The sequence below is a fragment of the Amphiura filiformis genome, chromosome 13 (genome assembly GCF_039555335.1).
Source record: "Amphiura filiformis chromosome 13, Afil_fr2py, whole genome shotgun sequence".
NCBI lineage: Eukaryota > Metazoa > Echinodermata > Ophiuroidea > Amphilepidida > Amphiuridae > Amphiura > Amphiura filiformis.
The window spans coordinates 6,717,799-6,970,351 of record NC_092640.1 but is presented as its reverse complement, the minus strand read 5'-3'; the positions used below and the strand labels follow the sequence as shown (position 1 = coordinate 6,970,351).

The following is a 252,553-nucleotide window of genomic DNA, read 5'->3' as shown; positions in this document are numbered from 1 at the left end:
AGGGTAGGGATCAGTAAAGCCCACCGATATTTGGTATATTTTTCTAAGTGAAAGGTTATACCAGACCTTCTCCTGCAGCTTAATAAAACATGTAAAAATGTAATCAAAAATGAAATGGTTTGGACATGCACAGGTAGAACCTCAAATGTTTTAAGCGTGGTCTTAATAGTAGAGCTTCAGCCAACCTGACCAACCAATTCATCCTGCATGCTGATGGCACCTCCAAAATATCATTCATTAAATCAATGCAAGAGTGACAATAATGATCTAGAGGAGATTGGAGGCATGCAAGGTATTTAACATGGAATGTCCTGTTGTTTGGAGAGTGTAGATCTTTAACTTGTGCCTCTCATTGTCAGATACGACCTATCCTTGAATCGTATTGTTACTAAAAAATTAAAAATTATAATGTTTACAACTAAGCTTATGTGAAAATTAAATAATAATTGATCGAATCGTACCGTGGCATTTCTCACTGAAGAAGACGGAAATAATATCATTCCGTCACAATTATTTTTACTTGAAAATTCCTAACTGGGGAATTTGTGATGCAAAAACAATTATATTTTCATTAACAGCTCTCGACAGTGTTTTCTCTTTTCAGGATCACGGAATGTCATCATCGGTGTCTCGTACTTTCTGAAGTCTCCCATGTACAGATTTTTGTAATTAATTATGGTTATAATAATAATAATAAGTGTTATGATATTGTGGGGTTGTCAATGCTTAATCAAACATACTGATTACTGTCGTAACAAAAACAAATGTGCCGTATTTGTAACGAAGTAATACCAAATAATGATGTACCTACGCTTTTCGGTGAAATTTAATGGAGACATTGTCCTACTAAATCATCAAAAACCAATGTTTCAAACCACGAGCATTCCTTGTACTTGTTTTGACCATTAAGGATTTATAAATGTCAACTGTAGAAGACTCCTTTGGACGATAAACCCCCCTTACAGGGAAGCCCACACCACCATTGAGATACAGAATTTGTTACGCAAACCAATTTTGGTTCCTGTCACTACACCAGATACACTTTCGGTATTTTCCGACACGTTCTCATGATTCTACTATAATGTGCTGACCTGGTTCAAATATTACAACTTTTCTAAATCGTCCAGATCAGATTTCGAGAGCATTTTGATGGCCATAGGAAATGCAATATAACCAGTCACCTCCACACACGGTAATTGCGCTTTTCTGTCAGAAATTATTTACAATCCAGTCTAAGAACTGTATACTCTTATTTCTATATAGAATTGATAGGAAATCAAACCCAAGATTGCCCGGGTCGATATATGTTGGTATCAGGGGGACTATGTCCCATATATGACAGTAATTAAGTGTAGAAGATTTTATGCCTGTTCACTTTCTGAATAATGAGATATTACTTGAGATATGGATCGAAAATATAGGAAATAATATCTATGCGTTGTGAATTTAACTGATAATGTTGATAAATGTAGTTTATCATTTTGCTACCAAATTTAATCAGGCCAAAGTGGAAGAAAACGTGGAATATAGAAATAAGCTTCAACGATTTCGATTGATGGTATCACATCAAGTAACTAGCATACAGTTTATCTTTTAATGTCATTAAGCACATAATTAACCAGTGAATATAATTGCCTTCTGACATCCAGTTATATACTTTGGGTTATAGAGAATGGGTGTGTTACAAGTGCATTGCCAAACATGACACTAGGTGCTGATAACAGTGAAGATATGATAGTGTATGAACCAGAAATATTGAAGAACTTGTCATTTGCAGATACCGGGTTGCGTAACATTCCAGCCGAATGCGTTTACTGATCTCAATAGACTGAAGTATTTAATCGTAGACCACAACACCATTCAGGTACTCCCTATATCTGTTTTTTTCAGAGACAACTTACGCAATTAGGAAGTACTTAATTTAGGGTTTACAACTTTTAACCTAATTTGACATCTGACATATTTGATTCATTGAATAATTTTAGTTATCTCTGACCTTAGGGCAAAATACAATTTCCAGACTAGCATATGGACCTGTTCGAAATATTCTTGAACAAGATAAAATTGCAATGAATTTTTGATCTGAGTAATAATGACTCCGCTTAACTATGCCAGATGGGATAATAATCTCACTTGAAGAAATATAGAACACTTGACCTGAGTCATAATGACATGTGACTATATGGCCAGATGGAATGTTTACTTTCTTACAGAAATATTGGGATCCCTTATTTTAGGTTATAATAATTTCATCACACTACCAAATACAACATTGACTGTACTAGAGATAATATCAGGGAACCCTTGACCTCAGTCATAATGCTCTCATCGAGCTGCCATACTCTGGATCTCTATTCCTGCTAGAAATAAGGGAACGCTTAATCTTAAGTCATAATTATCTAATCAGGTTGCCACATATCTTCTCTTCACTACGTGAAATGCAAGGAACCTTTGACCTGAGTCATAATTATCTAATTGACATGCCAACCTTTGTATTTCTCTTCACTACTGGAAACACACGGAACCCTTGACCTGAGTCATAATTCATTGCTAACATTATCAGGAGGAATAGTTTGGCTAGAGATAATATGGGGAACACTTGACCTGAGTCATAATAATCTTGTAGAGTTGCCATACTATGTGTTTTATTCACTGAGAGAAATACGGGGACTCTTGGATCTAAGTCATAATTACATGACGACATTGCCAAATGGGGATATTCAAACGACTAATGCAAATAAGACATGCAGGACCATGGATCTGAGTTTTAATAACTTGGTCACGTTACCAGGATGACATATATACTTCATTACAGGATATAGAGGAACCCTTGACCTAAGTCATAATCATTTCAGTACAATACCATCTGGGATATTCCCTGCTATACTTATTCTAAAAGGACCCTTGACCTAAGTCATAATATCCTGACCCCAATGTCTTATGGAATGATCGACTCAGTACAGGAAATTGAGATACACCTAGACCTGAGTCATAATGACATGACCATATGGCCAGACGGAATGTTTAATTCGTTACGATATTTATCGGGAACCCTTGACTTGAGTTATAATAACTTTACCGCATTGCCAGGTGGAATATTCAAATCACTAGATGATATAGAAGGAACCCTTGACCTAAGCCATAATGCCTTTATCACCTTACCAGATGGAATATTCGCCTCGGTTGCGTCTATACCGGGAACCCTTGATCTGAGTTGTAATAACTTGATCGCATTGCCGGGTGGAATATTCGCCTTAGTTAGGGACATATGGGGAACAATTGACCTTAGTTATAATGATTTGATCACATTGCCGGATGGAATATTCGTTTCAATTAGGGAAATATGGGGAATCCTCGACCTGAGTCATAATAACTTGACCTCATTGCCGGATGGAATATTCCTCACTAAGGGTGATAGAAGGAACCCTTGATCTGAGTTATAATAACTTTATCACATTGCCGGATGGAATATTCGCCGCAGTTACGTATATAGATGGTAATCCAAGTATTCTTGATCTAAGTCATAATGAACTGGTAACACTACCTGATGGAATATTTGCCTTATTAGGGAAAAATGAACGAACAATTGGACCTAAATCATAATAACTCTTACTGCATTGCCAAACGGAATATTCCCGACACTAGAGGTGCTACATGGAACCCTTGACCTGAGTTATAATGATCTGACTCAAAAATACCATATGGGATATTTGCTTCGGTATTGAGAATACATTTGAACCCCAGACCTAAGTCATAACGACCAATTGAAATCGCCAGGTGGATTGTTCACCTCAGTGACCAAATTATGGGAAGCCCTGGACATTAGTCTTGATAACTTGACCACATTGCCAGATGGAATATTCTCCTCTGTACGCCTAATATGTATCACCCTTGACCTGAGTCATAAGAACCTGAATTCATTACCACGAGGAATATTTGCTGCACTAGAGGAGGTACGTGGTGCCGTTGACCTGAGTCATAATAACTTTGTCACATTACCGGATGGAATATTCGCCTCAGTTACGAATATAGAAAGAAAACTTGACCTGAGTCATAATGAACTGGAAACACTGCCTGATGGTATATTTACCTTACTATGGAGTGTGAACGGCACCATTAAGCTGAATCATAATAACTTAACCGCATTGCCAAATGGAATATTCCCCTCACTAAGGATGATAGAAGGAACCCTTGACCTGGAGTTATAACGACCTGGCTCACAGTACCATATGGGATATTTGCCTCGGTAGAGACAATGCATTTGAACCTAGACCTAAGTCATAACGACCAGTTCAAATCACCAGGTGGATTATTCACCAACGTGAGCAAATTATGGAAAGCCCTTGAGATTAGTTTTGATAACTTGACCACATTGCCTGATGGAACATTCGCCTCACTACGGCTAATATGTGCCACATTCAACATGAGTCATAAGAACCTGAAGTCATTATCATGGAGGAATATTTGCAGAACTAGAGGAGATATATGGTTCCATTGACCTAAGTTATAATGACATTGTTAAATTACCGGATGGCATATTCGCTTCAGTTAGGTCTATACTTGACGGAATCCTTGACCTGAGTCATAATGACTTGGTCACATTGCCGGATGGAATATTCGCCTCAGTTGATGAAATACGGGGAAACCATACATGGCCATCTGGACTAACAGACATTGACCTGAGTCATAATGATTTGTTCATATTGCCGGACGAAATATTCGCCTCAGTTTTGGTAATATATGGATACCTTGACCTGAGTCACAATGACTTGATCACATTGCCGGATGGAATATTCGCCTCCAAGTTACGTTTATAACTGGAGGCATTGACCTGAGTCATAATAACTTGATCACATTGCCGGATGAAATATTCGCTATAAGTTAAACATGTAGATGCAATGCTTAACCTAAACCATAATCGCCTTGATCACATTACCGGATAAAATGTTTTTCTCACTTAAGCACTCCATTAGCGGAAACCTGAATTTTAGTCATAATCACTTAACCACATTGCCACATGGAATATCTGGTGCAATAGTTATTTTGATTCATCCCTTGACCTTAGTTATACTACCTTGTAGCATTACCAGTTGACTTTTTCAACAATGCAATACTTGCCCCACGATCCCTTGACCTGAGTCAGTAATAGCTTCTGACCACACTAACAGGTGATATTTTTGCAAAATGAATTGGACATATGATGTTACTAAACCTAGGTAGTAATCAATTTGAAGATCAATTCAACCCATTTCAGTTCTCTTTTCTTGTTACTAGTACTTGACTTAAGCAGAAATTCCATAGGCCAATGTCCACAGGATTTGTTTCAGTTTACTTCAAATTTGCTAAGTTTAGATGTATCTGAAAATAATTTGCAGGTTATTCCTGATGGTATATTTGAAAAAATCTTGGCGTATTGATTAATTTGAACATAAGCAGAAACTTACTAATAATTCTACCTTCATTTGGAACGCTAGCACAATTGCAAGTATTGGATATAAGTCAGAACAGACTTCAAAATCCTAACATCAAAAAACGTTTTGTGGACTGGGGAATTTACAATCACTATTTCTTTCCAATAACCACATTTTAGAACTACCGATTAATGCTTTTGTTCATTTTGCATAACCTTCAAATTATAAACATTTCTGAAAAATGGTATCCAAAGAATCGAAGATAACGTTTTCTATGCGAAAGCTAAGTACCATTGACCTCAGACGAAATGGTATGTACGAAGTAACACACAAGTCTTTCAACAGTTTAGAAGTTCAACTGTTTTGGTAGACAAATATTCCACCTGTTGTTTTATTAATAATGCGCAATGTATATCACAGGAACCCCGCCCAGAATATCTAACTTGCAATAGAATGCTACCGTATTATTCTATCAGGATTTCAATGTGGATTGTTGGACTATCTGCATTCGTATCAAATGGAATTGCTTATTACTTGCGGTCAAGTAAAAAACAAAACAAACAAAGTCCAAACCTTATTCATATCACACCTGACAATGTCAGACCTCCTGATGGGCATCAATATTCTAATTTTAGTTATTGCTGATTTGTACTATGAGGAGTTCTTTCCATCATATGTACATATCTGGCGGCAAGGATTTGTTTGCAAACTAGCTGGGTTTTTGTCAATCCTATCCAGTGAGGGTTCTGTATTTTTTATTACCTTGATAAGTATTGATCGTCATCTAGCAATAAAGAACCCATTTAGTGGTCACTGAGTAACAACAAAACTAGCTCGAATATGTACTGCACTCAGCTTGGATGTTAGCCATATTGATTAGTGTAATTTCCATCGCTTTCTCTGGTGACGACGGTGAAATATTTGGTATTTCTGAAGTATGCATTGGTATCCCAATAATTCGTCGACACCTAACCGAGGTAAAGAATGGCTACAAACAACTGAATTGGACTGAGATTAAACCATACAATATCGGTCGATATCTAGTTCGTATCTCACATATTGAAGTCAAATATATGCAAGTCAATGTTACTTATACCTTTGCTGAATTTACAGGCAGCCGTACGTCACCATTTTTTTCCATTGCGATATTTATCGGGATTAACCTTTTATGTTTTATTGTAGTAGCGGTTTGTTATGTAAAATTATTTCGAAGCGCAAGAAATTCATCAAAACAGGCAGGAAGAGCACAAAACATAAGAGATGAACTTCGCATGGCGAGAAAAATGTTTCTGGTTGTTTTACAGATTGTTGTTGTTAAGTGCCTTTGTGTATTGTGTGTATCCTTGCACAGGGTAACGTTATTGAGATATCCCCAGAAGTGTATGCATGGATAATAGGCTTCATACTACCAATAAATTCATCTATAAATCCATTTTTGTATGTGATTGTTGATGAGATATCAGATTATAGGAAGAAGAAAGAGAAAGCTAGAATTGCAAGAGAACAAATGGAGTTAGAATTTGAGCAACGCCGCGCTAAGCTAAGCTGGGACTAGTCAGTAATATTCAAGATTCCATGATAACACCGACTCGTATTATTAGGACTGCAAAAATATGAAATATTTTGCCTATATAGTTATTTAAGACCTGATATTTACATCGATTGAAATCGATAGCAGCTAACGTTAATTTACAGCTTTGGACAAAGGTTTGGAATATTTGTTCACGTAGTGCCAAGACTATTCTAAAGAGTTTGCATTAAACGCACAGGTTTAATTATTAATTGGGTGTGCTAGGAGACCATGCTATAATAATGTTTTGGTAGAAAATGTGTTTTACGTTTTTACCCATGTTAAGTTTACAGTAATGGTTTCATAACGTGGTAAATTTATCTAAAATGGCGGATGTAAGGAAGTTGAGTTTGTGATTTTCAGGAGCAGAACTTTGGAATTTGTGCAAGTTTGTGCTTGTAAATCAAATTTATTTAATTATTTGTTACGTGTCATGTCAAAAGGAGACACTTTTGGGCAGGTTATCAATTTTGAGGTTTTTACATATCTTAAATATAGAGAGATTTTTTCTCCACAACGCCGTTTTCCCCAATGAAATCGGACATTTCTAAGCGAAGATATTGAGTTCGTAAGTTATGGTATTGTAAAATTGGAAATTGAGATATCGGCCTTTAATATTATTGACAATGTTAAGAGTAGAAATTACCTTGAAGAAAATAAAAAAAAAAATACAAGATGCCAGTTATATTCCGGTCTGAAACTATCAGACAATATTTCAAACATTAATAACATCCCAAATTCGCAACAAACCTAAATTGTGAAAAATCACCCCCTGGCAGATTTTTGGCTATTTCTCCATTTACGATCCTGCCCAAAAGTGTCTCCTTTTGACATGACACGTCACATTTGTTAAGACCATCATGGAGCATTTTTAGGTTCTGCATGATCCCGGTGTAGAACAAGTAACTAACCACCCCGGCTTTGATCTTTTTGCTTATAACTCAAGGACGCAGATAGATCAAATTATACTGTTTCTGAATGCTTGATACGAGATGAGTACTTTGGTTTGGTTTGAACAAAATTTGAGCAAGTGTACAATTTGACCCTACGCTTATACCCACACCACCAGATTAATAGCAAAGAAGTAGGTTATGATACCTGAGGACCCTGGCTATCAGGCAAAAAAACAGGGTGGATGAAAATTCATAAGGACGGAGGGTTTTGATTATCAACCCATGTACTAAGATGCTTGGATGTTTCATTTTATTTGAGATATTAGAGACAGTAAATAATGCAGAAATAACCAAGTTATGGAACTAAAGGTTCCCCGGGGAAGGTACATATTCAAAAAGTGCAGCCTGGTTGCAACCCTATTGGTGTATACACATCATGCATGTCATGAGTGCATATGACAATAAATTTATTCAATCATGGTGAGCATGGTGAGTGCCGCTGATAATGGGTTTGCTCCGCGCGGGTGGTCAGTTTGACGGCAACTTTTTTAAATTTCTACCGTATCTTCTATCGTATTTAGTTTCATAAATTGATTTATTTCTGAATCATTAGCCGTTACTGATATCGAAAATTGAATAATACATATTGGCGGTCATTATGATGACCTTGATTATCGAAATCGACCTTCATTTTGGCTCTAAGGTCATGATTCATGAACTGCTACCTTGTTTATTGCACTGACTGTATATAGCTTAATGCATATTAGTTCGATGGGAGAGCAAAGTAGGCTGGTGTTGCCAGTTAAAGTGTTTTTCTTTGTTGAAATAAATTGTTTTATGGCTGGTACAAACTGAGACTCCGAGGGGTGTAAAATTGTTTCCGGGGCAATGCGTGATTTCCAAGGTCAAATAAGTTCATCAGGACTGTTAGGTATCAAACTATTGGCAAATTTTGCTTTTACAAGTTCAATATTTTACTCGTTTTAGACATCTCTCATCTTCCGATCGGAATACTTTAGCAGTAAAACACCGATCTAGCACCACTCCCATTCCCATTTCCAGAGTGTTCTGTTCCTTGCAGTAGCTGATCGTATACATGATTTAATGGATATAGTCCTTCATCGCGGTTGATAACATTGTGGTTTTTGTGGATCAGAAAGCGAGGAGAAAATGTTCAACCTATAACCTTATCTATCTGTCCCACCCATAGAACAACAATCAGCGAGAAAACACTGTAACTGGCAAAACCATCTATCCTGATAAAAACCATAGACTATATGAACCTATATTGTATCATGTAGTATGTAGCGCAATGTATTCTTACCAACCTGAGTGAATCGCATTTTAAAGGCACAGTCAAACAGTGTAAAGCCTTACTGAGAGCAGATAAGCGAGCTCTAATCCAACCATCAAGTTATGTTACTCAATCATAAATATGGGTACTAGAGCAGCTCACCTGATACCTTGGAAAACTAAAACTGGTGAGGGGATCTGCGCCCTGGGGCCCGGGAGGGGCTTTGCTCCTGTACCCCACTAGAGGCGTACCGACCGGGGTTGGAGAGAGTGAGGGGAAAGTTTACCAAAATTGACCAAAAGTTGGATTGGAATTGCATTTTTTCAGGCGCTTCGCGTGCATACGTCCCGGTAAGGTTATTTTAGTAGAGATCAGTGGGATGATATGGAAATTTTGCCCCCACCCTGGTTCGTTTGCCCAGTACGCCACCTGGACCTGTGGACCACACTTTTTGGGGACCCAGATGGGCTCGAGGATCTTACCCGTTTGAGCTCACGCTTCGTGTTAGACTCATTATTAATACCAGCAAACATTATTTCCCCAGACCCCTGATAAAATGGTCTACGACGGCCCTGGACACAGTGAAATAGTCAATATTTCGGACACTGGTATTCCCCTGGTGTCACACCCAAGAATATTTCTGCACACACTCACCATCTTATCCCCTAACTTTACTCAAAAGCAGTTGGATTTTGAATTGGGTATCGTCAGAGTTCTATAACCTGCTTCTGCACTATTAATGTACGTACAACATGTAACTCTATGATAGGTGGATAGAGTATACACTTGTCTAGATTGTTGATAATTATAGTGTTTTTGTCTGTATTATGTATATTAGAGATATTAAAGAAAAAGAAAATTCAGCTCATTAACGACACTTATTACGATTGGTAAGCTACACATCAGTAACTATTATGTTAGTTTAATTTAAAAGTAAATGTATGAGAAAATTGATGTAAAATAATAACAGTAATAACAGCTTACAATGCACGTATCATTAATTGATGCACTACTGAACCACGAGATCAGGATCTGGTACCTATCATGACTATTATATTATATTGTATTCCTAGTCATGTTGATAAGAATATCAAGTCTTGAGTTCGTGCATGTGGTTGGTAATAATAATAATATAAATGTAATAAATTTATATTATATCTAACCAGTGGCGTAGCGTCATAGGGGCACGGGGGGGCACGTGCCCCCAATCGATCTGAAATTTTAAAAAATCCTATAGGAAAATTGCCGAAAGACGGCTTGTGCCCCCCCCCATCAGACCCAGTGCCCCCCCCCCCAAAAAAAATCATGGTCGGCCCCCCCCCCATGTGATGACCCACACTACGCCACTGTATCTAACTATAATAATATTATAATAATTGTGATGAGAGAAGGAAGAAATATAATAAACTGCATGAAACACAAAATGAATGATAATTATTGTAATCGTGTGTTTTTCCTAAGAATGTGTTTTATACCATGAGTCTGTAGTGTCAGGTTCAAATCCTGGTTAAGAATGAATCATTATTTATCCAGCTTAAGGGGTACTACACCCCTCGATAAAGTTGTGTCTATTTTTGCATTTTTCTCAAAAACTAATAACACAGTGGTAACAAAAGTTATGTATATTATAGGGGCAAGGAATCCAATTACTACATTGGAATTTCAGTGACCCAAAACAAGCGTTTTGTTATTTATGATCAGAAATAAGGTACCGCTAGGATGTACCTCGTTTCCTATCATATATACTGAACCGCCTGTCTTGAGTCACTGATATTTCAGTGTAGTAATTGGATTCCTTGCCCCAATAATATACATAACTTTTGTTACCAGTGTGTAATTATTTTTTGAGAAAAATGCAAAAATAGTCACAAATTTACCACATGGGTGTAGTACCCCTTAAGAAAAAAAGTATAAAATGTGCAATGATTCGAAACACGTAACGGACAGTTTCAAGATAGTTGAACAAAAGTAAATAGTCAGTGCCAGATTGATCTTTTTCCGGGCTCTGGAACCATTTAGGACCCTCTAGCCAGCTCCCGATACACGTGTAACAGCCCCACCAGATTCAAATAGGTTGCTGTCAAAACGATACCGGCCCCACTTGTAACATTATTTCTACAGTGCTGTATCAATTTTGTAGGTGACAAATTCGAGTTCGGTGAGTTATCAAAGGGCCCTTAGGACCGAAGAGACGTTAGTTCAAAGGCTCATTATTTCGAATAGTCAATACTCCGAAGGGTCGTTATTCCGAAGAGTCGTTATTCTGAAGGGTAATTACTCCAAATTTACAAAATAAGGTTGGTTAATCCGACGCCTCGTTACCAGCGATGGTTCATTACTGCTAATTTATATTCAGGCTAGCTCGTAACATGCCTTATTTAAAATTCTGAGTATTTCTTCTTCGGAATAACCAGGTGGTGGCCGCATTGCATTCTCTAAATTCAGTAAATTTTCATCGTCAACCGTGTAATTGAATGGGATAATTTTGAAATTTTAAAACGCTTGAATTATCACAAACAAATAGGCCTATGTTGATAAATAATATAAATACAAGCTAAAACCGTTGGGGTTCGATAATGAACCCCACAAAACTAACCGAGTATATTGTAAAATGCCATACGGCCGGGCGGTTTCACAAGTTGCCGGCTCGATCATGTCATCCGCCGGCTGGGAATAACGAGCCTTATTGTAAATTCGGAGTAATGACCCTCCGGAATAACGGGCCTCTTTGTAAATGACCCTTCGGAATAACGAACATTCGGAGTAATGACCCTTCGGAATAACTAACCTTCGGATTAACTACCCTTCGGAATAACGAACCTTCGGAGTAATAACCCTTCGGAATATCGAACCTTATTATAAATTTGGAGTTTTGACCCTGTGGAATAACGAATCTTCAGAATAACGACGTTTGGGAAGAACAGTCCTTCTGAATAATGAACCTAACCGGTAATTTGGAGCTTTAATGAACCTTTGGAATAACGACCCTTACGAAGCGTAATCATATAACCTGCTCGGTTTCTAGAAATAACGTTATCGCGGCACCCTGTCTGTTTATGGTGACGCTATACGGAAAGGGCATACTCCATTATCCATCGATTTTGAAGGAATTCCATTCCTTACATTATGTGCGGCACTAGACGTTATTGGTCTGTTTATATTGGCAACTAATTAAGAAATAAAGGGTAATGCATTATCCTTTACACCCAAATAATGTGTCCGAGGCAGTAAAAACGTGCGCCTCACCCATTATTTAAACGTTTTTACTGCCGAGGACACATTATTTGCGTGTAAAGGATAATGCTGCACCCTTTATTTCTATTCTATTACCAGAAAATAGTGCAATTTAAAGAGAAAATGTCATTTTTTGGCACAAATATTTTAAGTTGTTTACTTCAAGGTGGAGCGCGTACGCGTACGTGACAGCGCGTATCGCGGAAATATTGCACGCGTAACCAAGCGTAATGCTGTGCGTAGAATGTGTTACGGCGCTTGACCCATTATTGCAGAATAATGGGCTCTCACGTGACGCGTTTCAACAAATCACATTTCGCGATTTTGAATAATGGGTCGTGGAGGTAATAGAATACCGTTTAATAGTTACTTCTACGCTAAATAACGGCCTGCGTTTATTGGCTCACATAATGTACGGAATGGAAATCCTTCGAAATCAATGGATATTGCAGTATAATCTTTCCATATACCACCACTATAAACAAACGGGTGCCGCGATAAGGTTATTCTTGGAAGCTGAGCAGGTTATATGGTTACGCTTCATTTATGAAGTTTCTTACACTGGAGTGAAAGATTGAAAAAGTTCCAACTTGTAAAATATTGTCCAGTTTGATATTCTCTCAATTTCTGCCCAAAAAAATGTTAATCCTTTGTGTGAAACCAAAAAGAATGAACAAAAACTGTAATTTCCATAATACAGTCCAAAGAAAATTTCACTCCATATCCGGGGAATAGGAGTGATAAACGGAGCAAAACCCTGATGTCCGACTGACAGAATTCGCAGTCGTAGTGAATACGTCAAACCTTAGTTCCTGGTTCACGCTATTACACACCTGTTACTTACGGCTGGTTCGAAACCCAGGGTAACGTATCTTTTTATTATTATTATAAGGTCTTCGACGGTGCTGTGCTGTTATACAAATACGCTCCTGAATGAAATTGGGGGTCATACCCCCTTAATTGTCAGAGTCATATTTGCGCAGGTCACACGCATCCCTACTCACCATACAACTCCCTCTGCCTACCAATACACCCCCACACATAAAAATCAACTGCAAAATGTGTATGATGTTGGGACGATATTACGTGCACGTACAAGAATGCGAAGAAAGTTGCCTTTCCGGTTCTGGTTATACACACAACATATATCAGTCGCAGAAAATTAATAGTCATAAACACATTCAAAAACACGTAAGTTCCTCATCGACACACGCCGAGATAAACACCCCAGACACGCACCCCAATACCCCTAACACTCACACGCCACCCCAAACACCTAATACATGTGTATGATAGGCACTGGGACGTGCACGTACAAGAAAGCAAAAAAAGTTACAACAAAACGTACCAGTCACGGCAAATAAATAGTCATAAACAAAATAGCAGTTCAAAAATACGCACACCCCCAATACATCCAACACCCTCCCCCTCCCGCCACACACTCCTCCCCCACACACCCCACCTGTTTACCCTTCAATCGGGGATACACACATTTTACACAGGTTGTGTAACTATGAAAATGGTGTTCCCCAGTTGGCACATAATAGAGCCCGATCTTCCCCAGTTGACTAGAAATTTGTAATACATTCCTGACTTTCTACAGGGCAAATGGAGACATCACCCCCCATTGCCCTGTAGAGTCTCTTAACACGCTCTATAGCCCTGTTACCCTGTATAAATAAATAATAAAAATAAATAAATGTTGGTATTTATACAGCGCCTTTCACATGTACCAAAGCGCTTTACATTTATTCCGCCGTCATTAGAATATGTCAGCTGCCATACAATGCCCAAGGCATGTTCATACCTTTGGGCGGCGCTCAATGGACAGTATTCATAACAGCTCCCCATTTCACACCTGGGTGGAGAGGAGTAATCGAGATTAAGTGCCTTACTCAAGGGCACAACACGGTGGCGTCGCCGGGGCTCGAACCCGCAACCTTCCGAATATGAGTCGTAGCCCGTTCCGCTCGGCCACCGTGCTCCCTTGGGCTGGGAAAATATAGGGTGCACCTACACGTTGTTTTTCGCTTCCTGGCTATACACTCAATACGCAAAATATAGGCATAAACATAATCGCAGTTCACACACAAACACACCCCTATCAGCCAAGAAAAAAAAAAATATCCCTGAGTAACTTAACTCTGAAAATGAGCCAATTGTGGAGTAAGCAGATCAAAAATCGCCATTTGCCCATTTCAAGTTATAAATCTAAGTCGAAAATTGAATTTTGAGTGAATAAGTCACAAATTACAACATTACTAAATTTCGAGTTAAACCAATAACATTTTTAATAAGACTTTGCTGACTAAATAAACAAAACTAAGTTTAAGATATTAATTCTTTAGGGGTTGTTTATTAGGGTTTAGGGTTAGGGTTTTGATTTAGGGTAGTTCAGGTTTAGGGTGTGGGGTGTGTTCTATACTTATTAGTAAAATGATTGGAAATGCTCAATATGATTGAATTTGGCAAAAGAGTAAATCGCCCATAGCAGTGCCAACCAATAGCCTCCTTTGATAAAGACTAGCTACACTTGAACCTCGTAATAGATCACCGTCATCCATTAACACTTCACGAATATTTGTGTTCAGTTCTTTGTCTAGTGATATTCGCAGAACCTACAGAAAACAAACAAACAACACATTACAAGTCACTATGGGTGTTAAAATTGAATTTTCAAAATTAAATAGTCGGGTGAGTAAAGGAGGTCGGGTGTACCATATTTGTAGAAATTGAGTTTTTGGTGGATTAAGAAAATATCGACAAACGCGGATATTTTAAACTATTTTGTAAGTTTTAAAAGCAATTAAAGGCCCATTCAGTGATTTGATTATCCCGACGATCGTAAAATCATAAAAATTCAGATTTTGGTATCTTTGTCATTGTCATATAATGTAAACATAGCCTGCTAGTGGTGCAGTCGAAAGGTGTGTATTTAAGGCAAAAATAAGGAATTTACATGAATCTGTAATTTAGATACTGACAGTATCTAAATTAGCTACATGTATTCGAATGGGGCTTAAACTTCGTTAATACTAATGTTTTCTTTGTTTTTTGCTCAATTTTTCATTTCATAAATACCAAATGACAATTTGAATGACTTATCCTTTACTTTTAAGCAATTTATAAACAATTTTAATTGTTGTACACTTTCGCTGGGATCACTGAATGGGTCTTTAATTAGTTTTTTAATTCAGTGGTAAGTAAGTAGAAAACATGTTAAAAAATAATAAATAAGTAAGACAATTGAAACACAAAATCACTTCTCCTGCAAAATAGCCAAACTGTATTATACGACTTTTCTTTCACTAACACGACAAAACGTAATTGTCAGGTAAACTCATAGAGAACGGAAAACACATGTAGATGTTTAATTGCCCTTCCGACCGGAGGGGCGTATTACCAGATTTTCTGTTCCGAGGGACAACAGTAGCTGCCGATTGAAGTGGAAAGGGTCCAATAAGAGTTGCAGTGTTGGAGGACTCGGGACTCGGACTCGGACTCGAGTCCGGACTCGAGTCCTTTTTCAAGGACTCGGACTCGGACTTGGACTCGGAAGCTAAGGACTCGGACTCGGACTCGGACTCGGACTCGGACCCCAAGGACTCGGGGACTCGGCTCCGAGTCCTCCTCGAGTCCGGCAAAATAGGGTCTTTTTAGGTCTTTTATTTTCGTTCATTGTAAACTTCTTCTTCTTGATCAATGATCACATCACGTGATTGATTTAAGTAATATTGCATGCAAATAAATTCAGTTTGTAAATAAAAGTACAACCAAAAAGCAAGATTGCTTTCAGTTACATCTTTAATTGGTTAATTGGATTTTAATCATATTCGTTTGTTTTGACATGACTGCTTTGTTAGACGCAAGTCTAGAATGTACATGAATAATAATAATAATACTCTGGGGACTCAAGTTAAATTTTCTTAGGGGTGTGCGGCACCGAACTTTGGGAACTAAGAACTGATTTTGGGGCAAAATAGGTGCTTGATGAACTGAAATTTCAACATTTTTGTGGAGGTCTGTGAACTAAAATTGGGTCAAATTATAGGCTTTGGAGCTAACAAATTCAAAATATTTCCAAATTTGAGCTAAAGAGCTACAATTTTCAGAGTGTTAGGCTTAATGAACTGGAGCATGATGCAAATGTGGGTCTTAAGGAACTGCAGGAGAGCCTGAAAAAAAGGACCCTTGACCCCCGCACATACCCGTACCACCTTTACATGTGAGTGACCCCCACCCCCGGAATAATACTGCATAGGCCTACAGCCCGTTTTGGCACCTAAAGTTTGGTTGTGACGTCATATTTTGATTGTAATATTGCATCTTTTAACTCTTTAAAACACAAGCCTGATAAGTTACTGTGAGTCTGTGATTATACTCTGTTTCCAAGGTATGCTACGGTATGCTACCTGAGGGGCTGAGCAAAAATTATGAGCATTGGGGGGAAAATTGGGGGTAAGAATTTTTTGGCCGATCGAAAGGGAGGGTGGAGGCAATTTTGGCAAGCCGAGAGGGGGGAACAAGCAAGTATCATTTTTGGCACATATGGGGCACCTTTCAAATAAAACGCTCTAAAAAGGCTTAGAAAACAGTACGGAAACGCTTACATATGCAAATTTCCCTGCTCGCTGCGCTCGCAACATATATATCTAAACCATTCAAAGTTTGTAAATTGGGATCCCAAAAAAATGGCATGTGCAAAGGGGGTGCAAAGATTCTTGGCAGGCCGGGAGTGGGAGGCAAGCAATTTTTGGCAGGCCGAGAGGGGATAAGCATTCATTTGCACTGAATTTCACAACTCCCCAGGTTCCACATAATTTACAGCCCCAAAACAATATGAGGCATGCTAGGTGGGACTAGCAAATATGTATTTATAAGTAAATAATATACAACTAAAATTCTGGTTACGTATAGGCCTACGTTGATATAAAGTATTGGTGAAAACCCGGGGCTTGAATTTGATACATAAGGACTCGGACTCGGACTCGGATGACGAGGACTCGATTACAACACTGAAGAGTTGACTTATCATGAAATCTTATTCTTTCCATCCTATAATTTCGCTCAAAATAATTCTGCGACAGGCTAGTCTGCCCCTTGTCACCCTACTGGTTACAAAAGCTGCCTTTCCCAGAAAAAGAATATATTTTTTTGTCCATCACTTGCCCTACTCAACCCTATTGTGACTCGGACATCAGAAATTGGCAGGGACTCGGACTCGGACTTGGACTTGAACTCGGACACCAAGGACTCGGACTCGGACTCGGATGACGAGGACTCGATTACAACACTGAAGAGTTGACTTATCATGAAATCTTATTCTTTCCATCCTATAATTTCGCTCAAAATAATTCTGCGACAGGCTAGTCTGCCCCTTGTCACCCTACTGGTTACAAAAGCTGCCTTTCCCAGAAAAAGAATATATTTTTTGTCCATCACTTGCCCTACTCAACCCTATTGTGCACCGGGCTCAGCTCTCAGCCTTTTCTTCTAGATTCAAGAATCTAGAATTACGAATCTACAGTAAGCCAAATAATTAAGGTACCAGTTACGTTCACCCCCTGTATATGCTTAACAAAGACAGATATGTCATAATAGCTGCATCTTTTAGCTCGAATTTAAGACTTCATTCGTTGAAATTGTTCAAGGAATAAAAACACGACGATCAAAAAACCCAAGGAAAACTCAAATATAAAAGTTGCAGTTTGCCACATTGCATGTCCTATTGATTTGTACACAAAGCTAAGTTTGGGATAGTGCCGTGCTTTCATTGATTAGCACGAAAAACTAGCGTCGTGCTTTCATTCATTAGAACACAAAAGTGCAGCTTTTTATTTGATATCTTCATTAGGTTTTGGATCACCGTTCCTTTAATTCTCAACCAATTTCAACAAATAAGGTCTTAAATCAGAGCTAAAGAGTACAGGCATCGGCCGCTTGTTTTAATTTTGCCACATTTGTCTTTATTTAGGATATACAGAGGAGACATTACGAGAGGTTGAGACCATCACCGTTGCACAAATAACTTACTTTGAAAATGACCCAACCTTGCATCATTAACGAAAACTTTTGCCACACAATAGTCAACATACCTGTGCACTTCCCTAGCTCTTCCTTCCTGTGATGCCATTACCAGTACATTAAATTGACCCGCAGCCCATATATCACCAGTGTCGGGGTCTACTGTTAGATTATCTACTATTGTAGCTAGATGTATACTCTGTATGGAAGGATAATGGTATTGTTAAAAAAATATTTTAAAAATCGAGTTTTCCTACTTAGTTACAAAATGTGTAAAAATTGGGCAATTTAAAAATAAACGTAACTACCCATTTTTATGTCAACACCCAGAGCCTAAGGGACCGTCCAATATTTATGCCAGGGGAGTGGGAGTTTAAAGGGAAATTTGACTTTTTGGGGGAGTCTTGAGTGGTGAATCTAAATTATTTTTTACTTGAACAATGAGGGGGAATGTGCAGTTGTAAATGGAGAAAAAGGGAAAACACGGAGGGAAGCAGAAAATTCTTTTAAAACTGTTTAAGATAAACGTGTCTGCTATGTGGCGAATGGCGTATTTCTTTTGACATGAAGGGATGGGGTTGGAAAACATTGTTGAAGCATAGTGCATCCAGCGCCTTTTGGCGACAAAATAATTTTATGCTGCGAAGCGCGTGAAAACATTTACCATATTGAAGCTAAAATGGTGAAATATGGTGCAAAAGTAGAACAAATGTGCACGAAGAGCGCAAAATGTGCACTTTTAGGCTAAATGGCCAAAATTTGAGTTTAATTCATCCTGCCCGATTATTTTCTTATTTTGTTAATATATTCTAATTATATATTCTTTTCCAACGCAGATGTTGGTATTTTACGTTATTTTACGAGCCCAGTTCCATACATGACTTAACTCCTGAATCATGCTTAGTATTCTCCTGTCCATCTAGTGATTTGGTTTGATTCATTTTTTGTGCGAATGGATGGATGGGAGGGGCTGGTATGATTTGGTAGCCCAAGCCCTTAAGTGCCATTCCTCTCCTGTCATATTATTATATCTTTTTATTATGCCGTCACATTGATATTCTATTAGGTTGAGTTTTTGTGCAATGGTAAGTGTAGGAGTGCATCAGTGGATGTTGGTGGGTGTGTATGGGTATGGGAGGGAGGGGTGGGTGTGTGTGCAGGGATGTGTTTGAGATATGGTGTTGGGGTGAGTTCGGTTGGGTATGAGCTACAGCTATTTATTAATTCTTTGATTGTACCTTTTAAAATTTTCATTGAGTATGTATTGTGCAATAATTCAAGTTTTTGTATGTATTTTATTATTATCTGCCTTTCTTTATATAATTTTGATTGTAATTATTGTAATTCACCATGCAATTCAGCCATTTTGGCTGCTATTTAAGTGTTTTAATAAAATATACCTGAAATATACCTGAAATAATATTATCACGTGTTTACACTCATGTAAATAGGGACATCATTGCATGGACAGTAGCATGGTTACTGATAACCAAACGAGTAATATTAACACAATGTCCTTACCTTTAGCAAAGTAAGCGACGCATCTTGTTGTATCTCATAAATATCTATTCCTTGGTCAATTATTGATCCTACATATAAATGTCTGAAGGAAAAATAAGATTATACAAAGAAACAACGTTAACGGTGAATGCATAAAATAGCTAAAAAAAATTACAAAGTTGTCTACACTTTACTCACAATTAGTACCAACTTGCACAAAGGTGCCTAAAGCAGAAAATTGACTAAACTTTCATATGTTTGCGTCGATTAAAAATTGGGCCTTCAGTTGACAAAAGTTTCTCACTTCTGAGGGGATCACATTCCCCAGACACGCCCCCCCTGCTTTCGCCCTTTTTGTTTCTGCTTTGGACACGAAAATAATGGCTTTAATAGCTTCATTTCACCAATTTTCGGCTCTTTCAAACTGTACACAATAAAAGTACCAAATAGTCCACCAAATGGTTTCAATTGGGCCTTCATTTTGCAACCGTTTCTCACTTCTGAGGGGCACATCCCCCCTCATACATCCCCTGCGTCGTGCAAGCGCGACGCGATGGCCGCGAGCCCCCACTTTCAAATTCGTTCCGCCGCCGCTGGTCTCGTCCACCCTGTACCCCAGGTCACGTCTGTTTACGTGACGAACAGTGCAGGTCAGTGAAATGTGCATATACTAAACGCCCTCAAGGTAATCAGGCTTGAAAGTCACCTTTTTTGTACCACCGCGTCGCCATGCAGCTGGCAATCACCACCATGCACAACGAGTCAGAATTAGTGGGTTAAATTGGTAATGGAAATATAAAAACAAATCTAAGTAACATTACCACACATTTTGTTTTTAAAAATTAATTAAATAATTCATGAAAGATATACTTACTTAGAACTTCAGAAAAGATTTTTAAAAAGACGTTTTTATTACGGCGGCGTCGTCTGCTTTATTTATACGAGGATCACCTTTTGTCAGCGCATCTGCGCATGTTCAACGTCCAGCTCATTACGTATATAGTCACCTTTTTGTCTGCACATGACAGACTTGTATACACTATCCACTCTTACACAAGGTCCCGAGCTCACACTGTCCTTAGTTTTGCAATCGGATTGGCGCCTCTCTTAATTAAGTACCCTCAGGGGAAATCTGATTTTTTTTCATATCGAAAACGTGGACAGACAGAAGAAAGAAAACCCCGAACAAACCAAGGTTTTAATATTTATATTAAACAGATTTAATATTCATTTCATTACGAACAAACTAAGGTTTTCAAGGGAGAGCATCAGAGCCCCAGCCTAGAAAATGGTGCGGAGAACAAAAAACACAAAACACACGCAACTTATATCGTATAGACCTTTTTCTCAGACGTCACCAATCAATCGATATTGGGGTCCAGCATTCGAGTCATCAGCACCCAAACGCAAATACCGCGCCACGGTGTAAAAAGCAAACAAAATTGTGAAACAAAACAAAGATTGAATTTTAAATAGCATCGCGGGTTTTCCGTATCTTTTGTATTTTATGGCATCAAAACAAACTGGAACAAAGGTAACTAGTATAATACAGTTCCCGTTTAAACAATTATTTTATGGAAGCTAAAGTGAAATATGACAAAACAGAGGAAAAAATACGCAGTACTGGTGTTGTTGTTTGTTTACATCTCAGACCCCAATATCGATTAGGTGACGTCATCAGAAAAAGGTTTATAAAGTATACCCCCTATAAGGTTCAGAGACCAAATTGTAATTGCTTTTACTTACTTCATTGTGTGTGATAACGCAACCCCTTTGGGTGTATGCAATCCTCCCATAACAGCTCGGGCTTCTGTGCCATCATAGTATACCACTCTACCACTAGGTATTAGCAGTAGAAATTCGACTATTCGGATTGGCATCCAGTCACTGTAACCGTCATTGGTAAGGTAAAATGTGTCGGGACCAGTTGCTGCTATATTATTTGGACTGTGGAATGAACAAGAAAATTAAAAATCATCTTTTGATTATACATTTGGGCAACCGGATAACCCATGACAGTACACCATTATTCGGAGGGATGTTAATCCATACAGGTGTGTAATTATGAACAAGCCTCTCTTGTATACATTGAGTAACTACAAGCTATTATATTCGTATAATTAGAACTCTGCAATAATTATGCAGGTTGGATGTAGGGCCTATATTCGTTATGCGTTTGGCAGAATGCCGAATATCGATTAGTCTGTTTGTTAAATTCATATTACGCATCGTTAACTAACCCAGTATGCCGCCCTCTTTCGCTCACGTACCACACTGGATCACCGTAAAGTAAGCGATATGCTGCCCTCTGGCTCTCTAAAGTATGATACCCTGCCCACAAAATCTAGATACTTCACGCGTGTACCATGAAAAAATAAATCGGCATTCGGCATTCTGACAAACTCATAATAAAGTCGGCGAAATATGCAATCTAATCCAACCAGAGACCGCAATATTGAAATTGAGATACAGACAACTTTACCTATTAGCTGTGATTAGGAAGCAGAAAGCTATAAATAAAATGCATTACATCGGCATTACAAAGACTACGAATATAAGAATTGCGTTGATGAGTAAGTGTAAGTTGATTGTTGATAGGGAAAATAACTGAATTTTCAAAATTGCTTCATTTGGACTGCTTTTATTATCATAAGAAATATACTTACGTATAGATGTTGTCGCTTTTGATTGTTTTCTTATGAGTGAGAAGTGTCTGTGCTTCTTCAAAGTCAAACACTTCAACTGTAGGTCTGGGTTCATCTCGCTTTCTGCTTATCACAAAAACTCTAACAGTTCCTGTAATATTTTGGAAATTAATCAAGTAGGAAAATAACATTCAATTGAAGATTACTTGAAGAGAATAACCCATAATTGTAACTTTTTTGTCTGTTTTCAACCGAAATAACAAGATAACGCCAAAGAACCCCCACTAGCTATTCTGGCCACTTAACGTGAAGTTATATGGTGGACTTAATGTCTAAGTTATGACATAATGTTAAAATTGCCCTGTTTACCTGATAAACACAACGAATTTTCCTGATTACATATAGATGTAAGTTGGGACATGCGTAAACATTAAAAATATGCCCAAAAAAACTTTTGAAAATAAAAATCATATTATATGATCACACATTAAATTGGCTGCGTCAGATATCGCGAACGTATGAGATGCTTAGGTTTTGATATCGTATACACTTGTCAACTTGAAACTAAATCAAAACGACATTGTGTCTAGTATGTAATTTTTATTTTCCGTAAATGTAAGCGAAAAGAGAAACTAGTTATGGTGGCTAAAAGATTTGGGGGGAAGTCATTATTTTTGGAGGGTATGCTCCCCGCGAAACTGAACATTATGGGTCTTTGGAAGCTGATAGCGCATCGGTAATGGGGGTCTTTTTGGAGCTGTGAAGGTCAATATTAAGGCTTTTCTTGGCTTTCTCGTTGAAAATGATCAGAAAAAAGCAAACAGAAATGATTAATATGTGGATTTTTGAGCTAAAAATTATGAAAATCAAGAATATTTCATAGCTGAAAAATTCAGGGATGTTTCGGAGCCGCAAACCAAAAAAAACCAAGGGTATTTCATAGCCGTGTTTTGGTCAAATTCAGGTGTGTTTCGGAACTGCACTGTCTAAAAACAGGGGTCTTCCCGGGGAAGCATCGCGTCACGCGTGCACCAGCAAGTTCTATTATGTTACAACGGCAAAAGTTTGAGATAATAATAGTACCTTTGTCTTTCTCTTCATATGCAGTGATACCAAGTGGACTAAACGTGTCTAGATTTAAATCCCCTTTGATTGTCACTTCTGTTGCTCCATCAGCTGGATTTTTGAAATCAAAAGTAAAGATTCCACCTCTGATGTCTTCCTCTATTCCAAACATTGGAGGCTGTGCTCCCTGTGTAAGATTAAATTAATCTTCCGTTATTGCCATATCTCTTAAGCTGCCACTAAAATACGCGATATGTGTGAAATATTTTTGCACGATTTATACATGACTAAACTTTTAAAATGGCAAGTTGTTTTATCTTTTTTTATTATATTATATATCAAATATGGAATGAGGAAAAATATATTTAAATTTTCTTTATAGGAGTGTGCTCTCTTGTCAGGTAGGGGGAAATTTGTGTGTCAGGACATGAAAATTCGCATGTCCCCATTACTTAGTATCTCAGGGCTATCTATATCCCCTCTGTCAAACAGCATATGTTTCAGAACATTTAAATAGGACCGTACAAGACTGGACTTCGCGGTGTCCCAGCATTTCAAAAATGTCCCCACAAATTGCATCACGAATGTTACCACAATTATTTTGATTTGATTTGATTTGATTTAGTAATAATCCAGTCAAGCAAACATACAAAAGCAGAAAAGCAAAAGTAATCGATTGTGTGGGGTCCATTTACACAGGGAAAATATGCCACATAGTGCCAGGTTGGCACTTGCCAACTGATGCCAATGTGGCATTTGCCAGGTTCGGCCAAGAAGAATGTGCAAGGGGTACGCACAACCAGGCATTTGCAGTCACGGGCCAAATTGGCATTTGCCATCAATATCCAGAGTGTCAGAAATCATTGGCATCTGCCAATTGTACCAGGTTGGCAAGTGTCAATCTGGCAGGGGTTGGCATTATCATGTTTTGGTGATTTATAGATTTGTATTATTTTTGAACAAAAATGAGATTTTAGATGGTTTCCAGCAGTGGTTCCCAGTGTTTTAGGCTCCATATTGTTTTGAACATACAAAACATTGCGTGATCTTTGTTTTCATTGGTTTTTGTAATTTGAATAAATCAAAACAATGATTTTGTATAAAAATGAGCTATTTCTGATGATTGAATTTCTTTTTCATGTGTTTTTAATTTTATTATTCTAATTTATTTTGGAACAAAAATGCAATTTTGGATGGTTTCCTGCGGTGGTTCCCGGGGTTAGGCTCCAGGTCATTTTGATAATAATTATGAATTTGCAGGTTTGTACTTTGATGGGTTTTTGTTATTTTTCAAGATTTAAATTATAATGGAACAAAAAAAAAGCATTTTTGGATGGTTTCCTATGGTGGTTCCCAATGTTTTCGGTTCCGTGTTGTTTTGATAGTAATTGTGCATTGGTTGATTTGTGCTTTCATATGTTTTTGTTACTTTGCAAGATTTAAATTATTTTGGAACATTGAATGCATTTTTGGATGGTTTCCTGTGGTGGTTCCCGGTGTTTCGGCTCCGTGTTGTTTTGATAGTAGGCCTACTGGTGCATTGGTAGTTTGGGCTCTCTCATTTGCAAGAATTAGGCCTAAATTATTTTGGAACAACAATTTAATTGTTAGATGATTTCCTGTCCTGGTTCACGGTGTTTTCGGCGTCATTTATGAATTTATAGATTTGTGTTCAGTCGTCATGTGAGCTCCCTCAAATGCTGTTGTGTGTGAAAGAGCTCTAATGACACTTTCAAATTATCATACCAAACCAGTAAATGTGCACGTCGCAAAAAAAAGGAGATTTAAGATTATTCAGATGAAAAATTAGTGTGTGTTTCAGTCAAAAGAAGAAACACCATTATTGAACTTCATTTTTTGTTTGCAATTTAAATAACACAATCTTAAAAATCACAATGAAAGACAAAACGGTTTTGTACACAATTCCACGGAAATGGTGTACATATTGGCGTAAATCAACCGGGAGGTTGACAAGTATTGGCGAAGATTAAATTAAATGAGTTTTGAAATTTTCAGTCTTTTTTTAATTTTGTTTACTTTTTTTATGGCTTGAAGAACTGAATCGCGTATTACGCTGCCCACCACTCGCATGGCGCAGAGCGCCACGCAAAGTTCATTGTGCGTACCGGCGCGTAATTTGAGCGCAAGCGCGGATAAGCCAAGTTGATTGATCGGTGACGCAAAATCACCCACGCACGAGAAATGCATTATTTACGATCTGCATCATTTTCTAGCTCGGAAGGCGCTCGCGCAAACGGCTATCTTCTGAAGATAGCATTGCGGGCCTAATAAAGCAACAGAAAACATTTCACACATTTGAAAAACATCTGTTGTTAGGAAAGTTTGTTTTTGATGTGTTTTGTTTGTTTGTTTTTCCACTATCTACTCAAGATAGCGGTTTTTTTTATAATAAAATAGGCCTAAGAAAGTAAGAAAGGTTGACAATATTTTGTTATCTACCATTTGAAACCGTATTAACTAATTTTTTTAAAAAAATCAAAGAAGTCGGAAATTTCATTTGGTATATTTTTTGTACTACATGTTTGTTGTTTGTTTGCTTGTTTGTTTGTTATCTACTCAAGGTAGAATTTACGGTGTGATTTGCAAATCATTATAGGCCCTTTGCGACATCACGAATCATGCATTATGCTGTCCAAAAAACGCGCTCAAAGCCTACTTACGGCCTGCATCATTTTGTCAGCACTCGCAAACGGCTTTACGGGCTTAATAAAACAACGCAGAAAATATTTCACAAATTTAGAAAACGTCTGTTAGGAAAGTTTGTTTTGATGTTTTTTGTTTTTTTGTTTATTATTATTTGTCTGCTTGTTAGTTTTTCCGCTATCTACTCAAGTAAAATACAAAGAAATTGAGAAAGATTGAATATATTTTGTCAGGCCTATCTACTGATGATAGCATTATAAAACCTAATGAAGGAATATTTCATGTTTGTTTGTCTGTTTTTTTGGTTTTTTTGTTTTTATCTACTCAAGATACCATTTACAGTGCGATTTGCAAATCAGCCGTTGCGACATGCATCTGTGAACACGCGCGAGCCCACTTACGGCCTGCATCATTTACGATCTGCATCATTTTCTCGGAACGCGCAAACGGCTATCTTCTGAAGATAACATTGCGGGCCTAATAAAGCAACATAAAATATTTCACACATTTAGAAAACATCTGTTAGGAAAGGTTGTTTTGAGGGGTTTTTGTTTGTTTGTTTGTTTATTCAGCTATCTACTAAAGATTTTTTTGTTGTTGATAAATTACAAAGAAAGTAAGTAAGAAAGGTTGACAAGATTTTGTTATATACTGATGATACCATTTGGAACCGTATAAACCAATTTCTTGTTTGTTTGTTATCTACTCAAGGTAGAATTTACGGTGTGATTTGCAAATCATTATAGGCCCTTTGTGACACCAAGCATCATCTGCTGTCCAAAAAACGCGCTCAAAGCCTATTTACGGCCAGAAAATATTTCACACATTTGAAAAACATCTGTTGTTAGGAAAGTTTGTTTTTGATGTGTTTTGTTTGTTTGTTCGCTATCTACTCAAGATAGTAGTTTTTTAAATAAAATAGGCCTAAGAAAGTAAGAAAGGTTGACAATATTTTGTTAGCTACTGATGATACCATTTGAAACTGTATGAACTAATTTTTAAAAAAAAATCATAGAAGAAAATATTTCACAAATTTAGAAAACGTATATAGCCCCAGACAAGCAACGTATATAAGGCCAAAAAAAAGGTTCGTCTTAAAGCTTGCGCGCGCGTTTGTAAAATCCCACGATTTGACAAAAAACAAATGCGGATTTTTTTTTTTTAAGCTTTTTCCATAAAAAATCGGCGAAAATCAGACTTTTTTCTCAAAATACCATGAAAAACAAGTCGGGAATAAAAAAAAAAAAAAAAAAATCGCATTTCGCATTTGTTTTAAATTTCTCGTGAGCTTTGAGACAAACCTTTTTCTTTTGGCCTAAATAGGCGTAAAACTAATTTTGGTGGGTTTAATTAAAATGATCTTCGGTTTATATATCAGGTAAAAAAATGTACCAGTGTATATTTGAAGAATTATTACTTTCCAGCAAAATCATGAAACGTTTCATATATTTCCCTCTACAATTTCAAGTCAACGAGTCCTTTGTTCTACATGTATTATTTACATGTAATCTTTGGAAACCTGACATTGTCATAACCGTCATAATATATTCAATTTAGTGATACAAAAGTTCAGCAGTTTAAAAATTGTAAAATGTATACGACATCGTTTTGTGTCAATTTTATTTATTTCGTTTGTACATAAATTAACACGGAATAAAGCTAAATTAACTTTGAAATCTGATTTTCTCAAAATCAACTGATTTTACAAAATGATGTACGACAAACGAAAAATGATTATGTCGAATAACACCAATAATGAAACTGCTGTTGAAATATTAATCATCAAACGGTAGGTCTACTCATCTTACTCATGGTTGTAAAAGAAATATGTAGGCCTCCTCCCCCCCCCTCAACACAAAGGTTGACAACCACGAGAGTAACCAAATCTTTCAAAGGTCCCTTTGCAATGATTTTTCATCAAATTACCCCCTTTTTCATGCAAATTCGAGGTCAACAAATTAAATAGACCCTGCACCATATTTTGCCAATTTCACGATCCTTGCTTAGACTGGATCCTTCAGTCTTTCAACAACTACGCACGGTCATCAGGTTAAGGCAACGTGAAGGATTGTGGGTAAATAAAAGGCGCCGTCATTAGAGGCCAGAAGGATCCAGGCTAGTCCTTGCTGCTGGTAAAAAAAATAACCCCTTTTCCGCGCAATTTGGTAACTCTCATGGTTGTCAACTTTTGTGTTGACTAGGGTGCCGGGGTAGGCCTAAGGCCTATGTATAGTCATTTTCAAATAAACGCAATCTACAGCTGCTAGTACCGGTATCAGTTCTGAAGAAAGTTTTATATTTTTTGCTGACATTTACCCGAACATTTATTTTAACGTACGTCATGTATATTCCTGAAAACAGTCACCAGCATGTACTTTTCAAATAATTTAGCTATTCTATTTTGATAATTTCATAATAGTTGAAATTGTAACAAACTGACATAAGAACGCCCCAATTATGTTTTACCTTTTCGCCAGCCCATACGCGAGGCTGGTATCTATTTCTGAGATTGGGTTTGTATGCTCAAGAGATTAACTTTATTGGTATTGATAAGAATTTTTTTTTTTTTACTTTTTGAGGTGAAATGTTTTAAAATTATTGTTGTTCGATTTGTAAGGAAAAGTAAGTATGTTTTGCCGTTTCAACGAATGAAAACAAGTGAGTATTACCAAAGTTACGTTTGAACTAATTATGACTTTAAAAGTTCTAGGTATAGGCCTAAATGTAACAATAATAGTTAATATACAGCATCATATGGTCAGCAGAAGAAAATTACATCCATCACCTATGATGTCATATCAGTGTCCTTGACCGGGGGTCCTTACTCCTTGACCACTGAACAGCGTGATATCATGTTGATAACAGATCTATAGAATCAAAATCTTCATCATATCACACAACAATCTGTGATCATATGGACCATATTGATGTGAAAGTAGTTATCTATCATATCCTGTGTCGTTTTATGGATAAAAATGACTCAAAATGTTATTGATGAAATGGTTGCTATAAACATCAGTTTTGTCTTTTCAACGGGAAAAATCCGATGCAAAATAAAGTTTTTAGGGCCTAGCTATAATATGGGCATATAATAGGCCTATAGTATTGAACAATGTAGGCTACCCTATTTGACATGCACTTATAGATAAATAAATTGTCTTACTTTATTAATTTAATAACTTCTTTATTAAAATAAAATGACACATAACTTATGTGAAGTCACTTTTTATCTTTTTTATTTGATTCATAAAATTACATTCAACAAAATGATTGAAGAGAAAACACACAAGGCACTAGCAGACTGGTATACTTATAGAATGGAGTAGGTAAGATGCCATGCCCATAGCTTCGCAGGAGTTTCCGACTAGCAATCAACATGATCATCACATTCAGAAAAACACAGTTTAAGAGTGAAGATTGTAGTGAGTAATCAGTCCTTTATAAATGTGCTGGCCACTATCTATTATAATACGCCTGTAGTAGGCTTAAACTATACATTGCGAATTAATATCAAGTTATTTTAAAATAAAATGTACATGTAAGTTAACTCAAACAGGCAGTGTATTTGTGACGTGGTAGGCCTATAATATATCGAAAGCAGTGAAAGCGGACATTCCTAATCGAAGATATTGAGTTCGTAAGTTCTGGTATTACAAAATTGGAAATTGAGATATCGTGGGTAAAAAGCTGAAAAGACAAAAAAAAAAAAAAAACAAAACAAAAAAAAACAGACCAGAACAATTTGGAGTAATGAATTAAAGAGTTGACATGAGATTAGAAATTAATGTTTTCTGCTGTTTCAGTGTTCTCATCGTTGATGGTTTGGTGGACTGGCATGTAATAATCCCATGGATGTAAGCGTGATAATAAAAATGCCTTTCACATTGACCAAAACTAATTACAAGACCTCTTCTACATTGAGGCTGGCTTTCCCTTTTAAAGGAATTTTTATCATTCCTATCGTGCTTTTAAACCTCTAGATCATTGAGCTGCTGAAATATGCTTATCATACGAGTACGAGTTTAGCGAAAATAGTAAATCATACAAGTATTATTAACGTGGCTGTGTACTCTACTCCCCATTCCAGAAAAATACAGAACTAATTTTTTGAATAAAAAATATTATCCCAGTAAAACTTTTTGAAAATAAGGGCCAAAAACATGCGTTTTAAGGGTGTTTTCCGTATGTTGTGATAATCAAGCCCAAAGACTTGAACTAAGAATAATAACATTTTAAGCCTTCTAATTTTTGGAAAAGACATGTTTCATTCTTATATAAACCAACCATTTATTAAAGTAACACAAAAAAGTGAAAATTAGATCAAAATTTCGGCATATACTGAAGATTTTAAATGCTTAGATTTGTTCCAAGCACAGAGTAAGAGTAAGAGTAAGATAAGACAGAGCGCGTACCACCAGTCAAAGTCTCCGCCTCATCCGATAATGAGGGCCGATTATTCCATGAAATGCGACAGGCGAGACTGCTACGCAATTACCGCGTATTTTCATGGTCTATCGCGTAATTGGTCCGATGAGATGCACCTGTTAGTCACTGTAATGCTTTCCGGTGCTCGCACTACGCCCGTCGGTATTTATTTATTTATTTATTTATTTATTTATTTATTTATTTATTTATTTATTTATTTATTTATTTATTTATTTATTTATTTATTTATTTATTTATTTATTTATTTATTTATTTATTTATTTATTTATTTATTTATTTATTTATTTATTTATTTATTTGAACAGACGCTTTTGAATCAGCGGCACACGCCTAAATTGGCGGTGCGTTCATATAAAAGACAAAAATACATTTCAAACAACAACAACAATAACTCATAGTAATCAATATAAATATTAAATAGTGTACAATGTATAAAAGATACACAACCCACTCACCCCCACCCCCACGCTCTCATCCCTCTCACCCTTACTCACCCTCATACATATCACACATAATATACCCTCACACACATATACACAAGATCAAACTTATGTATATAGGTCTATATTACAATAATTACAATCAAAATTATTTACAATCATATGTACAAAGGTAAATCAAATCAAATCACGCACACCCCCACGCTCTCATCCCTCTCACCTTTACTCTCCCACACCCATATCACACATACATACCCTCACACACATGCACACGAAATCAAACTTATGTAGGTCTATATTACAATAATTACAATCATAACTATCTTACTATAAATAGGCTAATGTTGTGTGTGTGTATGTATGTATGTATGTATGTGGTTTATGTAAAAGGCTCCGTCAGTTTCGATCAAAATGTCGCCAAATTCATACGGGAGATCGAGGAATATACGGGAAATTGCCTGGACTTTATTTGGTTGAAATCGGTCAAGAATTGGCTGCAAAAACAGTGAAAATATGGGTTTTTGTTATGAAAAACTGCAGCTGGCAGGCAGCGCGTCAGCGCCGCGTGCGTAATGCGCACTACGCCAATGCGCGAGTAAACGGCACAGAGCCACGCGACTTGCGAGCCGCGCGTAAACGGCGCAGAGCCACGCGACTTGCGAGCCACAGACCTGTGGACATGCTAATACCATGAAAACGGAAAGAAGGAAAAATAAAGGACAAAAAGGTACATGGACGGGTCACGGGATTATGATAACGGGTGAACACGTCCGCAGACACGCTATGAGAGGACTTAATAAATACGGGGGAAAGATGTGTGTTGTATAAAGAACATGAAGCGGTACTATAAAGAAAAATTAAATTAAAATGAGGACAAAAAGGTACGAGTAATTAGGTCAACGGGTTAAAGTAACTAAATGAAACGGGAACGAAACAAAGAATGAAAGAAACTAATCAGGAAATGCAAGAAAAAAAAGAAGCTAAAATAATGAGAACAGAATTAAGTAAAAAACATGGAAACGGGAAATCACAAGCAGCAAATAAAAAAAGAAGCTAAAAGGGAAATGTAAGAAAGAACAGATTTAGAAAATAATGGGAACGGGGTTAAATAAATAAATAACATGGAAACGGAAAATCACAAGCTAAGCAGAAGAAACTAAAAAAGAAAATGTAAAAAGAGACAGATTTAGATAAATAAAATGTACCTTTTCAATGATTCTACCTGTTCAGAAATTCTTCCTGTTATAGTGAACGCCCCCATTTACTCATGTAGCGGGGACCCGCGCGAAGCGCGGGTATCCCGCTAGTCTATTTAAATAAAAGGAAGTCGCTAAATCTTGTGCGCGAATAGACTCAGAGATGATTTCACTTTCAGCTCTGATTTATTCGTACATTGATCGGGTACATATTGCCATTAAACCATCTGAGGTTCATTTTGCAAAATTGATGGTAACTAAGAGAATAACATAAAAACTGTCGTGTTGCTATGCAAAATCGCATGCAGTGGCATTGTGGGTAATAAGGACAGTGTGAACCGCGTAATAATATTTCCTTTAAAAAACCATACGCAGAGCAACATTGCCCTGTTTTCTGCCAACTGCGAGGTGGCCAAGAAATGATTCAGGCTATCTAGATGCACAACATCGCGTACTTTAAGAATGATCTTACGAGCTTTTCGCCCCTACGCAGAGCTACGCACCCCATTTTCCGCCACTGCACCGAAGTTGACAGCCAAGAGATTAAGGCTACGTCGCGTGAATTTTATTATTTATTCTAGGCCTATAATGAATCGTCGTTTAGTTTTACAGCCACATTCATTTGGGAGATTGAGGAATATACGGGGAACGCATTGCACTTTATTTGGTTGAAAACGGTCAAGACCAAGAATTGGCCTCAAAATCAGTGAAAATATGGTTAAAACCGGGGTTTTTCCCGGGATTTTTTGTTGTCAAAACTCAGTGGTAGCGCGTACCGTAACTAACTGGCAGCAGGGGGTTGGCGTTAGTACGTCGGCGTACTGAGCAATGTGACGCGCACGTACGGGGTGCATAATATGCACAGACCAACTTTCAGTGCCAGAGAAATAGAAAAGAAAAGAAAGGAAGACAAAACTGAAAAGGTATGCCTATGGATGGGTCGGGTTGTGGATTATATGCATGGTACTGGATTCGGTTAAGAGATTACCCGCCAAGATGATAAAAATCGTGAGGATACGAGAGGAAAGAAGGAAGCTAAAATGAAAGAATAAATAAATAAATAAATAAATAAATAAATAAATAAATAAATAAATAAATAAATAAATAAATAAATAAATAAATAAATAAATAACGTAAAAAAACCTAAAATAATGAGAACAGAATTAAATAGATAAAATTCAAACGGGAAATCACAAGCTAAGCAGGAAATATGAAAAATGGGAACAAAATGTAGAAAAAAAGCTAAAACTAAAAGGAGAAATGTAAGAAATGGTAGATTTATAAAATAATGCATGGGAACGGGGCTCAATAAATGAATAACATGGAAACGGAAATCACGAGCTAAGCAGCATGTGAACAAAATAGACCTATAATGCAAAAGAAACTGAAGAGAAAGAAAGGAGCTAAATGAATAGAAAAAAAAAAGAAGACAAAAAGGTAGGCCTACGGGTATAGGCCTATTATACAGGTTATGATTACAGTAACTAAATGAAACGGGAGCAAACTAAAGAGGGAAAGAAAGAAACTAATCAGGAAAATTAAGGGAAAAAGGAAGTTAAAATTAGAAACTAATCACGAAAAATAAGAAAAATAAATAACAACTGAAGGAAACGGGAAATCACAAGCTAAGCAGCTGATAAAAATGAAGCTATAAAGGGAAACGTATAAGAAAGGATAGATTTAGAAAATAATGGGAATGGGGTTAGGCCTAGATAGATAAATAACATGGAAACGGAAAATCACAAGCTAAATAGCATTTTGTTTTAATGGAAACAAACTAGGCCCGTGCAGAATAAACTGAAAAGAAAATGGAAATCAGTGCAAGAAGGGACAGGTTTAGAAAAATAAAATGTACCTTTCAATGATTCTACCTTTTCAGTAATTCCTCCTGTTTTAGTGATCGCTCCCATTTACTCATCTAGCGGGGACCCGCGCGAAGCGCGGGTATCCCGCTAGTTTACAATATATGTACATAGGTGAATTAAATCAAATCAAATCAAATCAAGTTACACAGTACATTTGATAGGCCTACAGATTTTACCAGCATCATTATTTGTATTAGGCCTATAGTGAAACAGATTTGGAATTATTTTGAATTTTAAACTATATTTACAATCATATTATATATGTACAAGAGAGTCCTATATACATAGGTTTACAATTAAACAAATTAATTATAAAGAACATTTAAACAAATTTCACTAGCATCACTTTATCAGTTAATTTTATATTTTCCTTAATAATCGATGATCTATATGTCCACGCACGTTTTAAAAAGGATTTGCAAAATATATCGAAACAATTACCACCTTCTTCCCAACTTACGGGGGTACCTAACATGAAACATATTTTTATATCTAAATCACCTGCTATGAATGTTTGCCAAAGGGCCTCTAGATTTCGGTCACCGAGGTCACGCTCCAGCTTTGAATACTCTTCAGAACGAATATTATTCAGGGAGCTGCAAGTGAAAAGGAAGTGTCTGAGGTCTTCAATGCTCCCTTTACAAAGAGAACAAGATTTGTCCATGCTCTCATTCCATCTATATATTCTGCCATTTAGGGGAAGGATGTTAGAACGTGCTTTAAATTTCAGGTTGGTTCCTTTGAAATCAGTTTCGTCAAGAAGGTATACTTTTCCAAAATAAGAGAATTCTTGTATTTAACATAATCTGTGAGGGAAGATTTGCTTCTTGCATCTTCACACCATACATTTTCCTAACAGCTTTGTTGATCTTCTTGAATGTCTTTGCCCATTTTGGATTAAGTGACGAGTTGTAAGTGAAGTGTTGATTCATATTACATTTATCAAGAGCAGTTTTGATACAACTTAACCATTTAAACCGAGTTTGGTTGACATTACGATGATTTAGAGTAAATAAAGTGTTCAAAAGCAGTTTTGGCCATCGGTGCATATCCATTGAACTTAGACGAGCAAAATAAGTTATTTTACAAGATTCTTGGATGGAAGCAACTGATTGCCATCCTAAGTCGCCATAAAGAGTAGCAGTCGGAGTGTTGCGTGGGGCCTTAAGAATATAGCGGGCCATTTGTAACTGTAGGTTTTCAATTCTTTTCATATCTGTTTCACCCCCGCATGTCCAAACAGCGCATGCATAATTTATGCACGGAAGAGCAATGGTGCGCCATAAGATATCTCCATAATATACTCTATTAAAGTCATCGTGATTGTTCAAGATCGACTTAATATAACCAATAAGTCTGTTCCCTTTTTCACAACTTCATTGACATGAGTGTGATCTGAAAGGTTTTTTGATATATGTACCCCGAGATATTTGTAACTGTCACAACTAGATATTGTACTATCACACAAATTCCATACTTTATCCTTTTTCACTTGTTTACCAACTACTAAAACATTAGACTTATCGTAGTTGAAATCTAGTTTCCACAGTCGTGAAAACGATGATGCAACGTCTAGCATTTTTTGAAGTTCTTCTTCGTCATTAGCAAGAAGAACGACGTCATCAGCCCAAAATAAACAACTTATTTGAATATCACAAATTTGAGTACCTGTTCCGCAGTCATTGAGAATTTTTGCAAGTTGATTAATATAGCGCACCGCGCACTACGCGATACGCACCGCGAGCTCGCGTTATACGCACCGCGAGCACGCGTTAGCGAGCCACGCGCACGCGATAGCGCGCGGACAGAGGGACGGACACGCCATAATTAGTATTAAGATTATCTTTCCGACTCGTCTCATGCTAAGTCTTATAATTTCCTCTTTTTTTGGTATTATTTCATTAGGTTTAAAAATGCTATCACCAGTAGATAGGCCTAACGAACAACCTTTCTCAATTTCTTTGTATTTTACTTGCGGAAAAACTAACAAGCAAACAAATAAATAAATAAACAAACAAAAAACATCAAAACAAACTTTCCTAATAGACGTTTTCTAAATTTGTGAAATATTTTCTGGCCGTAAATAGGCTTTGAGCGCGTTTTTGAGCAGATGATGCTTGGTGCCGCAAATCACACCGTAAATTCTACCTTGAGTAGATAACAAACAAACAAGAAATTGGTTCATACAGTTCCAAATGGTATCATCAGTAGATAACAAAATATTGTCAACCTTTCTTACTTAGGCCTACTTTCTTTGTACTTTATCAAAAAAATAATATCTTTAGTAGATAGCGGAATAAACAAACAAACAAACAAAAACCCTCAAAAAACAACCTTTCCTAACAGATGTTTTCTAACTGTGTGAAATATTTTCTGTTGCTTTATTAGGCCCGCAATGTTATCTTCAGAAGATAGCCGTTTGCGCGAGCGCCTTCCGAGAAAATGATGCAGATCGTAAATGATGCAGGCCGTAAGTGGACTCGCGCGTGTTCACAGATGCATGTCGCAACGGGTGATTTGCAAATCGCACTGTAAATGGTATCTTGAGTAGATAAAAAACAAAAAAAACAGACAAACAAACATGAAATATACAAAAACATATCAAATTATCTTTCTGACTCGTCTCATGCTAAGTCTTATAATCAGGGTTTTCTTTAAGCATTTTGCTGAAGGGGTATTTTCAAATTTTTTTGACCCTTTCAATTGTGAATTTTTCCTCTGAAGGAGTCAAAAACATTGCCCAAGGGGTATTTTTATAATATTATTTTTGAAGACATTTTTAACAATATATGTTTGTTTTTGGAGCCATAGGCGTAGATCCGGGGGATCTCCCCCAATATTTTGCCAGGGGGATGGTCCATACAATCATCCCCCCAATGTTGACGCCTGTATGTGGGTTTCTGACCAAATTAACCTCATGCATATTTGGTCACTTTAGCCCAAAAAGTGCGCATTTTTGCGCGCTTAGCACGAATTTATTCCACTTTTGCACCATATTTCAACAATGGCAAAATTTTTTGTACGTACCATAAACTTATTCTTTCGCCAAAAGGTGCTGGATTCACTATACTTCAAGACATCCCCCCCCCCCAAGTCAAAAAGAAATCTACGTCACTGTTTGGAGCAGTGGCGGATCTAGAGCAGTCAGAAGGGTGGGGGCAATTTTAAAAGAAAATAATACTATTTAAAAATGCCCCCTGAGAAGTAAGAAACTTTTGCAAAATGAAGACCTAATTGAAGCAATTTGGTGGATCATTTTGGCACTATTAATGTGTAAAATTTTAGTTTAAAAAAGCCAAATGAGCAGTCCATGGACATGATCATGATGGAGCCTTCGGACGGCAAGTTTTCCCTATTATGGTAGGCCTATAAATTGTGTTAAACATTATTGGCAAATGTCGAAAGCAGAAGTGAAAGTGGCCATTTGTCCCGCGGCCATTTGTTTATCAACTACGCAGGGTGATGTTCCCACCTCAGAACTTGGAAAATTTGGCAAAATGAAGACCTAATTGAAGCGATTTGGTGGACCATTTTGGCACTATTACTGTGTAAAATTTAAGTTGAAAAGCCGAAAATTGTGAAATGACGGTCCATGAAGCCTTTCTTTGTCATGTTTTCCATATTAGGCTTATAAATTGTGTTAAAAATAGGGCCTAAATCATGTAAATTGGCAAATGTCGAAAGCAGAAGCGAAAATGGTCACTTGTTTATCCACTACGCATGGGGGTGTCTGAGGGGGATGTTCACCCCTGAGAGGGAAAATTTTGCAAAATTAAAGTCCAATTGAAGACATTTGGTGCATCATTTAAACAGAAAAAAGGACCCGAACGTTCCCAATTTGCAAGATTTCAAACTGACACATTTTAGAGACTCGCAATCACTAAAACATGCATGGATTAATGCTGACAAAATGTGATGGGCCCTACATATCGGGAGTAGGTCCTAAATGCCAAAAGCCGAGAATAAATACACAATATCGGGTGTTTCTCTATCCAAATCTTGCAATATCTGAACGCGTACGTTTTCAAGATTTTGTACGCGTTGGACTTTGGGACTTTGGATTTAAAGGAGTTAGCAAAGTGCCTGAACGCGTAAATACGCGTGTTTTGTGCGTTAAAGAAAACCCTGCTTATAATTTCCTTCTTTTTGTGTTATTTCATTAGGTTTTATAATGCTATCATCAGTAGATAGGCCTGACAAAATATATTCAACCTTTCTCAATTTCTTTGTATTTTACTTGAGTAGATAGCAGAAAAACTAACAAGCAGACAAATAATAATAAACAAACAAAAAACATCAAAACAAACTTTCCTAACAGACGTTTGTTTTATTAAGCCCGTAAAGCCTTTAGCGAGTGCCGACAAAATGATGCAGGCCGTAAGTAGGCTTTGAGCGCGTTTTTTGATGTCGCAAAGGGCCTATAATGATTTGCAAATCACACAGTAAATTCTACCTTGAGTAGATAACAAACAAACAAGCAAACAAACAACAAACATGTAGTACAAAAAATATACCAAATGAAATTTCCGACTTCTTTGATTTAAAAAAAAATGTTCATACGGTTTCAAATGGTATCATCAGTAGATAACAAAATATTGTCAACCTTTCTTACTTTCTTAGGCCTATTTTATAAAAAAAAAACCTGCTATCTTGAGTAGATAGCGGAACAAACAAACAAAACACATCAAAAACAAACTTTCCTAACAAGAGATGTTTTTCAAATGTGTGAAATGTTTTCTGTTGCTTTATTAGGCCCGCAATGCTCCGCTATCTTCAGAAGATAGCCGTTTGCGCGAGCGCCTTCCGAGCTAGAAAATGATGCAGATCGTAAATAATGCATTTCTCGTGCGTGGGTGATTTTGCGTCACCGATCAATCAACTTGGCTTATCCGCGCTTGCGCTCAAATTACGCGCCGGTATGCGCAATGAACTTTGCGTGGCGCTCTGCGCCATGTGAGTGGGTGGGCAGCGTAATACGCGATTCAGTTCTTCAAGCCATAAAAAAGTAAACAAAATTTTAAAAAGACTGAAATTTCAAAACTCATTTAATCTTCGCCAATACTTGTCAACCTCCCGGTTGATTTACGCCAATTTCAACAACTCCTCCTATACCTTTGTACAGGAGCCAACCGTTGTTAATCCGTGATGAATCCACACTTTTACTATAGCGTATACGCGAACGCGAGCGAGACTACGCGTTACGCGAGTGCGCGTAAAATTCGTCATGTTTGGAACCTGTGTGCGTATGCAAGCTTTACTAATTAAATTCAGTATTTTTCAGCGGCTAAACATTGCAGTTTTATTCTGTAGTTTTATTGCTGATTTTAGCAGAAAAATCATCGAAGTTTTTGGAAGGCTGAGTGGCAATGATTAACTGACATTCCTCATGAAATAATCATGTGAATTATACGATCTTTAGCTTCTTTTCGTTGTTGAAAGGGATTCAATCATGTTTCACCGTTGTTCATCACCGTTTAACAACTCGCGTCCGGCGCGTCTGCGTGGTTTACTCCGCTCGGGCAGCTAAAGCTGCCCTCGCGAAGTAAACCACGCAGACGACGCGGCCGCATCGTTGTTAAACGGTGATGAACAACGGTGAAACATGATTGAATCCCTAAATGTACACTATTTCCGTGGTATTGTGTACAAAACCGTTTTATCTTTCATTGTGATTTTTAAGATTGTGTTATTTAAATTGCAAACAAAAAATGAAGTTCAATAATGGTGTTTCTTCTTACTTTTGACTGAAACACACACTAATTTTTCATCTGAATAATCTTAAATCTCCTTTTTTTTTTGCGACGTGCACATCTACTGGTTTGGTATGATAATTTGTCATTAGAGCCAGGGCCGTGACACTCGTATTCAATCCCTGTATAAAAAATGAAGTCACTTCGCCGGCAGTTTGAGTGACGGTTGCTATGCCGGTTGCTATGCATCGAGGTGGTAAGCCTAAAACTTACGTACTTGTGAACGGCTATGATGCGCGTTACTGCTTTACTGGTCAAAAGGACTTATCCTGTATTTGATTGACAGTTGCTAGGGCATCGAGGTGGTAAATTAGTCTTAGTTTCAGACCTGCAAGTACAGGTAACGCAATTTGAAAGTATGTTTATTTGTTTTAAGAAAGAAATACCATTTTCATCAAATTTTATATTAGTAGAGATAATATTAGACCCATATTTTACTTGCTTTATTGAATTTCAAGCTAATTTTATGTATGAAATGTGCACATTTAGACCGATACAGTGCAAACGACACTCCGTCTTGATCAAGTCTAACATCGTCAGGCTAAAATCTCCTCTCTTGAACGACTGTCGAGGAAGTCTATTTCGAGCTATTTTTCCAAGATGGCGCCCATCGACTGCCAATTATTCGGACCCTTTCCGGCAAAAATACAGCTTATTTAGCCAGTCTCGTCATGGGGTAATCGGTTATAATATTTTCCTAGCATATTGAGCTAACTCCTCAGCTATTTGGTTTTTCACGATATGATAGTAATGGAAAGATTCGACCAAATGTTCGCCGTGTTTCGCCATTTAATTTTTTTGGAAACGATGACGTAAACATTGCATCATCTCTTCCACAGGTAATACACTCCTACACGTACAGGGGTACTATGCCATCACATGCATGAAGGCGCATAGGCTGAATGACTGACTTCATTTGCGCAAACGAGTGGCTTATCCTATAGTATATTAGTACTCGAGAATCCTTGTTAGAGAGGGCGCAACACTAAATCACTCCGCATTTTATGTAACAACGAAATTCGGCTAATATAGTCCATAGTGAATATGAGATTGTAGCGACCATATCTACCGACTTGTTCACTTTAAATCACTCAATATCGGCTCATATGAATTCGACAAGTGTCTTTAATGATAACATGCAGATAAAAACTGGACAATTGATCTCAAAAGCAATTTTCTGTGGCGGATTAAGAGAAACCCGATTTTGAAATGTGAGTGGTGAGTTTAGTATATTTTAGCTCTTTTTTTTGCACCGCAAATTAGCGAAAAAAGTCAATGGTCATCGATATATGCCGACAAAAGTTTTGGAATCTAGAGAAACAGAGCTTTAATTTGATACCAAATTTATTTCGCCAAGTATTGCAGGAACGCCAGAAATGGCGCTTGAAGTAGGCCGAAATCACACGTTATCCTATGGGGCGCTGAATTAGTGCTGCGCCCCCTTAGAGCTCTTTCACATACAACAGCATTTGAGGGAGCTCACGACTGAACACAAATCTAAAAATGCATAAATGGAGCCGAAAACACCGTGAACCAGAACAGGAAATCATCTAACAATACATTGTTGTTCCAAAATAATTTAGGCCTAATTCTTGCAAATGAGAGAGCCCAAACTACCAATGCACCAGTAGGCCTACTATCAAAACAACACGGAGCCGAAACACCGGGAACCACCACAGGAAACCAAAAAAAAATGCAGTCAATGTTCCAAAATAATTTAAATCTTGCAAAGTAACAAAAAAACAAATGAAAGCACAAATCAACCAATGCACAATTAGGGCCTACCATCAAAACAACACGGAACCGAAAACATCGGGAACCACCATAGGAAACCATCCAAAAATGCATTTTTTTTGTTCCATTATAATTTAAATCTTGAAAAATAACAAAAACACATCAAAGTACAAACCTGCAAATTCATAATTATTATCAAAACGACCTGGAGCCGAACCCCGGGAACCACTGCAGGAAACCATCCAAAATTGCATTTTTGTTCCAAAATAAATTAGAATGATAAAATTAAAAACACATGAAAAAGAAATTCAATCATCAGAAATAGCTCATTTTCATACAAAATCATTGTTTTGATTTATTCAAATTACAAAAACCAATGAAAACAAAGATCACGCAATGTTTTGTATGTTCAAAACAATATGGAGCCTAAAACACTGGGAACCACTGCTGGAAACCATCTAAAAATCTCATTTTTTTCAGAAATAATACAAATCTATAAATCACCAAAACATGATAATGCCAACCCCTGCCAGATTGACACTTGCCAACCTGGTACAATTGGCAGATGCCAATGATTTCTGACACTCTGGATATTGATGGCAAATGCCAATTTGGCCCGTGACTGCAAATGCCTGGTTGTGCGTACCCCTTGCACATTCTTCTTGGCCGAACCTGGCAAATGCCACATTGGCATCAGTTGGCAAGTGCCAACCTGGCACTATGTGGCATATTTTCCCTGTGTACGGGTGTCTGTGTATAACTTACAGAGGTAATGAGTGCGACTCCATTCGTCAGTGTAACAATATCCTCAGATCCATTACCTGTAACAGTAAGCATTTTGAAAGTGAAATTATACGCTGATTGAGTTGCTTGTACAAACTGTGTTAAAATGATTTGAACTGACGACTTGACATTTTTGCAGAATTTTTCACTATATCATATTTCACTATAGATTGATCAGCTCGTAATCGGCGGGAATTGTTAGGCTTTTAGCACTACGCTAAAAGGTAGACCCGCGTTAAGATATAGTTGACCTGACTGATCTATATTGTGCTTGTTAAAGAAAGTAAACAAAGTATAGGACTTGAATTAATCATTCGTGATGCTTCTTGCGAGATATCACAAGACAATTCTAAAAAAAATATAAAAAAATTTGATATTAATCCGCGATCCCGCCGATTACCAGCTGATCAAAATATATGTTATGTACCGCAGTTTACAGTTAGGACGCTGGACAACCGATTGTTATTGTTCTGCAAGGCTCACTCAGTCATTTAATAAGGCAATACAAACGATCGAATTTGGTATTCAAATGAACAAAATTTTGAGTTACACCTTTTCAGTGTAAAATTTTTTTTTCTCAGCAAAATGAAAAGAAATTATTTTCATTTTTTCAATAAATATCAGGAAAAACTGTAATGCTTGATACTGTATTTTTTTTTCAAATCTTAGTGTTAAACTTAGTCGTGAAATTCAGTCATTTAGTGTAAGATTTTCGATTTTGATAGGCTTCAACTCTGCCCGCGAGCCTTTTTTTTTTGGATCAACCTTTTAGCTTTTCAAAGTAATATAGTTCTCTAAAGAAGGATTTTTCCCAACTTTCTAACGCACATCACCGTGAGCGATATATCATAGTTTTGTCAGAATTACCGTTTTGATTCCATAATTTTTGATTACCAGCTGAAAAAATTTCAAATCCACGCGTGAAATACTAGCATTGTGGATCGATATCTCTGGGTGCCCGGCCTGGATACAGTTTTGCCAGAACTTCAATATAGCAAAGAAATTACCTAGTGTTTCGGTATAGTGCCTTTTGTTTGTGTTTGTTTGAAATTGCTTAAACCCACCGAAAGTCATAATGAAGCAGCCAAAACAATACAAGGTTAAACACGGAAGTTTATAACAACCTATTATAATGACCTAAAGGAAAAATCATTTATGGTAACAATGAGCCTTGCATTGTAAGTCATGGTTAAAATGTGTTGAGTACCCACATAGGCCTACATAATATTACATACCGGTACCTTATAATATTTATATAGCACGGCTATAGCTATACATTTAGAAAGTAGGTCCTATAGCGCTAAATTATGACAAATAGGCCTACACAAACCCGAAAGCAAGTCTGAAGGGTGTAATGAAAATGCCAACCCGCGATGGGGGGGGTCATTCAAAATTCACCTGGAGATAGGAGGGACAGAAAATTAAAATCCCCTCTAATAACACGCGAATTTTTCTATGTTTGGACAGTGGATTTTCCCATAGACCTCATCCTAGGTAAATAAATAAACAAACAAACAGACAAAATGGTTTTCATAATCATGGAATCCATAGCCCCTATAAATTGAAATTGCAGGCTATCACGGGAGCAAATTTCCAAAATCCACCTCATTTACCAGAATTGGGGATTTGGGCTACCAAATCGCTGGTCAGGCAATCCTGGTTTTCAATGGAAAAGGGACCTGGGTTGACAACAATTGAAATATCGATTATTTCTGCTGGTTGCTCTCGAGGTAAAGTACTAAGTTTGACATTTTCGGATCATGAAGGGGAAAAGGGTAAAATAAAAACGGAAATTTGACAAAACTATAATATATAGACCCACACGATGTGCTTTACAGAGGTGGGAAATATCTTTCTTTAGCAAACTATATTAGTTTGAGACGCTAAAAATGAATTCTGTAAAAAGCTCACGGGCGAACTAAAGGCCTATAAAAATCAAAAATATCACACTTGCTTTATATTTGACCGAGAAAATAAATTTCATAGCAAAAAGGTGTATCTCGGAATTGTGTTGATTTTAACATGTATCGATCGACTTTTAGCGCGACTAAGCAGAACAAAAGATCGGTTGTCCTGCGTTTAGACTGTTTAGGCTCTTTTTAAATATTTCAAATGCAATTTTAGGTCATGAATATAACACATTCGGTTCAGAAGTTACATGGAAGTGAGATATTGGTTGAGAGTATCTGCAATAAATTGGGCAGGGAAGCTATTCAACATCATTGGAGATTGAGAACTGACCCTGTTTTATTTCTGTGATCCACCTTTTACGTACCACACACATATGAGTAAGGATTATTTCCGCACGGATGCTGAAGAACAAAATAGTGTTGTTTTGGCATTCCCCAATTTTAAATGACTGAATAATTTTTTTGTTGTTGAAAATATACACTTTGCAATATTTCAACAATGGTCAGTATTATGCAGCCAGGCATGTAAACATCTACCAAAAAATACACTTCTAGTGCCCGTTTCTATTCATCGTTATGTATTCTTCTCCCGTGCATTATTTTCGCGAACTACCCTTCACAGCCCAAATTATATAAACCTGCACGCTAAACAATGCATTATCTAAAACCTGCACGCTAAACAATAGATTCTAGATAATACGTGCACGCTCAAATACTAGAAATACTACTTTCACATAACCATATAGTAGAGTTAGGTGACGCTTTCGACACAGAGGTCACATAACTATATAATTGTCTGTTCGATATATATACCATCAAAAAAGTACGAATATACATTCTGTGGTGTTAAAATGGTATAGTTACAAACGGTGTTCTATAATAGGGTACAATTACCGAATAGGGTGCAACTCGCTAGACCTGAGTCCAGTCCTCGTTTACGGAGTTTAGGGTTAGGGTTTAGGGTTGGGGTAGGGCAGTCTTGTAATAAGACTAGTAGAGTTGCACCCTATTCGGCAATATCATTGTCATAAATTATGATTAATGACCTCAAATAAATCAAACATCAAATGAGAATAATCGAGCTTCTATTAATTAAAAAGGGCCAAAAACAGGGGGATCATAATTATACAAGATGACACCATTGCAAAATATTCAGCATTTTACAAATAAAATACATGTAGGCCTATATCTAAAATAACATAGCCGGGCCCGGGAAACACACACTAGCGCATAATATCATGATCATGCTTTATAATACCATAGGCCTTCAAACACATGTGAACAAATTGTTAAATCCCAATGTCGTGTGTTTTAATATAAGTAGATTTTAAAGTTCAAATTATAGAGCTATAAAGTCCAGTTGATATTCACCGTAGTACTAGTCGGACATCTAAATCGATAGTTTCCAGGCGAACTGGTTCAGTGCTCTAAAGTCAATTGGTTACAAACCATGCGTGAATAAGTTACTAAAGTATGACGTATGGCGCAATCGATACCATTGATAGCTAACTTATACAGGGATTGATTTTCTTTACCAGTTAAATGCTACGTAGCTGGTCAATGTCCTGACGGTGTTTTTTAAAATGTAAGATATTTTCCCTAATATTAAAACTAATATAATGAATGCAGCAATTAATATTGCCTATTGTTTTAATAGGCCTACACTCAAAGTGTATGACGGATAATGTACTCGTGCAAATGCATTCGTCAAGATAATTGCACTTGCCATGGAGTTATTGCATTTAGCTCTTGAGCCTATCGGCTCTCGAGCTAAATGCAATAACTCCACGGCGCGTGCGATTATCTTGACGAATGCATTGCACTCAGTTCATTATCCTTATCGTAATTACCACCCTTTAAATAATGGCCCTATTTCCTAATCGCTCCTAATTTGGGATATGCAGTCGAAGCAAAATATATTTCTGCGCATTATGACACCTCATTTGTTGCAATGGTCCCAATATTCACGTCGCAGCGTACATTTTAATGAAAGTAACCCAAGATTTAAGAGTTGCAGCAAAATCCTATTGCCTTAATTGTATTCAGTATCCATTGGAAATTAGTTCAGCTCTCACTGGCTTATTCTTTTTGTTTCATGCATTTGGAGGGATCAAAACATGTGATAATTAGAGAATACAGGTATTGTTTTTAGCCGCTGTAGTGCATCTATCGTCTCATATAACACGGGCGACATCAATATTTTAAGTAAAACAATGAGGCGAAGCCGAGTTGTTTTACGCCCAAAATAATGATGTCGCGTGTTATATGAGACGATAGATGCACGACAGCGGCTAAAAACAATACATTTATTCTCATTCTTAAACATGTCAATGAAAATAAATATATTAATCATAAGTATACCAAATTTTAAGCAAATTAAATAATACATTTTACAAGGAATTACCTAGGGCTTAGAATCGATCAGTCCTGTTGTTGCTATGCACATTCCGATTGGTTCAAATAGCGCATACGAGTATCGCGTCGACGATACGCGCTAAGGTGTGTGATATCGTGTCTTATCATACCATCAAGTAGTTTTCTGTGTTTTCATTGGATAATCGCCTCAATTTACTGACATGATATTTCTCGTATCATACCCCCTGAATGCGTCCCAACGCGCTGTATCAGGTCAGTAGAAAACAGCGCATGCGTAGTTAGCATAGCAACTTGCATGACGACGGCTGTTTGACAACAATGACAATGGCGTTTCAGTGTCAGGCAACCAAACCAGTGCCTGCTTTGAAGCGCAGGTTTGCCACTTTTACTCAGGCAGACATTGAGACAAAGCGTCGCAATGCGACCCCATAAGCACACAGAGGGCTAACGACAAAGCGGCTAGAGCACTGGATAGTTACCTGCAGGAAACCGGCGAGAAACCCTAACTGAACTCAGTACGCCCGAGCTTGCACAGGTTCTAGAGAAGTACTACTTCGCAGCCAGGACCATTGATGGAAGAGAATACAAGTGTGCCAGTCTTGACAACTTCAGACATAGCCTGAATAGGTATGTCAAGCTGAATGTCAATCCAGACATGGACATTATCAAAGACTCAGCGTTTCGGGTGGCAAATCAGAATTTCAAGGCCGCGATGGCTGAACTGAAGCAAAAAGGACTAGGGAATACGTCTCATTACCCTGAAATTGAGAAGTCGGACTTGATTAAACTGTATGGCAGCTCGCATCTTAACACCTCAACCCCTTCTGGTTTGTACAGAAAGGTACAATTTGACGTTCGATATTTCTTCTGTCGACGTGGTGGAGAGAATATGGCCAGCATGACGAGAGAGAGTTTCTGTGTGCAAACGGATGCCGACACTGGTGTGCGTTATGTGGTGAAAGCCAAGGATGAACTGACAAAAAACCACAGGGAAAACGATAGCGAATCATTTTCAGGATGTATGCCGGAGTCAAAAGGTAATCCCCGTTGCCCCGTAAACAGCTTTGTCAAGTACATTAGCAAGCTGCATCCTAACTTAGACAGACTATGGCAACGGCCAAGATTGCAAGTGCAAGAAGGTGATGAAATATGGTACTGTAATGAGCCGGTTGGTGACAAAAAACTCGGGACATTTATGAAAGAAGTGAGCAAAGAGTGCGGGTTGAGCAAAGTGTACACAAATCATAGCTGCCGCAGCTCCGGGGCGTCGATACTTACTAAGTGTGGGTTTGCCGATTCCCAAGTTATGTCAGTGACTGGCCACAAGTCAGTGCAGTCACTGACACAATACCAACATGTTGGAGCTGAGGAGAAGATACTGATGGGGACTACCCTAACAAATGCTCTCATGCCCATGCCTAATAGACAGCCGGCAATACAAGCTAAACAAGCTTCAAGTTCAACAGCGGTTCAGGAAGTAGGCCCAACTAGGCCTACTGTTGACTTTGACCTTTCTGCGTCGGACATTGAAGAACTATTTGCTTCGTTTGATACAGAAAATGTGCCACCAACCAGTGCAACACGTCTAAGGCAGATGCAGTTTCTAAACTGCAACGTAAATATTTATCAAAATAACTGACCTTGACAATTTCTGCATGTCCGAGACGACGCACGGTTAAAAAGCATGGACACTTGAACTGAATAGACACGTTGAAAAGACTACTGAGTTTAATATATTGATATTAATTTTTAATAAATATTGAAATTACTTTTTGTTGTTGAACTGAAACTATGTCGTTCTTGTATTTTTTTGTCATTGTTGTGATGGTGTGGTTGTTTTTTGGTATGATAAAATCGTCATTAGGTTCGGTTTGGGGGTGATACGGATTATATCTAGTCTCGGAGTCCGTATCAGGCTCGGGCTATCGCCCTCGCCTGATACGGACTCCTCGACTAGATATAATCCGTATCACCCCAAACCTCACCTAATAACTAATAATATCACACGGGTAAGAACCAATAAGATTGCAAGAACATTCTCAAGTGTTTAAGAATCAATAACAATTGTCACTGTTCACATCAGTAATCATTCACGTAATGTCAAAATTGAAACGTGAAGATTTCAATGTTTCTGACCAACAAGGTCCAAAATGGCCTACAATTGCAAGTTGTCCTTTCAGATTCAAAATTTACTGATTGGGAGGTGTTCCATTTCTTGTGACCTTCTGGGTCACAGAAAACATTGAACTTGTAATATTTTAATATGGAATTAAGTAAACAATGACCACTGATGTGAATAATGACATTTTTTTGTTGATTATTACATGTTTTGACCTTCTCCAAATTTACGAAACAAGAAGAAGAATCCAATGAGCTCCATTGAAACTGAATACAAGGCGATAGGACTTTGTTGCAACTTTCAAATCTTGAGTTACTTTCATTAATGTACGCTGCGACATCAATATTAGGACCATTGCAACAAAGATAGTGTCATAATGCGCAGAAATAAATTCTGCTTCGACTGCATATCTCAAATTTGGCAAACAATCAAGGAATAATAACCATTATTTAAGGAGTGGGTAATTACTTTTTGGTAGATGTTCATTAATATACGAGATATGTTACCAATACCTATTCTTACCTATTCCTTGTACTAAGTTACACGGCCCTGGTGTATGGTTGTACAGAGGTTTGTAAAATCCTAATACAATTCTGAAAATAAAGGATATTATTTATATATTATTAATATTCATATGAACATAATGTGTGTAACGAGTCATGACTTGAGACTCGACTTTTCACAAATGAAAATGGTTTCTTGCATTAAACTGAACTGATTCGTCGAGGACCAACACAATTTGTTAAAATTGCCTTAAAAATGGTTGGTAAATCCTGAAAATGTCCTTAAAAATTTCCTTTCTGACTTATTGACAACATTACGAACAAAAATGAAAGGTTACGTTCGACTTTGAAATCGCGTCGCCTTTTGGATTCACGGAATTCCTTATGATGGACAATGTTGTGACACATAATTCATCACAAACAACCCCAACTAGCACCCATATCCTTCTCATACATGCACACCCCATGATCTACATCCACACAACCCCCACCCCCAACACACCCACGTCACATGAAGTGCCCAGCCTACGAGCGTATGTGCGCTATACCGGCGAATTCACGTATTGAGGAATACAAAACAACATGTCACGTAAATAAATAACAGTAAAGCCGTAGCCCACATATAATATGGTGCATATAGCATTAATTTAAATTGAATTTTACACAATTATATAAACTTATCCGTTTATGAAAAGACGAAGTTAAATTTGGTAAAAACACAGCGAGTAAAATACTTACATAAATCTGGTAATCCTGTGAAGAGCCACGGCAACCAGGATTGTCCATACGAGTTTGGAAATGAAGCCCATGATGATAATATTTAAATACTACTTTCTTGAGTTATATCGACTCTCTTCTACTCTGATAGATCAGTGTATTTCACCATCCGTCCAAACTCTTATTTTCAGCAGCTTTGTTGAAAATATTCCGTCTTTTTTATTAGCAATTTCATTTGCAGCCTTAATTCACAAGTGCATGCATACTCTGTGCATATTCAGAATAAATATTACAAAGAGTTCTGTGATTTGATATGACTAAGCAAAACAAAAATGATTACTGATCCGGAAACTTGGTAAGTACAAACCAAGTTACACAGAGCGGAACTAAATACATTTCAGGTTCAGAGTGTACAATTTGTATACCTCAATATTAATAACAATGCATGCAGTATTACAGTGAGTGAGCAGGTCATTTTTGATAATTTTTTGTACATAAATGGTGAAAAATAAAATCAAACCATAGTCATTATCACATATATCAAAGTGACATGCTGAAAGCCCTATATGCAATAGCTGCCATGCAGTCATTTGACAATTGCTGTATTCTATATTGTATGCATCTCCAAATATGTCACATAGCAGCTGTTGTAGGTAGCCTTCTTGCCTAAACTTTCGATATGTAATTTTTTTTATTGTAATTAAGTTATTAATGAGTATGCATACATACAGCTGTTGGAATTATTCATTAATCATGATATAATATTCGGCAGTAGCTCTCTTATAGTGTATTTAGTTATAAATCTGATTATAATACCGATAAGGATGAGTTCTACAAATGTCGTTCGTTTCGACTTCTTGTTTTATAGTTTGGTTATATTCATGTGTAAGGAACAAGGTGAGTTTGATTGAATTATAAATGTGGTATAGCGAAATGTAATTATGAATTGGAGTGAGATGTACATAAATATTTCAACGTGTTAATAAGAAAGGCTTACTCACAAAGGCGTTGCTTGAATTCAATTTATATCATTATGTATGGCATATTTCGCATATTAATAAAACGACTTGTGTTAATAGTTTGACATAAAGTTTAATTCAATACTCTCGGTAACTGACTCTCTGTCTTTCCAAATCTCTGTTATTGTCTTGCCTATATATTATTGTGACTCGGTAATTGTTTTATCTATAGTGTCCACAACTTATAAGTTTCCCCCTAAATACTTTTTAAAATAAATCGAAAAATATTTGACAAAATGCAAAAGTGTAAAAAGGTATGGGTAGCCAAATTTTGTTTTACACATATGGACCAAATTATAACGTCACACGTCACTACGTGCAGTCACAATGGGTCATTATGTAAAAAAAGAAGACCGTTTTAAACAGTGTTAAAAGTTGCATCTGAGTCCATAGGAGTCAGCTCTCAAACAATACAGTAGGCCATGTCTATCCATGTGTTTGTTAAAGAAAACCTGACTGCTATGGACTCATGTGCAACTTTTAAAACGGCCTCTTTTCTAACATAATTAAACATTGTGAGTGAACGCAATGACGTGTGACGCTATAAATTGGTCGACATGTGTAAACCAACTAGGGCTATAGGCCCCCCCCCCCCTACATATCTTTTTACATTTCGTAAAATATATTTTGACTTATTCTAAAAAGTATTAGGGGGAAACTTATAAGTTGTGGACCGTATATCTCTCTGTTACTACAAACATGGTCTCTTTATACGTCCTTAACTCTGTCTGCATCTCACTCTTTTGTTTTCTTATTGACTTTATTTCTTTCTTCTTTTCCTTCACTTACATTTTAGCAAATGCTGCTCTTTGCTATTCCTGCAACATCACCGACGTAGTTGGGATAGAGATAGAATACGGTGATGCCTATGACTACCAATACTATGAAACAGATGATGCTATGGATAATATCTGTAAGAGAAATCCAAACACAACAACTGTCTGTCAAGATGGCTGTACAAAAATAGACCTATCCTACAAAAATCCTATCAATGGTAAGGTCATAATAAAGCTACAGTCATCAAGAACAAGCAAACATTAAGGGATCCAAAATGAGCGTTTATTGCGTTTCGACAGTATTTTTTGTGGGACATGAGAGCACCTCAGACCTATCAAATTGCATTCTGAATACGAAGCATGTCTTTCTGATATCAAATAATTTTCATTTTTAAAAATCACAATATAATACAAATTTTATGACAAATTATAAAAATTTGATATTTTTCAAATTTTTGATATATAACAGTCCTCGAAGTAAATTATATAAATCTAATGATATATTCCTAAAGTGTATGTAGCAGGGAGGAACAGCCGACGGTCAATTGAAAATTTTGACCTTTCATATTGAAGATATGGATTTTTTCCCAAAAAGACCTAATTTTTTTTGTGTTTTGGGAAAAAATCCATATCTTCAATACCAACCGTCAAAACTTTCAATTGATCGTCGGCTTTTCATCCCATCTACATACACTTTAAGTATTTACTTCAAGTACTGTTAAATATCAAAAATATCAATTTTAATCATTTGCCATAAAATGTGTATTAAATTGCGAATTTCAAAAATCTAAATTATTTGATATCAGAATGACATTCTTCGTATTCAGAATGCAATTCGATATGTCTGATTGCTCTAATGTCCCAAAATAAACTTACTGTCCAAACGTTCATACCCCAGCCCTTAACACGTATAATTCTATGTAACATTTGACTACTCCATACATATTTGTACAAGAGCTAAGGTATACACAGCAGAAGCACAGTGGAAGTACAGACGAAGTCAGCACAAATTGCTTCCGAATGTTCCTTCGTTTTTGAACAAGTCCACTGTTACGATATAATCACTTTTTATCCAGTTAAACTCAAGCGTGCAAAATTAACACATTGTTCAAAAACAACTGGATTATTTAATTAAAAGCACAATTGTGATTGGACAATGCTCTTGTACAAAAACACATACAAAATATTCCATGATCGTAACGTTTACTACTTATAATGCAGGAAGTCTTAATTCTTGTTGCTGTTCAGTTTTGCTCATTACATCCCCGACGCCTCAGAAGTAATATCCAGTTCGAAATCTATGCCCAGCAAAGTCCAATGCAGACAACTGGCTGAAGAGATCATGATCCTTGTGACAAAAATGACAATTTCAAATACGCTGTTACTTTCAGAATTATACTCATTTAAATCATTTCATTAATCAGACTTCACTATGTCAAAAGAATGCAATATTATACAAGTATTGAATGTTTATGAGTTCAATGGGGTGAAATATGGACTGTTCCATTCAACGAGGATTGAATGGAACATTTCATATTTCACCGAATGAGAATATTTTTACCATTGAACTCATAAACATTCAATATTTGTTTTATATAACTCATATAATACATTCATTTCCTTTCCTTAATTTATAAATTACCAGGAAAACAAAAAATTAACAAAATAGGTGATTTTATTTTAGAAGCAACACCCACGCCTATAATCGGCGAGTCGAGGTGGTCACCGTGCTCGCTATACGTTCGCGTTTGTCAGCGTTGCCAAGGATAAATTAACCAATCAAATGATAAGAATCTCTGTATGAGTTATATAAATATCTTTTTTGGGGAAAGATGCGCACTTTCGGCGTAATCCGCAATGGAAGCATTTTCGCAACGCTAAAACAGGCATCTGGTTTGCATGACATAGTGCCCTTCTTTGAGGGCTGAAAGACAGGCACTCATCTGGAATTTTATTTACAGAAAAACATTTGTTGTAGTCTGCCCAGAGTTATTCTCGACTCAGCTTTTCGGTTTTCTATTATATCACAGTCATACATGCAGTAATGCTTATGGGGTTTCCCATATGATGTCATTCACTTATTGCAATCTGGTATCCAGGAATACCTATAACAAATATAGATATGCTTGATGTCATTGCAAACAATTCTCGTATTCGCCGGTTCCTGGACACAGACTCATGTCATCACATTGTTAGATCTCTGGTACTTTCTCGCTTAGACTACGGCAATGCTCTTCTGTTAGGATCCAACAAAACAGATATTGCCAAACTTCAACGGTTGCAAAATTGGGCTGTCAAACTTATTCATCGCGCTGGCAAGCAAGACCATGCCACACCATATATGGAACAGTTACATTGGCTTCCGATTCATGAACGTATTGCTTTTAAGATATTGCTCCTTGTTTTTAAGTGTGTGAATAACATTGCTCCTCCATATCTGGCTTCCAACTTGCTTAATTACACACCTTCCCGCACTGGACTGCGCTCGTCTGCAGATACTACCCGGTTAGTTGAACATACCATTCACTCCAGGAAACTTCAATCCGCTGCTGACAGATCTTTTTACTTCGCTGCTCCAAAGCTATGGAACCAACTTACAGCAGCCCTTCGTTCTGCAACATCTCCTCATATATTTAAGAAGAATTTTAAAACATACATGTTACCATATTGACTTGTCTTTGTTCATTCTTTGCTCTGTAGTGTATTATTTTATTATGTATCATCACACCTGCTGTGGTCTTCATGAAATGGCGGGCTACAAAAGCCTTATTGTATGTATGTTGTATGTAAACAAACTAGGGTCCGCCATCTTGTATGATTGGGGATTTTCCAAATATGGTACATCATATCATTCACCTATCAAACAAAAGGGCGGGATGTGTAAATTTTTCTTACATTTGGATCTTTTGCGAGAAAACTTTAGTACACAATCCAATGCTGCTTTTACTGGTATAATTCACCCCACATCCTCTCTGTGTACATGATGTATTAATAGTCCTGTATTTATGTTTTGCTTTGTATTCTTTTTTAATAACCCTTTTTATCGTTTAGGTGGAACGTACAAAGAATTTATACGGGGATGCTACCTGGAGTCTCCTCCTTATGAGCTAGTGTCACAAGAAAGCTGCGTCAAAGGCAAAGCATTCCGTAACTTGTTCATGAGGTTTTTCGATGATGATGTGGATACTACATCGGAAGTTGATCCTATGTCTGATATCAGAGGATCAGCGTGCCGATGCGCACAAGATCTATGCAATGGTAGTGTTATCACACGTCCTTGGCGTCTTCTTGTTCTGGTTCTACCGCTGCTAGCTACTTTGATTGGATATATGCTCAAGTCATAGACGTAAGGAGTGTATTTGTACGATACCCGAGTGCAATGGCAATGCACCGTGGCGTCTCCTCTGGCACGGCTATTTGATGTGATCATTTATTAAATTTTCTAAACAAAACATTATACAATGTTCAATTCTAGACCTGGACAATACCAACAACTATCCCACGAATATTCACACATATTTCCAGCTCTTTTTAACAAAGATTTTTGTTTCCTTTTCATCTTATTCATCTTTTTCTGCTTTTTGGTGGTATTTTTATTCTATAAACTGTATATTATTTGTGTGCAAATAGAGGGCGATATTTACATATATATTAAAACCAGTGTTTACCCCTTGTAAAGATGAAAACACAATTAGGATAAATAGTGCCATCAGTGTTCACCTTTTCTTTAAAATAACGTAGTTTTACATGCAACCGTAGAGTCTGTGTACGATACCCGAGTGTAATGGTAATGCACCTTGCGACCTTGGCGTCTTTTCTGTTGCTGTTGACTATTTGCCCCTGCCTTTATTCACTTTATGTTCATAACGTTTCCATAGCATGAGGTCAAGTGAATGGGATTGAATGATAAATTTAAATAAATAGTATATTCAGGAAAGTGACACTAAAATAGTTTATTCATTCACATAACGTATTGTATCATAGTACCGTTTTTTTGTTTTTTTTGTGTTTTGTTTTTGTCATTTTAGTAAACTAGTGCACATAATTTGTTTTTAATAAATGTGTACCCTGAAGAAACGACGAAACAACATTCTTTGTGTTTGTTCAAGTTGGCATAGTATGTATAACATGGGTGTGGGTGTGTGTAATTGAAATGGCTGAGATCTTATAATACCTTTGAATTGGACAGACAGAAGCCTCACAAGAGTTAACCTTCCCGGCAATCTTTTTAGTATGATCTAATTTTACTAGGAGACTCCAACATTCACTTGGACCAGTCTCATTAATGTTAAAGCCATATTGTAATATTTGCTGAGGATGTCCTCCTCGGCAAATATTACAATATGGCTTTAACATTAATATATGTTTTTTACATGATTGTAATATGCTTTAGTAAACTAAGACCCCTAGATACCCTGCAAAGTTCAAGATTATAGGTGCTATAGTTTTGTTTAAAATCAGAGATTTTGAATAAGGTGTCTGAACAAGACGGTTTATTATTACGATGGAAATATTAGTCTAATGCGTATGCGATGTTCATAACACAGTATATACATGACATGCGGGACGGTCATATACACACATCAAAGGATCGTACCGTAGCACGACCGACGGAGTATAGTATTGGCGCTGGTAGTAAATTCCAATTTTCTTTGCTTTATCTTAGTTGTTCGGCTCATATCTGACTGTAAAAGCTAACACTTTATGGAAACGAAATACTAATTTATTTTATGGAAATGTTACAATATGGCTTTATTCATTTTATTACAAGCACAAGCTCTGCCAACTTTGGGCAAAATATTACAGGCCCTACATGTACCAAACATACAACGACCACACGTTGTCTTGGTGTATCTGGTGACCGATACCCGTACGGTTGTTTTACCTGTTTCAGGGGTGCCTTCATTTTATCAACGTTGAATTGAAATAGTTGATTTCCGGTCTTGTGTTTCAAGAAAAGGCAATATGAATTTCAGCTAAATTCATTTTATCAATGAAAGTTCCGCCACTGAAAATTAGATTTAAAAATACGATTGATTGACATTTATATCGGTGAATTTCATTATTTGCATTCGATATTTTTGCAGAGTGTAAAAACTCGTTTTATACCTAATCGACATGGCTATTATCCTCACTTCAAATAATATCCTCTCTTTAGCAAAAATTTGAAAGCATGTTGTAAGTTAAAAGAAAAAAAAACATCATTAATTGGCCATGCTCATTGCTACGATGTGTAAATTTGCCAAAAATTACAAAAGACAAAAATAAAGGGTACTTTTTCTCAGTCACCCTTGATAAGAACGTTGATACGTGTATACCAAATTTTCTAAACACTATTCGGGAGACGGTGGGTAAACACGTCAGCGTCAACATATGTTGCCCATAGTACAAAGATATGCCTGTGTGCTTATTCAGTGCGTGCGTTCAAGGTTGGTACGTGTGACACGTTAGCTTATACCAGAGTGAACCTTTTGCAGTTGGAATCACACAATCATCTAAATATCACAAAAAGTTCACTTCAAACTTCAGTTGGAGACATTTGTGCTAGGGAAGATATCATGTCGATGCTTTGGAAGTTTCTTCTTACGATTTGTTTGGCTCTGGTAGGGCACAGAGTTACTCGATTCGTGTAAGTAATATCTGTATCTATAATAATACTTATCCATTATGACCAATATAAATTGTACATGTACAAGTATAGTCCTAGTAAATTTTGAATCCTATGATAATCATGTGGACTTTTAATTAGCATAATAGACCTAATAGGTCTACCCATAGAACAATACTTGGAAGCGGCAATAGAAATTAGCATGAGGCCGCATTCATATGTAAATAGCGTATTTAAATTTGTGCCCAGACGTATTGAGGGCGACAGTCATGTTATCCAGACAGAGAATGACTTGATGCACCAGGCATGTCATATTGCTGAGTGAATGTGTATAAATCCCCTTTCTGTATAGGTAATAAGCTAGTATATTTCGTGTTCCAGTTTGTTATAACAAAAAAATAAGTATTATATTAAATATATTATGTGTATAAACTTTGAAATTGACGTCAATTTGAAGTGCAGAGCTCCAAATCTAGCTAAATCGTGTAGTGTGAAATTATGCTGTGTGACCCCCTCTGCGTGGTAGAATTATATTCATAAAACATTGAATTTAACGGATAATATGGGCAGCCAACCACGATTTATCAGCATTTAAAAGATATATTAATTAACAAAGATAAATAATCAATAATACAAATGACAATTTAACTAGTACACAAGTCTGAAATCTTAAAATGTTGCCACGTGATTTCCCGAACACATGATATGTCAACATTTGACCATTATTCAGATTTACCGTAACTATTTAGAGTATGGTGCACGGCTTGCAGGCAACTGTGTATTTCTTTACCTCCGTATAAAATCAATAATTCATGCTGGGAGCCAAGTAACATTCTGTCTGCTTGGTGCAGATTGGTATTTTATTTAACTTGACAGCATAATAGAAATACATAAAGACGAATAAGGCGCCATGATGGAAAGATATGGAAGGTCAGGTCGGGTATCAAAGGTTATCGTAACTTCAAATACTACTTGTGTTTCACACCTTGCCTCTGTCACGTATTTCCTTCATATGTGACCGTCCACGGCGAATGAGCCGTAAATTCCTCCCCCGGTCAATTTTGTTTTATTTCGTGTTTACAAAATAAACATCATAAACTTAAAAATGGTATATCATTTGACTTCAAACGATATCCAGAAGCGGGGTTATGGTTTGTTAAACTTTTCTCCTTTAACAAAATTATAGCTTTTTTCGTTTCTACGTGTGTCTCTTTTTCTACATTGCTGGCAATAAATATCAAACAGTCATAATTGGCGGTCATTTCAAATCATCCCCAAATCAACGAGGTTTAAGAAGCTTCTCTCATTGTTAATTGTTGGTTATGCATACCTATACAAAATACAATGCCTGGTAACCCACCACTTGAAAAGGATTTAGCAATAGCAAAAAAAGACCCGAGCTATTAAAAGTTCTATAGCCATCTAAGGTAAAAGCTTATTATCCACTTCAATAATAGGATTATTGATTGGTGTTGTGACTATCAAAATAAGACAGATGTCGCGCCAGCTTAAGTGACCGATGAATACGACCTTCGTACGCATTTTACACCGTAACTCGGAATACAATTTAGGAATTTACGGCTCGTTTGTGCTGCCGGGTCACATATTATTGACAGCAAGTCCTAATTTTGACTTTGCTATTGCAAAATGTCATTTCATATCAAATTAGTAGACTTTCTTTGAAAAAACATATCACTGGTGCCTGATGGGAATACCCGTCCGCCATTTCATTAAACTGGATCGTTTTCGCCTGGTTTGTGCCCAGATGTATTGGGGGCGCGCTATACTCTCATTGAACAGGCAAAGTTCGCAAAACTAACAACGTTGTTATTTGCCAATATCAATTAACATGATCCAAGGGGTTGAACATGAATTATTCATAACGGATCGATAACTGGCCTCACTTTCTAGCTAGTAAACCAGCGGAATTTTTCATAGGTTTTGCATTGCTAATAAAACAACCGTGAATTTAGTGTCACCCCCTTGAGGTAAATGATAATGTCGTCAGGTCTCAGTTACTGGGATTAAATCAATATAACCCAGTTTCAGTTACATTGGCATTTTGTGCTTGTTTGAGTCCTTCCGGCATCTACTTGTATATTTCAGGGTCTGCGTTTTACACAAATTGTCACATAACTGCCCACTAAAATGTAGGCTACTTGTCACCGGCCAAAACCTTTTTATACATTGGTGCTTTCGAACGATAGGAATAGGCAACCTCATTCTAAATTTAGCATTAGGAATAGGAAGCTGCCGATGCTATATAAATGTATTATTAATAATGAGTCGATAGTGCATGTTTATGAGCGCAGGAATTACAGGTATTATGTACATGAGATATTTCCTGTCTCTGCTATATAGGCTACTATTTTCATATTTTTTGCATACAATTCGCGTATGCATTGCACAAAGCACAAGTTCAAAGGTTCAGTTTTACATGTAGAACAAAGTACACTATAATACTGATTATATTCATATCACTGCTGATGTATACAGGCTTGTAAATAAGGATTTTGGGACCAGCGGCTATACTTACTTGCAAAGAAGGCCTTTGGTTCAGTGGCTTTTGATTGCAGGGGCTATTTTCACTGAGCCAGGCCAGGGCTATTTTTGCTAATATAGGGCAAAATATAAGATATTAATATGAATTTGTGGCAACATGCATACGATCACAAAGTGCGGTCAACAATCAAAATGTATAAAATGTGCGGCTTAAATTAGTCAACTTTGAGGAATTTTACTAATATCACATTACAGTACTCGTTTATATAGCTTCAAACGTTTTATATCGGCATAAACTTAATAACACCAGATGGCGCTATCACTTCACTAAAATGATTGATAGGATCATTTTAAGACCAGTTGTAGAATGAATAATATGATTGTTATAATATTGAGACTGTTAGGTGACTAGATTTACATGCATGGGAACCAGGGCTTTTTCATATTCTACGAGTGATAAATACCCCACAGCCGCGCTTATTTCCAAGCATGGATGTATACATATGTAAGTAATGCTATACATTAAAATTCTTTACCGGGAATTCTTTATTTTCAGAATTGTATTAGGGTTTTACAAACCTCTGTACAACCATACACCAGGGCCGTGTAAATTAGTTAACGGTATAGGTAAGGGTATCCTTTTTACAGTCATGGAAAAAGTTTGGAATATTTTTGTTGCTGTTGAAACCAGATGCTTTGCAAATTTTGATTGTATTGATTTATTATAATATAGTATTTAATAATCATGATAATTTGACAAGATAAAGTTTCAGAACAAAACAGTCTTTCAGATTTGAGAAAACTTCGATTCGTTCCCAAACCTCAAAACGAAAATGTAACATACAAAACTAAATGACTAATTATAATTGAAAATGTTTACTGTTACAGTCAATGGATCAGAAGATCTTGTTACTTTGACGAATGGAGTCGCACTCATTACCTCTGTAAGTTTTTCGCTAAATGTAGCACATACCCTCCCCCTTGCATATCGCCTGGTTTTCGGAACTGGAGGTCTGTGGTAGAAACTGAAGCATTATGACTCATAAGGGCAACCATATTTTTCAAACCTCTATCATCAAACATGATGATATTAGATCTGAGCATTAACCGATGTTCCATTTAATTTAAACAGGGAGTACAGATCCCTCTTATGGGAATAGAAGAAGGGGTCAAAGGTCGAATCTTTACCTTTGACTTCAAAAGCCCAGCTGATGGAGCAACTGAAGTGACAATTAAAGGGGATTTGGATCGAGACACATTTAGCCCACTTGGTATCACCGCATATGAACAGAGAGCAACAGGTACAGACCTACTATTATTATATAGATATTTATCATGATAAAAGACCAATTTCAAAAGAGAATGTACTGAAAACTATTTCCCAAATCCACCCCAGACCGTATACGTTAAGCACTCAAATGGCGGCCAATACATCGTGTTTTTTCCATAGTGACGAATACTGATAATATAATTATTATAGCCTTTGACAAGCCGTATATGGAGCGTCAGGATATCCTGATGGATGGCGCAATAAACGGTTGGTAGAATGATTTTTGATTCATACTGGAGGAAAACTGGTCACTGCTTAAATGGAAAATCTAAAAACAAGTAGATCAGGTCAGTTTCTACTCCCTAAGTAGGGTTTGTGACTTTATCCATGGTATTTCGAGTCTGCTAATGGTTGTTTTCTTATCCCACTATACAGAAACTGTTACAGTTTTTGTAATAAACAGGAAAAAAGGCGAGCCTACAGTTGAAGTGTTTGATTTTAAACAAGAACAGAAACTCCTCACTCATAAGAAAACAATCAAAAGCAACAATATCTACACGTAAGTATTTACTCATTGTCATTTTTAAAAGTCAAGAATTCAAGTTCTGTCTCATAATGCATGTAACTAGTATTGAAAGGATAGTTGTTTTGAGTTGTATTTGAGTTGTTCATCAACTGGTCTTTGTCTTTACACAAGTCTTTGGGATTTATTATTGTAGCATTTAGATCGAACTAAAGGAGTATGGTTGAGCTGTTATAATTCATCTGGCAAATATGATTAATATACGGCTGAAGGCTTCATTATCCATAATATTTATTGCCATTGTTTGCCTAAATTCCAATGTATTACTTTTTTTTACTTTTTACCTTTTTCCTTTGCACAGTCCAAACAATATAGCAGCAACAGGTCCCGACACATTTTATCTTACCAATGACGGTTACAGTGACTGGGTGCCAATCCGAATAGTCGAATTTCTACTGCTAATACCTAGTGGTAGAGTGGTATACTATGATGGCACAGAAGCCCGAGCTGTTACGGGAGGATTGCATACTCCGAATGGAGTTGCGTTGTCGCATACAAGGAAGTAAGTGAAACTGGAACAGCCCATTTAAATATTTTGAAGGATTTTTAATTTTCAAAAGACAAAGGTGAGGGTTTATGTCATTTCATGTCAAGATTAGGGGATAAGGTTAGGGTTAGAGATGTACCAACCCTGCCCATAATCATGAGACCTGTCAACAATCAAACATTACACTTGGCTTCCGAAATTTTCGACAATTATTAATTTAGGTTGCGTGCATTTTTTCCGATGCGACGACAAAAATACGTTTTACTTTCTCCGCTTGGGAGTCCTCATTTGGGTTTCCGATACAATTTCCTGCTGAAAAGATTATATATACTACTGAATATGTCAAGCTGGAAAACTACGCTTATTTTTAAAAGAGGCGTTTAGCATTATTAAGTCAAAGTTGGCAACTATGTCATCTATTTTAGTTGATTTGAGGATGCTGAATTAAAAATAAAAGACCATAAAATTACTAGAACACTCCTATTTAGAGTCAGGAGAGTAGATCCGGAGAATATCCGACAGATGAAAACCAAATGTGGAGTTGGTACAACTTTTAATGGGACGGAACTAACGTCTTTTGTAAATTTTATTTTCCTTTAGACATTTATATGTAGCATCAATTATTGACCAAGGAGTAGATGTTTATGAGATACAACAAGATGCATCGCTTGCTTTGGTTAAGGTAAGGACATTGTATTAATATTACTCGCTTTCCTGTCTACCTGTAACCTCTGTAATTATGTAAGTGTGTAAACATGTGAAATGTGGGATGTTATTGGTTCGTTGGTCATACAAAGTATCGAAGAAGAAATAGTCTCATTCTCAGATCTTCAGTGATTTAGAGACAGATATTCTGTATTAATGTCATTTTCACATTATGACGTATAGCAGATTTGCCGACGATATTCTCCTCGTCGCTATGGTAAAATTGGTAAAGCAACTCGGAGGGTGGTTATGTATTTTGCAAATTGCATTAATTTACAAACCGCGAAAGACGGGTGACCGCGAAAGACGGGTGACCGGAAAGCGACATGACGTATCAGCCAATGATGGCAAGCTTTGATTGTGTGCGTTTGCCTCAATGTGCGTACGCCACGAGCGGCATGATACTATAAAATCAGCATTGAGCGATTCGCCGATCGCGGGCAGCGACAATGGCCAAAACGACTTTTCACTAAAAAGCAGTTTGCTGTACTTACAACTAAATATTCTCAAGTGAAATTTATACAAGTTGTATAAAATGTTAAAAATATCTTTACAACTAACTCAATTATTAAAATTGAACTTACTTTTGTTGCATGTCAGTTTTTTTAATATGAAATTTTATTTGACCATCCTGATTCCATAGAGTATACATCTAGCTACAGCAGTAGATAATCTAACAGTAGACCCAGACACTGGTGATATATGGGCTGCTTGTCAATTTAATTTGCTGGTTGGAGCATCACAGGAAGGAAGAGCTAAGGGAAGTGCCCAGGTATGTTGACTATTGTTTGATGGGAATCCATACTATCAAATCCATTTTTGGTGACATATCTTATTACTGCTACGCAGCACTCCCTCAGACCGACAACCTTGCTTCTTCCACATTTCTGAAGTTGCTGCCGTTGGCGGCGCCAGAAGCTGGTTGAAAAAATTCGGTAAGAAATAAGACACTTCATTTCTGTTCATGATGTTTCGCCCTCGTTGCCTGATCCAAATTGCCTCTCTATAAGCCGTGTTTTGTTCCTGGTGGTTTCCCTTGATCTACTTCTGTCACACGGGTAATCTTGATGTTCCCTGTAATGTCAATTTGATTGATGTGGTTATTTAATTCAGGCGCGGCCTGCTTTGTGATAATTTCTAACACATCGTCGACGCAATTTTTCCACATTCTAGGCTTAAATGTGATGGGGCTGTAGCTACTGCTTGTTGTTCAAGTCATTCTATATATAAATGAGCTACATTGGATTTACCGGTGAAACCATGGCCGCACCAAATTCTTGTTGGGAAATAGTGTCAAAAGTTCCATAATGTCCTCGGCGCTAAGTGTGGTACGCGTATGTAGAGTAGGACCTTCTAGACGGTCTTTTATTATGTCAAGTGCAATATCAATCGAAGTATTAGTAAAGAGCGAGATCACATCATGTGAGATAAATTCCTCCTCGTCTTTGATTAATACTCCTGACAGTCCTTAGAGTTGAGTCATAATCCACCGGTGTAATTCACAATGGGTCTTTAGGGCGTGCCCTCGTTGTAAATTTTCAGAATTCAATATAAGTGAGGTGTATTTTAGGACTCTCTGAGAGATGATCTTCTTTACGCTGTTTCACCGCTATATGAAGATGATCTTCTTTACGCTGTTTCACTGCTATATGCACTCTCTGTGAGATGATCTTCTTTCTTTAGGTTAGTCAAAATTGCGACAAGCTTTCTTTTATAAAAAGCTGTTGAGTGTGATTTCAGTTTTACATAACTCTTTTCATCGCTGAGCATGGTGGTACCTTCTCCTCATACTGATCTTTATCCATAACTACTGTCGCCCGACCCTTGATAGCTGGAATGATAATGATGAAACTTTGCCTTTTCAAATGATTTAAAGCTTCCTGTTCATCTTGGACAAGATTCGGTTTTGGATTCCTTGATGATTTAATCGCGTCTACTATCTCCGCTCTAAGTTGAGATGCATCACCCTTATTTGCATGCCTCTTCTGTAGCGACGATATATTCTACCAATACCGCACCTTCGATATCCGGTGAAACAGCGTAATTCAGTCCCTTCGCTAGTACCTGCGTTTCCGAATTCGACAGGCTGTATTTTGACTCGTTTACAGCCTGTATTTTTACTCGTTTACAACCCTTTTTGTCAACTAGGATCCACTCAAATCTGGCTCGCTGCATGTATTCAAGGAAGCTTTCTGAGAATTTTGTTCCGCTTTTGTTGGATCCACTCTGTTTTTTTTTTTTTTTTTTCTGTTGACGACATTTGGTCTTCTGAAAGTCGGCTTCGCGGCAGTGATTCGCATGTCGCAATGATATATACTCATTGTTTCTAGTATGTGTTTGGGAACTATTTCTTACCGAATATTTTCGACCAGGTTCTGGCACCGCCAATGGCAGCAACTTCATGAAAGAAGAAGCAAGGTTGCCAGTCTGATGAAGTGCTGCGTAGCAGCATAAAACTGTAACAAGGTATGTCACCAAAAATGGATTTGATAGTATGAATTCCCATTTTTACTATTGTTTGGCAAAACAGTACTTTTGACATCAGAGTCCAGGAAAAGGCACAGGGAGTTGACTATTGTCATACAAAAGTAGTTTTTGACATTTTCGCTGAGGGTAAAAGGTTGGACCATTTTCTTAGTAATTGCCTGTAGTACAGTGCTGAGAAGTGAGATTGGGCACCCGGATAGTGGGCAACGATTTGCAAAAAAATGTTTAGGGGCGTTAACAGTCAACACGATTATGTAGCGAGTATATAATTTTGATGTATTTATCTAAAACAGTTTTGGTTGTTTCTTTGTTTTTTGTTTTTTGTAGGTTCTTAGAATAGCACTAGACAAAGAACTGAACACAAATATTCGAGAGGTGTTAATGGATGATGGAGATCTCCTGCGAGGGTCAAGTGTAGCTAGTCTTTATAAAAGGAGGCTACTAGTTGGAAGCGTTATGGATAATTTACTGTTTTGTGAAATTCAAGCATATTGACGATTAAATGGATCTCTTTTTAATCATTTTTATGAATAAGTACGTATTATCTTTCACAGACTAAACCCTAATTTAAATCCTTCCAAATGATGTGCACCGAATTAATTGAATTATATTCAGCATCGTCGGCCTCGTCCCATTACAATTTACCCTCATCAGATTGCAGATTTTGGTATCAGGTGAAAACTCATATTTATTTCGTAATCCCAGTGACATGTTTGTTAGTTCGGGAATATTTTATTTGGATAGTTTACACCCTGGAAGTAGTGTACTGTTCTGTGGTATGCTGTATAGAGTACTGAAGTGTGAGGTCATAAAATAAAATAAAGCATTTTCATGACCATATGTCAATAGAACATGATGAAAAACATCCACAGTCCAAATTTGGTGGGAATCGGATCATGAGGGCCCGAGTTATAGACGCATGAATACCTAATTAGCCCCATTGAAATCAGTATAAATTGGCCTGGTTCATAATTGTTTCGAACCAGGCCAATTTACACTGATTTCAATGGGGCTAATTAGGTATTCATGCGGCTACATCTCGGGCCCTCATGATCCGATTTCCACCAAATTTGAACTGTGGATGTTTTTCATCATGCTCCACCGATACATGTTATTCAAAACGCTGAAATGCAAAAAAGTTTTCTGTGACGTCATCACTTCGGTACTCGGAAAACTTGGAATAAGAATGTTTGAGGATAGGTCTCAATGCACCACATGTTATAATCAGACCAATTTAAAAGCAATTTTAATTTCATTCTGTATGATTTTTATTCATTGACTTTCAATTTGTTCTCTTTTTTGGGTTTTTTTTTTTTTTAATAATAAAAATTTGAGAACAGCATCTTTACTAACTAAACAAAAAAAAACACCAAATAGAAAATTTCAACCCTATCAATATTTCATATATCATTTGCCTTCTTTACACCTTTTAGTTTTCTAAACAAATTCCTCAATTCAACTAATTAATGGTAGTAGATTAGCTTGATATTTGTTGGGTTTTATTTTTCACATTCTTAACAATCACATTTTTGGTCTCTGGGGTGGAGGTATGTCTAGTCTTTCTTTTCCAGTAATGATTAAGTAGATAGGAATATTTTTCAAATTATTTTGGACATTTATATAACAAAATATCTACCTTTTTCAGAGAGGTAGGTCATCTTTTGACAGTGAATGTCTTAAAAGTCTGGAAGATTATTCAAGAGGGTGTTAAATTAAATCTATGCAGAATCTTGCAAAATCAGCTGCTCTTGGAGATTCTAGCCGCCCCACACCATAGGTGATTACAGAGGCAGTAAGCGTGGAGACTGATATTGGACTCTGTCATTTTTGACATTTGCTTAAAAAGGTGCCTTTTTCAGAGTCTTGGTTCAGCAGCGACGTAGCTTGCGACACCACCACATCGGTTGGCTGGTTCTGTGACCAAGGATTGTAAATACTACGCTGAATGAAGACGCCGTGGTGGTGATACAAGCTACGTTGCTGTTAAACAAAGACTCTTTTTAAGTAACAAAGTAAATTTTTAAGCAAGTGAATTCAATCCATTGGAATTCAATTGAAATTGATGTTGATCATTTTTCATTTCAATACATGGAATTGAGTGAATCATAAGTATATAGTTTTAAGTTCAATTTAGTAATGTTGTGAAATGTGAAATCCTCATGCTGTCAGGAAGTTCCGTACAATATTCCCGGACACTAACAGTAACATAAACAATATAGTTTTGAACAACCAAGCCTCATTAACTGCTCCTTAATCTATTTGAATAGATTTTGAATTGGAATGGAAATTGATTCAAATGCTGTGAATTGGAATTGAATTAGTAGTATACTGCGTAGACGCCAATTGCTAATAAATAAATTTGATGCATTGAATTGGAATTGAATCAAAAATTGCCCAAAGCAACAAAGAATTGAGTTTGAGTTTGATGATTTTTCAGTCCAATGCATCAAATTGTATTTGAACTAAAATGCATATTCTAAATTGAAATAACACTGCTCACAGCCCATTTGGTAATTGAATGGGTTGATTTCCCTTCAATCCTGGGTTCGCAAAGGGAAGGAGACTCATGAGCATGCCTTGGAGGAGCTTTTTGGAATCTGCCAAAGTTTACACCATAGAATGGAATAATTATGACCAATAAGCCCTTTTGAGTCACATTTCAGCCACTAAAGTGATAGTGGGTCTGGTGAGAAATGGGTTGTGCTTAAATTAGATTCTCTTCTCTAAAAAGTTCAAGAAAAGTTCTAAAAAGTTAATTCGTTATGCTTACTTTGTCAAATAGGAATTAATGTTCACTATTCAAAGTGAAGATTAATTTAAATAGAAAATGCATATGCAACATGAAATGTTGCATCCTCTCTTTCTTGCCAATATCTGTATTTTTTTCTTGCAAAAATGAATAAAAACTGCTTTCAACCGATTGTCAAAATGGTCTGGATTTTTATTGCATGATAATCAAATTTACTTATTTTAAAGGCCAAAATAAAAAGGTTTATCTCTCAAACATTTTGCAAATATGATATGTGCTATGCTTTTTATGGGTGAGGTGGTGGCTGTGTGGCGGTGGTGGGGGTGTGATGGTGGGGTGTAGGGGTGTGTGTGTGTATTTTAGCCCCCTTATCTTGTTTTCGCTACTGCAGGGCCACTCACCATGCTCACACACGTAGATATTTATGTACACAAATCGGGCTATTTCATTAGAAATACATACACTCCGTATGGATGACACAATCAGCGTCCTCATTTGTCCCAATTTTAATTCTTTTAATGACACATAAAGCCTTAATGTACGATAATAATACTAGTATTTATTTTCTGTCTATTTTTAGCTGAAATAACAAGGTAAAGTGAAAGAAACCCTACTGGTTATTTTGGCCGTTTAACATGCAGTTCTATAGGAGGACATAAAGTCATAATTTCATGAATTATGACTTTATGTCGAACTTTGCTCTGCTGACCTACAAACTCAACATATTTGGCTGATTCCATTCAGGTGCAAGTTGGGACAAGCATTACAAAATATGGTTTGAAAAAAATTAACCAATTTCATACCAGATCGTACATTATGGCTTTTACTCTTTATATTCCCCATTTTCATCCCAGAAAATTGATAAGAATGTAGGTACCAATTGTTATATCTACTTCCTTAGTATTCGGGAGACGGTTGGTAAATACGTTGCTTCAACATATTATTAATGTTGCTCATAGTACAAAGACAAACACTACCTGTTTGCTTATTCAGTGCTTATTTGACAGTACGCGTGACACGTGAGCTATATACCAGCATGACCAGAATGAACACTTGCAGTTTAACATCTAAATATTATAAAAAGTTTACAGTTGGAGGAATTTCTGTTAGGGAGGACATCATGTCGATGCTTTGGAAGTTTCTTCTTACGGTTTGTTTGGTTTTAGTTACTCGAATCGTGTAAGTAATATACATGTGTATCTGTAATAACAGCTATCTAAATTGTGTACGTAAACTTACCAGTTTCCCCGGGGGGGTTCTTCCTGGTTGAAGGTATACGGGGATGTGCCACGGTTTTGGGGTACCTTTTCAGCGATTTTGGTATATCGATGGGTGGGTTTTCAGTGAAGACCAATGCGCCCAATTGGGCGCATTTTGGAAAAAGTGGCCTTAAAGCACCCAATTATGGCAAATTTGGGTGCTTTTTGGGTGCTTTTTGTTGAAAATTGGTATACTGATGGGTAGCAAAAACGGCAAAAAGTAGGTATAGAGAAAGTCAGCATCCGAAAGTCTGCGTGGTACACCCCCGTACAAAATTTTTCGAAGAACCCCCCCCCGGGCCAGTTTCAGTGACATTTTGTGCGTGCTTGTGTCCTTCCCATGCTTCCGGCGTCTGCTTTTATATTTTAGGGTCTATACGAATACCATAAACTGCCCACTAAACTTGTCACCGGCCAAAATCTTTTTTTATACAATAGAGCTTTCATACTTTAGGAATAGGCAACCTCATTAAATAATAAGTGATTCGAGCATTCAGAATAGGTAATTATTGTAAATTAGTGATATAAAACCTTTGAATTGGCCTTTTTACGAGTAGTGAACCCTTTCAGTATTAGAACTGTGGTTCGAACTAGCGAACATTGTAGGCCTAGCTGTAGCTAACTTTATTTATAATGATATTGAACTTTAGAGATAGCGGAAGCCAAAGTTGCCGATGCTATAAGATGGGAATTAGGAAATTATAGCTCTGAGATTTCTCCTGTTCCTTCGACTATTTTAGTATTTTGTACAGACGACACATTATTGGGTCCACTGTGGGTAATTTGTGTTGCTATTAGCTACACAAATAAGTCGCGTGTGCATTGCACATGCAAGCATAAGTTCAAAGGTTCAGTTGGAGAACAAACACTATAATACTGATTATATTCATATCACTGATTATGTATGTAAATATACAAAGATATTAATTAACATTAATTTGCGCCATGCTCATAATATACAGTGGCGTAGATTTCTTTTTGACATTGGGGGGATGGGGTTGGAAATAATTTCTTGAAGTATAGTGAATCCAGCGCTTTTTGGCGACAGAATAAGTTGTGCAGTCAACAATTAAAAATGTATCAAATCAATATGCAGCACTAATCAATATTGAAAATTAATACATTTTGATTATGTGGCCAGAGGCTTTTAGCTTTTTTTCTGCAAAAAATAACCCCTAGTTACTAGACTTCCATGCCAGGGAACCAGGGTATAGTTTTGTTTCAAGCCTGGGGTGTATTTAGTCATGTCAATATTTTGAAAGTACATTACAATCTTCATTATTCATTTATTTACAGAATTGTATTAGGGTTTTACAAACCTCTGTACAGCCATACACCAGGGCCGTGTAAATTAGTTAACGGTATAGGTAAGAGTAGAGAATAGACGGACATAATATACAGTCATAGAAAAAAGTTTACAAACCTTTTTGTTGTTGATGAAAAACGCAACTATTTCTTTGGAAGATACTCCGATATTTTGAAAGTGACCTTGATATTCCTTAATATTTGGATGACATGTCGTGGTAACAAGACGTCTTTATCATAGATAAAACATCCTGCAAAACAGTTAATAGGACGACAGAATTGAAAGACCATAAAATATGTATTATATCGCGAATTCAAAAATCAAAATTATTTGATATCAGAATGACATTCTTCGTATTCAGAATGCAATTCGATATGTCTAATGTGCTCTCATGTCCCACAAAAAATACTGCCCAAACGTTCATACCCCAGCAATTAAGGCTAGCAACTACTAATAAACTGTTGCGATTTGGTAGTTCGCAGCATCTTGCGAATGGTAGTGAGCTCTGGCAAAAACTGAATTGATCATTTCATAGCGAGTGTGTAGAAGAATCTAAATTCACAGATATACTTTTGTAGGTCCTGTGGTTCTTGAGTTATGTTGTAAAGAGGGCTGAAACAACAACACTTTTGTAAAACGTACATAACTCATTATGGGATCTGGAATGAGCGTTTTGAGCGTTTCGACAGTATTTTTTATGGAACATGAGAGCACCTCAGACGTATCGAATTACGAATTTAAAAAAATCAAAATTATTTGATATCAGAATGACATTCTTCGTATTCAGAATGCAATTCGATATGTCTGATGTGCTCTAATGTCCCACAATAAATACTGTCCAAACGTTCATACCCCTTCCCTTAACAACAACAAATCGAGCAATTATATTCTTTGTAGAATGAACTTTTTGCAAAACTTCAAAGCCATATTTTTCAATAACATATTGATTTCGATAATGAAAATCGACCAATAATACTTCGTGTACCCTTAATGGGAGAACTCATCATCACACACGCCTTCCTCCTCTAGATTGATTTTGCATGTTTTGGGTTATTTTTATTGAGTAAAACACATTTTCAGCAAGTTCATGGTAAGAAGGTGAAAAATATTTTGTCCATGACTGTAATACACAATATTGCTGAATATTAAAAATTAGAACAAATGACATAAATTAGCATACTTCTAAAATGTTTTCAAAAGCACCCAGTTTAAAATTGGAGCCTCTGAGCCATATTTGCAAAGTTTGACTGCAGTTTATTGCAATATACTTTTTAATAATCACGATAATTTGTCAAGGAAAGTTTTAGAATAATTATGACAGTCTTTCGGATTTGAGAAAACTTCGATTCGTTCCCAAATCACAAGACGAAAATGCAACAAGAAAAGACTGCTTTCAAACTAGGGGTATTGAACCAGGGGAGGTGTTAAAAATCAAATGACTGATCATAGTTTATAATGTTTTCTTTCACAGTCAATGGATCAGAAGATCTCGTTACGTTAACGAATGGAATCGCACTCATTACCTCTGTAAGTTTGGCGCTCAATATAGCACATATACCCCCCACACACCCCCCCTACCCAGTTTTCAGTTTTCGGAACTGAAGGGCTGGGGCATAGACTTGTGAATATACCCTACCCGTCCCGCTAACGGCTTTCAGTGGCGTACCGGCCGAAATTTTAGAATGAACAAATGCGTGAGAACAGCATTGCTGCTTGATATCTGATTTTGACCAATTTTGTTATTAATACGGTGCACTTGAACCAGGCCCGGGACCGCTGTGTTACAGCCGACCTGCGATGAAACAAAACGGGAAATTTAGAATGTGTATAACGAAACGGGAAGTATATCTAACCCAAGTTGTGTATTATGACTCATATAAGGGATGCATATTTTCAAACATCTATGACATGATGGCAATTAGATTTCATTCGATTTCTTTTGTTCAATTTTAAACAGGGAGTGCAGATCCCCCTGATGGAAAAAGAGGAAGGGGTTATAGGTCGAATCTTTACATTTGACTTCAACAGTCCAGCTGATGGAGCAACAGAAGTGACAATCAAAGGGGATTTGAATCGAGAAACATTTAGTCCACTCGGCATCACCGCATATGAACAGAGATCAACAGGTATACCTACTATTATTTGATCATTTAACAGTTTCGCCGTTTTAGCATGTTGATGAAAGGCAATTTTCAAACGAAATGTGTATTGAAACCGATTTCCCAGAACGTACGTGAAGTACTCAAATGTGAGCCGATACATCGTCGTGTTTTTCCATAGTGACGAATACTGATAATATAATTATATTATAGCATTTGACTCTAGCAGCCATAGTTTTCGGAGAATGTTCCTAAAATTACAAGGATTTTCAGTAATTTTTGATCCTGACTGGGGAAACTGGTTTGGAGGAAGCCCGAATTGGAGAGAGAAATACCACTTCGCTCCCCGTGGTCTAACCAGGGGTTGTCCATTGTACTTCGAGTCAGCTAATGGATATTTTCTTATCCCTAAATTATACAGAAACTGTTACAGTTTTTGTTATAAACAGGAAAAAGGGCGAGCCTGCAGTTGAAGTGTTTGATTTTAAACAAGAACAGAATCTCCTCACTCATAAGAAAACAATCAAAAGCAACAATATCTACACGTAAGTATTTACTCATTGTGATCTTAAAAATTCTAGAATTGAAAGGATAGTCGGATACTCCAGGACTCACCTTTGACTTGTTCTTCAACTGTTTTTGTCTTAATGCAAGTCTTTGAGATTGATTGTTATAATTGAATATGTGAATACAAAACCCACCCAAGTCCATACTTTGGCCAAATTGAGTTAAGCATGGGAAATTGTTGCTATACATAGGCCTGTCATATGTATGAAAGAACAACTCAAATTCATCCTCTGTGTCTATTGAGCATGTGAAAAGTAGCATGTATGAAAGAACCACCCAATTCCATGATTTGAGTCTTGTAACACATTGATTGAAATCCAGAATGTATAAAAGTCCACTTGTAACACATTCATTGCTGGAGAGTGACTTTGGAAAAAGAAAATGGGTTTAATAAAGGAAAGTGTGTGGTTTATATTACATGGCAGAATGTTTATCAACATTATACATACCTGTGTGCTTTATTTTGAATTATCTTACTAGTGGTAATCTCATTCCAACATTGTTGTCTTTGTATATGATTCAAAAAACCACCCAAGTCCAGCATTTAAAATGAACCCCACGAAGTCCCTGAAATGCTAATCGTCATACTTAATACAGGTTAATCCACTCATTTGCACGTAAAACTTACCATATTGACCAGGTAAATCTAACTGAAAGAATTCAAATGATACACAGGTTTTTCTCTCAAAATCACTTCCCATGGACTTGGGTGGGTTTTGTATTCATGTATTCAATTATATAGCGTACAAGAAAAACCTTTTTAACTTTAGGTCGAACTAAAGGATTATGGTTGAGCTATTGTAATTCATCTGGCAAAATTATAAATTACTCTACTGTTGGAAACTTCCGTAATTATTGTTTGTGTAATACAAATGTATATTACTTGTAATTTAGAATGTTCAATTTCAAACATTTCATAATTTTTACCGTTTTTACCGTTTTCCTTTCCACAGTCCAAATAATATTGCAGCAACAGGTCCCAATACATTCTATCTTACCAATGACGGTTACAGTGACTGGTTACCGATCCGCATAGTCGAACTTTTAATGCTTATACCTGGTGGTAGAGTGGTATACTATGACGGAACAGAAGTCCGGCCTGTAACGGGGCGATTGCTTACTCCGAATGGAGTTGCGTTGTCACATACAAGGAAGTAAGTGAAACGGAAACATCCCATTAGTCCAAAAAGGGCTAAACGCAAGGGTTTAGTGCATTTTATGTGAGGATTAAATAGGGATGAGGTTGGATTTAGCATTAGAGTTAGTGTTAGGGATATGGATAGGGTTAGGGTATGTTTAGATAGAGTTTTGGTTAGGGTTTTTTGTTTAGTTCAGTGGTGGCAGGAGGACTATAATTTAAGGGACGGACATATTTTGTTTAGGTTTTACTGGGACAATTGTGCAATAACTTTTGAATTTCAGAGTATTTTAGCAGAAATTAGCACCAAAGGTTAGATGGTCTTCGCACGAACATTTTTGAACTATTGAGCTGTCATCAGTCAAAAACTTCACTTGGTCTCCGAACCTCACGACATTATGCGTATTAGGAGTTGCGTACATGTTCCCTATACGATGACAAAAATTACAGTTTCCTTTCTCCGGTGGAGCCGTCATTCTTCTTTGGCTCTCTGATGTAATTTCTCGGTGAAAAGATTATAGACTACAAAGTAGTTAAAAATAGAAAACTATAATTATGCTTATTTAAGAGGCCTTTAGCGTCATTCTTACGCATTGGTAACCACTCTATTCTGAGCTACTTAATAGTTAACTTGAGGATGCTGAATTAAAAAGGACCATATTTACCCTCAAATGTGCAGTATATCGAAGATCCGGGAGATATTAGCCGGATGGAATAAAACAAAAAACGATGAAGTTGGTACAACCTTACAACAAGGTTTAATATCGTGTGTGATCTTTGCTCAAGGTGAGTGTGAGAAATTCAACATCTTATTGGTCTGTTGGTATACAAATTATTCATCATCATCATCATCATCATCATCATCATCATCATCATCATCATCATCATCCTAAGACATCGTCGACCCACTGCATAGTGAAAGCCTCTCCAAGGTAACGCCACTCTGATTTATTCCACGTCTTTCTCATCCAGGTTACATCAAGAAATTGTGTAATTTCATCACTCCATCTAACTTTCTGTCTTCCTGAGTGCCTAGTACCATTTCTAGGTATCCATTCTGTAACCAGTTTGGTCCGTCGCCCATCTGATGTTCTAGTGATGGCCAGCCCAAGACAACAATAAATCCTGTTAGCACTTTGTTGATTCGTCGAAATTAAAATGGATGAAAATCAATCAGCCGTTTGCAGCTACAAAAATGGGTGGTTGTATTCAAATGAATATAACTTTAGTTTGCTGTGAGCAATTGCAACAATTCTTTTTTTATTTAGACGTGTAGAGTTTGCTCTTTACAATGATATTTTCATTAATAGCCGATTCCTTACAGATCTCTAGTTACAGCCCTTCAAACATGAGTTTACTTCTTTTTGACTCAGCCTGTATACCAGTTATGTAAATTTACTTCAATTGAGATTAGTTTTATTGCATGTTAAAATTTGTTCTCTACGTTGAAATTTTATTTGACCGTCCTGATCCATAGAGTATACATCTAGCTACAATAGTAGATAATTTAACAGTAGACCCAGACACTGGTGATATATGGACTGCTGGTCAATTGAATTTGCTGGTTGGGGCATCGCAGGAAGGAAGAGCCAGGAGTAGTGCACAGGTATGTTGACTATAATTGGCTGGCACAATAGTAGTTTTTAACATAAGAATCAGGGGAAGTGTACAGGTATTTTGACTATTGTCTGGCGAAATAGCGGTTTTTGACATATAGGAAATAAAGATCCAAAGGGAGGGCACAGATAGTCAGATACACAAAGTAGTACTTTTGAGATAAGAGGCAAGGGAAAGGCCATCTTAAGGTTGGTCTGAACCCTGGAATTATGAAAACTTTCGGGGCTCATAACTGCTAAATTATTAGTCTAAAGAATATAAAAGTATACATTTTTAGAATGGAAATGACTTGATGAATTCATCTGTGAGGTCCAATTTGGGCCAAAATGCTCATTTTTGGAGAAAATCCAAAAAAACGGGTTTTTTGGCCCAAATTTTTTCGTGCAACGTAACAAAAAAATTGTTTGGCCGGTGGTGGGCACGAAAATGGATCGTATAGGGTGGGGTAACAAAATTGTTCTCAGAAATCAAGTGTATCAAGTGTGATGTCTTTCAAGACAAGAATTGTTTCTTAGCATTTCATACCAAATTAATGACAGTTAAGAGCCTACAGATACGGACGTATGAAGACAATAAAACAATGGGTTAAAGTTTGTTGCTTCACACATGTTACCAAGTTTTAGTGTCATTACTTAGTCATGATGTGTACAAAAATTATTGTATCCCAAAAAACGATGTAAATGTCGTCCCTTAGTCACAATATGTACAATTGTACACAGGCCCTAATTTGCATAATTGATGAGATAATTATTATTATTTTTATTTTTTCACAAATCACTATCTGAAATAGTTAAAATAAGCATAAAAATAATTTTCCTCGAGCCATCTTCCTTCGTGTCCGAAGTGGTTTATACACCTGGGTGGAGAAGAGTACAACACGATTTTGAGAACAGCATCTTCATCTCTGCCATAGAGCAGTGTGGTCTTTAGAGGAGGGTGTTAGGTGGATGACTCCCCTCGTCTTGTGTAAAATTAACAAAGGGTCCTGTAAACTAAAGATTTTACCTTTGTTTCGGGCAAAAATAGTGTTCAATTGACAATTGGCCTGGTAAACAATTTCACCTTAATTTTGGGCTGTAATACCCTTAAAAAGAATTTACAAATCAAAACAATACGTTACACTTTGCTCTATTTTTATTACAAATCACTATCTGAAATAGCCGGCCTCATCTCCCGACTTAAAATGCAGATTTTGGTATCTGCATTTTCTTCGAGCCATCTTCCTTCGTGTCCGAAGGGGTTTATACACCTGGGTGGAGAAGAGTACAACACGATTTTGAGAACAGCATCTTCATCTCTGCCATAGAGCAGTGTGGTCTTTAGAGGAGGGTGTTAGGTGGATGACTCCCCTCGTCTTGTGTAAAATTAACAAATGGTCCTGTAAACTAAAGATTTTACCTTTATTTCGGGCAAAAATAGTGTTAAATTGACAATTGGCCTGGTAAACACAATTTCACCTTAATTTTGGGCTGTAATACCCTTAAAAAGAATTTACAAATCAAATCAATACGTTACACTTTGCTCTATTTTTATCAAAAAGTCCAAAATATAGGATACGTGGGCATGAAATCAAAATACTTGATACCTCTTCGGAGACCAGAAACAAAGTCTCCTTGGCTGGGGTCAATTATAATTGAATACCTGAGTGGAAGAAGGGCCCAACTCCATCAAAACTGTTTTCGAGGTATTACGAAAAAACTTAATATTTGGAAAAGTTTTATAGGCAGAATGTTTTCATCTTCAGGGAACCTGTAATACATGAACATACAATATTACATACATTCAAAATTATATATGATGTTTCCATGGCAACGGTACAGGTCTTAATACGATCTGGAGTTGGGCCCTTCTTCCACTAATATACTGCAAGTGCTAGTTCCGTAAGCAGATGTGTTACAAATAGCTACAGAAATTTGGTAATTATCCATTAATTGCACTAATAGAAGCAGCATGTAATATGTTAGCAAGAAAGTTTATTGTAGTCAAAAGCAGATTTCATTGATGAACAAAATTCCTCTTTAATCCAATATTTGTGAAAGAAGGGCCCAACTCCATGGTGTTGGGCCTTTCTTTCATGAAAACCATGATTACGTGTACGTGGAAGTCTATTTAGAGAGTGGATTTAGGCTCAGCTTTCACACACAAGGAAGAACAGTCTACTGGCAATAAAATGTTGGGTCTAACTCATTTGTGTAAACAATTGGAGTTGGGCCCTTCTTCCACTCAGGTATTCAATTATTTGTGATCTGTAGGGCCCACGTCCCCCTAGTATTTGCAGGCATAACTAAGACAACTCAACACATTAGTTGTTTTTGTTGGCATGTTTTAATTAGAATTACACTATGTTATAAATGTTAACTTACTCTAGGCTCTATATACTGAATTAAACACATCGTTATGGCTGTGCATATTTATCTTTTGTTACGCATGAATTAGTTTTGAATTAGCGAACAAGGGATCAAAGCTTTACATAATACCATGGAAGAAAGAGATAAGAAGGAACCACAACGAACGCATTCACTTTGTCCACTCCCTTTACCGACATTTAGTTGACATTGTTATTCATGAGGATTTACTTTGATCAATACCCCGCGTTAAATAGGTGATTGGTATTGTATTCCATGTATTTGCATGTCTTCTGGAGCGTGTGTGAAGGATGATTTGAACTAATGACCTTCCGTGCAAGCACCCTATAGGATTTTCTTTGGTGACGTGATCATCGGTCATTGATGGCCTACATCTTTTTCTTCCATTTTGCCCAATTTTTCCGAACTTTGATGACTTTTTTCTCAGAGTTGGCAGTCTTTGGCACTGAAACGAGTTAGCTAGTTACGATTATACACATATAAACTATTAAATTAAACAGGTTTTATGTACCGGACTCAACCGGAACATTGTGCATTATTTAAGAACATTTTACATCTATTTTTCATCGAAAAAGTCACCAAAATCTTACCTTATTTGCTAAAGATGAAACTCAGCAAAAAAACGGCCGATTTTGATTACGTTTTCGATGTTTTATAGGACATTTTCTACACAACACGATCAAGAAAACAGTTTGACTGTAGATCCCAAAACAAAGCTACTATACATGTTCAGAGCATCAGTGAAATTCCATAATCTTACTTCTGGGTAGCGTTTGTTTGTTCGTGGATGGGTTTGTTATAAATTTTTTCCAGTAATGATTTTGCCAAGCATCGATCGCGGTAAATGGATCATACATGAAAGTAAGTACCATTGATAGCTTTTCTTTTCATGCGTCAATAGATAAGCGGATTAAAAGTTGGCCGATCGAAGTCGTTGTGGTTCCTTCTCATCTCTTTCTTCCATGATAATACTGGGCAGCATATCTTTTAGTGGTTTCAGCGTGATAGGTAAGCAAAAGACGGCGGCATACGGGGTTCGCTAACGGTGCAGAACAGTACAGTCTACACACAATATGCTCCCCCTATAACTAAACCGCTGGTCCCTTGTTAGCTAATTCAAAACTAATTGATGGGTAACATGAATTTACCAAAAGACAAAAATACGGATTCAGATCCAATCAGCTGTCTGCCGAATTCAAAACAACATGATGTCATTTAGATTTTACTCTGTTGAACTAAGTTATATACAATTCTTATTTACTCTCCTGAATTAAGTACATGCTAAAACTCTGACTTACTTTACTGAACTATAATGCCAACAGCATGATTTGTGAGACCACCCAGGAAACAGAAAACCTTTTCGACATCATTTGCAAAAGGTTGCCAGAAAACTTTTAAATGCCTGGTTATATAAAGGATATAAAGGGTAATAAACGTTTTCATAACTTTCAAAAACATTTGTTGATAACCTACTGCAAATATTCTAACATAATGTTATTCAAGTGTTGACAAAATATATGGCAAAAAATGTTTGTCCAAATTATTTTACAATAACATTTTGAAAACATTTTTGAAATATTGCTGTAGTGTTATCCATATAAAACGTTTTAAAATGTTTCCATGCCCTTTTTATTACCCGACATTTAATGTTATTAAAATGTTTTTATCTAAACCAAACCCAAAAATATAACATGTTTTAAAACATTTTTGTGTTTGCTGGGCATCTCAAATACCCTCTTACAAGATTATCAGAATATAAGAAAAAATCTCTCACATGCATGCAGGAATTTCTTACATTAACATGTTCTTTTAAGCCTTATTATTTACACTTAAGCCATGATATTTTATTGCTTTGGCATGCTTACCATGAAATGTTTTAAATTAAAACAAATCCCACTGACAGTATACCAGTACCATATAGACGGGCAGTTAATCTACCTAAAGTACCACAAAACCTGTTGAACTGGGTTGTGAGTATTCAGTCGAAGTTTCGATTTTAAGGCTTCAGATTTTACAAAAAGAGCATTTCTTAACGACAAAATGTGAAATATCATGTGTGCAAATGTAGCAGCTCCTACTACTGTATATAAGTAGATGAAAAGGAATCGGACAAAAATTCCCCCACGTCATATTTAAAGGGGCATTTCGTGATCCATAACTTTTTTTTTTTGAAAGTTGAGATTTTTATACCAGCAGGAATTACATGTTTACGTTATAGGCTATTTGTGTGCAAATAAAAATCTTGCAGATTCATTCGCTTAGCAAAAATATCATCAAATTTATATTAACGTCTGTCAACAGAACGAAATTACAGCATACTGGCATATGAAGCAATATAATGTATACAATCCTGCATAACTCGTGAACCCAAAATTGAAATCAACTAAAATTTTGGGAATAACCTTTTTTCATAAACATATACTCAATCACTCAATCATACTATAGTATCACAAAAAACTCCTTTAAGAGCTGCTTCAAACACGGCTGTGATGTACTTTTAAGTTGTGCGTACTTCTCCGTAATACCAAAGTGATATAATAATGTTGACCCGATTACGAGGGTTTTTTTTTTCTAAAACACGGAACTAGTTTGAAACGTAAGTCTTAATATACAATTTTGGTCAAATTTTAATTTGGTTATTCTTTGCCAAGCCAAATATTATGAAATATTAATAGTAGCAACTGTCAGGAAAGTTTTCTGGTCATTTTAAGCCAAACTAAAGAAGTAAAATGAAAAACAAAACTCACTATCTTAGCCGCTTTACTGTTGTGTTCTATGGAAGGTTTAAAGTCATAATATTATCTAATTATGACTTTAATTCAAATTTGCTCCCTTCTTAAAAGGAAATGAATTTAGCCAAATCCAGTTAGGTTGGGACATGTGTAAACATTACAATTCCAAAAAATAACATTAGTAATAACAACAACATCACCATCATCATCATCATCATTATCATCATCATTTACACTAATATCATTATAAAACATTATGCACATTATGGCTTTAAGGTCTATTTAACGATTTGCTGAACATGTTGCACTTTTGAAACAAGCATATATGTGACCATCCACCACGAAGTGGTAGTAAAGTCGGCTCTAGATCATTTTCTGTTTATTGCAGATGTTGAAAGAATTCATTTTCAGCTTAAAATGACACCTCAACCAGCTTCATCTGACATCTGGAAGTGAAGTTATGGTTCATCAAAGGTCAAATTCCTACTATATTTTACATAGAAATCCTTATACTGTTTTTTATTGTATCTCAAAATGGAAAATGCCGACTTTACGACCAGTTTGTGGTGGATGGGCATATATATGCTGCTGAAGCGAACAAATGGCAAACGTGAAATCAATCTCATAAAGACAAAATCGGACATGAAAATAACGTTGGTTTCTTCTAATCGCAAAACTGTCGAAGTCGGCATTGTACGGCGCTAGTAGTAGACACAGAGAACACAACAGATGATAGCAATTTGCATTTACAGGCAGGTTATTTATATACATACTTTATGCAATAGACATGATATATTGTGATCAAATCAGCCTATATATATATTGTTGATTGCTTAGTGGCGTATTACACAAAATATTTTGTACAGAAATTTAACAGAACAATGATTCATTATATATATTGACACTGGTGTTGTGTGATCATATTAGGGAATAAAAACGTTTAACATAAAACTTGACGTCATCTCAAACACTTTGTCTGTTCCATTCCCGATGCACAGTAAAACCTAAGGCTCTCTTTTAGAGCCACCGCTAGAAAACAAACTGCTAAACAACAAATAAATCAATTATAGTTCATAAACCATTTAGGGGCTTGCTATCTGGTATTTACATATGAACCTCTTAGCCCTAGAACAAGGTATGGTTTTCCATTTTCCTAAACGTTTACCCGATTGTATGACGCAATCATTTTTGGATGGCTGTCTGCTGGCCCATTTCCTCACTGTTCCCAGAGGAGACCCGTCACTCCATACAAAGGTATTTTCTCTATCTCTGTCATTTAAACCAATCCAAACCTGCAAAATTGAAAAATGGTGATAGCCATTCATTGCTACTTAACATGTGTCGTCGGTTTCTGCCCAAATTGAGGGAAGCAGACATGTCATTGAAAATATTGGAGATAGAGTTCTGATTATATAATGGTATGGCAGAGATAATGTAAATGATCATGCCTATGTTCATATAAAGATGTGAGTACAGGCCTGAGTACACATCTCTTCATCAAAGCGACTTGGGCAAACACGTCTGATTAATATACAAATCATACTAAATCCTACTTAGTTATTATATGTTTACAGGTTTGTATTAGGACCACTATCCATATGAATTTAAATAAAAGCCCATTGCAGCTTGGATTTGATCAGTATTATAATATCAAACGACGATGTAGTATTAAGTCGTGTTTACACGGTCGGACTTAAGTCACTTATTACCGGTAATAAGTCACTATTACTGGTTGTAAGTCACTTATAACCGGTAATAACTCACTTATGTCCGACCGTGTGAACACGACTTTAGTTAACATACCTGACGGGTACCTCTAAGGTTCTCGACGATGTTATATTCATTCTCAGACAGAATGCTCACAAGGTTACCCAAACCAGGAACAAGATTCCTACAATGAGTTTGCGCAGCTGGCCATGATTTAGTGGAAGACACATATTTGTAACAATATCCATTGAACGGGGTTCCTCCTGAAATACATAACTCTATGGGGAAAAAAGAAGATGTGTCAAAAATGATATATGATAATAATAAGTCTGGGGGTATAATGTTTCATAATATGCAGTGCATGCAATACGCTTTTATATAATACGCTATATTATTCAAATATATACTGCCATGAGAGGTTCTGGTTAAAACTATGGGCCCGAGGTGAGATCAATAGTACTATAGTATTAATTGATCTCAACGAGGGACCATAGTTTTAATCAGAACTTCGAATAAAGGCAGTATATATTTGTTTTATATACTTCATTAATGTATTCTTTGTTCATTGCTTGGTTAAACGAAAATTATTTGCCGTTTGGACTCTCCAGCTTCTATCCTGAATGAACAGCACGACCAATTAAGCACAACCTATATCTTGCCCTTCAAAAAAAAATCGAATAGGCTAAAATTGGGCTAACCAATTACAGCAGCGCGAAATCACACTATGGCAGTTTCGTGTGCGTGAAATGTTCCGTCACATCGAATGCGCGCACGCGGAAGGCCCGGCGGAAGGCATGGTCAAAAGTACTATTTACGGCATGGGGGGTACTATATATTTACGGCTCATCCGGGACGCTTAATTTCTTTCTGCAACCATAATGGGCCGCAATATATCACTAACCGCATAGTCCGAGGCAAGGTTCATTATTGTCAGGGTTAGGGTCTTAGGGTTAGGGTCTTATGGTTAGGGTTAGGGTAAGGGTTAGGGGTTAGGATTAGGGTTAGGGGTTAGGGTTATGGTTATGGTTAGGGTTAGGGTTTAGGGTTTAGAGTTAGGGTTAGGGTTTAGGGTTAGTGTTAGGGTAAGGGTAAGGGTAAGGGTTAGGGTTAGGGATTAGGGTTAGGGTTAGGATTATATTCGTATTTATTAGTACTAATATACTAGTAATAGTATATTGTGTGTATGCACTTTATTCCGTAATCAATAAGTATCATAAACAAACACCTTTCTGGCACAACGAATCATAGCACAGTCGTGTAGGCATTAGACTGTGGGTACATAGATTGTGGGTTCGAACCCCAGGTAAACCGTTGTAGAATTTTAATTATATCGATTTCTTTTTATTTTATTATAAGTAAGAGGAAATAATAATGGTAATAAACTCGTGTTATATCTAGCCTCATAGGCCTATAATTACATGTATGTACTATGTGTTATCGTCTTGCGGCCCATTATGGTTGCAGAAAGAAATTACGCATCCGGGACATTGAAAATACTATTAGAGGTACTATTTACGGATAGGAGTACTGATGGTAGAACTATTTTTGGTCATATGATCCACTTTTAACCAATCAATGAACAAGAATATATTAATGAAGTATATAAATACTTTTATTTCTGACCATCATAGTGGTACACGACGGCAGACTTTTTCATCAAGATACACAATTGTAGCGTCACACTTCAGGACAAGTCATATCAGCCTGTAGAATTGACCGAGGGTAACATCGGTTGGGGTAAACCATTTTTTGGGGATCAACCGTCAAATATTAGTTTATTGGATATATCTTACTTAACAATAGCTCGACTCACCTGTTTGACAATTAGCGCCAACGTAACCATTAACACAATTACACATTACAATTACACATGTATCTGTTTATGCCATCAATACAGGTACCACCATTTAGACACGGTGTAGCAGAGCATTCATTAATATCTGAAATTTGGTAATTGAAGGTCAGGTTTACAACTTAAAGAAGGATATCTTGGACATGCACGAGAAGTAAAAGTTTCAATAACGCGTTGTTAAACCAGTCAATATTTTTTGGCAATGCGTTGCATTCCAAAGCAACGCGTTGTTTAAATTCCTCTATAGGAGGCCCAGATCAATGCGTTGCTTTCATTTAAGAGTGTATAGCAAGCCATTGGGCCCATTACGTATTGCGGCAACGAGTTGCTTTCGAAAACAACGTGCTACTTTCAATAAGCAATGTGTTGTTTTCACTGCTCAACTCACGAGGTCAGCAGCACGTTATTTAGGTTAACCAAGCATTTCAACGCTTCACATCGATATTTCATCTATTGACCACGTACCAAATTATTATTTCTCTACTGGACTCGAACCCAAGACTGCATTGTACCTTTTTCAAGGTTGTACCAAGCACGTCCAGAGCATGTTCAAGAGACAACACCAGGCAGTTATCATGCGGGCTACCATGCTGTTATCATGAATACTCTTTTGTTCATATTGCTAACAGAGTATTATTTTGATGAGTTTACAAGAATCGCTGTAGGAACTTGAGAGTTCAACTGATACCATGAGATATATTTACATTCCATGCTATTATTATGTACTTGACTGCAAACTGAAACTCGCTCTATTAAACCTCTAGCTGTTTAAGTATGTCTGTGTACAGTAATACATCCGATCGCATGCCGAATATATAGTAAAAGGCAGGTCCGATAAAATCCGAAGATATGCCCAAATTGATGGTTGAAGGCGGAAAAATCCGCCAAAAGCCGGAAGATGCCATATACATGTATGTGTGCATTGTACTTGCATACACCCTAGAAAACTTCAAAAATTCTCAACAAAACTTGAAAAAATATTGTAAAATATTGGTAATAAATTGAAATACAATGTCATCATCATATTGGCCTTTGATGAAAATGTTATCAAAATAGCCCTCCTGAAAAAGAATGAGCTAACTCGACTCACTTGTTTCACAATAAGTTCCAGAGAAGCCAGTATTATAGCAATCACACGTGTATGCATTGACGCCATCATTACACGTACCACCATTTAGGCAGGGATCAGAATCACATTCATTGATATCTGAAATAAATAATCATTAGTAATCATTGAAAGTGTGAGGAACTGCTTCCATTGTGATAAATATTCTCAACGTATGTACTAGACGCAAACGACAGAAACTGTATTAAAAGTGTGTGGAACACTGTGTTAACGGGTAAATATTATTGAAGTAAGCAACACAATTTTGTTGGGAAAACGGTGACTTTTGTTTAAGTGCTGATTTCTGACCTGTCGGATGATAAAACATATCCAAGCATTCATCTTCCAACTTTCCAGATGTTTCGCGTCTACAGCCTATTGTGCAAAATTTCGAGGAATGTAGTAAATTGCCTGAGCATTGAGGGCTGGTGAAGTGGGGTTTTTCGGATAATATTTCTATAGAAGGTTACTTCTAATGAAATTATTTATATAGGGACTCTATTTATTTTCCTGTAATGTGACAAGAGACAGAACTACCGTGATTATACTCAGTTGATTTACTTTGCACCAATTTCCAGCAGGAGCTTAACTGACCAAAAAGCAGAACATTTAGGTCAATTAGTATGTTCATGGAATTTGAATCAAGAGACTACTTGCATTGAAACAGACATTTAGCAACAACGTGCCTTTTCCTGTTTGTTTATATATTACCATGCAACGCCTATTGGATTTTGTATCTTTATGTAAATGAATATTCAGAAACCTATAGCTCAAAATATTATGTCTTATATTTTGACTTTTGAATTATGCTTGGTAATTCGTTACGTTGAATATGACTTTTCCTAAAATGTGTATATGACAATACTGCTGTGCTACTGTTTACTGGACTTCAAATGATTATTGCTGTGTAGCAATGATCATGTTGATGTTTTACAATTTTCAGAAACCCATTCCAGTTCAAAATTTTAAATAAAGTACGGTGAATAGCTTGATGAAATTTTGGTTAAAAAGAACGAGCTAATTCGACTCACTTGTTTCACAATGAGTTCCAGAGAAGCCAGTATTGTAGCAATCACAGGTGTATGCATTGACGCCATCATTACACGTACCACCATTTAGACAGGGATCAGAATCGCATTCATTGATATCTGTAATCAATATTAAATTGATATTCAGGTGTAATTTTAGTAAGTTACCGTAATCATTGAAAGTGTGAGCTACTGCTTTCATTGTAATAAATATTCTCAACGTATGTGCTGGTAGACAACACAATCTTTGTCGCCAAAATAATGACTTTATATTATTTGCTTTGTTTAAGTGTTGATATAAAATTAACCAATAATTAAGCCAAAATACAGTAGTAAGCAATAGAATTTAGACACTTGTTACCCAGCGTCTACAAGCCGATCATCACGTCATATGACCCGGGTTACCCCGTGGGTCACATGACTAGGTGTTTACCGTTCTACCTCATTTTCTGATGAAATCCAATAGAATTAAGGTACCGTTTATGTTCACCACATGTATATCCTAAACAAAGACAGATATGTCATAATTGGAACAAACAACCAATAGCTGCAACTTTTACTGAGCTCGAATTTAAGACCTCATTCGTTTAAGAAAAAACCCAAAAAGATGCAAACCGTAAAAGTTTCAATTTTTTCCATTGAATGCCATATTGATATGTACACAAAGCCGTGCTTCTATTAACCCTAACACTGGACCCTGCTTTTTGGGATCGGAGGTCAAAGAAGATCCGAAAAAGTCAAGGAGAAGAAGAATTTTTGACTTGGAACCCCCGGGATTCGAACCTTAGACCCCCACCCCGCATGCCAACCACACGATCACGGACCGGTAGCTACACGGGTTATTGCTGCCCGGCCAGCAATTCCGTGCGCATATAACACTTACGGTGATTCCGTCATCGCAGACCCTGGGATTCATGCATGAACAGAATTTTAATCGTAAGATTTTGTAAGATTTTTGGGTGTTAGGGTTAATTAAGAACTAGTGCCGTGATTAGCACATTAAAACAAATAAGGCCTTAAATAAAAGCTAAAGAGTACAAGTATTGGCTGCTTATTTTAATTTGTCTTTGTTTGGGATATACAGGGGTAAACATAACTAGTACCTTAATTCTTTGGCGTACTGTATATCAACTGCAGCACATTAATCAGGAAAATGTAAAAAAGAAAAGTGTTGTTTTCGTAAATAATCACATCCTTACTGAAAATATTATAAATTCAGTTTCCAGCAGCTGCACGAGTTTAGTTTTTGAAGTTTTTACAATCGTATTCAGAACGGTCTTGTCTAAAGCTTGAAGATTTCTTTTTTATCATGGATTACAAGCTAAAAGTCTGCCTGTATTCTGTGCCATGTTTTTACAATAAAATAATATATAGATATCAAATTTCACGCTTTACTTGTGCTATGTTTTAAAACAAAATGTGAATATCCAAAAATAATAGAGCACAAAACACTAACCCCCGGTTTCATCATCATAAACTGGTACATCAGATGAGCTAGGTATATCCACATGCCCGAAATCTTGTGTGAATCGGACGCACCATAACCCAACATGTCCTATGCTGAATATATCCCCTTGATTAGCTGGAACGGTAAGAATAACGGTCACGTCAGTCAAAGACTGCCTTGGTAGCTTTCCTAAACTGAAAATACAAAAGAGAAAAGTAACAGTGTTACAAAGTTTCACAGCATTATTATCGTCCCATTTCAAGGTGAAACAAACGCTCCCCTCCATTAGCTCCACTGAGTAGTGTATAGAGATCAGTATTTTTGTCACTGAGCCTTTAACGTGTGTTTATTTTCACTTGAGTTGTGTGACATCTTAATTCTCTCTTGTATCAATGTCACCAGTTTTAAACATTTGAAATTTTACACATCATTTCCACTGACTGTGCCTGCTGACTTTGTGCATGTACGATTGCCTGTATAGTATCTTCTGCCCATGGACCTATCGACAAAACAAAGTTAACAAACCCTGATGTTGATGGGTTTTTTTGTCTGTCTGTCTGTCTGTTATTACACTTACCTTCCACCCCTGGACTCATCGGCCAAGGCAAACCCTGATGATGTTGGTGTACCACCCGATCCAGCCCAATAATATGTATCTGGATATATGAAGATGAAGAAATTTAAATGTAAGTATAGACACATCTGTGGATTCCTAACACTGAGATAATAAAGAAAGCATCAGACGTTTTCTATGTTCCTATGCTCATATCCAATGTATTAAAAGCTAACAATCAGATCTTTACAGACGGACCCCTTGATTTCAATTACTAATTGGGAGTATGCTGATTTAAACCTGACGGTCTACGTTCAAACATGCCCAGTTCAAAGCTGTGCAAAGTCGCATTTGATTAGTGTAATTTATTGTTACTTGACAGGATTACCGAGTGGCTGTGCTAAGGGGAAGATCTTGCTGAGAGCATATCGGCGGAGGGAAGTAGGGAGCTGATACGCAGCTGAAATTTACTCAAAATAGGCCAATTTTCCTTTGAATTAAGCTCGGGTCTATCCCTAAAACCGTCCAGTTCACGCACCTGGGCATGAGGGTCCACACCTTTCCAAGTTGAGTCTAAACATAAAATACGGTAATCAACTAATTTGGGATTTGGGCAAATAATTGTAATTTGTTGCCCATCTCCCCCCTAAACAAAATATTCTGTTGCAACCACTCTTACCTGGACCATTACCATCGTAATCCAAGTTGACAAGTTTGATCTGTCTATGGTTGAGTATGATGACATCGTCTGCCCACACATTATGTACACGTCTAGAATATCCAAGGGTTCCAAGAGACACTGGGCCAGGTGCAGTCAAACCTATAGGGAATAATAGATCGCCTAAGTTCGCCTGTTGAAGGAAAAAGGAAAATAGTATTATCTGTATGATTATTCATTATCATGGCGGGGAAAGCAGTGACGTAACAGCCCGGGCATAACAGGTGGGGTAGATAAGAATACACCGGGCACTGTTGTGACCCGTACGAAACTCGGGAGCTGATCCTGGTTGCGATGGTTATTTGTGGAATGTCTAGGGTGTGCGCTCTTGAAGCAGGAAAGTCCCTGATTTGTTGTTAAATGGTGTATGGAATGATGTGGGCCATAGTGGTCAGCAATAACCTGTAAAGTGTGCTGAGGCTTGTGGATCAATGTCTAGGCGTTGCGCCTGTGCATAGCGCACTATAAATCACTGCGCTTTTTTTTATTTATTTCAGTACCATTCCACTATGTCTATTGGTCCTTCTTAAAATTAAGTACCATTCCACCATGTCTATTGGTCCTTCTTAAAATTAAGAACATTCTTGAGCACTCATTTAAAATGTATATTATAGAAGTGAATGTACAGCAACACACACCCTCTCCCACTCAACCACCCACTGTATACATTCATAAAGAACTAAGCAGAAAAAAATTCAATGGATAAAGAACATGCAGAACATAAGTGTAAGTCAAATTAAGATTTCATAACATGATCACATATATCGCACAAGAAAGCTGACACGTTGTGTATATAGTATAAATGCTAGAACATCAGTTAATTTAAGCAATTTTTTTTTTTAAAAAGGGAGAAAAATAAAACCAAACGAATGAGTACTAAGTGTGCATTTCAATATTGAACGAAATTGGACAGATGGGGTATCAAAATGTGCAAAAATACGCCATCCTTCGTTATATGTCTTTATACTTCTAGTGTCCATTCATTATTCATTATTCATTATTTTTCACGAACTACCCGTCATAGCAATATTATCTGAAACATGCAGGGACAACTTCTATTACAATCCGGGAATTGTCGGTCACTAAACTGAATTGACATAAGTCAGTCCTTCCCTGGATATGTGCCTTTTAATTCCTTCATGATATTATTACCGTGTTGTAATAGTACGTAGATATAAAAACACAATTGTAAACATATTTACTATTTGACAATTATACAATATATTTTATAATAAATCGATGGAATACAACGGTGATTTTGTAGATAATCTCGTCACAATGAGATCGACGAATTGTAGTTACAAAACATTTCATTCGTGTTCTATATAGTTGCTGTGCGGTACAACTAAGCATCATTTAAATCATGTTCATGTACCTCAGTGATTTGGTTTGCATCGTGGGTTGAATTGAACACTAAAATAAGTCTAATTCTAACTCTAATGTACTAGAAACGTTATGGCTGTGGTCATGGTGGTGGTATATCATCTCTTTCACTTCCTGTGAACCGAGGTCCCGACATTGCTCTCATAAACTCTCACCATCCTGATAATATCTGAAACCGGCACACTAAACAGTAGATTTTAGATAATTGCTCAGGAGTCTCGGAGGAGGGTGGACCAGTAAGTACTACTTACAAATACTAAAATACTACTTTCACACAATGTAATCTATACCATGAATACCATTGATGACATACACTGTAGAAAACTTATGTTCCTGTTAGGTAGGCCTACATGCAGCCTTGCCTTCAAACCAGATCAGTGGCCTGTCAGTATTTTGATTTAAGATAAATTTTTCCTACATGTTCAAACTAAAATAATCAATTCAGCAATTGTTGTTTTATTGTAACTGAATTCTTGATGTATGATAAGGATAATGAACTGAGTGCAATGCATTCGTCAAGATAATCGCACGCGCCGTGGAGTTATTGCATTTAGCTCGAGAGCCGATAGGCTCGAGAGCTAAATGCAATAACTCCATGGCAAGTGCAATTATCTTGACGAATGCATTTTCACGAGTACATTATCCGTCATACACTTTGAGTGTATTAAAACAATTAGTCAATATTAATTGCTGCAGTCATTATATTAGTTTTAATATTAGGGAAAATATATTACATTTTAAAAACACCGTCAGGTCATTGACCAACTAGGTAGCATTTAACTGGTAAAGAAAATCAATCCCTGTATAAGTTAGCTATCAATGGTATCGATTGCGCCATACGTCATACTTTAGTAACTTATTCACGCATGGTTTGTAACCAATTGACTTTATGTTGTGATCATTTAATATCGTGGTTCCGAACACAGAGAGCACTGAACCAGTTCACCTGGACACAATCGATTTAGATGTCCGACCAGTACTACGGTGAATTGAGATTCATGAGAGAAAAAACATATCAATATCAACTGGACTTTATACTAGCTCTATAATTTGAACTTTAAAATCTACTTATATTAAAACACACGACATTGGGATTTTACAATTTGTTCAGTATTATAAAGCATGATCATGATATTATGCGCTAGTGTGTTATTTTAGATATAGGCCTACATGTATTTCATTTGTAAAATGCTGAATATTTTGCAATGGTATCATCTTGTATAATTATGATCCACCTGTTTTTGGCCCTTTTTAATTAATAGAATCTCGATTATTCTCATTTGATGTTTGATTTATTTGAGGTCATTAATCATAATTTATGACAATGATATTTGCAAAATAGAACACCGTTTGTAACTATACCATTTTAACACCACAGAATGTATATTCGTACTTTTTTTGATGGTATATATATCGAACAGACAATTATATAGTTATGTGACCTCTGTGTCGAAAGCTACTATATAGTGGTTATGTGAAAGTAATATTTCTAGTATTTGAGCGTGCACGTATTATCTAGAATCTATTGTTTAGCGTGCGGGTTTTAGATAATGCATTGTTTAGCGTGCAGGTTTATATAATTTGGGCTATGAAGGGTAGTTGGCGAAAATAATGCACGGGAGAAGATGAATAGAAACGGGCACTAGAAGTGTATATGATGTATAATGTCCTGTTGCAAATACATTAGTCAATATAATTGCACTTCCCATGGAGTTATCGAATGACTCTACGGCGCGTGCGATTATCTTGACTAATGCATTGCACTCAGTTCATTACCCTTATCATATACATCTTGGACAACAGATGAATCTTATCTCATACTCACTGCAAATCGACGATCCCAAATAGATATCCACTTGTAATCAGTAAGAGTTTTGTTGCCTGGAAGATCCAATTGCACAACTGCATTATTGTACGACCCAGGGACATTTGAGCTGCAACATTTATCAAGAAAATTATGAAAGTTATTTTTCAACAGAGCTTAAATTGATTTACTAGTACATCCAACATGGTTGCTTCTCACATCCACTTGAAATCACACAGGCAATTAGTTCAACCAAAAAGGATTTTTTTTAGTTTTTTGTAGTTTGTCACGGTTTTTGTTTTGTTTTTTGTTTTGTTTTTGTTTTTGTTTTTTAGGGTAGTTTGACAAATTTTGGTAACTGAGTAAATGGGGTAATATTTTGAGCTAGCAGCTTGCTAGATGGGCAAACTTTGACATAAAATTGTCAGTATCTGTTGTTATACTGTCAGGGTGAAACTCATTTATATGAAAAACTGTGGTTGGGTGTAAGAGTAGCGGGTCCTGAGGTTAAAGTCTTTGACCCAGTTGCAAGAGGTCCTCTGTTCATTTCCCAGTGGCGGCAAAATAAAAATATATTACCGGCTCTCACTATTACCAGTGACTGCTGCTTTAGAATTGTGGGGCAGATGCAGCGAATAACACCTGGCAGCCAGTTCCGATCATGTCTGTACCCCTTATAAACTCTGGGTATCACGTCTGACATTAAATAACTGACCCAGGTCCAATAAGAAATCCAATAGATCAATCCGTTATGAGCACGACAGAGTGCCGAAATACGCACAATTATGAGTAAACAGCTTTTAAAAATCTTGGTACCATTCCATTGGTCCTGATGAAAATTTAGAACATTCGTGAGCACTCATTTGAAATGTATATTATAGAAGTGAATGTACAGGAAATATTTGCAATACTTGCATGTTCTGAAACAATCGATATATACCTCAAAATACGTTTAAACAGGTATTCGGTATGCTGTATCCAAAATGTCTCTACCACTGCGCAGAGAGTCGTATTCGAGGTCGAATACGCATTCAACTACGTGTGTACACCATAGCACGCATCCTTGATGTGGGGCTTTTGTGTTGAAATTACTGGTTGTCCTAAGGCTATGTAGACTTAATTTGAAATATAAGTTATAAATAGCCATCCTTGTAACAAAAACTCGAGGATTTTAAAGCAAAAATAACAACATTGTCCTATATTTTGTGTATGATTTTCTGGGATTTTCCCATTTCAGGGGGGCGCACTCACATTATTAAGCCGTAGCGATATCATTACTTTTGGTATCACTGGATAGAAGATACCTACAGCTATACGTTGGTATCAAATATATCAGTATAGGACATTTAATATAGAAAAATCGGGGTTTCCAGCTATACAATACTATACCGTAAAACCCCGTCTACAAGCATATAGAGTGGTTTTGATGAAAGGTGAATTAATCTAGACGCCATCCATCGAAAAACTTCTAATATTTTTGAGTATGTGCAAATTAGTTACCGATACAAGCATATACAAACAAGTGTTATTGCAAGACCAATCTATTGTGTTGGCATATTTACGGCTGTCTCGATATAATTTAGCTATCATCAAAAACACACTATATGCTTGCCGAGTTCATTTATCGCACTTAGGCGCGATTCGTCCAAAGCAAAATTTCAATAACTACGTCGGGGAGTAAGATTTACCATTTATTTTTGGTGAAAATATAAGATAACCTGAAACATAATCATAAGCATACAAAAACTCAATTTGCTCAAAATTCTCGATTCGTCACTCTGTCGAATTCATAACGAAACGAGAGTGTCCCTTGTCTGGAAATAGAATATACCGAAGAATATGAAAGCCCGGGCATCATTGCCCAAATGCTTAAAACCTACCTTCCATCGGCTGGGATAATTTCCCCCTGGCTGCTTGCACTTGCTGTGTTACCCATCCACACAAATGTATCTGTTAATAAAAACGAAACATTGTCCAGTATTTGCGACTGATATTACTCCTGGATATTACTCCAAGGATCTACAAGTGTTCTTAAAGCCCTGTAACTAACTACCGTAAAAACTCGATAGTTAGCATATGTGCTTACTATCGAGCGCTTATTAAAACATGCAAACATGAAGAGCCCCATTCTACCAAAGTGTAAAGGGTTTCGAGCAAATCATCGATACACATATACGAACAAATAAACCTTCAAATGTGTGTCTCAACCCCATTAGCTCAGTTGGTAAAGTGCCGGACTTTTTGCACATACGCTAACTATCGAGTTTTTACGGTAACTGTCTAGCTGTTTAACCATGACCACCTCTATACACATTTTTCATCAAGAATGTTAGAGCTTCGTCATTACTATTAATTCGCCACAAAATAATACCGAATTGAAGGGATATTTTCGGATTAGATTTGTTTAACCCCATTCACTTTTCCCTGAATTCTGTTGCCGACACAGAAGCACATAAAATTAACATTTTGAGTAACAAAGTTTATATTAAGGCCTAGTCAAAATCTTGTATAAATTTGCTGTGGTGAAAATAATCAAATTTGCACTTTAAGTGATTACAGAGTATTGCAATTGCATTGCATACAATCAGGTATAAACAAATTTAAACGCTCAACATTTATACGAAAAGACAAAACCTAGCGATAAATCGTTCAAAAAAGAAACCACCTCTCAATGGTGATTTTTGGAACCACGCTGCTGGACCATGAGGCTTTGAACCGGCTTTCTTGGTTTATAAAAGCATGGAATTAAAGTAAAAAGTCATTAAATTATCTCAATGCGAACCCTAAAAAGTGAACCATTTTTTATAATTAATTATTTCGATCGCATAAAACATTAAAATACCCCATTAAGACGAACATGTAAGTAAGTATAATGTGACGTATTTTCTTGTCCAGCAAAAAACACAAAAACAAACACAAATAACAGGTAGAGAGATCAGCTCTCAATAAAAATATTGAGAACTATTATATTATCAATTAAATTAGCTAATTATAATCTATCATCATATTTCATCATATTTCATTCTTTCTTATTCTTACCAGGTGCTGATCCGTCATAGTAGAACCCTGTGATGTACAGACGCTTATCGCTAGCTGCGTACACCTCACCCCTTACACCATGGGCATATGAAGTCAATGTGCCAATGTGTTTACCATAGTAAGTAGCTGCTGCTACATTGAATAAAAACAAAAATAAAAGTGGCATAAATATGTGCTCCAGAAAATACAGAAGTGGGCTAGCAGAGGTAAGCAGTAAGGTAGCGAAAGCACGTTTTGGCAGGTTTAAAGCGACGTCAAGGCAGTCTAGCCATCTTTGACAGAACAATTTAGAGGCAGTTTTAATACATTTTTAATGCACTTTAAGAGGGGGTGGCAATGGATTATTTTACATTCTATATTGTACCTCCGGCCACAACCATTAAGGTAACCAACACTAGCATTTTGGTATCTCTATTACGCTAACTCGACTCACTTGTTTCACAATGAGTTCCAGAGAACCTAGTATTAGAGCAATCACACGTGTATCCATTGACGCCATCAGTACAAGTACCACCATTTACACATGGAGCAGAATCGCATTCATTGATATCTGAAATAAATATTTGATTAATATTCATACATTAACTTAGTAAGTTACTGTAATTGAAGGTGTAAAGGAACTGTTTCCATTGTGATCAATTATTCTGAACATAATTACTAGCATAGAAGCGAAAGACGAAACTTTTATAAAAATGTATGGAACATGTAAACGTTTAAATACTGATAAAGTATACAACAAAATTTTTGACGGCAAAATTACAACTTTGTGTTAGCATTGTGGAAGTGGTCTTTCTTTTACTTACCTTTTTTTCTTCAATTATATTTCTTTATTTTCTACAAGCAAGTTCAAGTGAGCATATAATATGTAATATATTGATTTAGATAACGAAAAATACACTGCCATCACGCTTTTAGTGCGGAAGCAGTGGAGAACATTTGAATATATGAATACAAAAGCCACCTAAGTCCATACTTTGGCCAAATTGAGTTAAGCATGGGAAATTGTTGCTATACATAGGCCTTTCATATGCATGAAAGAACAACTCAAATTCATTCTCTGTGTCTATTGGGCATGTGAAAAATAGCATGTATGAAAGAATCACCCAATTCCATGATTTGAGTCTTGTAACACATTGATTGAAATCCAGTATGTATAAAAGTCCACTTGTAACACATTCATTGCTAGAGAATGACTTTTGAACAAAAAATGGGTTTAATAAAGGAAAGTGTGTGGTTTATATTACATGGCAGAATGCTTATCAACATTATACATACCTGTGTGCTTTATTTTGTATTATCTTACTAGTGGTAATCTCATTCTAACATTGTTGTCTTTGTATATGATTCAAAAACCACCTAAATCCAAAATTTAAAATGAACCCCACGAAGTCCCTGAAATGCTAATCGTCATACCTAATACAGGTTAATCCACTCATTTGCACGTAAAACTTACCATATTGACCAGGTAAATCTAACTGAAGGAATTAAAATGATACACGGGTTTTTCTCTCAAAATAACTTCGCATGGACTTAGGTGGCTTTTGTATTCATGTATTCATTTGTACTTTTGATCAAATTCGAGTCAAGAGACTACTTGCATTAAAACAGGCAATTTGTCTCAGCCCAATGTGCCTTTTCATGAAGTGTATGTAAAATATAAAACCATGTTAACACTGCTATGCTTGCTGGACCCTTAACAACTATTGCTGTGCAGCATTAATGTAGAGAAACCTATTACCATTATAGAACGACGATAACACTGTTATATTTTAAAACTGCACTTTCAATAATTATTGTTGCGTAGCATTAATGTAGAGGCTCAAAATATTGCATTTTTTAGAAATTAAGTTTGGTCATTCGTTTGGTGAAATTGTGGTTAAAAAGAATGAGCCAATTCGACTCACTTGTTTCACAATGAGTTCCAGAGAAGCCAGTATTATAGCAATCACAGGTGTATCCATTGACGCCATCATTACACGTACCACCATTTAGACAGGGATCAGAATCACATTCATTGATATCTGAAATAAATATTTAGTTAAAGTACAGTTAAGTAATACTTAGTAAGTTACCGTTATCATTTAAAAGTCTGAGGAACTGTTTCCATTGTGATGAATATTCTAAACGTATGGACTAGAAGTAGAAGACACCCTGTCATAAAAGTTTGTAGAACATTATGCAGACTGGAAAACATTAATAAAATAGGCATCAAAATATTGGTCAGCAAAATTGCGACTTAACATTTGTTATGCTTAAGTGCTGATATAAAGGTAACCAATAGAGTTCTTGACTTGATCATTTGATTTGTTGGAAGTATCCTTTCTTTTTCTTCAATTAATATGTTTCATTCTTTTCTACATGCAAAGCAGGTGTACTTCGAATAGATGAACACTTATATGATAATCAACACAACACTCCGTTTCTAGTAAATAAAATAATAAACAATAAAGTATGACTCAGTTATAGTCCATTATTAACTTTTGAGGCAATCCCAGCTTTAACCTGACCAGTGTCAGATGAAATATGATAATCAAAGCATGCATCTTTCACTTTACATTGGGAACATGATGACAAACCTGGCAGTTTATGCCATCAGAGTATGTAGTCAATGGTGCGGAATTTTGAAGAATACAATAAATTATCCGAGCGTTGTGGGCTGGTGAGGCGTTTTTTCGGATAACATTTCTATAGAAGGTTACTAATGATATACCGTAAAACCCCGTCTACAAGCATATAGAGTGCTTCAGTTGAAAGCTACATTAATCCAGGCGCCATTATGGAGTTTGAGCAAATAAATTACGGATCCAAGCATATACGAACAAGTATTATTTTAAGACCAATCTATTGTATTGGTATATTTACGCTTGCTTCGAATTAATTTAGCTTTCATAAAAAAACACTATATATGCTTGTAGACGGGGTTTTACGGTATATTATTTATATAGGGACTAGATCAGTAGGAAAGCTCAAACATTTGCCTCAAATTTGACAAGAGATAGAACTACCATGATACGATCATAACATACTTATACTTAGTTGATTTTGTGGGGAAATTTGTATGTTCATGCAATTCGAATCAAGAGGCTCTTGCACTGAAACAGACATTTAGCAGCAATGTGTCTTTTCCTGAAGTGTGTGTTTATATATTCCATGATAACAATGCTACGCTTATTGGATTTTTGGGCTGTGTAGGATTTGTGCTGTGTAGCATTGATGTAAAGGAATATTCCAGCTCAAAATATTATTTCTTACATTTTTATTTTTGAATCATGTTTGGTAATTCATTAGGTTGACTTTTCCTGAAATGTATACATATATATATATATACACATGAAAGCCATTAAACCCATTCCAGCTCAAAATACTATATTTTGAGAAATTAAGTTCGGTAAATACCTTGGTGAAATGTTGGTCAAAACGAATGAGCTAACTACACTCACCTGTTTCACAACGAGTTCCAGAGAAGCCAGTATTAGAGCAATCACACGAGTATCCACTGTCGCCATCGGTACACGTACCACCATTTAGACATGGAGCAGAATCGCATTCATTGATATCTGTAATCAATATTAAATTAATATTCAGGTGTAATCTTAGTAAGTTATCGTAATCATTGGAAGTGTGAGCTACTGTTTTCATTGTGATAAAAATGTGTGGAACACTGTGCAGACAGGAAAACAAGTAAACAATAATAAAGTAGGCAACTGTTTAAGTGTTGATATAGAATTAACCAATTGCCGAAATTTGCAAGTCTGTATTACGCTTGGTATATTGTACAGTAGTAAGCAAAAGAATTAGGGTACCGTTTATGTTCATCCATGTATATCCTAAACAAAGACAGATATATACTACTAGTAATGGGAACAAACAGCCAATAGCTGTAACTTTTAGCTCAAGTTTAAGACCTCATTCGTTGAAATCGTTTGAGAAATAAAGACACGAAGATCGCAAAACTTAAAAGGATGCAAACTAAAAAGTTGCACTTTTTTTTAATTGAATGCCCTATTGATTTGTACACAAAGCGTTCTGGAACAAGAAAACTAGCGCCGTGCTTCTATTGAAAACTAGCGTCGTGCTTCGCTTTGATTAGCACATTAAAACAAATGCTTATTTTAATTGGACATATTTGTCCTTGTTTGGGATATTCAGGGGTAAACAATCACATCCTTACTGAAATTATTATAAATTCCAGCAGCTGTATAGGTTTAGTTTTTGAAGTTTTGCAATCGTGTTCAGAACAGTTCTGCATAAAGTTTAAAGATTCCAATCTTCAACCTTTTTATCATGGATTACAAGCTACAAGTATGCCTGTATTCTCTGCCATGTTTTTAAAATAAAATATATAGATATCAAATTTCACTGCTTTACTTGTGCCATATTTTAAAACAAAGTTTGAATAATTATTCAAAAATAACAAAACACAAACCACTAACCCTCTGGTCCATCATCATAAACTGGTACATCAGGTGAGCTAGGTATATCCACATGGCCAAAATCTTGTGAGAATCGGACGCACCATAACCCAACATGTCCTATGCTGAATATATCTCCTTGATTAGCTAGGACGGTAAGAATAACGGTCACGTCATTCAAAGACTGCCTTGGTAGCTTTTCTAAACTGAAAATACAAAAGAGCAAAGTAATAGTGTTACAAAGTTTCACAGCATTATCAGTCAGCCACCTGGACAACCGATTCTTTAGAAATGCTTAGTCGCGCTAAAAGTCGATCGATAAATTAATTTTCTCGGTCAAATAGAAAGCAATATTTTTTTTTCTTCAGTAATGTCAGTTAAAAACTTGGTGCTTGGATATATATATTTTTTGTAAATCCTGGTGTTAAAATTAAGCATCAAATTGTGTCTTTTAGTGTGATATTTTTGATTTTTATAGGCCTTGAGTTCGCCCGCGAGCTTTTTACGGAATTGGTTTTTTAGCGTCTCAAACTAATATAGTTTGCTAAAGAAAGATATTTCCCACCTCTGTAACGCACATCGTGTGGGTTTAGTTTTGTCTGAATTTCCGTTTTTATTTTACGCTTTTCCCTTCATGCTCCGAAAATGTCAAACTCAGTACTTTTATCTCGTGAGCAACCAGCAGAAATAGTCGATATTTTCATTGTTGTCATCCAGGGCAATTTTCCATTGAAAAGCAAATATTGCCCGACCAGCGATTTAGTAGCCCAAATCCCCAATTGGGTTTTCTGGTAAATGAGGTGAATTTTAAAAATTTGCTCCCGTGATAGCCTGCAATTTCAATTTATATGGATTCCATGATTATGAAAACCATTTTGTCTGTCTGTTTGTTTGTTTACCTAGGTTAACGGAAATTCTGACAAAACTATGATATATCGCTCACGGTGATGTGCGTTAGAAAGTTAGCGAACTATATTACTTTGAAAAGCTAAAAGGTTGATCCAAAAAAAGGCTCGCTGGCAGAGTTTAAGCCTATCAAAATCGAAAATCTTACACGAAATGACTGAATTTCACGCCTAAGTTTAACACTAGGATTTGAAAAAAAAATACAGTATCAAGCACCACAATTTGACCTGACATTTACTGAAAAAATGAAAATGATTGCTTTTTATTTGGCCGAGAAAATTAATTTTACATTGAAAAGGTGCAACTCAAAATTTAGCTCATTTCAACACCAAATTCGATCGTTTGTATTGCCTCATTAAATGACTGAGTGAGCCTTGCGGAACAAAAGAATCGGTTGTCCAGGTTGCTAACTGTTATTATCGTCCCATGTCGAGGACTCATTGAAACAAAGGCTCTCATCGATTAGCTCTCCTGGGTAGTTTTATTCATAGTTCAAAAGCACGATTGCATTTTTTTTTTTGAAGGGGATCTACTACAGATAAGTATTTGTTTTACTGAGCCCTCAACTTGTGCCTTATTTTCACTTCAGTTGTGTGCCATCTTATTTCTCTCTTGTATCAATGTCACCAGCTTTAACGTTTAACGTTGTCTGACAACCAGCTATAGAAATTTTACACAACATCATTTTTACAGACTGTGCCTCCTGATTTTGTTAGTTTGCCTGTATAGTAAAATGCCCATGGACTTATCGGCAAAACAAACCCTCATGTTGATGGTTTTGGTTTTTTGTCTGTCTGTCTGTCTATCTGTCTGTTGTATGTTCTTACCTTCCACCCCTGGACTCATCTGCCAAGACAAACCCTGATGATGTTGGTGTATCACCCGAGCCAGCCCAATAATATGTATCTGAAAATATGAAGATGAAGAAATGTGAATGTAAGTATAGACACATCCGTGGATTCCTAACACTGAGATAATAAGGAAAGCATCAGACGTTTTCTATGTTCCTATGCTCATATCAAATGTATCAAAAGCTAAAAATCAGATCTTTACAGACGGACCCCTTGATGTCAATTACTAAGTGGAAGTATGCTGATTTAAACCATGGTCTACGTTCAAACATGCCCAGTTCAAAGCTGTGCAAAGTCGCATTTGCTTAGTGTAATTTATTTTTACTTGAAAGGGTTACCGAGTGGCTGTGCCAAGGAGAAGAGCTTGCTGAGAGCATATCTGCGAAGGGAAGTAGGGAGCTGATACGCAGCTGAAATGTGCTCAAAATGGCTCATTTTACTTTGAATTAAAGCAATATTATAACATTTTCAAACAAAATAGATTAGCTTTTCTTTGCCATAAAATGTTAGCTTTTACTGTCAGATATATCCCCTTCTATTTTTGAGCCGAACAACTACGGCAAAGCAAAGAAAATTGGAATTTACTACCAGCGCACATGTCGCCAATACGTACCACTCCTTCGGTCATGTTGTGGTACGACCCTTTGTTGTGTACATCACCGTCCCGCACGCCGTGTGAGTAACTGTGTGTTATGAACATCGTGTATGCGTTCGACTAATAATTCCATCGTAATAATAAAGCGCCGGTTCCGGCGTTTTATTCAAAATCTCGGATTTTGACAAAACTACAGCACCTAGAGTCTTGATTTTTGCAGGGTATATTGGTTTAATAAAGTATAATTTAATCGTGTAAAAAAAGGAATTTTAAAATTTCAGTGAGGGCGTCTTCCTCAGCAAATGTTATAATATGGCTTTAAGCTCGGGGTCTATCCCCCAAACCATCCCGTGCACGCACCTGGGCATGAGGGTCCACACCTTACCAAGTTGAATCAAAACAGAAATAATCAACTAATTTGGGAGTTGGGCTAATAATTCTTAATTTGTTGCCCCCCAAAAAAAATATTCTGGTGTAACCACTCTTACCTGGACCATTACCATCGTAATCCAAGTTGACAAGTTTAATCTGTCTATGGTTGAGTATGATGACATCGTCTGCCCACACATTATGTACACGTCTAGAATATCCAAGGGTTCCAAGCGATACTGGGGCAGGTGCAGTAAAACCTATAGGGAACACTAGATCGCCTAAGTTCGCCTGTTGAAGGAAAAATGAAAACAGTATTATCTGTATGATTATTCGTTATCATGGCGGGCAAAGCAGTGGCGTAACAGCCCGGGCGTAACAGGTGGGGTAGATAAGGATACACCGGGCACTGTTGTAACCCGTACGAAACTCGGGAGCTGATCCTGGTTGCGATGGTTATTTGTGGAATGTCTAGGGTGTTTGCTCTTGAAGCAGCAAAGTCCCTGATTTGTTGTTAAATGGTTTATGGAATGATGTGGGCTATAGTGGTCAGCGACAATCTGTAAAGTGTGCTGAGGCTTGTAGCGCACTATAAATCACGGCGTTTTTTTTTTTTTAAATTTCAGTACCATTCCACCATGTCTATTGGTCCTTCTTATAATTAAGTACCATTCCACCATGTCTATTGGTCCTTCTTAAAATTAAGAACATTCTTGAGCACTCGTTTAAAATGTATATTATAGAAGTGAATGTACAGCAACACACATACCCTCTCCCACTCACCCACCCAAGCAAATTAAGATTTCATAACATGATCACATATATCGCACAAGAAAGCTGACACTTTGTGTATATAGTATAAATGCTAGAACATCAGTTAATTTAAGCATTTTTTTTAAAAAGGGAGAAAAATAACTAAGAAGTAAAATCAAACTAATGAGTACTAAGTGTGCATTTCAATATTGAACAAAATTGGACAGATGGGGTATCAAAATGTACATAAATACGCCATCCTTCGTTATATGTCTTTATTTACTTGTGTCCATTCACTGTTTTGTATTCTTCTCCCGTGCATTATTTTCACGAACTACCCGTCATAGCAATATTAGAGAGCTTGCGGAATGAAGTTACTGGAACTTTAACGGCAACTTCAAAAATATCGATTCGATTTCTTGCTCAACTTCACTTCAACGCGAACGTCAGATTGGTTTCTGTACCAACAGCGTCTTGTTGTTTAAACTAGGGGAAGTGTATCAATGGGTGATCAAAAGAAGGGTATGTTAAAGCGACTGCATCAAATTTCTCCCTTTTGTTTGCTGAAGTGGTTTGTTGGTAACACTTATTACAATAGGTGCTAAGTTTGAATAAACATGGATTACATCTCTTGGCGATGACCAATGCAATGGGAATTAGGCCTATGTTATGAGCTATACGCTAATATTATACTTCTAAACATGTTTCAATTAAATATTCTTGTGATATGCCTATATTATTGTCCCGGATTATTATAATCAAAGCTCAATTATTATTCCAGTAAACGTCAGCTTTGTCAATTTTATATTTCCATCAGGACACAAGCCCATTTTATCTGTTTGCTCTCCCTAGCCCCCCCCCCCCACCACCACCACCATCACCACCTCTCCATATCATCCCCTCCCTCCATCTATTCATCTATCCTCACTTTCCCACTCCCCAGTGGCGTTGCCAGGAGTTTTCTTTTAGGAGGGCAAGGACTCCTCTTCTGATCGAAATAAATATATCTCCCCGAATGATCCTCGTTTTGTTCTTTAAAATTTTTTTGAATTTCAACCAACATATTTCTGGATGCTCCTTTTCTGATATTCTTATTTTTTGTAACAAATAGGCCTCCTCTTTTAATAATGAATAATTTGGTTGACATACAATACCCATAGGCCTATAATTATGCGTATAATAGCGTGGCACATGTTAGACCAGCTTTCTGCTGAATTGGGGGTACATAATGTAGGCCTAAATGAATAAAATAATAATTAAATAAAATACCTGAACAGTACAAACATATTTGGTTATATAGAGGTGTAATTATAAGACACGCAACGTTGTAAAAAAATGTTCACAGTAGCTGCAATTCGCAGAAGTTCACTACACTGCTGGGTCCCGTAAAATCAGTCCATTTTACTGGAACTTAATCCCTTGGCGTTGAAGTCAAGCCAAAACTTGGTTCCGCAAGCTGATTTGGTGTACGTCATGAGCACACACAAATGTATATATCAAGTGTGACGTTTGGAACAAAATTTATTTTGATCTAATTCAATCAGTAATTTTTAGCATCATGTAGCATGTTTTTTACCCAAACCAAATTAGATTTCCAATAATTGGTCTATTAACTAGACAATACATAAGTGGTAATTATGTAGTCTATGATGAAATATGCAAACCATTGTTTTAATTATGACGTATTTTCATCATATTTTACGGCACACTATAGATTCTGGCGTTAACTTTAACTTCAAGCGGCTTTAATGGCAGAGTGGTTTTGAATACATAATCCTCTATAATCCTCTAGACGTTAAAGTTAAAGTTAAAGTAACTCCATTTCGCAAGCTCTCTATTAGAAACCTGCAGGGAACTTCTATTACAATCCGGGAATTGTCGGTCACTAAACTGAATTGACATAAGTCAGTCCTTTCCTGGATAGGTGCCTTTTTAATTCCTTCATGATATTATTACCGTGTTGTAATACGTAGATATAAAAACACAATTGTAAACATATTTACCATTTGACAATTATACAATATATTTTATAATAAATTGATGAGCAACAACGGTGATTTTGTAGATAATCTCGTCACAATGGGGTCGACGAATTGTAGTTACAAAACATTTCATTCGTTTTCTATATAGTTGCTGTGCGGTACAACTAAGCATCATTTAAATCATGTTCATGTACCTCAGTGATTTGGTTTGCATCGTGGGTTGAATTGAACACTAAAATAAGTCTAACTCTAACTCTAGAAACGTTATGGTGGTGGTCATGGTGGTGGTATATCATCTCTTCCCACTTCCTGTGAACCGAGGTCCCGACATTGCTCTCATAAACTCTCACCATCCTGATAATATCTGAAACCGGCACGCTAAACAGTAGATTTTAGATAATTGCTCAGGAGTCTCGCAGGAGGGTGGACCAGTAAGTACTACTTACAAATACTAAAATACGACTTTCACACAATGTAATCTATACCATGAATACCATTGATGACATACACTGTAGAAAACTTATGTTCCTGTTAGGTACATGCAGCCTTGCCTTCAAACCAGATCAGTGGCCTGTCAGTATTTTGATTTAAGATCAATTTTTCCTACATGTTCAAACTAAAATAATGAATTCAGCAATTGTTGTTTTATTGTAACTGAATTCTTGATGTATGATAAGGATAATGAACTGAGTGCAATGCATTTGTCAAGATAATCGCACGCACCGTGGAGTTATTGCATTTAGCTCGAGAGCCGATAGGCTCGAGAGCTAAATGCAATAACTCCATGGCAAGTGCAATTATCTTGACGAATGCATTTGCACGTGTACATTATCCGTCATACACTTTGAGTGTATTAAAACAATAAGCAATATTAATTGCTGCATTCATTATATTAGTTTTAATATTAAGGAAAATATCTTACATTTTAAAAACACCGTCAGGTCATTGACCAGCTAGGTAAAATTTAACTGGTAAAGAAAATCAATCCCTGTATAAGTTAAGTATCAATGGTATCGATTGCGCCATACGTCATACTTTAGTAACTTATTCACGCATGGTTTGTAACCAATTGACTTTATGTTGTGATCATTTAATATCGTGGTTTCGAACACAGAGAGCATTGAACCAGTTCACCTAGAAACGATCAATTTATATATCCGACTTGTACTACGGTGAATTGAGATGAGAAAAAAAATCAACTGGACTTTATAGCTCTATAATTTGAACTTTAAAAAATCTACTTATATTAAAACACACGACATTGGGATTTTACAATTTGTTTAGTATTATAAAGCATGAGCATGATATTATGCGCTAGTGTGTTTTTCCTGGCCCGGCCATGTTATTTTAGATATAGGCCTACATGTATTTCATTTATAAAATGCTGAATTTTTTGTAATGGTGTCATCTTGTATAATTATGATCCACCTGTTTTTGGCCCTTTTAATTAATAGAAGCTCTATTATTCTCATTTGATGTTTGATTTATTTGAGGTCATTTATCATAATTTATGACAATGATATTTGCAAAATAGAACACCGTTTGTAACTATACCATTTTAACACCACAGAATGTATATTCGTACTTTTTTGATGGTATATATACCGAACAGACAATTATATAGTTATGTGACCTCTGTGTCGAAAGCGCCACCTAACTCTACTATATAGTTATGTGAAAGTAGTATTTCTAGTATTTGAGCGTGCACGTATTATCTAGAATCTATTGTTTAGCGTGCGGGTTTTAGATAATGCATTGTTTAGCGTGCAGGTTTATATAATTTGGGCTATGAAGGGTAGTTCGCAAAAATAATGCACGGGAGAAGAATACATAACGATGAATAGAAACGGGCACTAGAAGTGTATATGATGTATAATGTACTGGTGCAAATACATTAGTCAATATAATTGCACTTCCCATGGAGTTATCGAATGACTCTACGGCGCGTGCGATTATCTTGACTAATGCATTGCACTCAGTTCATTACCCTTATCATATATATACATCTTGGACAACAGATGAATCTTATCTCATACTCACTGCAAATCGACGATCCCAAATAGATATCCACTTGTAATCAGTAAGAGTTTTGTTGCCTGGAAGATCCAATTGCACAACTGCATTATTGTACGACCCAAGGACATTTGAGCTGCAACATTTATCAAGAAAATTATGAAAGTTATTTTTCAACAGAGCTTAAATTTATTTACTAGTACATCCAACATGGTTGCTTCTCATATCCACTTGAAATCACACAGGCAGTTAGTTCAACCAAAAAGGATTTTTTTATAGTTTTTTGTAGTTTGTCACGGGTTTTTTTGTTTTGTTTTTTGTTTTTTAGGGTAGTTTGACAAATTTTGGTAACTGAGTAAATGGGGTAATATTTTGAGCTAGCAGCTTGCTAGATGGGCAAACTTTGACATAAAATTGTCAGTATCTGTTGTTATACTGTCAGGGTGAAACTCATTTATATGAAAAACTGTGGTTGGGTGTAAGAGTAGCGGGTCCTGAGGTTAAAGTCTTTGACCCTGTTGCAAGAGGTCCTCTGTTCAATTCCCAGTGGCGGCAAAATAAAACAAAAATATTACCGGATCTCACTATTACCAGTGACTGCTGCTTTAGAATTGTGGGGCAGATGCAGCGAATAACACCTGGCAGCCAGTACCCTGGGTATCACGTTTGACATTAAATTGACCCAGGTCCAATACGAAATCCAATAGATCAAACCGTAATGAGCACGGCAGAGTGCCGAATACGCAAAATTGCTGTTATGAGTAAACGGCGTTTGAAAATCTTGGTACCATTCCATTGCTCCTCCTAAAAATTTAGAACATTCGTGAGCACTCATTTGAAATGTAAAGTGAATGTACACGAATTATTTGCAAAACTTGCATGTTCTGATATATCCCTCAAAACGCGTTTTAACAGGTATTCGGCTTTATGCTGTATCCAAAATGTCTCTACCACTGCGCAGAGAGTCGTATTCGAGGTCGAATACGCATTCAACTACGTGTACACCATAGCACGCATCCTTGATGTGGGGCTTTTGTGTTGAAATTACTGGTTGTCCTAAGGCCATGTAGACTTAACTTGGTATAGAAGTTATAAATAGTCATCCTTGTAACAAAAACTCGAGGATTTTATAAGCATAAATAACAACATTGTCCTATATTTTGTGTATGATTTTCTGGGATTTTCCCATTTCAGGGGGGGCGCACTCACATTATTAAGCCGTAGCGATATCATATGGGGAATGTTTGTACTTATTTTGGTATCACTGGATAGAAGATACCTACAGCTATACGTTGGTATCAAATATATCAGTATAGGACATTTAATATAGAAAAATCGGGGTTTGCAGCTATACAATACTATAGATCAACCTGATTTGTACAGCTAAGTATACGATTCGTCTCTTTGCCGAATTCATTTATCGCACTCAGGTGCGATTCGTCCAAATCAAAATTTCAATAACTACGTCGGGGAGTAAGATTTACCATTTATTTTTGGTGGAAATAAAAGATAACCTGAAACATAATCATAAGCATACAAAAACTCAATTTGCTCAAAATTCTCGATTCGTCACTCTGCCGAATTCATAACGAAACGAGAGTGTCCCTTGTCTGGAAATTGAATATACCTAATATGAAAGTCAGGGCATCATTGCCCAAATGCTTAAAACCTACCTTCCATCGGCTGGGATAATTTCCCCCTGGCTGCTTGCACTTGCTGTGTTACCCATCCACACAAATGTATCTGTTAATAAAAACGAAACATTGTCCAGTATTTGCGACTGATATTACTCCTGGATATTACTCCAAGGATCTACAAGTATTCTTAAAGCAATATTGTAAAAGCACAGACCCTGTAACTAACTACCGTAAAAACTCGATAGTTAGCATTATGTGCTTACTATCGAGCGCTTTTAAAACATGCAAACATGAAGAGCCCCATTCTACCAAAGTGTAAAGGGTTTTGAGCAAATCATCGATACACATATAGACGAATCCAACGAGCCAAGTCATGGTCAGGATTTGGTCAGCCATCTTTGGGTAGCCGCTAGCACCAACCTGGTGTTTTGAGCGCCCTATTGTGCAAATAAAAGCCGCCTAACACCTAGAGAAAATGCAAGGACGAGGAGGGTTAATAGAATAATACAATAGATATAATTCCGCAGGTAATCCCATCGCATCTATTCATACATAGTCCTTTTATTCGCAAGTACATCCATTTGTAGCGTTTGCTATGGTGTAGTTAATCCGATTATTATGTCACTTCAACAGCGAATAGACCATGTAGAAGCTGTGTGTTTTGCCGAAGGGAACTGTAGGGCCTATTGTGTTGTAAACTTTCATCATTCTTTTGTCTACCTGTGTTTTCGCGGAAGATGTAAAACGGGTGATGGAATGCAGTTTAAAATTTCCGCCAAGGGCGAATCATTTCACATTTTGGGTGCATTGTAGCCGACGGGTACCCAACTAAAGGCTGCTAGTCAGGTGTAGGAATGCGTGGATTTGGATTCGTCTATACGAACAAATAAACCTTCAAATGTGTGTCTCAACCCCATTAGCTCAGTTGGTAAAGTGCCGGACTTTTTGCACATATGCTAACTATCGAGTTTTTACGGTAGCTATCTAGCATTTTAACCATGACCACCTCTATACACATTTTTCATCAAGAATGTTAGAGCTTCGTCATTACTATTAATTCGCCACAAAATAATACCGAATTGTAGGGATATTTTCAGATTAGATTTGTTTAACCCCATTCACTTTTCCCTGAATTCTGTTGCCGACACAGAAGCACATAAAATTAACATTTTGAGTAACAAAGTTTATATTAAGGCCTAGTCAAAATCATGTACAAATTTGCTGTGGTGAAAATAATCAAATTTGCACTTTGAGTGATTACAGAGTATTACAATTGCATTGCATACGATCAGGTATAAACAAATTTAAACGCTCAACTTAACGAAAAGACAAAACCTAGCAATAAATCGTACAAAAAAGATAGAAACCACCTCTCAATGGGGATTTTTGGAACCACGCTGCTGGACCTGGTTTATAAAAGTATGGAATTCAAGTAAAAGGTCATTAAAGTATCTCAATGCGAACCCTAAAAAGTGAACCATTTTATATAATTAATTATTACGATTGCATAAAACATTAAAATACCCCTTTAAGACGAAAACGTGAGTCAGTATAATGTGACATATTTTCTTGTCCAGCAAAAAACACAGAAACAAATAACAGGTAGAGAGATCAGCTCTCAATAAAAATACTAAGAACTATTATATTATCAATTAAATTAGTTAATTATAATATATCATATTTCATTCTTTCCTATTCTTACCAGGTGCGGATCCGTCATAGTAGAACCCTGTGATGTACAGACGCTTATCGCTAGCTGCATACACCTCACCCCTTACACCATGGGCATACGAAGTCAATGTACCAATGTGTTTACCATAGTAAGTAGCTGCTGCTACATTTGAATTAAAAAAATATGGAAACAAAAATAAAAGTGGCATAAATATGTGCTCCAAAAAAGACAGAAGTGGGCTGGCAGAGGTAAGCAGTAAGGTAGCAAAAGCACGTTTTTGTAGGTTTAAATGGGCGTCACGGCAGTCTAGCCATCTTTGACAGAACAATTTTTAGGGGCAGTTTTAATACATTTTTAATGCACTGGCTTAAAATATAGTTTGGTACGGGTTCATCTGCAAATTGACTTATAACAATAATAATAGGACGACTACAATATGGCATGTGCGGGGGTGTGGGGTTATTTGGCACTTTAAGAGGGGATGCCCATGGATTATTTTACATTCTATATTGTACCTCCAGCCACAACCATTAAGGTAACCAACACCAGCAAGCAATTTGATACACGCTAACTCGACTCACTTGTTTCACAATGAGTTCCAGAGAAGCCAATATTAGAGCAATCACATGTGTATGCATTGACGCCATCATTACAGGTACCACCATTTAGGCAGGGATCAGAATCACATTCATTGATATCTGAAATAAATATTTGATTAATATGCACACATAAAGTTAGTAAGTTACTGTAATTGAAGGTGTAAAGGAACTGCTTCCATTGTGATCAATTATTCTGAACATATTTACTAGCATAGAAGCGAAAGACGAAACTTTTATTTTTTTTAAATGTATGGAACATGTAAACGTGCAAATACTGATAAAGTATACAACAAAATTTTTGACGGCAAAATTAACTTTGTATTTGTTTTTGACAAGTGTTAAAGTGGAAGTGGTATTTCTTTTCCTTGCTTTTTTTCTTCAATTGTGTTTCTCTATTTTCTACAAGCAAGTTCAAATGAGCATATGATATATAATTTATATAATATATTGATTTATATAATGAAAAAAAAATACACTGCCATCACGCTTTTAGCGCATAAGCAGTGGCGAACATTCGTAATTTTGATGCCAAAATTGCCGAAATGAGGACATTTTTTAGGTCAATTATTATCTTCATCAAATTCGAGTCAAGAGACTACTTGCATTTTAAACAAAGAGGCAATTTGTCTCAATGTGCCTTTTCATGAAGTGTAAGTATAATATAAAACCATGTTAACACTGGTGCTGCTATGCTTGCTGGACCCTTTTAAGGGTCCAGCAAGCATGTGTAGTATGAATGTAGAGACATTTTCAGAAACCTATTCTAGCTCAAAATATTATATTTTGAGAAGCTAAGTTCGAAAAGATGCCTTTTACTGAAGTATGTATATATTACCTATATAGAACCATAATAACACTGTTATGTTTTAAAACTGCACTTTCAATTATCATTGTTACGTATATCAATTTTCAGAAAATTATTTCAGCTCAAAATATTGCATTTTTAGAAATACAGTTTGGTCATTCGTTTGGTGAAATTGTGGTTAAAAAGAATGAGCTAACTCGACTCACTTGTTTCACAATGAGTTCCAGAGAAGCCAGTATTGTAGCAATCACAGGTGTATGCATTCACGCCATCATTACACGTACCACCATTTAGACAGGGATCAGAATCACATTCATTGATATCTGAAATAAATATTAAATTAGTATGCAGGTGTAACTTAATCAGTAACCGTAACCATTTGAAAGTTTGAGGAACTGTTTCCATTTTGATGAATATTCTAAACTTTGTACTAGAAGTAGAGGACACCCTGACATAAAATTGAGTAGAACATTACGCAGACAGGAAAACATTAACAAAATAGGCATCAAAATATTGGTCAGCAAAATTGCGACTTAACATTTGTTATGCTTAAGTGCTGATATAAAGGTAACCAATAGAGTTCTTGACTTGATCATTATTTTGATTTGTTGGAAGTATCCCTTTTTTCTTCAATTAATATGTTTCATTCTTTTCTACATTCAAAGCAGGTGTACTTCGAATGGATGAACACTTATATGATAATCAACACACCACTCCGTTTCTAGTAAATAAAATAATAAACAATAAAGTACTGACTCAGTTATATATAATCCATTATTAACTTTTGAGGCAATCCCAGCTTTAACCTGACCAGTGTCAGATGATATATGATAATCAAAGCATGCATCTTCCACTTTACATTGGGAACATGATGACAAACCTGGCAGATTATGCCATCAGAGTATGTAGTCAATAGTGCGGAATTTCGAAGAATATAATAAATTATCCGAGCTTTGTGGGCTGGTGAGGCGTTTTTTCGGATAACATTTCTATAGAAGGTTACTAATGAAATTATTTATATAGGGACTCTATTCACTGGATCAGTAGGAAAGCTCAAACACTTGCCTCAAATTTGACAAGAGATAGAACTACCATGATACGATCATAACATATACTCAGTTGATTTAGTGGGGAAATTTGTATGTTCATGCAATTCGAATCAAAAGGCTACTTGCATTGAAACAGGCATTTAGCAGCAATGCGTCTTTTCCTGAAGTGTGTTCCATGATAACAATGCTACGCTTATTGGATTTTTATGCTGTGTAGGATTTGTGTTGTGTAACATTGATGTAAAGGAATATTCCAGCTCAAAATATTATTTCTTACATTTTTATTTTTGAATTATGTTTCGTAATTTATTAGGCTGACTTTTCCTGAAATTTATTCGTTATGAACACGGCAGAGTGCCGAATACGCAAAATTGCTGTTCTGAGTAAACGGCGTTTGAAAATCTTGGTACCATTCCATTGGTCATTCTAAAAATTGAGAACATTCGTGAGTACTAATTTCAAATGTATATTATAGAAGTGAATGTCCATCAATTATTTGCAATACTTACATGTTCTGAAACAATCGATATGTCCCTCAAAACAGATGTTTACAGCTATTCGGCTTTATGCTATATCCAAAAAGTGTCAACTGCGGCGCAAAGAGTTAATACGTGGACGAATCCGCATTCAACTACGTATAAATTATAGCACCCGGGGCTTTTATGTAAAAATTATTAGTTGTCCTAAGGCTATAGATTTTAAACTTGGTATAAAAGTTATAATTAGTCATCCCCGTAATATTTAGTGAAAACTCCGGTTGAAGTCAAGGATTTTAGAGTGGAAATAGCAATATTGGCTTATATTTTGTGTTTTATTTTTCTGTGATTTCTCAATTTGGCGACGGCGCTCTGACATAATTGTATCGTGAGATATCGTATGCGGAATGCTTGTATTTTTTTTGGTATCACTGGTCAAAGCACTTATGCGCGATTCGTCCAAATCACAAATTCAATATCTAAGTCGGGAAGTAAGATTTATCATTAATTTTTGGTGGAAATGAAAGGTCGTCTGAAACATAATCACAAGCATACAATAACTCAATTTGCTCAAAATACTCGATTCGTCACTCTGCCGAATTCATAACGATATATACCCATGACAATACTGCTGTGTTACTGTTTACTGAACTTAAATAATGATTGGTGTGTAGCAATGATCATCATGATTGCAATTTTCAGAAAGCCATTAAACCCATTCCAGCTCAAAATACTATATTTTGAGAAATTAAGTTCGGTAAATACCTTGGTGATATGTTGGTCAAAACGATTGAGCTAACTAGACTCACCTGTTTCACAATGAGTTCCAGAGAAGCCAGTATTAGAGCAATCACACGAGTATCCACTGTCGCCATCGGTACACGTACCACCATTTTGACATGGAGCAGAATCGCATTCATTGATATCTGTAATGGATATATAATTGATATGCAGGTGTAACTTGCTAAGTTAATTCAATTAATAATTGAAATAAATAATTGTATTGTATCCATTGTGATAAATATTTTGAACACGTGTGCTAGAAGCAAAAGACAGAAGTTGTCATAAAAGTGTGTGGAACACATTGTAGAGAGGAAAACAAGAAAACAATAATAAAGTAGGCAAACCAATTTTAATAGGCAAAATTATGACTTTATATTATTTGTTTTCTTTAAGTGCTGATATAAAGGTAACCAATTGATAAATTGCAAGTCTGCATTACGCATGGTATATTATATATCAACTTCAGCAAATTAATGAGGAAAATATAAAAAAGATAAGTCTTGTGGTTTTCGTAAATAATCACATCCTTACTGAAATTATCATATTCAGTTTCGACCAACTGTATAGGTTTAACTGAAGTTTAATGGAGTACAAAACACTAACCTTCTGGTGTATCATCATAAACTGGTACATCAGGTGAGCTAGGTATATCCACATGCCCGAAATCTTGTGCAAAAGCGACGCACCATAAGCCGACATGTCCTATGCTGAATATATCTCCTTGATTAGCTGGCACGGTAAGAATAATGGTCCCGTCATTCAAAGACTGCCTTGGTAGCTTTTCTAAACTGAAAATACAAAAGAGCAAAGTAATAGTGTTACAAAGGGCTCAGTGAAACAAAGCTTCTCCTCCATTAGCTCCCCTGGATAGTGTTATTCATAAACACGATTGCATTTTTACGAAGGGCATCTAATAGAGATCAGTATTTATGAAGGGGATCTAAAAGAGAACAGTAGTTGTTTCACTGAGCCCTCAACGTATGCCTTATTTTCATTTCAGTTGTGCGACATCGTATTTCTCTCTTGTATCAATGTCACCAGTTTTAACGTTTTACGTTGGTTGTGTGTGGCAAATTTTACACAACATCCTTTGTTTAATTGTCTGTACAGTATCTTCTGCCCACGGACTTATCGGCAAAATAAACCCTGATGTTGATGGTTTTTTATGTCTGTCTGTTATTGCCCTTACCTTCCACCCCTAGACTCATCGGCCAAGGCAAATCCTGATGACTTCAGTTGTGCGACATCTTATTTCTCTCTTGTATCAAATCACCAGCAACGGCAAAACAAACCATGGTGTTGATGAGTTTTTTCTGTCTGTCTGTCTGTCTGTCTGACTGTCTGTCTGTCTATGGGGTGTGGGGGTGTGTGGGCTTGTGTGTGTATGTGTGTCTGTTATTACCCTTACCTTCCACCCCTGGACTCATCTGCCAAAGCAAACCCTGATGATGTTGGTGTATCACCTGATCCAGCCCAATAATATGTATCTGAAAATATAAAGATAAAAATATAAAGATGAAGAAATGTTAATGTAAGTAGAGAGACATCCGTGGATTCCTAACACTGAGATAATAAGGAAGGCATCAGACGTTTTTTCCATGTTCCTATGCTCAAATCAAATGTATCAAAAGCTAAAAATCAGATCTTTACAGACGGACCCCTTGATTTCAATTACTAATTGGGAGTATGCTGATTTAAATCATGGTCTACGTTCAAACATGTCCAGTTCAAAGCTGTGCAAAGTCGCATTTTCTTAGTGTAATTTATTTTTACTTGAAGGGTTACCCAGTGGCTGTGTCAAGGGGAAGAGCTTGCTGAGAGCATATCGGCGGAGGGAAGTAGGAAGCTGATACGCAGCTGAAATATGCACAAAGAAGGCCAATTAATTTAAATAAACTAGGGGTCTATCCCAAAAACCGCCTCGTGAACGCACCTAGGCTTGATCAAGGGTTCACACCTCTCCAAGTTGAGTCAAAACAGATTCTAATCAACTAATTTGGGCAAATATTTGTAATTTGTTGCCCCCCCCTCTACAAAAAAAATTCTTACCTGGACCGTTGCCATCGTAATCCAAACTGACAAGTTTGATCTGTCTATGGTTGAGTATGATGACATCGTCTGCCCACACAATATGTACACGTCTACTATATCCAAGGGTTCCAAGCGACATTGGGGCAGGTGCCGTGAAACCTATAGGGAACAATAAGTCACCAAAGTTCGCCTGTTGAATGAAAAATAAAATGAAAACAATATTATAAGTGAATGGTCAATGGAGTACTGGGGAGAATGTATCGGGCAAATCAGTGGCGCAACAGGTGGGGGAGGGGGAGAATGCAGGGAAAGAATGCACCCAAACGGCATTTACCTGGCTGGCCAGCTTGTTCTATCGGGCTAAAATTGGATCTTTTTAGCCCGTTTAACCAACCCCATTGTTTCCTGTATGGACCAAAATAGTATAAAATTGCAATCATTTATCTCATACTCACTGCAAATCGACGATCCCAAACAGATATCCACTTATAATCAGTAAGAGTTTTGTTGCCTGGAAGATCTAATTGCACAACTGCATTACTGTATGATCCAAGAGCATTTGAGCTGCAAAATTAATCATGAAAATAATGAAAAGTATTTTACAACAGAGCTTAAAATGATCTAGTACATGCTTCCCATGTTCACTTTAAGGTTATACTAAACTTTGCAATGATCGATCCAGAATGAGACTGCATGTAGCCCCCTTTAAAATTATCTATTTCTGGAAATAAATATCGTAGAGAGAAAACGCAAACTACGTCTAAAAAGCTGAAAGTGTAAGGGTTATTATTATGCTTGAATTTTCCACTTGGCTCAAAAAGAAATGTACTTTTCAAACATTTCAATTTTTTTTCAATATCCGGAGCATCAAGATTTTTGGGAACACGGCCATAATTTCTCAGTGGAAGTGGCGATTTTGTTGGGAACTACGACGCACATTACAAACAAGTCAATAAAAGAATGTGCATATTCATTCTTGATATTGCTTGTCTCGATTTGTTTTAGTAAGCTTACATGTTTGCCGAATTTGAAGTAAAATGGCCTCCACTTGTATGTCGTTTTGTAACCAGTAATAATAATTCCGTGCACGATTTCATAGACAAAATTCTGACCTACATTATTTCTATAAACCCTCTTCTATATGCAGGTGCTATTTAAATTTTTATTTCGATAGCAGAAAATTGAGATATTTGCTATTTTTCCGACTCGCTGCTGTCAAATTGTCTAGTTTCGCGATAAAAAGATACAGCGAAATCAATTTTTTAGAACCATTTCACCTCGTTTCGGCTTGTGCTTTGAAGTACAAACTTCAAAATTGATATAGTGATTCTATATTTCAAGCTGCGTCATACTGTGTTTTTCTTACCTCTGATTGTCGCTGCTCAAGGCCAAAATTCGAAATTTTTTGGACAAAAGTGACACTCTCATTTTTTTTTAAACACGCTGTTTACGTATACGACGGGCTCTATTTGCCCGATAAAGTGGTGTTGCCGAGTTTGGATTTTAAAATATTTAGGTATTTTCTAGCTTAAAATCTAGCGCCAATGAACCTGGTGCATGGGAGGGAAAATGTTGGGGGGGGTAGTTAGGGCGCGAAAAAAATGTGCACATTTTCATGCTTGCTGCGCTTGCAACAGGTAGATATTTAGAAATCCATTTAAGGTATGGGTATGAAAATTGGGGATCTCAAAAAATTGGCATATAGGCCTAGGCCTATGCAAAGGGGTGGGGCATTTTCGGCAGGCCAAGGGGAGGGCCACAAAATTTGGCAGTCCAGGGGGTGCGGACAAGTGATTTTTGGCTGGCCGAGACGGGAGGCAAGCGATTTTTAGCGAGTCGCTTGGAAATTTTGGCTTATAATTAGTAGGCTAATACCGGTACTGATTGCACAGCCTTTTGATTTCGAGAACGCAATTTTTTGGCAAGCCGGGGCCGAAAGGGAGGAAGGGAGGAAGAATGACTTTACCTAGCACACATTAAAGGGGCATTTCGTGATCCACAACCTCATACAACCCCATAGGCCTACGTCCTTTCTCACAAGTTAAGATTTTTATACCACTCATCCCGCTCTGGCCACATGTTTAGGAATTTTCACGCAGATCAATTCGTTAAGCAATGGAAAATATTGCCAAATTTGAATTTCGTTTTAAAAGCCTACTCCCCATTAAAAAACCCACTAATTTTGGGGGGATTAAAAAAAAGTTCTGTAAAATGAAACAAAAGGCTGCCTCAATCTTAATTATTCATTTAAGGCCAGGCCTTCATTTCTGAAAATAGCGGGAGCTCAGTTAGTCCCTGTACTCAGGAGCTTGACAAGGAGCTCAATTATATAATATCAATATTAAACCATAGGAGCAGCTCAATAAATGCCATTGGTAAAATTATTAGGCCTACGATATTTTATTTGACTGTGATCCGTTTTAATAGGCTATATACACTGTATATACCTTTAAAATTTCTAAAATTGGTGGAATTGAACAAGCTCTAAATTTCTCATACGTCCAGCATAACCAAGGGCAACTGGGGGTGGGTGGGAAAGCCCCCTAGCTATGGCCATACCCGTAGTGGCGGAACCAGAATTTTTTTCGCGGGGCATGGGGGGGGGGAAGTGAATTTGAGACGGGGGCACTTGGAAATCATTGCACTAAATTGCCGCAAAAAGTGGAAAATTACATAATTGTGGGGATTTTGCCTAAAACTGGGTGGGAAAGAAAAAAATTTGGGGGTAATACTGCCCCCCCCTAGCGGCGCCACTGCATATCCATCCATGATGCTAGAAGTTCTGGCGCTGAAATTCAATTTCAATATCACGAGTTTTTATCAGGGAATTTACCAAGGGAAGGCGATAGGTGTAGGATTTTGCTGATATACCAGGCAACCCGAGAAAGGAACTGAGGTGTGGCTAAATAAGGGAGTGTTCATTATAAATATTTGCCATTATCATACTTTCGACGCCGAGAGCATAATTATTTGAAGCGTACATCGTGTCAGTCACATGGTCACATATTTTCTGTTGAAAGAGAAACGCACATGTCTCTGATTAGCTCGGGGATTCAGCTACTGCGCGCTGCGTGCTGGCCTGTTGTTGTCCCGGGTTGTTGTCGAGTGGAAATGGAAAATTTATGAATGAACTTCCGCAACTTTGCAACATCATCACGCAGCGGCGTAGCTGGGATTTTTTCCAGGAGGGCAAGACTGTAGGCCCTATGGGGCGGGGCCCAAATCCACCAAATTTCCCACTGGGGCGGGGGGCCCAAATAGACAATTTTGCCAGGCTTATTGATAATAATCGTATATGGTAGGCCTATTGAGCTGTATTGCATATCGTTTGGATTCCCCATCTCTCTGCCCCTCCTCTCACCCTCTCTTTTTTTCCTTTTCCCCCCTCTTTCCCTCTTTTTTTTCCTTGCACTGGGGGGCGGGGGCCCAAATGGGCAATTTTTGCAATTGCCCCCCCCCCCCCCCGGCAGCTACGCTACTGTCATCACGGTAGACATACGCGGTAGCCTACAACTACAAGAAAGGTTTACAGACAAATATAGCCTAGGCCTATCAAAATGTTATATTTTTATATTTTCTGGTGGACTCGCGGAGAATATCATGTCATGGAGGTCCCGGCGCTGGGTTGGGGGGGGGTCTCAAGGCATTTTGGTATGCCTACCCATGCTTGATTCCGGGAGGTTTTTTAGCAGGCCCGACCATTTTTTTTATAAAAACACCTCGGGCGGGTCTCTTCAAAACATTTGTACCGCGGGGATCAAAGTCACCCACATGGGCCACATTTGGCCTAATTTGACGCTTTTTTATTGGGCACTTTTGCCAAAATGCGCCCAAAAGTTGGTCTTCGCTGTAAACCCACCCATCATAGTCGTTGAAAAGGTAGGCCTACCCCAAAACTGTGGCACATCCACGAACCCGAGGGAGAGACCTCCGCGGGTAAAAACACACCTCTAGCGTGACCAGATTTATAATTTAAAATAGGCCTACATTTTGGAAGCCAGTCATCACGACAAAACGGGCCATGGTAGTGTTAATGGTATTAACACTTTGATTTTAGGCTTAAATGATGAGTGTAGGCCTATAAATTGCAAATTTGCACACACCCCGGGGGAACCTTCTCAAGTTGGTTTGGGTAAGGATGTGATGCTGTGACTCCGAAAAACTACGGTACGCTTTTAAACCAAATTTGAATAAAACAGACCCAAAATTGTATCAACTTTTGGACTGAAAGTTTTCGCAAATTTTTACTTTTTCGAGAAAATCATTGAAAAATACCCTTCTTAAACCTAATTTTCAAGACACCGAGGGTCAATAAAATCATGGCTAAAAATACAACAGAGTCTAAACTAAATGGCTGAAAATGCACCCCAAATCTGCCGCACATCACGACACCGTATTTCACCTTATAGATTTTGAAAATTGTCGCAATAAAATAGGCCCGAACTTATCCCAATTATCCCCCGAAAAATATTTTTTTGCAGGTGAGGTTGGAGTCTTATTATTTTTATTCTCAGAGAGGATAGGGGTTGATATTTTTAGCAGGGTACAGTTTGTCTTGTTTTTGTTTTGTTTTTGACGTTGAAGTTCCAGATTCTTTTATTCATATATTATTATTCATTTATTATTTATACCCTGTACGTGGGGAAAAAGACACACGACAGCTACAGAGAAGCCACGAAAAAACTCCTGTGAAGTGCATGAAAATGACCCGAAAATGTGCCAACCGAAACACCCGAACAGGAAGATAAAATAAAAAAAAACAAAACCAAAAACCCAGGAAATTTCCCGAAATAATTTCCAAATTCTTTGTCCCCACTAAAATATATTATGAACACTCCCTTATGAAGTCTGCCCTCTTCCGGCTATTCTGGTAGTAGGCGTTGACAATTACCTTACGCGATTACCATATTTTTGAAGCATGTTTGAACCCGATTTGTTCTCTATTCACATTTTTAACGTTGCAAGTAACATTTCAAGACCTCTATTTGTGACAGGTATTTAATTATCTTGCTAGAGATGTGCCTAAAGTTGAAATTCAATATTTCGGATCGCAAAGATCGAGAGATATAAAGTTGCTGAATATCAGTTTAACACCATGGATCATATGGGCGTCGTATATGAACGATTATGATAGCTAAGCAAAATGGCTGGGATACAGGTTGTATAAATACCACATGAATATTCATGAACTATACAGATTCCATTCTTCTCTAATAATAAAGATGTCAATCACTCTCCTAGACGACAGTTGCTTGGCGCTTGTAAACAAATCGAATAATAGTGCTTGACAAGAGCTAAAAAATAGGCTAAAACACATTTTCACACATTTTTTTCCGGATTTTTTTATTTCACATGATAAGTAGACATATTTTCTTACGTATAAGGTAATAATATATTTTTTCTGGAGGTAAAGCCCTTCAACACTTTGTTTAACCTTAAATCACACAGGGCAGTTAGTTTAAACAAAACGAATAGGGTTCTTTGTTAATTCGTTTTTTGTTTACGGTAGTTTGTCACTTATTATGTTTAGAGCTGTTTTTTAAATCTTTGTTACTGAGTAAAGAGGATAATTTTTGGGCTGACAACTTGCTTGAAGGGTAAACTTAAACATGAAGTTGTTATGTTTAGGTAGGAGTAGTTTTACCTACAGGGTTAAACTCATTTATATGATGAACTGTGGTTATGTATGTATCGAAAATACCAATTACCCGCCATCTCCATTACTGCATTTAAATAAGGACCGATACAACGAATGACAAACACCTGACAGCCAGATCCGATCAGGGTCTGTATGTACACCCTATATACCATTGGCTTCACGTCTGACATTGAATGATTGACCAGGTTCTATAAAAAAAAATCCCGAATGATTATCCCAGGTTCAATAAGAAATCCTGAATGATTGACCCAGGTTCAATAAGAAATCCTGAATGATTGATCCGGGTTCAATAAGATATCCTGAATGATTGACCCAGGTTCAATAAGAAATCCTGAATGATTGACCCAGGTTCAATAAGATATCCTGAGTGATTGACCCAGGTTCAATACGAAATCCTGAATGATTGACTCATGTTCAATAAGAAATCCTGAGTGATTGACCCAGGTTCAATAAGAAATCCTGAATGATTGACCCAGGTTCAATAAGATATCCTGAATGATTGACCCAGGTTCAATAAGATATCCTGAATGATTGACCCAGGTTCAATAAGAAATCCTGAATGATTGACCCAGGTTCAATAAGAAATCCTGAATGATTGACCCGGGTTCAAGAAGAAATCCTGAATGATTGAATCAGGTTCAATAAGAAATCCTGAATGATTGACCCAGGTTCAAGAAGAAATCCTGAATGATGGACCCAGGTTCAATAGGAATTCTAGAATGATTGACCTAGGTTCAATAAGAAATCCTGAATGATTGACCTAGGTTCAAAGAGAAATCCTGAATGATTGACCCAGGTTCAAAAAGAAATCCTGAATGATTGACCCTGGTTCAATAAGAAATCCTGAATGATGGACTCAGGTTCAATAGGAAATCCTGAATGATTGACCTAGGGTCAATAGGACATCCTGAATGATTGACCCAGGTTCAAGAAGAAATCCTGAATGATTGACCCAGGTTCAATAAGAAATCCTGAATGATTGACCCAGGTTCAATAAGATATCCTGAATGATTGACCCAGGTTCTATAAGAAATCCTGAATGATTGACTCAGGTTCAATAAGAAATCCTGAATGATTGACCAGGTTCTATAAAAAAAACCTGAATGATTGACCCAGGTTCAATAAGAAATCCTGAATGATTGACCTAGGCTCAATAGGAAATCCTGAATGATTGACCCAGGTTCAATAAGATATCCTGAATGATTGACCCAGGTTCAATAAGAAATCCTGAATGATTGACCCAGGTTCAATAAGAAATCCTGAATGATTGACCTAGGTTCAATAAGAACTCCTTAATGATTGATATATATAATATATCCAACAGATCATATTTGAGTGTCTCCTGCCTGGGAATTGAATATGCCTATGAAAGCCAGGGCATTATTGCCCAAATGTGTCAATTAGCCTACCTTCCATCAGCTGGGATAATTTCCCCCTGGCTGCTTGCACTTGCTGTGTTACCCATCCACACAAATGGTTCTGTTAATAAAAAAGAAACAGAGACGAAACATTGACCAATATTCACGACTAATATTACTCTTAGATATTATACCAGGAGTCAATTTACAAGTGTTCCTAAAGCATTATTGTAAGAGCCTGTAGCTAACTTGCTGTTTAGCTGTTTAATCATGACCACCCCAATACCACCAATTTTTTAACTAAAATTTTAATACTTGAAGCCAAATTTCAAGCCCATTTTTCATGTGTGAGCTTAAAAAGTTTGTCTTTACCATTACTTTGACACCATATAATACTGATTAATTTTACTCCATTCACTTTTCCCTGAATTTTGGTGTCACCTAAAATTAAACATTGTGAGCAACAAAGTGTGTATTAAGGCCCAGTCAAAGTCTTGCACAAATGTACTGTGATGACAGAAAATAACAATGGCACTTTAAGTGATTACAGAGCATTGCAATTGCACCAAATCCAATGACCTTTAAAACAAAGTTGAATGGGCAACATTTTGAAACGACAAAACGTTTCTTTTATTTGCAATACATCGTACACATTAGATAACAGCTCTCAGTAAACAAGGGTGATTCTAGAGCCACAAAGATGGTCAATGGAACTGGCTTTCATGGTTTGTAGAACCATTTACTTAAAAATTCATCTCAATGTGAACCCTAAAAAGGAACCATCTTTTACAGTAGATTTCGAGTTATTTAACTTTTTAAAAACAAGCAACAACATTTTTAGAAACCCCAAACTGTTGAGTGGCATTCAAATAGAGAGGATCCAAAATATGAATATTGACCTGGGTCTTATGAGGGGTGGCACCCCAGGTGGGATGAGTGCTTATTAGGGAGGGCGCTAAATAGATCCCATAAAATATCAGAATCTCAATTTAAAGCCATATTATAACATTTGCTGAGGAAGACGCCCTCACTGAATTTTCAAAATTCCTTATTTTACACGATTAAATTGTACTTTATTAAACCAATATACCCTGCAAAAATCAAGACTCTAGGTGCTGTAGTTTTGTCAAAATCCGAGATTTTGAATAAAACGCCTGAATCAGTGCTTTATTATTACGATGGAATTATTAGTCGAACGCATACACGATGTTCATAACACATAGTACGTACACGGCGTGCGGGGCGGTGATATACACAACAAAGGGTCGTACCACAACATGACCGAAGGAGTGGTACGTATTGGCGACATGTGCGCTGGTAGTAAATTCCAATTTTCTTTGCTTTCCGTAGTTGTTCGGCTCAAAAATAAAAGGGATATATCTGACAGTAAAAGCTAACATATTTTGTTTGAAAATGTTATAATATGGCTTTAAGAGCAAAATTATGAGTGAGTATAAAAGTGCTCTTGTCCAGCAAAAATAAAACAACAGGTACGCAGACTCCACTGAGATTATTATTATTCATTTATTATATTAATTAATTAAATATAATAAACCACCATATTAATTTTATTATACTTCATATTCTTACCAGGTGCTGTTCCATCATAGGTGAACCCTGTGAGGTACAGACGTTTATCGCTAGCTGCGTACACATCACCTGCTACTCTATGGGCATAGCTACTCAACGTACCAATACGTTTACCATAGTATGGAGCTGCTGATACATCTGAATAAGAGAAAATAGAAGGGGTGAGATATGTATCTTTACCCCAGGAAGGAAAGAATTGGGGCAGGCAGAGCTAAGCAGTAAAAGCACGTTTTGGTAGGTGTAAAGGGGTGTCAAGGCAGTCAGACCATCTTTGACAGAACAATTTAGAGGCAACCGTCAATTTGCGCGCATTTCATTTTGACATTAGAAAACCCCGCCTACAAATTTGTATGTTTTTGATAGAGAATAAACATCTTTAAAGTAAAGGTAAATTGAAAATAGCAACCAAATAATGTTTCTTCTCCTTAAACAAGGGCAATAACACTTTGGGTGCTCCATTTTATTTCAATGCCAATGAGATTAAGAAAATGGCAGTTGTTCCAAATATATACCTTACACAGAGTGGGCTGACATTCAAATTTTAGATGTCTCTTGGACAAACATTATAATTGGGTATCGCTATAAAATGTGTCATAAAAAAACAAAACGGTAAATGCTAATTCCTTGATTTTTTTCACACAGGGTCACTAATGGATATATCATAATATAAAAAAATTTTAAAACCTAAAAGGTTCAAATCGGTTCTTAAGTAAAAATTGATGGTTTTCTCTATTGCACTTTTTTTTACTCACCTCAACTCACTTTAGTTGTATTAAACAAGTCAACAAGTCATAAACTTTACATTCTGAACATTTTGAGCGCTTTTTATTGAGAAGAAAACAAAAATATTGGAATTTACTAACAGCGCCGATGTCGCCAATACGTATCACTCCTTCGGTCATGTTACGGTACGATCCTTAGTTGTGTAGATCACCATCCCGCACGCCATGAACGTACTGAGTATGAACATGCGTTCGACTAAAATTTCCATCGTAATAATAAACCGATGGTTTCTGCGTTTTATACAAAATCTCGGATTTTGACAAAACTACAACACTTATGGTCTTGATTTTTGCAGGGTATGTTTGTTTAATAAAGTACACTATATTCGTGTAAAAAGCAGAATTTTGAAAAATATTGAGGGCGTCTTCCTCGGCAAATGTTATAATATGGCTTTAACATTCATGCTTATCGTCAAAGATTTCAGAACAAAATCAAAGGTTTTCATGTTTTTCTTTCACTTAATGACATTGGTAAATACTTGATTAAGATATTACGTTCAAGTTTAGAAATTAAAATAACACTGCAAATGCCCCACTGTTTAAAGTTACCCATCTTAAAAGCACCGAGTTGCACCGACCATAATTATGGTTCATGATTCAACTCAATTCAGTCACTTTTGTGCTACACAAAGACACGAAAGTAACCAAGCTGTTTTAGGACTACTTTACACAATTAGTCACATCTTCGCTTGTAGACCACAGATTTTATTGAAACAAAACATATATAGTAGCTTAAGAAATTACCTTGACGACTAAGTAAAATTCAATACAATCAATAAGTGACATATTTTTCTCATACTTTAATCTCATATTTGTATTTGTCCAAATTTTCTAAATTTTTTGCACCCTGTATTACTAATAAAATCCCTTTAAAAGGGATGTGAAGTGCCGAATTGTTTTTGGTGTTTTACATTTGGGATGTGCCATGTATTAATGCTAGAAAACTACAGATAGGCTGTTGATTTGTGGCTGGGTGATGGTAATGTTAGGTACTGAATGAATGCCATTGTTGTTCAAATTCCGTGCAAACCTGCATACATTAGTGTTCAATAACAAAACCATTCTAAATAAAGATTATTAAAATGAGGTATATTTTTATTTTTATATTTTTATATTTTACTTAAAAGTAACATTTATATATATTTAGTGTTCAAATTATTATCAGACACGTTTAAGGGCTGGGGTATGAACGTTTGGACAGTATTTATTTTGGGACATCAGAGCACATCAGACATATCGAATTGCATTCTGAATACGAAGAATGTCATTCTGATATCAAATAATTTTGATTTTTGAAATTCGCAATTTAATACACATTTTATGGCAAATCATTAAAATTGATATTTTTGATATTTAACAGTACTTGAAGTAACCTTTGTAAATCTGATGATTTATACTTAAAGTGTATGTAGGTGGGATGAAAAGCCGACGATCAATTGAAAATTTTGACCTTTCGTATTGAAGATATGGATTTTTTCCCAAAACACCAAAAAATTAGGTCTTTTGGGGAAAAAATCCATATCTTCAATATGAAAGGTCAAAATTTTCAATTGACCGTCGGCTTTTTCCTCCCTGCTACATACGCTTTAAGAATATATCATTAGATTTATATAATTTACTTCGAGGACTGTTATATATCAAAAATTTGAAAAATATCAAATTTTTATAATTTGTCATAAAATTTGTATTATATTGTGATTTTCAAAAATGAAAATTATTTGATATCAGAAAGACATGCTTCGTATTCAGAATGCAATTCGATAGGTCCGAGGTGCTCTCATGTCCCACAAAAAATACTGTCGAAACGCAATAAACGCTCATTTTAGATCCCTTAACAATTTAGCAATTTAGATTTGCATCAATCTTCATATAGACTGCTAAATGTCAATTTAAATAGATTTATAGTTTTAAAGTTATTGTGTTTTTGAGTAAAGTGAAACTATAAATAGATGACGAATAGAAGACCAAGGACACAATAAAATTAGCTAAAATCTGTCTTAAAATAGCCTTTTCACGGCGGTGTGGTATTGTTGTAACACAGATTACATTACTCTTTATTCCAATCCTCGTTTGCAGCTGTATTTCAGCTGCATGTTAGGAAATCAAACATTACAATTTACAATTCTACTCCAATTCCAGGTTCCTGACCAGATCTATTGTTCCAAACACAGACTACAAACGAAATTGACACAACAATTAATATTATACACATAATCCTACTAAATTTAGATTGTATAGAACTATCAATTATGAGGAATAATACGGTGGCCATGAAGGGTTACGTCGAGTTGACGAGACAAGTCATGCGCCGACTTATTAAATATGATGAGTTATGCTCCGACTTATTAAATACGACGACATAAATGATGAGTTATGTCGTATTTCAAAATCGTCAGATAAGTCGGCGCATAATTCGTCTTTTATCTTATGAACGCCACAACTCAATGCGACCTTTCAGGGCCACCGTAGAATAATGACATTCTACTTACTCATAATACCGATCACAGCCAAAATGGTAGTCAGTAGAGTCAGACCACAGCAATTGTCCTGACATGTTGCCATGTCTACTTTGAGATTAATCTTCAGATCAGCAAGAATCTAAGTACACAACATCATGACATAGCATGCGTCTCAACAGCACCGTTGGACATAACTAAATGATACGGGACTGAGCAAATTCAAGACCTTTATGTATTGAAGTCCGGGTCTTTGTACTGAGTAACATTCCAATTACATGACGCTGTCGTGACAATGACGGTGCCAGGGTGTACTTGCTGTAAACAAGGGAGTACGAGACAATCGACCCATTGTCGTAGTGATACCAGAGCGGAAAACCAACCCATTTATAGTAGGAAATACTAGAATTTACAAAAGGCTCATATTGACGCAAAATCCCTAACCCCGGGCCCGAACCATTCCCATAGTAACATAACAAAAAACGACCCATATTATGACGGTGACATTGAACGTTATATTTTGATTACGTCAAATTTTTGTACTGCATAGGCCTAGGACCCTACACTGTGAATTGTTTTGACACGTGTCACAAAAAGAACGACCCATTGTCATATCATCTGAGTTCAAATTACCCGCCCACTAGTTCTAAGGAGTGTAAACCACCAGTCAATGCTTGCCATGTTCTGTCATGGTCCGGGGTCATGGTGCGAACTACCGGTAGATTGACCTACGTTGATAGTTCCTTACTACGGTGATCCTGAAGGGTCATAGCTGTCTGTGGAAAAACACACAGTAAAAACTATATAGAAACGAATGGAAAATTCAAAAGTGGCATGAAAAATTTCTCTACACGTAACCCAATGGGATTTTGCAAAACGGCATGAAAACCTTTTCTATACGTAAACCTATGGGATTTTGCAAAATGGCAAGAAAACTTTAATACTCTACACGTAATCCAATGAGATTTTGCAAAGGGGCATGAAAATATTTTCTATACATTTTTGCAAAATGGTTAAGAAAACTTACACTACACGTAATCTAATGGGGGTTTTGCAAAGGGGCATGGAACTTTTTCTACATGTAAACCATTGGGATTTTGCAAAGGGACAAGAAAATTGTTTCACGGCATGAAAACCTTTTCTACACGTAATCCAATGGGATTTTGCAAAATGTCATGAACAATTTTTCTTCACGTAAACCAATGGGATTTTGCAAAATGGCAAGAAAACTTACTCTACACGTAATCCTATGGGACACGTAAACCAATGGGATTTTGCAAACGGGCAAGAAAATTGTTTCTACACGTAGACCAATGGGATTTTGCAAAACGGCATGAAAACCTTTTCTACACGTAAACCTATGGCCTTTTGCATGTATATACAGCCTGTCTCAAAAAAATTGTGCAAGTAAAAGCGCCCTCTCTGGCCATTAGATAATACAGTTATGACATAATGCTTACATCAACGTCAAGTGCGTAGTCTTAGCTGTCAAATACCGTTTGTTCTGTTCAATTTGCTTGTTTTAATCTCGAGATATGTTTAGTTAAAGACGAAAGGGTAAAATCACAATTGTGCCACTTTTACTGGGGAAGAGTGCTTTACATGTATTAAACAGTGAGAGCATCAAGTTTATCAAGAGTTCCTTCGTGAAATCAAAAGAATGCATCAATTACACAATACTAAATTTTTTGACTGTTTTTACTGTTTTATCATGATGCAGGAATGATGATTCCCTTTTTCCACTTAAAAGAGATTAAAAGATAAATAAATATTTCACATTCTGCTGTAAAATTAAATACATGTGCATGTCAATGATTTTATCATGGTAAATGCTGTTCTCTTAGTCACTTAAGACATGTTAAAAGACAAACAAATATTGCGCACTTTATATATGTTATATGTTAATGAACGCGTATTACTTGTTGGGAGAGATATTAGACAAAATGATGACACGCGTGCTGATGTTGGTGCGTCTAATGCATGCGCCCCGAAAGGAGGAGTGCATTAGACGCATCAGCATCAGCAATCATTGATTTACATGTACAGCTCTCTTCCCTAGTAAAAGTGGCACAATTGTGATTTTACCCTTACGTTGTTAAATAAACATATCTCGAAATTGGAACAAGCAAATTGAACAGAACAAACGGCATTTGAGAGCTACGACTGCGCCCGTGACGTTGATGTAAGCATTATGTCACAACGGTATTCTCTAATTGCCATAGAGGGCGATTTTCACTTGCACATTTTTTTTTGAGACAGGCTGTAGTTTTTTACTGTGTTTTTCCATAGACAGTTATGACCCTTTAGGATCATCGTATCCTAACAGTTACAGAAACACGACCAATTACATGTAACTTGTAAGTATATTGCTTACTGTTTAATAAAGAACATGTCACAAGCAGGGCTCACATCTTATGGTTATAATTTACTGCTACATACATTAAGCTTACGGGCTTGGAGAGCGGCAATTTCACGTATTTTTTATGGGACCTGCACACCGGACATATCGAATTGCATTTTTAAAGCGGGGAATGTCCTTCTGATATCAAATAATTTTGACTCTTTGACATTCATGATATAATACACATTTTATGTCAAATTATTAAAAATTGATATTTTTGAAATTCAACAGTCCTCAAAGTAAATTGTATAAATCTAATGATATGTACTTTAAGTGTATATAGCTGGAATGAAAAGCCAATGATCACTTGAAAATGTTAACCTTTAATATTGAATTATACAGATTTTTTCCCCAAAAAGACCCACATTTTTTCAGGGTTTTTTTTGGAAAAAATCTATGTCATTAGTATGTCTGATATGCTCTGAGGTCTCACAGAAAGGAAAAAAACACCGTGAAAAGGTCGCCATCCGAGCCCTTAATAGACTATAATTGCCTTCTTTTTCGCATTTATTGTAACATTATTTCCAGGAAATTACCTTTCTTGATTTCAGGTCTCATAGGGGGCGTTTCAATGTGTTACCAGGGTATTACCAGGAGGAAATCATGTAAAATTACACTAATATCCCATTTGTCTTTCAGATATATCAATGACTTTCCTCATTCTTCAGATAGATTTAATTGGTACATTCGATATTATACAATACGTAAAAAATAGTGCGCGTGCACAATGTCAATACAACTCCAGGTAGTTAGGCATCACTCTGTCAGCTCCCTTATCTACATTGTCTTGAGGTATTTCAATTCCCGTATCGTCATAGTCTTCCTCTACTGGATTATCCGAATCTTCTTCCGTGTCTGGTAGATAAGTCGAATACGAGGAGATTCCAATAGGCCTATCATGATATTGTTGCTCCTCTGGGTTATTTGAATCTTTACCTCCAGGTAGTGAGTTTGGCATGTCCTTGTCAGCTCCAATGGGAATTTCATACTCCATTTTGTCATGAGGTATTTCAATTCCTGTATCGTCATATTCTTGCTCCACTGGATTATCCGAATCGTGCGCCGTGTCTGGTACATAAGTCGAATAGGAGGAGACTCCTATCTCATGATATTGTTGCTCCTCCGAGTTATTTGAATCTTCCGTCGTGTCTGGTAGGTAAGTCGAGTAAGAGTAGATTACTTGATCTGGTTTCTCGTTCCTAAAATATATATCATTTATGTAAACACATACATAATTTGAGTTTGGGAAAATTTGGAATAGCGATTTTTCTCTTTGTTAATTTCATATTACGAATGAATACCGGGGGCCACTCAATTTGTATACTTCATGTTCTCACATATCCCAAATGTGTGCTTGTGCAGGTCTGAAGTCTATGAAGGAGGCTTTAGCTGTCGATGTAATATTTACATTTCCTCGCCTTTATATTTTCAGATACATATTATTGGGCTGGATCGGGTGGTACACCAACACACTTAGGGTTTGCCTTGGCAGATGAGTCCAGGGGTGGAAGGTAAGAACATACAACAGACAGACAGACAGATAAACAAAAAACAAAACCATCATTATCAGGGTTTGTTTTGCCGATAAGTCCATGGGCAGAAGATACTGCACAGGAAATCTAACAAAGTCAGCAGGCACAGTCAGTGAAAATGGTGTTTTGTAAACTTTTTATTGTTTTACAGATGGGCGTCACACAACCAACGTAAAATGTTAAAACTGGTGACATTGATACAAGAGAGAAATACAATGTCGCACCACTGAACTGAAAATAAGGCACATGTCGAGGGCTGAGTGAATCAAATACTGATTTCTATTAGATCTCTTCCTTAAAATGCAATCATGCTTATGAATAACACTACCCAGGAGAGCTAATGGATGAGAGCCTTTGTTTCAATGAGTCCTCGACACGAGACGATAATAATGCTGTGAAACTTTGTAACACTATTACTTTGCTCTTTTGTATTTTCAGTTTAGAAAAGCTGCCAAAGCAGTCTTTGAATAAGATAAGATTGCTTAATACTTGGTGATGTATGCATTTACATTACACATTATTTTCATACATATCAGTGACAATTTTTGCTATGACAATTTATAGCAAATTTTTTCTTCCTTTTTTGAGTAATAATAAGGTGTATTACTTTATTGCTTAACAAATTATAACCTCAATGCGCGCAATTGCTCTGAATATTGGTGTATGTCCAGTGGCATAGCCAGATGGCGGTGGCGAAGTGGGCATGGCAATTTTCAAGACAGCAAAATTAGATGAAAATTGTCAAAAATGAGTTAACAAGCACAAAAAAGGGCTTAAAATTTTAAATATCAGGATGGCCAGCATCCCACAGGGGGAAAGCTGTATCCCTGGTTATGCCACTGTACATGTGTGCATGCAACAGACACATCAGCATAGCAGTAATAATGCATTGATGTACTATTTTCTCTCTCAAAATGATTATGATATGGACCTTTTAACCTCTAATAATAAGCTAGTGCTTTTATTCATAAAAATATTGTATGAAAGTGGGCAATTCCAAGCGCATCATTATGCAATGCAAAGTTTGCATGGGGGGCACTTAACACAAATGACCATACAGGTATGTTCCCCCGGAAAGACCCTCCCCTTTTGGATTTTGCAGCTCCAAAAGGCCCCCCTTATTTGACCAAAATAGAGCTCCGAAGGACCCTTAATTTTGACAATTTCAGCTCTAAAAGACTCCAAAATTGCTCATTCCTCATATTTCTTGTGGGGTTTTTTTAGGCGATTTCAACCAGAAAACCAAGAAAGACCCTTGCTTTTGACTGTTCGCAGCTCCAAAAATCCCCATTTTACTTGTTAACAGCTCCAAAAGACCCCCCTCCTTTTACCGGTACACCGTCAGCTCCCAAAGACCCACCACCTCAAAATTCCAGGGGAACATACCCACCAATTTTTTTTTTGATGTGCCCACACAGGTTTGCATATGTAAATTAGGAAATTATTAGGATGCTTTGAAAAAGTTTCTCCTACCTTAATTATTCACTTACCAAAAATAGTTTCTATTATTCTATTCACCTACATGTTTAGCTGCTGCATCAAAAAGAAATTCATATGCAAACTTTGCGTTTCAAAATGATGCATCTCGTACATCTACAACAATGCTTAGTAAAGTTGCCATAAAGGCAACATCTAAGAAGATTGCTGATGCACTTGGAATTACCCTAGTACTAAAAATATATATCTTCTTAACTCTTATTCACCTTCGGGCGAAACGGACCGTAGTGAACATGAAATAAATTTGTTTCTTTTAATGTTATGTATCTTCTTAAGGGGGTACTACACCCCTGTGGTAAATTTGTGACTATTTTTGTATTTTTCTCAAAAAATAATAACACACTGGTAACAAAATTTATGTATATTATTGGGGCAAGGAATGCAATTACTATACTGAAATTTCAGTGACTCAAGACAAGCGGTTCAGTATATATGATTGGAAATGAGGTACATCCCAGCGGTACCTTATTTCTTATCATAAATAACGAACCGCTTGTCATGGGTCACTGAAATTCCAGTGTAGTAATTGAATTCCTTGCCAAAATTATTAATTTGTTTTCTATATACATATAGTACTGTACATCTTTGTGCTTTCGATATATTTCCAGTTTCACATCACTTGGCAATCAAAAGTATTTGCTTATAGTAAGAACAGTTTAATGCATATTTTGCATGTCCTAATTTCACTTGTTCCAGAAATTTGAGCAAATACTTTTGATAGCTTTGTTAGCTTAAAACTCATTTTGTGCGACACATCTGTAACGTGAAGTATATAGTTTGCAACGGAATTTATGCATGTACATTTTGTATACAGTCTACACCATTACAATAATCCAAATATATGTTACATGCATTACAATCTTCATCTATTACATGATCAATTTAGTAGCACCATCGAGAGGCTCTGGATTGAACAGAAATTTGAATTTCGAAAAATTTGTTTAATTTTACCATGAGACTTAATATAGCAAGTCACTCACACTCAGTCATATTTTTAGTGCTTTTTTGATGAATTTTTCTCTTTTTCATACATTTTTGGTACATTAATCATGCATACCATCAACGCATGCGCATATTTCTATTTTTATTGCAACAATTTCTATTGTTCAGACTATGCTCTTTCATACCATACCAATAATCATATTTGTTTTTGTTTCATTTTGGAGATAATTTTGATTCTTGTTTGTATCTTGTGTGCTCTTCTCTCATGATTTTCGCACCATTTTTGTTTGTCGTTAAAGGGCAGGTCTATTGCAAAAACAAGTTGATCTCTATTCGAAGAGAACAATTATTACATTACAAGTTGACACAATTTTTTTATGCGTATTTCTCCTGAAAAATGAGAAATTGTGTGGGTAAAGTTCAGCCTTGTACGTGTTCTTCCCCCGTTTGAAGCGTACATGTTCCCCCCCCTCCCCCCCCCCCACCCCCGTTTGGCTGATGACGTAGGTAAATGAAGCGGACACTATACCATGCTCTCATCATACAATCACAATCACTTTGACAAGTTTGACATTAGCAACAATGAGTTGTACTATCATTTACCATAACAATGCTGCATAACAATATGCAAACTATTGTTCTCATTTCGGGAACAAAGCCAAAACAGTATGGTTACTATGTGTTTGCTTTGTAATATTTCATCCAACTGAATAACTATAGCATTGCAATATACAGGGAAATCAGATACATGAGTTTGTGGACTTAACACGGTTTATATGCTAGTCTCAGGTGAAATTCTAAGCTCAAATTATGTATTTATTTTTAGACCTAATATTTCTCATGATATTGATATACATATGAATTGTAATATCACAATTTACTAATATATAAAAAAAGAAGCGGCTGATTTTATCCATATGTTTAAAAACCATTAAATTTGTAATACTTAATTTGGAGTTTGTTTTCTGTGAACAACAACAGTATACGTTCTGTCCATTGAGAACGTTTATAGTCCCTTTTCTCAAAGCGGGCACATCTCATTTCATGATGTCGCCTTTTTTCTAGGCCAAATCTGTCTCATTCGAAGGAACTCATCGCTTAAATTGGTTTTTGCGAATATCAATTTTAAACGTCTTATTTTCTCAAAAAGGAGTCATTTTCATTGTCCTCATAATATTAGCTTGCCAATGATATTATGTTGTTTTTGCAATAGACCTGCCCTTTAAGGCATATTTTTGATGAAGTTCAAAGACGGTCCCTTTCCTCATCTGTTGATGGATACATTTCTTCTTTCACAATTATCAATTGAATATACTCAAATCACCTCATACCAAAAATAAGGCTTGTAAACTGCTTTGGCACTTACATCTGGTTCTTTTTATCACACGTTTCTCAACTCCAATGTTGACAATTGTCAGTGTACATATAGCAATGACTTTATATGCTAATGAGATTATGTAATTAAAAGCACTATAATACTAATTGTTGTATGTTTTGAAAGACACAGGTACAAACTTGTATTTATTGAAAGTAACAGTAATCAAAGTCATGCAAGAGCAGAGATAAATGATAGTTGCGGGATATTATTGACCGTCCCTCATACAACAAGCTAGACATTTTTTGTTGTTGAAATCTATTAACAAGTTCATCTGGATTGTTGTGAAATGTAATTTGGAAAGTTCACAATATCAAATCCGGTAGTATAAGATGGTATGTTTATTCACATACTTAGTGATGTTTCTATGAAAATATAGCATCTTCTTCAGACTGACAACCCATACCACTGCTCACTGTCCTCTTACAGGCTTTGGAGACTGTCATATAGGGCATGCATGGTAATGAGTTGGTCAAAGATTTTAGGGTTCTTGTAGACTCATTGTCTTTAAAAGGACAGTGAACAGAGGTATGGGTTGTCAGTCTGAAGAAGATGATAGATTATCATAGAAATATTATTGAAAATGTTAGTAAATATACTCTTTTACTGCGTTTTTGTTTACTGGATTTGATATAAAGAACTTTCTTAATAAATTTGGCATTTGGATGTCAGTTTGGACTTTGGACATGTGTGAACATTATGAATAATGCCAAAAAAAAATTAACCAAATTCATTAGATGGTGCATTATGGCTTTAACTATATATACAAAATACATGTAACACAGTCTTTAATACATTTCTATAATTATTGAAAAAAATATTTCCTATAATGTGAAAGACATGGCATATATTATTTACATTACATTACAAAGAACATGTCTACAATATCCATAACTGAAGCATATTAGTACTGTAACAGATTATGAAAAGTATTGCTATTTATAATGAAAGACTCTTAAACATCTTAAATGTGATCTGATCCAATCAGACCTAAGTTGGCAATAATGATTTTGAGATATAGGCAATAATAAGGAGTAAAAAGCAATGAAAAACATAAGAAAATGGACATATAAAACTTTGCAACCAAATATGCTATGGATGTGGTGATTTCAACATCAGTATGTATAAGGCTTTTTGAAGAATGGCAGGCACAAAAAGGAGAGGGTGTACTTTGATTTGGGTAATCGTTTGTCGTCTGAGAAAGAATACAAAAGATTACCCTAAAACAAAGTATGCCCTCTTCCTTTGTGCCTCCCATACTTCAAAAAGCCTTATAGGTACTGAGCAAGTGACTAATGGTAATAATCAGACTTGAAACTGACCTTTTTAAGTTAATAATGCTGAATGCTCAACAAAGCAGAAAAACAGCATGAAATTGGGGTAAAATAGCTCAAATTGGGGTGAAAATAAAATAAAAGGCATAAACTTACACAACAAAAAAAAAGCTGAAATCCGCTAAAAAGCTGAAAAGTTTCAGGTCTGAATAATTCAATTTTCAAAATTTCCAACTTCGGTCTGAGTGGATCAGATCATGTCACATAAAAGAGAAATATTCCCCTGATACTGTTATGGCACTCTTATAAAAAGTACCATTAAAAATTCCATTTTGTGCAATAGTATTTCAGTTAATTAACTTAAATCACAACAAATGTGTTGTGCTCTATATTCACTTGGCACTAGAATAACTTAAAAAAACAATTTTTGCGATCAAAATTACAAAAAAGAAAGATGGATGCATTACTCAAAATAAGGCAAGCCCACAGGCAACAAACTCATGAAATCATGGTGGGTGCAATGGTTTGCTTGCCTGCGGGCCTGTGAAGTTTTATCAGCAACACAGACTCATTGTTGACTTCATCATTTATCAATTGGACTATTCCATTTAAAATCCACACTCCCCCTGTGGATGATTTTGGAACTTATTCCATGAGGGGAGTATGAATTTCAAATGGAATGAACACATAGAAAGCTCCATTTGAAACTCACCCTACCTCCACGGAAGATTCAGGTTGAATCTTTCTCAGAGGGTGCATGAAATTCAATTGGAGTTGCCTAATGTTTTCATTTCATTTGATATTCATACTCCTCTCATGGAATTTAGTTCCAAAATCTACCATGGGAGAGTGTGGATATTAAATGGAACAGCCCATTACCTGTTGTTGATGAAGTGTCACAAAATGTGGACCAGTGTAACATTCAAATTATACAACATGAGTTTGGGCCAATGAAAATTGATGAGGTCCCATAGATATCACACCCAAGAACCTGAATGACCAGTAGCATAGCATGAGTCATCCTATTGGGGGGGGGGCACCGACCATGATGGGTGGTACTGGTCCTGATTGGGGCACAAGCCGTTTTTGGGGATTTTACTATGGGGGTACACATGCCCCTATGGCACTATGCCACTGTTAATGTGACCCTGTCAATTTTGGTTTCTTTCAAGTACTGATGGGGTAACAAAGTTAATATCATTCCTTCAATAATTAATGAAAGCTCAAAAATTGACCTCATATTGGGATTTGCATTTTTGTACCCCACACATTCATAGGTTATCCTAGGAGTACACAAGGATAGGAGAATCATAAATCTGTTGAGATTGAGATATTTTTGCTGAAGCGTCATAAGAGCTGACCTTCTTATTTTCACATTAACCCTGGGGGGGTCAAAATATTGTCCATATTTGTTGAAATTACTACAATATTTCAAATTTGACTGGGGTAGTAAACATACTGGCACCACAACTTGCTATATAATCTCTCAATACAAAATAGAGAAATCTGATCAATCTACAATTAAGAACCCCCTCTCAGAACAAAATCAAGACCCCATCCCGCCTACCCCAGTAGCTACTAGCTATGCCATGCCATACTACTTCCAGAAGATCATCATAGATATAATAACCGTAGTAATTATGCTAAGCTTATTCCCTTGTGTAACCCACCCAGCAGCAGTGGTCTTGGGCATATTAGTACCACCTGATTTCATTGTGCTAGTGTCTCCCTTCCCACTGTCACCTGATTTCATTGTGCTAGTGTCAGCGTCGTTATCTATGATGTCAATCTTCCAGCCAAGGAATTTGTGAGTATAGCACTGTGTAAAAAATAATGAAATAAAATGAATTTATTTAATCCCAAAAAGATTAGATATACTGGATTGTTACACATGGGTGACCAACACAAAGTTAACTCCCAAATTTATTGGAAATCCCTGAAATCAAATGATAATTGTCATATCTAAAGGTTCTTGACCGCTCGGCAGCCTCATCTCCTATTTTTCTTCATCAAACCTGTGATTTTGGTATCAAAAGAAATCTCATATTTTTGTCACTATCCCAGTTCAATTTAAACGCCAGGGATGTGTTTTTTAAAATCTTTCATAACATTTCGCAAAATTGTGTTAAATTTGGCCAAAACTCTTTGCCTCAGGTTTAAAAATGGGTCTAATTTTTTTGGAAATCCACTTTCAGATATTGGGAGGAACAAATGCATTATTACTTGGAGAATGTAAACAAACACATCCTTTTATTAAATTGAAAGTTTGCTGGGCATAATTAGCAAAATGAAAACCAGGTATCTGGGAGTGGGTTGGAGGTGATCGTGTGCATGTGCACGAAAATACTTAGTACCTGTGCATGATACATACCTGATAGTAGACTCTATTTGGAGTATTCTCATCTGGTGTCCAAGTCAAGGTTGCAGTTTTAAAAGGATCATCACACACACGCTCTAATTCCGCATCACGGTATTTGACAAATGTATCAAAGTCATCTGCATTGTATGCCCCTGTACTCCTCCACTCACACAGAGAACCGTCTGTGAAATTGAAAATAACAATTACACTAGGATCCACAACATGCTCATCTATCAGAGCACAGTTCTTCAAATCCCAATACATTTGTACATTCATTGAATGACCTTTGAAAATTTGGGCACAAAAACTCATACTCTGCAACATGAGGTCAAATTTTGCACTATGATTGTTTAATTGAGGTTATTGAACTGCACCATTGAAATGAGGCTATTGTGGTCCATAGTGTTATAATTTGCTATAATACCCGGCAGAGATGAACTCGGAATGTTACATCTGATGTCTTGTCAATATATGCGTAACATTAATTTACCAAAAACTAATCCAGATTCGGCTGTCTGCCGAATGCATAATCATAAGATGCACTGCACAGGTCAGCAACCAATCACGATGTGCTTCTGTCCTGACGTCAGACTCAATATTTCGAATGCTCTGCTAGTGATTATAAAGCAGATGGACCTGAACTCATATTGTCAAATTGTAATGCTACAGTGGTTAATTGGAAATCATAAAATTAATCACCTGAACTCACATTTATTTAAGTGGGTAAGTTTGTGACAACCTGCACAAACGTTAAACTGGATCACGTTTTGTGACACTTTTTTAGACTTCAGACTCGCAAATCAACAACAGGTAAAGGCACAGATTCATGTCAGCATTGAGTCCATCTTGCTGACTTTGATGACTTTGGTGACATTGTATTGGTGGGCTAACAGTGATATTTCTCCAGAGGGGGTACTCACTCACATGTAAATGTGGTATGGGTATGTTCAGCAGTCAAGGGTCCCTTTTTCAGGCTCTCCGGCAGTTCCTTAAGACCCACATTAGGATCATGCTCCAGTTCTTTGAGCCACAAACTCTGACAATTGTTGCTATTTACAAATATTCTATATTAAATTAAAAAATATACAGCGGGCCTAAGAAGACTGCAGTCCCTGGTCCACAGCAGTTTAAAGATAAAAATTTCATCATATCCTTCGCATTTCAACGTAGAATTATATTGTTTCTCTTCAAATTCTATCACTATTCCTTGCAACTTGTGACAAATTAAAATACAATTATACAAATATACTTACTGACTGGTCCTGCATAGATCTCTACACCCTGTTAAAGAGAAACAGAAAAATATTTGTTAATTCCCATAACTATCAACATGCTGTGTAAAATAATCTGTTCAACATAGCAATTTTGTCTCCTGCACTTAGTAAATTAGCTTCTTATTAATATCCATGCAGTTCTGTACCCGAGAATGCACCGCCAAATACATGTTGCAAATACATGTATATAGGGTCAACTTTCTTGTATAAAATTGTTCTTGAACAGATCTCCAAAGGTCCATCTGTGGGTTGCAAGGTCCACTTGACAGACAAGTAAATTATTTCCTGAAAAAATCCTGCACGATCAATAAATTCTAGCTGGCAGAATGTATTCATATCTGTCTAATTATATTTTAATAAATGTCTATCACTTATAGGGAGTGAATGTACAAAACAAAAAAATGGCCCGCATACTGAGATGCATGAGCCCTGAAGGGAGGAGCGCATTAGATGCATCAACATCTCAGGACAAGTGCATTATTGTGTACAATTTATTGAGCAAGAAGTGATATGCATTTATTTACCTATTTCATACATGAGAAAAAAATGTTTTTTGCTATTTTTATAACAAAATTGTCACTTTTGTGATGGAAAAAGTGATGGAAAATACAAGCAACTATAAATGAATTAACCCGCAAGAAAAATGAACACATCCAAAAGCACCTGCGCATAGTATGCGGAGTGCGCTCCTATGCATATATACACAATCAATGCATGGTTTGCATTTTCATGCTTGCTCTGATTGTTTCTTGGATTTAATGGCCGCTTTATTAAATTCTCAAGCCCCAACCAACACCACTGACCCATCCCACTCCATCCCTGTTATACATACCTGTGTTTCCTGTGCAGTTTTCTGTATATGTGACACGATCAAGGGAAATGAGTCGGATGTCGCTAATATTGATTTTGAGATATTGACTATAAGAAAGTGTTAAAATTCTTTTGTTCTATATTGTTTTCAGCGATTGATAAATTGACGAAACTTCACACAGAAAAGTCGTATCAACATGGGGCTTTCAGTTTCTGAAAGATCTAATTGTCCTCTTTAGAAACATAAGTAAACCTCATTTTCGACCAGGGTCGACATGTGACTCATTCCGCTTGATTGTGTCACATATAGCCTCCCTCTGCATCATTAGTGATATAGAAGGGATGGTACCTGGCCTAGATGTACTCTTCATTCTCCTCCCTAGAGCTCCACCCAAGCCTGCCCATCCCACCCCATGCCTGTTATACATACCTGTGTTTCCTGTGCAGTTTTCTGTATATAGCCTCCCTCTGCATCATTAGTGATATAGAAGGGATGGTACCTGGCCTAGATGTACTCTTCATTCCTCTCCCTAGAGCTCCACCCAACCCTGCCGCCCATCCCACCCCATGCCTGTTATACATACCTGTGTTTCCTGTGCAGTTTTCTGTATATAGCCTCCCTCTGCATCATTGGTGATATAGAAGGGATGGTATCTGGCCTGGATGTTTGCTTCATTTCCACCTTGCACAATAAATGTGTATGTCACACCTCTCCTGAGTGTCAGGACCGGTATAATGTAGTCATCTACATACCAGGCAATGCCCCAGCCTGGTTTGCCTATGAGAATAAGACATATTGACAATTTATTGAAATTTGACACTATTCTTTCACATTAGAGACCTATATGGTCCAGCGCTTAAGGTCTTTGACTCTGGTGCAAGAGGTCCCTGGTTCAATTCCTGGTGAAGGCAAGTAGCAAAAATGTATTATCTGCTTTCTACATTACTAAATGTGAATTGTAGGACAGGTGCAGTGAATGGCATTCTATCAGGGTAATGAATGCCTGGTAGTCTGTACACTCTACCCTGGGCATACTTTAATAATATAAGCTTACTTACCAGTAATTCCTTCATAACCCTGTTGTCCCCCAGCCTGACCAATATCCACTCGGAATTCTGTCTTCCCAGTCATGTCACCTCTTATTGTTGGAATCACCCACGGTTCTAATTTCTCTGTTTGACCTGTAGTAAAAGCTGGACAAGTCACGCCTGTTTGACCAAAATTAATCGGGACATTAGACGTTGGCTGCTGACGATGTTTTGCTGCAAGGCCAGATGGATTGATAGGCCCAATAGACCATGCCACATACACATCATTGTTAATTGGGATGACTTTGTCTGTGTTTGTATCACCTGTATCAAGAGGTTTTGTGTAAGAGATGGTGATGATACCATTATCGTTGCTGTAATCGCCGACTGTGACATCGTTGCTGCCACTTGGTTGGGAAAGTTCATCTGTACATGCTCCAGATCCACTGCTGGTGACACACTGTTGGATATACAATATTATGTAAGAAGCCATGTATTTATCATAACGTAAACTACCAGATTCCTATTGTACGTGGCCTCCTGCACAGGTACACCATCACCAAGGTACTTGCCTGAAATACTGTCCAGTACCAGTGTAGTACCAATACAGTACCACTTCTGGTGGGTCCTGTGCAGAAGCAGCATTGGTACTGTGTAGGTACTCTGCATGTACCAGTCAGGTACCTTGGTGACAGTGTACCTGTGCAGGTGGCCGCAATAGGAATCTTGCAGTGTAGTATATACAACTAAATAAGATCAAATTATTAATCAGAAAAATCGATTCACATCAGTTCACATTTTATTTTGGAATGATCTCTATAACCCTTATGCTACTAGACCATACAAATAGATACAGCACAAAGCAACTGCAAGACCATGCATCCCATATGCCCCCCCAGCATACTTTCCTGCTGCTTGCCGCTGCGGCAAGCGGCAGGGCGTTTCAACCAATGACAAACCTTGATTGTGTCTGTTTGTCTGCAATGCGTGTGCGCCACGCCGCTCAGCGGCAAGCGGCAGGGTAGTATGAAACCAGCTTTAATGTGATCCAATTGTGTAATCATGGCAAACTATACATATGGTCGAATCCAACGAAAAGTGTACACGGCATGTTCAGGGCCATAACTTAAAAGTATTAATCAATTGGCATTCATTTTTGTATTGTGTTTATTCGCTTGATCATACGCCGCGCCATATATAATAAGACCCCTTCTGTGAAAAACTTAGACACAGAGACCCCAAAACATGCTATTTTACCCATTTTTTCAAAATATTTCTTTAAGTAATTATAAAAACGTCTAAATCAGTTATGAAAAGAAGTCATTGGATTGAATCTAAATTGATTTCCTGAAAGGCGTGTATTCAAAGATTGCCTGTTCAATTTTTCACATATTTGTACATAATTATGAATTTTTGTGATCATTTTTTGAGTGGTATTTTTTTACATTACCTACGAATACAATTTTTCATAGCACTAGATATATCTTTAAAAATGGAAATCACTAATAAATGCGCAATTGATACAAGCTTTGATATGTCCAATACTGAAATGCATTGCATTCGGGCATCTTTATTATTGTGTTTAGCTGCCAGAAATTCTAAATGGCACAAAGGTAGGTTTGGTAAAAATATGCATTACCTCCGAATACATGTTAAAAGCTGTGTCATTTCCACAAAATGAGAGAATAGTAAACAATAGTTAAGCAATAGGTGCAGGGTAATACACTCTTTATTTCTACCAAGTTTCAATAGCCTGCGTTTAAATATTTCTGAGATGTCAACAATAAAAGCAAGCATTCTTATATAAATTTCGTTAACCGAATGTTAACTACGAATACAATTTGACATCATGACAGTATTGTGAAACACAGCCATTCATGCCAATGCCCATATTGGTACATAACGAAGGCCTGTATGTTTGCTATCAAATCATATGTCAATGAAAGTTGCGAATTCACATACATGCCCACCATGCAAAACTGAATACGGCTTAATTGTTGAAAAATATGTACTGAAATAGACGACGGTCTGCTCATTTGAAAGAAAAATTTACACGAAAAAAGCGTTAATGAGAATATTCCATTTGTTTTAGGTTGATTAGTATTGCGATAGTGAAAGCATCCTAGTGGTATTCGTAGGTAACATTGGGTTTTGATATCACATTTACTATCACACGTCCTGGTTTTATTTTTCAAGATTAGTAATGGCACTTTTGGTTCCTATAAGGCCAATATGTCATCAATCAATGGGCAAAAGGAAAAAATTGTGGAGGCATTTTTATTTCGGACTTTTATTTTTGGCCCGTGGACACTTTTGGTTGGATTCGACCATATGTCCATGACACCATTGGCAGGGTGACAACCACACATGTCGCTTGCTATCCCTGGTGTGGTTGTTGGAACTAAATGGTCGGTGGTTCAAAAACATCAGTAGTAGCATCAGTCTCTTCATCAACCCCAGGGCATCAACACGCACAAGTACTTCAACGATATCAACTGCATTAATAGTTGCACTAGTCTCTGCATCAAAACCCACAACTCACCTGTTGATAAGCACTTAAATGATAATCAACAGCTTTAGGCATAGCACCAGTCTCTGCATCAAGCCATGCAACTGTCACATCACTACCAATCATGAGTGTCCTTGTGTCCGATCCACTCAACCCAAATGCCATATAAGTACCAGGGTTAATACGGGCGCTCAGCGAAATCTGAATGGCTGATGTGTCGGTGAGAGACCAACGCACCTGGTAGGTGTCATCTATGAGAACTTGACAGTTCTCATTTGCCTATCAATGAAAAGAACACACAATCAAAGAAATGAGTTGAGAATGGGGGCTGTCTTGATCCTGGATTGGGTGGGTTGTGTGGATGGGAATCTGACAACCTAACGCTAAAAATACACTGTACCAAATTATATTATTGTTCTAGACTTTGAATTGATCTGCATTCAAAACAAAGGAAAATTTGCCCAAATGAAGGAAAACTTTTTCAAATAGTGCTAAAAAGCAATGACAAATCTGCACATTTCCCCATATTTTTGGAGAACAGTTTTATAAAGACATCCTTCTCTATTTAAAGCAGTTTTCTGAACCTAAAGCTACACCTAAGAGCTTGAAAATGATATCTAAATCTGCTGCATTTCTCCATACCCCCAGACAAAGGAGCATCTAGACTAATGACTTTGGTTCACATAGTGAAGCCGACACCGCAAAGCAACAATTTTGGCAAGGACACAAACAAGCAGACATGTTCGCGTCGACATTGCGTACATGTTGCATTTGATGCAAGCGATAACAGCGCAGCAATCACGCAAACGAGCGCATCTTTCTTTCCAGACATGTACGCATTATTTCTCCACGCCTAGTGACTCTGGTCACCTGGTCAAAATCACCATAGATATGTGGCTTCACCTCCCTCTGTGGTAAGGGATCGGCACTCATAAGTCTAGGTGAAATGTCTATGCCCATACGTACCTTTCCACTAGGACCCCCCCTCCAGATTCAGAACTCACCAAGGTTTGAACTTAAACCCATTTTGTTTTGGGGATTTTTTTTACAGCTGTGTGCATAAAAACAGCCAAAAACTTTTTGGGCTGAAGTGGATTGCTTTTGACTGTGTTCAAAATGTTTTGACTTTTTACCATTTAGCCTCTTATAAAAAAACACCCATCCTAACCAACTGACCCTACTTGGAAAGTCCATCCGCCCATCACCACAGCAGCTGAAGGGAGTATCCCATTATGCTTTGCAGTACCATGATAGAACTGAATGTGCCATAGAAAATGTACACAAAATCCCTCACTTCAACTTTAAATAACTCACTTAAATCAGGGAAGCTAAGACTTTTGTTTGCAAAAATATGACCCCTAAAGTATTGTGAAACTATCCATAGCTCTCAATATCTAAGCGGCTCTTGTTTTTATTTTGTATACATTTGCTATGGGGCATGCAGATATACTGCAATGCATGATGGGATACTCCTTTCAGCTGCTGTGTCCACCCATAGAACAGTGTTTTATTTTGATGCGTAAGGACAATTATCAATCAGTGAGCAATTTATGCACACTTCTTATTGATGGAGTATAAGTAGTTTACCTGTGGAGGTGCTTGAGTGACTACTGGTGCATTAGTGACTGGTGGTGAATCGTCATAAACTGGAACACCAAGTTCACTTAGACTAGGTATAACCACATGGCCAAAATTTTGTGAGAAAGCGACGCACCATAACCCGACATAGCCTATGCTGCCTATATCTCCTCGATTAGCTGGGACAGTAAGAGTAACAGTCACATCAGTCAAAGCTGTTCCTCTAGGTAGCTTTGTTAAACTGAAAATGCAAAAGAACAAAGTTTATTTATTATCTTTGCGTTATGTTTGCTGTTGGGTGTCTGTGGAATAAATACAATATTAGCTGGGCTGACTATATCAAGACTCTTTTCTCCAGGCATGCAGTCAACATGAGATTTCTAGCAATTCCATCACAGCCAGACTGATGCTTTCCATAATTCCCTATTCCCAGGCCTGCACACAGGGGGGCACCCCACAAATTTGGAAAAGTATACAAAAAGTCCCAAAATTTCAGTTTGTTTACGTTTTTCTGGACACAAAAGGTACAAATTTTGGGAAGGAATTCCACTTTTCACAAAATTGCCCCCCCCCCTCGCACACCCCCAAATGAACTCCTGCATAGTACGGGCCTGCCTATTCCCTCTTTGTCGCATTCCCTAGGTTATGGTCTACCTTACCAAATGATGTCTCCAGTGAAATTGTCTTTAGTTTGTTTTCTTTTTCGTGCAAATTACTGGTTATGTGTACCATTATCAGTAATATTGTTGTTTATGTGTTTTGTGTTTTTATAATTTATTTTTCTTAATCCCACTTTAAACTGATTTAGCTCGCTATTAGGGAATCCACCAGGAACCCTGTTAACTATATTTTTGCCTTCTGCTTTTGTATGTTTGCTTGTCAGGATTATCAATAAATCAAATCAAATCAAAAACAATCTATTTTCCTTGACTGTGCTTACTGATTGTTATTTGTTTGATTGCTTGTACAGTATCTTCTACCCATGGACCTATGGACAAAACAAACCCTAAATGTTGATGGGTGTTTTTTTGTCTGTCTGTCTGTCTGTTGTATGTTCTTACCTTCCACCCCTGGACTCATCGGCCAAGGCAAACCCTGATGATGTTGGTGTACCACCTGATCCAGCCCAATAATATGCATCTGAAAATATGAAGTTGAAGAAAATCTTATGTAAATACCAATATGTAATGGATATATCCATGGGCGTATGTACAAATCATATAATGTCACCCTCATAACAAAACTGTGTAAGTCATTATCCATGTTTCTCATTTGCAGTTTTGATTTTCTGAATAATAAACCCATAATTAATCAAATTTTCATCTGCATTCTTCATTAACTTGTGGAATACATTTCTTTTGATGTATTCCACAAGTTAATGCAGAATGTGGCTGGAAATTTGATTAATTATGGGTTTATTATTCAGAAAATCAAAATTATGAGGGTGACGATAAGGAAGGTATCGGATCTTGATCATGTTTCCATGTTTGCACCAAAAATCCCAGGACTTTGCCTAATGGGTGCGTAAATACTGAGTCACTGAGGGAGGCATCATGCAATGAAGAAGTAAAGAAGCATAAAGAGGATTAAGAAGAAAGATGGGCACCAAAGTAAGTAAAGTTGATAATAAAGGTACTGCATGTTACTTAAAGGGGCATTTCGTGATCCACAGCCTCATCCCCCCACTTTTCTCAAAAAAAGTTGAGATTTTTATATCACTGGAAACCTCTGGCTACGTAATGTTTATGTACAAAATATTTCTTGCAGATTAATTTGTTTTGCAAAGATATCGTGAAAATTGAATTTCGTTCTGGTGCACCAGAACGAAATTACAACGCATTGTCTATGGAGCAGTGGAATACACATAATCATATGCATAACTCGCAAACGCAAAATCGGAATCAACTGAAATTTTGGGAATAGGCTTTTTTCGTGGATATGTACTGAAAAATGTCATAAAAAGAGGATGCTAGGATCACGAAACACTCCTTTAAGGAACAGATTGCTTGAAACACACCAGTGCCTCTTAAAGAGGAAGCTTCACCAGTGCAGTTTCTTTTGAGAAGAACCAAACTTGCCTGGTTATCAAAGTAGTCAGTGACAAATAAGGTAAAGTTTAATCGAATTCTGGAAATAAAATTTGCAACTTACTTAGATGCGACAGTTGCGTCCAGTAACTCCGAACTTCATCAGGCATCTGGTTGGTCACATGACAAACGACGGGGAAGATGCCTGATGAATTTTATTTCCAGAATTCGATTTAACTTTACCTTATATGTTATTTACTGGATGACTAATCTACATCAATTAACACCTGTCAAATTCAGAGATAACTTTGTCACTGATTAATTTGATAACCAGGCAGGTTTGGCTCACCCCAGAAGAACTGCTCTGGTGGGCTTCCACTTTAAAGCGAAGACGTAGCAATCTGCTTAGTGTCATTTAGTTTGACTTGAAATGGGGTGGGTGGATATGGTGTGACCAGATACCTTTAACACTGGGGGAGGGGAGACTTGGATCATACTTAGGCCTGGGGAAATGTGGAATCCAGGAAGCAGGGATGTAAGTAATCCTGAAGAAAAAATATGGAAAATATGGAAAAAGCACGTAAATTCGGGCTAAAAAGCCCCAAAATGGGCTGAAAATAAAAGAAATTGCGTAAATCTGGACTACAAAAAAACCTGAATTCTGTAAAATTTTGAGTGAAATTTGGCTTATCTTACAGATAAATAAACATCTTTCCTGCCCTGATCATGCTGGGTGCTGATGAGCAGCTGAAATGTGCCCAAGATACTAGGCAGGGTTTGCACATATTTGACATCAACCTAGGGCCAGAGCCCCCAAGCCATCCCAGCATGCATTTGGACAAGTGGATCCCCACCTCCTTGTTGTCCCCAGTCAAGAAAAAAATCAATGAAAATTCATTTATTAGGTCAAAAAAATGTTGTCCCCTGGGAAATAATTATAGTGCAATCACTCTTACCTGGACCATTACCATCGTAATCCAAGTTGACAAGTTTTATCTGTCTATTGTTGAGGATGATGACATCGCCTGCCCTTACACCATGTACAGGGCTAGGAAATCCAAGGGTTCCAAGAGACTTGGGGACAGGGGCAGGATCTGTAGGAAACACCAGTTCACCAAAGTTGGCCTGTTGAAGAAAAGATAGAATCATGAGGTAAAAACTGAGGTACTTTGAAAAGCCCATGAATATTAGGAAAGTAATTATTGTTTATTGTCTTAGTTTACCTGCATGAACACTTGGGGTGCAATGATTATTTCTAGATGTAGGCACTGATTATGGTCAAGAGCAGGGGTTTTGAATAGCCGACCTACCAACCTTGTTCAGTCCAGCTCTGATAATGTGCAGTAAACATACTTTTTTGGTTGACAAATGTTGACAGTTAGTAACAAATGACATGACACAGAGGAAAATCTGATGCATAAGATGACCTGTACTCAAGTCCCAATTTTCGTACTCATGACCCATGACTCCGAACCCGTACCTGTACTCATGGTCCGGGACCGTAACCATACCTATACTCATGACATATTTGGTTGGGACCTGTGTACCTGTATACTCATGGCCTGGGACCTGGGAAAGTGTAGCTGTAACCGATTCTGGAGGGTACCCGTACTCATGGCCTGGGACCTGTACCTGTATTCATGGCCAATAGGGACCTGTACCCATACTCATGGCCTGGGACCCAGACCCATACTCATGATGGTTCCCAATTACTACAAGTCTGCCAATTGGTTGTCAAATGCTGACAGGTAGTATGCTGGAAGCACTTTTTGGTCATCGTATGAGTTGGTAAAGTATGGTAGAATGAGTTATTTAACTTATTACCCCCTTTTACAACTAAATTGTTGGTCAAATAGATTTGATTTGTTTAAAGTGTAAAAGGGTCGGGGAGGGTCACACTAAACTACCATTGAAGGATGGTATGGGTATGTACCACTGTGATGACCCCCCAATATCAAGCTCATCTTTTTCGGCTTTTAGCTCCAGAGATACTGTTTGTGTAAATCAGTTCCCAAGAGGCTACTTTTGGAAATGTGTGTGGCAAATACCCTACCAAAAATAAATTGAGTGATCCCCCCTACCCCGGATCATACTCACTGCATATCGACGGCACCATATAGAAATCCACTTGTAATCCGCCAGAGTCGTGCTGTCTGGAAGATCTACTTGCACAACTGCATTACTGTATGATCCAAGAATATCTGAGCTGCAAGTTGATCAAGAAAATTATGAAAACTGAGTTACAAATGAATTTCAAATGACTTATGTCCAACATGGTTTACTGGGCATGGTTTATTTTTGTATTTCTTTATTCCCCATATTTAACCAGGGTTAAGTGGCACATGGTTGTTTGATGTGATCATTTATTAATGTTTCTAACAATACAGTACATAATTTTCAATACTAGACCTTAACAATACCAACACCTATCACACTATATACATGCCTTTATGTGGGAATTTGGACGATTCCATTTTATAGGCGCAAGTTGGGACATGTGCAAACATTAAAAATATGCAAACAAAATCAGGTTTGAAAAAATCCAACCAATTTCATAATACGAACATACATTATGGCTTTAAGGGTACATATCAAACTCTGTCCTTGCTAAGGATTTTTATTTTAAGCATGCCCTTGTAAAGGGTATGATTTACCAAACATCACTGTTAAGGGTCACTTTTTCATCCTGTTGAAAATCCTAGTTAAGGGTAATTGTTGAGAGTGCATTGACAAGCATGTTTACAACTTTTGTATATTGAGTCCCCCCCCCCTGGCCTGTGTTCTCGATCTCCCCACTATACCTTCCATCAGCTGATATAATTTGCCCTTGACTGCTTGCAGCACCAGTGGGTGTGTTACCCATCCATACAAAGGCATCTGTTAATAAAAGAGAAATTTATGGAAATTTGGTTAGTTTGGTCCCGCCTATTATGTTAATTAATCATGCAAAACTTGGACCACAGTCTGCCTTTATTAAAATAATGTTGCCGCCATACCGCGGAAACATGGCATGTTGCCTCTGGGGATCGACGCTAAGTCAGGTACCGTGTGAGCAAACTCAAAAATAGCGCCAACAGTGCGAGCGTACACAAAAGAAACTTCGCGCATAAGATAAGCGCTGTCGCCAGGTCTGTACACTGTACCGGCGTCAGCTGAATTCGAGTACGCTTAGAGGGAACAGGCATGGAAAATTCCAATCTGTGTATTAATAATCTAAGGTTGCCGCATAGAGAAGGCCAATCATCTAAGTTTACATACAGGTAAATTCAAATAAATTTGCATACTTAATTAATTAGTATATATTGGAGTAATTTAATAATATTATTGATATTAATATTAATATTCAATATCAGATTTCAGTCTTTCCTATTCTTACCTGGTCCTCTTCCATCATAGGTGAACCCTGTGAGGTACAGACGCTTATCGCTAGCTGCATACACCTCGCCTGTTACTCTATGGGCATAGCTACTCAACGTACCAATACGTTTACCATAGTATGGAGCTGCTGTTACAATGCTATCTGAATGAGAAAAAACATATTTTATATATCAGAAACAACATTATGCAGATTGAACTTCTCACACAAGAGGGGAGGCGCAGTAACTGTGCCCAAGAGCAGAATGGAGTTGGGTGGCTGGGATCTCCAGTGACGAAAGCGTCATAGGGGACGGGGATCTGAAAATTTTAAAAAGCCCATAGGAAAATTGATTTAAAAACGGCTTGTGCCCCCAATCATACCCGGTGCCCCCCCCCCCCCATCATGGTCGGTGCCCCCCAGTGTGATGACCCACACTACGCCACTGGGGATCTCTAATAGTAAAGTAACATGCATGTGCATCTGCAACTCTAAACATGGGGTCTTTCAGAAGGAAATTATGTGAAAATATTGGTCTTTCAGGGGGAAAATGCTCAAAAATTGTGGTCTTTTGCAGGTAGATGCTAAAGGTCTTTTATATGGCAGATTCTAAAAATTGAGTCTGTTAGGGCCAGCTATATGTTGTAATTGGGTGTTTTCCCATTTGACTAAATTGTAATTTTACCTTTATCACACACAACTCCAGGAACCACATTAAAAATCAATAAAAGAGGAACATGATGGTGAAAATCTACCTTCAATTTAACTTCAAACATTTCAACAATTTCTCCTTTCAATGCATCAGCAGTTTGAAGTTCTTACATGTATTTTGAACTGCAAAATCATAGTATTTTGACATACATTAGCTCTGTATGATATATATATCCAAGTATATTAAAAATAAAGCAACTACCATTAATGAATGACTTGGCAATAAATGACCCAATTTGTTGTCATAGTGACAACACAGGTAGATTGGACTCCTAGCAACGAAATATACAGTGATAATATACTACAATGTAATTATGAGAGTCTGTTAGCTCATTTTTATTTTTGAATCGTGTACATATTCTAAATTACATATTATCTTAAAGTCAAATTCAGTGATCCCACCAAAACTGTAAAACTGAGACTTGGAAAAGTCATTTAAATTGTCATTTGGTATTTTTGAAATGACAACTTTTGCAAAAAATGAAGAAAACAGCAGTTTTAAAGTTGTAGCTCCAAAGTAAAGCCATATTGTAACATTTCCATAAAAATAGATTTGTATTTCTTTTCCAGAAAATGTTAAGTTTTTAATATCAGTTATATTCCCTTTTTAAAAGTTTGAGCAGAAGCAAAGAAATCGCAATTAATTCCTATATCTGTTAATGGGGTCCAAAACACCCCCCAACCCCACCACCACCCCCCAGATTTACACCTATAATGAATTTAGTTCTGTCCTTCTGTCATGTGTTTACCTGTGGGACTAGCATACATTTGGCGTAATTGTCGGTGAGGGACAAAATATGAAATATGTATATTAGGCCATACGCGGTATCCCCATATATTTATTTAAACTTCTTTTATGCAGGGATTTCCAAGGAGGCCCTGCAAGTACATACACATCATTTACAATAATAGCAAAATGTGAAATACAGATCTGTACAGTAACAATATAACTTAAAACTAATTAACATGATATGTACAATGATATCAACATTTTAAAATAATAGTATTACAAGGCATGTTAACAAAAGTGGCACCCTTATGTTGTAAATAATACAAAATTATTACAAATACTAGCAGGAAGATTGTTCCAGCACCCACAAACGAAATGCATATATACATGGCATGATACATGCAGGTCTACATACAATGTAGAAACAAAATTTGTTACAAATACTCTTTTACTCTGAAACTTATTCTTAGTTAAAATGTTCAGCAACTAAAATATGATTCAACCAGAAGTGGAGACTGAAACAGGAAATATTTGTATAGAGAAAGGAAATTGTTAAGGAATTTTTGATATCAGTATCGTAACTTTATCAAGTTCTGAATTCTATACAACCTATAGGCCTATTGTGTTTTAAATGTCAATGATAATTTTCCACATTTTATTGTGTTGTCTGTATCCGGATTCAGAACTCGCCCAGTCACCATGGTCACGTATATGCTAGGTATATCTCCTTTGCATGAAAGCAACAAAGGACAATCAAAATAAATGTAAATGAGTACACACAATTAGTGGTCCCAAACATTACATGCTCAACTATGAGGGCACAGTTCTTTCAACCTACATATTGTATGCATTCATGCAATGACATTTGAATATGTTGGGTACAAAAACTCATACTCTACAACTTGAGGTCAAATTTTAAACTTTGATTGTTGACTTAAGGTCACTGAACAACTTTGAACTGTGCCATTGGAAATGTGAACATTTTGGCTCATAAGCTGCTCATTTATGTCTAGGTGAATTGGTCCTTCTATATTAATCTGTGAATTGGTCTATGATAATAGACAACCCTTACGAAAATGCAAGCAATGAAACATGTGTGCGCCAGCATGCAGCACGCATGCGGCAGTGTGCAGCACACGTGCAGATGTGCGCAGCATGCATGCAAGGCCTGCTGGTAGCGTGTTCATGCGTGCGAACCAGCTGTATGCATGCAGGCATCGCACGCAAATATCCACCGCGCACACAATTTGCTTGCAGAACCTGCGTGCAGACTACCAATCTGCACACAAATTACATGCAGACTACACTTGTGTGCGGACTGTAGGACTGCATGCAAATTGCGCGCATCTTGCACACATCTTGCATGCAGCACGCATATTGCTGCACACATGCTGGATTTCCAGATCACAACGTTAGAATGCTGCACGCATACAGGGTTTTCAGAAGCAGCAAAAGGTAAAATGCTGCATGCATGCAGGATTTTCAATGACTAATTCACCTTTACACAACTGACATAAGTGATAATTTGGCAATGAACTAGTAGTGAAAATATTTAAATGTTTACAATGAATAAATAAGTTAGCCTTCAGACCAAAATTTTCTAAGTGTTTAACCTTCAGACCAAGATTTTTGGCAGTCCCAAGAGGGGGGGAGCAAGCAATTTTGGCAGGCCAATAGGTGAGGGGGGCAAGCAATTTTGGCAGGTCTAGAGGGAGGGCAAGCAATTTTGGCAGGTATTTGAAAATTTTACCCACTAATTATTGCACAGCCCCTAAATAGACCTCGTCTCATAATATCAATACAACATTTGCTCAACATTGGCAAACATTGGACGGACCATCGCGGTTGACACGCCAACATTGGCCCATGGTTTTTTTGCATCTTTTCAGCAGCCTTTGGAATTCCATTATTGGCCCAATGTTGAAATGCCAATCTTGTATCAACAGTTGGCATTGCAACATTGGGCCATTGAGTCAATATAGTTGGCATTGAAACATTGGCCCAATGTTGGAATGCCATTCCTCAAGTTTCGATAGTTAGCATTTCAACATGAGCCAATGTTGGAATGCACCATTCCTGTTTTGATAGTTAGCATTGAAACATTGGGCCAATGTTGGAATGCCATTCCTGTTTCGATAGTTGGCAATGCAACATTGGGGCAATGTTCAGTGGAATTCCATTCCTGTTTCGATAGTAGGCATTGCATCATTGGCCCAATGTTGGAATGCATTCCTGTTTCGATAGTTGTCATTGCAACATTGGGCCAATGTTGGTATGCCATTCATGAATCAACAGTTGGCACTGCAAAAAAATCAAAACAAAATTCAACATTTTTATAATAAATGTTATCAATATTTACAGTAAATTTGATCAATATTCATAAAATGATGCACTTTGGCCGGTTTAGTCATCAAAATATTGCTTATATTAACTTAAAACACTTCATCAAATGTGTACACCCCTGTTAGCTCAAATGGAAAAGCATCAGACTCCCATGCAGAAGGTCCCTGGTTCAAAATCAGGTAGGTAAAGTTAGATAATCACTTGTATAAAATTAAGCCAGGCAATTTTGGTTCATTGTAAAATAGATAGCCAGGTAATGTAAGACTTAATGTAAGGACAATATACACTGTTAACAACTAATTTTGATTTTTTTTTTTTTTTGTGATTTTGTCTCGCATATGTATATATGGCCAGTGCGTGCTGCACGCTAATGGATTTGCATGCTGCATGCAAACCGCGCACAAGACGCATTTTGCTGCATGCATGCAGCAAGCATCTGCATGCTTCCTGCATGCGTGCCTCGTTCCAAATATACGCATCCGCACGCTACCCACTGCACACATGCTGCACATGGTGCGGCACGCGTGCTGCTTGCGAACTGCATGCATTCAAAAACTGCGTGCCATTTTCGTAAGGGAATTCAACTTCATTTTCTGTCATTGCACTTACTGTGAGCCTCATTTACAATGGCACAGTTCATCACCTTTCATTCAATAATCATGGTTCAAAATTTGACCTTAAGTTTGAAATATGAGTTTTTGTACCTAACACACAAAAGATCATTCTCATGAATATAAAAATATAATGGAGTTAAAGGACTGTGCCTAGTAGATGAGCATGTGAGATCCTGTCTGATACAGCCCTGAACAGAATAACAGGACAAATCCTGCTTTTGTAGTTTTGAAAGGGAACACTGACAATACAAGTGAATATCAACCTTGATGTACACCTTTCTAGTTGGGTGGTGCAAAGTTGGTGCGATTTTTTTATTTTTTATAGAAAAAAGCAACTCAATGTACAAACCTCTGGCAATAAACAAAAGGGGAGTGGGATCATTAGCGCCAATCCGGCTTAATTTCTAATTTCTGGGATTAGTCCGACTTTTTTGTAAAACAAAATTTATCACAAAATTCAAAGACTTTGGAACAGTGGTGTAGATTTCTTTTTGACATTGGGGGATGGGGTTGGTAAAAAATTCTTGAAGTATGATATAGCGATCCAGCACCTTTTGGCAACAGAATAAGTTTATGGTACAAATGCGCACGAAGCGTGCACAAATTTTTGCCATTTTGAGGCTAAACTGATGAAATATTGTGCAAAAGTGGAATAAATTCACGCATAGCGTGAAAAAAAATGCACTTTGGGGGCTAAAATGGCATATGAGGTTAAGTTGGTCAGAAACCCACATACAGACAGTAAACAGTCAACATTGGGGGATGATTGTATGGACCATCCCCTGAGCAAAATATTGGGGGATTTATCCCCCATCCCCCGGATCTACGCTTATGCTTTGGAATTCTTTAGGGAAACTTTACACAGATAAAAAAAGTTTATGAACAAGGATAAGGACAACTTTCAAACTTGTCTTTTTGTGGTATTCTACTTCTACATTAGGGGCTTATCCCTCAGAATCATTTGAAAAAAAAAGAAAAATGACCTCCTCATTTTCTTCAAGCATTGTTGGGAAAGACTAAAAACTGCTAACAATACTAATTTGACATTGACGCGAAAAACTCCCCCTCCCCCCATCAATTCATGCAAATCCTGGGGCAAATCCTCTGGACGAGAACCAAAAGAATTAATTTGATATGTGGCAGCTCATTTTAGACTCTCACTCTACCTTTCTGAATATGTGACACGATCTGGTCCATGGGGGCCAAAAAAAAGGCATCAAATTTGAAACTATAGATAGGTAAAAATAAAATAAATAACTCTACCAGTAATAAAAATTCCTTTAAAAAGGAACAGGGCGAGCAAATGAGGAAGTGTCAAGATAGTAATTTTATTGTTTGAACTGTTTCTATAATTCGCATCGATCATAATGATCTTGCAATGAGACTGTACAGTGACAGTGTAGCCTATTTGTCTAATCATTTTGACTATTTAATTCTGACCATTGTGATTAAAACAGGCTTTCAGATTGGTGAGCTATTGTGTACCAAGTGATAAAAATACACTGGATAATTCCCGGGGATAATTCATGACAGCCTATTTACTGGCAAAAGGTGGGGCCAAATAAATTTTAGTTGATTCTTGAACACAATTTAAGCAGGAACCTTGAGGCAGAATTCGAATACATATTATCCTGTAACGTTTTAGCCTAACAGTAAATGAACGTTCATTGTTAGCATAATAAGTAGCTTTGGGTAGGCTATCCTTTGATTATGAAAAAAAGTGTTTACAAACGAATAACATCTGTTATACATATACATCTACTTGCTAATACACTGAAAGTCTAATAGAAATGAAGGATAATGAACAATTACAGAACATTTATTGTTGATTAAAGTAGCTATGGGTATACAATGTTTACAAAATAAGAGCGTTAATGTTTTGTACATGAAGTTAACGTCTTTGCTACATATAGCTATAGTTGTTTTAAAATACTTCGAAAATGTGACTAGAGATTTACAATTTGATGACCTTCCAAATAATTTAGTATTGAAGGATTTCAACAAATTACAGAACTTTCATTTGTTGACATACATGTACTAGCAATATTGTTAACAATGTTGAAAATCATGTTCATAAGCGTAACATTCTCTATACAAATATTTATTAATGTTCATAAACATATAACAATTTGATACATCTATGTCTTAATGCTCATAAACGATAACATCCTCGATACATCTACTTATTAATGTTCATAAACGTCCTTGATAGATCTAATTCTATTTCAATGCTATTTTATCTCCGTGTTCTGACAATAAATTTGACCCGAATAACATTTGTAAGAGGTAGAAACCTATCAGGCGGCGAGTGGCATGATAGAGCCGGCAACTTGTGACAACGCCCGGCCGTATGGCATTTTCCAATATACTCGGTTAGTTTTGTGGGGTTCATTATCGAACCCCAACGGTTTTAGCTTGTATTATTTGTTTGTGATATTTCAAGCGTTTTAAAATTTCAAAATAATCCCATTCAATTACACGGTTGACGATGGAAATTGGGTTGGTACAATTTGTGACCCTACTTCTCATACCCGACTTTTCATACCACACTTGACCCGACTTATTTTCGTTACAATAAATCTGTTTAAATATTTCAATGAATACTAAATAAAGTGTAAATGAAGTCTACCGAATGGCCAAATCAGTGTGATAGTGAAAAATCATATTTTCAAAAATATTGCTGATAAACCTGAAAACCTCACTCTTCCTCGTTCGCTGCCATAATCTCCAAACCAGTCGTTTATAAGCTGTCGCATGAAGGTGGTATTTGAGGCATTTTGGAAGTGCTCTATGCATGACTAAATGAGTAGGGCAAAGAACACTGATCAATACGCCTTTACGCTTTTAAGCTAATCAGACATACGGTTTTTATAATACACACAATTATTTCTTTGCATTGTATTATTTTTATCAGTAATCAATGAACCAATATGACTGACTCGAAAGTGCTCATTAATATTCAATAACATTTTTATTTAATAGAATACTGGTTTCAAACTTGGTCAAAGTGTTCCTAATGACTTCCAGATAATTAATTAGTTAGCTGCTCTACTTTGCATAATTAATTTTTCTATTTAAAAGCTGACAGTGTAGTATTTGCACTTATTGAGAACATTTCATTATATTCCGCTGAATGTTATATGCTATAATAATGCGCATAATTATGCCCCCATCATCATGATTAATGTTTACATGATAGGCCTACGTCTGTTTTACATGTCAATGTCGTTCCGCGGTTATTCGTTAAAACGAAAATAATTGCACCTAGGCCTAGTTAAAAACATGTATGACTGACTCGAAAGTGCTCATTAATATTCAATAACATTTTTATTTAATAGAATACTGGTTTCAAACTTGGTCAAAGTGTTCCTAATGACTTCCAGATAATTAATTAGTTAGCTGCTCTACTTTGCATAATTAATTTTTATTTAAAAGCTGACAGGGTAGTATTTGCACTTATTGAGAACATTTCATTAGGTTCCGCTGAATGTTATATGCTATAATAATGCACATAATTATGCCCCCATCATCATGATTTATGTTTACATGATAGGCCTACGTCTGTTTTACATGTCAATGTCGTTCCGCGGTTATTCGTTAAAACAAAAATAATTGCACCTAGGCCTAGTTAAAAACATGTATGACTGACTCGAAAGTGCTCATTAATATTCAATAACATTTTTATTTAATAGAATACTGGTTTCAAACTTGGTCAAAGTGTTCCTAATGACTTCCAGATAATTAATTAGTTAGCTGCTCTACTTTGCATAATTAATTTTTATTTAAAAGCTGACAGGGTAGTATTTGCACTTATTGAGAACATTTCATTAGTTTCCGCTGAATGTTATATGCTATAATAATGCGCATAATTATGCCCCCATCATCATGATTAATGTTTACATGATAGGCCTACGTCTGTTTTACATGTCAATGTCGTTCCGCGGTTATTCGTTAAAACGACAATAAATGAAGAAATGAAAAAAATTATTAAAAAAAAAAAAAAAAACCCAAAACAAACAATCTTATTAGAGATGTGACGGCCATACTATGAATTCAAAAGTTCAAAACATTACATGATGTTCCGAAAGTCATAACAGAAGAAGATCAAAAGAAAGTTGATTAATACGGTTGTGGTTATGCCAATAATAATGGCCCAGAACGGTTCCGAATGTCATCACAAAAGATGCCCCCATCCCATTCCAAAAGAAGGTGCTAAAAGTCATCACAAAAGAAGGTTGATGTTTCCAGTTTTTTCATCTGTTTTACATGTCAATATCGCCCGGTTCGTTACCAAAAAGTCACAAACGGTTTTGTCTCAGCCATTTATTAATTTCTAGAATATGCCTCAAATACCACCTTAAGATCTACGCATGACGACATCATAAACTTTTTTTTATTGTCATTGCATGCAGTTGTAGGCCTATTTAACTATTCTACTGCTAGCAACATTTGGCATTTATTGAACATTGACTTCAACGTGTACAGCTGTATACCACCACCCCATATCGAAAAAACACAACTTTGCGGATACCTATCCGCTACTCACCGGGTAAGCACCGGCTAAAATGACATGCAAATTAGGTAGATACCGGTAAGCACCGATACCTTTTAGTGGATGCCTCCATGGTATCTGGTCACTTGTGAATAGCCATCGGGTAAGTACCAGATAAGTATCGGTGCCTATCGGGTGCCTACATGGTATTGTGAATAGCCATCTGGTAAGTACCGGATAAGTACCGGTGCCTATCGGGTGCCTCCATGGTATTGTGAATAGCAATATGTACCGGGTGCCTTTCGGGTGCCTTTTGTGGAAAACTTTTGAGAACCGTTAGTGTACGCTTACCGGATAACTATCCGATGGCTGTTTTGGAGACCACCGGATAAGTACCCGATGTCATTTGGCACATTTCAATTGGCATCAATGGTTTTCAACAAACCGCACTTGGTCGGCATATATTTAGGGCTGTGCAATAATTATGAGCCCCCCCTCGGGGTAAAATTTCGAACGGCTCGCCAAAAATCGCTGTCTCTCGGTCCACTAAAAATTCAGTTGCCCCCTGCATGCCAAATTTTTGGATCCCAATTTACAAACCTTAAATGGTCTAGATACATGTACATGTTGCGGCACTGCGAGCAGGAAAATTTGCATTATATTTAAGCGTTTCTGTACTGTTTTCCTAAGCCTTTTAGAGCGCTTTTTTTAAGGTGCCCCATGAATGTTTTCCCCCCCCTCCCGGATGGCAAAAAATTGCTTTCCCCCCTTCGCTCGCCAAAAATTTCTTGGCCCCCACAATTTTACCCTCCCCAGGGCTCATAATTATTGCACAGCCCCTTAGGCAACATTCTTGTGGAAGTTCATGTAAATGAGGCAATACATTGATTGAGTACAACATGGATACAACAAACCGGCGAACATGTGAGCTTTATTTATTGCGGTGCAGTTTTTACTGTAATACGGTACATTGGCATTTACTTTAACACAAAATCTGTAAAACACAATGAATTCCTGAACACTAAATGATTTTGAGTCCCAAGCATAAATTGTACATAATGACATGATAACACAAAGTAAAATGCAAAACTGAAATCCAATTAGGCCTGGACAATTTTGTTAAACAAGGTTTCAGATTCCTATAAGTGCCAACCCGGGCCCAGAGGTACACCACCCGGGGGCACTCAACACAAATGACCATACGGGTATGCTCCCCGAAAGACCCCCCTTTTGGGTTTCGCAGTCTCAAAGACCCCTATATTTGACCAAAATAAAGCTCGAAGACCCTTGATTTTGATAATTTCAGCTCTAAAAGACCCAACAATTGCTTATTCCTCATATTTCTTGTTTTTTCAAGCGATTTTCAACCAAAAAGCCAAGAAATACCCTTGATTTTGACTTTTCGCAGCTCCAAAAGACCCCATTTTACTTGTTCACAGCCCGGTTCGCAGCTCCGAAAGACCCCCTTTTACCGGTATGCCTACGCCGTCAGCTCCCAAAGACCCACCACCTCAAAATTCGGGAGCATACCCACCAAAAATTTTGATGTGCCCCCGGTACACCACATGCTATACTTTATGCATTGTACCATTATACCTCCGATCTCCAACCATTTTATACATGTATCAGTAATTTACAATGATATGAATCCAATTTGCAGTGGCTAGAAGCAAGGTTATCACAGAAAACTAATTTTGGATACTTGCAAGTGCATACTGCAGCCTGTGCACACATTATGTACATGCAGTTGATAAGCTTATAACATTTACTGCTTGAAATGCAACTCTGCAAATCTTTAATTTACCTGTGCATCTACATGTGCATATATATAGTCATTGTAGTCATCTGTAGTATAAAATTCTCCATAAAGAATGAATGATTTGTGTGAAGAGACCAAAACACCACTAAGAGAACAGCTTGTTGCATGAATGCAACAGCAAATTTGAAATGGCAGTTGGTGATCATGTGACCTTAGTGGATACCTTTTGGATGCCTCCTTTTATTGACTAAGTTAGTGGATACCTTTTGGATGCCTCCTTTTATTGACTAAGTTAGTGGATACCTTTCGGATGCCTCCTTTTTCTTGACGAAGTTAGCGGGTGCCCTTTCGGATGCCTCCCTTTTATTGACTAAGTTAGCTGGTGCCTTTTTGGATAACTTGTTAAGGCACCGGATACCTACCCGGTAGCTCCCAACTCTGACTTTGAGGCATCCGAAAACTAATCCGCTAGCGGGTGCCATCGGATGTCTTTAAAAATGACATCCACAAGGTATCGGATACCTTGCGGATCAGCACCGGGTAGGCATCCGCTACCTTATTTTTTTGATATGGGACACCATGTTCAACCAAGTTAGCAGATAAAGGGCAACCAGTTATTGACTTTTCTCCTGGTAAATTGGTCAATAAGCAAACATTCTTGGTCTGAGCAATCCGACAGCCTCGCCTCATGTTGCCATAAATTAATTGACTGTGCGTTTAAAGTATCATTAACAGATTCTATACGCTATAGCAGAACAACAAGCACATACAGGCAAGTATTTTACCAGTATCAATAAAACTATAATGAGGCTATTAATGTAGCCCAACTGTACGCATAATCTGGCAATACCGCTAAATCTTAAAGAAATGAAAAATATCTGTTGCAATTTTCGGATTTGCATAAAAGTAATTCTAGTTCATCCAAGTTGTAAAACAATTATTTCTTTTAATACAAACACATTCCTTGGTAAGACAACTTTATAGCGCTGTTTGAATATCAACATGAAGTAGTAATGACAAATTTAAATGTACACTATCGCCTCTGTAGTTTCCTGATTACATAGACAGCACGATTATTTTATTTTTATTCTGCAACGCTGTGAGGAAATAAGTAAGCCAAAACCCATCGCAATAAGGACGAAAAATGCTTCGCATTTTTCGCCCAAAAAGTGTAATTATTACAGTAACTCAATTGTCAAAAATGCCTCCTTTGGCCTCCATGGACCAGATTGTGTCACATATATTCAGAAGAGATGATGGGGACACCCAAATCAAATGTAAATAGGTTTAAATTTAATAATAGAAAACAACATTTGTTAATTTTGTTTTTATTCTAAAAACCCAGATGCTCAATTAAAAAAAATATTATTGTTAACTCAGCTGTTAAATATGAAAAATAGATATTTTTAAAACTACAGATAGATTTTCAATGTGTATTATTGATTTCATCTCAGTGCGAAAACAGAAAACAAATTCTAAAAGATAAAGGCATTTTTGCATGCAAAACAAAATGAAAATCAGGTAATAGGTCTCGAAGTCGAAGTTAAAATTGATTATTTTGCAAACATATTTTGAAAATGTTCTGAATTTTTTTTTTAATTACTTTCCTATTCAGCGAGGAGGACAATTTTTTGGTTTACAAACAGAGAGGTAGACAAAAGACCTGTCAAAACTGTTCCGGTTTATATCCAAACATTCAAGTCAGAAGGATGGTCCACAATAGAATGATTCAACCTGCATAAATAGGGGATTCAAACACTGTGTAGTGTTTCCATGTGCTTCTTTGGTCCAGTTGCCATCAATATTTAGAAACAAAACAGTTCAGACCCAACACCATCATGTCAGTACTAGGTAAGTGAAGATTTCTTCTGGATCTGAATTATATGGACTACAGTAACCTCTGGCTGGGGCCCTATTTGCAAAACATTTCTTACAGATACATTCACCTGGCAATTTTATTGTCATATTTGTATATATTTTAGAACGAAATGACAACAGTGACCTGGATGGAGCAGTGTAATACACATATCATGCATAACTCAAAACTTGAATCAAAACTTGAAATTGGAATCCAAATTGGGAATAAGGCAGCTTCATTTGAGGATATGAACTTAAAAATGTCATGATAGGCCCTACATGTAAAGGAGGATCACAAAATATCCCTTAATAATTGACACCATTATCCATATCACATCATTTGTTAGAGAAACACTAGCAACCAATTTGCTCACGGATACCCTCTCATTCGTAAGAATTGTGTTAGAGAATATGCTCGAACAACACATCGTATCACTCAAATGATAGTCATATAACGACCAAAAGATAAATGGCATGACTATCATTGAGGACTGAGTTCCGCAGTCTAACATCATATCAATTCATTTTAATTTTGGGTTACTTGCACCTGTTCTCTTGCCTGCAAGTACATTTATGTAGATTTATAATTCATGAATTATTAATATTATAACCAGAATAAAATGACATGAAACTTACTTTGCAGCACAATTCCGACCACTACCAAAATAGTAGTCATCCGAGTCAGACCACAGCAATTGTCCTGAAATGTTGCCATCCCAGATATGGTTGCAGTATAGGCTCTAATCTATATAGTTTATGTACAGAAACAATATAAGCTTTATCACCTTTGCTTATCAATTCAGATCTTGAGATCATCAAATATCTATTTCAATTGATGATATTCTAATTTATACACTACAGCATGTGTCTCATCAACAACAGTCCATGCAACAACATTCCAATACGATTATGACTCTGATACTGTGACAATGACATGGCAGTGCACATTCAATTTAGGTCAAATTTGTATTTGTACATGTACTACCTGTGACGACTGTGCACTGATGACAATACAATTTATGGAAGCATTGGCATTGGTGGAAGCAGGTATTTTATCCACAGGCCACAATACACTTGGATACGGATGAGGAAGCATATCAAAGGCCTGGACGTGTGGCCAAGGCCATGACACAACAACCGGATGTACATGTACGTCAGAATGTATAGTTGCGGTGACCTGAAATGAGGACTCAAGCTGGACACACCCACTTCTATCTGGAGAATTTTCATCATTCTACTCTTTTATATCTCTGTTTATATAAATTAATTTTGGTTTATCAATATAGTTTGTTTTTAATTTTATTCTATTGTAGGTGTTTTTAAAAAAGATACCGGTAGGGTCCTAACAACTGCATTTGATACATAATTCATTTAATATTTACTAATTTATGTTTTTATTTATTTATTTTTCTTACTTTCGTTCATTTCCCAGCAAACATTATAATATTGGCCCAGTAATGGCTTAAACCGGTCCACTTCTGGCAATACCGGACACGGCTGACGGTATAACGCCAGTACAAATCCGATACTGGTCAATGTTTGGCCGCCGTTTTCTTACCAGGATAAGCTGTGCCGTACTTGGTCCATTATTGGGCCAATTGAAGACTACCCGAATATGGCATCGAGCCGGCACATACATACTGGTCCAGTTGCGGCAGACACTTGTAGGCCGGGCTTGTAGGCCCCTGAGTGCCGGCCCTGTATTGGCCCAATGTTGCATTAATGTGGGCGTGGTTTTGAAACCCTGACATTTTCTACTATCAAAATACAATATTTGATCAGTATCATCTTCATTTTGAAGGGTCACATGTTATTATTATTATAAAGAAGAGGCAGTGAGTTTGCGCTTGTTCCGAATATTTCATTTACTGCCTTGTAAAAAATCTACGTGAGCAAGGCATAATTTTTATCTGATGACACCATAGAATATATATTTCATTTATCAATGGCTCAGTTTTGTGAGCTTGGTTTGTTATCGACCTTTAATACTTTGCACATCAGTTAACACAAATTCAATTGTGCTGAGTGCAAGTAACCTGTAGGTCTCCTTTATAAAGAAGGAGATCTGGTTCAACAGGTGAAACTGCCCAATAATGCCTGAACCAACCGGATAATCGAGGAATGAATAGAAGAATATTCCACAGCTAGACGTGGACCAAAATGAAATAAAATAAAAAGGACCAAAATTGGACCATTACCATTTGCTTACGGTTGCATAATGGGAATATATTGGCAATATTATATTGGCCCAGTACAGTATTGAATACATTGGACCTCTACTGGGCCAATTTCAACCCATTTTGGCCCAATGCTGGCAATATCTATTGGGCCAGTCGAATGCCCGTGTGCACGACCGTGTCGGACCAATAGGCCTACAGGCTGCCATTCTTGGTCCTTTATAGCAGCTTTTATAGAGCCAGTATCGGGCCGATTGTATAATGTTTGCTGGGTTGTTAGCTAGTAATTTGTTTGTTCATTCGTAGGTTTGTTCATTCATCACTCATGATCAATCAATTATTAGATAACACAAGCGGCGGCTAGGGGACGCAGGGGTAACCTTGTCAATCAAATACTTCGATAACTTGTCAAGATCGTAGAATTAAGCCTGCCTTGGCTATGGCGGCACGCTTTAATAAGCTTTAATACTTTACGATTCAGCCAGGTCATGAGGTAGGCCTACCTGAATTCAGCAACAAGATGTCATAAGACTTAATTTATTTTTTATGAGCAGGCCTACGATTAAAAAAAACAGAAAAAAACAATAATACTATAAAATAATGATAACATAATTAAAGAAATTGTAAACATTTTTTTATCATAGGCCTAGGCCTAATTAAATATATCAATTTGTAACATAGGCCTAATATAGTAATAATATCCTCGCGAACAGCAAGACCATTAACTTGTAATACAATATTGCTTTCTCGTATCATTTGATTTTGTGTAATAATTAATCAAATAAGCAATACCAACCCAATTTAGCAGAAAATGTTAAAATGCGCTTTGTGATTTTGCACTTTAACTAAAAAGCCGTAGCTGCACGCGGTTGGTATAGCTGCGAGACAAAAAGCCTATAGTGAAAATGAGTTCTTTTTATTTTTTATTTGGTTAAAAAGGCAAAGGGCCAAATGATTTAACAAAAAAGTGGGAATATTATTTAACTTTATAACTTAAAGGTGAAAATTTTAATATTTATTTTATATCATCATTATTTAACATTGTGATAGTTTTTCATTTTTATCATTTAATTTTTACTTCATTTCAAATTGTAATATTTTACATTTATTTAAAGTTTTATTCCATGCAGATTTATCATGTGTAGGCCTACGCGTTAAACTCACTGATCTCTGTGTAGAGATCAGTGGTTAAACTTGGTCAACTTTGCACAGTCACTGTGGTCCTCTGCCATGCAGATCGATCTATTTTGGTGCCTCGGGGATAATTGCATATCGATTGGAATGATCATGGATCTACCCCGGGGGGATCTACGTATTGGTGATGTCATCGGCTTAGCTTTAGGTGGACAATAGAATCACCATTGATTGACAAGGTTACCCCTGCGTCCCCTAGCCGCTTGTTTAGATAACCATCCACTCATCAATCAATTATTAATTTATTTTATTTCACTCACTCACTAACTCATGATCAATCAGTGAGATAACCATCCACCCATCAATCAATCAATCAATCAATCAATCAATCAATCAATCAATCAATCAATCACCTGTTCATTAATTCATCATTCGTTTAATCATTTCCATTTATTTATTTTATGTCATTTATTTTCTTACTCATTTACTAACAACCCTCCCTCACTCTCTCGCCCCCCCCCCCCACTCACTCACTCACTATTAACTCACTCACCAGCATTGACCAGTGGCGGCACCAGGATTTTTTAGGGGGCATCGGGGTCAAAGTGAATTTCAGGGGGGGAAATTGACATATTTTATGCAAAATTGCCACAAAAAGTGGAAATTTACGTAATTTTTGGGTTTTGTCTCAAAACTGGGGGGCGGCAAGAAAAATGCCCCTTGCCCCCCCGGTAGTGTCGCCACTGTCACTCACTCTATCAATCAATCATCAAGAATCAATCAACCGGTTAAGGGTACACAGGTCCAAACTTCCGAAGGGTTAAACCGTAACTTAGTATCGTAACTTAGCTATATAAACCCCAGGGTTATGAACCCTAACCTTTACCATACAAACCTTAAACTTCACCATAACCTATAACTTAGGCATAAATCCTAACCCAAAACCTAACCCTATAAACCCGGCTCTAATCCTATTAAACTCCGACCCTAATTAACCTTAGCCTAACCATATCCATAACTAATACTAACCTAACCCTATACTATAGGCCTATGCTATAACCCTTATACCCTAAACTAAAATGCCAGGCCGCATAATCTGCGATATAATCATGCATGACTTGGGTTATTCCTTCATGTAATTTTACAAGAAATTAGGGTTAGGGTTAAGGTTAGGGTTAGTTTAGGGTTAGGATTATATTAGGGTTAGGATTAAGATTAGGGTTAGGGTTATGGTTATGATTTAGTAAAATCTATGGTTAGAGTTAGGATTAGCTTACACGAAATAATTGCATGAAGGATCGACCCATAACTTGCAAATGCAAATCAGAATCAACTGAAATTTTGGCGAATAACTAAAGCTTTTGTCGTCGTAAACCATAAAGGATGTTGCATGTCAAGAAAAAACTCATTCAGACAGAAGAAAAATATTAGTCTAGTATTATTATTTCAAGTAATTGACAAGACAATCATCAAGTCTTTTGGAATATTAAATCATCATTGCATAACCATGATGAGCCAAAAGATCTAGCACCAACGTCCAAGTTGTTAGCAGCCCTGTTGTTAATTATAAATTCCACGTCGATATCGCTGATCGGGATCACAGTGTTCCAATATCTGTGTCGGGATGGAGTGCAAAAGAAGAACTCCAACTTGATAACGAGGCTAAGGAAATTCCCAATTAATTACGTCATTTTGAATGGCATGCCGGGAAGAGGGCATCCCCAATATGGCCGCCTGCAGTGACAGCTTCAGTTGCATTCGCTGCTGTGTTTTCCTCTTATTTTACACCTAAAGAGAATATCTGCTCTGATACAGAACAATTAACACGGTGAAATTAAAAGGTATGTATATCTTTGTAAGTTATTAAAATTATGTTACAAAGCCAAAGACATGAAAGAGATCGAATATTCAATGTTGACTTGACTGATCCGGGAACTGACTCAGCTCAGTCAGGCCGAATTGGTCAAGATGGGAGATTCCGCGCTTGTTGATAGAAAGACAGCTTAGGCTAATAGAAATTGGCACTCCTTTCGTGGTTGATAAGAATAAAGTATAAAACATGTTGCAAAATATGTCCGGCACTTTATACTTAGGCAGGGTGATTCTTTGTTGGATTATTTTATTTGATCCTACCCTGAGTAAAGATAGTCACTTGTGCTGAGCATCAAATTGGTCACTTATCGCTCACTGTTCAAAATGTGACATCTACACCAATTACAGTCCCCGAAACTGTCTACTTTTTAGCCGACCTCAATTCCAAACATTTAGTGATAGTTAAAATGCGATCCCCAACCCTTTGGTTACCTTTGGACGAATTTGTCGAAATCTCCATGAGTCTCCGTGTCTGAAATTCCCCGGTACAAACATCGAAAATGTCGCATTTCTCAGTCCCGGTGATGATACTATATCCGCATCGCTGTTTTCATACATGAATATATGCATATCTCTGACTCCTGTAAGGTCAAAAACGTGGCGTTGATTTCAACCAATCCGATCCACCGTTTAATAAGCAGCTTGATACTGACGTCATATCTGAGGTGACCAGGAGGCAGGAGCTACCATTTTGGTAAACTGAACTGAACTCGACTCGTATGCGTTCTTTTGGTTGACATAAATCGAACAAAATTGTCAATAACGGGTAATAGTATGATTTCAATTTTTTATTAATGAAGTTACTTGTAGTTTTGAGGAATGACAAAGTTGTTTTTGGAAACTTAGATGTTTGTTTCAACTGATGATGTAGGATCGCAAGGTGAGTGAATAGTGAAGAGATTTGCTTGTTTGAGTGATAGTAGGATACAGGATGTAGGCTAGTCCTCTGTGTTTGACCGGCTCCGACGTCTCAATTCACGACGTCTCAATTCGTACCTGCTTACCAGACAGCAATACTGCGTATTGCTGTATGGAACCAGATATAATTTGATCCTATATGTGACCTCTTCTCATAAATGTATTACTTTCTTTTTCTCACAAGTCTGAAACATCGAGTCACGTACCGTCCATGCAAACTTGGATGTATTAAGGCTTAAGCTTAAGCTTTAGGTCTATATCATGTGTGTATGTGTTGATGCAAATTCAAGAAAGTAGAAAACTTGGAAGTATGACTTAATTTGCCTCTGTATTTTGCAAAACAAGAATAGGGCCTACTTTAATAAATACGAATACAGAGTGTAGGCCTATGACTCTGAATTAATTGAGATGCCAAGTCCAAGACAAACAGATAGGCCTATCGTACGGTCACCGGCGCTTGCAAAAGTTATGCCCGCCGTCATGTAGTATATCGCCATGGTCATGATGGTCGGGCGCACGTAGTATTTGCATGCTTGTCGTGGGTCGACCTTGCTAAAAATCCTGGCGGTTTGCGGGAGCCGGGCAGAATGTGGCAACCCAAAATTTATGGTCGACCTGGGAGAAACCGATTTACGATAACCTAGGTGGTCTATCGTGTGCGATACGATATTTTAGGTCGACCTGGGATTTTTTTCTCCCAGCTTGACCCAAAACGCCTCAGTCAGTGACTGTGCTGTGACTGTGAGTCTGATGAATTCAACAGCCATGACAGCTGTGTAACATTTAGTCAGAGCACAGATATTGGAAGTGGTCAGAGTCGAGTCCAGACTTGCGCGAGAAGTCTAGCCAAGAATTTGCTCACCGATAGCTTCACATTCTAGGCTAGAGACCATTGCATTCAAAATCTAGTCGGATTCGCTGAAGCATGACACTGTCATGACCGTGTTTAAAGTAGGTATGCTAGGTGAATTCAAATTTGCCATCAAACTGCATCATTTTATATATCAAATTAAAGCCCTTGAGTAAACAACTTTAGCCAAAACTGAAAACCTTTTTTTCATAGCACTTTCCGTAGCAAAGTTACATCTTGTCAAAGATTGACTTTCATCAAAAAGATTCAGCTAGCAAAATTCCCAAAACGGCATTTCGAGGTTGTTTCTAGATCTTAGTCTCATTATGATAGCAGCTTTTTTTAATGGAACTGCTATCAAAATCCCTCTAAAATTCCATGTGCGATTGTCTTATCACCATAAAAAATCATATATTTGGGTCAAGTGAAGTATAGAAAACATATTTATGTAGGTTTCCTTCTTCGGTCAGTTGTTTTAAATTTCTATGTGAATATGCATTGACATTTTCGGCGAATTTGGCTGACTAGCAAATGTGTTAACTAAGGTTTGCCTGGGATACCTATTTAAAGCAATCAAGTTCAGAAGTAAACAGTACAGCTGATCAACGACAGGCGATCGCATCAAAAATGTTAGACTGTCCAAAGTAGGATCAAAAATGTTGCTAAAATTACACTTCAGCAAAATTTTAGACTGCCCAAAGTAGGCAAATCTTGCTCAAAAGATACAGTTGACTCATCGAAATAACTTTCATCCAAATTTCAACATTAACAGAATAAATAACCTCCGGTGCAAAACATTGCACCGCTGTCCGACTGAAAAATGATAGCAACGCACTCCAGCATCGAATGCGTAACTATCGTGTGCAAATTCGAAGCTAGAGTTCTCGAGTAAGTCCAGACACAAGCCCATCCCGTCAAGTGGGTTTTCTTATTTCTATAGATTTGTTATTAATTCCTATTGTGGAAAAATGTTAATTTCTGTTGTGACGAACATGCATCTAATAGATGATATATTCAATTCTATCTCACTTCAGTGGACATGGTGAAGCCATCAAGGTCACGTCACTGAAGTCATGAAAAGGATTACGTGTTTGCATTGTTCTCAGAAGAAAAAAAAAATTCTATCCATGGCACTCTAGTTGAAATACAGCAAAATAGTCAAATGTAAATCTGTATTTTAGCTAGAGTATCTCGAGCTAGTCGAGTCCATTGCATTCAAAATCTAGTCAGATTCACTGGAGCATGACACTGTGTAAAGCAATGGAAGTTCAGAAGTAAACACAGCCGATCACGACAGGCCGTTGCATCAAAAATGTTGCTAAAATTACACTTCAGCAAAATTTTATACTATCCAAAATAGGCACATCTTGCTCAAAAGATACAGTTGACTCATCGAAATAACTTTGATCCAAATTTCAACATTAACAGAATACAAAAAAAAACCATAGCAAAGCACACTAGCATCAAATGCATATTCTATTGTGTGCAAATTCAAAGAGAGTTCTCGAGTAACCTGTAATGTTTGAGAATGTCACACGAACATGTGACGCGAAAATTCAGCGTTTTGTACGCACACTCATGACACTACTGCACTTATCAATGTTTTATCAAATATCACTGAATTTGCTCGAGAACTCTAACTTCAAATTGCATATTTTTCACATTCGATGCTAGAGTCCATTGCTATCGTTTTTTGGTCGGTCAGCATTGACATTTTTTGCAACAGGTGTTTATTTATTCTGTGTTTTGTTTCTGTTGAAATTTGGATGAAAGTTATTTCGATAAGTCAACTGTATTTTGTGAATGAAGGTTGCCTATTTTGAACAATCTAAACTTTTGTTGAAGTACAATTTTAGCCAAATTTTTGATGTGATCGCCCGTCGTGATCAGCCGTGTTTACTTCTGAACATTCATTGCTTTACAGTGACTAGATTTCCAATGCAACGGTCTCTAGAAAAAGAAAGAAAAGAAACGAAAAGAGAAAAGAAAAGAAAAGAAAAGAAAAGAAAAGAAGATGAGAAGAGAAGAGAAGAGAAGAGAAGAGAAAAAGAAATGAAATATTTAATAAAATTTTATGGTATCACACAAAGAGATCAATTGAATTTGCTCGACAATTATGAATAGTTGGGACCCCCCCCCATTTTTATTTGCATTTTTGACCTAGCATAACTCCTGATTTTGCTTTCTAAAAATGCTACACAAAATTGTGGAAATTTTGCACTAATTCCAACACTGACTGCAACCCGAATACTAAATTTGGCACATTTTTAGTTTCATTATCGCGAAATAACAAGGAAAACATTCCCAACACATAACCCGGAAGCATTATTTGAATCTTGTTGAGTCCTACATATACATTAAATTTATAAATAAAAATATGAAAAATTCATACTCTTTTGTTTATTTTCAATTTCAGCTCAGTCAATTTTCATCTTGCCACTGATTGTATCGATGGTCCATGCATGGTGCAATAAGAAAAAATATACCAAGCATGATAATACATATATGTATGTACATTTATGCCAGTATGACAGTACCAAACCTGTGCACTGAACTAAACTGAATTGAACTGAACTGTAGTAAAGATGGCTTCCAATAACAATAGGTCACCTATTGCGTTCAGAAGATATCAGAAGACCATTAGTGACAAGTTGATGGCAAAAGACATCAAGATGCTGCGTTTTTTATGCAAGGATATCTTGACTGTCCAAAGTCTTGAAAAAGTGAAAAGGGGATTGAACCTGTTCACAGAACTTGAGAAGATGATGTTGCTAACAATGGAGGATGTGTCACTGATAGTAGAGCTGATGGAATTGATTAAGAGGAAAGATATGGCCAGATATGCTAAGGAATCATGGGATGCAGCTGCCATTGGTACAAATAATCAACAAAAAATAAGTGACTATAGGTTGGTATTTATTTTGTTATGTTACACTGATGCCAAATAAACTATAGTTTTGTATAAAAGGTTTTTTTAAAATTAGATTGGACAAGTTGGACTTCATATAGCCCCATGCCGTGTATGTAGTTGCCATGTGTTACAATTTAATGTAGTGTACTGGTACCTCATGCATTTTTTTGCATAGGCCGCCAAACTCAAAAGATAATTGGAAGTCAAGTTAGTTCAATCACTGAGGTGTTAAATTCTGGTGCATTAGTGTCTGATAATGCCAGCTCAAGCCCACATAGCCATGTACAATATAATCTCGTGAAATAATTGAGCTGTCTTAAAATTCCTCAGGACAAGGAACTTGAGGTTTATCCACATGAAAACTTGATTGTGGTTGGTATGCTGATTAGCGTTCTATGCCAATATAGAGCTGCACCCCAGATAGCACTGAATTTTATAATAAGGTCTCATGTGCTTTATATATAATTCTGTGTACAATATTTTTGGGACTGTTTGCTAGTCACAAAGTTCTCTAGTCCTAATTAAGGTTTTCTAGTCTGAAAAATAAGTTTTTAAAATCATTTGCTCACATGTCTGAATGTTAGGGTCTGCATCATGAATAGAGTCAGGGGTATGGCTAGGGAGTGTTTGCTAGTCCCAAAGTTCTCTAGTCCTAATTAAGGTTCTCTAGTCTGAAAAATAAGTTTTTAAAATCATTTGCTCACATGTCTGAATGTTAGGGTCTGTGTCATGAATAGAGTCAGGGGTATGGCTAGGGAGTGTTTGCTAGTCCCAAAGTTCTCTAGTCCTAATTAAGGTTTTCTAGTCTGAAAAATAAGTTTTAAAAGCATTTGCTCACATGTCTGAATGTTAGGGTAGACCTGCGTCATGAATAGAGTCAGGGGTATGGCTAGGGAGTGTTTGCTAGTCCCAAAGTTCTCTATTCCTAATTAAGGTTTTCTAGTCTGAAAAATAAGTTTTTAAGGGTAGATGAGGTATTGTTGGTCGAAGCAACCTAAAAATCGATTTCCATTATCTAGATCAATATATTATTGAAAATTAACAACTTGATGTTTTGCAAAAGTTCGTTCTACAAATCGTATACTTTGCAAACTTGCTTAATTTATCGTTGTTAATGAGTTATGTATGTTTTACAAAAGTGTTGTTGTTTCAGCCTCTTTACAACGTAACTCAAGACCCCAGCACCTATAAAAGTATATATGTGATATTTTAATTCTTCTACACGCTCGCTATGAATTGAGCAATGCAGATTTTGCCAAACCTCACTACCATTCGTAAGATGCTGTGAACTACCAAATCACAACAGTTTAAAATAATTAATAACCTTAAAAGCATTTGCTCACATGTCTGAATGTTAGGGTCTGCGTCATGATTATGAATAGAGTCAGGGGTATGGCTAGGGAGCAAGTAAACTTTTTGGAATAGTGACCCTTTATTTATTTTTGGATTAGCGAACCTTAGGGCTAGCGCACCTTAGTATTAACGGACCTACCCTGCTTTTTACAACTTGTACATTGTATTTTTCTGACTGCGCCGATAAAGGAGTTAGGAAGGATTAGGTGATTGAATTAACAGCAATACACTTGCACATATAATATATTTACTCAAGTATATCATGTGTTAAGTAACAACAGTGCAAGCTGAGTAGGTCAAATGAGTGGCGATAGCTAAACATAACCCGTCATACAAGGGATTTTCAATGGTACTGACAAATCCTACACCATATGTGAGATAATTTGTATTATTCTGTTGAATACAACATACACTCACATTCAATGGAGTGCTAATCACACCCAGTCACAGTTAATTCCATGTTAATCAATCTGTTTGTATGTTGCATTCAGCAGTTGCCCTGATTAATTCAATCATTTTGATAAGTGATGTTTTTGGTGTACCAGTCCACACTTTAATTAATTTCTCTTCGTCTTCCTTTTAGACGGCTACTGCTAACTGTAGCCTTAGATGTGACGACAGAAGATATGGATGGCATCAAACATATGGCATCTGGGTACCTCTGTGGAAACATTGAAGAGATCAAGGATGCCTTTGAGTTGATTACAGTGATGGAGAAGGAGTGTGTGATAACGAAAACCAAAGTGGATGTGCTATGTGAGATCTTACCCAATCAGTTGATCATAGAAAAGGTTCTTGCCTATAAAAGTAAGTGCAAAGAATTTTCTCACTTGTGGAGGTATAAGCAGGGAGAGTATAGTTCTAGCCTCTAAACCCTGGGGTCCTACATGTACATGTAGAAGGGGTCCGTAGACTCTATACTTAAATTTTAAGGGTTCAAATGGTGAAAATTGGATGGGGCCAGTTTCACAAAGCCTTAAAATTGATCTTGCAGTTGATTTAATAGGGACTTAAAGGAGTTTTGTAATCGTAGCATCCTCTTTTTATGACATTTTTTCAGTAGATATTCAAGAAAAAAGCTTATTTCCAAAATTTCAGTTGATTTCGATTTTGCGTTTGTGAGTTAAATGCATGATCATGTGTATTATACTGTTCCATATAGACAATGTCTTGTAATTTTGTTCTGGTGTACCAGAATGTAATTCAAATTTCACAATAATTTTGCTGAACAAATTAATCTGCAAGAAAATTTTTGTACATAAACATTATTTAGCCAGAGGTTTCCAATGGTATAGACATCTCAACTTTTTTTGAGAAAAGTGTGGGGATGATGCTGTGGATCACGAAATGTCCTTTTAAGTGTGATGATTGTAAGTACTGAAATGGTTAGTGCCAACCATAAAATAATCAAGATACTTGAAGAGTTGTTTACGGCAGGTGGGGTACCAAACTGCCGACAAATAAATCTGGATTGATTACCACAATGTGAAAATCAAATGTTGGTAATGTTTCTTGTCCCAGTCCAGTTTTAGTCTTCATTCAACTTGTCCGAAGGTGAGACCTTGTGCAGCATGAATCATGTGTTAGTCATTGTGTGTAGCTGTGTTAAATTTGGTCTCATGAATAGTTAAAATCCAATTGCAGTCAGTATTATGTTTTGATGGATCCAAGTGTGTGAAAATATAGGATCCAAAACATAATAATGATAAAATTGGATGCTTTACGCCCAATATTTATTGGTCTCGACAATGTCTCGTTCAATATTTTAAAACTCATAGCTCGACCAATAAATATGGACTCAATCGATCCAATTTTATATCAAACTTGGTCATAGTTGCACTATGAATAGTGTTCACTACCGGTATCTTCAGATGACCTATTTTGGAATTGTCGTCTCTGATTATTTCTTTCTTTTAAATGCTTCATGTTATCTTCTACCAACTAACGAATCCACAATTTTTGCCTTATTAGCTAATATTTCATTTTATATTGCTATTTTCTTCCCAGGAGATGTTCTAGGACAACCTGTTACACCAGCTAACCCAACAGCTGCAGTGCATCCAATGCCAGGCTCTTTCAGTCAACACCCTGAATACAACACCACTGTTTCAGCACCTAACCAAGCCAATCCCAACTCAATGGGAGCATCTGGGACAGTTCCACTTCTTCCTACCCAATACTCTCCCCATCCATATCAGGTGAATCCCCTTCCCATAGGAGTTTCAAATTATCCACATGGTTACCCATGCATGACAGAACTGCCATACCATACAGGACATCAACAATGGGGTGTGTATCCTCTTAGCCCACAATCAACTAGTGCTAACTATATGGGGTATCCTCCTCATGTGAGGATTCCAGAACATTTTGCCATGCCTCCTAATACTCAACAAACTATACTACAACCAAGTTACACGTATGTGCCTACACAGAATCAAGTAAGGCTAGTGGCGAATGCTAATGCGCCAAATCCTCAACAGCAGACACCTCCTCGTAATGGAAGAGAACCAGTTGAGAATACCAGCCCTCCTGATCCGCAGCAGTATTCTAATAATATCCCTCCTATGCAAGACCCAAGGACAAATTTTCCTCAACGTGACAAAGCCCAACCATCTGCTACTGTTAGGCCTTTGACACAGCAACAGAATGAAGATAATCGTCCGCCAAATACCATGCAGCAATCGATGACTGAATCAGATAGTCAAGGCGACTTGCACGGAATTCAGCCACAAAGTGCTGTTTTTTATAGCTGTCCTCAAGGAAGCATACCCCGCACATCACATGGTGATTCTAAGGGACAGGATGTGGTTGGATTGGAAAGAAATTTTGCAAGTCTGACAGTAGACCCACCTGAAGGTGAGTGTTTATGCTTGAAGTACACAGTTATAATCGCTGTTTGAAACAAATTCAGTATGTTGTGTCTGATGCTTGTCAATCAGCTAAAATATGCCGCACTGTGCAGGTCAGCCACCAATCATGGCGCGCCTGTACCCTGACGTCAGATATAACATTCTGAGTGTATCTCTGCTGGCAATTACATCTAATAAATCATGTTCTACGATTAAGCTTTGTTTCAAGTGAGTTCCTCATGATGAACATACACTTTCCACATTGGAAAAAAGAATGGCAATACTACATTTAAAACTTGTTTAAGACCTGCTTTGCTCTCAAAAACTGAGAAAAAATTCTGTAAATTACATTATGGGATAGACCATGTTTTGTTCTTAATGTAACCAAGGAAGTGAGATAGATGGAACCAGGTTAAAGGCTACATCAGACTCACTGTAATACTGAATAAAGAAGTGCAGGTTGAAGGGGAACAACTGAGCCAACATGTAACAAATTGAAAATCAAAGTTCCTGCATAGAAATCAATAGCAGTATGAAGTTGTGTACGAAGTCATGACAATGGGCTATGTTATATTACTGCAGTGCATGACTAGATTAATAAACAGAAATGGATTTTATAAGATCCCTTCATTATTATCAGAATGCTGTCAGTTTAAATTATACAAATTTATTAAAGTCATCTAATTATGTGAAAAGCTACCAATAAAATGTATATAGATTATTCTTAACCCTGGAATTATGGAAACATTTGGGTATAACTGCTAAAAGAATTTTTTGGACAACGCACTAAAAAATTCTTGAATAATAAAAAGCAATTTATAACTTTTTTTAAAAAGCTAGATAAAGTTGTCAGTGCGCATTTCACTGGATGCAGTTTCAAATAGCTACATGTACATGTAGCATTTGCTCAAAACACTGGCATGCATGCATACGCTTATTAAAGATGCACTCGCAAAACGGCCACCTTAAGGCATTGATATCACTGCCACCTCAGGGTGAAAAATAGTACAGTAAAAGATTCACCAACTATCCACATGTACAGGGTGTCCCAAAAAAAAAGAGGCCCCTCATTGCGCCCTCTTTTTCTCCTATTTCTGAAAAATAAATCAAATGTATTTTGGTATGTAAAGAAACCTTAAATCGTTAGCTTTAATAAACCAAAACAATTATTTCAATCGGCTCATAACTTTTGAAGCTATGCCATTTTAAAGAAATGTATCTGTTTTTCACTCTGTCCATGGAGGAGGTTTGGCTACTTCAAAGATTGAAAAATGCATATACCATGCATGAATATAAAACATTCCTCGATGATAACTTTATAAAATAACAACTTTATTTTAGGGAATGGGCTTTACCGGTGGGCTTATGGATTTTGTTAAGTGTCATTAATTTGGGCGAAATTGATGTGGGATAGGATTTCTTTTGTTATACTTGCAATTACCGTACTGACTCGAGTATAGTCCCACCCCGTTTTTGGGTGAACATTTTTCAAAATTGGGGGGTGGGACTATACTCGAATTTCAAAAAAAATAAAAAAAATTTGAAGTTATTTATTTTTTCGGCTTTGGAGTGTCCCTGGACCTAGACCTAAATTCAAATTCAATGCATTTTGATATCATTAATAGAATATGACATGAAAACCAAGTATTAATTTTCATATCAAAAACACAAAACTTTGTGCAAAATTCAAATTTTTTTTTTAAGTCAACCATGAATGATCCTAGCATTTAGGTCTAGGTCAATGGACACTACAAAACCGAAAAAATAAATAACTTAATTTTTTTTTAATTTCTGAAATTTTTCGAAAATTTGGGGGTGGGACTTTACTCGAAGGTGGGACTATACTCTCGTCAGTATGGTACTTATGTTTTTCTCAGTTATTTTATGCCTTTTTGTTTTATCATGTTTCTTACTTTCTTACTTTATTGTTTCTTGCTTTCTTTTTATTGACAACATAAGTCATTTCTCTTTTTTGAATAAAAGGTAGCCCTGAAAAGGGCTGTTTAGTTTGTCTTTGGTTCTTTTGAAATGAGTTTACTGTGCTGCTCTGCCCTCTACCTGGTTGCCTCCTTGACGAATACAGGTTTCAGCCCTAGTTCTCATTGCATAAATGCGCTATGCATCATCCTTGTCGCGCCGGATACTTCATGAATGCAGCAGTAATACAGGGTTGCGAAGATGTTTGAAGCTAGCTGGTGATCCTCGCTTATAGTGAATGCTTTCCCAAGCCTAATGCTATTATCTATCCATGTCATTAACCGTGTGTTTCGTTTAAATCTTTGATGTAGCCAAACCTCATCCGTGGACAGAGTGAAAAACGGGTACATTTCTTAAAGAGGGCATATCTTCAACAATTGTGAGCCGATTGAAATAATTGTTTTGGTTTATTAAAGCTAACAATTTAAGGTTTCTTTACATACCAAAAATACATTTGAAAAACTTTTCAGAAATAGGAGAAAAAGATGGCGGAATGAGGGGCCTCTTTTTTTTTGGACACCCTGTAGGTCTGTGTGGCGCAGGTGGATTTATAAGCTCTCAATTTATTATGTCAGTTTACTCAAGCTTTCTATCCATTTTTTATTCTCTCTGCTGTCTTGCTTTTATGATGAAAGCCAAAAAACAAAGTCACAATGTTTAAACTATGTCAGCTCCCTTTCATGTGAGATGTTGACCACAAATGTATTAAGATACAATGAAATTATTGTTGTTTGTTTTCATATACACAGTATCTGCATCATCATCATATAGACAGAACAGTGATACAGGTCAACCAGGAACAACAGATGCAGCCAATATCCCAGGAACTACAGCTCAACAAAATCCTGCTACCAACATGGGTGCCAGCAGCTCATCAAGTGATCTATTAACTGATACATTCCCTGCAGACCTTAGCATGAAAATTAATAGTATATGTGGAAATAACACAGGTAGGTTTGTTTCTTTACTTTATTATGTATTCTATTACCCTCACCACCCATTCTTGTTAAACACATCACATGAAAACCCTTGCAGTAATGGGTCAAGCACCATAACAACCAACCAACACAAAAAAGAGCACTGTATGTAGTGATGGTTTCTCTGTAATTTCTTACTATTAAAAGATATAGTTAAGGCCTAAAAAAATTGTTTGATTGGCATAACCTGACCAACCCTAAAAATAGGCCTGACTCTAGACTTTTTTTTCTTATTTTTTACAAAGATTTTAAAAAAATTAGAAAAAAAAAAGAAAAAAAAAAGATTCAAAGCCTTTATCATTCACAATTTACAGCTTAAAATGTGTGTAAAATATTTTTTTAAATGCCGACTGACCTACCCTAATTTTTTATGTTACACCAATGAAACAGTTTTTTAGGCCTAATCAAATGCATCCTGGAAGAGACAAGTTCTTTTGAAAATGCCCAGGGTCTTTGGGAAAGTGGTAAATATCGTTATCTTCTTCATTTTATGTCTTGTATTTTTTTTGTCCTCTAACAGACAATTCACAACAAGGAAATACCCAAGCTGCTGCAGGTGTGGTAGGTCATGTGTTAGGTAAGTTTGTGATAATATTTAGGCTGCCTAATGATTCCAGAAAAATACAGCTAATTATTTATGATGAACAAAATATCATCCTCTTTTGGCAATTGAAACACACCTCAAGCGTAATCCTTAAATTGGAATTAATTACTGGAAATAAAGATAAAATTTAAGTATTTGGCAAAGTTTTGGAAATAAGGGCCAAACACATGCATTGTAATAGAGGTTATCCGTGTTCTATAAGCTGCATATCCTATCAGCGACTGCTATACCTTTTTTAGGACTTTCAAAAGAAGTACCTGCATGTGCAACCATCACTGTTTCAAAGTAGCCCGCCAAAGTCATGCAGGTAACTCTGAGGTCGTGCATTGTTGGTTTGAATGAGGAATACTACGGGAACCAGTGCCTTTTGTTAGAAGTCACACATGAGTAAAGTGGATAACCTCTATAGAAGGCTGAAAAAGATAATCTTATAACTTTAGCTATCAATAATCTGTTTCCAGTCCCTTCATACATCGTCCCTGGTTAAAATTGATATTATGGTTTTGTTTCCCTCTAGATTTGGATGCTCCTTATGGTCTACCGTCACTTGCAAATATATCGCCGTCAGATTTGAAAATCACAGATCGTGCTGCTATTCCCTGTTATCAACTCACCCATGAACCTAGAGGTTTGGCAATCATAATCAACAATGAGACATTTGTAAAGAAGCCACCTCATAATTTTGAGTTTCGTGCAGGAGCCTATAGGGATTCATGTAAGTGAAAAACATAGATTTCAGTTTAATTTTGAAACATTTTGTTAATACTTTAATGGGGCTGACATACCAGCAACTTTTCTTGCAACTGATCTCTGAGAACACAGAAAGTAGAAGTAAGGGATTAATATTTCTGCCCTAGTTCTATAGAAATATTGAACAAAGCTTTTTTTAAGTGTAAGTAAATGTGTTTTTGTAAGTACTGTCAGTTTGGGACAAGCACCTGAGAAATTGCTGTGAAACAGTGCATGAGGAACTGTGGTCGTCCATGCTTTTAGGTGCAGATCATATTGATAGATTGAAAGGTATGCCAGCACTTGGCAGTAACACTATAATAATATGTGACATGATCTGGTCCATGGGGGCCAAAGGCGGAAAATCTGAAATTGAGATAGAGGCAAATATATGGAGTAAAAAAACAATACAATACATAAGAAAATAGACACCAAAAAACATCTTAACTTTAGAACCAAGTATGCTAGACCCACTGGTGTTTTCTGTAAATGATAGCAGATTGTATGTATAATGTAATAATTACAGTAACTCAATTTTCAAAACTCCCTCCTTTGGCCCCCATGGACCAGATCGTGTATATGGTAAGGCCAATAAAATCAAAGTGTATATTTCAATCCACATTTTGACATTATGTTCGATGAATCCAAATGTGTGAAAACATTGAATCTGAAACATAATAATGTTAGAATTGGCTGCTTTATGCCCAATATTGATTGGTCTTGCCATGAGTTTTAAAATATTGGACTTGACTATGTCTCGTCCAATATTTTTAAACTTATAGCTCGACCAATAAATATGGGCTCAATTGATCCAATTTTATATCAGCATTTACACATGGGTGGGTGTGTGCACATGTAATCACCTTCAAACACTGATGTTTAAACATAACATTCCAACTGGTTCAATAGGCTGCAACTAACATATGCATTTGAGAGTGCATTCCCTATAGACATATAAACCAGTCTTCCGATTGAATGATAGGTTAAATGTCATACCGAAATTGGATATAATTTGCGTAAAACATGTGTAACGCTCAAAACGTCCCCCGGATAGGTGATCCAAATCAGAAAAAAACATGCACTCGTTCAGCAGTCCCTGTTTGATGGCTAATACCTGTAGATGGGTGTGTGTACACTAATGTACACAATATACATGGCAATGAATGTTTGTGCTGGCATGTACCTGTAGAATACCACATGTTGTAACAGGATTGGTTTACAATTAATCCCCCATTGTTTTTATTATTTTTTTTTCTCTCTTTTAGGTAATCTTTTTCTTCTCTTTAGATCATTGAAGTTTGATGTTCGCTGTCTGAATAACTTGTCTATGCAGAAGATGCACGATATTCTTGATGAATTCCGAAGATACGACCATGGGCAGTATGATGCTTTTATATGCTGTATACTCACCCACGGGCAAATGGGTGAAGTTTACGGCTCGGATAGCTTGCCCATACGCATTGAAGAACTGTTAGGCTTATTCAATGGTGTTAAGTGCAGATCCTTGATAGGCAAGCCTAAATTGTTTTTCATACAAGCTTGCCAGGGAAACGTGAAACAACCAGGGCGAAGACCAGTTGAGAGCGATAACGATAACCCTCCAGATAATGCGCAGACAATTATAGACACAATTCCAATTGCAAATGACTATCTGGTTGGATATTCCACATTGCCTGGCTACGCATCCTATCGAAATACAGCAACAGGTTCATGGTATGTGATATCTCTAGTGAAGCATATACAAGATTTACATGAAAGTGTAGATATGGCCAATGTGCTTGCCTTGGTCAATGGTCATATGAGTCGGTGTTCTGATGAAGATGGTTTCAAGCAGTCGTCACCATATAGGAGTACTCTCACCCAACCTCTCTTTTTATGAGCAATAATGTAGTGTTTGAGGTCAAATCAAAGTGCATTTAACACTTCCTGTTTGTACAGCCCACATCTTTTTATTTCCATTCCTTGCACATCCAAGATGCTGCTAAGACATGAGAATGGTAATTAATGATTCACAGTGCAAGTTTTGGGTGAATTCAAAAACTGCTTGTGAGGAAATGTTTATGAAATAATTCTAGTATGTTTTCCCAGAATTACCTGCATATCCAAGATGGCTGCGTTCAACTTGCAATATTGCAAATTATGCTGGGAGTATGCTTTTGTGAACTTGGAATGTTTGCGAGTTGCAGGTAGGACATGTTAGCATTGTCGGCCAACCACAGGTGCTGCTGCATGTAGGTTACCCTAAAGTCACAATTTCTCCGTGTTACAAAATTTAAAATCTGTGTTACAAATTTTATGTGATTTTCCGTTTTCCAATATAAAGCACTGAAAAGTGAATACAAACATGTTTTAAAAGTGTATTTTGTGTTACCGTTTACTGTAACATCGCCATTGTAGGCCTGGAATTAATGTTAGTATGGATTGTTTAATGGTTGATTACCGCTAAAGAATCACTTTTCTTTGTTTTATTTTGCAAATCATCACAAAAGTTTGACATTTTGCACAGTTTTTCACTATTTTGTGGCATTTTCAAATTTATGTGAGCAAACCCAGAATTCTGTGAATTTTTCTGTTTTTCCGTATCATGGAGAAATTTGGCTTTAGATTACCCCTTTGTATGAACTGTTACAGCAATAATTATCATTCTCATGGATACAATGTGTGTATATGAATCACAGAGGCAGATCTGGGATTTAGTAAATGTGTTATTGCCCCTCCCAATTCCTCTAAATTCACACATGAATTGGATCTGAGTATGATCGTTTTAGGCTGACTTTTATCATTGAAAAGATGAAAATGTACATCTTTCAAGAAGATCATAATGTGACATAATTTGATCCAATCAGACCAAAATGTGCAATTGAGATATATAAAAATAAGGACAGCTGCTGTACCAGCTCAGGAATGCTAAGAAAGTTACCTCATTTGCATATCAATTACTTTTCATATAGCCCACTACATGTACAGTCCCTAAACTTAGCACAACAGAGGTCGAAGGTTGAGCTCGAGCTTGATGATATGAATTGGAATCTGCTTTATGCTATGCCATATAGGTATACACTGGATACAAAAACACAGTATTTACAATTTTGTTTTATTCATAGAATTCTTCCAACAAATAATTTTCTTAATTAAATTGGCTTAATTAATGACTATAAATGCTCCTTTTGTAAGGAGGATGAAGAAACCATGAGGCATTTAATGTTCAAGGAATTAACCTTTATCTTTTAATGATTTTCATGGTTATCATGTAAAGAAATGGGAACCCTTTTTATGATGAGTTCTGTCCAAAAGATGTCAGGAAAAGTTGTTTGTAATAATTTTTGGTATATGTGACATGATCAAAGGGAATGAGTCACTTGTTGGCAAATTTTAATTGGAAGTTTTTTGCATAATTTTATGTAAGTTTACAAATGCAACATTTTGATGCAAACCCTGTCAAAATCTAACATCTGGTCACCGAGTTATGAGCAATTGATCAATGGCTGAAAACAATATAAAACAAATGAATGTGAACACTGTTTTTGCCAATATCTCAAAAACAATATTAGCAACATCTGACTCTTGATCATGTCACATATTGTTTATTGGTTGTGTAAATGTGTGTGTTTAAGTTTTTATTTTTTATGCAATTAAGTATTAAGGTATTTACTTAATGATATTATTGTATTTGCATTTTATGTAATGTTCTTTGTGTGTTAGACTCGAGGAAAGTATAAGGACTATACCACGAAATTAGCGTAAAGTCACAAGTTGGTAGTTTCAAGAGGTCCTGACTGCTGCGTTGATGTTCTTTGTTTCACACGCTCCTGTTCAAGCCTGATTGGGGGCACAATGGGCCATTCACAAAGGTCATACTACTGACTTTACAGGTACGCAGCAAACAAAGAATATCAACTCAGCAGCCAGGATGTCTCAAAACTACCAACTTGCAACTTTACACTCATTTCGGGGTAGCAGGTCACAAATGTTCTTCATAATGTGCATCAACATATGAATTTATTAGATCTTGCCAATTAAAAAAAAAATGAAGAATTCAATCAAATTGAAAGTTATGCATTATGTGCTTTGAAAGCAAAATCTACCAAATTTGAATTATGTAAATCTGCCAATATATGTTAAGTTTGATAAAAATTGTTGTTACTCTGCCTGGTTTATACTCTACACCTGATAACAAATGTTCAAATTCAAAAGCAAATCCATTTAATAACATCGAGAACTATTCAACATCATATTAACAATATGAACTGATAAAATATATATTTGTAATCATCTTCAATGATGTCAAATCTTGGCAAACCAGTTTTTTCACCATCTGTCCAGTACTTCTTGATGTCGATCACAAAAAGTATTCTGCATTGAACATTCAATAACAATTTAGAGTATAAATTAGTCCCTATATAAATCAGGCCCTATAAGATTCACAAATGAGATCATATTTAAGAAACCAAAAATGTGTCTTGATCAAAGATGTTAGACTAGGAGAGTCTTAAAAACTCCATATACCTATGTGTGAAACACTTAAAGAAATATACCATATTGGATTGATCAGCATGGGGACCAAAATAGGGTACTTTATTCTATCTGATTAGCGCCCCTCCCATAATAAACACCTCTTACAAGTGATAACTGTCTAAGCACCCCCACGGCTAATGAATTACCATTTGCACCTTGTGACTTGGATTATGATTTCAACTTCAGATAATTGTATTTGGCTTGTATCTGTGCGTAAATTCCCCATTTTGGCTTTCATTTCATAATTTAAATAAACACCTGTGCACCAAATGACTGACCTGTGCCTGGGGTGCAATTTATGTCGAATAGAGTGCCTGTCATATTTTGGCTTCAAATCAAGCAGTAATTAATACCTTAATATTAGCATGTGTGATCAGCATAACATGGAAAAAGTCAGGCAGAACTCTTCTAGTCTAAGACTCTGTGGTGTATATAATTAAGTGTTTGGAGCATAAAAAGTGTTAAGTGATTATTCAAATCAGTCGCATGTTCAATTCCTTTGAACACTTTAAATTTGACAAGTGACTGATTTGAAAAAGCACATGAAATTGTTATGCTCCAAGCACTCAGATTATGTAAATCTTATTTTGTAATTAACTCACATATTTTTTATTGGGATGAAAATAAAAACAATTCATGAAGTACTGACAAAATTGTATTCACTTTTATTTGTATAGTCCTTGGCTACAGTGGGTATTATTTCTCTTATGAGTATATTAGTTCTGCCATCTTTTTTTCAACTTCCGTGTCAAACAGTATGTGATTAATGCTGAAAAAATTATTATCCTGCAAGTGTTTAAACTGGTATTTTACGATTTTAGCGTCTTTATGGTATGTTTCAGCAGATATGCACGAAAAAAGCTTATTCCCAAAACTTCAGTTGAGTCCAATTTAGCATTTGTGATGTGTATTTTCAGTTGGGGGCCCAGGGCCCTCTCAGAGGGGTGTAGAGAAATTGCTGGTATTTATAATGTTGCGATTGGAGAGCAGGAGCTCACATGGATGAGGTCACCACATTTTGTATTTGGCATGTTTGGGGCAAGGGGGCAAGGATTTTTTTTTTGCCCACTGAGATAAGGGCAATGGGATAGTGCCATGGAGGCATGTACCCCCCTCAATCAGGCTCAGTGCTTACCGAATTGAAAAACCTTGTGATATGCCACTGGGAGAGGGCATGTAATTTTTGTAATGCCATGCAGAAAGTTTACCCTTCCTGGCATAAAGAATTATTGTACAGTCCCTTATTGGTACCATTTAAAATCAAGCTGTTGTAACTGCTTATTCACACCATCAGCCTGTGAAGTAAAGTTTTTAGTGGCCTGAGTTTTTGATCCTAGGAGAATCTTTATCAAAGGCAAATTCAAAATAAGACAATGCCATAGCACAATCTAATAAGATGGATATTTTTAATATACCACTTAAAAAGTACAATATATGAAAGATACAAAATAGAATATAGGGTAATATTTGATATTTATAACACTTAGTTTACAAGAGGACAAAATGTGACCTGCTCCCACAAAATGAGCGTTAAGTCACAAGTTGGGATTTTTAAGACGTTCCAATTGTTGATTTGATGTTCTTTGTTTGAAGACACCCATAGAATCAGTGGCATATCCTTTGTGAATGGGAACAATATTATACAGAGTACAGCATATTATGGCCCCATTCACAAAGGACATACCACTGACTATACAGGTGTCTTCAAACAAAGAACATCAACAATAGAGGTTATCCACGTTACTCATGTGTGACTTCTAAAGTTCTAACAAAAGGCGCTGGGCATGACTTTGGCGGGCTATTTTGAAATAGTCATGATTGCACATGCAGCTATTTCTTTTGAAAGTCCTGAACAAGGTGAAGCAGTCGCTGATAGGATATGCAGCTTATAGAACATGGATAAACTCTATTGCAAGGTCTTGAAACTCCCAACTTGTGACTTTAATCATTTCGTGGGAGCAGGTCACATATGACTCTTGGTGATGAGTGATATGTGACACAAATGAGGAACATCTCAATTTTGAAGTCAAAATATTCAATTTAAAGGTTTTAACTCAAGTTATTTATTAGCTATATCATATCTCTGAGCAAATGCCATTTAGGCATATAATTAATCACAATTCAAAAGGTATTTAAAATACCTTTGAATTGTGATTAATTTAATTTGGTCAACCACAAAACTCACCTTTTGGCTAGATGAAATTATAGATGTGTGACCAAAACCTTTGGTCTTCAGCAGGGTGGGTGACCAAAGGTTTCGTAAGCCAGCACTTTGAGCGTCCGCTAGGTACTTGAAGCTGCACCTAATGAAATGCGCACTGATGTCACTGCCACATCAGGGTGAAAAATGGTATATATGCTGGAGATTCCATCTGGACAAAATGTGAGTTTTCTGGTTGACCAGATTAAAAGTAATAAACATTTGGACCTTTCCCAGATACTTGATACACATTGTTCTTGATATCTTTGGTCAAGATCAGGAAGTAAACGGCAATTAATTCTAATTTCATCGACTTGGTGAAGGGGTCGGCCCCAAATTGTTTAGTACATGTACATGGAGTTTAACTCTCCCTCATAATTATATATATTTATGTACAACATGAAGGCAATCATCATTTATTTTAGACAAAAAAACAGAACTACTTATTCAAAAATAATGTGATTATATCATTTGAAGTAGTATTCTGTTATGGCAGCATTTTATACAACTTTTTATAAACATGATAAATAGTTATAAAACTTTACAATACAAGACAAATTGGTCAAACAAAACCCTGGCCATAGTGGCTCGCCTGTGGATCACATTCTGTTTATCAGCGTGTCTGTTGTGATCCCTCATGACCCATCCCGTGCAATGATGCTTAAGCTGGCTCGGAGAACAAACAAATCGTGATTGGTGTTTTGAGATGGATGATCACAATCCCGGCTTGACTCCCAGCCCATTTTGAGTTATTTCTGGTCAATTCTTTTGTCTTGTATTGTACATAATTTAAAAACTATACAAATAAGAAATGTTTATAAGGATATAATTATGTGACACGATCTGGTCCATGGAGGCCAAAGGTGGCAAATTTGAAATTGAGATCAAGGTAAAAATATGGTAGCATGAAAGTTCATCTATGTTGGTAAACTTCATAATTGGAAATTTAAACTGATGATCTCAACACAAAATTAAGACGTACCTCAAATTTTCAGTCACAACTTTGACTTTCATCTGGAGACTGGAAAACCCTGAAGGGCCAGTGTTCAGAATCATACATTGGTGAGACTGAAAGATCATTGAAAACCAGATTCTCAGAACACCGTCATCCGAGTACTACCTCGTCGGAAGTCTCCCAGCACATCCACATTGAATCCCCCGCCACCAAGTTGATTTGGATGAGGTCAAAATCCTTGACCGGGACGCTAGATACTTTGAAAGGGGTGTGAAGGAGTCAATTTACATCAGAGTCAACCAACTATCTCTCAACTGCGACTGGGGCCAATACAAGTTACCAAGAGTGTACGACCGGGTTTGGGGGTCAAGTGTCCAAAAGGTCGCTGATCCCAAACTTGGGTTGCCAGTCTCCAGATGAAGGTCAAAGTTGTGACCGAAAATTTGAGGTATGTCTTAATTTTGTGTTGAGATCATAAGTTTAAATTTCCAATTATTGTAAAAATATGGATTAAACAAATAAAATACATAATAGATATCACAAAACTTCAGAACTTTAGAACCAAAAATGCTATACCTATATTTTTAGTACATGATAACCTAATGTTTAAAAAAGGTAATAATTATAGTAACTCAAGTTTCCAAATTGCCCCCTTTAATTGGCCCCATGGAGCAGATTGCATCACACCAGGAAGTTGCAACGTTCCTGATCACACAACACAATGCAATTCAAGTAAAAATCAAAAATCAAATTCATCCTGTACCATTACTGTCTATTGCTTACATATGATGATTGCAAAGTCCTTCATTTTATTTCGACCTTCAATCGCCAGATTTAGGGTTTCTCTACGAAGTCAATTTGTGCGAAATTCTTTCCCTAATGCAATATGCGTATTGCATAACAAAGAATACTGATTAACCTCCGAACTGTATCTATTGTTATGCAAAACGCTTATTGCATTGTGGGAAGGAATTGCGGCACAAATTGACTTCCGGTAGAGAAACCCTAAATCCGCGTATTGGGCCCAAATCACTCGAAAAATTTCATCCATGATCATGATTATCTGATACGCAGTATCAAAAATAGTTTTTAGATCCAATATATAATATTGCAGTTATTTTATGGTAAAAATTACACTTTTGAAATTTTGACATTTAAAATCTTTCCCTTTTAAAACTATTTTTGTAAGTTTTTTTTGCAGTTTTATGTTGCAGAAAACATACTAAGAATGTAGTTTTAATGCCACTAATGGGTCAGCCAAGAAATAATTTTGTTTACATAATCAACATGTGTCTTTTTGTTTGTTCCCTATGATTTTACGAAACAGTATTTTATACACACCTGTATTTTATACACACCTGTATAACAAGATATTCAACTTATCATCAGCATATAAACCTTTACAATGCAGCTACATGTTGGTATTTATAATAATGGTGACTTTGTCCCTGTGGGTTATTTACTAATAATATTGGGCTATTTCATTAAAATCCACACTACCCTTGTGGAAGATGTTAGAAATGTTTTCCACAAGAGGAGTGTGAATTTCAAATGGACTGAATACATTACGCATCTCCATTTGAATTTCATACACCCTCTGAGAAAGATTCAACCTGAATCTTCCACAGAGGGAGGTTGAGTTTCAAATAGAGCTGCTTATTAATGTGCTAGCTAATTTCATTTGAAATTCATATAGCCCTGGACCCAGTTCGCAGCCTCACGGGCACGCCATCGCGCCCTCTCGGCCGCCTTCGCCGCCTCGTAGTCCGACAAACTGAGCCAGTTCTAAAACTCATACTCTCCCAGTGGAAGATATTTCCAAAATTTTACACATGGGGAGTGTGGACTTTTAATGGATCAGCTCATTGATATTGTGCAGCCATCAAGAGTTTGCACATCTATTGGCAGGTCTTAACAGAACAAACCAAAAGATTGAAGTCCTCTTAATGAAACTAATATGCTCTTAAAATACATCACTGATATTTTGGCCCATATTTGATTTCATTACAGATGGGAAAAAAGAGATCAAGTGTCATCTATGAAACATGGTTGATCAATTTATTGGTTTATTCCCTAAAAACTCAAATGTAATATCCAACATTTTTTGCTTGACAAATTCAAAAATACTCACATGATTGAATCTTTCACCAGTTCTAAAAATCTGAATGATGGATTCTTTCTGCTTCCCAGCAGTGGATGTCAAGCAAAAATATTGGATATTATAAGCATCCATACACCCCTGGAAGACATGATCTTAATCTCCCACACAGGGACTTCAAATGGAATCATCCATTTAGGTCAGGTGACTTCATTTGAAATTCACACTCCCTGTGTATTGAAAGAAATGATGCAGACTTGCTCAATGAGGTGCAATCAAATTTCAAAGGACTTGAATCCTTTTTTTGAAACTCAAATCAGACTGTCTTGAATAAAGTATTAAACCATATCTCAAGTTAGAGTAAAGTCATACCGTAAAACCTCGTCTACAAGCATATAGAGTGCTCTGATGAAAGCTAAATTAATCCAGGTGCCATTGTAGAGTTTGAGCAAATACATTAAAGATCCAAGCATATACAAACAAATATTATTGTAAGACCAATCTATTGTATTGGCATATTTACGCATGTATCATATTAATTTAGCTTTCGCCAAAAACACTCTATATGCTTGTAGACGAGTTTTTACGGTATGCTCAAATCATTTTGGTTGGTGACTTGAATCGAGTCCAGTCATTTTGACTATTTATAGACTCACGTCAAGTCAAGTCTAAATAATATGTGATTTGAGTTGAATGGAGACACAAGTCAGGAGTTGACTATAGTCACAGTACTACTGCGAACATACCCCTCATAAAAAGAGTGGCATGGTGAGAGTACTCCTATATGGGGATGACTGCTTGTAACCCTCATCAACAGAACATCTACTCATATGGCCATTGACCAAAGCAAGCACATTGGCCATGTCGACGCTATCATGTAAATCTTTTATATGTCTCACTAGCGATATCACATACCACGAACCCTTTTTTTCACATCGATAGGATGCATACCCGGGCAATGTGGAGTATCCTATCAGGTAGTCATTTGCAATTGGTAGAGTATCTATCATGTTCTGTGCATTTACTGGTGGGCTGTCCATGGCAGGTAGTCTTACTCCTAGTTGTCTGACCCTCCCCTGACAAGCTTGTATGAAAAACATTTTAGGTTTTCCCAACAAGGAATTGCACTTTACACCATTGAATAGGCCCAATAATTCTTCAATTCGAATGGGTACACTATCAGAACCGAAAACCTCACCCATTTGTCCATGGGTGAGTATACAGCATACAAAAGCATCATACTGTCGATGGTCATATTGTCTAATTGCGTCTAGTACGTCATGCATCTCTTGATGGGATAAGTCATTCCTGTAGTGAACCTTAAAATTCAAGCTTCTGAATAGTTGAATCAGGTTACCTATAAAGACAGAATATAAAAAATACAGCGGTTCATAACCGAAAGGTGTTACACCACACATGCACATACCTACAAACATAATTTATAAAGGTATACACCATCACAATATCCCCCGTTATGGCAAAATGGTAAACTGCACTTGTCTGAGTGTGATGGTGCGATTTAAAGACCATTTCTGTAATTCCAGAAAGCCTTTGTAAATTTAACTGAGAATATTTTATCATCAATGCACACATTATTTCTATGCAGTTAAACATAAACTGTCACAATGTGGGCAGCAAGGAATACATCCTTTGCAAAGAATTCAGAGAATTACCAAAAAGGTTAACTGTTAAAAGCCACTCGAGGGTGTCGACTGCAGACGACAAGTTTCAAATTTTTATTTTTATTCAAAATTATCACCATATTTGGAATCAGTATGAAAAATGCATTACAATGAGTACAAATAAGCCTAGTATTGGTTCAGTGATTCTTAAGATAGCTCTTGCTAATTTGAAGTCTATTAATTGCTAGTACATCATTTTTTATAAAATTAGATTCGTTAAAACTATTCAACTGGACTCACGGTTTTGAGAGGCAACAGTTTCACACCTTATCCTAGGTGGATCTTCAGGCCGTCTGTTGGTCTGAGGATAGGGTGTGTCACACCTTCCACCTAGGATAAGGTTTGAAACTGTTGCCTCTCAAAACCGTGAGTCCAGTTGAATAGTTTTACGAATCTATTGCTAGTACACATACTTAAATACGCGTACTTGAAAGTATTTAAAATATTTAAAAGTATTTTCAAAGTGACAGATATAAGAAACAATTGAAAACCAATTTTCTCTCCTTTTCTGATGAGTTACTGACAATTTGTATTTTTCAGGCTTCTCAGAGCTCTATTTTAGAAAAGTTATTAAAAATCCAGGCCTGTTAATAAACATGTAGGGACATTTTATGATAGCAGGCAGGCGGCGGGGGCTGCCTAATATTGGAGTAATTTGTTATGTATTTCTTTATAACACCATATCAATTTGGCTAGAAAACTTTATTTCGGCTGCCCCAATTCTTGATGGCTGCTACAATATTTTCTACTATACTAAGGCCCTGATATTGAAGGCCCTACTTACATGCATCTTCATCAGACCCCTCACGGAAGTCTAGATCATATACCGGTGTGTCTGCAAATCTCTTGTTGTTGATAATGAGGGCTAGCCCTCTTGGATTGCGTGTCAGTTGGTAACAGGGAATCGCTCCTCTAACAGGTATGTCCAATTCAGATGGTGATATGCTGGAAAGTGGTGGCATACCATCAACACCAGGAGCATCCAAATCTAAAGAAAAATGCAGGATGAGTTAAAAAAACACCAAATTACCACATACCTTAATTACCAGTCATTGACAGTAAACCTGATCCACTTTGTGGATACCTGTATGTATGATTGAAGTGAATCATAACTTTTGTCAAAACATTAAAGTGATACAATAGCATATTATATGTATATAATCATTTCAGCATGCTGACTATATGTCCCTCTGACACTGGAGTGAAAGATTATATTACCAAAGACTTTTTTCAAATGTGAAAAAAACACTAAGTCCTATTCTACTGTATGAAGTGTTGTATTGAACAATAAAGTGATGCTACTATTGTATTGAAGTGAAGTAATCAAAGAGCAGGGTCTAAAATTGTAAAAACGGCATTTCGATTGCATTTTTTATACTTTTTCTGAAAAAAAAGTATGAAAAAGATAAAAAAATTTTTTACTAATGCGGGTGAATAAACTAATGCGCTCGGGAGCTTTGAGACAAACCTTTGTTTTTTAATTTGGCCTTACTGGGACAATGTGTGGGTGTAGCATGTAAAAACAATTTTCTATTTTATACTATTTTGGTCCATGATCGGGGTGAATTTTTGTGGAAAACGTTCTACTTCTACTTTTTTACTTATTGATCTATAGTTATTTACTATTACTAACTTTTTTCCTAATTTCAAGTTAATGGTTGGTAGGAGTTTTAGTTGGGGAGGGGGGGGGGGCCTCATAGACTCTACTTACTTAATAGATGATCTCCTGATGGGCCTGCAGGGGGGGGGGGGAGGGGCCTTATAGACTCTACTTACTTAATGGATGATCTCCTGATGGGCCTGCAGGGGAGGGGCCTTATAGACTCTACTTACTTAATAGATGATCTCCTGATGGGCCTGCAGGGGGGGCTTATAGACTCTACTTACTTAATAGATTATCTCCTGATGGGCCTGCAGGGTGGCAGGGGGGCTTATAGACTCTACTTACTTAATAGATTATCTCCTGATGGGCCTGCAGGGGGGCTTATAGACTCTACTTACTTAATAGATGATCTCCTGATGGGCCTGCAGGGGGGCTTATAGACTCTACTTACTTAATAGATTATCTCCTGATGGGCCTGCAGGGTGGCAGGGGGGGCTTATAGACTCTACTTACTTAATAGATTATCTCCTGATGGGCCTGCAGTGGGGCAGGGGGCCTTATAGACTCTACTTACTTAATAGATGATCTCCTGATGGGCCTGCAGCAGCTTGTGTATTTCCTGGATGGGAATCTGTTGGACGACAAAACATTACATGATTAGTAATTTAAACATAGTATTTAGTATATTTAAATATTGTATCTCTCCACCCAGGTGGGTACCAGCATTTAGTGCTGAGAAGGTAACACATACTAGAAATTGATCCCCACAACAAATTAATACAGGAGTCTGGCCCAAAGATATAAAAGAGATGGACACTGTGACTTTGGCCTGTGAGCATTGCTTTGGTAAAAACCTATGGCACATGTTGAAATTACAATTTACAAAAGTTGGTCATTTTAAAGACATTTTCTTCCAGTGGCATAGATTTCTTTTTTCAATTTGGGGGGGGGGGGTTGGAAAAAATTTCTTGAAGTATAGTGAATCCAGCACTTTTTGGCGACAGATTAAGTTTATTGAACAAATGCGCGCGAAGCACGCGAAAAATTTTGCCATTGTGGAGATAAACTGATGAAATATGGAGCAAAAGTGGGATAAATTGGCACGTAGCGCGGAAAATTTTGCAATTATAGGGCTAAAATGGCCAAATATAAGGTCAATTTAGTCAGAAACCCATATACAGGTCTCAACATTGGGGGGATGATTGTATGGACCATCCCCCCTGGCAAAATATTGGGGGGGTTTATCCCCCCCTGGGATCTACGCCTATGTTTTCTTCATTGACTGTTCCATTTTTATCCTTGCAGCAAGGTGTATATTTTTCTGACTAGGTTGACAGACAGGTACATACTAACTAAATCAAAATTAAATAAAAATAAATGTAATCTCACAACATTGTTAGGACAACTTATATTTTCTGTTTTCATCACCATTTTGACGTTTTTGTTTTGTTTTTCTCGAGGGGCACTGACAATAGAATAACAATTCTCTGTCAACTTTATTGCACATAATGACACATCCACTCCAGTTGATGTGAATCTGTTGGAGGACAAAACATCCACTCGAGTTAGGTCAAGTCAAATGACTCAAGTCACTGTACAATCTCTATGGGGAAAATTTGAAAAACCGAGTTGAGTCCTTTCATTTGTGAAATGTCGAGTCTTGAGTCATGACTCGTTACAAGTCTGATAACTACATGTAGAAAGAAGGAGGGAACATACCTGAGTTATTGCCACATAGTCTATTGATTCTATTGCTAAGGTCTGGTGGGAAGGTATCGGTTAATAGTACAGTGGATGAGCTGCTGGCACCCATATTGAAAGCAGGTCTTTGTTGAGGTGATGAGAAGGTTTGATGACGTGATGAACTGCTGGCACCCATATTGGCAGCAGGTTGTTGATGAGATGGGAAGGTATAATGTGATGAGCTGCTAGCACCCATGTGGGTATGAGGTTGTTGTTGAGCTGGTGCAGTTCCAGGTGAGATGTTGGAAGCCCTGAAAGCCCCTGCTGGTCTTTGTGGAGCTGCATAAGGCTGGTATTGCTGTCTGCTTGATGATGAAGATACAGATGCTGTGTATAGAAAACACATAGAGATCATGATTTGATAATTTTGATACACATGACCATCCACCACAAATTAGGGCCGTAATGTTGGCAGAACAAGTTCTGAGATATGGCCAATTAAACATCTAACAGAAAGGATAGAAAGTTAAGAATTTCCCAATATATTTATTGATTTTACTGCCTTTCAATCAAGTGCTAGGGACATGTAATCATTGTAAAGTTTTTGTTTCAGATGATTGTTCAATATCTCAAAAAGTGAAAATACTGACATCACAGCCCATTTGTGGTTGATGGTCACATATGTGACTGGCTACTATGAAATGAGCATTAAGTCGCAAGTTGGTTTCGAAAAATTCCCTGGATACTGTGTGTTCTTTGTTTCACACTTACCTGTTCAAGCCAGAAATATGTCTGTATGTCCTTTGTGAATAGGGAAAATGAGGCAGTCACAAAAGACATTCTACTGGCTTGTACAGGTGGGTGCATCAAACAAAGAACATAAAACTCATCAACTTGCGACCTTATGCTCATTTCTTGGTAGCAGGTCACATATATTCCAGTCAGTGGCATATCACGGTATCAGGGTCAGTTGTCAAGGGAAAAAGATGCAAAATTTGTAGAGGGACTGTATAGTACAGCTGTTAGGAGCTGTCCAATTATTATGATTTGTGGAACCCAATTTGCAAATCTGATATTTTTTGTAACAATTGTACACTTTGCATCAAAACCTCAGGTAACCATACAAGCTACGGCAGGTTCGTTTTGCATACCTGCATACTGCATATTTCTAGAGTTTCTTAGTGGCGAGTTGTAAGCATCAAATGTTGCAAGATTGGGCATATATCGTAAACAAAATCTAAACACATATGATGAACACTTTTGTTTGACCCTAGGCAGACATCTCAAAATGTGCAAGAGATGATAAATAAGATTGGATGACTGTACAATGCTGGAGCTCTGTGTTATGAGTGTGATTTAATTTTCTAGGTGTCTGCCTCTCAATATTTGGAAAAACATTCAGTCTTAAATGATTCAGTCAGCATCACCTTAACATGAACTATTTCATTTAGCACATGGCTGTTCTTGCTATTCTCCAAAACAAAATATACACATTGTTTATGTCAATTATGAGTGTAGATTTGTGACATCATATCCCATAATGCCTATCTTTGGATGGACTATGCTTATACCCCGGTACTACAGTAAGGTGGAATGTCCCACTGAATGATGGGACATAATATGAAATCCAGATTTTTAAGCTATGACTAATTGACTATACCATACAGACATCTAAACATGCCAAAAATATATAACCTGAACCCTAACATTTGGTGAAGCTGTATTGGGGGAGGGGTAAAATTTAAACTTAGTAATCATCATAGCATAGGCCTATTATTAAATAGGGGGACACGGGAACGAGGTATAGTAATTTTATACATGGATGAGTGTTCATGAACTGATGAGGTAGGTTTTTTTTCCTTCAATGTAAAATTTGCATTGTTAGTAGTTTCAATCTTTTCCTAGTCTTTAGGCCAAAGTCCTTTATTAGGAAAGTCCCTTTTCTTTTCTCTTCTCAAACATGTGATTATGAGGGATAAACCCTTTAGAAAAGACTTGGAAGTGATTCTTGTATACTTTGATATTAATAAACTTATTTAGGTCTATTTATGAAGTTTTCCTAAAGCATTCCAAAATATTTGAAAAATCTAGAAACTAAAAACAATCTGACAAATCTCAGAAATTAAGGAGGGAAGGTAAGAGAACCAAAACATTGATTTTTTTCGGCCCAAAATGGCGCCATGCAATTCATAAAAGTAAACATTTGATAAAGGTGAGACTGCCTCTTTTTGTTATTCAATTCTAAAGGGGCTCATCAGTAAAGTTACTTCCTGTTTTATAGTTGAGAAGAAATGATACAATACATTGCTTGTTTGCAATGATACATTTTATACAATAAAAATTCCCTTTAAAAGGGAAAGCCAGCCTCAATGTAGAAGAGGTCTTGTAATTAGTTTTGGTCAATGTGAAAGGCATTTTTAGGATCACGCTTACATCCATGTTACATGACAGTCCACCAAACCATCAACGATGAGAACATGTACACTGAAACAGCAGAAAACATTAATTCCTAATCTCATGTCAACTCTTTAATTCTTTACCGTACTTCAAATTGTTCTGGTCTGTTTTTTTTTCTGTTTTTTTTTGTCTTTTCAGCTTTTTACCCACGATATCTCAATTTCCAATTTTGTAATACCAGAACTTACGAACTCAATATCTTCGCTTAGGAATGTCCGATTTCACTGCTTTCGATATACCACGTCACAAATACACTGCCGGTTTGAGTTAACTTACATGTACATTTTATTTTAAAATAACTTGATATTAATTCGCAATGTATAGTTTAAGCCTACTATATTATAATAGATAGTGGCCGCCAGCACATTTATAAAGGACTGATTACTCACTACAATCTTCACTCTTAAACTGTGTTTTTCTGAATGTGCTGATCATGTTGATTGCTAGTCGGAAACTCCTGCTTGAAGCTATGGACATGGCATCTTACCTACTCCATTCTATAACAGTCTGCCTAGTGCCTTGTGTGTTTTCTCTTCAATCATTTTGTTGAATGTAATTTTATGAATCAAATAAAAAAGATAGAAAGTGACTTCACATAAGTTATGTGTCATTTTTATTTATAATAAAGAAGTTATTAAATTAATAAAGTAAGACAATTTATTTATCTATAAGTGCATGTCAAATGGGGGTACATTGTTCAATACTATAGGCCTACATGCATAAATTATGCCCATATTATAGCTAGGCCCTAAAAACTTTATTTTGCATCGGATTTTTCCCGTTGAAAAGACAAAACTGATGTTCATGATAGCAACCATTTCATCAATAACATTTTGAGTCATTTTTATCCATAAAAATACGACACAGGCTATGATAGATAACTACTTTCACATCAATATGGTCCATATGATCACAGATTGTTGAGAATCTGTGATATGATGAAGATTTTGATTCTATAGATCTGTTATCAACATGATATCACGCTGTTCAGTGGTCAAGGAGTAAGGACCCCGGTCAAGGACACTGATATGACATCATAGGTGATGTCATTTTCTTCTGCTGACCATATGATGCTGTATATTAACTAATATTGTTACATTTAGGCCTATACCTAGAACTTTTAAAGTCATAATTAGTTCAAACATAACTTTGGTAATACTCACTCGTTTTCATTCGTTGAAACGGCAAAATATACTTACTTTTCCTTACAAATCGAATAAAAATAATTTTAAAACATTCCACCTCAAAAAGTAAAATAAAATAATTCTTACCAATACCAATAAAGTTAATCTCTTGAGCATACAAACCCAATCTCAGAAATAGATACCAGCCCGCGTATGGGCTGGCGAAAACGAAATGGTAGATAAACCATACACATGTGGTTTCAGAGGAAAGTGTTTGTAAGTTTCTTTGGATAAAGATTAATTATGTGGCCTTGGGGAGGTCCAGTGAAACTGTTAAGGTGACAGTGCATCTACTACATATCTTGGGTTCTTTTTTCCCCGATTTATATTATCGAAGTAACAACCTAACACTAATTAACCTTTCAAAATGAAAAACATCAAGAAATTAAACGGAAGTGCATACACACCCATCCACCTTCTCCATACACGCCACCACCACAAAGTTCGCACCAACATCACTAAACTTGCTCTCCAAATAATGTAGCTTTAATATACTCGCCACTAAGAAACTCTAAAAATATGCAGTATGCAGGTATGCAAAACGAACCTGCCGTACAAGCTATCTTCTTCAGATAACATGAATGTAACACAGAGACAAATCAATATGGGCACTCTGTCAAACTCTTATTATTGAATAAAACTTTTTGCCTTACCAGTATAAGAGTTCTCAATTTCCTTCACCTCATCATACAGATCTGGTCTAAACTCTGCCAAAGCACGCATGAATTCATCATAGGCACTTGGCCTTCGCCGTTTTAACATTTCCAGCAACCTGTCTACCCTGTCATCAGTTCTGGGAAGGCTTGTGATCTCTTGTACATCACCCCCTGATAACTCCTGTTTGGTTTTGAGTCGTTGTAATATTTTGGCAGGGTCCAGGTTGTTACATAGGTTCTCTGTTGATGCATCTAAAACATAGGTGATGAGCTTCCTTTTTCCATCTAAGAAATAAAACAAACAAAAAACAAAACCGGCAAATTTCAGGGCTTCAAGCTATGTAGTCATAATTGAGCGGTCATGGTTTGAAGCCCTGTACATGTATATCAGGTATCCTGTCTATCTCCTGTGGTTAGAGCATGTGCCCTGCACGCGCAAGGTCCAAGGTTCAAGGCCTGGCACATTTGGCTATCCCAGAATTTCTTCCCAGGGTCTATTCACTTACAAGTGCATGTAAACAAATATGTGAATGTGATTCAATGTTTAATATGGTTTATGTTTCTCTCTCCACTTTTGTATACTTAGCGTAATTTAAAATATGATATGAAAACACAGGTGAGCAATGCCGGGGTCGCGGGGAGCAATGTATGAATATATGGAGAGGTCAAACAGGTTGCTAATTATTGTCAATATTAATATTTTGCGACATTTATAATGAAAATAATTATTAAACACTGAAGCATGGAAGACACCCTGTGGCACCTGCTACAAGTGAGAACAATTAAGACCTCAAAACGTTCGAAATTTGTAGTTGGTACATTAAATGTTAATGCATGCTAGTCACGATTATCGCACTTTCAGTTTCCCACGCGTTTGAACGGGAATTGGATTGCGTACTTTTTCGATGTCTAGTGAGCAAATTTTTTCAATATTTTGAGAAAATGATGTCAAATTTTCTATTCTGTATTGTTTGGTAATAATGTCTTTTGCCAATAGTATGTTTAAAGTTGTAATTTTGTGTTTTTGATCGCAAAGATCGGATATTTTCGTTCCCGATTCGAATTCTGAACCCTTCGCAAGGGTGCCGATTTCGCAGAACTTTGACGATAATTTTGCCTTTTGGACACTAAAATGCATTCGATCCTTAATTTTGTTTCAACCGAGTCTTAAATTAGCAAGCACAATAAGGTTGGTACCACTTTTATATACATTGATAAAATGTTAAAGATTTTTTTTCAAGTTTCTAACCGGCGCAAATCGTTAAGTGTGTATTTCCCATTGACATCCAAAATGGGAAATACGAGTCTGATGGACATAGGAACGGCGTCCATGAGACTCAGCGAGTCTAATGCATGCCAGATCTATAGACCTGCCTGCATGTCTTACACTTCGGTCCTATCCTTCAACATACTGACAGATATTGTCATGATGTTAAATAAAGATTACTGATTACATTAATCTTTTATCAATTGAACGTACCTTAATTTAAGAAGAAGAATTTTAAATATTTCGGAGTATAAAGTACTGTTGATCCGTGAATCTACACCAGGGATCTACACTAGACTAAATCCGTCAGTCTCCTAACCTATGCGCACGGCCGCTTCTCTGTGCCGGTTCGGAGACTGACAAAAATATAGCGCATAGAGTGTAGCAGTAAAAATTGTCCCTACGTCATGAAACGTCACTTCATGAATATGGATTTTTCAAGCATATAAGATCGAAATTCACGTCGGCGACGCGCTGGCTCAGTTTATTTTGTCTGTCGCTTAGATGTTAATTTCGAATGTATTTCACCTAAAAAAATAACTTTGTCTAATGTTTCTTGACTTTAAATGAAGCATGTAGAAACTTTGAGTAAGTGTGTACACCTGGACACCACACGGGCATATGCAGTGCTCAATTTTACGTATATTTGATAAGGACAAATATCGTAACCGGGGATGGCACCATGCAATGCATGCATGCTATACACACAATGTATGCACATAAATGTGTATTGAAAACTGCAGGTGCTCCTGAAAATGTGAAATGACATGAGCCTGATCGTCAAAATACTTCTCCACCGCCCTGCACATTAATGGCATCTGCAACCTGACATACCAGAGATGAATGGGTGAATACTGAGTCTGAGATTTGTGCCGTTTGTGGTAAGTTTACTCGGACAGAAGTCTGAACTGTCTGACTTCAACTGTTGTCTGTTGAGCGTTGTATGGTTGTAGGCCTACTGCTGGTTTGTTTAATACTGGCATCATAATACTAATCATGGCGTGTCCATCCGTCCGTCCCTCTGTCCGCGACGCTATCGCATGCGTGGCTCGCATAACGCTAGCGTGCTTTCGCGGCGCGTATCGCGTCGAGGGTGCGAGCTATCGCGTAGTCTTGTGGAGTATACCCACGAAGCGTCATGGGCGTAAAGCGAGCATCGGAAAGCATTTTAATCAGTGTGGGTGATCGTGCAGGTGCATCTCATCGGATTCCAAAAGCGGCACACGTGCAGAGGCCTATTAGTAGTTGAAAAGGGGAGGGCAAGTAGGCGTAGGGGTAACGGGTGTTGGGGAATGAGAGATAGTCACAAGAACCACCCAACTCGAGAACCGCGAAATCTAGTTATATATAAGGCGGAAATTATTCGGGTTTTGTTACTACGATGCGTCAATAAAGTCCCAACTCACGCTATGCGTAAATTTTTATTTAATATTAGCGTCGCCAGTCACGCATTGCATTTACGCAACAACTAGCGTAAGCACTGCACCCAACAGGATGCTAGCTAGATGAGTCTTATTTTTTCCGCCGCTCAGCGGCATGACGCTTCACCGTGCCATTTGTACTTATCTGCAAGCCGAGTGGCACACCACTGAGCGGCAGTGGCATGACTCTGAATGGCACTCTTTCCGCGCAGCACCACTCCAACAATTGTATTTTAATTGTTCTCATGTACGTCAGAGCGACACCGCTCTGAATTGATTTGGAACTCTTTGAAACCAGGTCACCAAACTCAAGGTGTAGGGTCTTAATAGTGTGCGCATTTTGGTGATTGCAACAAATTATCAAATCACAGGTACCGTATTCGTTCCATTGCCCAGGGCGCTTAACAAAATCATTTAAAATCATTTTGGGTGGCGCTGATTTTTACATTTCTTAGGCCAAGAAGATGTAAATAAAGGCCCAAAATATTCATCTATCATCGTGGTGTGTCATATGTTTCAGATTTGCATGGGCAGAACTAATAATGTAATATTATCAGTTTGCTTGATGTAAAGTCACTACAAATTATGTAGGTGGGCGGTTAATGGAACAAATGCACGTATGCACGTGCACGTGCAGTACGCCAACCTAATCCTTCAGCAGAGCGTACACATACAATGGTGGTCTGTTGGAGGTGGCACACTGAAAGTAGGCCCAACTGATGTTAACTATCAAACTTGAAGCAAGTAAAAAAAAAAATACTATGGTCAATGTTTATGAATTCTAAAAATAGGCCTAAATGTAAATAAACCAAGACTACTAAATGTTTTGTATTGTTTGTTTTTTCATTACGGTACACAACATGACTGTATAGTGTTCAGCAACTGGAAGTTTCACAACTCAGATGACAATCGATTATCAGGTATGTACAAATTAAACAACAAAAACATTGTGAGAGAAAGATATGATCACTTCCATATTGAATTTTGAACTGGAAGTCATGCATACAGGTCATAAGTTTTGTGTTATTTAGACCAAAATGTTTTGTGTTTATTAAGACAAAAATGTAAACCAAATAACCAATGTAGGCGAGTATGCCCGCAAGAGGGGGGCAGAGTGCCTTGAGCTTTTCCCCTGACAAAAATGGAAGAAAAAACTACCTTTCTGACAAAAAATGAAAGAAAAAACTGCCCCTCTGACAAAAAATGAAAGAGAAAATCCTGGAGGGCAAAGAAAAGAAAAGGGGCAAGGAGCTCCTTTCCACCAATATCCACCCTGATCATGGGCAAAAATAGTGTAAAATGCATGAATGGTGTTGTTACATGTGCAAAAACAACAACATTTTAACTGTTCAAATGAGGGGCCTTCATGAGGCCTCATCGCACCACTTCGCATGAGGCCTAAAAAATGTTTGATCGGCATAGCCCAACCGACCCCAAAAGAGTCCCGACCCGACCCTGACTTTTTTTTTTTTTTTTTTTTGCAAAATGAAAAATAAATGAATTAAATTTTTTAAAGAAGAAAAGTTCAGCTAAATGGGTCATCTGGTTACGCTAATCAAGCAATTTTTATTCCTATTTCAACAACTTTTGAAATTGGAATGTGTTACGATTTTGAAAGCCAACATGCTGTAATACCGTACATGATTGCATATCAATATTCTTTACTTTTATTGATTTAGCGTTATTTTTTGTTGTTATTTTGCAGATCAAGAAGATGGATTTCAACTATAACAAGTTTTGCCTACAGCAACAATAGATGAATGATTAGCAAGCAATGGGTGCTGGCATTTTGCTGAACTGAAAATATGAAAAAGACCAATTTATTGTAACATTCACAATCATTGTTTAAGAAAGCGATTTTGTAACTCTTAATTCACATTCCTCCAGGAGTGAAATTCATACCGTAGTTTTCCTTACTGATGTTAACAGTAACAGTATCCTGCAGGGTTCATCAAAAATAAATGAAATAAAAGATTGGGTCAGATTTTTATCCAAGTCCACCTCATCTCAGTCATCTGAGTCAGAGCGATTCCATTTGTATCCAGGTCAGTCAGCCACTTCCGAATTCATTTGTGTCTGAGTCTAGACTCGAATCCAAGTCCAACAAGACTATGGCAGATTTCATGCTCATAATTGGAAGTTACAGATTTTATACTAAAGATTCCAAAAAAATTGCCACCAATCCCATTGTAGATGTTCAGTCACAAAAACAGGTGTTATATTTCTTGTAACTCTACATCCATACATTGTGAATCATAAATTAAAACACCTTGGGCGGGTGTTGTTGTCTTATGAATAATGATTACTCTTCATGATTTTGTTGTTTATTATGTAGGGTGTCATTTTTGGGTAATTTACTGCCCGGGTACCCGCAATTTTTGGGCGGGTAACCGGGTACCCAAAATTGCAAAAAAAAGTTATTTATTTTTTCGGTTTTGTAGTGTCCCTGGACCTAGACCTAAATGCTAGGATCATTCATGGTTGACCTAAAAAAAATTTTTTTTGCACGATGTTTTGTGTTTTTAATATGAAAATTGATACTTTGTTTTCATGTCATACTCTATTAATGATATCAAAATGCATTGAATTTGAAAATGCACAAAACATTGTGCAAAATTTTTTTTGGTCAACCTTGAATGATCCTAGCATTTAGGTCTAGGTCCAGGGACACTACAAAACCAAAAAAAAAATAAATAAATAAATAAATTTCGGTACCGGGCAGTGTAATCTCAGGCGGGTACCCGTGAGCCTGCCCAAAAATGCCAGCCTTATTATTATGTCAATGCAACTATTGGGTTGATCTGTGTTTGTCATTTCCCAGCTTTTTGGCTGTCCGTGCTTCTTGCCATGTGCATTCACTTTCTTCTGGACACAGATCATCTCCATGTACCGGTATTTAATTTTAAAATAACTTTCATAATGTGTGATTTGATTGTATGAGCAGTAGTTGATTAAGAGCAGGGGGCTGGTGGTTATTCACTTTGTACCAGAGATGTAAGTTTTCGGGAAATTTCCTGGGTTTGTTTTGGTTTGGTTCTTTGGGGCATTTTCATGCCTTTCACAGGAGTTTTTTCGTGGCTTACATCTCTGTCATGTGTCTTTTCCCCCCACCAGTCCCAAGTACAGGGAATAAAAAAAGAAAAAAGAATTAAAACACCTGTTGTTATCTTTTTCTAAGTTTTTATGATTAAGAAATAAACAATAAAAAAGTGTACACTTCACAACCGGATCAAACTTCACCACTAATGATAACAAAGAAAAAGTAGCATTTATTATTAAAAACATGCAAAAAATCATTAATGTTGTGACCAGATTGACTCTTCTCTTACAATATATATCACCACTTCCCTGATCATACAAAGTGACAAAAACAACAACACTCCAACCCCTTCAGATGCTCCTCTTTCAGGGCAACGCTTTAGTAACTCGGGGCCCGCCTTAGTCACTCGGGGCACAACTTAGTAACTCGGGGCCTTGACTCTGTAACTCGGGGTCCGAGATAGTAAGTCAGGGCCCTGAGTTACTATCTCGGACCCAGGTTTACTAAGTCGGGCGGCCCCAAGTTAGTAACTCGGGGCCCGACTTAGTAACTTCGGGTCTGCGATAGTAACTCAGGGCTCGACCCAGTAACTTGGGGCCCCGACTTACTAACTCGGGGCCCGTTTTAGTAACCCAGGGTCCAGAGATAGTAACTCGGGGCCCCGACTTACTAACTCGGGGTCTGAGATTTTCTTTCATGTCACTTCGGGGGCTCCGTAGACATATGAGTATGACCATCCATCAGGCACGTAAAAAGGATAGAAAGCGGAACCTAAGCCACTATGGGTGGAATTGCACCACCACCAACTTATGCAAGTTGACCACTAGTGCATAGTGAAGTGCTAGAAGTTCCATTTTAAACCCTTAAAACACATACCGTATCTTGTGCAATTGACATGTTAAAGGTCTGTGACCCGATTGACAGCCTCATCCCCAAGTTGAGATTTGTATACCATCAGAAACCTAAATTACCTGATACTACATCACATGATTGCGTGCTCTTCAGCTTTCTTGCAGATTTGTTTGACAAAGCTCACAATATATTGTCCAATTTTGCATTTTCGCAGTCACGTAGCTTATTGGTACTGTAATTTACTACGTAAACTCACATATCAATTTCAGCTGAAATTTTGGAAATAAGCTTTATTCGTGGATATTTATTGAACTATGTACGCCCGTTACTCTAGAATTAAGGTTCGTTCATACTACCACCGCATTTGCGATATCGATATATCGATTACTTTTTGCCGCAACTCGTCGCATTTCCAAGTTAAAATGTATTAACTTCATTGCGATATCGCAATGCAGTAGTTTGCAATACGATGTGCAGTGCGGCACCGCACCGCATCGCAAAGCAATGCATCGCAAATGCGGTGGTAGTATGAACGGACCTTCATGATAAAGGTCCGTTCATACTACCACCGCATTTGCGATGCGTTGGCTTGCGATGCGGTGCGTTGCCGCACTGCATCGTACTGCAAACTACTGCATTGCGATATCGCAATGAAGTTAAATACATTTTAACTTGGAAATTGCAACGAGTTGCGGCAAAAACTAATCGATATATATCGGCATCATAAAAGCAACGCGATCGCAAATGCGGTGGTAGTATGAACGGACCTTAAGATCATGATGTACCGTACCATGTAAAGGTGTGACATAGGCCTAGCCCTAGCTGAGGCTAGCTCTAGTATTAGACTTTAGAGCGCTTGCTTTTTGGGTATTAGTTCCAAGGGAAACGAGGAAGTTCTTGTGACCAGATCCACAGTACCCACACCTTAAGGTTCGTTCATACTACCACCGCATTTGCGATGCGCTGCTTTGCGATGCGGTGCGTTGCCGCACTGCAAACTACTGGATTGCGATATCACAATGAAGTTAAATACATTTTAACTTGGAAATGCGACGAAGTTGCGTTGAGTTGCAGCAAAAAGTAATCGATATATCGGCATCGCAAAGCAACGCATTGCAAATGCGGTGGTAGTTCATCGTAGTACCACCGCGATTTGCGATGCGCGCGTTGTTTTGCGATGCCGATATATCGATTACTTTTTGCCGCAACTCGTCACACTTTATTGCAATATCGCAATGCAGTAGTTTGCAGTACGATGCAGTGCGGCACCACACCGCATCGCAAAGCAACGCATCGCAAATGCGGTGGAAGTATGAACGGACCTTTTAAAGTATGTTATGAACACTCGGCTTCGCTAGCCTGCTGCCTAGGGGCTACAAATTTAATTGTTTGTGCATTGATCCATGATCATGACACAAGTTTCACTTTCATTTTAGGGCATACATGTGAACTAAAGAAAAAAAAATCATTTGAATTTCAGTAGCCTTGACGCAGGCCTACATGTCGGGCCTAGCTGTGCAGTCGTACATCACATATCAAAGACAGTTTTAACAATATCAATAAATCATGTATATAGGCCTACTAGGCCTAGGCCATTAGTAGTCACAGACACTATAGTATAAAGAGTCCTGTCCTAGGCTATATTTTTCACCCATGTGTCAGTGATGTCACCGCATTGAGCAGGCTATTTTAACTTACACATCAGCAATCTATGTGGTGTCCTTACCCTTGTTTCTGCACCCTTGCCTGTGACTTCACTTCTGCACCAAGTCCCAGTATAGCTGTTGCTGCATAGGGATAGCACCTTTGAAGATTGAAGATTGAAGATTGTGCAGGTGTACACCAGCAATTTCATGGTATGCTAGCTATTTGAACTTGAAGCTGCGCCCAAATGCAATGAAATGCGCAGTCATGTCACTGACATCTACTCACTGCCACATCACAGGTTGCAAAATGGTAGAACTATGCCATGGACACCAATAATACTTTTGTTGAAAACAAGTCGGTCTAGACAAACACATAACATCCGGGATGACATCATATTCATAGGCCCTAATCCTTCCCCCTTTAAAGTAATTTATTATAAGCTGAAGCTTATACTCAGTTTTGTGAATTAAAGATTTTTTTTTACACCGTGCGGCCTCGGCATGATCAGTCTAAACATTCATGACAGTCAGCATGCTCAGGGCCAGGCATCGGAAACCGGCGATAATATTGCAATATTGCATGCTTGTGCATAAGCTTTCTTGCAGATCAGGCATGCATAACTATGCAGGTCGTTTGACAAAGATATCATCCATAATTAATACCTGACTATAAAGTTGACGGTAGATGAAAACTTGCATTCGGCCTACAATCTGACAATAGTATGCCCATGATGCCCGGGCCTACATGTACATGCATGACATGATCATGTCCGAGTCTGAAAACACAAGCCCTTACCCGGCCGGTTCTGCAACAGGTTCTGCATGCCTTTTACTGATGATGAAGCTATTCGGAACAAATAAATGTCACGATTCCTCCAAGATAATGCATGAAATACATGATTAAATTGTTAAATTACGATGACCAACGACACAGTTTATGTAAACAACTTCACGTGTGTCAGTGTGTGATGACCCGATCCCGGCACAATAAACCTGTACCGCTGATATTTATGACAAAACAGGACACTACTGCGCACGCTCAAATGGCAGGAATCCTGCCAGAAAGTGCTACACTTTTTAACACACAAGTTTTGTCAGGCCCTATTCGCGGCCGAACAGGATTATGGGTAAAAACGAACAGGATTGTGGGTAAAGTAGGACGCCGCCGCGATAGGGCCTGACGGAGATAGGCTAGATCTACACCAGGGATCTATGAATAATAGCGGAAGTGCTGCGGCTTTGTGGGAAATCCCCGAGATTACGCAATGGTGATATTCCTACGGCACCACGAAGAACAGGTTATGAATATTCATGACGCTCTATCTTGGTTTTGTAAGGAACTTCGCGGCGTTTTCGCGTGTGGTCTATGATAGACGTTACGTGATGTCACTTCATTAATATTAACGATCAGCTCTGCATGGTACCGAAATCCCGAAAAATTGCTTCCACTTCCAGTTGACCTGCAGTTGATGATTTTGGAGGTCGTGTGTACATCTGTATGTGTGAAACCAAATAAAACGATCACTAGTCACTGATCTGAGAATATAAATCGTACGTTATTTGTGTAAAATCTCTAGCCAAGGAAAATTAATCGAGTCTTCAAAATAGCCCGGCACTGACTACAGTCTACAGAACACACGAGTAAGTAAGCTTAAATTATTTGTTTCACATGTCAATGTCATAACAATATTAAACATGTATAATGTTCTTCCATGTTTTTCTTTCTAAAGGTAAACACATAACTAATTTAACTAAAGTTAATTTTTATTACTTCCGTGGTCCGGGTACGCGCTGGTCAATTGCGATCGCGTAGAAGTGACAAGATCGCCTTACTCGCCTACTACGCGCCGCACCGAAGACCAATGGGTCAACCGGCTTGTTGTCAAGTGCGTTGATCAGCCAATCAGCGTGATTGTTTATTTCTTCTGTGTGCACACTCGTCTACGCTAGGCGCACAGCTCGGACCACGGAAGTAATAAAAAATTAACTTTCAGCCAAATTGGCCCAAACTCAATATCATATTATATATTTTAGTTATAGAAAATTAAAAGAAAAGATAGGTCAAGGAAACCTATATTTCACTAGTCCTGCCAGCAAGACTTCAGTCTTTATCATAAACATATGACATCTACTGACCTGAAGTCTTGCAGCGGTACATAGGGATGCACTGTACGTTTAAGAAATCCAAACTTCAAGCATCAAGAAATATACCTTGTATTTGTCAGTTTTACCTCAGAGATGCTGTAGACCCTCTCTACACACTGCAGAAACATCACAAGTAGAATGCTGCTCAATATGATAAATCCAAATCATGAAAATCAAGACATTTTCCAGAGCAATATTTTGACCACTTTTGCACTAAGTAAATTACTCCCATGAAGATTGCAGGTTTTGCCAACCCTGGGAATTTTGAACCCACCCAAAAGATGAGATCAATGTTGATCAATTACCTCAACTTTGTGAGTATAGACTAGTACAGTGGGATTAAAATCATCCAAGCATGCCCAAACCCTGGTACAATGGGATTAAAATCATCAGTGCATGCCCAAACTGTCCTTGAGAGAGTTCCTCAGAGCATCCTTAGAGCCCAAAAATGAGCCCACATATTGTGATGTTTCTTATTTGTGGAATAAATAACAATAGAATGCACTGTAACTCTAGGTACGACGAGTTACAGTTACTGGAACTAATATTTCACTTGACCTTGCACTTCCACTTTTTACAAAAACATCCAAAGAAGCAATATAAGGACTTGGTTCGAAATATACCCCTGATAACAAGGATTGAGTCACAAACTAGGCCACACACATGAAGTAAATTGCATGCACAGCCCTCGAATTAAGGGGGTACTACACCCCTCGATAAATTTGTGTCTATTTTTGCATATTTCTAAAAAAATAGTAACACACTGGTAACAAAGGTTATGTATATTATAGGGGCAAGGAATCCAATTACTACTGTAACGGGATTTCCCCTCTATAAATAGCGTGTTTTTCCATTGTTTTGCAGGCCCAATAATCACATGTTTTGCGGCTACATCAAGGTATTTTTTGTACCACACTTAAGTTGTTTTTGTAAGTTTTCCATTGTATTCAGCGCGTACTGGTAACGTTGTAAGCTGTTGTACAGGAAGCGGCATCCCCTTTGTGAAGATTCAACAATCGCGGACGCTGATTGGATGAAAGTCAGCTGATCCAAACTTTGGCGTGGGTCTTGAGGTGCGCGATTTGAGAAACTTGTCAGACCAGACTAGACCAGGGGACTGATGCAGGACGACCAAGACCGATCCGTGATGTGAGACTGACGACTGTGTGCAGACCGTGTTACGTGATGGATAGGCGAGTAGAAAGCGACGAGAGAAGACAGTTTCGACAAATGGACAGATAATATTACTTTTGTGTGTTTTTCTGGAGGAGTAAGACGAGAGTTTGGAAGAGATGGGGATTACCGTGACAATATTTTCGTGTGTAAAAGACCGAGCAAAATTGACAGCGGCGAATGGACGATACAAATTTACCAAGTTTGACGAGTTTTAATTGTGAGCTATTGTGACGACATTTGACTTTAAAGTATGCTGAGAAATGGGGAAAGATTCGCATTATTTGAGTGGATATTATGGCTAGTCCGAATAATCAGACCCAGAACAAAATATTAATTTCTGACATGATCCTGTTCTGGGTCTGAACTGTTTCCATATGAAATCTTGATGGCAAATTGGACAATAGAAGCACATGGTTCTACGTGACAGCTTTTTAATCCCTATTCAAATTACGTGAATCACGCTATTGTGGACCATCCTTCTGATACTTGAGTGTTTGGACAAGCGGAGCGGTTTTTGTCTACCTCTCTGTTTGTAAACAAACCAGGAGGTCGAAATCGTCCTCCTCGCCGAATACGAAAGTCAGCGTAATAGTACGGCACTAATTATGGCCTAGATTGGAGTTACATCTTCAATGGAGTTTTGGGCAGCTCATGACGTACGCAATGGACATGATATTTTCAAGTGATTTAGCGAAGACGTCGTTTTCTTCCATCGCATGTATTTCTGCAATGGACATTTCGCAATTAAAAAGCTGGCCAGCAAAATGTCGGATTTATTAATTTCTTCGAAAGTGCACTCGCGACAACGGCAGACAAGCATGATCAACAGGCGACGACATCATGGACATTGTGTGTATATTTTTAATGTGAGTTTATTATTTTGATATGCATATTTCAATGTAAACAAACAATTTGTGCTTCTTGAGTGGGGGATGAGTAAAATAAATGTTTGCCAAATTGGGATGTGTTTTGTGCAATGATTTGGGTTGTATTTGTTTTGAACATTGTTTTGAGAGTCAAAATATCTGAAATTGGGTCAAAGTTCAAGTTCAGGTCATTGTTTGGCAGGGATTGGGTCAAAACCTTGTGGAAAGTAAAATGGGTTAAAATATTATGTTTTGCAGAACAAGCAGCACAGATGTTTGGAAATTGTCATGACATTTTGTGTACAGGAAGTCAAACTGTGTGTAAATAAATATTTGAAGCTATTTCATCATGTTGATTGACATTTGGTGGCTAAAGTATGGTGCGCCAAAAGCGTCATAATTGCGATTTTGAGCATGGTTCAGATATTGTGCACTTTGCGAAAAAGTAAGCCAGGTTGAAATAATGTGTGACTTTAAATAACATGTAGTTGCATAATTTACCAAATTTGTGCAGGCTGATTGCGTAATCATATTTCAGGTTTGGCTAAATGCTTTGTGTAGAGGTATATTAGTGCATCATTTGATTCAAGATTTGTAGGCCTATAAAGTATGTGTTGATAAAAATGTGTATTCATGCTTTGTAAATAACTTGTGTACAAGTAAGAAACCATGTTGTGTACTTTGGCATAACACTGGTAAATACGATTGTGTATTTATAACTTGGTTATGGCAAGTCATTGTTGACAAAATTAGCATTGAAATTGATGATTATTGTGTGACAAAAATAGATCATTTTACATTATGTGATAAATGATGCAGCCATTGTTGAAACCTTGTACTTGTGTTGTAGACTGTCAAGTTGAGCATTGGATAAAATTACACGGGATTTGTGTACCAACTCAAAAATGTGTGTTGATGAGTAAACAGGTTGTATTTCATTAAAGACATGTAGAGAACAGAAGAAACCTGAAGTAGAGATACTAGTAACACTGACGAGTGGCTACGGCGTATTACTGCTATACCGGAAGTTTCACTGACTTCTATTTAGAGCTATGCAGACTCCTCGTGCACTTTGAAGTCTGTGGTGGCCATAATGTGTCATTGTATAAAAAGCTTGTTTTTGTATAAAAAGATTGTCTTTCAAGTGGAAATCTGCGCAGTGGTGCAGAATGTGTTGATGTGGCTCCCAGCATCAGCTCCCGAAGGTTGTGCGCAACATAGATTTCCATGAGGACATTCGCTAAACATGTGTTCAGTGTGTAGGCGTAATATGGTTTCAAAAATAATGATTGCAGTGTGCATTCATAATGTCATTTTTGTGAAATAATTGTAAAATGTAATATTAATGTTGGCAATTGCACTTTTGTGGTTTATGCATTTAGGAGTTGCAGATTAGGCGAGTTGTGAGAGAGCTTTTGTGAGAGTTTAGGGACGCGAAGGTTTGAGGCGCTCAAATTGCGAGTTAACATTTGTGTACAATGTTAGAGTCGTGTATTGTAAAGGATTGTGTGAGATTAAAATAGTTGGAGAATTGGCGAGTTCAAGGTAAAAAGGTGCTCAGGTGATACCAGTAGAAGGAAATAGTGTACAGTTGTAATGGACAAATTGGATTCAGGAGTGAGGTAAAAATCAATTGTAAGGTTTGGCATTTGAAATAGTTGTGCATGAAGTTAATAGTGCAGTACGTGACCTTTGTTTATGTATTTACTTGTGTCAGGTGCTTTGATGAATCCTAAAAAAAGGGTACCATGTATTTACTTGTGTAGGATGCTTTGATGAAACTCATAAAAAAAAAGTATTCTTTGTAATGTTAATTGTGAAACTTTATGTAAAATGATGTAATGTGTCATAGAACAAAGTATGGCAGGCCATTTGGGTCATAATACAAAGTATGGCAAGCCATTTGCGTCATAAGAGCAGATAAAACACACTGTTGCTAATTGTTTAATTAAACAGAGCTCTGTGCATTTTAAAATCAAATCATTCCTTTCAGCCAGGTATGGTAAGCCATTTGTGACATAACTGATGTTGTTCATGTAGTAGAGTAAGAGGCATTTTGTAGGGTAAGAACTTTAATAAAACTTGTTAACAAATAATAATATTCATTGTTTATTGTCTTTATAAGCCTGACCAGGATTCCTTTGACGGATACCTCGGTGTGTTCTGCCACACCAACTTACCCTGATGGAGGCAATATTTTCGTTCGCATAAATCTGCGCTTTTAGAAACCAGCCTTCGCTACTTTATATTTTCCCCTAAAAGGAGGGGTGGCGCTGCTCTAAAAATTGTGGCAAATCCGCTCGGATATCAATCAAAAATAGGGTCAGCCAGCCCACCCCCCGTTCCTTTTAAACACTACACTGGAATTTCAGTGACACAAGACAAGCGGTTTGTTATTTATGATAAAATGTACCTCATTTCCTATCATATATACTGGATCGCTTGACTTGAGTCACTGAAATTTCAGTGTAGTAATTGGATTCCTTGCCCCAATAATATACATAACTTTTGTTACCAGTGTGTTATTACTTTTTGAGAAAAATGCAAAAATAGTCACACATTTGCCACAGGGGTGTAGTACCCCCTTAACCCATGGCACCCATGGCATTTTGCTGTGGGTGCCCATCCCAACTGCCGTAATGCCCTCAAAATATGTCCTTTACCCAAGGCAGTCACTTGCCGTGCCCTCTTTAGAAATGAAGTTGCCGTCGGTGCCCCAGCCCTGCCCCTTCATTATAAAATTATCTATCTATGTTTGTGTGTGTTTTTTTCACTTTTGAGAAATCGCCTTGGTGCCCTTCTCAAATTTTCAACAGTTGCCATGATGCCTTCTTGAAATATTACAAACTGCTGTACTGCCTTGCCTTTTAAGGAGTATTTCGTGATCCTAGCATCCTCTTTTTATGACATTTTTCAGTACATATCCACGAAAAAAGCATATTCCCAAAATTTCAGTTGATTCCGATTTTGCGATTGCGAGTTATGCATGATTATGTGTATTACACTGCTCCATAGAACGAAATTCAAATTTCACGATATCTTTGCTAAACGAATTAATCTGCAAGAAATATTTTGTACATTTACATTATGTAGCCAGAGGTTTCTAGTGATATAAAAATCTCAACTTTTTTTGAGAAAAGTTGGGGGATGAGGCTGTGGATCACGAAATGCCCTTTTAAGTGAAAATCCAAGGCAATTACCAACTTGCCCTAAAAAGTTGCGGTGCCCCTTCAGATCCTTAATTTGAGGGCTGTGCATGCAAAAATAATCCACAGAATGAAGTAATTTAGAAGTAGGCCTAATTTCTATATTGATGGGAATCTCACCTCAGTCACCTGTATTGCAGTCTCATTATTCTGTCGCATCAGTGTTTTTAAATTAGTCTGTGGAAAACCTGTCCTGGGCAGAAACGGTCAAAACAATGTACAAGGTTACATCATTTTACTTGTACTTCATTGTGCCAGACGGTGGTTGTTGATGTGTGGCCTGCAGCAGATAGGCCTATGGTGCGATGTTAAAAGGGCATTTCGTGATCCACAGCCTCATCCCCCACTTTTCTCAAAAACAGTTGAGATTTTTATACCACTTGAAACCTCTGGCTACATAATGTTTATGTACCAAAAATTTCTTGCAGATTAATTCATTTAGCAATTTGGTTTAACATCTTGGTTTAAAAAAAAAAAGTAGATTTGGAAGCAACCTGTCACTTTATACCTGATAAAATTGCATTTGACACGGTAACAAATATATTGGAAATAAACTGGTGTGGACTCACATATGCCACTGTGGCTTTGGTTTTTATAGAGCATTGAGCTGGCAAAGATTGCAATGTCGTTTAAAACTCTGGCGCTTGTTGGAAGACAGGAGTAGGCTACAGCAGACAGTAGTACTATTTTATGATTTCTGCATATAATTATAGTTTTGAGAACGAGACTCGACCAAAGTGTGTACTTCATTACAGAACTGCTACGATTAAAACCAGATCTGGGATGGGTTTAAATCATTATAATTAAACCATGAAACCGAGAATGTTTTAATGGAATATGTTTTCTGTTATCAGTGGTCATAAAATGCTCTGAGATTACGTAAACATGCTATTAAATGAGTAAATCAACCAAGGACTTCGTTAGAGACTCCGTTAAGATTACGTCATTGCCAGAGCTTGTTTTATTTTTCATTACATGTAGAATGATTGACAGCGGTGGGTGGACTTATACTCTTAAATGTGATTCCCTGATAAATTAATAAATTAATAGATTAGAATTCGGACCGTCTCTTCCTCAGACCTCTATGTAGGACTCTATGGTCTCTTCTCATTACACGATCATACTCGTAGTAAGACTTGGCCGGCGACGACGCTTGTGAATTGCCTGTCTTCAACTGTGGTATATTATATGGTATAGGCAATTTGTACAGAGTGTCGCGTCTCATTCTTTTTTTCTCTGGCCAGATGTACTAGGGTTTCAATATTATATGGAAACACAAATTTATTCAGTCTCCCAAATTGATAATTTTCTGTTCCAGTTCTTCATTTTGATACAGAATTGAACGCCAAATGGTTACAAGATGGCTACCCCACTACCTGTCAACACAGTGTCAACCAACCCAAAAGTTGCCTTCCAACAGTATCTTATGCAGATCAAACGTCAGCTTTCAGATAGGGATGTCACAAGGATGTGTTTTCTATGCCGCGATCTAATCCCAAGTGGCGTCCTTGACCCAATCAAGAATGACTTCCAACTGTTTAACCAATTAAAGAAGCAGGTAACACATGATAGGCTTCTTCTTAGAGTTTAGTTCATGTTACTGTTAGGCTAACGTAAAGCTACTTCTGAGGTAGACCTGCCAGCTTACCGCCAGTCCTATCCTTTAACATACTGACATTTACTGGCCTTTAGTATCCAATAACGTCAAAATGATAAATGAAGATACTGATCAGTTACTGGAACTACCTCTGTGACTGAGGTAGCTTAGAGGTAGTGCTCGTTTGAACAAGTATTGTGTTAACAAACACAAAGCTTAACACCAAGAATTTACCACACAGAAATCTCTGTGTCAGCTCTAGGAATGCTATTTTAACATGGTATACTTAGTGTTAAGGCCAGAGTAAGGGGAGACACATTCGTCCACACCCGAATTTGAGATTTCTTGATATTTATCAACACTAAGATGTATTCTTTCACTTGAAACTGATAAAAATACAACTTCCTAATATTTACTTGTATTTTTGCTTGATTTATTTCACTCTTTTATCAACTCTAAAAATTCACATGGCTCAAGACAGCTTATTAAATTGGCGGGAAATAATGAGTCGGCAATGCGCGAATCGAAATATTACGATTACTGGCAGCGATTCGATTCAGCGTGCCGTGGCGAAACTCTCTTGGCGTGTGTCCAACGCAGTGAAGGCGCATTCGGTATGTTGTTAACACCAGCAAATGTGATGTAAACAAAACAACAATTTGCAGTGAAAAAATCACTTAGATTTTTTAATTATTTTGGATTTAGGCGCACTAAAAACAGACATTATAGATTCATTGGTGCAAAAAGATGCATATTTAGACCATGCACCAGATACAGCTTTTACAAGCGTGAAAGTCTTGCGGTTTTAAAATATAAGGACATTTTGTGCATAATTTTGACATTTGTTTACTAAAGCGTCGATTTCTCAGAGTTCATTTTACCAATATTGTATGCGATTTTTGTGACAAGATAACTCGAAAAATATGCAAGCAAAAGGTAAACCTTTTGCACTATCGTTTAGAGCACATCAAAGTCTAGGGAAGGTTTTCTCATTTTTTCAAAATATTTGTTTTGAACAAAAATATACACCATTATGTTCAATTATCTGCTTAATATAGAGACAAAATTTTTTTTTTTCATATGTTTTTTGCAATATTTGAAAAATAAGACAATTTCAAAAAAAAAAAAACCTTCCCTAAGTTCATATCTCTTCTCCATGAAAAACTAACTTTTTTTTTTTACTCCGAATGGATTTTTTTTTAAGTTGTCACAAAAAAATTGGGGTAAAAGGTGCATTTTTGTGATTTTTCAAAAACTCGAGATTTTTGAACGAATCTGACGTCACCATGGGATTCATTGACTCATTCCCTTTCCAAAAATGTATAGTTTTATATACTTTGGACATACAATTCAAAAATAATGATGCTCGAAAAGGTCCGTGTTCTCTCCCATTACTCTGCCCTTAAGCTCAGTGGTAAGGGACTGTGTAAACAAGTATCTGTGTTAAAAGATGACCCTGCACTACCTCTGTATTGCACTAACACAGAGGTAGGCACCCGTGTGATCATGGCTAATGTTGCTCTCTCATAAACAAGCAAGAAAAGAATTAAATATTTTATTTATTATGCAAATAACTTATTTATATGCCAGACAGAGCTTGTGCATCTATCAGGAGTTAACATTTTGTTATGCTAAATAGCCTTCTGTATTTTATGTGTTGACGGTTGCACTCTAAATACATCAGTGAAAATCAAACAAGAAGCAAAGCTGTTCTTCGTGTAAAAAAATGACACAGAATTTTTGGCGCATTTGTGTATACAATTTACGTAATGATATAGTGGCTCAGATACTCAAACTAGTAAGAAACTTTGCACAAAGTTTTTACCCTACCAGATCATGGGATTTTATGCTTGGAGACCTGGGCCCCCTCAATAATTTGGGGAATACCTTCACTGGCCCCCAATAATACCAAGTAATTGGGCTGGGGGCATGTCAAAAATATTCCTACTACATGTATTAAAACGCCAGTGCATATGGCACTCTGATAAGCCTGTGCCAGACATTTAAAAAGGTATTGCTTGCTATTTCATAAAGAAGCATAATAAATTATCGTCAATGAGTTATAAATTCACAAAACAGTTTTGTACAAAAAAATCTCTCAGTGTTGTGTTAACTTGCTTTCTCACCAGGTTCTAATAAGTCCAAATGATGTCTCATTCCTAGTGGAGCTTTGTCAAGCAATACAGAGGTTTGATGTGGTGCAGGTAGCCCAGACATGGCATGGAGGCTGCAATGCTGCTGAGATGCAACAATCAAGGATAAGTAGATTCAGGTAACTATCAAATCAAATTTAAATTGCGAAATTTATTAAATCTTCCTAGTTATTATGTGTAGTACCATTGAACTCACAGTACATATAATTTGCTGTTTAAATAATGTTTATTGTTGTTTGGATATCTTTATGTTTATGTTTAGACATGTCCCTGGTCCAAAACTAAAGTGTCATTTGATCATTTTGATGCAATGAGATGATGCGTCATGTTGCAAAGGATTCTGGAAAGGATAAGATATCTAATACATTCTTATTGCTATTCTTACCTGTTCAGGTATCTCCTCTTTGACATTGCTATCAATTGTAACTCAGACACTCTTGAAGACATCAAACACCTGGCTTCAGGCTACATGACCATCAACTTGGAGAATGTCACAGATCCAATGCAGCTTCTTATTGCAATGGAGAAACATGACGTCATCTCTCAAGACAATGTGTCCAAACTACATGACATTTTATGCAATAATCAACAGTTGATTAATAAAGTCAAGGCATATGAAGGTGAGTGTCTGGTACTTCTCTAATCTCATACAGTAGCAAATCTCATGACAGTACATTTAATATGGAAGTGGAAGTTACCAGTCTGGTAAAAGTTAACTATAGACCAGGGGTTCTCAATTATATATGCTTGCAGGCCACGGAGGACCAATATTATTTCAAACATTTGTGTTTGAGGGCCACATACACCTTGGCTGTTCAAGAGCCAACAACAATTGGTTGGTTGTCAGGATCTAGCCCACAGACTACATAATGAGAACCCCTGTCCCAAAACATCCCTGATCAATCCTTGTGCCTGTCCATAAGAGGGATTGAGGATTTGTCCTCCCATCTGGATGGATAGAGATAAACGTTTGATAGTTTTTGGAACTCAATTTTTAAAACTTATCCACAAAAAAAGTTTATTCCCAAAATTTTGGTTGATTCTAATTTTGCATTTACGAGTTATGCATGATTATGTATGACATTATTCCGTTGGTTACTGTGCTGTATTAAATATCGTTTTAGAAATCTTTTGCATACAAACATATTGTGTTTCCGGTGGTATAAAAATCTTTAATTTTTTGAGACATAAAACTAGGGGGTGAGGCTATGGATCACGTTTCATCAGTATTTGGAGATTGATTTAACACATACTGATTGAGCTGAAAAAAAACACCTTTCATACTTATGTCCCTATTCATCACTACCTGCCGATCTAACATTGCCTCTGATTGGTCAATTACATGATATCTTCACTTTAATCACAAATCAGAATGGAGGTTTGCAAATAATTCACCCCATTTTTTGTGGTGAAATTATTCTAACAATGTTGCTGATTGCGCCAATTGATAATGAAAACTTCTTTTTGGCCAATCGGCAGGTAGTTCTCATGGGGTTAACACATGATATTAATACTGTTTGTCTTTTTTTTATTCAAACTTTGTAGGTTGTAGCCAAACATATTCAACCGATTCAGTTCCACCGTCCTCCATGAGTGCTCCTGCCAATCAGCAATATCTCCATGGCAACAATAATAATCCTCATCTACCAAGAAATGATGCTGGCAATGTGACTCCAAACCAATATTGCCAGAATGCAGTTGGAAATCCCTCAGGATATGCAGAGCCGTCACACTGTCCAGTACAGAGATTGGAGAATGAACTTGAAAGACTGGATATAGGTCATAACACAGGTATGGGGTTGTCATTTTGAAATTGAAAGGGATATATTGGGTGTAGATTCAAATCAGGAAATTTTATCAAAGTGCTGGTGTACACATATGCGTGTTTAAAGATGCCTTTTAATGGTTCAATACATGGTCTTACCAACACACATTGACAGCCGCTAATTGCTTCAGTCAAGTGCAGTATCACAGTTATTTTACATTTTGTAATCTGTTTGAATTTACAAGGTTTTGAATCACAACAATTCTCATAAAATCATATGAATTTTGAAAGTTTCAAATTCTTTTGATGCAAGTAATATATAATATAATAAATAAGCATTTATAATGCGCCATTTATCTAGAAAGTTAAATCTAATCCAAGGCGCAAAAACATGGATACAAGCAAGAATACAATACTGTATTTCTAAGCCTATTTAGAGCAATTTGATCCATAAATATGTGCCATAAATTGCTCCCCACAGCCCCTTTCCTGCCAAATATTGCCTCCCCCCATTTTGGTTTGCAAAAAAAAAATTCTTGCTGCCCCCAATTTACTCTGCCCAGGGTTCGTAATTTATTGCACAGCCCCTAAATGTGGTGGAATTGCTAGAATAATGATAAAGCATGTATTAACTTTCAGCGCCAAGGCAAGTGTGTAAAGTGAATGCAATTGGACCAGGAACAGCAGTACTGCCATCTCTAACCTCATCACCAACAGCAGCTGAAACAGACTCAGGAACCCCTACAGCCATAGTACCATCGTCAGCAGATGCTGTGATGTCACACCCCGAACAATGTACAAGTCCATCAAGTAGCAACCAGAACCCAGTACCAACTCTTCCCCTGTCCCCATCTGAATCACCTTCATCAGCATCACCTTCAGCATCACCTTCAGCAACAGCTACAGCAACTGAACCATTAGCAGCAGTGACAGCAACAGCACATAATCAGCAAGATAGTGAGACTCCAATAACCAGCCAAGATGACAGGGCAGCCATCAGAGCTAAGCGTGCTTCATTTCTGGATAAGTTAGAAGCAGGTATGAACAACGAATAGTGTATTTGTTATTATTATATAATATGAAACTTTTAGCTATACCACAAATACTGCAGAGTAATTCCGTGCAAGATTTTCAACTTGTTATGAATTACGCAGCATACACCAGCGTTATTATTTGAGTTATGCTGTTTGTTGACATGTTGTTACACATGTATGTATGTATACCGTCGGCAAACATGATGAAACTTATTACACCAAACGACTGTTTCCAAATGCACCAACATGTCTATTTCGGTACTTTGGCACTCAAAAAACATTGAAAGAAGGTCATATTTAATATATAATAATAATAATATTGGAGGGCTTATTTTCATATGATATGAGAACTGCGCAAATATTTGTCACAAAAATACTGAACTCACCTTTGGCTCGGTCCATATTTTCATGACTCATATGGTATATTCTTGTCACCGTATCATATGAAAATAAGCCATCCAATATTATATAATCTGTATTTCCATATATAGTTAGAACTCTCAATAACTTTTCTATTCTTAAACATGTTTATACAAATATTTATTGTAGTACTATCAGCCTGAAAGTGGCTAATACCTCTGAATTGAATTTTAAGGAAAATTGAACTGTTTAATTTTATTTTCTAGAACAAATTAATGCACAGTAATACTCATTTGTAATAATGGCAGATTTCTATGATCAAAATATTACAGGTGATACAGCTGCTATTTGCCAAGACTCACAACCTGATGAAAATGGATCATCAGACCAGGACACAATGTTAGGTGAGTTCTATGATGCTGTGGATGGATACTTTTTAGTTTGCCGGATCCGGCAGGCAATAGTAAAAAATTACTTGCCCATAAATGAACGCTATTCCTGGCAACATTTGCCAACAAAGACATGATAATGATCATGATCACATGCAAAGTTAGACTTGAGCACATCTTCAGGCCAGGACACAATGTTAGGTGAGTTCTATGATGCTGTGGATGGATACTCGGGCTCCGACATTTTTTAGTTTGCCTAATCCGCAGGCAATAGTAGAAAATTAATTGCCCATAAATGACCGCTATTCCCGGCAACATTTGTCAACAAAGACATGATCATGATCACGATCACATGCAAAGTTAGACTTGACCACGTCTTTTTGACATTCTAATAGGACAGTAAAATTAACCAATGGGGGAAGGGTGACATAAGCAATATCTTTTCAATAAAGTGCTCAATCCCAAAAGGGATATATCAAGTTTTCTGTGACTTTAAGCCCCAAGCCTTAAAGCTAATGCAAAGTATGCCGAAATTGGCAGTTCCATTTACCAGCGTTCCAATATTTTTCTTTAAATTTGTTGTCCGTTTCACATAACGGAGTATCTCACAAAATACCTATTTCAAGAAAATAGCATTTTTTATTTTGCCAAAATGTATTATTTCGGTACTCTTAAAATATACCATCTATACACTTGACAGAAAATCATTCCAATCTAAAGAAGATATTCATAAAGTTAGTATATGATATGTTAGTCAAAAAATCCTTCACTATATTCGAGTATTCAACAAAATAAACTTATTAAGTCATTTTGTGGAACAGCAATAATTGCATATTATGATGAAATAATAATACAAGTACTGTGTCTGTATGTTTAGAAAAAGTTGATGTATGTCCTGTTACTATATGTACTGATAATTATAATTGTTCTCAAGTACCTATTAATAATGTTCATGTAAATGATATACCAAATAATGTTCATGAAAACTGCTCTATTGTAAGCAATGATGTTAATTATGCTTCTGATTGTGAGTGCAAATCTGATTGTTCTTTTTCTGATTACAATGTTTGTAACCATAAAAATCCCGGTATTACCAATCATCATTTCCTAAGAAATTTGTTAAGAAGGGTAAGTCGGTTCCTTGGATGACAAAGGACATTAGGAAGTTATGTACAAGAAAGAAACTTATGTACAGGAGGTTTAAGAAATCTGGTAGTCATGTTGCTGAGCAACAATTTAAAGAGTGTAGTAAGAATTTGAAAAAAGCTATTCGGACTAGTCATTGTAATTATTCTCTTGGTATTTCCAAACTAGCTAAGAGTAATCCTAAGAAATTTTGGAACTATGTAAGATCTAGTTCTAAGGACTCTTCCCAGCTTTCATTTACTACTGATAGTGGTGATTTGACTGACCCGATGATATTGCTTGCGCTTTTAATAAGCATTTCTCAAGTAACTTTGGAACATCCTCTACCATTGATGTGAATTGTCTTCCTGACTCTCCCCCCTCTCATGGTGGAGCTTGTCTCTCCTTTGACATGTTTTCTGTTGATGAAGTTATTGATATTCTTAAGGGTCTTGATACCAACAAGTCTCCCGGTCCTGATAATATTCTTCCTGTTTTCTTAAAATCATGTGCAAGTGAATTAGCTCCTGTTTTGTGTACCTTTTTTAATGAATGTATTTCAAAGGGTGAAATTCCGTCTGCTTGGAAGTGTGCAAATGTTGTGCCTATTTACAAAGGTTCTGGTAAGCCTAAGAATGCTATTTCGAGTTACAGGCCAGTTTCCTTAACAGCAATCCTCTGTAAGGTCATGGAAAGACTGGTTTGCAAACGTCTTCTTGGTTATCTTGATGAGCATGACATTCTTTCAGATAATCAATTTGGTTTTCGACATGGTAGGAATTGTGAGCAGATGTTGGCTAAATTTTATCATTTTCTCAGTGGTAACCTTGATAACAAGAAATATTGTAATTTGGTGGATGGGATTTTTCTTGACTTTAGTGCTGCTTTTGATAGAGTAGATCATACAATTTTGTTACAAAAGCTTCATTACTATGGTATCAGGAATAATGTGCTTAACTGGATTCAAAGCTTTCTTTCTGGGAGAAAACAGAGAGTTATCTTTGGCGGAGCTAAATCTGATTGGGCTTCAGTCACATCGGGTGTTCCTCAAGGTTCTGTTTTGGGGCCCATCTTGTTTCTGTTATTTGTAAATGACATTAATGACAACCTGTCCTCTGCCTTATTTCAATTTGCTGATGACCATACACTTGTGCGCTCTATTAGAACTTTTGAGGATCAAGTTGCACTGCAGAAAGATCTTGACACCCTTCACAAGTGGACCATTGAGAATAAACTCCCCCTGAATGCTTCTAAGTGTGCTGCTGTTCATTTTTCGAGGTCTAGGGCTTGCAGTCTTTTTACCTACAAGTTAGGTGGTATTCCAATTAAGGTTGTTGATGAGTATAAACTGCTTGGTGTTGTTTTCAATTCTTCCCTATCGTTCTCTTCACATGTTGATAAAATCTGTAAAAAGGTTTCTCGCCTAACTGGTTTTGTCATCAGAACTTCTCGCCATATGCACTTCGGTGCTCTTCTACATCTATTTAAGGCATTGATACTCCCTCATCTTACCTACTGTGCTGTTATTTGGAATCCTTGTCAGACTGGCCTGCTTGATAGGTTAGATAAGAGTCAGAGAAAGATTTCTAAAGTTTTGATGTATAGGAAGAGGTGTCCTCCTGATCTTTCATATGAGTCTAGATTAGATGAATTTGGATTACTTAAAACATGCAACTTATTTGATTTGTTGAGGTTGATCTTCTGCTTTAAATTGATTAATGGAATTGGTCCTTCTTCTTTTTGCCAATTTTTCAAGCCTTCTAAGGTTAAGGAGTTAAGGTATCTCCACTGTAGTTCTCATACCAATGCCTTTTTCAACTCTGTTTTTGTTTCCTTTCCACGTTTGTGGAATGAACTTCCCACTGTTGTACGCTCTGCGCCCTCCCTTACCTTGTTTAAGGCCATGTGTAAAGAGCATTTTATGATGTAATTATGTTTTTCATAGGCTTGTTTACTGTTAAGTTATGTCATAGAGTGTTTCACTCATTTTTTCATGCAAATGTTTTTGCTTTAATTTATGCGTATCTTGTATCTATATTATTATTTTTATTATTATTATTATTATTATTATTATATGTACTTTAATATAAGCAGGAAAGAAGAACACATTGTGCTTGGACTGTTTAGTCTATTTCTTCTTTCCTGATTGTCATTTAAATTGCTTTTTATGTTTTTTCATGTTTGTAATTTATGGCAATTGAAATAAATATTATTATTATTATTATAAAATAACACCATGGTTTTTCAATGCAAGACAATAGAATATTCTCATTCTTAAACAGATTACTGATGTCTATATCTTGCTTGCATGTAATTTATGTCCACTCTTTATGGCTATTTTTATGAAGTTCAACCAGTCACTCCTGTGCGCAAAATTGGCAAATCCATCAAATCCTTCACACACAGACGCAAATTATTGCACTGCACCGACATGCGAGATCACTGCAAATGCAAACAACACACACAGCCCTGCAGCTCAATACCCCCCCTGGGGTGCTCTATTGTAACATATAACATAATAACCAATAAAATTACAGGAAGAACAACAACTCTTTAAGAATTTATCATATTTAAGTAATCAATGGTAAATTATGTATGAAATGGCAGGCTAAAGTGTGGAGATCCTGACTTAAATCAAAAAGGGTGCCTTTGTAAAAAAAAAGAGCACAAAATCAAAAGGGTGGGGTTACTGATCATACCCCACTGCACAATATGACATCTTTAAAAGTAAATTATTACAAATATGCTTCTCTTGTTAAAATCTTTATTCATTTTACTTTGCAGACCGAGATGCCCCCAATACCGACCCAGATCAATTTGATGTTGGACCTTATGGCTCAATGCGTGGAGATCGAGAAATGCCTCGTTACTCCATGTCACGTAGAGGTCATTGCTTGGTCATCAATAATGTGGACTTTTCCCCATCCAGACAACCTGCAGGAAAGTCTGAAGAAAAGATAAGCAAAGATTTGAAAGACAGGAACGGGTCTGATGTTGATGCTGGTGAGTGTTTATCAAAGAATTCAGTGATTTGCTCACACGGAGAATCTTAAAAGTCATACAAATTCAGATTCCTAGCACCTTTGTTTCATAGATGTGATAGCTAGTGTTAAAGACAAATAAGTCATTCACATGAATCTGCAATTTCTCAACTTGAGTAGAGAAATTAGCTACAATTTTGTCAATACTGCTGTTTTCCTTGTTTGTTTGTCCAATTTTCATTTCAAAAATACCAATTATATTGACTTATCCTTCACTTAAAGTATAATCAATTTAAATTTATTAACTCTTTCGCTGGGATCACTGAATGGGCCTTAAAATAAAACAGGTTTTAATATGACTGGTGAAGGATAAAGTGTGATTCTGGATTGTGTTTACAATCACTGGGCAAAGTAAATTTTCCAGTGTATTTATTTATATTCTGTATGGAGTATGCAGTTTACCTAATTGTAACTTGCATGCTTGTCATTAGTAATAGTAATAGAGGACATGGGTCGACCTGCCTATCCAGTCCATACTGTCTTGTGTACTGCTAATTAAGCATACAGTTTGCCAAATGGAGTCTCTGGCAATCATAACATCATGCCTCGTATGTTAGAAAAATAATTATAAAGCATGAATCACATGGTTTTATTTAAAACAAACTCATATTGACCATAAAAATGAATAAAAACAGTCGGCTCTCAACACGCGATATTCAAAACTCCTGCGCCGAAACTGTCTAAGTGCAATGACGTATTAATGGTCATTTGTGCTCAATTGTCATCAGCCTTCATTGTATTACTGGGACGTCATTGCACTCAACAATGTTGACGCTCTGGAAATTTGAATATCGCGTGTTGAGAGACGGATGTTTTTATTCATTTTTATGGTCACTTTGAGTTTGTTTTAAATAAAACCATGTAATTCTTGTGCTTGATAATTATATTTCTTACATACAAGGCATAATGTTGCGATTGCCGGAGACTTCCTTTAAGTGCACTCAGAAGAAATAGCCTGGTTACTGTTGGTATGTTGGTGTAAATGGTACAGCCATAATGCTGAATGGAGATCAGATGTAGCCCACCTCTTTATAATGTCATCAGATGGCTCAAACCTTATGTTATAAATGATTTTCTTTTGTTCAAACAGCACAACTAGATTCACTATTCACAAGCTTGGGATATCTTGTAACTGTTAAGAACAACTTGTCGGCTGGAGATATGTATGAACTTCTAGAATCATTTCGCAGCAAGCGTGACCACAAAAATTACGACTGCTTTATATGTTGTATACTTACCCATGGTGCTCTAGGAGTGGTGTATGGATGCGATGGTATAAGTATTGAAATAAAGGACCTTACTGGACTATTTGTTGGGGTTAAATGTCCGTCCTTAAAAGGGAAACCCAAAGTCTTCTTTTTGCAAGCTTGCCAAGGACGGGACCTACAAGAAGGTGTGGAATATGATGACCCAAATACAGGAGTAGCTATGATTCCAAACGAAACAGACTTTCTTGTGGGGTACTCCACGGTGCTGGGTTATGCCTCTCTAAGGTCTAAAACCAAAGGTACATGGTATATCAGCACATTGGTACAGGCACTTGATTTATACCATGCAAATATAGATATACAGAATTTGCTGGCACTAGTTAATGAGCATTTGGGGAAGTGCTCTACCAAAAAGAAGTCAAAACAAGCTTCCATGCACCAAAGTCAGTTGACAAAGGCCTTGTTCTTGTGAATGACATATTGTATTTTAAGAAAAATATTGGAGATGTGCACAAACCTGCAACCAAAATTGCTAATGGGTTTAAAAAATATGTCCAGATGAAATTGGCACTTATTGAGTCACAAAGCGTTAATGTATTCACTAGTCAGGGATGAATGTTTTCAGGGAATCTCAGTGTTGTATTACAAGAATCATGCAATATGTGATTGACAGTTTATGGATCACACACCCACCATGTTTCTCATAATACAACATTGAAATGTACCCAATTTTACACACAAAATCTATGGGAATGAGCTTTAAGCCATAATATAGTACTAGTATTATGATCTTTTAAAATTATGTTGGTCAGTTTTTTTCAAACCTGATTTTTTGGGGCATATTTGTAATGTTTACACATGTCCCAACTTACACCTAATTGGATTCAGCCAAATTCATTGTGTTGACAACAGAGCAAGTTTGTATTAAAGTCATGATTATGACTTTAAATCCCCCATAAAACACCACAGTTAATCGGATAAGATAGTTAGAGAATAAATGATGGGATTTTGTCTTTTGCCTATACAATATCGTGTCATAATGGATGGGCTGGCCAATATGTTGAGTAGTGGATGCCGGCGCAGCAAAAAAAAAAAAAAATATTGGCCAGCCCATCCATTATGACACGATATTGATAGGCAAAAGACAAAATCCTATCATTTATTCTCATTCTTATTCAGTTTTAATGTAATTTTGCGAGAAAACTGCCTTTTTTCAGACAAAAATAAACTTACTTTTGTGAGGACACCCCCATTGTTTTAAATGAACGAAACCATCACGAACATCTAAGCCGCCGAATCGCGTTCTTAGTTCTCGACGTGTATTTACGTAACGCATTATCGCGTGATCATTGAGGAGCAACAAGCGTGCCGCCGTTGCGTGGCGGCGCTACGCCTGACTATTATCACTATCAACTATTGTGAGATATTATACACCAGAAAACCAATCAAATTACGTGAATTCTTTACAAGACGCACCCATTGAATAAGAATAATAAGTGAGTTTACTTTCATTTTACCTGATTAGTTTGGCTTAAAATGACCAGAAAACTTCTCTGACAGTTGTTACTAATAATATGTATAATTTGGCAAAGAATAACCAAATTAAGATTTGACGGAAATCCTATACACGAATCCGACTTGACATGTTCCAACATCTCACTGGCAGCCATAGCTGGGGGCCATCTGTCCATTTTACGTGACGCCAGTATCACAGGCGTGCAGCGTTTATCGCTCCCGTGACACAGCGCAAATGCTACAGTACATGTATGTGTAAACATTACAAATATGCTAAAAAATCAGGTTTGAAAAAATGAACCAATTTCATATTATAAGATCGTATATAATGGCTTTAATGGGCGATGATTTTCGACCGAAATGCTCAGGAAGAGAATAGACACAGTCAGACACTGATGAATCACATACAGTCAAAGTCTTAGCATCACCCGACAATGAGGGCAGATTGTTTCATGAAATGTGACAGACAAAACTTCTATGCACATATTTTTACGGTCTTTTGCGTAAACATGAAGACACACAATGCTGGTGTGATTGTTAGGCACGAACAACAATCGAACAAAGAATTCACAGCATAGAAAGCATGGGGACTTTCACTGTATGTGATTTGTGTGATTATAGCTCAAGATGTTTATTGGATAAAATGGAAGCATACAGGGTGTCCCAACCCAACTTTGACCCAGATTACATTCAGGTTTATTTACATCGTCAGAAGTTTTACATATTTCTAAACGGTATTGTCTTTGAAAATATTTGCAGAAGAAATCATGAAATTTGCATCTTGTGCCATAACAATTTTGGCAAAATTTTCAAAAGGTTCTGAATATGTAAAAATTCTGACTATTGATTACTACATAAAATGGGTCAAAGTTGGGTTGAATTTTATTGGGACACCCTGTATTACTTGACAATTTACATCGTCAGAAGTTTTACATATTTCTAAACGGTATTGTCTTTGAAAATATTTGCAGAAGAAATCATGAAATTTGCATCTTGTGCCATAACAATTTTGGCAAAATTTTCAAAAGGTTCTGAATATGTAAAAATTCTGACTATTGATTACTACATAAAATGGGTCAAAGTTGGGTTGAATTTTATTGGGACACCCTGTATTACTTGACAATAAAATGTGTCTTTTCTTGAACTTCTGCACTATTTTCCATAATATTGTGGATTAATTCACAAACAGATGGTTTTATGAAATACTTAGTGAAATAAATTGAAGCAAACATATCTGCAAAAAATTTCATACCTAAATCAAAACTGATACAGGTTTGGAGTTGGTTTACCGTAAAAACTTGATAGTTAGCATATGTGCAAAATCAAACAAACATGAAGTGCCCCATCCACAAAAGTGTAAAGGGTTTTGAGCAAATCATTGATACACATAGTTATATATGAACAAATAAACCTCTAAATGTGTGTTTCAATCCCATTAGCTCTTAATTGGTTAAAGCGCCAGACTTTGGTACATACGAGGGGCAGTCAGTATGTTTTAAGAGTTGACTCGTGACGTCATTTGTGGATTGTTTTCATGACATTTCTCAATGATTACATAAACACTGTACCTTTTTCTTTCATACAACACATGTAAAAATTATATCACACACATGATTACGTAAGAGCATTAGCATAAAATCAATAGTCTAGGGACACTGCCAAATCACGCAAAAAGGCGGGCCTTTTAAATTACAGAAAAAAACACGTGTTTACAATGTCCAAGAACAGCAAAAGTACAAGATGCATATGGCTAGTTTTGGGCAGGAATAAACACTAGGTCCTCAGTTTGCATTTGGTAAAATATGAGACTTGCCATTAAACTTTGGTGTAAATGGGACGTCTTAAAACTTCAACAACATTAGGGCTTGAATGGAAGCGAAAATATTCTGCAAAAATGGCGAAAATGAAAAAGCAGTTATTACAAATGACATCAATTATCTCCAAAATTAAACATACTAAAATATAATGACTGGTCACGTGTAAGAGCTGGTACTCAGTGCGATGATAACTGGTGCAAATCAAACAACAATCCGCGCATGCGTAGGGTGGGATGATCGATACAACATGGTGGAAATGCACGAAAATTGCAAAATTCCATGTAAATAGGGCCTAAAATATTACAAAATGCTATGAAAATTGTAATTTAAATATTCATATGAATTTTTATGGATGATCTCAACCTGAAATGAACAGAAAAGTTTAAAAAAATAATTTCTTATTCAAACGATGGTCTCTCTCTTTTTGTATAAATGTAACAATGGTAGAATAACAGTTATATTTTAATCACAGATTCAAATGTTTTCTAGGGAGACTCCCGTTTAAATGTTTAGAGATTAGTCAACAGAACTGGCAAAAAAAAATTAAATTTCCACATTTACTATTTTTGGCAATATCAAGATTTTTAAAGAAAGAAAAGCCTTGTTTTTGTCCAAAATAAGACATATTTGACCACGCATTTTAAATAAACTAAAACCTTTCCAGCCCAACAAACATGGTTTCATGAACTGGTAGTTTGTGTTCTATTACTGTTCCAAACGGCAGTATGCTCCATTCTTTAATTCCCAAGAAAATATAGAAAATACAACAATACCGCATTTCGGCCTCTTATTTCCCTTAACAAAAACGACTCAATTTCACCAGGTGACTCTAGATTTTATGCTAATGCTGTTACGTAATCATGTGTGTGATATAATTTTTACATGTGTTGTTTGAAAGACAAAGGTACAGTGTTTATGTAATCATTGAGAAATGTCATGAAAACGATCCACAAATGACGTCACGAGTCAACTCTTAAAACATACTGACTGCCCCTCGTACAATAGAGGCCGTCAGCCTTTCGCCATCTTGTGGGTACAAATGATATGCGTGTTTATGCGTCGACTTTTTTTGGCGACTACGCGCAGGGCGTACCTTTCCACGCAGCTGTTATCACGCATCGCATCATTTGCTGTTCACAGATGGAAATCGAAAGACCATCGCAACGTGTACCCACAAGATGGCGGCATATGACGTCACGCTGACAGCCTCTATTTCATGTTTTCAAGCGCTAAATAGAAAGCACATATATGTTAAATTATAAGTTTTTATTGAGAGAAACTCCACGAGTATGCAAGATGGGAGACTTTATGATATCCCCATAGATAAGGTAATGGGATATCCACCAGAAACCATATTGGATTGTCAGTCATGGTGACCACAGTGAAATTATAGTCACGTGGTAACCGTGACCAGCAAGTGGATTCAGTACTATTTTTAAACAGTGCCTTAAACAAATTTTTATATGAAATGTTATAAAAAGTAATCATTGTAGATTATGTGATACTCATGAAATATCTTCAACATTAAGACCATTTAAGGTTTGCAAATTGGGATCCAAAAAAATTGGCATGTACAAAAGGGGGATGGGAAAAGATATTTTGGCAGGTTGATAGGGGAAAGCAATTTTTGGCAGGCCCAAAGGGGGTTGGGGTGGGGCATTTTTTGGCATGCCATTAGGAAAATTTAGCCCCCCCCCGGCTGATAATTATTGCACAGCCGTTAAAGTGTGTAACCAGCTCAAGATCCTGCGTACAGCATAGATTTTAAATCAAATTTTGAATTTTCTGTCATTTGAACTGTATTTAGCCCCCCCCCTCAAATAAACGCGCCCCCACCACTTTTTTCAACCAAGATGTTTCAAAAATTCGATATTTCCATGCTATCTTGTGTAGTAAGCTTACCAAGTTGCTCACATTGTCGGTAATAGCAGCAATAAATGGTGAAAATCTGCATCAGAAACCCGGAAGTGAACCAAAAGTCAGTGTCAAAAGTTCATAGTTTGTTATTTTAGCGTGACTTTTAAGCTTACCTAATGATTTTAACGGGAATTGACGTGCTAAAAATGACCTCTAATAAACGCCCCCCCTTGGGAAAATGTACGCGTTTATTTGACGAAATACGGTATGTAATTCACTGTTCAAGTACTTCCCCCACCCACCTATCCCATGGAATGTGGGTAAATGATGGACCTTGTAATTTTCAGACTAATTACAAAGTACATTCCCCAACCTCTGTGGATACCTGTAAGCATTACATGCCCCCAGTACCCATTGTTTCTACCATCCAATTGCAGGGTCGGGATATAACACATGTTGCAAAATGCTGCACACTCCTAACCAGTGTTGCCAAAACTTTTCAGCGTCAAGGCGCGGCGCATTGACTCGCCAGGCTGCGGTAAAGGATTCTCAAGTAGCCCAATTTTTAAGCTTCCAAAAAGCGGATTTACCCAATTTAGAACGCATAAAACACCCAATTGGGCGGAAAAGCACTTGACTTTAAAACTTCCGGTACTTACTGGGAAGTTACTGACCGATCAATAAATGGTCACAAAACCCATTGTAATTTCAATTTAGAGCTTCAAAGACTCAAAACCTTTATAAATCGGCTAAATTGAAAGGAAAAGACATCAAATTAGTGAAATTACTGCCGCGGCCTGAGACTGGCAAAAGTAGCCCAATTTTAGACAAGTAGCAGCATGCTTTTTTGAGTAGCGGCAAGTGATCGCCAAGTAGCCCAATTGTGCGCCTAAGGCGCGGCGTTGGCATCACTGCTCCTAACCTGGAGTTCACCAATTGGCTAATCATTATGTAATCCCAGCTTACAATCCCCACCAGTGCCCCACATTTCCTGGGGGTGAGGGAAGTACTTCAACAGTCTTTGCAACCGTTTGATAACACTTTTGCATGGATTATCATAGGAAGTGTATAACTCATCCTCTGATCTTAGTGTAACATTTTGACATGTTTGATTATTATGTGCTTGTGTGTAAAGTTTGCTTCTAAAGCAATTGTATTTTTAACAATTTTCAGAGATTAGTATAAGAAAGTTTTGAGTTGTAATTTTGGGTGAAATTGAGTTATTTTAATTAGTGGATTATGAAACTACAATGGCATTTCATCTACAAGCATATATATTTCAAAATGAGTGTTTTCTTTTTCTTTTTTTCCCTTTTTTTTGACAAAAGAGACGAAAAGCAGACACCCTCCACAAAAAAACAATACAATAGATTAGTCTTACAATAATACATGTTGGTACAGCCACCTGTATCAGTAATAAAGTTGCTCAAACTTCCGGATAATGTTTTTGTGGAGGGTGTCTGCCTTTCATCTCTTTCATCAAAAAACTCATTTAGATGCATTATGCTTGTAGATGGAATTCTACGGTATTGGTAAATGCAAACAGTTTTAAAAGCAATTAATTAAATTTAAATAAAAGTTTTAAAACAATAAATAACTTAAAAATTGAAACCCAAAAAAGTGCTTCTGCAAGATGACAAAACTTTCATTCACTAACCCCTTGAAATATAATAGTTTATGATATTTATATTTGTATATGAAATAAATATAATGTATTTTAAATTGAAACTGAATCTGTTTCTTGTGTCTTGGTTTTTGTCACATTTTCATAGACACAAGTTTGACATACAAGGGTCATTCAAAAAGTTCTACCTCCATCATCACATCTCTGTTATCTTACATGCCAGGATATTGTAATTACCAGTGGTTATACTCTTCGAATAAAAGTTACTTGATAAAAATGTGATTTTTGGTTGTTAAGATGTGTTGGTTTAAGTGAATACAGATTTGGTACGTTGGAAACGGTCTGAAAAGAAAGGCTAATTTTGATTATAAAGGTCGCCAACATCTATGTGGAAATCATTACAGATTTATTTCAGAAAATGATTAAATTGCTCTATTTTTGTTAAAATATTTTAATCAATATCTAATATTTGCCAGACAGTACAGTTTTTATGGGTATCATGAATTTTGCACAACAAATCCGATACATGTTCTGAATAGCCTTCGTATTGACCCTTTTCCATAAGTTGTTGACTTCGATTGGGTGAGCACTTGTACAAGTGTGGGTCAAGACAATTGGTTCATAAGTTAAAATCAAATAACTCTTATGCACAGTTTTTTTGTATTTTGTAATCATATACAAGGTTACTAACAAACTGTTTATCGCATTTCCACGTTAGGGTGCATCCATTGCTTAGACTGGGATGTAATTACGAATTGCCCTTAAACATGTAGTCGAAATCTGGCAAATTTCACTAAGATGTGTGTCTGTAAAACCCTTTGATGTTTTATTTGAAGTCCCAAAGCATGTCAAGGAGCTCAAATAGGACCAAAATATTTATCCTGAGTAAGCAGTTGGATAAACACATCTTGAAAACATTTTTTATGGACATTATCCAAAGCTACAATATGATGCTTACTAAACTTTCGTTTTTAACCATTTCTGGGGGATCTGATGTACCAAATCTGTATTTACTTTAACCAACATATCTAAACAGCCAAAAATCACATTTTCATCAAATAATTAGAATCAACTGAAATTTTGTAAATAAGCTTTTCTACTGAAAAATGTAATAAAAAGAGGATATTAGGATCACAAAATACTTCTTTAATCAGAATCCTAATTATAAGAAGAATTCTTTGGTATGGTTTTTAACAAAACTAGACCAACTTTGAAATTTGACCCCTTAGTTACTCTTTATAATTTCCAATTTGGGGATATTCAAGCACTTTTATCAAAGTACACAATAAGATTCAGAATCAGCTCCTCCAAATTGACCAAGAACACCTCGCTAAGTGGCTATCCGTGTAGACCTAAATGCTTTTTGGCTGGCTGGCTCCCTAACTACATATTAGGCACAAATAAGTGCCTATAATGTATTCAAATCAGGTGTCTGACTAAAATGGTGGTAATTCTGTTTGTAGGCCTACATGAAAAAAGTGAAAAGGTGAAAAACACTTTTGCAAGTTTGGCTCATGGAGGAATGGTATTTTCGTTTCTTCGATATAAATTTAGCATTGTTAGTTTTCGGTCTTTTCCAACTTCCAACAGTGCTCGAGGAAAACAGGAAGTCTTTTCTTTTTTGTCATTTTTTCAAATGTGAGATTCTGAGGGATAAACCACTAGAGTACCACAAAAAGACTTGAAAGTGATCCTTGTTCTCGAATGCACCTATCAGTATGTTTTAAATTTCATGTAAAATTAAAAGAAAAAATCTGACATATCCCAGAAATTGAGGTGAAGTGGACAAGAACCAAACTATTAATTTAATACGGCCAATTATTTACGCCCCAAGCCCTTCTTCTATTTAGTGCCCTGTATCATTGTTTCATTGCAGGCCGTGATTCATTGCTAAAAGTGGTTGAGCGCCCTCTGTTTTATCTTTCTCTTGCCAGAGGTCTCTTGGCTTTTGATTTTACATAATACAGCATCAATATATTTATTAAAATCATCAATATTTTGGTCAGGTGGTCTATATACTACACCAACTACAATGTTTTGCGAATTACTTTTTTCAATTTCTATAAACAACGATTCAGTATACTTCAGCTGATTTAGATCATTAATATCATGTCTAACATTATAAGCAATATTCTCATCAACATACATAGAAACACCACCGCCTCTCTTGTCATTTCTATTACATAATTCAAGGTTGTATCCTGTTAGATGAGAGTAATCATGAGGCTTTTCTTTAAACCATGTTTCAACCAGTCCAATGATTTGAAAGTTGACATCGATTTCTGATAGTAATTCCTTTAATGCATCAAAGTTTTTAGTCAGACTTCTTACATTACTTCAAAGTAATGATAAATTGCTGCTTTTTATACCGGCTGTTTCTTTTAGGTTGTCTGTGGAAAAATATTGTGTGTTACTATTACAATCATTTACTTCAAATGCATCATTATTATCAAGAGGATTATATTTCATGTTATCGAAATTGGATTTCATATATTCAGTATCAGCCGACATGTCCTCAAAACACCTATACAATTCAATGATTAAAAGGCAGTGTCAAATTTTCATTACTGCTGGAGCAATGCCAATATTTTGTATAGTCATTGCTTCTGAATTCCTTTGCAGATAGGTCACTGCAACATTTGTGAACATATTTCTTACATAAATTGCAAATTAACTTTCTATGATTGCTTTTTACAAGATGGGAGCATATACCACATAAAAAAGACATAAATAAATAACCAAACGAACAAATAAAGAAAATATATATTATATCAAGCAATAACCTAGTTATGCTGTAAACACAGCAAAATATTAGGGTTTCACTTAGATATTACTAAGCTTGCATGCCATTATAAAGAACATATTTATCAAAAACATTCTGCAAATTAAAACCCATCATATCATCAATGATGAATGATGAACTTGAACAATTTATAGAATAAACGTACTATTTATAGGTATTTATTTATTATTTTTAGGTACCTAAGAAATCGTCATTTTCTCATGGTTAGAACGTGCTAGGGCATTCAAAACAAAACAATTCTAAAAGATTGTGATATATTTTACCCTAAAACCACCATTATTTTGGTGGTTGAGTGGCTCGATTTTTCGCAGTGGTGGATTGAACATGATGTAAACCATACCAAAGCCTACATCTCAGCGCCTCTATGCTGTGACGTCATTTGGTGCATGGAACTAAAACATCTTCCTAAAATTATTTAATTATTTTATGCTTGGATGATAAGAAAAACATCCAAAGAGCACAACTATTACCAACAAATGGACACATTAGCTTTCATTTCAAACTTTTTTCCATTAAAATGCACCTGGTATGGTCAGCGAATAAAAACACTGGTTGTTATTTCTTCAGTCAGATAGGGTTGGAACTGATTTAGTGGTGTGATCTCTTAAGGGAGCAAAAGTTGTTTAAAAAGAGCATTTTACATGATATTCAGTCTTTCTTAGCATATCTTGACCAATTAAAAGTGAAATAATTCAAGTTTAAATATAATTCTGAGTCAAATTAATGCAGTATGTGCATTGCTAATCATGCACTATCTACTGAAGATAGCAACATTAAGATATGATAATCAGGCAGGGCCTAAGTTTTTGCTTCTCAACCTTTCAGATGTTTTTAATTTAGTCACAGGACACATGTAAAAGTTGAGACAAATGTTTATATATCCAGATCTATTGTCAAGTAGGCAATGCCATGTAGTTGAAATTATGAATGAAACCCAGCATCCCTTTTTAAAGGCTTTTCTTGTTTGCTGTTTTCTTGATTAATCTTGCTTGTAAATAGTCAAAAATGCTTGAAGGGTGCCTTCTTTTAATCCATCCATGATACCATGATGGATACACAACTGGAAAAACATAAAATTGAAATCAGACGTTACTGCAACTGCCAGGCCCAACCGAACTCGGTCTTAAGGGGTCACGCCACTAAATCAAGTTCCTATTTTTTTATGTGTTAAGAGGTACCTAAGCAATCGTTATTTTCTCATGGTTAGAACGTGCTAGGGCATTCAAAACAAAAAATTTCTAAAAGATTGTGATATATTCTACCATAAAACCACCATTATTTTGGTAGTTGAGTGGCTCAATTTTTCACAGTGGTACGTGCATTGAGCATGATGTAAACCATACCAAAGCCTACATCTCAGCGCCTCTATGCTGTGATGTCATTTGGTGCATGGAACTAAAAAATCTCCCTAAAATGTCAGAATTGTAATATTTTTTATTATTTTATGCTTGGATGATAAGAAAAACATCCAAAGAGCACAACTATAACAAAAAAATGAAGATATTTTTAATTTAGTCACAGGACACATGTAAAAGTTGAGACAAATGTTTATATATCCAGATCTATTGTCAAGTAGGCAATGCCATGTAGGCCTATTATTTTATGCTTGGCATGATACGGCCAAAGAGCACAACTATAACAAAAAAATGAAGATGTTTTTAATTTAGTCACAGGACACATGTAAAAGTTGAGACAAATGTTTATATATCCAGATCTATTGTCAAGTAGGCAATGCCATGTAGGCCTAGTTGAAATTACTAATGAAACCCAGCATCCCTTTTTAAAGGCTTTTCTTGGTTGCTGTTTTCTTGATTAATCTTGCTTGTAAATAGTCAAAAATGCTTGAAGGGTGCCTTCTTTTACTCCATCCATGATACCATGATGGTCACACAACTGAAAAAACACAAAATTGAAATCAAACGATACTGCAACTGCCAGGCCTAACCGAACTCGGTCTTAAGGGAGTAAAAACTGTTTAAAAAGACCATTTTACATGATAATCAGTCTCTTTTAGCATATCTTGACCAATTAAAAGTGAAATAATTCAAGTTTAAATATAATTCTGAGTCAAATTAATGCAGTATGTGCATTGCTAATCATGCGCTATCTACTGAAGATAGCAACATTAAGATATGATAATCAGGCAGGGCAGTTTTTGCTTGCTTCTCAACCTTTCAGATGTTTTTAATTTAGTCACTGGACACATGTAAAAGTTGAGACAAATGTTTATATATTCAGATCTATTATCAAGTAGGCAATGCCATGTAGTTGAAATTACTAATGAAACCCAGCATCCCTTTTTAAAGGCTTTTCCTGTTTTGCTGTTTTCTTGATTAATCTTGCTTGTAAATAGTCAAAAATGCTTGAAGGGTGCCTTCTTTTACTCCATCCATGATACCATGATGGTCACACAACTGAAAAAACACAAAATTGAAATCAGACGTTACTGCAACTGCCATGCCTAACCGAACTCGGTCTTAAGGGGTCACACCAATAAATCAAGTTCCTATTCTTTTATGTGTTAAGAGGTACCTAAGAAATCGTAATTTTCTCATGGTTAAAACGTGCTAGGGCATTCAAATCAAATAATTTCTAAAAGATTGTGATATATTCTACCCTAAAAACCACCATTATTTTGGTAGTTGAGTGGCTCGATTTTTCGCAATGGTGCATTATTTGAACATGATGTAAACCATACCAAAGCCTACATCTCAGCGCCTCTATGCTGTGACGTCATTTGGTGCATGGAACTAAAAAATCTTCCTAAAATGTCAGAATTGTAATATTTTTTATTATTTTATGCTTGGATGATAAGAAAAACATCCAAAGAGCACAACTATCACCAAAAATAGGCACATCGGCCTTCATTTTAAACTTTTTTTCCATTAAAATGCAGCTGGTATGGTTAGCGAATAAAAACACTGGTTGTTATTTCTTCAGTCAGATAGGGTTGGAACTGATTTAGTGGTGTGATCTCTTAATGGAGCAAAAATTGTTTAAAAAAGACCATTTTACATGATATTCAGTCTTTGTTAGCATATCTTGACCAATTAAAAGTGAAATAATTCAAGTTTAAATATAATTCTGAGTCAAATTAATGCAGGATGTGCATTGCTAATCATGCGCTATATACTGAAGATAGCAACATTAAGATATGATAATCAGACAGGGCCTAAGTTTTTGCTTCTCAACCTTTCAGATGTTTTTAATCTAGTCACAGGACAGATGTAAAAGTTGAGACAAATGTTTATTTATCCAGATCTATTGTCATGTAGGCAATGCCATGTAGTTGAAATTATTAATGAAACCCAGCATCCCTTTTTAAAGGCTTTTCTTGTTTGCTGTTTTCTTGATTAATCTTGCTTGTAAATAGTCAGAAATGCTTGAAGGGTGCCTTCTTTTACTCCATCCATGATACCATCATGGTCACACAACTGGAAAAACACAAAATTTAAATCAGACGTTACTGCAACTGCCAGGCCTAACCGAACTCGGTCTTAAGGGGTCACGCCACTAAATCAGGTTCCTATTCTTTTATGTGTTAAGAGGTACCTAAGCAATCGTTATTTTCTCATGGTTAGAACGTGCTAGGGCATTCAAAACAAAAAAATTTTAAAAGATTGTGATATATTCTACCCTAAAACCACCATTATTTTGGTAGTTGAGTGGCTCGATTTTTCGCAGTGGTGCATTGAACATGATGCATGAAAACCATACCAAAGCCTACATCTCAGCGTCTCTATGCTGTGACGTCATTTGGTGCATGGAACTAAAAAAGCTTCCTAAAATGTCAGAATTGCAATATTTTTATTATTTTATGCTTGGACCATAAGAAAAACATCCAAAGAGCACAACTATCACCAAAAAAATAGGCAAATCAGCCTTCGTTTCAAACTTTTCTTCCATTAAAATGCAGCTGGTATGGTTAGCGAATAAAAACACTGGTTGTTATTTCTTCAGTCAGATAGGGTTGGAACTGATTTAGTGGTGTGATCTCTTAATGGAGCAAAATTGTTTAAAAAGACCATTTTACATGATATTCAGTCTTTATTAGCATATCTTGACCAATTAAAAGTGAAATAATTCAAGTTTAAATATAATTCTGAGTCAAATTAATGCAGGATGTGCATTGCTAATCATGCGCTATCTACTGAAGATAGCAACATTAAGATATGATAATCAGGCAGGGCCTAAGTTTTTGCTTCTCAACCTTTCAGATGTTTTTAGTTTAGTCACAGGACACATGTAAAAGTTGAGACAAATGTTTATATATCCAGATCTATTGTCATGCAGGCAATGCCATGTAGTTGAAATTATTAATGAAACCCAGCATCCCTTTTTAAAGGCTTTTCTTGTTTGCTGTTTTCTTGATTAATCTTGCTTGTAAATAGTCAAAAATGCTTGAAGGGTGCCTTCTTTTACTCCATCCATGATGGATACACAACTGGAAAAACACAAAATTGAAATCAGACGTTACTGCAACTGCCAGGCCTAACCGAACTCGGTCTTAAGGGGTCACGCCACTAAATCAAGTTCCTATTCTTTTACGTGTTAAGAGGTACCTAAGCAATCGTTATTTTCTCATGGTTAGAACGTGCTAGGGCATTCAAAACAAAAAAATTCTAAAAGATTGTGATATATTCTACCCTAAAACCACCATTATTTTGGTAGTTGAGTGGCTCAATTTTTCACAGTGGTACGTGCATTGAACATGATGTAAACCATACCAAAGCCTACATCTCAGCGCCTCTATGCTATGACGTCATTTGGTGCATGGAACTAAAAAATCTTCCTAAAATGTCAGAATTGTAATATTTTTTATTATTTTATGCTTGGATGATAAGAAAAACATCCAAAGAGCACAACTATAACAAAAAAATGAACACATTGGCTTTCATTTCAAACTTTTTTTTCCATCATGTTGAAATGCACCTGGTATGGTCAGCGAATAAAAACACTGGTTGTTATTTCTTCAATCAGATAGGGTTGGAACTGATGTAGTGGTGTGATCTCTTAAGGGAGCAAAAATTGTTTTAAAAGACCATTTTACATGATATTCAGTCTTTCTTAGCATATCTTGACCAATTAAAAGTGAAATAATTCAAGTTTAAATATAATTCTGAGTCAAATTAATGCAGTATGTGCATTGCTAATCATGCGCTATCTACTGAAGATAGCAACATTAAGATATGATAATCAGGCAAGGCCTAAGTTTTTGCTTCTCAACCTTTCAGATGTTTTTAATTTAGTCACAGGACACATGTAAACAGGACCAACGCAATATAAAATTGAGAGTTTTGGTCAAATTTTGAGTTCAAAGCGCACGGCCAATTTTCAAAGCGCACGCTAACGACTATAATATCTGTTCAACACGTATTTTCAAGTGTATGAGACCACATCTGGTTTCTTGAGAAAAATTCATTTACGCCAGGGAGATATTCATCATTTTCTAACCCAGTATCCGAAGATTTTCGTCTGATATCAAAATCGTGCATAGCAATTCACGTGTATCGATCCCGTGTATTCATTTTAATGTCTCTGCTGCACCAAATAATTATTAGCCAGGCGATGTCGGTGTGCTCCATCCATGATACCATGATGGTCACACAACTGGAAAAACACAAAATTGAAATCAGACGTTACTGCAACTGCCAGGCCTAACCGAACTCGGTCTTAAGGGGTCACGCCACTAAATCAAGTTCCTATTCTTTTATGTGTTAAGAGGTACCTAAGCAATCGTTATTTTCTCATGGTTAGTCGTGCTAGGGCATTCAAAACATAAAATTTCTAAAAGATTGTGATATATTCTACCCTAAAACCACCATTATTTTGGTAGTTGAGTGGCTCAATTTTTCACAGTGGTACGTGCATTGAACATGATGTAAACCATACCAAAGCCTACATCTCAGCGCCTCTATGCTGTGACGTCATTTGGTGCATGGAACTAAAAAATCTTCCTAAAATGTCAGAATTGTAATATTTTTATTATTTTATGCTTGGATGATAAGAAAAACATCCAAAGAGCACAACTATAACAAAAATATGAACACATTGGCTTTCATTTCAAACTTTTTTTTCCATCATGTTGAAATGCACCTGGTATGGTCAGCGAATAAAAACACTGGTTGTTATTTCTTCAATCAGATAGGGTTGGAACTGATGTAGTGGTGTGATCTCTTAAGGGAGCAAAATTGTTTAAAAGACCATTTTACATGATATTCAGTCTTTCTTAGCATATCTTGACCAATTAAAAGTGAAATAATTCAAGTTTAAATATAATTCTGAGTCAAATTAATGCAGTATGTGCATTGCTAATCATGCGCTATCTACTGAAGATAGCAACATTAAGATATGATAATCAGGCAGGGCCTAAGTTTTTGCTTCTCAACCTTTCAGATGTTTTTAGTTTAGTCACAGGACACATGTAAAAGTTGAGACAAATGTTTATATATCCAGATCTATTGTCAAATAGGCGATGCCATGTAGTTGAAATTACTAATGAAACCCAGCATCCCTTTTTAAAGGCTTTTCTTGCTTGCTGTTTTCTTGATTAATCTTGCTTGTAAATAGTCAGAAATGCTTGAAGGGTGCCTTCTTTTAATCCATCCATGATACCATGATGGATACACAACTGGAAAAACACAAAATTGAAATCAGACGTTACTGCAACTGCCAGGCCTAACCGAACTCGGTCTTAAGGGGTCACGCAACTAGATCAAGTTCCTATTCTTTTATGTGTTAAGAGGTACCTAAGCAATCATTATTTTCTCATGGTTAGAACGTGTTAGGGCATTCAAAACAAAAAATTTCTAAAAGATTGTGATATATTCTACCCTTAAGCCACCATTATTTTGGTAGTTGAGTGGCTCGATTTTTCGCAGTGGTACGTGCATTGAACATGATGTAAACCATACCAAAGCCTACATCTCAGCGCCTCTATGCTATGACGTCATTTGGTGCATGGAACTAAAAAAATCTTCCTAAAATGTCAGAATTGTAATATTTTTTATTATTTTATGTTTGGATGATAAGAAAAACATCCAAAGAGCACAACTATTACCAACAAATGGACACATTAGCTTTCATTTCAAACTTTTTTTTTCCATTAAAATGCACCTGGTATGGTCAGCGAATAAAAACACTGGTTGTTATTTCTTCAGTCAGATAGGGTTGGAACTGATTTAGTGGTGTGATCTCTTAAGGGAGCAACAATTGTTTTAAAAGACCATTTTACATGATATTCAGTCTTTCTTAGCGTATATTGACCAATTAAAAGTGAAATAATTCAAGTTTAAATATAATTCTGAGTCAAATTAATGCAGTATGTGCATTGCTAATCATGCGCTATCTACTGAAGATAGCAACATTAAGATATGATAATCAGGCAGGGCCTAAGTTTTTGCTTGCTTCTCAACCTTTCAGATGTTTTTAATTTAGTCACAGGACACATGTAAAAGTTGAGACAAATGTTTATATATCCAGATCTATTGTCAAGTAGGCAATGCCATGTAGGCCTAGTTGAAATTACTAATGAAACCCAGCATCCCTTTTAAAGGCTTTTCTTGGTTGCTGTTTTCTTGATTAATCTTGCTTGTAAATAGTCAAAAATGCTTGAAGGGTGCCTTCTTTTACTCCATCCATGATACCATGATGGTCACACAACTGACAAAACACAAAATTGAAATCAAACGATACTGCAACTGCCAGGCCTAACCGAACTCGGTCTTAAGGGAGCAAAAACTGTTTAAAAAGACCATTTTACATGATAATCAGTCTTTTTTAGCATATCTTGACCAATTAAAAGTGAAATAATTCAAGTTTAAATATAATTCTGAGTCAAATTAATGCAGTATGTGCATTGCTAATCATGCGCTATCTACTGAAGATAGCAACATTAAGATATGATAATCAGGCAGGGCCTAAGTTTTTGCTTGCTTCTCGAACCTTTCAGATGTTTTTAATTTAGTCACTGGACACATGTAAAAGTTGAGACAAATGTTATATTCAGATCTATTATCAAGTAGGCAATGCCATGTAGTTGAAATTACTAATGAAACCCAGCATCCCTTTTAAAGGCTTTTCCTGTTTTGCTGTTTTCTTGATTAATCTTGCTTGTAAATAGTCAAAAATGCTTGAAGGGTGCCTTCTTTTACTCCATCCATGATACCATGATGGTCACACAACTGAAAAAACACAAAATTGAAATCAGACGTTACTGCAACTGCCAGGCCTAACCGAACTCGGTCTTAAGGGGTCACACCAATAAATCAAGTTCCTATTCTTTTATGTGTTAAGAGGTACCTAAGAAATCGTAATTTTCTCATGGTTAAAACGTGCTAGGGCATTCAAATCAAATAATTTCTAAAAGATTGTGATATATTCTACCCTAAAAACCACCATTATTTTGGTAGTTGAGTGGCTCGATTTTTCGCAGTGGTGCATTGAACATGATGTAAACTATACCAAAGCCTACATCTCAGTGCCTCTATGCTGTGACGTCATTTGGTGCATGGAACTAAAAAATCTTCCTAAAATGTCAGAATTGTAATATTTTTTATTATTTTATGCTTGGATGATAAGAAAAACATCCAAAGAGCACAACTATCACCAAAAATAGGCACATCGGCCTTCATTTTAAACTTTTTTTCCATTAAAATGCAGCTGGTATGGTTAGCGAATAAAAACACTGGTTGTTATTTCTTCAGTCAGATAGGGTTGGAACTGATTTAGTGGTGTGATCTCTTAATGGAGCAAAAATTGTTTAAAAAGACCATTTTACATGATATTCAGTCTTTGTTAGCATATCTTGACCAATTAAAAGTGAAATAATTCAAGTTTAAATATAATTCTGAGTCAAATTAATGCAGGATGTGCATTGCTAATCATGCGCTATATACTGAAGATAGCAACATTAAGATATGATAATCAGGCAGGGCCTAAGTTTTTGCTTCTCAACCTTTCAGATGTTTTTAATCTAGTCACAGGACAGATGTAAAAGTTGAGACAAATGTTTATTTATCCAGATCTATTGTCATGTAGGCAATGCCATGTAGTTGAAATTATTAATGACATCCAGCATCCCTATTTAAAGGCTTTTCTTGTTTGCTGTTTTTTTTTATTAATCTTGCTTGTAAATAATAAAAAATGCTTGAAGGGTGCCTTCTTTTACTCCATCCATGATACCATGATGGTCACACAACTGAAAAACACAAAATTGAAATCAGACGTTACTGCAACTGCCAGGCCTAACCGAACTCGGTCTTAAGGGAGCAAAAAGTGTTTAAAAAGACCATTTTACATGATATTCAGTCTTTCTTAGCATATCTTGACCAATTAAAAGTGAAATAATTCAAGTTTAATTATAATTCTGAGTCAAATTAATGCAGGATGTGCATTGCTAATCATGCGCTATCTACTGAAGATAGCAACATTAAGATATGATAATCAGGCAGGGCCTAAGTTTTTGCTTCTCAACCTTTCAGATGTTTTTAATCTAGTCACAGGACAGATGTAAAAGTTGAGACAAATGTTTATTTATCCAGATCTATTGTCATGTAGGCAATGCCATGTAGTTGAAATTATTAATGAAACCCAGCATCCCTTTTTAAAGGCTTTTCTTGTTTGCTGTTTTCTTGATTAATCTTGCTTGTAAATAGTCAAAAATGCTTGAAGGGTGCCTTCTTTTACTCCATCCATGATACCATGATGGTCACACAACTGACAAAACACAAAATTGAAATCAAACGATACTGCAACTGCCAGGCCTAACCGAACTCGGTCTTAAGGGAGCAAAAACTGTTTAATAAGACCATTTTACATGATAATCAGTCTTTATTAGCATATCTTGACCAATTAAAAGTGAAATAATTCAAGTTTAATTATAATTCTGAGTCAAATTAATGCAGGATGTGCATTGCTAATCATGCGCTATCTACTGAAGATAGCAACATTAAGATATGATAATCAGGCAGGGCCTAAGTTTTTGCTTCTCAACCTTTCAGATGTTTTTAATCTAGTCACAGGACAGATGTAAAAGTTGAGACAAATGTTTATTTATCCAGATCTATTGTCATGTAGGCAATGCCATGTAGTTGAAATTATTAATGAAACCCAGCATCCCTTTTTAAAGGCTTTTCTTGTTTGCTGTTTTCTTGATTAATCTTGCTTGTAAATAGTCAAAAATGCTTGAAGGGTGCCTTCTTTTACTCCATTCAGGATACCATCATGGTCACACAACTGGAAAAACACAAAATTGAAATCAAACGTTACTGCAACTGCCAGGCCTAACCGAACTCGGTCTTAAGGGGTTACGCCACTAAATCAAGTTCCTATTCTTTTATGTGTTAAGAGGTACCTAAGAAATCGTCATTTTCTCATGGTTAGAACGTGCTAGGGCATTCAAAACAAAAAATAATTTCTAAAAGATTGTGATATATTCTACCCTTAAGCCACCATTATTTTGGTAGTTGAGTGGCTCGATTTTTCGCAGTGGTACGTGCATTGAACATGATGTAAACCATACCAAAGCCTACATCTCAGCGCCTCTATGCTGTGACGTCATTTGGTGCATGGAACTAAAAAATCTTCCTAAAATGTCAGAATTGTAATATTTTTTTATTATTTTATGTTTGGATGATAAGAAAAACATCCAAAGAGCACAACTATTACCAACAAATGGACACATTAGCTTTCATTTCAAACTTTTTTTTTTCCATTAAAATGCACCTGGTATGGTTAGCGAATAAAAACACTGGTTGTTATTTCTTCAGTCAGATAGGGTTGGAACTGATTTAGTGGTGTGATCTCTTAATGGAGCAAAAATTGTTTAACAAGACCATTTTACATGATATTCAGTCTTTATTAGCATATCTTGACCAATTAAAAGTGAAATAATTCAAGTTTAAATATAATTCTGAGTCAAATTAATGCAGTATGTGCATTGCTAATCATGTGCTATCTACTGAAGATAGCAACATTAAGATATGATAATCAGGCAGGGCCTAAGTTTTTGCTTCTCAACCTTTCAGATGTTTTTAATCTAGTCACAGGACACATGTAACAGTTGAGACAAATGTTTATATATCCAGATCGATTGTCATGCAGGCAATGCCATGTAGTTGAAATTATGAATGAAACCCAGCATCCCTTTTTAAAGGCTTTTCTTGTTTGCTGTTTTCTTGATTAATCTTGCTTGTAAATAGTCAAAAATGCTTGAAGGGTGCCTTCTTTTACTCCATCCATGATTTGTAAAATTTCAATTAAATGAACTAATAAAATGAGCAGATATTATCATAATCATGCATAAATTTGCATAATTAAGCAGAAATTTACATAATTATGGGGATAGAAATCTGTATATGAATGATGTACGCATACAAATGAATAAAAATCAGCCTAAAATTTCAATTAGATTAAAATTTCAAATGAGCAGATATTGGCATAATCATGCATATAAGTGTACATAAATTAACATAATTATGGGGATAGAAATCTGTATATGAATGATGTACGCATACAAATGAATAAAAATCAGCCTAAAATTTCAATTAGATTAAAATTTCAAATGAGCAGATATAGACATAATCATGCATAAATTTGTATAAGTGTGCATAAATTAAGGTCTAGAAATCTATAGGAGTGTATGCATACAAAACTATTCCAAATCAGCCTAAAATTTCAATTAAATTAACCATTAAAATGAGCAGAAATCATAATCATGCATAAATTTGCATAATTGTGCAGAAATTTACATGGGGGATAGAAATCTGTATATGAATGATGTACGCATAATAAAAATCAGCCTAAAATTTCAATTAGGTTAAAATTTAAAATGAGCAGATATTGTAACATAATTATGGGTCTAGAAATCTATAGGAATGGTGTACATACAAAATTATTGCAAATCAGCCTAAAATTTCAATTAAATTTAAATTTACATAATTATGGGGTAGGAATCATATGAATGATGTAC

At 36.8% G+C, this 252,553-nt stretch overlaps 9 protein-coding genes across 13 annotated transcripts; 5 read left to right on the top strand and 4 right to left on the bottom strand.

Moving 5' to 3' along the window:
* Nucleotides 1–14,855: 14,855 nt before the first annotated feature.
* Nucleotides 14,856–50,429, bottom strand: LOC140167933 (serum paraoxonase/arylesterase 2-like). The gene is made up of 9 exons (XM_072191227.1): nucleotides 50,161–50,429; nucleotides 49,442–49,512; nucleotides 42,497–42,552; nucleotides 23,655–23,823; nucleotides 22,593–22,722; nucleotides 21,673–21,873; nucleotides 19,948–20,029; nucleotides 18,498–18,625; nucleotides 14,856–15,020 (listed from the first exon to the last, which is right to left on the bottom strand). Exons 1-9 carry the CDS (start codon nucleotides 50,229–50,231, stop codon nucleotides 15,002–15,004), a joined length of 927 nt encoding a protein of 308 aa, XP_072047328.1. The 5' UTR covers nucleotides 50,232–50,429; the 3' UTR covers nucleotides 14,856–15,001.
* Nucleotides 50,430–50,963: 534 nt separating this feature from the next.
* On the top strand, nucleotides 50,964–55,452 carry LOC140167382 (uncharacterized). The gene is made up of 3 exons (XM_072190687.1): nucleotides 50,964–51,036; nucleotides 51,955–52,152; nucleotides 54,986–55,452. The coding sequence occupies exons 1-3, from the start codon at nucleotides 50,964–50,966 to the stop codon at nucleotides 55,276–55,278; spliced, it is 564 nt and encodes a 187-aa protein (XP_072046788.1). The 3' UTR covers nucleotides 55,279–55,452.
* A 5,081-nt stretch (nucleotides 55,453–60,533) lies between these two features.
* Nucleotides 60,534–66,095, top strand: LOC140167381 (serum paraoxonase/arylesterase 2-like). Its single transcript, XM_072190686.1, has 8 exons — nucleotides 60,534–60,549; nucleotides 60,933–60,988; nucleotides 61,177–61,345; nucleotides 61,750–61,873; nucleotides 62,199–62,399; nucleotides 62,985–63,066; nucleotides 63,733–63,861; nucleotides 65,904–66,095. The coding sequence occupies exons 1-8, from the start codon at nucleotides 60,534–60,536 to the stop codon at nucleotides 66,069–66,071; spliced, it is 945 nt and encodes a 314-aa protein (XP_072046787.1). The 3' UTR covers nucleotides 66,072–66,095.
* A 6,250-nt stretch (nucleotides 66,096–72,345) lies between these two features.
* LOC140167380 (serum paraoxonase/arylesterase 2-like) lies at nucleotides 72,346–75,722 on the top strand. The gene is made up of 6 exons (XM_072190685.1): nucleotides 72,346–72,417; nucleotides 72,848–73,016; nucleotides 73,411–73,534; nucleotides 74,510–74,710; nucleotides 75,374–75,480; nucleotides 75,667–75,722. The coding sequence occupies exons 1-6, from the start codon at nucleotides 72,346–72,348 to the stop codon at nucleotides 75,720–75,722; spliced, it is 729 nt and encodes a 242-aa protein (XP_072046786.1).
* Nucleotides 75,723–78,617: 2,895 nt separating this feature from the next.
* LOC140167931 (uncharacterized) lies at nucleotides 78,618–128,980 on the bottom strand. Of its 5 annotated transcripts, none has more exons than XM_072191221.1 (29): nucleotides 128,857–128,980; nucleotides 125,586–125,723; nucleotides 124,047–124,116; nucleotides 117,434–117,542; nucleotides 116,997–117,168; nucleotides 116,356–116,434; nucleotides 115,551–115,735; nucleotides 114,974–115,090; nucleotides 112,846–112,962; nucleotides 111,817–111,933; nucleotides 111,266–111,397; nucleotides 109,600–109,669; nucleotides 107,954–108,062; nucleotides 103,298–103,469; nucleotides 102,191–102,269; nucleotides 100,479–100,663; nucleotides 99,486–99,602; nucleotides 97,950–98,066; nucleotides 96,479–96,595; nucleotides 96,046–96,177; nucleotides 94,887–94,956; nucleotides 93,028–93,136; nucleotides 89,781–89,952; nucleotides 89,126–89,204; nucleotides 88,558–88,742; nucleotides 87,105–87,221; nucleotides 86,059–86,175; nucleotides 83,213–83,394; nucleotides 78,618–82,701 (listed from the first exon to the last, which is right to left on the bottom strand). In XM_072191221.1, the coding sequence occupies exons 1-29, from the start codon at nucleotides 128,927–128,929 to the stop codon at nucleotides 82,492–82,494; spliced, it is 3,648 nt and encodes a 1,215-aa protein (XP_072047322.1). In that variant the 5' UTR covers nucleotides 128,930–128,980; the 3' UTR covers nucleotides 78,618–82,491. The 5 variants fall into 5 exon arrangements, with proteins under 5 accessions (XP_072047322.1, XP_072047323.1, XP_072047324.1 ...); XM_072191222.1 differs by having other exon boundaries at nucleotides 96,046–96,174; XM_072191224.1 differs by lacking the exon at nucleotides 78,618–82,701 and adding an exon at nucleotides 84,930–85,056 and having other exon boundaries at nucleotides 83,271–83,394.
* A 7,694-nt stretch (nucleotides 128,981–136,674) lies between these two features.
* On the bottom strand, nucleotides 136,675–166,259 carry LOC140167929 (protein Skeletor, isoforms B/C-like). Its single transcript, XM_072191220.1, has 13 exons — nucleotides 165,928–166,259; nucleotides 152,807–152,950; nucleotides 152,232–152,307; nucleotides 151,528–151,636; nucleotides 150,387–150,555; nucleotides 148,465–148,543; nucleotides 147,413–147,644; nucleotides 145,859–146,104; nucleotides 143,347–143,776; nucleotides 142,872–143,065; nucleotides 141,457–141,484; nucleotides 140,216–140,385; nucleotides 136,675–139,663 (listed from the first exon to the last, which is right to left on the bottom strand). Exons 1-13 carry the CDS (start codon nucleotides 166,004–166,006, stop codon nucleotides 139,442–139,444), a joined length of 2,178 nt encoding a protein of 725 aa, XP_072047321.1. The 5' UTR covers nucleotides 166,007–166,259; the 3' UTR covers nucleotides 136,675–139,441.
* An 8,546-nt stretch (nucleotides 166,260–174,805) lies between these two features.
* Nucleotides 174,806–185,524, top strand: LOC140167378 (uncharacterized). The gene is made up of 7 exons (XM_072190684.1): nucleotides 174,806–175,150; nucleotides 177,090–177,313; nucleotides 178,514–179,362; nucleotides 182,082–182,282; nucleotides 182,830–182,886; nucleotides 183,431–183,628; nucleotides 184,908–185,524. The coding sequence occupies exons 1-7, from the start codon at nucleotides 174,828–174,830 to the stop codon at nucleotides 185,519–185,521; spliced, it is 2,466 nt and encodes an 821-aa protein (XP_072046785.1). The 5' UTR covers nucleotides 174,806–174,827; the 3' UTR covers nucleotides 185,522–185,524.
* A 7,992-nt stretch (nucleotides 185,525–193,516) lies between these two features.
* Nucleotides 193,517–203,482, bottom strand: LOC140167928 (caspase-3-like). The gene is made up of 5 exons (XM_072191219.1): nucleotides 202,673–203,482; nucleotides 198,415–198,765; nucleotides 197,270–197,326; nucleotides 195,877–196,080; nucleotides 193,517–194,767 (listed from the first exon to the last, which is right to left on the bottom strand). The coding sequence occupies exons 1-5, from the start codon at nucleotides 202,779–202,781 to the stop codon at nucleotides 194,160–194,162; spliced, it is 1,329 nt and encodes a 442-aa protein (XP_072047320.1). The 5' UTR covers nucleotides 202,782–203,482; the 3' UTR covers nucleotides 193,517–194,159.
* Nucleotides 203,483–220,394: 16,912 nt separating this feature from the next.
* Nucleotides 220,395–231,864, top strand: LOC140167377 (uncharacterized). Its single transcript, XM_072190683.1, has 8 exons — nucleotides 220,395–220,505; nucleotides 222,021–222,163; nucleotides 222,438–222,664; nucleotides 223,590–223,835; nucleotides 224,449–224,847; nucleotides 225,536–225,607; nucleotides 229,502–229,720; nucleotides 230,849–231,864. Exons 1-8 carry the CDS (start codon nucleotides 220,395–220,397, stop codon nucleotides 231,436–231,438), a joined length of 2,007 nt encoding a protein of 668 aa, XP_072046784.1. The 3' UTR covers nucleotides 231,439–231,864.
* Nucleotides 231,865–252,553: the final 20,689 nt, after the last annotated feature.

Bases quoted from the DNA above. Each gene is read 5' to 3' on its own strand.
- LOC140167931 (XM_072191221.1), bottom strand. From the start codon at position 128,929: ATGGCAACATGTCAGGACAATTGCTGTGGTCTGACTCTACTGACTACC. The intron at 96,178-96,478 runs GTGAGTCGAGTT...TATTCAATGTAG, and splicing joins TGGAACTCATTGTGAAACAA to CAGCAGCTACTTACTATGGT. The intron at 87,222-88,557 runs GTTAGTGTTTTG...TATTGATTACAG, and splicing joins TTATGATGATGAAACCGGGG to ATATCAATGAATGCGATTCT.
- LOC140167929 (XM_072191220.1), bottom strand. From the start codon at position 166,006: ATGGCAACATTTCAGGACAATTGCTGTGGTCTGACTCGGATGACTACT. The intron at 148,544-150,386 runs GTAAGAGTGATT...TCATATTTTCAG, and splicing joins TTACGATGGTAATGGTCCAG to ATGCATATTATTGGGCTGGA. The intron at 146,105-147,412 runs GTAAACTACTTA...TTTCATTGATAG, and splicing joins TCACTCAAGCACCTCCACAG to GCAAATGAGAACTGTCAAGT.
- LOC140167382 (XM_072190687.1), top strand. From the start codon at position 50,964: ATGAGTTCTACAAATGTCGTTCGTTTCGACTTCTTGTTTTATAGTTTG. The intron at 51,037-51,954 runs GTGAGTTTGATT...CTTACATTTTAG, and splicing joins ATTCATGTGTAAGGAACAAG to CAAATGCTGCTCTTTGCTAT. The intron at 52,153-54,985 runs GTAAGGTCATAA...TTTATCGTTTAG, and splicing joins CTACAAAAATCCTATCAATG to GTGGAACGTACAAAGAATTT.
- LOC140167381 (XM_072190686.1), top strand. The intron at 61,346-61,749 runs GTACAGACCTAC...CCCACTATACAG, and splicing joins ATATGAACAGAGAGCAACAG to AAACTGTTACAGTTTTTGTA. The intron at 61,874-62,198 runs GTAAGTATTTAC...TCCTTTGCACAG, and splicing joins AAAAGCAACAATATCTACAC to TCCAAACAATATAGCAGCAA.
- LOC140167380 (XM_072190685.1), top strand. From the start codon at position 72,346: ATGTTTTCTTTCACAGTCAATGGATCAGAAGATCTCGTTACGTTAACG. The intron at 73,017-73,410 runs GTATACCTACTA...TAAATTATACAG, and splicing joins ATATGAACAGAGATCAACAG to AAACTGTTACAGTTTTTGTT. The intron at 73,535-74,509 runs GTAAGTATTTAC...TCCTTTCCACAG, and splicing joins AAAAGCAACAATATCTACAC to TCCAAATAATATTGCAGCAA.
- LOC140167933 (XM_072191227.1), bottom strand. From the start codon at position 50,231: ATGGGCTTCATTTCCAAACTCGTATGGACAATCCTGGTTGCCGTGGCT. The intron at 23,824-42,496 runs GTAAGTTATACA...AATCTTACACAG, and splicing joins GAGTCGCACTCATTACCTCT to GGAGCACAGCCTCCAATGTT. The intron at 18,626-19,947 runs GTAAGGACATTG...CCTTCCATACAG, and splicing joins CGTCGCTTACTTTGCTAAAG to AGTATACATCTAGCTACAAT.
- LOC140167378 (XM_072190684.1), top strand. From the start codon at position 174,828: ATGGCTTCCAATAACAATAGGTCACCTATTGCGTTCAGAAGATATCAG. The intron at 179,363-182,081 runs GTGAGTGTTTAT...TCATATACACAG, and splicing joins GACAGTAGACCCACCTGAAG to TATCTGCATCATCATCATAT. The intron at 182,887-183,430 runs GTAAGTTTGTGA...GTTTCCCTCTAG, and splicing joins TGTGGTAGGTCATGTGTTAG to ATTTGGATGCTCCTTATGGT.
- LOC140167377 (XM_072190683.1), top strand. From the start codon at position 220,395: ATGAGTCGGCAATGCGCGAATCGAAATATTACGATTACTGGCAGCGAT. The intron at 222,164-222,437 runs GTAACTATCAAA...TTACCTGTTCAG, and splicing joins TCAAGGATAAGTAGATTCAG to GTATCTCCTCTTTGACATTG. The intron at 222,665-223,589 runs GTGAGTGTCTGG...CAAACTTTGTAG, and splicing joins TAAAGTCAAGGCATATGAAG to GTTGTAGCCAAACATATTCA.
- LOC140167928 (XM_072191219.1), bottom strand. From the start codon at position 202,781: ATGTTAAAACGGCGAAGGCCAAGTGCCTATGATGAATTCATGCGTGCT. The intron at 198,766-202,672 runs GTAAGGCAAAAA...TTCTATACACAG, and splicing joins AATTGAGAACTCTTATACTG to CATCTGTATCTTCATCATCA. The intron at 197,327-198,414 runs GTATGTTCCCTC...GTCGTCCAACAG, and splicing joins ACTATGTGGCAATAACTCAG to ATTCCCATCCAGGAAATACA.